General features: G+C 42.3%; 2 protein-coding genes, 1 long non-coding RNA gene and 1 other non-coding gene across 6 annotated transcripts; 2 read left to right on the top strand and 2 right to left on the bottom strand.

Moving 5' to 3' along the window:
* The first annotated feature begins 17970 nt into the window (after window positions 1–17970).
* Window positions 17971–32849, top strand: RCN1 (reticulocalbin 1). Its single transcript, XM_049890815.1, has 6 exons — window positions 17971–18570; window positions 24118–24311; window positions 25360–25538; window positions 27293–27353; window positions 30486–30685; window positions 31747–32849. The coding sequence occupies exons 1-6, from the start codon at window positions 18317–18319 to the stop codon at window positions 31852–31854; spliced, it is 996 nt and encodes a 331-aa protein (XP_049746772.1). The 5' UTR covers window positions 17971–18316; the 3' UTR covers window positions 31855–32849.
* Window positions 32850–37793: 4944 nt separating this feature from the next.
* LOC126079669 (uncharacterized) lies at window positions 37794–240214 on the bottom strand. 3 transcript variants are annotated; one of them, XM_049890819.1, is made up of 3 exons: window positions 216807–216912; window positions 140877–141122; window positions 37794–39062 (listed from the first exon to the last, which is right to left on the bottom strand). In XM_049890819.1, exons 2-3 carry the CDS (start codon window positions 141092–141094, stop codon window positions 38678–38680), a joined length of 603 nt encoding a protein of 200 aa, XP_049746776.1. In that variant the 5' UTR covers window positions 141095–141122; window positions 216807–216912; the 3' UTR covers window positions 37794–38677. The 3 variants fall into 3 exon arrangements, with proteins under 3 accessions (XP_049746776.1, XP_049746774.1, XP_049746775.1); XM_049890817.1 differs by lacking the exon at window positions 216807–216912 and adding an exon at window positions 152895–152923; XM_049890818.1 differs by lacking the exon at window positions 216807–216912 and adding an exon at window positions 239987–240214 and having other exon boundaries at window positions 37795–39062.
* On the bottom strand, window positions 67737–78306 carry LOC126079673 (uncharacterized). The gene is made up of 3 exons (XR_007518231.1): window positions 77337–78306; window positions 76477–76759; window positions 67737–73782 (listed from the first exon to the last, which is right to left on the bottom strand). It is a non-coding gene; the product is annotated as an uncharacterized LOC126079673 (long non-coding RNA).
* TRNAF-GAA (transfer RNA phenylalanine (anticodon GAA)) lies at window positions 117826–117898 on the top strand. Its single transcript has one exon. It is a non-coding gene; the product is annotated as a tRNA-Phe (tRNA).
* Window positions 240215–278816: the final 38602 nt, after the last annotated feature.

Consider the following 278816-nt stretch of genomic DNA (forward strand, 5'->3'; position numbering starts at 1 on the left):
AGTAGAAGATGGCCGCAGCAGTTTCTGACTTCACATCCAAATTTGACAACACTCAGAGGAACAAAAGAAGGCAACTTTTCTTGGGACTTGCTCTTAAAAGTAAGGAAATGTTTCTAGGAAGTCCCCCATGAAATTTCCCTTGTTTCTCATTTGCCAGAATGAGAGAACAAGCATGTAACTAAACCAATCACCAGGGAAGGATTATACTCTTTTAACTGGGAGTGGAGTTGTTGTCCCCTGAGCCAGAAGGCCGTGTTAGAGGAGGGATGGAGTCCTAAACACAGTGGCAATTCTGTTGGGAATCTGTAGGCCCGCCCACTATCACCTATTTAGTACCTCCACATTGATCTTACTCCAAGTCTCCCTGAAGGTCTGTACTGTAGCTACATGAGTCTTCTTTAACTTCCTTGTCTGCACCATGCTTCCCTCTATCACAAAGTCTTTGCACATGCTCTTCCTTGTCCTTGGAATGCTTTTGCCTCGGTAAATCCAAATCATCCTTCCGATATCAGTTCAAGCATCACTTCCTCATGGATTCGTCTCTGCCCTCTGTAACAAGATCAACTCTCCCTACTAGATAAATGCTCTTAGCGCCATGGTCCTCTCTCTGGTAGCGCTCAATATAGCTGTGGTTTTAAATTGATTTGTGTTATTATTCCATTAACGTCTCTTCTCAATGAGACTGAAAGCACAATAAGGGCAGAGACCATGTCTGATTTTCCTCACTGCTGTATTCTCAGTGCCTAACACACTATCTGGCACATAATAAACAATCACAACAACAATGAAAAAATGAGTTGCATGACTGAAGGAGTTTGAGATCGAAGGGGATGATCTTAGTTACCTGGGGGTCATATAACCTATAGTCCAAAAATGGGAAACTTTTGAGAATCAAAGGGCGACTTTTTTTTAAATAACATTTAATGGCTTTTGGTGAGAGTTTACACAGCATATTGGGTTCCGTTTTAACAATTTCTACACAGTTATTCAGTGACACTGGTTACATTTTTCACAGTGTGTCAACGTTCTCATTAATTCTGTTATAGTTGTTCCATTTCTAGTCATCTAGTTTCCCTGCTCCTTTACCTTCTCATCTTTGCTTTAGTGTAATTATTGACCATTTGGTCTCATATAGATGATTTTTTAAAGGAGTGCAGTACTCATGGGTTATATTCTTTATTTTATAAGCCACTCTGTTATTTAGCTAAAGGGTAACCTCACGAGATAGTTTTAGTTCAAAGTTTAAACAGTGTCTCAGGGCAATAGTCTTGGGGAGTCCTCCAGTCTCAACTGGTCCAGTAAGTCTGGACTTCTAAAGAATCTGGGCTCTGTTCCACATTTTTCTCCTGTTCTATCAAGGTCTGTCTATTATGGCCCTGATTGGAATGGTCAATAGTGGTAGCTGGGCACCATCTAGTTCTTCTGGTCTCAGGGTAGATGAAGCCATGGTTCGTGTAGACTATTAGTCCTGTAGACTAGTTTCTTCTCTGAGTCTTTTGTTTCCTTCTTTCTCTTTTGAATAGAGATCAGTAATTATATCTTAGATGGCCGCTATCCAGCTTTTACTACTGGAGATGCTATTCACCATACTCGGAGGTAGAACGTGAAATTTATAAACTATATTATGCCAATTGACTGAGTTGTCCCATGAGACTATGGTCCTAAGCCTTCAAACCCAGAAAACCAAATTCATGAGGTGTTTGGTTATGTCTAAGAAGTATCTATACCTGTGCCCATGATGTGATTTATTATATATATGAATATATATGCATGTACACATACAACTGTATATACATATAGATTCATCTATATGTGTATACATATGTACACACACATACCCTTACACATATATGTATACATACATACGTATATAACCATGCACATTTTTTGTTGTTATTGGTGTTGTTGCAAAGTTATACATGTCTTATGATTTATTTATATATAAATATATATAACTTCACTTATTTTGTTGTTGTTGAGAATGCACTTTTAATAATTAAGCCAGGACAACAGGGTAAGCCAAGGCTTTCCATGCAATCCAGGATATATGGTTATCCAAGGTCTTTCCAATTCTTCTTAAGGAGGGAACAAACCCATTGCCAAACCTGTTGCCAAACCCATTGTCACCAAGTTGATTCCAATTCATAGTGACCCTGTAGGACAGAGTAGAACAGCCCCATAGGGTTTCCAGGGAGCAGCTGATGGATTCAAACTGCTGATCTTTTGGTTAGCAGTGGAGCTCTTAACCACTGTGCCACCAGGGCTCCAAGGAGAGAATAGGGCATGTATTTCCAAAGGACCACACCAGGATACTTCTCTTGAGATTGCCAAGATAATCTTATTTTTCCTGGTTTATGCCTGTGAAGTTGTGAGATACATCATGCAACTTAAGGACAGTCCCCGTGGGTTGCATGATATTTTACCCTGTACTACATAGGCATAGGAAATCAGCAGTTTCACGTACTGTTAGTGGGAATGTAAATTAGTATACTTTTCTGGAGGGAAATTTGGTTGGCAGTGGATCTTCAGTTTTTAGAAAAGGATATAGCTTTGACCTAGCAATTCTACTTCTAGAAATTTATTCCGTGAAATAATCAGAAAATACCCGGAGATATCTGTACAAAGATTTATTGCCAAAAAAAAAAAAAAGTCTCCAATTCCTTATCCCTCCTTGTATTCACACCGTTTGTCCCATAATTGTGCTGAGTCCTTCCACTCTGACTCTGCACTTGGCCACCTGGCTAGCCTTGGCCAAGAGTTGTGAGCAAATGTGACCCACGTAGAGGCTTGAGAGAGTGCTTGCATGTTTCTGCTGAGCCCTTTTTGGTCTAAATAGCCATGAGAACATGCCTGGGCTATCCTGCTGGAGGATAACTCACATGGAACAGAGCTTAATTGCCCTAGTTGTCCCAGCTGAGACCATCCTACAAGAGCCAAGTGCCAGCCACCCGCAGACATTCCAGCAAGCCCAGCCAGGATCAGGAGAACTTCCCAGTTAACTGACAGCTGACTACAAATGCATGAGCAAACCCAGTGCAGATCGACCAAGCCGAGCCTAGACCAGCTGACCTCCTCACCCCTTACCCTCAACCGCTCCACCCAGCAAACTTTTAAGCTAAACGTGTTTATTCTTTTAGGCCACTAAGATTTTGTGGTTGCTCATTAGATAGCATTTTTGCATCAATAGGTATCTGATGCAATTGTAGTTTAAATGTCCAACAATGAAGAATTCCTTAAATAAATTATGGTGTATTCCATATTGTACAATGCAGATATATAGTGACTTGAAATGTTCACAACAGACTGATAAATTACAGTCAGGGAAGACGGAAGCAGTTTGCAAAATAGTGTGTGTAATGCAGACCCCAAATTCTCATAAAAAGACCAGACTTAATGGTCTGACTGAGACTAGAGGAATCCCGGCGGTCATGGTCCCCAAACCTTCTGTTGGCCCAGGACAGGAACCATTCCCGAAGTCAACTCATCAGACATGGAAGGGACTGGACAATGGGTTAGAGAGAGATGCTGATGAGGAGTGAGCTACTTGTATCAGGTGGACACTTGAGACTGTGATGGCATCTCCTGTGTGGAGGGGAGATAGGATAGGAGGGTAGAGAGGGTTAGAAACTGGCAAAATGGTCACGAAAGGAGAGACTGGAAGGAGGGAGCGGGCTGACTCATTAGGGGGAGAGTAAATGGGAGTATGGAGTAAGGTGTATATAAGCTTATATGTGACAGACTGACTTGATTTGTAAACTTTCATTTAAAACACAATAAATACTATTTTTAAAAAAATAGTGTGTGTAATGGTGACACCATTTTCACAAAATACATATTTATACATTTGTATATGGAAATGTCAGGCTCTGATATACAACAAAAAACTAATTGTAGTTATCTCTGGCTGGTAGGACTTGGGGTGATTTCCATTTTTTGTTTATCTGTGTTTTATAAAACATGTGTCACTTTAAAAACTCTTAAAGTGGAAAAAAAAAAATCTTTCCCATGGCATACATTTTGTTTAGTTAGCCTCTGACTTATCAGTAAAAATCCTGGAAGTTTTTCAAGGACTTTTTGCTGATAAAGCTCATCATTGACTATTTATTCTTGTGGCATCCTGTGCAGGAAACTCAGTAACATTGCCTCTGCCAAGATTCTCTAAGGAGTGCAGGTAGCAGAGCACACTGTGTAATCCCACCTGCAAACCTCAGAAGAGAAGCTCAGAGAAACACAAACTCTATGGGTGGGGGTGGCTTCACAGCAGCCCCAGGGTTGAGAAGAACCCTGTCTTCTCAGCCCACCATTAGAGCCAGGGATGCCTTAGAGCGAAATCTCAGGGAGACTAGTATTGGGAAAAATCTCTGTGGCTTCCCACCCTAATGGGAGCATGGTAGAGCGCTCCAGTAACTTGCTGTCTATAGAGCTTAGTTTTAAACCCTGGACAAACAAAAGGAAACTTCTTCTAAATTCCTACTAACAGGGTATCAAATTTCATACACTCAGAATAAGAAATTCAATGCCCCAAGGCAGGCCACTAATACCTAATACCCTAATCCTTCCAAAGGCTAAAAGGCCTGTCTCTTTCCTCCCTTCCTCCCTTCCTTTGTTCATTCTTTCTTCCCTTCCTTTCTCTGTCCTTCCCTCCCTCCCTTCTTTTTCTTATCCAACATTTGTAGTTATGCTTTCATTTACAGTAAATTAACTTGAGGTAAATCCCATGTCCCATGTCCTTTTTTTTTTTGTACTGCCAGTACTGCTGCTGTTAGGTGGGCAATGGTGGTTCAGTGGTAGGATACTTGTCTTCCATGCAGGAGACCCGGATTTGATTCCTGGCCAATGCACCTCACGTGTAGCCACCACCCATCTGCCAGTGGGGACTTGCATGTTGCTATGATGCCGAACAGGTTTCAGCTCAGCTTTCAGACTAAGACACGCTAGGAAAAAAGGCCTCTCGAGCTGCTTCTGAAAATCTGCTGAGGAAAATCCTATGGATTACAATGGTCCAATCCACAACTGCTCATATGGATGGCGCAGGACCAGGCAACATTTCTTTCTGTTCGCTGTGTATGGGGTCGCCGTGAGTTGGGGGCTGACTTGACAGCAGCTAACAACTGCTGCTGTTGCTCAAATTCCTCATAAAGCTGGTGAAAACTGTACATTGGGCTGATGGGTTCTACCGCAGTCATGTAATCTGACCCCACCTGGCTACCCCCAGGACACTGGATTTCTTTTATTCATTCTTACTTATTTCTTCATCTTTTTCCCTAATTTGAGTAGATGCTATATTTCTCAACCCTTCTCCTCCCCAGTACCCCTCCCCCCACGCTCCTCACACCCCATGGAAGCATTCATTCACCACACATGAACTCCATCACCTGCCCTCTCCTCTACCTCAAAATGTCTCCCTGCCATCCCCCTTGTTCCTGTTAACCACCACATGCTGCCTTTCTTCTCCCTCCAAAGCTCTTAGTCCTAAATCAACGTATTTCCCTTGGCACAGAGGTTAAGTTAGGGTCCACAGATAAAAGCCATATTCTCCTCCAAAAGCAGCTTTATTGGTAGTATGGTACAACCCCCACCCCACCCAGTATGTCTAATTGATTTGTCTTCTTCTCAAATGGTTTACAGCTCAGTTATGGAATAGGGGTATCATTTATTAGGCCCCCAAATAACACGTAAGTTGGATTGTTACTTGTTTATTTCAAGTGCAGCTTGATCCAGGAGCTCAAAAACAATCTGAGAACCTGGTTTTTTCCTATCCCCCCAGGCGCACTGCTTTCCCCTGGGATTACTGAGCACAGGTTTTCCTCTAGTGAGAGCCCCATCAAGTGGTAAATTGTCTGCCAGAAGCTCTACCCTCTGTCATATTGGCCTGTGTGTTACCGGGCTGAATTGGATCATGTGTCTATCCCTCAAAAAATTCAGTTACTCCCCATCTACTACAGGATGGAAGGCTTTGTATAATAGTATTCCAACCTTTACAAACTTACCTTTTATGACAGCCCTGAACTCATTCAAAGCTGCTGGTCATTTCACGGGCATGTCATACATACTCAGCCTCCAGGCTTCTGCTCTTACTCCTAACTCAGCCTGGAATTCCTTTTCTTTTCCTTCATTACAGATGAAATTCTATTCACCTTTCCATGTTTTTTCTCCTGTGATGCCTTCCCTGACTCTCCTACCCTTTGGGAAAACTTACTTATACCTCCCTATCTGCCCAAGTATTGGACTGAAGAAGCAGCCCAGAACCCAAAACCAGGGGATCTTAGTTCAAGGCTCAACTTCCCACTTATACCTGGATAATGCAAGTCACCTAAACTCTCTGGGTCTCGCTTTTCCCATCTGTATTAAGGAAAAAGATGGTAATATCCCAAGTGATTATTACGAAGCTTAAGAGTTCATGTAAGTGAAGAACACTTTATAAACCATGAAGACATTGTTGATCATTTATATTAGCACATTTATTTCATTCCAGCTTCTCCTATAACTGTGTATTTCTAGGTTGGTCTCCCCTACGAAATGATGAATTGTCTCATTTAAAGTCAAATTCTCCAGAATGCCAAGAACTGGACTTTGTATCTAGTAAGTGTTCATTTAATATCCATGGAATTGAAATACTGAGGCAGGCTGCTTGCTGTGGTTGCAGTGACACAAAATTTTTTAGAGTTTTAATTTTCTGCTTGTTGGTAGAGAGGTTCTTTTAGACCTTTAGAATGGCATTTTGTCATATCGCTCTTGTGAAAACATATAACGGAAAATATGGGTAAAGTGACTTGAATAAATATTCCTAAAACTTTACATTTAGAATATGAGTCTTTGGAGTCCATTTTTGGCCAAGAGTCATGGATGTCCATGATTTTCCACACCAGTGTCCTATCTACTATCAAGATCCTTGAAAATGAATCATTTCTTAGAAGAGTGTTCTACCATTTTCCTTAGGATTTCCTACCATGCTGTCATGGAGTGAATTGTGTCCTCCAAAAACATGTGTATCAGTTTGGCTAGGCCATGATTCTTAGTATTATGTGATTGTGCACTATTTTGTCATCTGATGTGGTTTTACTGTGTGTTGTAAATCCTGCCCCTATGATGTTAATGAGGTGGGATAGGTGGCAGTTACGTTAATGAGGCAAGACCCAATCTACAAGATTGCATTGTGTCTTGAGCCAATCTCTTCTGAAATATAAAAGAGGGAAGTGAGCAGAGAGACAGGAGGAACTCATACCACCAAGAATGCAATTAAGAGCATTTCCCTGGATAGGAGCTTCTCTTCCTAGGAACCCCAGGTCCAAAGGACTCGCTCTGCTCCCAGCTGCCAAACTGTTTTCCAGGATGGTATTACCATTTTATATTTTCAACAGCAGGGTCTGAATGTTGCAGTTCCTCTATATCCTCACAAACACTTGGTGTGGCCAGTCTTTTTAATTTTAGTCATTCTAATAGGTGTTTGGGGCCCAGGTAGTGCAGTGGCTAAGAGCTCGGCTGTTAACCATAGAGGTCAGCAGTTCAAATCCACCAGCTGATCCTTACAAACCCTATGGGGCAGCTCTACTCTGTCCTAGGGGTCGCTGCGAATCGGAATTGACTCAACGGCAACAGCTTTGGTTTGGTTTAATAAGTGCTTCATAGTACCTCAATGTGATTTTAATTTGTTGAGCATCTTTTCATGTGCTTATTTGCATCTGTTATGGGTTGAATTGTGTCCCCTACAAAATATGTATTGAGGTCTGGGCCCCTGTATCTGTGGATGTGATTCTGTTTGCAAATAGGGTTTTCTTTTGTTATGCTAATAAGGTCACATAGAGTAGGGTGGGTCCTGAACCTAATCACTTATTTTTTTTTAACTGTGCTTTAGGTAAAAGTTTACACCCCAAGTTAATTTCTCATGCAAAAATTTATACATATATTGTGTTGTGACATTGATTGCAATCCCCACAATGTGACAGCACACTCCCCTTTTCCACCCAGAGTTTCCTGTGTCCATTCTGCCAGTTCTTGTCCCTTCCTGCCTTCTCATTCTGCTTTTGGACAGGAGCTGCCCATTTGATCATGTATATTGTAATGAACTAAGTAGAACATTCATCACATGTATTATTTTTTGTTTTATAGCCCTCATTAATCTTTGTCTGAACAGTGGGCTTTGGGAATGGTTTTAGTTCTGGGTTAACAGAGCATCCAGAAGCCGTAATTTTGGGGGTTCCTCCAGTCTCTGTCAGACCATTAAGTCTGGTCTTTTCACACAAATTTGAATTCTGTTCTACATTTTTCTCCTGCTCTGTCCAGGGCTCTGTCGTGTTTCCCATCAGGGCAGTCATTGGTGGTAGCTGGGCACCACCTAGTTCTTCTAGTCTCAGGCTGGTGGAGTGTCTGGTTCATGTGGTCTTTTAGTCCTTTGGGCTGGTATTTTTCTTGTGTTTTTGGTTTTCTTCATTCTTCTTTACTCCAAGTGGGATGAGACCAAGAGATGTATCTTAGATGGTGACTCGCAAGCTTTTAAGGTTCCAGACACTACTCACCAAAGTGGGATATAGAACATTTTCTTTATAAACTATGTTATGCCAAATGACCTAGATGTTCCCCCAAACTATAGTCCCCAGGTATCAGTTCCAGCTACTCTGTCCCTCAAAGTGTTTGGATGTGTCTAGGAAACTTCACTGCTTTTGCTTTGGTCCGGTTGTGCTGACTTCTCTTGTATTGCATGGTGTCCTTCCCTTCACCAAAGCTGACCCCTGCCTACTATCTAGTCACTGAGTTATAAAAAGAGCAGGATAGATAAAGAGACATACACACACGGGGGGGAAGAGATGCCATGTGAGGATCCACCAACAAGCAAAGAAATGCCAAGGATGTCCAGGAGATACCAGAAACTGGGAGAGGCGTACAGAATAAATTATCATGGCTGAGTCTTGATTTGGTCTTTTAGCCTCTAGAATCGTGAGACAATAAATTTCTGTTCTTTAAAGCCACCCATTTGTGGTATTTCTGTTGCAGCAGCACTAGATAACTAAGACAGAATTCATATACCTTCTTTGGTGAAACATCATTCAGATCTTTTGTCCGTTGTTTGAGTTGTTTGCTTCTTATCATTGAATTTTGAGAGTTCTTTATATATATTCTGGATTCAAGTTCTTTAACAGTTATATGCTCTGTCAAAATTTTTCTCCCAGTCTATGGCTTATTTTTTCATTCTCTTTACTGTTTCTTTTTTTCACCTTATTTTTCAGTTTGGGAAGTTTCTATCAACATAACTTCAAGCTCACTGATTGTTTTCTTGTGCTTGGGATTTGTTGAGTTTTGGGATTTATAGATTTACAGATTTCATCAAGTTTTGAAAATGTCCATTATTTCTTCAAATATTTTTTTCTGTTCTCTCAGCCTCTGCTTTAAGGACTCCAGTTACCTTTATATTAAAAAAAAAAAAGGGCACTGGAAATTGTCCTACAGCTCAGTGATGCTCTTTTTATACTTTTATATTCAGTTTTCTCTGTGTTTTTCATTTTAGATAATTTCTATTGCTATGCCTTCAAGTCCATTAATCTTTTCTTCTGTTTAATCTGCTGTTAATCCCATACAGTGTATTTTCTTCATCCTAGATATCATCATTTTTATCTCTGTATATCTGATTTGTGTCTCTGCTTAAGTTTTTAAACATATGAAATGCAATTATAATAACTGTTTCAATGTTCTAACATCTGTGTCAGTTCTGGGTCAGTTTGATTATCCTCCTCATTAGGAGCCAGGTTTTATTTCCTTTTTGTATTTATGATTAAAAAAAGGATGTTAGAAATTGTGAGTTTTACTCTGTCAGGTGGTGGATATTTTTGTTTCCCTGTAAGTTTTCTTCCCCCATGCATCTGTCACCTTGTCATACTGTGAAGGCTTGTGTGTTGCCATGATGCTGGAAGCTATGCCACTGGTATTTCAAATACCAGCAGGGTCACCCATGGCAGACAGGTTTCAGCTGAGCTTCCAGACTAAGACAGACTAGGAAGAAGGACCTGGTGGTCTACTTCTGAAGAGAATTAGCCAGTGAAAACCCTATGAATAGCAGTGGGATATTGTCTGATACAGTGCCAGAAGATGAGCCCCTCAGGTTGGAAGGCACTCAAAATACAACTGGGGGAGAGCTGCCTCTCTAAATAGAGTTGGCCTTAATGATGTGGATGGAGTCCAGCTTTTGGGATCTTCATTTGCTGATATGGCACGATTCAAAATGAGAAGAAACAGTTGCAAACATACATTAATGATCAGAATGTGGAATGTATGAAGTATGAATCTAGGAAAATTGGAAATTGTCAAAAATGAGATGGAACACATACAGATAGATATCCTATGTATTAGGGAGCTCAAATGGACTGGTACTGGTCATTTTGAATCAGATGATCATATGGTTTTCTATGCCAGGAATGATAACTTGAAGAGGTTTGGCGTTGCATTCATTGTCAAGAAGAACATTTCAAGATCTATCCTGAAGCACAACACTGCCATTGATAGGATAATATCCATACATCTCCAAGGAAGACCAGTTAATACAACTATTTTTCAAATTTACACACCAACCACTAAGGCCAAAGGTGAAGAAACTGAGGATTTTTACCAACATCTGCAGTCTGAAATTGATGAAACACACAATCAGGATACACTGATAATTACTGGTGATTGAAATGTGAAAGCTGGAAACAAAGAAGAAGGATCTGTAGTTAGAAAATATGGCCATGATGACTGAAACAGTGCCGGAGATAGCATGATTGAGTTTTGCAAGATCCACGACTTCTTCACTGCAAATACCTTTTTCCACCAACATAAATGGTGACTATACACATGAACCTTGCCAGATGAATACACAGGAATCAAATCGACCACATATGTGGAAAGAGACAGTGGAAAAGCTCAATATCATCAGCTAGAATAAGGCCAGGGGCTGACTGTGGAATAGACCATCAATTACTTATATGCAAGTTCAAGTTAAAACTGAAGAAAATTAGAACAAGTCCATGATAGTCAAAGTACAACCTTGAGTATATCCCACTGAATTTAGAGACCATTTCAAGATTAGATTTGACACACTGAACACTAATGACCAAAGATCAGATGAGTTGTGGAATGACATCAAGGACATCATACATGCAGAAAGCAAGAGGTAATTAAACAGACAGGAGAGAAAGAAAAAACCTAAACAGATGACAGAAGAGACTCTGAAACTTGCTCTTGAACGTCAAGTAGCTTAAGCAAAAGGAAAAATGATGAAGTAAAAGAGCTAAACAGAAAATTTCAAAGGGCAACTTGAGAAGACAAAGTAAAGTATTATAATGACATGTGCAAAGAGCTGGAGAAAGAAAAACAAAAGGGAAGAACACACTCACCATTTCTCAAGCCAAGAGAACTGAAGAAAAAATTCAAGCCTCAAGTTGCAATACTGAGGGATTCTACGGAGAAAATATTAAAGGGCACAGGAAGCATCAAAAGAAGATGGAAGGAATACACAGAGCCACTATACCAAAACGAACTGGTCAACGTTCAACCATTTCAGGAGCAGCGTATGATCAGGAACTGATGGTACTGAAGGAAGAAGTCCAACCTGCACTGACGGCATTAGTGAAAAACAAGTCTCCAGGAATTGACAGAATACCAATCGAGATGTTTGAAAAAACAGATGCAGCATTGGAAGTGACCACTCGTCTATGCCAAGAAATTTGGGAAGACAGCTACCTGGCCAACCGACTGGAAGAGGTCCATATTTATGCCTATTCCCAAGAAAGGTGATCTAACCGAATGCAGAAATTATCAAACACCATCGTTAATATCAGGAGCCCTGATGGCGCAGTGGTTAAGAGCTACTGCTGCTAACCAAAATGTGGGCAGTTCAAATCCACCAGGAGCTCCTTGGAAACTGCATGGGGCAGTTTTACTCTGTCCTATAGGGTCACTATGAGTTGGAATTGACTCAATGGCAATGGGTTTGGTTTGTTTTCTTTTTTTGTATCATTAATATCACATGCAAGCAAAATTTTGCTGAAGATCATTCAAAAGTGGCTGCAGTATATCAACAGAGGACTGCCAGAAATTCAAGCTGAATTTAGAAAAGGACGTGGAACCAGGGATATCTTTGCTAAAGTCAGATGGATCCTAGCTGAAAGCAGAGAATACCAGAAAGATGTTTGCCTTTGTTCTATTGACTATGCTAAGGCATTTAACTCTGTGGATTATAGCAAATTATGGATGACATTGTGACAAATGGAAATTTCAGAACATTTAATTGTGCTCATGAGGAATCTGTACATGGATCAAGATGCAGTTGTTTGAATAGAACAAGGGGATACCTCATGGTTTAAAGTCAGGAAAGGTCTATGTCAGGGTTGTATGTTTTCACCATACTTATTCAATCTGTATGCTGAGCAAATAATCCCAGAAGATGACTATATGAAGAAGAATGGGGCACCGGGATTAGAGAGAGACTCATTAACAACCTGTGTTATACAGGTGATACAACCTTGCTTGCTGAAAGTAAAGAGCATTTGAAGCACTTACTGATGAAGATCAAAGACCACAGCCTTCAGTGTGGATTACACCTCAACATAAAGAAAACAAAGATTCTCACAACTGGACCAATGAGCAACATCAAGATAAACAGAGAAAAGATTGAGGTTGTCAAGGATTTCATTTTGCTTGTATCCACAATCGACAGCCATGGAAGCAGCAGCCAAGAAATCAAAAAACACATTGAATTGGGCAAATCGACTGGAAGAGATCTCTTTAAAATGTTGAAAGGCAATGATGTCACCTTGAGTACTAAGGTGCGCCTGACCCAAGCCATGGTGCTTTCAATCACCTTATACGCATGCGAAAGCTGGACAATGAATAAGGAAGACCGAAGAATTGACATCTTTGAATTTTGGTGTTGGCGAAGAATATTGAATATACCGTGGACTGGCAAAAGAAGAAATGAATCTGTCTTGGAGGAAGTACAACCAGAATGTTCCTTAGCAGCAAGGATGGCGAGACTATGTCTCACATACTTTGGACATGTTATCAGGAGATATTAGTCCCTGAAGAAGGACATCATACTGGGTAAAGTAGAAAAAAAAAAAAAAATTTTTTTTTTTTTTTTTAAAGTAGAGGGTCAGTGAAAAAGAGGAAGATCTTCAGCGAGATGGATTGACAGTAGCTGCAACGATGGGCTCAAGCATAGCAACGGTTGTGAGGATGGCACAGGACCAGGCAGTGCTTTGTTCTGTTGTGCATAGGGTCACTATGAGCTGGAACCGGCTCAATAGAACCTAACAACGTGGAACCAGGGATGTCTTTGCTGATGTCAGATGGATCCTGGCTGAAAGCAGAGAATACCAGAAAGATGTTTGCTTTTGCTCTATTGACTGTGCTAAGGCATTTGACTCTGCAGATTATAACAACATATAAGTTTTCTTGAGCTTGTGGGATGCAATTTAAGTTACTTGGGAGCAGTCTAATCTTTTTGGGTCTTGCTTTTATGTTTTGTTAGGCAGTTCCAGGACAGTGCTCAGGTAAGTGCTAATTATTCCCCGTCACTGAGGCAAGGCCTTACGGACTACTCTACTCAGTGCCCCATGAATTATGAGATTTTGCAGTCTGATTGATGGGAACAAGCACTGTTCCTGGCCCTCATTGTTCCTTCTAATCCTTTCAGATGGTTCTTTCTTCAGCCTCACATGCAGGCACTGATCAGTACTCTCTTGGATACTCGAGGGGGACCCTCTGCTGATGTCCGGAGTTCTCACCTGTGCAGCTCTCTCCCTTCTGGTACTCTATTCTACGATCGCTGGCTAACTTGATCTTTCTGGACACTCAACTCCATCTTTTCAATTCAGGGATTCTGCCAGGCTCCATCTTAATTCACCTCCCTGCATCAGGGCCTAGAAATTCTCTCAAGGCAATAAACTAGGGCAATTGTAGCACTTACCTTGCTTATTTCCCATCTCTCAGGGATCAATTTCCTTAATTACTTGACTTCCGGTGTCTTGGAAACTGTTGTTTCATGTATTGTGTCTGTTTGTTTTTTTTTTCCTTTGTTTGTTTGTTCCAAATGGGAGGGTAAATCTGATCCCTGTAACTTAATTTTAACCATAAGTAGAAGTTGGTAGCTATTGCTATTTTATTATTCACTTAAAATATTTATTGAGCATCTGCTAGGAACCAGGCATTGTGTTAGGTGCTGGCTATTAGCAGTGAACCAAACAGATGTGGTCCTGGCCTCACAACACTTCTACCTTATGGTGAGCAACTACTAAGAGCCAGGCAATGAATGTGCTGGTTCCCGGGATTTATGAAGTTGAACATTAATCGGATGTGATCCTTTTTCTAAAGGAATTCAGAATTAGGAGAAACTAAGGCAAATTTGTTAATCTAGAGCAGACTGTGAAAAGTGCTATGTATGAGATATGAAGGCTTTGGGTTTATTGAAGCAGCAGTTAATTCTGATTGGAGGTATAAGGGAAGACTTCATGGAGAAGGTGACATTTGAATTGTGCCTTGAAGAATAAGTATAATTTTGAATGGTGGAGAAGGAGGAGGTAGAGATGCTTAAAGTGCTTAATCATATTCCCCATGGCAGTAACAGCCATCCCACTTGTTCTTCCTTGCCAAAGGAACTCTAATCACATTCAGGTTTCAGTTAGCCATGTGTTTCAGAGGAAGTCCCAGGGACTGAATATTGATTGGTCTGAACCAACTGTGGAAATCCCGTTTATTTCCATTGGCTGCTACTGGATCAGGCATAGACATGTGACATTGTTCTGGCCAATAAGATGTGAAAGGAAGTCTACTGGGAAAGTTTTACAATCTGATAAAGGGAGGGTACACTCCATTCTTTCCTGGCTGATGGTGGGGGAGGAGAAACCAAAAAATCCTGGTTCCTTGATGATGTCATCAAGCCACTGAATTAACCAACATGAAACTGATCTAACTTTAGGCTTCTTGATATGTAAGATGATAACATTTTCTTACTGTTTAAGTAACATCTTTTTTTTTTTTTTTTAGTTGGGTTTTTTTCCTGTGGTTGTTGATGTTACCTGCAGTCAGATGTTTCTTGATAAACACACCTATTTGAAATTTGCATTTCCTTTTTTTTCTATTGGTTCAATCCTCTGGGAAATTTTACTCCTTTTGCCTCTGTTGCTTTGCTTCATCAAGAACGGAGATTGACCTAAGAGATGACAGTGTACTTAGCCAGTCTCCCCATGCATGCACATAGGGAAAAATAAAAAAAAAGAAAACGTTTACACAGTGAAATATCTTAATTACTTTGCATCATCACCATGATACAAAAGTGGTTAAAGACTTAACTCTGAGGAATGGGGGAGGAGTAGAGACTGAAAATATGAAGGAAGAGAGTGTAGGCAAGCCCAGGAGAAATTAGGTAAACTCTTCCGGATTCATAGCAGTGCCGGAATTCACTGTTAATTTCCACAGGAGCCAAGGCTGCCTCTGGAACAATCTAACTGTCTGGCAGGAAGTCAACTAGGACAGGGTCAAAGAATGTGCTGTTCTCATTCCTGAGACTCTGAATCAATCTCAGGGACCCAGACCTGCCCATGAGAAAAGTGCGAAGTTAGCAAAGACACTCTTCAGTCACCATGCACATATCCCTTCCCTTTCTAATCCCCCTCCTTTTTTACCACCCAGCTCTTTTTCTTCCCACGCTCCCTCTCACTCCCTCTTCTGCCCCTTCACTCAGCAATTCACATGCTGCTCACCTGATGAGCACAGATAATACAAAGTCACTTAGCTCAGGGTACTGGGATTTTCACAGTGAGTTCTCTGCCTGCTGTCACACAGCCACATCCCTTACTGTTTAGTTTATCCTATTCACCTTCAGTCTCAGTTTAGATGTCCCTTCCTCCAGGAAGAGCTCCCTGATTCCCAAATCTAGAGCTTGTCCCCCTGATGTGTCCCTGTAGTACTGAAAACCTTCCTCCCTGAGCACTTCGCACACTGATTTGTAACTTGTGGATACCTGGTAAACCAACACCCAGCACAGCCCTGATATTTAATAGAGGCTTGGTTTATTGAATGATGAATGAAGAATCTGTTCACATTCACTACAGCACTGCAGAGATCATCACTGTCTTATTTCCCATTGTACCCTTAGCATCCAGCCCAATTAGGCTATGGTGGCCACATAATAATCATTTGTTAATTAACCAAAAGAGGTGTTCATAAGAAATGTACTTGTATCAATGCTAGTGTTCACGGTGTCCTGCCATCCTTATAGCAAGGGCAAGAAACATAGCCTAGTGACCTTTACTAGACCATGGGAGATAGGGGGTAGAGCAAGATGGAGGATAAGTTCTGGGACTACAGCTGTCCAGAGCAGTTGGGGTTGGCTCCTCTCCTCAGCCACAGTTTTCATTCTCTAGGAATTCTTAACCTGGGGCTCACAGGCAGGGTTTCAGGAGATGAATGATTCCTCTGACACTTTAATCAAACATCCACGCCAGTAAGTATAATGTGCATTTTTGCAGAAGAAGGTCCATGGCTTTCGATGAGTTACGAAAGGCACTGACTCTCAAAAAATCATTGTTCTAGGTTTGCACTGTCCACTACGGCAGGTAGACACTAGCCACAGGTGGCTATTTAATTTTAAATTTAAATTAAACAAAATGAAATTTCCAGGGCCTCAGTTACACTAGCCATACATCGGGTCCACCACGCATCTGTCAGTTTGTGGTACCGTGTTAGCTTTCGCGTTGCTGTGATGCTGGAAGCTATGCCACTGGTGTTTCAAGTGCCAGGAGAGTCGCCCATAGTGGACAGGTTTTGTCAGAGCTTCCAGACTAAGAAAGACCAGGAAGAAGGACCTGGCAGTCTATTTCTGAAAAAATGGGCCAGTGAAAATCTTATGAATAGCCGTGGAACAGTGTCTGATATAGTGCCAGAAGATGAGCCCCTAAGTTTGGAAGGCACTCACAAGACAACTGGGGAAGATCTGCTTCCTCAAAGCAGAGTTGACCTTAATGAAGTGGATGAAGTAAAGCTTTCAGGGCCTTCATTTGCTGATGAGGCACGACTAAAAATAAGAAATAGCCAAAGGATATCATGCTTGGTAGAGTGGAGAGTCAGGAAGACCCTCAATGAGATGAACTGGCACACAGCAGTGGCAACAATGGGCTCAAATGTAGCAACTGTGAGGACGGTGCAAGACCAGGCAGTGTTTCATTCTGTTGTACACAGGGTTGCCATGAGTCGGGACCAATACCACAGCACCTAACAACAGCAAGATATGTCAAGCACTCAATAGCCACCTGTGGCTAGTGGTTACTCTATTGGGCAGTGCAGCTGTAGAACATTTCCATCACCGCTGAAAGTTCTATAAGACAGAGCTTTTCTATAATGGTAGCATTACTCCAGATTCAAGGTATAAACAAGATTTGCTTGATTCACAAACTGCTTTTGTAAAATCAGTTGCCAGTATTTAGAAGCCAAAACAAAAATCTGGAATTCTGATTTCTTTTGGGAAATGGTACTATCTGCCGGCTGGGGGCCGCATTCCTCTTGACAAGTCTTGGCTGGATAGCGCAAAGGCTGGTCCCTTTAGATGTACCCTCTGGGGTGGGCCGCTGCCCTTAAGTTTCCTATTGTCTGTCATTTTGAAGATACCCGCCTGACCTTTCTCGACATTTGAGTTTGCGACCTCCGTTTCTAGGGGACCTCGACCACTCTAGTCTCCTTCCAGTCTCTCTTGTTGGTAACCAGACTCCAAGTTTTGGTAAGTGGGTTGAATTTGGTTTAGGAGCACCTTTTCGGGTGGGGTCGGGGGGTGGGGTATGAGATTCGGACTGTCACTTGGAAGTTGAGGCGGGGCACCACCGCCTTCCTTTCAGTTCTGTTCGCCGGAACTGGAAGAAGACAGAGGGAATTTTATCATGAACATCTGTTGCATGAGAAAGAACTTCGTCTTCCCTTGAGCCCTCCAGTCACCAGCCCAGTTCGCCTGGGCCCGCCCCTCGCAGAGAGATCGCGGGGAGGGGCCCGAGTCGAAACCCGAGTCCCGCGCCCACCACCCCGGCTGGCGACGTGGCTGTGCGGCCCGGGCCTCCCCCCGCAGCCGGGCGGGCCAATGGGCGCGTGAGAGGGGGCCGCCTGAAGCGTTCCAGCCCGGGCCCGGGGCGCGCCCCTCCGCTTGGGCACGGGGCGGGCCCTGGCCGAGGGGCTGGACCATCCCCTCCCCCGCGCCGGCCGCAGCCCCGCCGCCGCCGGAGCCGCTCTCTGAGCCCCCATTTCGGAGCCTCCGCTGTCGCTGCTCGCCCCGCGCTTCCCTCCAGGCCGCCCTCTTCTCTGGACGATGGCGCGCGGCGGCCGCGGTCGCCGCCTGGAGCTCGCTCTGGGGCTGCTGCTGGCGCTGGCGCTGGCGCCCCGGGCGCTGCGAGCCAAGCCCACGGTGCGCAAGGAGCGCGTGGTGCGGCCCGACACGGAGCTGGGCGAGCGCCCGCCGGAGGACAACCAGAGCTTTCAGTATGACCATGAGGCCTTCCTGGGCAAGGAAGACTCCAAGACCTTCGATCAGCTCACTCCGAACGAAAGCCAGGAGAGGCTGGGGTGAGGCTGCGGCCCGGTCCGTCCGCTCTCGGGGGTGGTGCAGGTGCCCGCGGGGCCACCCGGGCGGGAGCCACGCGGGACGGGCGAGGCAAAGCGAAAGCGAAATCGGGCGCGCGGGTTCAGGGGCGGGGCTCGGCTGCGGGGCGCGGGCACAGTTGCCCTGGGGCCCAGGGTTCCCCGCGTGGGGATCGCCTGCCGGGGTGGCGAGAACGTGGCAGTCGTCGCGGGAGCTAGGGTGGCGAGGGCCCGCCCCCTCCCCTTGGTTGCATCAGAGGGGGAGGGGATAGAGTATACAAAAGAAGAGTTTGTCCGAAGTGGCTTTTTTGTGGCACGAGTTCTTCCCCGCCCTTGCAGTTTCTCTCTTTTCCCCCTGTTCCCAGAGAGAGGAGCTTGAGACACTGCTAAGAAAGTCTCAAGAATGAACATAGTGGATAAAAGATGAAGGGGGCAGGCGAGGGATTCCTGGCTGTGTCTCTGGGCCGGGGCCAGAGTGTTCTTGCCTTCTGCTTCATCGCCCTGTAAATCTGGTGTAGGGATATAAAACTCTGGTTGTTAAGAAGGGAAGAGCAGCTGGGGGTAGGGGATGGTGGTGGGATGGAAACCAGCCCCCTAGTTTCTGTCCCCAGCAGTTGTCTACGGAGGCACTCAGTCCTCTGGCAAGTGGTGCTGGGGGCCGAAAGCTGGAGAGTGGCTTGGTGGTGGCTTGTGAATTTCACTGTTGAAGGCAGTGAAGCAAACCAGGGAAACAAAATTTTGGTGTTTCTGGGCACCCTCCCAGGGTTCCCTGGGGAGACATGCAGACACTGTGCAAACGCTTCTGGAAACCCTTCTCCAGAGGGATCAGCAGCCAGCCTGGCCCCAGTCAGAGGCCAAGCTGGGAAGGGTCCCAGCAGTCCTGCCCACTGGGCACCCGGCCTCTCTCAGAAGCCTGGTTCCGGCAGGTGAAGGATCATCCCGTCCTAGTACTTGAAAAAGAACACAGTCATCTCTGTACTGCTGGGGGTTCCCAAAGGTTAGGATGTGAGGATAAATTATACCTATTGTGTAGGTGCACTATCTGCCTGCTCATGATAAAAAGATCTTTGAACTTCAAAGTCACCTCCAAACAATCACCTTTTATTTTACAGAGCCGTACTTTCTCTTCTCGTTTGGGACTTAACAAAGGGGACCATTGATGAGTTCAGTCTATTGTATTGCTTTGTGGCACTTGGAGACTGATTTATTCTGGGGCCCTGAGTGGCAGCCATTTGCGTCCTTGTCACTGGAAGAGGAAGAGGGACAGAAGTTTTGGCATTTGGATTAGGGAACTCTGGTGTGCATCCCTATAGCTTCGAGTTTAATGCCTTCATCACAACGGATAGGCCTGGTGGTGAGAGCAGGTGCTGGAGACGTTTGATCCTTTTATGAGCACCTTAATGCCTTTCATTTATTCACGCACCAGGCATTTGTAAGGCTACTGTGTGCCAGGCACCACCCTGGCAGCAACAAAGATGAACCTCCTCATTCTCTAGGCCTCCAAATGTTTTATCATCGAATGCAGAGACAGCATACATGATTCCCGTGATGGTGGCAGATGAAAAGTACAGTGAGCACGTCAGGGAGAAGGAGCCCTTAGCTTCAGGGTGAAGAGAGGGAAGGCAGTTGTGGGGTTGGAGGGGAGTGACACCTGATCAGAGCTTGAGGGTTGACTCAAAAGTTGTCAGGTGTACAAGCAGGGGAAGGCATTTCCAAAGAAGGAATAGCTCGATTATAAAGGTTTCGAAAGGTTTCGAAACCCGTTTTGGGAGATAAGAATTGTTGGAATAGTGATGGAGCAGGGAAGGAGAAATGGGTGGTGGGAGTAGAGAGGGAACCAAGGACAGAGCAGGAAGGACCTTGGTGAGGAGGCGATTAGGTATTATCCTGTATGCGGTTAAAATGTCATATAATTGGTCGAAAGGGGAAGAGTGTGGACATGTCGTGGGGTTGGCAATCAGCGTCACAAAACAGTATGTGTGTTAATTGTTTAATGAGAAACTAATTTGCTCTGTAAACCTTCATCTAAAGTACAATAATTAAACTAAAATGTCATATAATCCTAACAACTCGTTGAGAAAGCCAAATTGGCAGTAGGGCAGAGAAAGTGCCTAAGGCACGGTTGGGAGACCAGAGGCTCAGGAGTGAGGCGGTCAGGGCCTGGCTGGTTCAGATGGGGAAGAGAGGATGAGTTCCCAGACATGTGGGAGGTAGAACTGGTGGATCTTGCTCTCTACTGAGTGTGGGGGAGATGAGGTAGGGAGGAGTCGAGGGTGACTTCTGGGTCTCTGGCATTAGCCACTGGTTGGGTAATGGATGCGTGCTCACCTGTAAGGTAAATCTGGAATGGGGGGGTGGGGTGGATGATGGGTCTAGTTTTGAACATGGCTGAGCGTGAGAAACCGCCTCTCTGTGTACAGCTCATATTCCAACAGTCCTCTCCAAGTCTAGACTTGGAAAGGAGGAGCATGGCCGGATTAGATGACTTTGTCATCAATACGTGACTGTAGATTCTGAAAACGTTAACAGCTCTAAGCCCCCTGGATATAGTATGCCGGAAGATTGCAAAGCGGGGACCTATAGGTCTCACATGCCACAAGCGCGCCACACAGAATCCTAGAAAAAATAGCTGTGACTTACCACCATTTAAAATTTGCATGATTTCACAGACAGATCCCAATTTCTGGTTTCTCTTGACACCTATGGGCCTTTATTCCCCTGTGGCATTCATTGTCTGGAATGGGGCAGCCTTGTTTGGCACCTGAGGCAAGGGATCTCCCAGTTGCCAGAGGCTCTGCCTGGAGGCTTCGCCCATTTCTGTTACCTGCTGAGTGTTTGTTGCGTTTTCCACCCACCGCTGATTGAGATTATTATCCTTGGTGAGAAAGCGCACATACACACCTTTATTCCTCACAATATTTGTGAAGTAGGTGTTTCTAGTTCCATTTAACAGATAGGGAACTGAGGCTTAGAGAGGTTGTCACTCGCCCAAGTTGTCAGCTGCCATCGAGTTGATTCCGATTCACGCTAGTCCCCTGTGTGCAGGGTAGATCTGCTCCGTAGGGTTTTTGAGGCTGTGACCTTTTGGAAGCAAATGGCCAGGTCTACTTCCATGGGTAGGTTTGAACTGTCATCAACCTTTAGGTTAGTAGTCCAGCTCTTAACAACTTGTGCCACTGAGATCACACAGATAATAGGGACCAGAGCCAGGACTAGAATCAAGGTATTTTTATTACAGGGCTGGGCTTTACCTACCTCAGAGCTGCCTTTCCCAGTATCTCTCTCCCAAGATTTTTAAAGACAGCAGTTAAGATCTTATTTATTATGCCAACAAAAATTTAGCCCTGGTTGCATAGTGGTTAAGAGCTACAGCTGCTAACCAAAAGGTCGGCAGTTCAAGTCCATCAGCCACTCCCTGGAAACCCTATGGAGTAGTTCTGTGCTGTCGATAGGGTTGCTATGAGTCGGAATCAACTCGACGGCAGCGGTTTGTTTGTTTTGGTACTATATGTCAGACTGAGCCATGTCCTAGGTGTTTGGAACAGATCAGATGCTGTTCTTTCCACATGTTGTGCGTGTACAGTCTGATGTTGCCAGGTCTTTGCTAGTCTGGTGGAGGCACATAGTAGGTGGGCACAGTACTCCACATTATTAAAAGAATCCTGCAGTATCTGGCTGTCATTTCCTGGAGGGAAGCCTGAAGCGCTCAAGGTTTAATCTTTTAGTCTTGAGACCTGTTAAAATGTTATATGAAGGTATACTTTAAAGCTGCTGGCAACATTTACACCTGGAAAAAAAGGAGTCTGGGCTCCCCAGGTTCAGGCAGGATATGAGAAGCCTGAAGGAGACAGAATATGGGGCAGTGGTTCCCAACCTATTTACCACCCAGAAGGTATTTGATTATTTGCTCCACCCCGGCACCCCCTCTCCCCCCTCAAAAAAACCCCACAGTAATAGGTGATTTTGTTCATTAGTCTGTTTATTCAGTGGTAATGAATTTGATTCTCATTTTTAATTAAAGATTAGTTGCCAATCAGAACTTCTGTTCACGTTAAGAACATTTATCACTGAGTTAATAGAATTCCAGCCAAAGCAAAGAAACAATGCCATTATTCGCCTGTATAGCTTCAATAGAGGTAAATGGACTGCTTGGGTGTAAGTTTTTTAAATCTTGGAAATAGCTTGTGGTTGTCTCTGAAGGTCTCTAGAGGGATGATGCCCCCAGCTTGGGACCCTTTGGTCTAGAGATGGACAGTGATGAGTTCCTAGCCTGAAGTTTGCTCTGGATTGGGTCAACTTTGTGGAGTCTAGTGGGAAGTTGCTGGAAGCTGGGCCAGCTGTGGAGCAAGAGACACCAGTGGGCAGAGAGGTCTTTACCTAAGAGCAGGGCGTTGGGAGCTCCCGCAGCTGTGTGCTTGCTCTCTTTTTTTTTTTTTTTTTGCCAACCACACCCTACCCCTGTGGGGTATTTTCATAAGCGCACTATGCTAACATTTTCTTTCTTTTTTTTTTTAACAGCAAACACTAACAAAATACCTTGCAGAGGGAGGGTTCGGTTGGCAAAAAAATGTAGGATGTGCACATTATTTGCATGAAAATGTCAGGTTCCATGATGTCATCCCCCACATTCTGTGCTCTCTCCAACAAGATCTGATCTTTAAGATTCAAGTCTTTGAGTCCAAGGTGGTGGGATTTAAAAAGCAAACAAAAAAAAAACAGAACTCATGTTATCTTTAGGTTTATACAGGTAGTCCCCAGGTTACCAACCTCAGACTTATGGACAACTTCTGCTTGCCCTTTAATGTTATATAAATTTGCCCTCACTTTGCAACAATTGAACCAACCTCTACTGGCAACAAATCTTTCATCCCCATCACCTTCATTTGCTGCCTGCGCAGCTTTTAAGCTATTGAAAAGGCTTTGCGTTTTGTCTGGCACTACAGTGAGGCTAAACAGAACCATATGCACCTGTTCCCACTTCCCTACAAATTCGACTTAAATACATAGTTAGGAACAGATCTCATTCATAACCCAGGGACTGCCTGTATAGCAGCGGCTTTTTTTGCATTGGACATTGAGCCAGAAGACAGGTTCTCACCCAGGTTATACCAAATGCCAGCTGTATGCAGTGTCGGAAAAGCAACCTTAATTTCTCTGGGCCTCAGTTTCCACTATACTAAAATGAGGGAATTAGACTGTATCAGGGAAGGCTAATAGCTTTCACCTTATATATCAACTCTAATCAACGGGTAGTGTCCATCCCCAGAGCACTGTGTTGAGAAGGATTTTGAGGCCCCACGGCGGGTGGGGCGGGGAGGGCATCAGCAGTGTGCACTGTAGAACCTCTGGTTGTGGGGAAGGCGGATCATCCTTGGAATGGATAAACTTTAAGATGTTTTCTAGTGCCATTAGGTAATCGGTTCTATTTTAATTGTTCGTGCATTTTAGATTCTGCAGGTGTTTGATGTTTTGCTGGACCAGGGACACACAGCCTTGATAATAGCCTTGTGGGTTGTTTTTTATTAACTACAGGAAGATTGTTGATCGAATAGACAATGATGGGGATGGCTTTGTCACCACGGAGGAACTGAAAACCTGGATCAAGCGGGTGCAGAAACGATACATCTATGATAATGTCGCTAAAGTCTGGAAGGATTATGATCGGGACAAAGATGATAAAATTTCCTGGGAAGAATACAAACAAGCCACCTATGGTTACTACCTAGGTAGGTGGTGCTCAGGAGTGATTACACAGCTGGGGCTGGGCAACAGACTTCTTGCAGGAGGCACTCTACTTTCTTATCATAGCTACTCCCTTGTGGGGGGATGTCACAACCTCCTAAGTAGAGCCTGCTTGTGTAACACCCTTCTCTGCTTATTGAGGATGTACTGTTTGCTTACTCTTGAGTGAAGTCCTAGTGGTAGTGGGGGGTGGGAGGTGGTCAAGGGACTAATAAAAGATGCCTTAGACTTGATCACTGCTCTTCTTGAGCTCACCGTCTTTGAGGCACCCACAGAGAACAAAGCCGAAAGGAAACATTTTGTGATAGTTTCAAAATAGTTTCAGAGTTTCAGATAGCAGGAACTGAGGGGGGTGAAGCAGTCAGAGAAGGCTTCCTAGTAGTGGGTGATTTGGGAGTTGGGCCTTGAAAATGGATTTATATTTGGAGAGAAAAAGACAAGTTGGGAAGGCGGGTCTGTTGGCGGGGCAGAGGTGCAGCAGTACACTCAGTAATGGGCGGGGTTTGGATATAAGACAAACCAGACTGGGAGATGATGGAGGGGTGTGGGGCAAAGAGGCACAGAGTACAAACCTGTTAGGTATACAGTAGAAACAGTGAGGAGACAGGCCTGAGGAGAACCAAAGACACATATACACACACATGAATACACACAGATTCATATACACACACGGCCAGGCTAAAGCAGATCTTGAAAGCCAGGCAGAGGCATTTAGACAAGATGCCGTGGGCTGTGGATACCAGGTAGCCTCATGATGAAAGCAGAATTTTGGAAAGAGAAACATGGCGTTGGTGTTTTCTAAAGCCTGTACTCTTAACCGCTTGCTGTAATGCCCCTAATCAACCATTAGGGCCTGGATTATGGAATGGCATGAGGGAAAAGATACTGAGGCAATCTGAAGTAAAATGTTTCAAAGAACTTGGTATGTCAGGGCCTTTTGTCCTGTGTGTACCACATGGACACAAAGGAAGCATAATTTGGAAGGAAATGCCTTCCTTGGTAACAGTTTAAACTTCTGTTTGCATCCTGCAGGAAATCCTGCAGAGTTTCACGATAGTTCAGATCATCACACCTTCAAGAAGATGCTGCCACGTGACGAGAGAAGGTTCAAGGCGGCAGACCTGGATGGTGACCAGACAGCCACTCGGGAGGAGTTCACGGCCTTTCTGCACCCTGAGGAGTTTGAGCATATGAAGGAAATTGTGGTTTTGGTAAGATAGATGAAGAGCCTGAGCTGGGACAGGACCAGGGAGAAAGCTGCACCAAAATTTTGTTCCTTCTTTCAAAGAGATAATGTTTTTCAGTCTGAGGAGAACTGGAGGACTCCAGAACAGAATGCATTGGAATACCTGTTGATCCAGTAAATTGGTCAGGGCAGGCTAACTACTGTAACAAATAGCCCCCAGTCCTAACCATCAAACACAATAAAAGCTTCTTTTTTGCTTATTCATAGTTTAATGCAGAAGTTCTCAGTCAGGTGGATCTCCTGGGCAGTTCTCCTCCAAACGCTAATTCAGTACCCAGGCTACGTCCATCCTGTGCTCCGCCATTTTGTGGCTTCAAGGTCATCCTGGCAACAATCATCTGACAAAAGGACAGAGAGGGAATAAGGAGAAGGCACAGTCTGTCCTAACTGTTATGGCTAGGAAATGAGATACCCTTCCATTTACATTCCACTGGCCCTAGCTAGATATGAGGAAGCTGGGAAATATTTTCGGGATATGTGCATAGGAAGAGCGTATGGGTTTAGTGAGCAACTAGCTAGTCTCTGCCCCGTTTTTTAGCTTTAAAAGGACTAGAAAAAGACTGAAATGGAATTCATTGGGTTGTTAAAATGGAAGCTTAAAAGCAAAATTGTTAAAATGGAAGCTTAAAGCAAAAACTACAGCTGGAAAGGATGCCATTCCTGGGCCTGGGTCTTCAGCGGTGAATAACGGATCAGACTCTAGACTTTTGAGAGACGGCACTGCTTGAGAGGCATCTGAGTGCAGTTGTTTTCCACACTGTTGTGTTGGGTCCCAAATCTCTTTGTTTTCCACAAGAGTAAAATCAATGCCATCACTTGTTCCCTGGGCAGATACCCCAAGCCAGTTCCAACTGCTTCAGTGTTGGAAACAGCTGGCTAAAGCTTTTGGTTATTGTCACCTCTGGACTATTTTAGTCATCCGGTTGGTGGATGGGTCTACTGTTGCCTCATCCTTGGTCCTCATGACCAACATGACCCCAGAGACTGGGCAGTGGCTCCAGGAGCAAGTTCTGCTTTCCACCAAATGTCCATGTAGTGGTAAGTAATTTGGCAGAGAAGGATAAAGATGGGGTATTATCCACAAGTAGATCAGGTGCTTTCTGTATCTGCCACTGCTCTTGGGTTGGTATCTTCTTTGATCCAGGATGCCTTTGAGTTGGTGTGACAATGGACAGTAAACTCATTTAATTACTGAGCCTAGCAAAAAACCTAATTAAGAAGTCAGATGTACTAAATGTACTGCATGCTACCTTCAAAAGTCAGATGTGCTTTCATTTTTTGTCCACCGTTTCATATTTTTCTGACACCAACTTAGTGTTCATAGTCTTAAAATGTAACACAAATGGATTTTTGTGATTATCTCATCTAGTGGTTCTCAAGCTAAGTTCCTCAGCAGGTACCCCAGGGGTTGTTTTGACTGGACGGTGGAGATGGTTGGCTTAGCAGGGCTTTCTGAAACGATCAGAGCAACTCTGGGTTTATTGAGTACATTTTCATTTAAAGAGAGAGTCCCGTTAAATTTGTGGGGTAGGGGACTAGTCACCTAAACCACTACCTATTTTTTACAGATAACAAATGCCCAGGAAGATAAAGAGACAAGTCAGAAATCATCTAACATTCAGCCATAAGAGTTGGACAAAGGAAGATAATAGTTAGAATTCTCAGATTCCCTTAGGGCACATGGACATCTTGCATTGTGTTTTCTCCTTTCCTTCCTAGGAAACTCTGGAGGACATCGACAAGAATGGGGATGGGTTCGTGGATCAGGATGAGTATATTGGTGAGTGCTGATCTAGAGTCTTGCCCAGCTGCCCCCACTAGGCAGCATTCCTCTGCCCACATGCCTGGCTACTTTCCCCAGGTGTCTCTTAGCAACAGCTGCAAGTCAGTAGGTCTCACTCCTATGGTCTCCCAGTGGGGAGAGCCTTCCAGCCTGATTTGTCATGCCAGCCCTAGTGGTGCAGTATCAGGGACGCACTGTTAGACCTCAGTCAGTGGAGAAGAGATGAAAAGGCTGGCCCTACTACTGGGTTGACCAGCAGTGGCACCAGGGCTCTGCTAGGTGCCCTTCATCACATTGCTCAGCTTTTCCTTTGTAAAATGGGATTGGAGATCCTGTAAGTTTACAGTAAGGCCAGAGCAGACAGTCTCAGGGGAAAGACTAAAAAGAATGTGGGTCAGCAGTGCCTGGAAGCTCTGAGTAAATGCAGCTGTGATCAATGGAACTGTTTATAGCCCCCAGCGGAGCTCTCTGCAGAAAGGAATTCCTTCTTAGAGCAGTAAATCCTTTTGCAGAGTACACAGTTACCCCATAATATAGCCATTTGTAACTCTGGTTTTGGGATCCTTTGGTTGGGAGTGCCGTACCTGGCATTTTGTCCTGAAGGTCTCCTCTTAAGCAACATTAAGGAGTTACAGTTTCAAGGATGTGAGCACCGACTGAATGAAACTCAAATTAACACAATTTGGTTGGAACTCACCATTCCTGATTATAGCCTTCCCCAGTAGCTCAGCAGCTCTCCAAGCATGAAGGACTGGAGCAGGCAACAAGGAAATTTCCATTTGATCATTATCAGCTGTGACTTCAGTGCTTACCATATGGCTCCAACTGCAGACTGCATTCTCAGTTCTTTTCCCAAGTCTCCATAAAGTTGTTCTTGTTAGTTGCCATTGAGTTGGCTGTGACTCATGGCAACCTTATGTATAACACATTGAAACACTGCCCAGTACTTGGCTATCTTCGTGATCATCGGTTTGTTTGAGACCATTGTTTTAGTGATTGAGTCAATCTATCTCTTTGAGGGTCTCCCTTGCCTTCACTGACCCTCTACTTTACCAAACGTGATATTCTTTTCTAGAGATTGGCCTTTCCTGATGACATGTCCAAAGTAAGCCAGCCAGAGTCTCACCATGCTTGCTTCTAAAGAGCATTCTGGTTGTATTTCTTCTAAGACTGATTTGTTTGTTCTTCTAGAAGTCCACAGTATATTCAGTATTCTTTGCCAACATCATAGTAAAAGCTGAAAAATCATTTGATATGGGTGTTGACCTATGAAAGAGGGATAGGATATTTATAATTTTTGTACACATATTTAATAGAGACAATTACATTTAAGTGTAAAACCAGAGCCCAAGCTCCCAATCGGTGTCTGGTTCTATGGTTATATTATTTTGCCACCCGTACACAGAAACAAGTGCCTTTAGTAATGAAGAGTGAAGTTTGTTCTAATCATTAGAAATTATGTTTGATCCTAAGAGCCCAACGCCATTCCCTGTCTGCCTGTGATAACAGACAGGTAACTCTCTCCACAGTAATTAAAGTGCTCTTGGTGGCACTACCTTTGTAGGATAACAAATACTGACAGCTCCCTTGTCAGTGCAATTCACAAGAGCCTTCCTCTCGCCTGGTGCACGTGAAAGAGAAGCGTTCAGAGCCTCGGATGTCTCGCCTTGACAGTGGTGATGGGATGAAGACCGACAGAAAAAGCTGACTGATTAAAACAAACAGTGAAGCACTTTTGATTAAAACTGTGCTCTTCATGGCCCTCCTGAACTCTGCACTGAAACGGCGCAAAGTCGAGGGCACAACTCTTTGTGTGGTTTTGCCAAAAAGAAGCACTCCATTGTTGGCACTGGACAGAGGGGGAGGTGGGGGCATGGTGCTTGACAATCTAATTCTGAGTAAGTTGTAGTCAGAGCGAGCTAATGTATTGACTTGTCTAGCATGTGAGTTTTCATTTATGCAGGTGCCTTCTCAGGTGGGGATGGATGGTAGTGTGGTATAGTGGGAAGGGCACAGGAATTAGGAGTCCTGGCTTCTCTGCCTACTAGCTGTGTGATCCTGGAAGAGTCAGATACCCTAAGCCTCAGTGTCTTCATCTGTAAAATGGAGATAAATAACACCTTGCCCTGAAGGATCAGATGAAGGTCGAATTAGCTATATATGTACAGCTTCTTCTCAAACTGCAACCCTCTGGTGTGGGTCTACTGCGGGCTGAACCAAGGGTCTTGCCTCTTTTTCCTCCATTCACTCCTTTCTTCCTCTGCCACCAGACATTTTCAGCTGTGCATCCATTAAAGAGAAGCTGCCCACAAGGTATCTCTCTCTTCCAAGAACTAGTGAAGAAGCAAACAAAGGATAAACATTGCCTTTTTTTCCTTTCTCTGCCATTTTATAAATGGGGATAACGATTATCTTACAGGAATGTTGTAAGGATCAAATAAAATATATGTGAAAGCTCTTTGGAAATGATATAAGCAGCAGTAGTAATAAGCACAGTGGTTATGACTATGTGTTGGAAGCAGAGTGCCCATGTTCCTAGGCAGGCTAGAGCTCATTTTGGCTGTGGGTCTTTGGGCAAGTTTATGCCTCAGTGCTTTTATCTATAAAGTGGGAATAATAACAGCACCTACTCTACAGGAATGTTGTGAAAAGCGTATGAAAAAAAATTTATGTAAAGCACCTTGGACACTATCTGTACCATAGAAAGTGGCCAATGTTGGTCATTATTGGCTTTAACCTACACCCAGTGCCGTTTGGTTTTAGAAAGGTTTCACATTAAGCATTTCATTTGATCTTTGTAGTAACCCTGTGATTTATAATTATCTCCATTTTATAGATGAGAAAACTGAAGGCCCAGTTACTGAACTAAGTAACTTAATCACAATTGCAGAACAGAGTCAAGAGACAGGATTTATCTCCTGGCTCCTACACTCAGTTCTTTCTATTCCACCAAGGGGCCTTCACAGTGGATAGATCATGGCATTATTTTCCCCGAGAAACTGCCCACTAGCTGTTTAGGTTAGGTCTGTTGATTGGTTGGCACCCTTCCAGAACCCCAGGAGATCAAGTTTTCTCTGCCTTTTACCTTCCCACTTGTCTTTGTAACCAGAGCATAACCTTCCCTTCCAGCTGATATGTTTTCCCATGAGGACAATGGCCCAGAGCCAGACTGGGTTTTGTCAGAACGGGAGCAGTTTAATGAATTCCGAGATCTGAACAAGGACGGAAAGTTGGACAAAGATGAGATTCGCCATTGGATCCTTCCTCAAGATTATGACCATGCGCAGGCCGAGGCCAGGCACTTGGTGTATGAATCGGACAAAAACAAGGTATTTGACATTATTCTGGAATTGTTCGTTGAAGGGAGACAGTATACATAAGATTGGTTTTGTTTGCTTCTTTGGTGATAGCATGGGCCTGCCTAGCCCTGTCCTTGTTGCCTTTTCTCATTCTTGCTTCACAGAAGAAACCTGTAAACTTGACCTGGTAATAACCCACAGTGAGCTCATGAGGCCCAGACATTCCCAGATAGTCTCCTATGAGCCACAAGATTTAACATAAAGTCACACATCCTAGGACTGAAAAACCAGTAACTTTGTTTGATGTGGGCAAGGACATGGATTTAAGAAGTATACCTTGTGTTGCCTTACTATGAGTTTATTCATCCATTGGTTCAGCCAGTGGATATTTATCGAACGCCTGTGATGTGTTAGGCACACGGAAGCGCACTGAGTTAAAGCCAAGATATCCTTGGGCAAGCTCACACTCTGTTTGATGTGTTTTCTAGATAGGCATATTTCCGAGTAAGTCCAGGCCTAGTGATATGCTTTGAAAAGGTCACAGCCTTGAAAACTATGTAGCAGTTCTGCTCTGCCCACATGCAGTTGCCATGAATCAGAGCCGACTTGATGACAGTTAACAACTAATATTTCAGATTCTTCTGGGAAGATGTCTAGCTCTTCAGTATTCATTGATAAATTTCCAAAAAATTATAATAATATTTAGAAAGAAGTCTTGCCTCTTCCTACTTTGATCACCACTCCAAACTCTCAAGAGACAGGTTATCCAGTTAGGTCATAAAGGGGAAGTGTAATTCTCTGGACCTGTTTTGAGAATGCGAGCACTACTTTTAGACATAAACGGATCGTACTTCTGCATTATTCAAGGACTTACTGATGTATTTTAGCACGTCTTTTATAGCAGGAGGCTGTTCTAGTTTGGGTTTTGAAGGGCAGGTAATGGTAAAAGAGGGCAGTACCTAGCAGTTGCTTCGTTGTTAAATGTAGTGCTTAAAATGTTGCCAATCAGTGAAATAACATGAACTTCACGCTGAGCTATTACTCATAGTTTTAAGAGCTTCTGTTACACACCTCTTCCCTCTCTCCTACAGGATGAGAAGCTAACGAAAGAGGAGATACTGGAGAACTGGAACATGTTTGTTGGAAGCCAAGCTACCAATTATGGGGAAGATCTCACAAAAAATCATGATGAACTTTGATACACACTCATCATAGCATGGCAGACTGTTGTTGGCCTTCTTACTGTCTTGGATGGTTGCTGCAATTGTCTAATTAACACCAGTTGTGTCTCAAAAAAAGAAAAAACAATTTTATTACCTCGGATTGGGGTAAAAATTGTTTTTCTCTCAAGTATTTACTGGAAAATAGTCATCGCTATTCTTTCAGTAAAGTTTTTTTCTCAAAATGCATTAAAAATCTTGCAATTCTCTGTGGGAATACATTGCTAAAACATGATCATTTTCAGGTTTTTTCCATGAAGTTTAAACTACAAGGAACTAAAACTTGAAAAAGCCCTGTTACTCAGAAGCTGGGTGGGTGGGGGTGGGAGGGGGCATTATATGGAATGACTGATACGTATTTTAATTGCCAGTGTTTTTGCATTTGCCACTGTTAAATAGTTGGTGAGGGAGGGGAAATTCTGGTTTTCTAGGTAGGCTTCTTTCAGAGCAAGTCTGTAATTTCAGATTCTTCCATTTTTGAGTTTGTACTCTGAGCTGTTACTGTAAATGGCATATAAAACCTCTGCATTTTCCCACATGGACCTGCTAATGTGCACAACAAACCTATATCTTTTTTGTTTTTTACAATAAGAAGCAATCAAGAAAGATAATGTGAAAAAGAAATGAATTTTAGAGATAGAGAAAAGATGAATGTCAGATATTTGAAGAACCATAGGAAAACGGCAAACACTTTAAATATACTTGAGAAAATGTTCTTGACATGTCAGTGAGGGAGCTGGAGATCTTGTCTTTGGTCACCTGTTGGAATGAGGCTGTGGGGCACTAGCAGAATGGCAGCCTCGTGGATTGCTGGAAGTGGCCCATCCTAATCTAGGGGAATCCACAGCCGTCAGACTTGCGTCCAGGACAGTTTACATTGTGGCATAAGGAGAAGGTGATGTTCCAAGCCAGTGACTGGTAGAAATCTCACCGTTTAAGTAGGAAGTGAATGAAATAAAGTATCCTATCCAGGATTTTCTACTGTGTGCTGTGGTGTTTGACTTCACGTATACTATTCTTGACATCATTATTCTTAAAGAATTAAACACAGGGATGGAATTACATGAGTAAGATAATAAAGGTTCTGCTTTTAAAGACCAGTTACTAGACTGTTCAATAAACCCATTTTATCTAATTTAGTAAAAATATATATATATATATATACACTTCCTTCCTTCTCTATTAGCAGTTCGAATCCACCAGGCACTCCTTGGCAACTCTATAGCACAGTTCTACTCTGTCCTATAGGGTTGGTATGAGTTGGAATCCACTTGACGGCAGTGGGTTTTTTGTTGTTTTTTTTTTTTTGGCGGGGCGGGGGGTCCTTCCCTGTGCTAGTTATGGAATCTGCAGTTTCTTTTCATTGTAAGATCTTTCTGAGACAAGTTTCAGGTGGAAGAAAGTCCAGACTTCTCACCAGGGCCTACGAGTCCCTATAGGATATGGTCCCAACCTACCCTGTCAACACTATCTCCTTACAGTTTTCTCTCTTACCTCCCATATTCTAATGCCACTTTCTTTCTGATCCTCAAACATACCATCTTAGTTTGCTAATGCTGCTGCTGGAAAAAAAAAAAAAAAAAAAACCCCACAAGTGGGTGACTTTAACGAATAGAAATTTATTTTCCCACAGTTGAGGCGGCTAGAAGTCCAGATCCAGGGAATGGCTCTAGGGGTCAGGCCCCTCTGTCTATTTCAGCATCTAGTAGCGACCGATAATCCTTGGCTTTTTGTAGTTGCATCTGTCATGTGTGTCTGTCTTCACATAGTGTCTTCTCCCTGTGTGTGGGCTTGTGTACCTATTCTGCTCTCTTTATACCATTCAGATTTGATTAGGTTTTGGACCCACCCTACTCTGGCATTTCATTAATATAAAAGACAACCTCTGTTTCCAAACAGGGTCATACTTACAGGTATAAAGGCTAGGACCTCACCATAGGTTTTTGGGAAACACAATTTAATCAATGACACTGAGTTCATTCCTAGGTTGGGCCCTTTGGACTTGCTGTCCCCTTGGACTCAGAAAGAACATCGAACTCCCCACATCCTTGAATGTGAGGTAACTCAAATCTTACCCCCAGGCCCCACTATATAAAGTAGTCCCTACTCCAGTCCCTATCTTAGTTCCCTATTTTATTTTCTTGGTATGTATTGCCATTTGTATTTTGTTTCCTAGGGGTACCATAACAAATTCACACAGTGGGTGACTTAGAGCAGATACTGATTCTCTTACACTTCTTGGGGGCCAGAATGCTGAAATGAAGGTGCCAGCAAGACCACCCGACTACCCAACCTCCGAAGACTCTAGGAAAGTACCCTCCCTTGCCTCCAGCTTCTGGTGGCTCCAGGTACTCCTTGGCTTGTGACATCATAACTCTAATCCTCCATCTTCACGTGGTCTCCTTTCTGTATGTCTCCTCTGTGTTTCTAAGGACACCCACCTGTCACTGGATTTAGGGTCCACCTGGTTAGTCCACGATGATCTCATCTCAGGATCCTTAATCACATCTGCAAAGACCCTTTTTCCAAACGAGTTTGCATTCATAAGTTCTGGGGGTTAGGATGGGAACACATCTTTTTGGGGGATCAGCACCCAACCTCCTACGCCATTTGATGTTATCTGGTTTGTATATTGCTTGTCTCCTGCTAGAACATAAGGTCTTATTTACTGCAGTTTTCCAGTAGAAGGAAACCCTGGTAGCATAGTGGCTAAGTGCTACAGCTGCTAACCAAAAGGCTGGCAGCTCAGATCCACCAGGTGCTCCTTGGAAACTCTATGGGCCAGTTCTACTCTGTCCTATAGGGCCAATCACTGTGAGTCAGAGTTGACTCCATTGCAATGGGTTTGGTTTTTTTTTTTTTTTTTTTGGTCCCAGTAAAAGAGGAGAATCTAGCATGTCATAAGTACTCAGTAATTATTTGCTAAATGAACAAAAGAAAGGTTGGTAGCTTTAATTGAAGCTTTTCCAGGGGAGGGGGCAGGGGAAGGCAGTCTATGAAAAATACCTAATAGCTGATATTTGCTGAGTGGGAAGTTAAGTAATTAGTCCCCAGATTCCACAGTAATTCAATGGAAGGGCCTGAACTCAAACCCAGGTGTGCCTGGCTCTAAAATCTCTGTGGTTGGCACTGCATCTCCTTCTTGCTCCAAGTCTCTGAATCTGATACATGTTCTTTGTATTTCTTGCTCTCCCACGGCATATGATTATGTGGTCAAGAAATGAGAACGGCTGCTTTTACCTAGAGTTAGACTGACATCCTTTTTTTTTTTTTTAAGCAATGAAAACCTATGTTTAAAAAAAATGACGAAATAATGTTGTGTAACCTAATTATAAGCATAACACTTTCAAAAGGTGCTAACATTATTTTCCCCTCAAATGGGAGCGCTGGTTGATGTATTAAGTTGTACATAGTAAGATGTTAAATGTATTTTGAGCACAAAGTTTTTCCTTTCAAGTCAGTGCACATAAGAAGAGTAATCTTCAAAGAGAGGAGAGCTTCTGGGGTTGAATTTAACACTATTTAAGGAAAGGAAACCTTCGCTAGGGGACATAACTGTTAACATGGTGATTTGTAAAGCCTTAGATTTCTAATAGGCTCTGACTGTTTCAAGGAAAACATATTTTGTTTCTAGGTAACATTTCAAGTCTGATTATGAACAAATGTTACAAAATTGATCTGTAATGGGAAATACTGTAATGTCACAAGGCATTATTTATATGATTAATGTGACTGAAAGCATTAATTGCTAGGAGCCATAAACTGTCCAAGCAAAACACGCACACACGTTCTGTACCTCTTGTCTCTTGCTATAGGTTTTCGTAATGAACTCAAGTATAACAAAACTGTGGCAAGAAAATCTGCAATACCTGAAGGTGCTTTTTCACCTGCTTGGGTTAGTGCAGCTGTTCCCTTGTTAGCAAAGTCCTGGGTCACATCTGCTCAGAAGTGCCCAGCAAACAGTAGCTACACGTCTATGCATTAGCACCTCAGCTGAAACGTCTTGTGGAGCGCAACAGTGAATGGCTGACTAGGGTTTTCATTGTGTTTTAAGGCTCTATAGATTTACTCTGTCACCTTTATAGTAAAATCCTGGCTCCCTCCAAGAACAAGCAACTGAATAGTCTTATTGATAGTGCTGCAATTTCCCACTAAAACCAATGAGTGCCCTACTGTTCACTGCTTTGACTCACACTCAAGCGTTAACACAAGCAGTGGAAAGACACTGTCATCAGTACTTAAATTCAAGAGATTTGCATGAACTTGGGGCATTTTCCAAAGAATCTATCCCCTCTCTCCACTCTCGTCTGTCCCAAGGTCCTTGGCTGGACACAAGCTATTGTTAACTGCCATCAAGTTAGCCCCCAACTCCTGGCAGCCGCATGCACAATGGAACAAAACGCTGCCCTGTCCTGCACCATCCCTATGATTGGTTGCAGATCAGACTGTTGTGAGCCAAAGGGTTTTCATTGGCTTATTTTTGGAAGATTGCCAGGCCTTTCTTCCTAGTCTGTCTTGGTCTGGAACCTCCGCTGAACCTGTTCACCATCATAAGCAACACGTAAGCCGCCACTGACGGGTGGGGGCTGTGCATGAGGTGCGTCTGCTGGGAATGGAACCTGGGTCTCCTGCCTGGAAAGTGAGAATTCCATACTGAACCACCAATGCCCCTGGCAGACAAACAGTACCCTAAGTATAATGTATTCCACTATCCCATGTGCTTTAAGTACCTCTATATTTTTTTCATACAAAATAGAAAAAACTATATGATTCCCCAAAGAAGCACCTGAAAGAAAATGAATATATGGGTTACTTTCCTGACATGGAATATGGCTGTGCAGTGAGTGCACGTAAGTATTGCATTTCTTCTGGGATAAATACTAATAGCTGTGTACCAGGCACTGTGCCAAGTACTATACATACACTTCTCATTTAACCCTCAAGTTCCTGTGAGGCTGGTACTTGTAACAAGGAAGATAACTGGGCTATGCTGAGGTAACAACCCCATCTCAGTGGTACAAAAAACAGCAAAGTCCACCGTGATCCTGGGCAATTGTCCATGACAGCTATGGTAGCTCAGCAGTGCATCTCCCTCCCTACCCACATCCACTGGAGAGTTAAGGAAGGCATTCAAAGGCTGCTCTTGAAAATGATTCTTGTCACCCCCGCTCACGTTCATTGGTCAAAGCAAGTCACACGGCCACATCTAACTTCAAGGGACAGAGAAGTGTGATCCTACTGTTACACAGAGGGTGTGTGCTGAAACACTGGTGAACAGTGCTCTTGTTTACCACAGCACTGTTTTCTCCGTTTTAGAGACAGGGAGCTAAGAGGGTAAATTATGCTCGAAGTCATAAAGCCCATACAGTAAGTGCCTATGTAATCGATTGTCTGGACCAGGACACCTTTGCCAGTGAAAGGGGGCACCTCCCTAAATCCTGGGCAAGCTGCCCTGACCATTTCAGAATGTACAAAGAGCCACTGTGGTGCTCCTCCCATGGGCCAAAGGGTTTTGCCCACTCAGATTACACTCCAAGTCCCCAAAGGACCCGAGAATGCCCTGCCTAAATGACACCAAGCCTCTCCCACAGCTTGTGCGAGATGCATCTTCTAAAGGGCAGGTGTGCACACTCCTAGGGCTAAAGAGTGGCCAAGGAGCAGTTGTACAGGCCAAAGCACGGTTTGAACATGTAGGCTGGGGTGTCCACACCCAAGTATATGGAGCCTGTTGGTAGGAAAGAAAATGGAGTGGCCCATGGACCTCTATTTGTACTCACACCCTGTGAAGCCCACAGTGGGTCAGCCATGATGCTGACACCATCTGGACAACTGTAGGTGAACGGGGATGTGAGGTTCCTCTACTTAGAAATGGCAGATTCAGGACTCTCTCTAACGATGCAACCCACCCTCTTAATTGCCCTGCTACATTGCTTCTAATTTAAGAGCCTCTTGGTGAATCCACCGCTACCATCTCCACAATTGAATAAATTGGTGGCAAAACATGGGGTAATTTGAACATTCAAGACCACTGGTATGAAATGCAGAGCTTGTGGTAGGGAAAGACTCGGGCTTAAACACCTGGCTGGATTCCCATTCTAGCCCTGCCACTCAGGAGTTCTGTGATCTTGGGCAGGCCACTTCCCTCCTGAAGAGCCTGTTCTGATTGTACAATGGAGACAATGAGAGTAATAATGAGACTAATGATACCCATTTCTCAGTAGGATTAGGTGAGCTAAGCGTATGGGCAAGAACTGTGAGGACTGAAAAGGGCCATACTGCTAAGATATTGGAGATAAAGAAGGATACATGCTGTAGAAAGCATGTCCAGTTTGTTTATAGCCAGGGAATGGTGCTCCTTTCAAGGAAGTAGACTGCCTCCCATGGTAATATGTCTTCCTGATTTCTGATGCTGGCATGGATTGGAGATGCAATATTAGTGTGGAGGTTGACAGCATAGGCTTTGGAGTCAGACAGACTCACTAGCTGAATGACTTTTGGCCAATAATTCCCACTTCATTTTCCTCTTCTGTCAAACGAGGGTAGTAGTATGTCCCTCATTGGGTTAATGGAAGGATTCAGTAAGATAATGTGTAAAGCGCTTAGCCCAGGGCCTGATGCAAGGAGATGCTTGATCAATGGAGACTGTATAAAAGTATGTGACTCTGTATGTGACACTGTATAAAGACTTTGAAGGACCTGACAGTTAAGGGCAAAAATACATATGCTTGAGAATCAGAATAAATCATTTAAAGAATAATCTAAACTTTATTTTATGGGCTCTGCAATTCCATGTAGAGATGATTCACACTGAAGCTGGGTTCATCAGCCTCAGGAGGCCCCCCTTGAAGTCTTCTGGGAGGGCCGTTGGCTTGCCGGTGGCTGGGCTCACAAAGACATGGACTGAAGACCCAGTCGTACAGGCCAAAGCATCAAACTGCGCCAGCTTGGGGTGGCCAAAGAAAAAGCCATCACTGAGGTCACGGTGATCTACTGAAGGTGGCTCCTTGGGGGGCTTTGGTGGAAACAGAGCAAGTCGGTACTGCACGCTGGTCTGGCCTACTTTCTCCACAGCCAAGGCAGCCACTGGGATCTGAGGAAAGCCGATGGGTGTGTGGAAAGTGCACTGATTGGTCACCATGAACCCCACCAAAGGGGACGTCAGCAAGCCGGTTTTCAGGCCACAGTACCTGAAAGGTTAAATCACAATTCATATTCCAGGCTGCTATGATCTTCCTCCCAGCCTGAAGGCAGTGTGTTTAGGTGGTAGAGGGCTGTAGCCCCAAAGGGACTCAAATCACATCCCAGCTCTACCACTTGCCAGCTGAGTTATTTTGGGCAAGTTACTTAACTTCCCTGAACCTCAGTTTCCACAACAATATAATGTTCATAACAACTGCACTTACCTCACAGGCTGATTGTGAGAACTAAATGATGAATGTCATTAATGCATGTCATTTATATATGCCATGTGTCATTTAATATATTGAGTTACTAGACACAGCAAACATTAAACATCAGCTAGTATTTTTAGTGTTTTTTAGTGTTAGTATTATATGTCCATCTTGTTCTTGCTTCTCATGGTGAAAAGCCAGGTACTTCTGTGTCAAATGAGAGAGAAAACTCATTTATTACAGATACTTATTGTGTCTGTATGAGTTGGACTTAACTCCACGGCAACGGGTCTAACGGTTTATTGTGTCTCTTATCTCTGCTACTCAGTTGTAATCTCTTCAAGGACAGGGACTGTGTCTTGTTCATTTGTTAAGTTTGTTGAATAGAAATGAGGTGGTACTTGAGATAAAACTTGGTGGTTGAACAGAATCTGGGAATAAAAGCATCATATCAAGTTGCAGCCCGCCATCTTCACCCAAAAGAAGTCAACTTATGATTTAAACATTTTAATAACATTGCCTTCTTTTCCTGAGAAAATTAACATTGAATGTGAGAATTCACCATAAGGAAACAATTATGGGTTGTGCAAAGGTGGGACTACACAGTTGTTCACTGAAGCACTGTTCATGGGAGGGGAAGCAGAAACAGGTTCTGAGTCTCTGCCTGGCGCACCATGAATGCCTTGTGGCCAGCTGCTCTTGCAGTCCACCGATGTCATCGTGACATCAGGTAGGCTCATTTTCTGACATGGAAAGATGTTCAATGAAAAAGACCAGGTTACAGAACAGGATGCACCATGTGAGCTCATCTGTCGCACAAGAACGTATTTGTTTGTGTTTATTGCCTAGAAAGAACTTTGAAAGGCTAGACTCCAAAATATTTCCAGTAGTTATTGGGCAGTGGAATTGTGAATACATTTTCTCCTTTTTACGTGTATGAATTTTCTAAAATAAACAAAAATGGGGAAAAAAGCGTTATTTACAAAAATAAGTGAATGCAAATTTCATTTTTAAAAAAGCACTCAAGAGATGAGCAGGTATTTAGTAAGCACGACTCCTTCTGGCCCATTAAGATCCTGCCTCTGGCTCCCCTCCCTTAAGCATGAATACTGAGAAGGTAAAACACAAAATCAAAGAAGATCTTTGCTCTTTAGCCTGACTCCTAAATCCAGTGAAAATCACATACTCTCATTTTCATTTCCCATGCCTCTTTGTTGCTATTGTTTTCCTATTTCTCTGCCACCAGTTTCTTCTTTCTTTGAGGGCATGGAACGGCAAAAAAAAAAATAGGGCCTATTCCCACCGAGGGAGCAATATTTCATGAGTTCCCTGTTTTCTATGTGAGCCCTGCAGGGATACTTTAAAATAATTAAAATGCAAGAATACTTTTAAATAATGGCATCATTGGAAGCACCTGGAATGTGCCAAGACTATGTTAGGTGCTTTACATTTTATATTCATTCTTCACAACAACCTCGCAAAACACATCTCATTTTCCCAAACCAAACCTGTTGCTGTCAAGTCAATCACGACTCATGGCGACCCCCTGTGTTTCACAGTAGAACTGTGCTCTGTAGGGTTTTCAATGGCTGTGATCTTTCAGAAGTAGACTGCCAAGCTTTCTTCTGAGATGCCTCTGGGTAGATATAAACCACCAACCTATCAGTAGCTGAGTGCTTACCTATTTGTGCCATCCAGGGGCCCTACCTCATTTTACAGAAAAGAAAATAAAGTGAAGAGGTTGAATACCTTTCCCAAAGGCATGTGTACAATAAGTGGTGACCTTGAGCCCAAACTTCAGGCTCTCTAGGTCGAAATTTTACATTTACTCCCTATTCTGGCTTTCTTGATGGTGAAATCAAAATGTACATTTTAGGAGGCGGGGCCAAGATGGCTGACTAGGTAGAAGCTACCTCGGATCCCTCTTACAACAAAGACTCGGAAAAACAAGTGAATCGATCACATACATGACAATCTACGAACCCTGACCACCAAACACAGATCTAAAGAGTTGACCTGAGTGACAGAGGCTGAGAACGAACAACCACGGGGAAGCAGCGACTGTTTTCGGAGCCTGGAGCCAGTGTCCCAGCCAGGGAACCTTGGCGCCGGGCTTTGGACTGGGCGCAGGGGAGTTGAGCACGGCATCCTGTGACGGCGCAAACACGGGGTGCAGCCCTAGCCCCCTGAACTGCCCTCGGGGGAAGCCCAGCCAGTGCACGCAGGCAGCGCAGCGAGGCGGCTGACAGGAGGAGAAGTCACCGGGAGGCAGCGACTGGTTTTGGAGCCAGGAATGTAGCGTCCCAGCTGGGGAACCTTGGCGCTGGGCTTTGGATTGGAAGCGGAGGAACTAACCGTGGCTTCTGAGACAGGCAAGCACGGGATGCAATCTCTACCCAGCCAGTGCACACAGTCGACGCACCCCCCTCTGGAATCTCAGATAAAACAGTCATCCCAAGCAAGATAAGTAACTTTGTCTATATTCCGGCGTGCTACTCTCTCCTATTTATCTGAACCCTCCCCTCCCCTCCCCTTCCCAGGCGGCTTCATTAACATTGAAATTTCCTGAGCCAGAGAGTGAACTGCTCTGCGGTTTTTCTTTCTTTCTTTTTTTTTTTTATGGTCTTTTCCTAACCCATTCTCCTGGCCTGAGAGAAGCAGCTACAAAAAACCCAGGGACCAAAAATCCTTCCCTAATTGGACTAAAAACACAGAACCAGCTCCAACCAAGCATATGTGATCCACAGTCTTGGGCTTTCATCCCTACAGGGAACAAGGTGGCTATTATAATGCAAAGCCATTTCTGATAGGGATCTGACTGTGATTGTTTTATCGGATTTACTGGAAAGACAAGTTTCCCAGGTCTGATATCTCTGCATATTCAACAGAGCCCTCACTGACCCACAACAGGGAACTGAGGGCTGAAGCTCCCCCCAGACCACCTAGCCTTCTGCCTTAGGGGTCTAAGGAGGGTGACACCTACCAATCTGTAGAGGTACTTGCATTGGGGGCCTAAGGTACAGCTGCAGAGCCCACCCACCAAGGTGCTTTAGGAATAGAGACACACCTACCTCACTGACACTTGGGGGAAGCCTGTCAGCATCCTGCCCCCCTGGAGTGTGAACCCCAGCTGCTACTAGAATCTGGTGCACACAACTATCACCACTACTTCTCTAGGTGGATAGGTGACAGTCTGCACCATACACTTGATGACCCCAAATCAGATTCTACTCAGGAATAGTGAATGGACTCAGGCTTATATATCTGGTAACAGCCCAAACCAGCTGGTAATAGGACATAAGTGAGTCAAGGGCTACAACAATCAAGACAGCGCAATCTACTAGCCCATCTACGTATATTGAAAGAAAACAAAACAAGATAAGACTCAGTGAGCAAATATAGAATAGATCACTACAATATCTTAGTGATGGCTCGGAGACAGCAGTCAGTATCAAACCACATAAAGAAGCAGACCATGACTGCTTCTACAACTCCCCAAACAAAAGAATGAAAATCTTTCCCAAATGAAGATACAATCCTGGAATTGCCAGATACAGAATATAAAACATTAATTTACAAAATGCTTCAAGATATCAGGGATGACCTCAGAAATGAAATAAGGCAACCTACAGAAAAAGCCAAGGAACACAGGGATAAAGAAGTTGAAGAACTCAAAAAGATTATTCAAGAACATAGTGGAAAAATTAATAAGTTACAAGAATCCATAGAGAGACAGCATTCAGAAATCCAAAAGATTAACAATAAAATTACAAAATTAGACAACGCAATAGGAAGTCAGAGGAGAGGAGCAATTAGAACGCAGAGTGGGAGATCTGGAGGACCAGGGAATTAACACCAATATAACTGAAAAAAAATCAGATAAAAGAATTAAAAAAAATGAAGAAACCCTAAGAATCATGTGGGACTTTATCAAGAAAAATAACTTGCGTGTGATTGGAGTCCCAGAACAGGGAGGGATAACAGAAAACACAGAGAGAATAGTTGAAGATCTGTTGGCAGAAAACTTCCCTGACATCATGAAAGACGAAAGGATATCTATCCAAGATGCTCATCGAACCCCATTTAAGATTGATCCAAAAAGAAAATCACCAAGACATATTATCATCAAACTTGCCAAAACCAAAGATAAAGAGAAAATTATAAAAGCAGCCAGGGATAAAAGAAAGGTCTCCTACAATGCAGAATCAATAAGTTCAGACTACTCAGAAGAAACCATGCAGGCAAGAAGGCAATGGGATGACATATACAGAGCACTGAAGGAGAAAAACTGCCAGCCAAGGATCATATATCCAGCAAAACTCTCTCTGAAATATGAAGGCAAAATTAAGATATTTACAGATAAACACAAGCTTAGAGAATTTGCAAAAAACAAACCAAAGCTACAAGAAATACTAAAGGAAATTGGTCAGAAAACCAGTAATATCAGATACCAGCACAACACAAGGTCACAGAACAGAGCATCCCGATATCAACTCAAATAGGGAAATCACAAAAACAAATTAAGATTAATTAAAAAAAAAAAAAACGCTCAAAACAGGGAATCATTGAAGTCAATGTGTAAAAGATCACAATAATCAAAAAGAGGGACTAAGTACAGGTGGCATAGAACTGCCATATGGAGAGGGATACAAGGCGATATAGGACAATACAAGTTAGGTTTTTACTTAGAAAAATAGGGGTAAATATTAAGGTAACCACAAAGATGTATAACAACTGCATAACTCAAAATAAAAACCAAGAAAAACATAATGACTCAGCAAACAAATACTATGAAAATGAGGAACACACAATTTACAAAGAAAAACGTCTCAGCACAAAAAAGTAAGTGGAAAAATGAAATTGTCAACAACACACATAAAAAAGCATCAAAATGACAGCCCAAAACACATAAAAAAAAAAAAAAACCTATCTATAATTACACTGAATGTAAATGGACTAAACACACCAATAAAGAGACACAGAGTCACGGACTGGATAAAGAAACACGATCCGTCTATATGCTGCCTACAAGAGACACACCTTAGACTTAGAGACACAAACAAACTAAAACTCAAAGGATGGAAAAAAGATATCAAGCAAACAATAAGCAAAAAAGACGAGGAGTAGCAATATTAATTTCTGACAAAATAGACTTTAAAGTTAAATCCACCACAAAGGATAAAGAAGGACACTACATAATGATAAAAGGGACAATTGACCAGGAAGATATAACCATATTAAATATTTATGCACTCAATGACAGGGCTGCAAGATACATAAAACAAATTTTAACAGAACTGAAAAGTGAGATAGACACCTCCACAATTACAGTAGGAGACTTCAACACACCACTTTCGGAGAAGGACAGGACATCCGGTAAGAAGCTCAATAGAGACACGGAAGACCTAATTACTACAATCAACCAACTTGACCTCATTGACTTATACAGAACACTCCACCCAACTGCTGCAAAGTATACTTTTTTTTCTAGTGCACATGGAACATTCTCTAGAATAGACCACATATTAGGTCATAAAACAAACCTTTGCAGAATCCAAAACATCGAAATATTACAAAGCATCTTCTCAGACCACAAGGCAATAAAACTAGAAATCAATAACAGAGAAATTAGGAAAAAGAAATCTAATACTTGGAAACTGAACAAAACCCTGCTGAAAAAAGACTGGGTTATAGAAGGCATTAAGGAGGGAATAAGGAAATTCATAGAACGCAATGAGAATGAAAATACTTCCTATCAAAACCTCTGGGACACAGCAAAAGCCGTGCTCAGAGGCCAATTTATATCGATAAATGCACACATACAAAAAGAAGAAAGAGCCAAAATCAGAGAACTGTCCCTACAACTTGAACAAATAGAAAGTGAGCAACAAAAGAATCCATCAGGCACCAGAAGAAAACAAATAATAAAAATTAGAGCTGAACTAAATGAATTAGAGAACAGAAAAACAATTGAAAGAATTAACAAAGCCAAAAGCTGGTTCTTTGAAAAAACTAACAAAATTGATAAACCATTGGCCAGACTGACTGAAGAAATACAGGAAAGGAAACAAATAACCCGAATAAGAAACGAGATGGGCCATATCACAACAGACCCAACTGAAATTAAAAGAATCATATCAGATTATTACGAAAAATTGTACTCTAACAAATTTGCAAACGTAGAAGAAATGGATGAATTTCTAGAAAAACACTACCTACCTAAACTAACACAATCAGAAGTAAAACAACTAAATAGTCCCATAACAAAAAAAGAGATTGAAATGGTAATCAAAAAACTCCCAACAAAAAAAAGCCCTGGCCCAGATGGCTTTACTGCAGAGTTCTACCAAACTTTCAGGGAAGAGTTAACCCCACTACTACTAAAGGTATTTCAAAGCATAGAAAATGACAGAATACTACCTAACTCATTCCATGAAGCCACCATCTCCCTGATACCAAAACCAGGTAAAGACATCACCAAAAAAGAAAATTACAGACCTATATCCCTCATGAACATAGATGCAAAAATCCTCAACAAAATTCTAGCCAATAGAATTCAACAACATATCAAAAAAATAATCCACCACAACGAAATGGGATTTATACCAGGTATGCAAGGCTGGTTTAATATTAGAAAAACCATTAATGTAATCTACCATATAAATAAAACAAAAGACAAAAACCACATGATCTTATCAATTGATGCAGAAAAGGCATTTGACAAAGTCCAACACCCATTTATGATAAAAACTCTCAGCAAAATAGGAATTGAAGGAAAATTTCCTCAACATAATAAAGGGCATCTATACAAAGCCAACAGCCAACATCACTCTAAATGGAGAGAGCCTGAAAGCACTTCCCTTGAGAACAGGAACCAGATAAGGATGCCCTTTATCACCACTCTTATTCGACATTGTGCTAGAGGTCCTAGCCAGAGAAATTAGGTTAGACATAGAAATAAAGGGCATCCGGATTGGCAAGGAGGAAGTAAAATTATCTCTATTTGCAGATGACATGATCTTACACACAGAAAACCCTAAGGAAGCCTCCAGAAAACTACTGAAACTAATAGAAGAGTTTGGCAGAGTCTCAGGTTATAAGATAAACATACAAAAATCACTTGGATTCCTCTACATTGACAAAAAGAACATCGAAGAGGAAATCACCAAATCAATACCATTTCACAGTAGCCCCCAAGAAGATAAAACACTTAGGAATAAATCCTACCAAAGATGTAAAAGACCTATACAAAGAAAACTACAAAGTACTACTACAAGAAACTAAAAAGGACCTACTTAAGTGGAAAAACATACCTTGCTCATGTATAGGAAGACTTAACATAGTAAAAATGTCTGTTCTACCAAAAGCCATCTATATATACAATGCACTTCCGATCCAAATTCCAATGACATTTTTTAATGTGATGGAGAAACAAATCACCAACTTCATATGGAAGGAAAAGAAGCCTCGGATAAGTAAAGCATTACTGAAAAAGAAGAAGAAAGTGGGAGGCCTCACTCTACCTGATTTCAGAACCTATTATACAGCCACAGTAGTCAAAACAGCCTGGTACTGGTACAACAACAGGCACATAGACCAATGGAACAGAATTGAGAACCCAGATATAAATCCATCCACATATGAGCAGCTGATATTTAACAAAGGCCCAGTGTCAGTTAACTGGGGAAAAGATAGTCTTTTTAAACAAATGGTGCTGGCATAACTGGATATCCATTTGCAAAAAAATGAAACAGGACCCATACCTCACACCATGCACAAAAACTAACTCCAAGTGGATCAAAGACCTAAACATAAAGAATAAAGTGATAAAGATCATGGAAGAAAAAATAGGGACAACGTTAGGAGCCCTAATACAAGGCATAAACAGAATACAAAACATTACCAAAAACGACGAAGAGAAACCAGATAACTGGGAGCTCCTAAAAATCAAACACCTATGCTTATCTAAAAACTTCACCAAAAGAGTAAAAAGACCACCTACAGATTGAGAAAGAATTTTCAGCTATGACATCTCCGACCAGCGCCTGATCTCTAAAATCTATGTGATTCTGTTAAAACTCAACCACAAAAGGACAAACAACCCAATCAAGAAGTGGGCAAAGGATATGAACACACACTTCACTAAAGAAGATATTCAGGCAGCTAACAAATACTTGAGAAAATGCTCTCGATCATTAGCCATTAAGCCATTAGAGAAATGCAAATTAAAACTATGACGAGATTCCATCTCACTCCAACAAGGCTGGCATTAATCCAAAAAACACAAAATAATAAATGTTGGAGAGGCTGCGGAGAGATTCAAACTCTTATACACTGCTGGTGGGAATGTAAAATGGTACAACCACTTTGGAAATCCACTTGGCGTTTTCTTAAAAAGTTAGAAATAGAACTACCATACAACCCAGAAATCCCACTCCTCGGAATATACCCTAGAGAAATAAGAGCCTTCACGCAAACAGATATATGCACACCCATGTTTATTGCAGCTCTGTTTACAATAGCAAAAAGCTGGAAGCAACCAAGGTGTCCATCAACGGATGAATGGGTAAATAAATTGTGGTATATTCACACAATGGAATACTACGCATCGATAAAGAACAGTGACAAATCTGTGAAACATTTCATAACATGGAAGAACCTGGAAGGCATTATGCTGAGCGAAATTAGTCAGAGGCAAAAGGATAAATATTGTATAAGACCACTATTATAAGATCTTGAGAAATAGTATAAACTGAGAAGAACACATACTTTTGTGGTTACGAGGGGGGAGGGTGGGAGACGGTTATTTACTGATTAGTTAGTAGATAAGAACTACTTTAGGTGAAGGGAAGGACAATACTCAATACACGAAAGGTCAGCTCAAATGGACTGGACCAAAAGCAAAGAAGTTTCCGGGATAAACTGAATGGTTCAAAGGTCAGCAGAGCAAGGGCGGGGGTTTGGGGACTATGGCTTAAGGGGACTTCTAAGTCAATTGGCAAAATAATTCTACTATGAAAACATTCTGCATCCCACTTTGAAATGTGGCATCTGGGGTCTTAAATGTTAACAAGCGGCCATCTAAGATGCATCAATTGGTCTCAACCCACCTGGATCAAAGGAGAATGAAGAACACCAAGGTCACACGATAACTATGAGCCCAAGAGACAGAAAGGGCCACAGGAACCAGAGACTTACATCATCCTGAGACCAAAAGAACTAGATGGTGCCCGGCCACAACCGATGACTGCCCTGACAGGGAATACAACAGAGAACCCCTGAGGGAGCAGGAGATCAGTGGGATGCAGACCCCAAATTCTCATAAAAAGACCAGACTTAATGTTCTGACTGAGACTAGAGGAATCCTGGCAGTCATGGTCCCCAAACCTTCTGTTGGCCGGGGACAGGAACCATTCCTGAAGACAACTCATCAGATACGGAAGGGACTGGACAATGGGTTGGAGAGAGATGATGATGAAGAGTGAGCTACTTGTTTGAGGTGGACACTTGAGACTGTGTTGGCATCTCCTGTCTGGAGGGGAGATAGGAGGGTAGAGAGGGTTAGAAACTGGCAAAATTGTCATGAAAGGAGAGACTGGAAGGGCTGACTCATTAGGAGGAGAGCAAGTGGGAGTATGGAGTAAGGTGTATATAAGCTTATATGTGACAGACTGACTTGATTTGTAAATGTTCACTTAAAGCTCAATAAAAATTATGTAAAAAAAAAAATGTACATTTTAGCCCAGTGAATGAACTACATGTTCTTAAGAGTTTTTATGACTTTGGAACTTTGCACATTCATTACTAGATCTGATTTTGGTTGGTGGTAAAAAGAGGGTATCCAGTGAGAAATTTTTCCTTTGTTTCATTTTTTTAGGTTTTTATTTTTATTAAAGCTTATATACGTGAACATTCTTTAAAAAGTCAAATAGTTGCTCAAAGCTTATTTCAAAATATAAGTTCTCTGACTGGTAATACCACTGGTTATCATCTAAGCCAAGAAATCCTTAGAATGAATTCATTCATTCAAGAGCCTCTACTGCACACATGCTATTTGTTAGATGCTGAGGATACGACTTCGAGCAAGACAGAGTTCTTGTCCTCAGGAGTTCTCAGTTTTAGGGGGTTGGGGGCTGGGATGTGTCAGCTCTCGTCTTCCACTTGTCAAGAAGAAGTTGCTAGTCTTGTTCTTTCTGGTTGTACGGCAGAGAAAAGTCAGGCTTCCCCCTTTAATTCTCCCCTTTTCTTCTTCCCTCTCATCCTTCCTTTCCTCAGTGAATATTCACTGTGCACCTAGTACATTCCAAGCACGCTCCAGGCATGAGAGGGAGAGCAGTGAGCAAGCTAGGAAGTGATGGGCCCTGCCGTCATGTAGCCTTAGTCTAGAGAGGAAGCAATCATCAGATAATCATGCAGTTCGATGAACACTATGTCAGGGACAGCACAGGGACTCTAAAAGCACATAGCAGGAAAAGTGACTTGGTCTAGGGAATCAAGGAAGACCTTCTGAGGAAGTGACAGCCAAGCCAAGACCTGAAGAAAAAGCGAGTAGTATAAGAGTAGGGGGAAGAGTCTTCCAGGAGGAAGGCTCAGAGGCCAGAGAGAGTGCAGCGCATCTTAGAGAATAAAAATCCAGATGAATGGAACACGAACTGCCAGAGGAGGCTGGAGAGGAGGCAGAAGCTGGATTGGAGAGGGTCTTGTTAAGAAATTTCGACTTTATCCTGGGGCAAAGGGAAGCCACTAAATGGGTTACATGCAGGGGAAAGGCAAGATCAGATTTGTTTAGTAAAATAATCCCTGTGGTTCAAATTGAACCATTGGTTAGATGGAAACATAATGTCCGCAGGAAGAACAGTTAGGCTACTACTGTAGTCCTGGCAAACATGATGGTGGCTTGGACTAGGGTGATGGCAGGGGAGATGGAGCAAAGTGGGTGGGTTCAAGACAGATTTTGCAGAAAATTTAATGATACATTGATGAAGGAGAGGAAAGAGCCCAGGATGACTCTCAGTCTTGGGCCACTTATTGATGATTCCATTTATGGAAAGAAGGAATAAGTATGGGGTGAAGGTGAGCAAGACAAGTAGTGAGTTCAGTTTTGAGCAGGTAGGGTGAGGTGCCTCTGGAGATTCGAAGAGGAGGTGCACAGTAGGAATAATAATCACACAGAGACATACAAGGAGAACACCATGTGAAGGCAGAGGTGGGGACTGGAGTGATGTGTCTACAAGCCAAGAAACAGAATTGCTGGCAACCCCCGGAAGCTAGGACAGAAGCATGGTGCAGACTCTCCCCCAGAGTCTCTAGAAGGAATCAACCTTACCAATACCTTAATTTTAGACTTCTAGCCTCCAAAACTATGAGACAAGATATTTCTCTTTGTTTTAAGCCAACCCATTTGTAGTAATCTTTTACAACAGCCCTAGGAAACTAGTACATTCTGACCCTGCCTCCTTCCATGGCTCACTAATTAGGTTCTGCCTGGGCCCCTGAGCTTGAGGCCCTACTTTGGGGCCTCCCCAGGCCCTGGATGCCTTCAGAGCAGGAGGTGGGTGTGCATGTGAGGGACACTGTGCCTCTGGGTCTGTGTGAGGACACAGCCCTGCCTCTTCCTGAGGTGTGGAGAGAGCGCCTGTCAGATGGGAGGAGGCCAGTGGGCATATGGCACAGATACGCCTTTCACAGGGGTGAGGCTATTTTTGTTACTTGCTATACTTAGCATAGAATGGACCATAGTTCGTGGTCAGTTACCTGGAATGCCAGAGAAGGATTCTGGCATGGAGTCTATCCCTGCACTCACCTCATCTAAGAATAAACATAAGCTTGGCAGCATGAATCCCTGATGGCACTGAGGCCTCAATGAGTAACACACAGGTAGCTGAAGGGTAAATCAGGCCTTGGGAGTCTGTCCAAGGGAGGCCTTTGACTTTGTGGTATTAGCAGGTTACATGGTTACAAGAGGAAATGTATATGTTTAGAAGGTATACCTGGGGAGAATATACCTTAAATGTGATCCTGTATAAAGCTGAAAAATTAAGACAATAAAACTAACATTTAGCAGTATACTCCGTATGTCTTTATATAAATAATTTATCTTCATTGAGCCTATCTGGATGTTGCCAGGAAGGCTAATTGAAATAAATTGAATACAAGTCACCACATCTGCCATTTATATTCATGTTGTCTTGCAGTATAGAATATTGGTTAAGAGCTTAAAATCATTAGAGCTGGGTTAGAACAGTGGCTTTCCTGCTTTGGCCTCAATAAGTCACTCAGCATCTCAGGGAGTCTTGGTTTTCTCATCTCTAAATGCAGATAATAACATCAACCTCATAGGATTTTTGTGAAGATTAAATAATGTATATTTTACATGTCCTGGTTGATTTCTGGAGCCTAAAGATTTCTGTTGTTTGCTTTTTGGCCTTTGATGGAGTTGCAAACAGCTTTGGTCTGCAGGGGTGGAGCCTTATGTTTGTCGTTGGGCTAGAATTTGTTGTTTTGGTTGAGGCGGGAAGACTCCTTGTTTCAGGACCCTGATAACCACTGGAGTATGGATGTTGGTGATCTTACAAGGACCCTGTCAATAAAGAACATTATAATTGTTACTTCAGGTGGTTCAAGAGCAAGGGCAGCAGAGCAAGAGGGAAAGAACAGGATGGATGCGATGTGGTGAGTGTTACACTTTTAGAAATTTCCAGGAAGAGCTTAGGGATGCTTTGAAGAGGAGAGGGAATGGGTTCAGCTATTGAGCCAGAGGAAGTTTGAGTCAATGTAATTTGCATAGTGAATATTACAGAAATCAGCCAATGTTTACTATATTGTCATAAAAAAACAAAATCAAACTCATTGCCACTGAGTTGATTTCAACTCATAGTGACCCTATAGGATAGAGTCAAACTGCCCCATAGGGTTTCCCAGGCTGTAATGTGTCTTAGAAGAAGTACAGCTAGAATGCTCCTTAGAAGCAAAGATTTGGACGTACTTTGGACATGTTATTGGGAGGGATCAGTCTCTGGAGAAAGACATCATGCTTGGTAAAGTAGAGAGTCAGTGAAAAAGAGGAAGACCCTCAACAAGATGGACTGACACAATGGCTTCACGAATGGGCTCAAGCATAACAACAATCGTGAGGATGGTACAGGACTGGGCAGTGTTTCATTCTGTTGAACACAGGGTCGCTATGAGTTGGAACCAGCTCGACAGCACCTAACAACAACAATCTTTATGGAAGCAGACTGCCGTATCTTTCTCCTGTGGAGCAGCTGGTGGGTTTGAACTGACGAGCTTTTGGTTAACAATTGGGTACTTTAACCACTGCGCCTCAAGAGGTACAATGGAAGTCTTTCTTTGTCCCTTGGTGGCAAATGATGCTAGCATAGCCAATTTATGGAGCTAAAATCCCCTCAGCAAAAACTGGTAAATAAATCTAGACCTCGTCTTAAATTTTACTAACTTGGAGCCCTGGTGGCGTAATGGTTAAGAGCTTGGCTGCTAACCAAAAGGTCGGCAGTTGAAATCCACCAGCTGCTCCTTGGAAACCCTATGAGGCAGTTCTACTCTGTCCTATAGGGTCACTATGAGTCGGAACTAACTCAACGGCACCTAGCAACAACAACCCATATCCCTCCCTGGGTTTGGTGTTGGTGATACTGCAGTGATAGGTTCCCTTCTCTGGTGGAGCTTACACTTAACCAATAAGAGGCATAATGAATGCATCATTACAAATTGAGGGCAGGTGCTCTGCAGGAAAGGGATATAGTTTTATGAGATCCTATGACAAAAGAGCCTGACTCAGATGAAGGCAGGTGTGAGCACAGAGTTTCTGAGGAACTGGAAGGAGGCCAGTGAGGTCGATTCTGTGGCTGGCCCATGGGACAGGAGGGAGAACAGTACTGGATGAGGCAGGATATAAAGTCTGGGCCCTATCACATACAAGTTGGATTTTCTCCTAACAGAAAGGGAAGCCACTGTGGGGACTTAAAGGGAGAATTAGAAGCACGATCACTTTTCCATTTCAAAATAAGCACTCTAGGGAATGGACAAGGATTCCTGGTGGCACAATGGTTAAGCATTTGGCTACGAACTGAAAGGTCAGCAGTTCAAACGCACAAGTTGCTCTGGGGTAAAAAGGACCTGGCGATCTGCTCCAATAAAAATTACAGCCTAGGAACTCTATAGTACAGTTCTACTCCATCCTATAGGGTTTCTATGAGTTGGAATCGACTCAACGGCACACAACAACAACAAGGGATGGACTGGTGGAGGCAAGAGCAAATGCAGAGAGACCAGTTAGGAGACTATTGAGATGAAGAGAGCTGGTGGCAATGGGGAGGAAAAGTTGTATCTTCTAGAAATTAACAGCAAAACACAACCTTAAAGGGTAAATGTGGTAGATGATGATCTGATTTTTCAGACACCAAGAAACAGAATCAACCATTAAAAACAGTCCTGAGAGCCTACATTAGAGGGGACCTCTGAATCTACACACTAATTACATCACAGCAGCATGCTTTTTGCCTTTGTTGGAGTTGCTCTCTAAGTGGGCGATTTCAAAGAAAGTGTATCTGAAGGATTAGATCTTTCACATACTCAAAAGTAAGCAGGTCAGGGATGAAGTTACCCACTCCTGGGCCGATTGAGAAAAAGTGAGAATGGAAGCTAAGGAAGTTTTGGGTGATGCTTCCAACATCCCCATCATTCACGTGAGGTCCCAAAAGCCCAGTGTCTTGCAATTAGTTATGGAAAAGTCCAAGAGTACGTAAGGAGCATAGGATTAAAAACCCATTTTAAATCACCAGGCAGCAGAATATACTAAAAACACATGGAGAACAATTTAGAATATCAAATGTGCCAGAAACAACTCTCTGAGGACTTCATATGTAAAGAAGGCAAAATGAGAGGAGACAGAAAATGGAGGAAGAGAGCTTTTCTTTTCCTCTTTAACTGCCACAGTGTGATGTTGGAAGTTGAAAGAATGGTAAGGCTCTGCCCAGAAAGAAGTTACTATAGGGGGGCAGGTACCCCAGCTTGGAGGATCCCAAACATGAGTTAACACAGTCATGAAGTTTTTCAAGCTTTACCATTATTTTTAAATAGCTAATTTTTATTACACAATTAATACATGTACACTTTAGCCAAGTAGAAAAGATAAATAAACAAAATGAAGAAAATTAAAATTATCCTCTACTACATAACTCAGAGATAAGCAGAATTCACATTTTGATGTACATCTTCCCAGGCTGTTTTTAGGAAAGGAGATTTGTTGTTGTTCTGAATGAAACTGAGCTCATATGGCAACTTGCTCTTTTCAATTATATGTCACAAACTTGTTTCCATGTCAACAAATGTGTTTCTTGCCATTGTTTTTAATGACTGCCAAGTATGCGTCTGTATGGATATACGAACATTTATTTAATGAATCCTCAGGCAATTAAGAAATTATTTTTTTGTCTTGAAATACTTTCAAACTTACAGAAAGCTTGCAAGAATAGTACAAAGAACTTTGTATGTCTCTTGCCCGGAGTCGCCAACTTTTAACGTTATGCTACATGCATTTTCTCATTGTTGCTGTTGTTAGGTGCCACTGAGTTGATTTCGACTCATAGTGACCCCATGTGACAGAGCAGAACTGCCCCATAGGATTTTTGAGGCTGTAATCTTTGTGGGAGCAGATCATCAGGTCTTTCTCCTGCGGAGCTAGCTGTTCAGCGAGTTTGAACTGTCGACCTTTCGGTTAGCGGCCAAGTGCTTAAATAATTCTAAACTATTTGAGAGTAGGTTGTCTATATCATACTCCTTTACCCTAAATATTTCAGTGCCCTCACTTTTCCTAACCAGAGAGCTTCTACATAACCTTAGAGACCTTGAGGAACGGTTACTTCCTCTCTGTAGGCTTCTCTGACTTGCTTTACATTCTCAAACCAAGGGTACCTTGCATCGCCACTATTTGTTTGTAGGCTTCGTAGTCATTAGACTATGAGCTCTATGAGAGCATGGATTGCTTTTGCTTTTTTGTGTCCCAGGACAAGCATAATTGCTGACGCTTAGTGACTGTTTGTTGAATAAATGAACATAAAAAATTGCTTGATAAGCCTCAATACTTGATATCCAAATAAGTAATACACTGAGGGCTTTTAAAATAGCTTATTATCTAAGCAGGTTAAATATGACCCCTGGAAACCTTTTAAAAAAATATTCTTTTGCTATTAATACAAATTCAAAGAGAACCCTTAGCCCAGTGCAGACAGATTTAGCAAACATTTCCAAGAATGAGATTAATGAGACTTGGCCATATTTGGTCAGATGTGGAATAGCATTTCTCCAGGGTCTAACTCGTACTTTACAGAACGTATTCTTTTTAAGGGTATTCGATGCAGGTCACTTGCTAGTTATGTTGGATTGTTCCTTAATCCTTGTACTTCTGGGTGAATTTAAGAAATGATGAGTCATGACTTCACATTGAAAATTCACCCTCCACTGCTGCTTAGAATTGTCTCTTCCTTTCCTCCTGTTCAATGTGTGTATTGCCTAAGAACAAGGACAGTCTCTTTCATAACACAATACTGTCACTAAATTCAGAAAAGTTGACATTGATCTAATACCTTTATATAACATACAGTTTTAAGTTTACCAGTTGTCCCAGTAAAACGCTTTATAAAATAAACAACTTTTTCTTTTTTCTGGTGCAGGATCTAATCCAGGGTTATGAATTACATTTATTTGTCGTATCTTTTCAGTCTTTAATCTGGAACCTCAGCCTGTCTTTATCTTTTATGACATTGATATTTTTCAAGAATAAAGGCCAGTTATTTTATAAAGGGTTCCTTAATTCAGGGTTATTTGATGATGGCTCGTGATGAGATTCAGGTTATGTATTTCGCTAGAATGCAATATAAGTGCTGGTGGACCCTTCTCAGGTATAACATCCAGGGGTCAGTGCTGCCCATTTGCCTAGCAGTTAAACACAGGATGGGTTAGAGCAGGAGAATTTGATGGCCAGAGGGCTAATCATAAGGTTGCTGCAAAAAAGATGACTCTGAAATTTTTAGTTGTGGAGACTGAAAAGATGATGATGTCATCCACCAAAAATGAGACTATAAAAGGAATGTCTGGTTTGGGGTGTGGTACAAAGGAGAAGGTGATGAGTTTAGCTTTATGTTTCCTTCAAGATGCCTGTGAAACATGCAGGTGAAGAAGTTTGGTAGGTAGCAAGAAATAAAGGCCTGGCACCTAAGATAGGAGATGTGGCTGGGATAGAGGCCAACACAGATGGGTGTTGAAGTCACGGAGCATATGGATTGCACGTGGAGAGCACTGATGGGCAGAGGAGTGAGCTGAGGGCAATCCTGCATTTAAGGGGTTGTGGCAGATACTCTCAGTGTCTGCTTAGTGCTCAACCTGTGCCAGTGAAATCCTACTGAAACTCTCCATCCAAGGCTTTACTCAGCCTAAGCTTGGTGTAGGTCAGAGTGCCAGGGGCAGCACCCCAAGAACAGCCCTTGGCAAAAGGTGATACAAGCTATAGGACAAATACCCCAGCTTTGGGGCCTGGGAACCATAGTCTCAGGGGACATCTAGGTCAATTGGCATAACGAAGTTTATAAAGAAAATGTTCTACATCTCACTTTGGTGAGTAGCATCTGGAGTCAAAAGCCTGTGAAAACCAAAAACCAAACCCAGTGCCATCAAGTCGATTCTGACTCATAGCTACCCTATAGGACAGAGCTGCCCCATAGAGTTTCCAAGGAGTGCCCGGCATATTCAAACTGCCGACCCTTTGGATAGCAGGCATAGCACTTAACCACTACACCACCAGCATTTCCAAAAGCCTATGAATGGCCATCTAAGATACTTCTATTTGTCCCATCCCACCCAGAGCAAAGGTGAACGAAGACAACCAAAGACGTAAGGAAAATACCAGCCCAAAGGACTAAAGGACCACATGAACCAGAGACTCCACCAGCCTGAGGCCAGAAGAACTAGATGGTACCTGGCTACCACCAACGACTACCCTGACAGAGATCACAACAGAGAGTCCCTATCAGAGCAGGAGAAAAATATAGGCCCGAACTCAAATTCACATAAAAAGATCAGACTTACTGGTCTGACAGAGACTAGAGGAACCCCCAAAATTATGGCCCCCAGATGCTCTGCTAACCCAGAACTGAAACCATTCCTGAAGCCCACCTCTCCGACAAAGATTAGACAGGCCTATAAAACAAAAAATAACACACGTGAGGAACGTGCTTCTTAGTTCAATCAAATATATGAGGCCAAAAGGGAAACTCTTGACCAAAAGCAGGATGGGAAGGCAGGAAGGGACAGGAACTGGACAGTTGGACACAGGGAACCTGGGGTGGAAAGGGTGGACATACTGTCACATTGTGGGGATTTTAACCAATGTCACAAAACAATATGTGTATAAATTTTTGAATGAGAAATTAACTTGAGCTGCAAACTTTCACCTAAAGCACAATAATTAAAAAAAAAATCCCAGCTTCCTTGGCCTTGGGTGAACAACCCTGAAGCATGTTCCACAGCATCTCACAGGAGCCCCAGTGGGATTGAGCCCCAGGTACCCACCTCAGTAACCTCCTCATTAACATATTCTGTACTGGTTTCCTTCACTTCCCTATCCCACTTCTCTACTCCCCTACTGTGGCCAAATAGGCTCTCTGCACTCAAATTCTTGTTTCGAGGTCTGCCTCTGGGTGAACCCAACCTAAGACAAGGGTGCACAAATACAAAAGCTCGAGGGACAATGAGACCAAGGGTGTGAGAGGTGGGGGGAAAACCAGGAGATAATGGTTTCCTAGGAGCAAGGCAGAAGAGATAGGGCTTCATTGGAAATATTTGAGTAATGAGTCATATGACCTTGAAAGTAATAAAATTCCAAATATATACATATCTAATTCCCAGAGGTTTCCTCAATCTAGCAAGGTCTTCCCCCAGATATTTCAGGGTCAGGAGACAATATGTAAGAAAAGTAAGCCAAATTCACAATCTCCTGGAAAGGTAATTCCAAAGACCTAGAACAATGGCTTCTGATGGGAGGAGAGGTCATCTAACTTCTTCTGTAAAGGGCCAGGGAGTAAATCTTTTAGGCTTTGTGGGCCATACAGTGTCTGTTTCAACCATTCACCTCTGCTCTTGTGGCACAAAAGCAGCCATAGACAATACATAAGCAAATGAGTGTGGCTGTGTTCCCATAAACTTTTTTACAGGAATAGGCAGCAGGCCAGATGTGGTCCAGAGGACATAGCTCGTTGATCCCTGGTCTAGGCTAAAGACTTTAGAAAATGTTAGTAATGCAGATTATATTTAAAAGCACATCATATGCCCATAGCCGTGACTAGTAGAAAAAGTTGAAGGAATATGCCTCCAGCATTCAAAAATTATTATCTTTTTTAGCTCACAGCATGCCTCTTACCCAGGAATATAAACAAAAATGTCAATCGACATTTATGCTAGAAGTACACTTGTTTGTCAATCGCTACTAAAGGTTGGCTACGAATAGTTCAGCCAAAAAAAAAAAAAAATTAATAAAAGCATTCTGTGAGAACCCATTGGATACATGGAATTTACAATAGAGAGTGCTGCATATTTTATTATTATTCATAAATTGTGTGCCAACCATTTTTTTAAATCAGTAAAATTCTTAATGAACTTATGCCCGTGTACACATGCTGGTGTTTAAACATTTACCAGCACACCACTTCTCAGGAGGCACCTCCTTCTGGTGCAAAAAGAGTAGGTGCGAACAGATCCAAGGGTGGGAGCTGTTGCCAAATATTACCAGCCAGATCTATCAGATGAGAAAATGTGAGATAGCTCGTCCAGAGTTGCGTAACTAGTGATTAATAGTGATGAAATCCAAACATAATTCTACTTGACTCCAAACTCCATCCCTTGACACTTACCAGCTATATGACCTCCAATTAATGACTTAACCTCCATTTGCCTCAGTTTCCTCATCTGTCAAATGGAAGGATTCATTTGTTTTTAAGATACACCAAACAGTATTATCATCCCCATGTTACTTACTGTCCTCACATTTTCTGTCCCTTCTGGGCACAGAATACAAGGGATATATGCCTCATGATGAATGTGTATTTGGTTGAAAAGAACACAGGGAAGCTATAAATGAGTCTCAGTTTGGAAAGGGGCTAGATGAGGCTTGGAGAAATTCCAGATGAGTCAATACCCTGATGAAGGCCAGGTAGACCTACATGGAAGAAGGAGGCTGTGCCAGGGGCAAGCTCACAACACTGTAGATGTGACTGAAAGCAAACATTCATACATGGGAGGGACAGGGGACTTCCTGTGTCAGGGCTGCAATGGTAAGCACATTTCAACTCATCAGTTATGGCTTATGAGAAAAATTGTGAGTACAAGCATCTCTAATCCAATTAAATGGTTTTATGATATGAAACAGAGCATGCTTTTCAAGTGGTATCCAGTCAGAGATGAATGGGTGTGCAGGGCCATGGCTGTGAATGGTGCTAGTTGATGGTAAGGGACACTTCATTTGTGCTGATGTTATAGGTTGGGAGTTAAGGAAGGGAGAGGGTATAAATGGTCCTCTGAGCTCATGCTTACTTTCTGGTAGACCACAAGCAAATGAAAACAGAACATCACTGTGGCAGTACCACTCCTCCAAGGGGCTTTTTGTGGCCTCCAATGGCAATATGGCTCTGGTTGGAATGCATCATCACTGGGACATGAACTATGCAACTGACTAGGGGAAATTGAGTCCCTGTTTCCCTAAACGCTCTTCCAATTGCAAGTGACAGAAAGTCAACTCAAAGGACTTGAGCAGAAAAGGAGAATTTATTGACTCATATTAACTTGAGAAACTTTAAGGGTGGCCTTAGAAACTCTAAGGATTGAAGCGATGTTCTCAGAAATTAGCTCTGTCTTGCTTCCTCTCTACCTTGGCTTCTCTTTGCTCTTGCAGACAATTCCTCCTGCAGCAAGGACAGTTCAAGGCTAGATCATGCCAGCGTAACACCCCAAAAGAGAGAGCTCCTGTCTACCAACATCTGAATATAAATTTTCATTGGCCCACCCTAAGTCACGTGCCAATCTCTGGCTCAATCAACAAGGCCATACAGAGGGGGATTATGACTGCCTAGGCCTGAGTGTAGCAGCCTCTCCAGAACCATACGGGTGAAAAGGGACACAGTCCACCAAGGAATGGGGTGCTGTTACCTAAAGGAGGGAAGGGATGCTGGATAAATAAAAGCTAGAGTTCCGTGATGAGTTGAACTTTCCAGAGATTCTCAGAACTGGACTAACGGTTAATGCCGAGGCTACAATTATTAAAGGATCAGGCCTTGAGTCTCATCTTGGCAAGAATGGGAAGGAGGGAGGAATTAGCAGTTACTGGATGACTTCTGTGTATAAGGGACTGTACTTGGTGGTAAACACACTGTTCAAACAATTTTTGTAATTATATCACCCCCATCTTACAGATGAGGAAACAGAGGATCAGGAAGGCTAAGTGATTTTCCCAAAGTCATACAGCTAGCTAGTAAGTTCCAAAGTTGGTAAATCGAGGCATAGGTCGCCATCCTCTGGGACTGAAAACAAATAAAAACCAAACCCATTGCCATCCAGTCAATTCTGACTCATATCGACCCTATAGGACAGAGTAAAACCGGCCCATACAGTTTCCAAGGAGTGGCTGGTAGATTTGGAACTGCCAACCTTTTGGTTAGCAGCTAAGCTCTTATTTCTGCTCCCCTCTATTATCAGGTTTCATGGTCAAAGCCCTACATACATCTGTTATGACTCTTCAACCAGATTTTCTCTGGACTATTTTCAAAGCCCAATATGAATTAAGATATCTTCTTTTTTATCTCTGATTTTTGCTCTTTCAACGTCCCTTAAGAGACACAGGAAGAAGAAAATGGGAAAGAAGCTGGTGTTGTCTACATTGCTCAAGCTGTAACTGGGACCCTGTTACAAGTTGAAATGTGTCTCCCAAAAAGATACGCTCAAGTCCTAATCCCCAGTACCTGAGAATGTGACCATATTTGGAAATAGTGTCTTTGCAGGTGTAATCAGTTAATCTGAGGTCATACTGGAGTAGGGTGGACCCTAATCCAGTATAATCGGTGTCCTTCTAGAAAGAAGAAAAGAGACAGACACAGAGAGAAGACGGCCATGTGAAGACAGAGGTAGAGACTGGAGTTATACTACCACAAACCAGGGAAGGCTTAGAGCTACCAGAAGCTGGAAGAGGCCAGGGAGGATCTTTCCCTAGAGGCTTCATGGGGAGCATGGTCCTGCCAACCTTAATTTTGGACTTCTAGCCTCCAAAACTGTGAGCAAATAAATTTCTGTTGTTTTAAGCCACCTAGCTTGTGGTAGTTTGTTATGGCAGTCTTAGGAAACCAACCTAATTAACCAGCCATCGGCCCGTGTGTTGAGCCACCCCTGCCCATACACCTGTGTGACAAATAGCAGGGCTGTCGGAGAGTCAGCACATCAAATGGAAAGCAAGGTCAGACGGGCCTTGGCCCTAATTCCTGCCTCTAACACAAGCTGTATGACCTCCAACAAATGACATAACCTCCATTAGCCTCAGTTTCCTCATCTGTCAAATGAGGAGGATCTCACTTGTTTTAAAGATACACCAAATAAAAAAAAATACTGTTATTTCCATTCTACTTTCTCTACACACAACTCCTGTCCCTTCTGACCACAGCAGACAGGGGATGTATTCCCAAGGGCAGACAATCCCCTAGCTGGTAAGAAACCACTGACATTCTATAGAGAATTTCAACCAAGAAGAGTGGAGATAAAGTTTATTCGTGGTTACCAAGGGCAGGTGGGAGGGGCAACGGGGGAGGTATTGCTCAAGGGGCACTGAGTTTCTGTTAAGGGTGATGAAAATAATTTGGAAGCCAGTAGTGGTGATGGTTTTACAATATGATGAACAGAAATAATGTTACTGAATTGTATATGTAAAAATGGTTGAAACGGTGAATGTTTTGTTATATATTTTTCATTACAATGAAATTAAAAAAAAGAAGAAGAAGAAAGGCAGAGTCTATTGCCAGGCAGTGGTGAAAAGGTGAGGTAAAAGGCCCTGGGTAAATGCAGGTGGAATGCCTATTTGGACCCAAACACAAAGAAGAAGAGCAGAGGAAGCCAGCCAAGATAAAAAGAGAGCTGGGAGGCTAATAGACGCCCTGAGAAAGAGAGAAACAGAGTAAGAACTGGATAATGTGACTCCTGGGTGATAGAGAAAGAACATGAGAGAGCTTGCCCTTGATTCCTACTTCCGGCCCAGCAGCTCTCCACTTTCTGTCTTAGACTGAGTAAGATCACAGTCCCCATTTCATCTGAGCCAGCGTGAAGAGCCTTCCATTCCTTACAGCAAAACAACACAAAAGAAACAATGAGGGGAACACAGGCACATAGTGAAACCAAACCCATTGCTGTAGAGTCCCTTCCAACTCATAGTGACCCTATAGGACAGAGTAGAACTGCCCGACAGGGTTTCCAAGGAGTGGCTGGTGGATTCGAATGGCCAACCTTTTGGTGAGCAGCCGAGCTCTTAACTACTGCACCACCAGGGCTCCAGCATGTAATAGGTACGCAATAAATGCTATCGCAGTTCTTCTCCTAGACTTGGTTCAGGCACGTAAAACTCATTCAAACTAGCCTCATGTGACTGCAACCAATACTGTATTTGGGTCATGTTCCCTTCTTTTCCAGAAATCCTGGCCAAACTAACTCTGCAAGACATACAGCACAATTAGTGTGCACCTCTTAGCCTTGGCTAATTACCTCTTTTATCAATTAAAAATATTTTCCCATTAAGCCTGGGAGTTGAGAGAGAGAAAGGAGTCTCTTCTCTGTTTCTAAAGCCTCTGAAAAATCCAGCCAGATAATGTCACTGATTTGGTTAATTTCAGGTGCACATCGGGCTATTCAACCTAGGTGAATTTAATGACTCAGGACAGGTCGGGCGATGAATGTCCCTGTAAATCATTTATAATTGCGAGCATAAAAATTAAAAATCAGTCTGAAGAGCAAGATAACGTAATGCTAATGACAGAGAGCAGTAATCTGAAGATAGAGGTTCCCTTCTTTAATCAGGCCCATCCGGATGACAGAGCGCTAAGCCTCTAGGGGATTGTTCTGGAAACAAAAGGCTGGGAACCCACTTCAGTCTTTAATGACTCACTATGATAAAAGAAATTAACTGAATTTTCATATTATAATTACAAAACTTAATAGAGATTTTCCCCCTTCATACTCTTTATTTTTCTCCTAGTTGAGATAAACCAACATACAGTCTACTCTCCTTAGAAGCACGACTTTAAAAGGCCAGTATGTTTTGCCGTGTCATCTTGAAAGTACGGTTAATAAATTGTGTCCAGAAAAAGAAAGTGCTGGTGATATAATGGGGACAGTTTCTAGAAGCTACTACTTCATGAAATTTAGAAATGTCTTCAGCTTATTTTCAATGTTTATATGATACTACAGCACTTCACCACCACCCGTTTGTCAGTTTGTTATGTTGTGGTGGCTGTGTGCTGCTATGATGCTGGAAGGTATGCCACTGATATTTCAAAGACCAGCAGGGCCATCCACAGTGGACAGATTTCAGTGGGGCTTTCAGACTAAGACGGAATAGGAAGAAAGGACTGGTGATCTACTGCCAAAATTTAGCCACTGAGAACCTTATGGATCACAGCAAAACATTGTCAAATTCCTTGCTCTGGACATGCCATCAGGAGGGATCAGTTGCTGGAAGAAGACATGTTTGGTGAAATAGAGGGTCAGTGAGGGCAGGGGAGACGCTTGATGAAACAGATTGCCACAATAGCCACAATGACAGACTACAACATGTTGGTGATTTTGAAGATGACACAGAACTGGGTATTACATTCTATTGTACATAAAGTAGCTATGAGTCAGAGTCAACTTGATAGCAGCTATCATATCATATCTTATATATTATACCATATCGTCGTAACACTTCAAATCAGCCAGAATCAAGAAGGGAGTAAGCACTGAAACATCAAATTCTTCCCTGGTGGTGCCTGCAAACCACAAATTGAACACTCTCCTTCCCCTGCCTTTTCTGCCTTGTGGACACCTGATCGTATTTCCAAGCCTAATTCAGGGAAAGCATCTTCCTGAAAGTCTTCTCCAAGCACCACTCTTCTTTCCCAGCACTTCCCCACCCTGGAAGTTCATCACTCTCTTTTCTAACTTTCCTTGAAACCTCGTACATGAAACGTATTATAACTTAAAACAGTAAGATAATTGCATTCTTCCTTACAAAACTCTAAGCTCTTTGAGAGGAAACTATGTGGAAACCATTATTTACTAAATCTTCAAATACCTGGCACACGATAGACGTTCAATAAATATCTGTTGGCCAATAGAGATCTATTTTTAACTCTAGCTTAACCTGTGAGAAACGAGTGAGGGAAAAGTCAGGAAAACGCCAAGGCTTGAACACTGAAGAATAAAATATACAAAGATAGATAAGGAAAAAAGGTATTTACTTTATAAATGGGCTTCTTTAAATAGATACACACACACACAATTCTTGCTCCTGATGATAAGAAAAAAACATGGAATATTTTCTCTGAAGCTTTTAAATATTTTCAGGAGTCCTTGATAAAATTACAATCTCTTCCTGAGCAGCTGTGGGGACACTGCTCCATGTGATTCTTCTCTCTACATGAATTGTACACAGTCATGTTGTGAGGTGAGTAAGGACTTTTTAGTTGCAAGCAACAGAAACTGACTTCAATCAACTTAAGAAAAAAGAAAGTGGATTTTGTTACTAGGACATAGAAGTACCTCACCAAGCCTGAGGGCAGGAGCATGGCTGAGTATGAGGAAGAACTAGAAGTTGGAACTGAGACATCTCATTCACAGGAAGTTCTCTGTCTCCATCCCATGAATCACATTCCCTCCCATCTCTCTCTCCCTGTATACCAACTTTAGCGAGCACCTGAATCACCTGGAGGACTTGTTAAAACGCAGCTTGCTAGGCCACACCCCAGAGTTTCTAAAGCTGGAGGTCTGGGGTGGGGCCTGCGAATTTGCATTTCTAACCATTTCCCAGGTAATACTGATGCTGCTGGTCTGGGCACTACAGGTAGTGGTTCAGAGCTTGTCTGCTAACCAAAAGGTCAGCTGTTGGAATCCACTAGCTGCTTCTTGGAACCCCCATGGGGCAGTTCTACTCCATCCTACGGGGTCACTATGACTTGGAATTGACTCAATGGCAACAGGTTTTACTATATATCAAGGAGCCCTGGTGGCACAACAGTTAAGGGCTTGACTGGTAACTTAAAGGTTGGTGTTTCAAGCCCTTCCATTGCTCTGAGGGAGAAAAACCTGGCGATCTGCTTCCGCAAAAATTGCAGCATACAAAATCCTGTGGGGCAGTTCTACTCTGTCACATAGGGTGTCTACAAATCAAAATTGACTCTAAGGCACCTAACAACAACAACTCTATAACAGTTAGTCCACCGGACAGTAAGATGACCGCCAGAGCTGCCAAGTTTACCGGTCACAGTTCTAGTGTAAGGGAAGACTTGCCCACAGTCCTACTTCCAACCCACAGTCCTACTTCCAAATTCCTGGGAGACAGAAGTGACTGACCCAGTGTGAGTAAAATATCTACCCTGAGCCCGTAAGCTATGGCCAGAAACATGGCTGCCCTGTGGACATACTGAGCAGTTCCCAGGAAGAGGAGTTGGGCAGATAAACCACCATGTCTTCTACTAGAGACAAAGGAGTCTTTCATTTTTATTGGACTAATAGAAGCTGGGATACCTTTATCACAGCAAAAGTTCATGACTCAGGAAACCCACCCTCAGCAGAAACAAAACTCAAGAGTTACTTCCATCTAGGAGTCCCTGAGTGGTACAAACACTTAACATGTTCGGCTGCTAACTAAAATGTTGGAAGTTCAAGTCCACCCAGAAGCACCTTAGAAAAAAGTCCTGGCAAACTACTTCCAAAAAGTCAGCCACTGAAAACCCTGTGAAGCACAATTCTGCTCTGTCACACACTGGGTTTCCATAAGCCAGAATCCATTGGATAGCAACTAGTTTACTCCCATCTCTGCCGAAATGAAACTCAAGAGTTACAGGCAGTCCCCTGGTTACGAACGTTCAACTTATATACAACCCATGGTTACAAACCAACTCCCAAAAAGCCTATCATACTAAAAATTCAAGGAACACACGACGATTCATAAATAACAAATGGGTGCTACTTTGTGGACACCTATTAAAATATTATTATTATTACTGTATTAGTATGTTAAAAAAAATTTTTTCTTTTTTATTAGTATGTTAAAGATGTTTTAGTGTATCCGTGTTTCTTTAATGTTTTTTATGCATAGAAAAGCACATTATATACTATATACTAAGACAAACATTTGACTAACTGATACTAGATACGAACTGTACCTAACTGTTCTGGCTTAAGTACCAATTCGACTTACAGACAGATTTAGGAAAAGATAATTCGAGGATTGCCTGTACTCCCATCTCTGCAAATAATACACACACACAAAAAAACCAAACCCAGTGCCGTCGAGTCGATAGTGCCTCCCAAATGTCCTCAAGGCAGGAAGGAAGCAGGACTTACATCAGGCTGTGCGAGGCACTCTGGAAGAAGACTGAAGAGCATTGTCCCGGAGGCGACTATATTCCCCAGGAGACACTTGGCAATGTCTGGAGACAGTTTTGGTTGCTACAACTGGATGCAGGGGAGGGAGGCTGCTACTAGTATCTAGTGGGTAAAAGCCAGAGAAGTTGTCAGACATCTTACAATATACAGGACAGCACTCTCAACAAAGAATTATCTGGCCCAAAATGTCAATAAAGCCGAGGTTGAGAAACTCTGTTCTAGAGTCTACAAGATCCCTTGGAAAAATTACATTCTGCACACCTGAGAGACACTACCCTACATAACTGATTTTCAGTCCTGCGTGCTGGTTTAGGGTCCTACACTGCTGCTTGCCGGCTGTGTGAGCTTGGTTGGGCAAGGCCACAACCCTCGGAGCCTCAGTTTCCAAGTATGTAAAATGGTATAATAGGGTATTAGAGGGACCTTAGCCTAGTGCCTGGCACACAGTTAACAATCAATACGTGGTTGTTATAGATCAACATTATTATTATTATTATCATTTGTGAATGAAAATGTAGAAGAAATCTGCCATGTCTCTGGGATGTGGGGTACATGGCCCAACTAACTCAAGAATTTTTATAAGAGTGGAAAAAAAGAGGGCTAACCTCTTCTGAGAAAAAATTTCTTTCAGAAAGGAGGAGACACTAGAACTTGTATATGACATCACTCTGTATCCTCTCCATCTCATAGCAAAGTTTTCTTATGTTGGTACTTTTCATACTGAATTAGGAAAAGTGAATTTTAATATGAGCTGATACTAATCACCCATGACAGAATATTCCCACTTTGATCAAACTTTCATAACATATTAGAAGGAAAAAAGCCCTCTCTTGCCTCTTACAGGTCAATTTCCATGTTGCCTATAAGCGTATGGTAATAACAAGTATCTGTCCATCTGCAAAAGGCTGCTTAACGTAGGCCAGTAACAACATGAAAATCAAGACTGCATTGCCAATGCCAAATGCTCAAGTGATAAGGCCAGCCTCCATCAAGTGGTCAGTACCAATCACTGTGTCCTTGATGCTCAGAATGTAGGTACAAAGCTCTGCCCACAAAGATGTCACATCTGGGGGAAAGCATAAAATCTTGGAATTTTAGATTTGAAAATACCTTAGATATCTTCTAATACAACTCGCTCACTTTTGAGTTACCAGTTCATGGAAGAGACTGGATGAATTTATCTATTTTTTTGTAGCATCTAGACATTAGCCAGCGTGGGAGGAATAATCTGAAGGTCCTCATTTTCTAATGCAGTTTATGGTAGAGAGCCTGTTAGAAGAGCTCTGGGCCAAAATCTAGCTTGACTCTGGGGTGTTTTATTTTTTATTTTGTTTTGACCCAATCTGATAGACCTGTCATTTAATAGGTTAGTTTATATTTCTTGTGATTATTGAATTATTTCTGCCTTCTTACTTTGTGTTTTCTGTTGGGTATCCATTTTCTTGGCTTATGTATTTCCCCTCTTTTTCTGATTTCTTTTAGTTTGATAAAGATTCTGTATTTCTCTTTTTTATTTTGTTGATTTGGAAGCTATTGATTGTTTTTCTCTTCTTCCAACGATTACCCTTAATATTTTAACCTAACTACTTAATTATATATGTGTAAACAAAGTCTAAAATCTCTACACTTCCTCCCAAATGTGACACAGGTCTTAGCATATGACAATGACAATATGACCTGCAAGCCTGAACTATTTACTACTGCCCCTTTAAGGAACAGTTTTGCAGACCTTTTCTGGAATTATAGTTTAACAGGGTAGAAAATTTTAGCTTGACCCTTTATTTTCCCTCAACACTCTGACATAGCACTTTGTTGTCTTCTGGACTTTACTGTTGCTAATAAGACATTCTCCTATATGCATGGCAGTTTCATGATGATGGATCTAGCTATAAATTTTTCTTTATATTGATGGTTTAGAATATGGCATATTCTTTGGACCTAAAGATGTCCTGTCTTTCTTCAGTTCTTTGTCAGATACTGTTTTTCTGCCATTTCTTATGTTGGTGTCCTTGATCTATCCTCCATGTCTCTTGTTATTTTGTTTATTGTTTTGTTAGAATATGCCATATTCTGAGTTAATTCCCCAGTGCTATCTTCCAATTCACTAACTCTTCAACTATGCTGAATAGTTTATTCTATTACTTTTTTTTTGTTTCAACGACTATTTTTTTATTTCCTAGATTTGCAATTGGCTCTTATTCATATTCATATTCACCTGTTCTCATTTCACTTTTTAGCTTGTTTGCCTTTGCTGCTTGCTTAACTCTCCTTGTCTGGCAGCTTTGAAATTACCTCCACCTAGGATACCCCTAATCAGATCTTTTAATGGCTTTTCAGGGATCTTGTTCCATATGTTGGAAACCCTGGTGGCATAGTGGTTAAGAGCTATGGCTGCTAACCAAAGGGTCAGCAGTTTGAATCCACCAGCCGCCCCTTGTACACCCTATGGGGCAGTTCTACTCCAACCTACAGGGTTGCTATGAGTTGGAATCGACTCAATGGCAATGGGTTTTTTTTTTTTTTTTTGGTCCCATGCATTATTGAGGATATCATAGATCTGGTCATGATATGGTAGACATCTTAGTTCAATTCATGCTTGGGAAACTCTGTTCTCCAGCCTCCATAGTCTGCCATCATTCTTATAACCATTGCACAGTGGTTCTCAACCGGGGTGATTTTTCCTTCAAAAGACATCTTGCAATGTCTAGAGACATTTTTTTGTGTGTGTGCTTTAAATGAAAGTTTACAGTTCAAGTTAGTTCCTCATACAAAAATTCATAAATACATTGCTATGTGACCCTAGTTGCTCTTCCTATAATGTGACAGCACACTCTTCCTTCCCACCCCAGATTTCCATTGTTCATTCAGCCAGATCCTGTCCCTTTTTACCTTCTCATCTCACCTCCAGACAGGAGTTGCCCAGTTAGTCTCATGTATCTACTTGAGCTAAGAAATACTTTCTTCACTAGTATCATTTTATGTCTTAAAGTCCAGTCTAGTCTTTGTCTGGAGTTGGCTTTGGGAATGGTTTCAGTTCTGGGCTAACAGAGAGTCCGGGGGCCATGTCTTCCGGGGTCCCTCCAGTCTCAGTCAGACCATTAAGTCTGGTTTTTTTACTAGAATTTGAGTTCTGCACCCCACTTTTCTCCCATTCCATCAGGGACTCTCTGTTGTGTTTCCTGTTAGGGCAGTGATTGGTGGTAGCCAGGCACCATCTAGTTCTTCTGGTCTCAGGCTGATGGAGTCTCTGGTTTATGTGGACTTTTCTGTCTCTTGGGCTAATATTTTCCTTGTGTCTTCAGTGTTCTTCATTCTCCTTTGCTCCAGGTGGGTTGGGACCTATTGATGCATGTTAGATGGCCGCTCTCTAGCTTTTAAGACCCCAGATGCCACTCACCAAAGTGGGACACAGAGCGTTTTCTTAATAAAATTTGTTATGCCGATTGACCTGGAAGTTCCCTGAAACCATGGTCCCTAGACCCCTGCCCCTGCTACTCTGTCCGTCAAAGCATTTGATTGTATTCAAGAAACTTCTTAGCTTTTGGTTTAGTCCAGTTGTGCTGACTTCCCTGTATTGTGTGTTGTCTTTCCGTTCACCTAAGATAATTCTTGTCTACTATCTAGTTGGTGAATACCTCTCTCCCTCCCCACCCTCATAACCATCAAAGAATGTTTTCTTCTGTGTTTAAACATTTTCTTGAGTTCTTGTAATAGTGGTCTCATGCAATATTTGTCCTTTTGTGACTAATTTCACTCAGCATGATGTCTTCCAGATTCATCCATGTTATGAGATGTCTTGAGGATTCACTGTAGTTCTTTATCATTGCATGGTATTTCATTGTTTATCCATTTGACTGTTAATGGGCACCAAGGTTGTTTCCATCTTTTTGCTATTGTGAACAGTGCTGCAATGAACATGGCTGTGCATATATCTATTCACGTGACGGCTTTCTCTAGGATACACTTTAAGGAGTGGGATTGTCAGATCGTATGGTACTGCTATTTCTAGTTTTTTAAGGAAGTGCCAAATCGATTTCCAAAGTGGCTGTACCATTTTACATTCCCACCAGCAGTGTGTAAGTATTCCGGTCTTTCTACAACCTCTCCAGCATTTATAATTTTGTGTTTTTTGGATTAATGCTAGCCTTGTTGGGGTAAGATGGTATCTCATCGTAGTTTTGATTTGCATTTATCTAATGACTAATGATCGTGAGCATTTCCTCATATATCTGGTAGCTGCCTGAACGTCTTCTTTGGTGAAGTGCCTGTTCATATCCTTTGCCTATTTTTTAACCAGGTTATTTGTCTTTTTGTTGTTGATGTTTTGCAGTATCTTGTAGATCTTAGAGATTAGATGCTGAACGGATCTGTCGTAGCCAAAATTTTTTTCCCGGTCTATCGGCTGTCTTTTTACTCTTTTGATGAAGTCTTTTGATAAGCATAAGTGTTTTATTTTTAAGAGATCCCAGCTGTCTAGTTTCTCTTCTGGTGTTTGTACACTGTTAGTAATGTTTTGTTTTGTTTATGCCACGTATTAGGGCTCCTAGCGCTGTCCCTATTTTTTCCTCCATGATCTTTATCGTTTTAGATTTTATATTTACATCTTTGATCCATTTTGAGTTAGTTTTTGTGCATGTTGTGAGGTATGGGTCTTGATTCATTTTTTTGCAGATGGATATCCAGTTATGCCAGCACCATTTCTTAAAGAGACAGTCTTTTCCCCATTTAACAAACTTTGGGCCTGTGTCAAATATCAGCTGCTCATAGGTGGATGAATTTACATCTGGATTCTCAGTTCTGCTCCATTGGTCTATGTATCTGTTGTTGTGCCAGTACCAGGCTGTTTTGACTACCATGGTGGTATAAGAGGTTCTAAAATCAGGTAGTGTAAGGCTTCCCACTCTGTTCTTCTTCAGTAATGCTTTACTTATCCGGGGCCTCTTCCCTTTCCAGATGAAGTTGGTGATTTGCCTCTCCATATCATTAAAAAATGCCATTGGAATCTGGATCGGGATTGCATTATATAGGTAGATTGCTTTCGGTAGAATAGACACTTTCACAATGTTGAGTCCTCCTGTCCATGAGCAAGGTATGTTTTTCCACTTATGTAGGTGCAGACATTTTTTGATTGTCACAAGTTGGGGGGCGGTGCTACTGGCATCTAGTAGGTAGGTGCCAGGATGTCGTTAAACATGCTGTAAGGCTCAGATAACCCCACTAGAAAGAATTATCTGGCTCAAACTGTCAACAGTGCTGACATTGAGAAACTCTGCCATAGCCTCAGGCAGATCAACACTTTTTAGCCTCCTTTCACAATTAAGGGAGTCACACTCTATGCTCGCTGCCTTAAACAGCAGTGAGCATGGCCTTGTTGAAGGAGCCCTGGTAGTACAGCGGGTAAAGTACTTGGCTGCTAACCAGAAGGTCAGCAGTTGGAACCCACCAGCCAATCCATGGGAAAAAGATGTGCCAGTCTGCTTCTGTAAAGATTTACAGCCTTGGAAACCCTATGGGGCAGTTCTTCTCTGTCCTACAGGGTTGCTATGAATTGGAATCTACGGCAATGGGTTTGGTTTATGGCCTTGTTAATCCTTTTTACTCCTCAGAGGTAATAAAAATGAAAAACCAAACCTGTTGCCATGGAGTCATTTCTGACTCATAGCAACGCTATAGGACAGAGTAAAACTGCCTCATAGAGTTTCCAAGAAGTGCCTGATAGATTTGAACTGCCGACCTTTTTTGGTTAGCAGCCACAGCTCTTAACCACTATGCCACCAGGGGTTACCCCGCAGAAGCAGACCTCCTAAATCACCATTCTCTGTCTCCAGTCCCACTCATGATGTTCATGTTGCATTTCTGGCACAGTTATCTTATTTCTGAGCTATGCCTTTTATAGTTTTTCGGTTTTCTACTTTAATATTTTATGTCTCATTGTTACCTGTCCGGAACAGAGATATAAGGTCAAAGCATGAACTCACTGAGCTGTCCTGACCCAGACCAACTTCTCAGTGGGGCAAGTCCATATGAATTCTTTCTTGTTATTTCCTCTTTAAATAAAAATACTGGATGTTTTACAAGATCCCCTGACACAACTCACTGCATAAGGAGGTAACACTTCCTAGACAGAATCTTCTCAGTTATTTTCAGGAAAACAGCTAAAATAGGCTTTGTTATGGGTTGAATTGTGTCTCCCAAAAAGATATGTTGACGTCCCAACCCCTGGTACCTGTGAAAGTGACCTTGTTTGGAAACAAGGTCTTTGAGAATGTTATTAGTTAACATGAGGTCATACTGGAGTAAGGTGGGCCCTAATCCTACATGGTTGATATCCTTATAAAAAGAAGGGAAGAGACACAGAGAGAGAGTCACATAGAGGGAAGACAGCCATATGAAAACACAGACAGAGACTGATGGATGCATCCACAAGCCAGGGAACACCAAGGATCGCCAGGAACCACCAAAAGCTAGGAAGAGGCAATGACAGATCTTCCCCTAGATTCTTCAGGGAGAGCATAGCCTAACCAACACCTTCATTTTGGACTTCCAGCGTTGAGAAATGTGAGACCATAAACATCTATTGTTTTAAGTCGCCTAGTTTGGGATACCCTGTTACGGCAGCCCTTGGAAGCTAATATAGGCTTTTAAGAAAGATCTTCATGTAGAAGCCTTGCAGCTGGCAGGAATAAAAGGATATTGCAGATGGACCCATGCACATTTCACTGGTGCTTCTTCTGCATCCACAGAGATTTTTGAGGGTTGCATTCCAACAGATGTAGACGTCTTCCTCCACAATTTGTCCTTGCTTCCTTGTGTCTTAGTGACCCAGTGAGAACTGCCATATATACAGAAAAAAGACAGCTATGAAATGCCCAAAGCAGGAGTCTCAGTCTCAAATGAGGCTATAGGATCAGGATGTTCAAAGCCAGGCTCCCAGCAGACCCCAAAGTTTCCCTGACGCTGGAGCAAGCACAGAGGTCATCAATATCCAACATTATGCTATTCCAAATCCACTAGGTCTGAGTGCTTTAGGTATAAGACCAGGACTCGGTTACATGTAACATTCCACACAGTTCCCTCTGATTCAGATACCATGCATCCATCCAGTGTATACCCTCTCGGAGTGCATCAGCCCACTCCAGGCAGAGGTGTGGTTCTTAGAGATGCACCGTGTCTCTTCCTAGGGCCATTTATCATGTGTCTGTTCCTCGCCCACCATAGATGTAACAGATGGGATGAAGGATGGACACCTAGTCCAACTCCTCTGAGGAAACTGAATTTGGGACATGGAGACACAGTCATTTACTTGTGCGGAGCCTTGCTAGAAGTCATGTGGAATTGGGGGCTGAGGACACCATTTTGGGATAGCCAGGATAAGGCCAAGCAGGGTATATATGAAGGCACCCAATTGAGGGGCAAGTGAGCACTGAAATCCAGCTGCCCTGGAGGGGTACCTCTTCCTAGTTTGTACAAAGTTGTCATGTGAGCTAGTAGTAGTGGGCCCTGTGTGCAAGTGGATGAGTCTGTAGAAAAGATGGTCTGCAGAGATAAGAATGAAGCAAATGGCCACAGCAATGACATGCAGAAAGAGAGATATGCAAAGAGAAGTTGTCTTGGGTCCTGAAAGCTATGAAGAACCTTGTTCCAGCCCCAGTGATACCCAGCCTTACTTCTTGCCATTGGCATATGGAAGATGCCCTCATATCCTGATAATAAATTCTCTTTTGCTTAAATTAGCTGCAATGAGTGGGTTTCTGCTTCTTGTACTGAAAAATATCCTATTGTGATGAAGCTTCACAAGGGCAGGGGCTATGTCTTGTTCACTATTGTATGCTCAGAGCCTAACATACTGCCCGTACATAGTAGCCGTTCAATACAGATCTGCCAAATGAATGCATGAATGAGAGAGTTGTGACCCGAGCGGTATAAGAAAATGGCAACATTTGAGATTCCTGACCAAGTCCACCTGGAACAAAAGAAGAGGGTTTCTACGGTGAAGTTAAATCAGTAATGTTTTTCACCAGCAGCTACTGCCAAAATGTCAAGAGTACAAAGAAATATAGGGTTGGTCTTCCGTATAAGCTGTAATATTCAGAGAGCTAGGATATTCCCTTGGAAAAAACAAAAATTATCTATGTGGTGAAATAAAACCCAGGATTAAAAAAAAAAAAAATTACCCAGAAAATGTTTTACAAAGTAAAAATAAGTAAATAGGAAAATAATAATTTCTTTCTGGAATCACAGATATTACAGCTGGGATGGTCTGAGAGAGATCAGTCTAACCAGTACTACTCTTTGAAAGAGTAGCTCAGAGAGGTTTAGTAATTTGCATGAGGTCACACAGCAAGGGTGGGAGAAGGGAGCATAGATTCCATATCCTTGACCTTTTAATGCTGTGTTTCTATATTGTGACCTGCCTCTGGCAAAGGGGGTTCTTATCCTTTCTCATCTCTCTGCTACTATGATTAAAAAACAACTTTTATGCTACCCATTGAAACAGTTCCATTTACCACTCTCAGTCTTTTAACCCTGGTCAAATGCTTGGAGTAATGTCTGCATTTATGCATTTATAAACTGAGCACACATTTAAGAAACAACAACCCATCAAATACGTCAGCTTCATTGCCGCTCCATTAAAAAAAAAAAGTTTTAAATGATCAGGTTACCAAAAAAAGTGCAATTTTCTACTGTATTATTGCCTGTGAAATATTACAAGTGCAAAATGTAATTACCTTAATGCTCTTTTTGATATCATATCAGCAAATTATGCTGAGTCCCCACTGTGACACTTCTATCAGGGTGAGCATTATCCTGTTGTGAGTGTCGATGCTGGGGGAAAATGAGGTCACTCCAATGGCTGCAAAGCTCCAGCAATTAGCCACCCCAAGGTTGTTGGGAAGGGTGGATTTCAGAGCCACTTATGGGATGTTAACCTATAAACATCTAGAACCTCTACTTCCTGCTTGATTTTCCCCCAATGAAGCCCCACACAATCATGTACAAAGAATCATTTTATGTAATAAGAAATTTTCTCCCTCTCTTTTCCTTCTTAATCAGCAAATCCCCTTCTGCTATTAACACACACACCACGAAAACTGGAAAAATAGCTAATAAGCATATACTGTGCTGAGGACTAATACCCTAACGCCAAGAGGAGAAAAACACACACACTGTGATGTGTTGGAAGATCAGCTTTTCTTCACGTTAAGCAAACAAAAATAATAACTTCCAGCAACCTTTGGAGGCCGGTGATTTGTTTTCTAAAGTTCAGAAGCTTTATTTAGAAGATTAAATAGAACGCAGGGGGGAAAAAATTTTATGGCTTTGCCGAACAGCTCCATTTACTTTGGGTATAAAAACATAGTGTGCTGAAGTCTTATCCAACCTATAGGCAGGAGGAAGCTGCCTAGGTAAAAACACAGCTCTGAGCGTTTAAGGCACAAATACCAGGCAGATTGTAAACAATTCCTCTATCAAAACAAAGGACCCCTTCCTTATCTCATGCTCTTGGAGCACTGTTTAAAATTACCTGGAAAGAATCTTGTGATACAGATGCAATAATATAATTTAGTCTCCTGACCGAAGTCTGTAAAAATTAAATTTCTGAGGCTGAAGATTGTTGATAAAGAGCTATTTTATTCATAGCATAAAACTGATTTCTGAGAAAAGGAAACCGTTGGCTCCGACTCAGCAGCTTTTTCAAGCTTAACTGCAAACCTGAAAACATTCAGGTCAGTTACTAGATTTTGGGCATCTCTGCATTTTCAGTGTCCATTTTCGATAGAAAACTATCCCTTAGGCTGCCATTCCATCTGGAAAATATAATTAATAAGTCATTGTCTCTCCACTCTGCACAATGCCTTATTAGAATGTACAAGAAAGAGAAGGAAAAACGAAGACCCATTTATTATGTATCAGCCCCCAGCCCTGCCTCACAAGCTTCTTAAGTACCCTCAGACCCAGAGCAAAACAAACAAGGCAGTTGGACTTAGATGCAGAAACTCGGCCCTCTCCTCTGAGCACACAGAATTGTCTTTGCTCTTTCTAACTGTCTGGTCTGCAAGCCCAGGCTTATCACACATCTCAGCTGCATCAGGCTGAAGAACAGAAATACGTCAAGGTGTCCACAGGGTCTGACCAAAGCCACCCTCCTGTGATAACACCCTCAAGGAAGCCCAGGGGGAGGAAGAGACCACAGTGGAGCCCACTCCAGGGCCAGGTCCTTTCAGGAGCTGAGCATCCTTAATTCAGCATCAAACTGGGTAATTTCAAACCCAAGCTCTGCCTGGCCATGTGAACTTGGGAAAATGTTTAACCTCTCTAAATCTCAGTCCTACTACAGAGTAAACACTGAACTATTAGCTATTACTATGATTAAAATGTACTTACTTATTAGTTAGAATACAGGCAATGGCTTCTGTCCTCCAGGACACACCCCGATGGGCTCTGATTCATCAGGAAAAATCATCGCAAAATGCTTGGTAGAAGTTGTTTAATAATGTGAGCAAGTATTTTTATTCCTAGTTTTTGGTTAAGGAAACAGACGCACAGAGATGTAGATGTCCAGGCCAAGTGCAAGATCACAGCTCAGCTCTTTGCCCTAAAGCCCTATCTAAGACTACAGGGTCCCATCCTCATGAAGGCTTCCCTCCTTCCTAACCCGGGTCTCTCCATCAACATCCTTAGGCCGCAGAAGCATTTTAACGCTACATTAAACCTAAAAGGCTTACCTTTTTTTATCCCAGCCCTTTTTAGCTCTGAATTTACAGTATTTACTTACTGCATGCCGACCTGACTAATGTCTAAATTTGGGCATTGTGTTTGCCTGTGTGTATATGTGTGTGTGTGTGTAATTCCAATCCTCCACAGTTAACCAGGGTGCTGTCTTTCTTGGCTTCTTGGTTTCTGTACCTCCCTGCTTCAGAGCGCCAGGTATTTGGGATTAAATCCAGCCTGAAATGTTATTTGCTCTGTTTAGTGCTTTTATGATAATTCTTTTATTATCTGCATGTGCTTCCCTGCTAATTGTACAATTGTTGTAAGCAGGCAGCCTGTGAGCAAAACAGGAGGGTGGGGGGTTTGGAACTAGCCAATGTTTCATAGGATCCAGGCAAGGGAACGACCAAAGGCAGAAATGCCAAAAGGGAAAGGGGACGATTATTTTGCAGTTCTCCAGAAACAGAGCCCTGTGCTGCCCTGAGGACACATCAATTGATTCAAGGCATTTAGCAAACGTTCCAGTAGGAAAAAGTGTAGAAGAGAAAAATGAGTGCTATTCCTAAGATCCTATGAGGGTGCCCAAAATAAACCTGAATTTTCAGACTCTAGAATCCATCCTTGACTCAATTCAAAGAATGTTTAGAAAGTGAAATACAGCATTTACATTTTTTAAATAGCCAAAAGACTTTGATGAGAGTTGGCATACTGACGTAAGCATGAAGATTAAAATAGCTAAATGATAAATTCCCAAACCGATTTCAAACAGAAATTTTTTAAATCAGCCTTCCGATACGTATGTTAATAACAGAACTCACAGGAACAATTATGCTTCCCCCTCTACAAAAACATTCCAGTAGCTTGGAATTCACAAGGAGCCCGGAGATCATGATCTATGTGAAATACTTGACTATGCAGAAGTTATTTTAAAAGACCACATATGCACATAGAAAACAAATTATGTAGTAGTTCTTGGTATTTTTGTTAGCTTAAAAATGATTTTAGTATTGACATTTTATACAGTGTAATGAAACACAAATTATAATTAGAAAACACCTTGGCGTTCATTCTCAAATTCATCTTTTGCAATTCCCAGTTTTCTGACAACTGCTCAGCCACTGGAGATGAGGGATGATCCACCATTACCAACCTTAAACTTAACCTCCCCATCAGTCTCTAAGATGCCTGCCACTTTTCACTCTTGAAATGGACAGGAGAAAAGAAGGATTTACTACGAGGCTACTGAAGCTTCCCAGTCTTTACTTGTAGGGGCCCCTTTCAAGTCCCTGGATCTATTTTTTTTCCCTTGAATCTAATTTTGTATTTATAATTTTATATTCTTTTTCATTAAAAAAAAAAAAAAACTGTGTAGAACCAGTTCTAATTCACCAAGACCCCACATCCAGAGTAGACCCCAGAGAGTAGAACTGCTCCATCGGGTTTTCTTGGCTATAATCTTTACAGAAGCAGTTTGCCATTTCTTTTTTCGGTGCTGCTGCTGGGTGTGTTTGAACCTCCAATCTTTAGGTTAGCAGCTGCCAATGGCAAACCACTTGTGCCAAAATATACCCAGTTGTATACCCATTACAGGAAAGCCTGGTGGTGTAGCGGTTAAGTGCTACGGCTGTTAACCAAAGGGTCAGCAGTTCGAATCTGCCAGGCCCTCCTTGAAAACTTTGTAGGGCAGTTCTACTCTGTCCTATAGGGGCGCTATCAGTCGGAATTGACTCAACGGCACTGGGTTTGTATACCCAGTGCTATCAAGTTGATTCTGACTCATAGCGATTCTATAGCACAGAGCAGAACTGCCTCATAGGGTTTCCAAGGCTGTGATCTTTACAGAAACAGACTGCCACACTTCTCTCCTGCAAAGCTGCTGGTAGGTTCGAACCACAGACCTTTCAGTTAGCCATCGAGCACTTAACCATTGTGCCAAAATAGGACCACCCAAATGCATAAATTTCAGGTCTCACAAAAGTTGTCCCTGAGTAGAACAGATGACCTTTGTTTAGCATCTGAGCCAAATCATGGATAGCAAAATACCAGTCCTTCCTAAGTCCCTTTATAACAGGCACTCGACCAGGGCATGGCTGGCTGACATTATCATACCACGTGCAGATACCACATGGAGACACTGATACCATGATGACTGTGTCAGTGGGTGGCTCTCCTTGTACAATACAGGCAAATGCTCCAGTAAAAGATGTTCTCGTAGGATTTTTCCCTTTTAAAAAAGAAGCATGCTGTTGACACTTTGCTAGCCCTTGCTGTTTACATGCAATGAAAATTCGTCGACATCTCTGAAGTGAATCTTGGCATTGCAAAGCAATCATTCTGCCCTAGTTTGATTAAGCTGTAGGCTTAAAAAAAAAAAAAAATACAAACTTGCAAAAATGGTATATAGTTTGGCTTTTTATCTAAACACTTGAAAAGTTCATAGATATTCTATTTCTAATTTTACTTTGATTTAAAATTTTAATTTATGCAGCAAAGCTCAATTCAAATGTTTCACAACCTCCATAAAAATATCTAAAATATATGGCCTCTTTTGCATTTTCTTTTTTAAACCTCAGTAGTCAAAAGTTTGCAAATTTCACAAAGTAATTATTTCTCTAATGGCTGTCTGGAGTCTTTTTTATCATTTTACCACTATGGTATATTTCATCTTAGAGCTTCTGCTGAACAGGGCTTGAAAGGATCTAACTTCATTAACTACCTGGCTTTTGTCAAGTATTCAAATAGTATGCAACCTAATGTAAACTTCAGAATAATTCTATGAAGTAAATACCATTATCCTCATTTTATAGCTGTGGAAACTGAGTCTCAGAGAGGCACAGTAACTAACTGGTTACTAACTAGTAACAGAACAAGCACGGAGTCCAATCAATTCCATCACACTAGACAACTGAATATTTAAATACACACATAGCCGTTCCCACAGTACACATAAAGACAATTACTACGAAAAGTACAGAATTTTTCACAACCTATGGCTCTCAAAAAGTAAATACTACAAAGAATATAGGGACTTATGGGAGGTGAAAGCATATGGAGAACAAACAAGAGTTAAAAACTATATAGAATAAACCATTTTTTTCAACTCCAGTCACGCATTATGAGTAGTATGACAAGCTGATATTATGAAGAGTCATAAGATACGAGATAATATAATATTTCTTTAAAAAGAGTGCTTAAATTCTTGGGTTGCAGCTAAAAACTCTGATCAAGGTTACCAAGTTGTGCATCCTGGAAAGTGTGTTTGATTTAACAACAACAGAAATACCAGGACACTAAACAGCCACCAAGACTTACCACCTTTAGTTCTGTCCAGATTATATATACCAAGAAGAGGGGAAAACTTCAGGATGGGATCAAGACAACATCAGCTGAGAAGTAAGTTAAGGATTCTGAGGCTGTAAGTCAGACATCTGGAACAAGGACATTTTTTCTAGAAAGTGATGTTGAGATTTCTCAGTGGGATTCAGTGGAGATGGCAGAGTGCCCACCCAGTTACAAAGCCAGAAACTGACAGATTGAATGGGAAGTAGAGAGAGGCTAAAACACGAAATCAAAGAAGGACAGTCTTTGGCAAGGGAAGAATAGGCCTCTAAAATGAATCTGGGGCATAAGGTTGATTTTAGGTCTTTTGGCATCAATAAAAAATGACAGCAGCGCTTGATTTGATCTTGGGAATCAATGCCGATTTCTTATTAAGCTGTCAATCTTTCTTAGTGTCATTCTTAAAGCTCTTGATTCAGTGAACCAGAAAGCTGCAAGTTTCAACAGCCCTCCTGGAAAAGTAAACACCAGGCCTTCACCTGGAGTTTCTGGGGACATTAGTGCTACCATCTTAATAAGACACCAGCAACAGTGTAGATTTTTCCAGCAAGCTACACCAAATTGTATCTTTATGAATAATTTGCATAAAATGCCTAATCTTGAGAACTAATTTTCAGAATTAAAATAAATAAAAACCTGTTGCCATCCAGTTGATTCCAACTCATGGAGACCCTATAGGACTGAGTAGAACTGCCCCATAGGGTTTCCAAGGAGCAGCTGGTGGATTTGGGCTGTCACTTTTTTTGTTAGCAGCCAAGTTCTTAACCACTATGCCACCAGGGCTCCTAAAATAAATAGCTGGTATTGAATTCCCTACAGCTCCCCACCCATACCCCAACCAACTACAAAGCCTATCACTCCCCAGCCCTAGACTGAATTCTCAACAGAGCCCACATGGAAAAATGGGGGAATGGCCACCTTTGCAAGCTGAACTTTAAAGTGGAAATTTATAAGATCCTGATTAAAATTAATCACTCTGTCTTAGTCATTTCTCCCTAAAAGACAATTCCTGGGTCATTATGCCATCCGAATTACTCTTGGGCTATAGAGAAGCCAGAAAAATGATTCAAATCACTGAAGCCTAACCTGATTCCTGATGGGTAACTCCAAACCCTCCTTTGGGCATAGAATATGGGAAATGTTTGGATCTCAGCTTCCAGAATTGTGCAATAACTTGGGTCACTCATTTAAAAGGTAGGCAGACTCAGCTAATCCAGAGGGTAGTTCACCTGTCTGTGATCAAATGCAGTTCAAACATCAACCAGAATTCTGCACCAAGTCACAGAATCCTGAATTCTGCCCCTTACCATCTCTTATTTCAGGTTTGGGCAAGGAAAATATATTTCCATACAAGGTCTCTTACTTTGCAGAGCGATGGGTTTCTCTTTTTATATGGCCTTTCTGGCCATGGTCTTGTAACTCCCACAAAATGATTGGGTGCGGCTATGCAAATAAGGTGTGTAAAACTCTTGCTGGGATTGGATGAGACTATATAAATAAGGTGCCTATGGTCCACCAAGTGGATTGGTCAGTTTTGCCATCCCTCTAGGCTTAAAAAGAGCTAATCCCACAGGCTGAGGGGGACCTCACTGCCACCAAGAAGAAGAGCCAGGAGCAGAACACATCCTTTGGACCCAGGATCCCTGCACTGAGAACCTCCTAGCCCCAGGAGACAGAGAGAGAGCTGTAACACTGAAGAATTTGAGAGACCACGAGAGATGATGCAGCATGAGAGCTTAGAACCAGGAGACCAGTACAAGATGGCTGGGGTGGACTTCCCAGCCCACTGAAACAAGGTGGCTGCAGTGGGCTCACCAACCCATGGAGCAAGAGACCTGAACGCCTTAGGCGAGAAGCTTCCTGGCAGAGCGAAGTGCCTCCAGGCACATGACAGCAGAGCTAAAGAGCTGTAACACTTGCCCGAGCAGGGCAGAGGCCGAGAGTGAGGGCTGGCAGCACGCATTGCCAAGAGCGAGGTCTCCCTTCCAGTGGCCACAGCAGAGAAGGAGCTGAGAGGCTCGAAGCTGTCCTGTCGAAGCATTGTATCCTGAGTTTCTCCTGTTACCTCCAAGTTGATCCCGATCCTGAGTTGTAACCTATTACTACCTTAATTAACTCCATAAGTATAGTCTGTAAGTTTTGTGTGGCCATTGCAATGAATTATCGAACCCAGCAAAGAAGCTGAGAGTGCCACAGAAGGGACGGCTGGTGTCAGAACTGATAAAAGGTTGGAGGGTGGTGGTATGTCTGACATCAACCTCAAAGGAATCAGCTTTGGGCTGAGGCTGCCGGTGATTCTCATCTCTCACCCTGAAGTTAGATGAGGTCTGACAACACTGCTTTATACACTTTTACCCCAGTAAGGCAGTAAGGGTATATTTTTCCAACAAAAAATGAACAGAGGATCAAGAATATTAAGGACAATATAGTCATAAATGCATATATGTATAAAAAAAAAAAGGCATTGCCATTGAGTCGATTCCAACTCACAGCGACCCTACAGAATAGAGCAGAACTGCCTCATAGGGTTTCCTAGGAGCAGCTGGTGGATTCAAACTGCCAGCTTTCTGGTTAGCAGTCACAACTCTTAACTGCTGTGCTACCAGGGCTCCCGCATATGTATGTATAATGTATACATGACTTTGCTACAGCCAGACACTGTGCTAAGCACTTTACCTACACTCTCTTTGATCAAAATCAAAGCAATTGATTTGGATAAAAATCAAAGCCTAGCATTGTGTCCAGCACATATTAGGTGCTCAATAAAGATTCACTGAATAAACGAATGAACTAAGGTTGTAGGGTATTACTGGGTCCATTTTACAACGGAGGCTAAAAGAGGTTAAGAGAAGTCACGCTTTCCTCAACATCTGATCGCTTTCATGGGTTTGTGGTGGTTCTGCCAGGCATGACTTGGAGATGTGTTTCCTGAAAGACACTACCCATAAGCATCAGACTTTGTCTTCTGAGGTTGCCTGTGAAGCAAGGACCTCCACACCAGAGGGCAGCCGGCTCTCGGGCTTCTCTTTCACCTGGGGACACCTCACTAAGCTCTGCTGCCACAGCTACCTTGGCTCGACCTTGAACTCTGGTGACCTAGCACGGGCCAGCAGTCCCCACTCTACGGAGGCCAGGCGATGGCATCTGGATCAGGCTTTACTCAAGAACATTAACACAGGTTAACACTCACCAGGATGATCTGAATTACAAGGTTTAGCTCTTTCTCATCGCCCATGTGGGCTCCCAAAACCATTTCTTTACCTGCTTCTAGCCTGCCAATGTGTGGCAGATGCCACCTCCCCTATCTGTACCCCAAAAGTGTCATCAGTCATATCTAGAGCAATCTTTGCCCATATACAAAGCGGTAAGGCCCAGGAACAGACAGGACTCCCTTCTTCTGCCTTCCAATGTCTCCTTTCCTGTTTGAGGCCCACCTCTTTCCAGGAATTTGACTCTAGGAATGGTCACCTTCTTCAGAAGAGATTTTACCTTATACTCCCATGGCATGACCTTACCCAGGACCACATCAAGATACACCCTCTACAAGAAAGGGTATCTTGCTGGAACACCAGGCTTCAGATGTTTGCTGACTAGTGTTCTCAATGGCAAGATTCAGGCATACATCCATCGCTTAAAAAACAACATGGAGAAACAACAGCCTTCTGGGCCAGTCACTGGCAGACAAGCAAGTAAAATGTAGTCTCTGCTGGCTAGAAGACACTGTCTGATAGAAGTATAAGGTCAGCGAATATGTAATGTTAAGTGTTCTAGTAGCCATGTTAATAAAAGCAAAAAGAAATAGATGAAATTAATGTGAATAACTTATTTTATTTAACCCAATATATTTTAAAAATTATCATTTCAACATGCAGTTAATATAAACAGTTATAAGTAAGACACTTTACCCTTTTTTTGGTGCTAAGTCTTCAAAATGCCACGTGTGTTCTATACTTGCAGCACATCTCAGTTCTGACGAGCCACCTTTCCAGTGGGCATGGCCACTGGCTACTATACTGAATAGCACAGCTTTAAAGGCTTACAGTGTAGCGTAGCTGGAAGATGTTCCTGGTATCTTCAATCATTTATTTGTGCCAAGTGATGTTCAGACTCAGGACATGTCTCTTCACTTACGCAGGGGACAGTAGCCTGGGCCTTTTCAGGATGAATTTCCTTAGATTACCCTTTAACACACACGGAGAACTCTGTGCCAGGCTCTGTGTTGGGCCATGAAGTAGAACCAAAAGAGTGGAACCCTGCCTCTGCTAGGCACTGTCAGCATCCCAAACTGCCAGCCTCTAATGGTATTACCTTCCTTCAGGTTCCTGCCCTAGTAACTTTTTTTATGGGCAAAAAGGGAGCCTCTTGATACTTCCCCAGCTGAGCTACCCTACTCAAAGATTTTCACAATTGTCTTTTGCTAAATTCCATCCCATTACTGATCTTGACCAAGCTGATTCTTAGACTGTAGACACTTTCGATATTAGTAATTAGTTACGAATTCTTCGGTTGCAAGTGACAGAAACACCAATTCAAATTGATACAAGCTGATAAGAGGCAAAGGGTGTACGTGCTTTATCAGTTCACATAACCAGAAAGCCCAATGAGGGGAAGCTCCAGGAGATGCTTCATCAATTCCAAGATGGACCTGATTTCCTGCATCGCCCATTCTGCATTCCCCCACGTCAACATAATCTTCTATCTTCACCTGGTGTCCTCTGGCAGCTCCAGGCAACCCCCTGGAGTCTCACATCCAGGGGAAGAAAAAGAGCCTCTTCTGTAAACTCCCCACAAATCCTGGGATTCACCCTCTGTCATTGGTTGGAACTGGGACACATGCCTACCTCTGAACCAATCACTGTGAGAGAAGGCTGGCTTCCCTGGCTGGTTTAAGCCAATCAGGCCCATCCTTGGATCTGGAGGAAGGGTTAATCCCACCCAAACTGTATGGCTGAGAATGGAAAGGGCTGAATTTCCCAAAGCGAAAATCAAGGTCCCTTAGTGTGAGAAGCTGGAGTTTTATATTGAAGAGGCCCCAACAAATGTCCACCACAATCAATACGATATGCCCAAGCTTGTTGCTTTATCTAGCCTGATATGTGAGTATTCATATGGGGAATTGCTGATTCCTCTGGTGGCTTCAACTATGTCACTCAAAATTAATTTCAGTCTTTCCAGATAACTGTCACAACCACTGTATTCCTTTGCCTGGAGAAAATCTCCTCAGCACAATGCTCTTTAGAAAATAAGCCCCCAATCCAGAGGGGGATTTCCCCAGACTGCTCGGCTGAAAGCCTGAAGATAACCCAGGGCTATTAAGACAGAGATGCTTCGTAAGAGTAGGAAATTATGAACAAAGTACAAGTATTATCAGGTAGTAGCCTAAGATTTTATATAATTGGCCTAAGATTATACAAGTAAAGCCTGGTGAAGCATGAGGATGGCACATCCTTCAACATCTAGTAGGAAGGTTTAAGGAAGCTTGTGATGTTGAATCTTCATGAAGCGTTCTTCAAATAATTTTTTCGTGAGCTCATACCTTGCTGGGCTAGCTCCTTCTGGTGACAAAACTCAACCATGTGTGTCAAGGAGGGACTCCAGGGATCAGCAAGCAAGGGATGCACTTTGAAAGAGGATAATTCTTGATCCAAGGGTATTCCTGAGTATGTTTCTGCTCCAGAGGGCTTTAAAATAAAAATCACTTTTATCTGAAAGTTGAAATGCTCTTCCCATTAATAATCTGTACCAATTAACAGTAGTTAATCATCAGTGACATCCAGGACAGCAGGAAATGTATCTGTTCTGTTCACCACTAGGTACCCAAGTCCTGGAACACAGTAGGTACACAGGAAATATCTGATGTAGTGAAATGTTTCTGAATTTATGTTGTAGAAACCAAACCAAAACCAAACCCAGTGCCGTCGAGTCGATTCCAACTCATAGCAACCCTATAGGACAGAGTAGAACTGCCCCATAGAGTTTCCAAGGAGTGCCTGGTGGATTCGAACTGCTGACCCTTTGGTTAGCAGCCGTAGCACTTAACCACTACGCCACCAGGGTTTCCATGTTGTAGAAGCCGACCCATTTTAACATGCAGGCTCAGCTGAAGGAGTTTCCATGGGCTTTTTTTAATGTAAATACTTTCACGTGATTGGGACTGAGTGGGGAGAGGGGAATGGTTGAGGACAGAATGCTTCAAGATGACCTAAAAGCAATCACTCCAACAATTCAACCCTGAGTTGTCCGGTGCTGGAGACCCAGAAAGGGCCCTGGTGGCACAGCGGTTAAAGCACTCAGCAGCCAACCAAAAAGTCGACTGGTTGAACCCACCAGCTGCTGCAGGCGAGAAAGAGGTGGCAGTCTGCTTCTGTAAAGATTTACAGCCTTGAAAACCCTATGGGACAATTTTACTCTGTCCTATATGGTCACTATGAGTTGGAATCGAGTTGATGGCAATGGCTTGGTTTTGGGGGACCCAGAGACAGAAAGGACACAAGCGTTCATACATACTCAGAGCAAGAGAGACACATAAGTAGCGATACCACAGTGTGACATATGTAACAGCAGTAAGGGTAAAGGGCTATGGGCACAAATATGTGGGAGCAAATTAATGTTCCCTAGGCCTGGTCTCTCAGTGGTTAAGAGTTTGCCTTCTAACCAAAAAGGTCGGCAGTTCAAATCCGCCAGCCACTCCCTGGAAACCCTATGGGGCAGTTCTACTCTGCCCTACATGGTCGCTATGAGTTGGAATCTACTTGATGGCAACAGGTTTGGTTCTTTGGCTTAGCCCTGGTGGTGCAGTGTTTAAGTGCTTGGCTGCCAACTGAAAGGTCAGTGGTTCGAACCCACTGGGGCAGTTCTACTTTGTCCAGTAGGGTCCCCATGAGTAGTAATCAACTCGACAGCAATGGATTTGGTTTGGTTTCAGAAGGGCCAAGGAGGATTACCAGAAAGAATCTTGGATTGCAACTGGTCCTACCAGAAGCTTCCACAAAGACAATATTTAAGGTGTCCTGAGCCCCAGAGCAGTGGTGAGTAGGAGGGAAGATCAAAGGAACACTGAGTCCTAATCCCCGGAGCCCTTACGAGTGGCTGATTTGTCTTCACAAATGGGTGAGTCTTCCCTTTGCTCCCTCCAGAATTCTGTGTGTCCCCATCACGGGCCTGCAGGTTTCAGGTCTGCTACAACAAAGCCCCAGCCAGGAGACAACCTGGTACCCCAGGAAATGAGTTTAACAGGGAGGGACTGAAGGTCCTTGCTCTGAAAGGAGGCAGTGGCTTGCTTCCTGACATGCTAGTTTGTTTCTGGCTATATTTTAATAAACAGTGGTCCAGAAGAAGAGACCACATTCCTTCTGCTAGATAGATCTGTTTGTGCCACATGGTTTTCAGTGTTCCTAATGAACTGTTAACAAGCTGTCAATTAGGTGCACAAATTAGGAGAGATGACACGGAGAAGGTTTCCATAACAGAGTGTACTCCTAGCTGCAAACTACAGGCCCCTCCAGAGAGACTGAGGGCCTCCCATTTGGACTTTCCAATGAATACCTTCGACTTGTATAGGGAAAATGGTGCAATTAGGTCCCGGTTTGGGAAGTTAAGGTGTGAACTAAATAGTGAAATCATCTTTTTTCCCACTCTAAGTGACGAAAACCCTCCAGGCTTGTAGTAAATCCGAAAGTTAATTCTCAGCTGCAACTTGTAAACCTGTTTTCCTTAAATGCGTGCTGACAGAAGACTTTATTCTGTGCGACTTTTATTGTCATTTTTTTTCCAGCCAATTGGTTCCGTAGGCTTTCTGCTGTTTATCCAGCATCTCTTTGGGGGAAAGAACTCCACACAAAGGAAGAAAACTGCACAAACGAAGAACAAAGTTTCACTCTAATTATCCTTTCTCTCTGCCTGCCACTTCTTCTGCAGAGAGAGTCTCCAAAAAGCACAGCGGACTAGCCAAGCCCTAAACCTCCCTGGCCCGTTTTATTGTCAGGGACAAGATGTTAAGAGGAATGGCTGAGAAGACCGTCAGCGGTGCTGAAAGAAGTGAAAGCAGGTTAGCAAATTCTGTGGCAGTGCGGAGTTCTCTCGGACACAAAGGACATGAAAGGTTTTCTGCAGGCCGTAAAGAGAAACGAAACAAAAATCAGAAGCGCCTCCTTGGCAAGGATTGTCGGAAGGGTTCCTCACACAGAGACAAGATAACAAAAAGGCCAGTTACTGGTTAACTTTAAGAAAGAGCTGGACACACTGGGGAGGAAGCAGGGGCATTAATACAGAGAATGAAACGGTCCCTGTCGACAGGTTTGTGGTCAAAGGAGTTGGTGGGAGTAGTTCCAAATAATGGGGCTGTTCAAAAAAAAAAAAAAATTTTTTTTTTTTTTCCCTAAACCCATGGAGCTGATGACAAACAACTGTTGTTCCCAATTCATACCCCGTAGTCAATCATTTTCCCGGAAAGACATTGGCAGCTCTGCTGGCTGGGCCCTACGATCTCCAGAGCTGATTCCTGGCCAGTTCAAGTACTCTGTGACTCAGTTTCCTAAGCCACTGAAAGACTGAGAGGATGACAGCCACCTCAAAATGAAAGAAGATGCCCAGGGCAGAATTCTTTGTCCCTCCAGGAACAGAGAGGTCCCTGGGGAGGAGGGCTCCTAAGTGCCAGGTGTCTCTCCCCCTCCTGAGCTACTGCTGCTTCCTGCTGTCCTGCCCACTAAACCGCACGGTTTCCGCTCCCGGTTACTCACCACTGCCCTCCCCTTCAAGACTTCTTCTCTTTGTGTTGTCACCCAGTTCCTGCTGGTTTATCACCGTGACCCTGTCCAAGTCTGACCTTAGGCTCGGCGCATTATGAAGAGCCTGACGTAGGGCAGGAGTCCTGAATTTGGAATCCAAAGACCCAGGCTCAGTCCTACCTCTGCCAGTCACTATGTGACAAAGAATACATTTCTTGACCTCCGGGAACTTGTCTCCTCTTCTGAAAACAGAGAGCATGGTGAAAAACATCCATCATGAGGCTCAAATGAGATAACCGAAAACATTGTACTAGAAAGCAGAAAACCAGAGGTTTTTAAATTCGTCTCCGTCTCTCTTTCTTCCTCTTTTAGCAGGGGAACCCTTTTTTCCAAATGTAATCTTAAGTGGAGCCCCAAAATATAAAACAGAGGAAAAACAGAGTGTTCCAGTTGGCACAGCGGTAGAGCCCCACCCCTTGGCTACACCACACAGGTCTGCCCCCACCCACTGCCCTCAAGTCACATTATTAACAGTTACTAATCAAAAGTATTTTCAAAGACAAAATTCCCTGCTACTTCAGATAACCCGCATGGAAGAGGGACAAACAATGCCCTTCATGTGTTCATTATCCACGTTGATGATTTTCAGTCCCTGAGGGGGTGACTCCCACCTCTTTCAACACAAACTTACTGCAACAACCTGACATGGCTTAACCTCCTCATCACGACTCCTATTTCATTCACCTTAAAGGAGGTATCTCATATCCATTTCGTGACTCATCCCTCCACACACACCTACTTAATACCGGGATAAAAGTACAAGTTTCTTAAAACCAGTCTAAGAAAAATAAGCCACATATTCATTCCTAAGAGCCCCTAACACCAGCCATGTTCCCAAAAGTGACCACAGATAATTGTCCCAGGTGAACTAATGTCCCTGTGGTCAAGGACGGAGTTTGCTGGACAGAGGAGGGGCTGGCTGGTTTGCGCTGCACACGTGGAACTCTGATCAGCTTCACCTGGGCCATTTTAATTCAAAGTAAGTATGCCTGCAGGATTCACCATTACAGCCTCTTTTTTTTTTGCACTCTGCCGATTTCATTAAGCAATTCTCCCAGATCTAAATGCTAACTGTCGTGGCAGGCTGAAAAGCCGTGTTCCCTACCCCCAGCCCCTGAGAGGCCCAGAGGGAAAGTCAGCATGCACAATTATAGCTTTCATGTGTCTTTCTGGGGAGAAGAGTTAAGTGTTATTTTATATATTTTCTCTGCACCATGTCAGTGATTTTCTCGGGAAGCACAAGCCTCGGGCTTTTTTTCCCCACAATGAAAATTTTATGGAAAAGTTATCCAGGCTAGGGAAGGAAAAAAATATATATATATGTGTGTGTATATATATATATATATTTCCTGAGAGCCACGTGGGCTGCTTTGTGCCACATGCAGAAATAGACACACAGTCCCAAATAAATGCAGGAAAACAGAAGAAGGGTAAAAAATATGAACAGGGAAAGAAAGAAATGAATGGAATTAGAGAAATCAAGTGCAAGCTCCACATTATAGAAAAAAGATAATAAATTGCTTTCTTTGAAAATGAGAAAAACAGGCCTAGAGACTTTTTCCACTCTCAAAACCATCGCTTCCAATCACAGGCATTCGTGGCTTTCTTCTGCCCTCTAGTGGACAAAGGTGGTCAGTGTTTTTCCTTGAGTGACAGCCAGTCTCTTAGGCACTTGTGGGCCTTCTTATTACATCATGAATTTTGATAAGCCCATTAGCCAGCCAGGCAGCCAGGAGGAGGATGTCTTTCTCACTTGATGACTACACAATGAGGAGTAATATATTTTAATTTAAACACCATAAACCTATTGAGTGCTTAATTAACTTTAACCGTCTTTAGGGGAATGAAGCCAATTTGAGGGGGTCAAAAGGAGTTGTTTCAATATCAAACAGTTTTACATAGTCAATCCATTCATTCGGCCTACAGCTACTGATTAACACACAAAATTAACATGTTAGTAAAAATTCATATTCAGGCCTCTGGGGAAATTAAGATGCACATGCACAGGGCATGATTAGCACAGCTATTGTTTTCTCCCAACAATATAATTTAATGGGTTTTTAGAATTACAGAAAAAGAGACTCAGTGCTGGTTTGAATTGATTATTTACCACAAAGCTTTGAAATATAGAAAAGATAGAAAACATCTCAAGCCAAAAGGGCCAGCGAACAGAGGTGGACGGACTCAGAGTGAGTCTATCTCACTAAGAAGCTTGGCCAGGACACACGATCCTGCAGCAGGCTGGGCACCAAAACCAGACATGAGCTTGGGCCAAAAGGATGAATGGGGAGAGGCTTTTGGCCGCGTGGAAAAGCACAGTAAGGGTTGCCTTCACAGGGTGGAGGAAATCATTTCATTTAAAATTTAATCACATTACACACCCAGCCTATTTCCCAGAAGGATCTGGAACATACAGTACTCAGATACATATTTAAAAAAAGAACAAGATTTTGTTTAAAAAAAAAAAAAAGCCAAGGAATTAATGAGAAAGAAAAAAGAGCAACAGAACGAAATAGTTACCACATTCACACAGCAAATTTAGTTCTGAGCTTCCTGGCAGCCAAGGCAAAAATGCTAAATGCACTGGGATGTATAGTTCTCATTGTCTGAGGCCCATTAGGTAAGACATAAGTTTGTTTGGATAGACAAGTTCTCCTCATGCTGAATTTTAGAGCAATTGCTTGTGCGGTTACTTAGAGAAAGGCCACTGTGTAAGAGGACTGTCAATGTGTTTAATTAGAGCTTAGCAAAAAAGATATGCCAGTGTTCCTCAGAAAGTCCTTCTTAAGGTAGGGCTCCATAAAAGACAAGTGCAAAGTTTTAAGTTGAAACTGGTGAAGCCATCTCTGTAGAGTGCTAGAACAACACAGTTTAAGTGCTTTCTCTAACACACAAACACACAGGACACAAAGAGGATATTCTCTCACATGGAAGCTATTGGATTTCTACAAGAATCTCATGACGGGCCTGACTGCCTTCAGTCTCTCCCCTCTGTACAAAGGCAAGAAATGAATTCTCCTAGAATAGTTACTTTAACATATTTGTCTTTGCTTAAAATCCTGCAATGCCTCCTTCTTCCCACCTAAGTCTATTTTCTACATTGCTGGTTAGAAACCTTTGGCGGACAGGGAGACAATGTGAACTACTCACCAAAGGCCTTAAGAATGCGTGCAGTCTTAGGACCTGCAATCCACTTTCAGGAATTTATCCCAAAGAAATAATCACAAACGTGTTCAGAGATTTAGCACTCAGTATGGAAACCTGGTGGCGCAGTGGTTAAGTGCTATGGCTGCTAACCAGTTCGAATCCACCAGGCGCTCCTTGGAAACTCTACGGGGCAGTTCTACTCTCTCCTATAGGGTCACTATGAGTCAGAGTTGACTCGATGGCAGTGGGTTTTGGTTTTATATTCATTATGGAAACCTGGTGGCGTAGTGGTTAAGAGTTACAGCTGCTAACCAAACCAAAAGGTCGGCAGTTCGAATTCACCAGGCACTCCTTGGAAACCATATGGGGCAGTTCTATTCTGTTTTATAAGGTCGCTAGGAGTCGGAATAGACTTGATGGCAATGGGATAATGAGATATTCATTACGATATTATTTCTAAATAATTTACAACAGTGAAAAGCTGGGAACATGCTCAACAATAGACAGGTTAATAAAATTTTGGTATCCATTCAATGGAATACCCTCGGTCTAAAGTAATGGTCATTGACAAAAATTTTCATTACTATACTATATCATTAAATCAAAAGAGCATAGTACAAAACCATATCTGTAATATAAGCCCATTTTATTTTAAAATATATGTATGTGAATGTACAGAGAAAGGTCTGGAAGGATATTCAACAAGACACAGCAGTTATCACTGGGTAATGGAATCATGGTGCTTTTTAACTAATTCTTATGCTAACTGAATTTTAATATTTCTAAGAATAAAAGTGTGCTGCTTTTTTAAAAAAGGAAAAAGATGAATTATTTTAAATGATTTTTTAAAACCTGACCATGAAGTTGTGAGCTATTCCCAAGTGTAATCCCCAGATTTTAGGCAACTGTTATTTTACAGGAGTTTCTTCTCTGAGCTAAGATGCCTTTTAGCTACGCAGTGTTTGCCCTTTCCTCATCCTGTATCCCCATCACAATCATCTGCTACAAAAACCCTGACTCTTCCCTGTCATTCTGAATATCCAGGTGTACCCGCAGGGCTGGATTTTTTCTCAGAGAATCCAGTCTTGAAAACAGTGCACAGGCCAAGGGGCTACTGGAGACATTACTCAAAGGACCACCCATGGAATTTCTGTGCTTCAGAGACAGAAGAGCCCAGCAGCTAAGAAAACAGAGCTGGAGAAGTGGCAGCAGCCAGTGGGCTCACCAAACAGGAGAGTCAAGGCAGCTGCTGAACTCAGAACAAGAAAGGGCTGAAATGAGGGCAGTTGAAAGAATGGAGCCAAATAACACAATCTCAGAGAGTTGGGATGCAAGACCGGAAATGCTGGGCATCACCCTCACATTCCTTTTAAGCAACCTTGGCATTTCCTCAGGCTGTGGTCGGCCTTTGAAATGCCTAATGAGATCAGACCAGGGATGGGGACAAAGGTGTCACTTCACTAGACATCACAGCCATTCTGAGCAAGGAACACATCATAAAACTACAGTCAAGTGGTGCAAATAAAAATGCCCCAAAGAAGACGGTGTGGTTCCAACTCTAATTGCCACCCAATATCCATTCTTCCCTTCTTTGGTAACAGAATTCCAATTTTATTCTGGGCGACAACACACTTCTCAATTAAAAGACCTCATTTTTCAGCCTCTCTTGGAGATAATGTAGCCTCAAGACCATGTGCTACCCATTGAGATTGTATGCAGAAGTATTGCATGGAGGGTCCAGGAAATCTCTTAAAGGAAGCTGACTCAGTGGGAAGTTTTACCCATTTGTCCTTTCCCACTTCTTCCTTCCTGCTGCCATGGTGGGGGAAGCTTCGCCAGCTCTCTTAAGTTATGGGTGACTTTAGGATGGAGGCCAGGTGATGGAAGGGTGGAGCAGAAAGATAGAAGAAGTCTGAGTCTCTTGTCATGCCAGCCACAACTATCTCTGAACATCTTTTATATGAATAAGTTGCAATCTTGTTTTGTCATTGTTGTTGTTGTTGGGTGCTGCCAAGTTAGTTGTGACTCATGGCGACCCCACGTACAACAGAATGAAATGTTGCCAAGTCCTGCGCCATGCTCACAACCACTGCAACGTATAGATGCAGCCACTGTGTCGATGCATCTCATCGAGGGTCTTATTTGGGGTTTTTTGTTATATGCAGCTATTCCTACTCCTAACTGCTATAGTGGGTCAACGTTACTTGTTGTTATATGCCATCATGTCAATTCCAACTCACAGCAACCCTATACGACAGAGTAGAAATGCTCGATAGGGTTTCCTAGGCTGTGATCTTTACAGGAGCAGATCGCCAGGTCTTTTCTCCCTCAGAGAAGCTGGTGGGTTCAAACCACTGACCCTTCAGTTAGCAGCCGAGTGCTTTAACCATCGTGCCACCAGAGCCCCCTCAACATTACTTAGGCAAGAAAAAGAAAGGCAGAAAAGGAGTTGAAATTCTAAATTGGGGTGGCAAAGAAAGCCAGAAAATACTTCAGAGATTCCTTCTGGGCTTTTATGTGCTATTATTTAAAATCATAAATGCTGACATTTATGCAACTGAGGGAGGAAATGCCATTATTTCAACCATTAACAGCACAGAGCGAAGGAAAGTTATTTCACTTAGAAGACGTTTAACACAGGTACCGTAATTGTCACTTAATGGGTCAGGGAACCAAGAGAGACCTGTCTTTGTATGTTAGGGCCTCCTCTCTGCAGATCACAAATATTTCCTTTTATGTTTAGGAAATGTAATTATGTCTAATACAAATTACAAGCAAGAATACTACCACAGAGCTTATTGCTTTTGTAGCAGTTTAGTCCTTTCATTATTTTACAAACCCTGCAGCCCCCCAAAAACAAAGCTTAACTTCTAATTCTCCCCTTTGGAGAATGTTTAATCATGCTGGTCTCAGAATCGGTCAGTCAGTGTAACACTGATGTTGGACAAAGCTTCTAAGACGGCTTTTTAACAATAGCCTTCGCCAACTGAAGATTTCAGGTACCTCCCTGTTGCCTGACTCTTTGTAGCTCATCTTTTAAGATTCAGGTCTCTGGTGTTCCCTTCTCTGGGCAAGCTCAATAAGGGACTTGTCTCCAGTGTTCCCATACTACCTAGTGCTAACCTCTTTCACAATGATGTTGTTGTTGTTAGTTGATGCCGAGCAGGCTCTGAAATCATGGCGACTTTACGTATAACAGGATGAAACACTGCTCGGAGCTGCACCATTTTCATGATTGTTGCTGTGTTTGAGGCCACTGTTATAGCTATTGGGTCAATCCATCTCATTAAGAATTCCCCTCATTTCATTGGCCAAACGTGATGTCCCTTTCTAGTGACTGGTCTTTCCTGATGACGTGTTAAAGTAAACATGCTGAAGTCTCGCCATCATTGCTTCTAAGGAGCATCCTGGTTATGTTTCTCTGAAGATTGATTTTTTTTTTTTTGGCAGTCCAAGGTATATTCAGTATTCTTCACCCACACCACAGTTCAAATGCATCAATCCTTTGCCTTCCATTTTCATTATCCAACTTTTGAGCGTACATGAGGTGACTGTAAAGACCTCAGCGTGGATCAGATGCACCTGACTCATGATAGCTGCTACCTATTGAGCTCTTACTATGAGCCAGCCACTGTGCTAAGTGCGTTATGTGAACTATCTCATTTAATGTTTACAATAGCCTATGAGGTAAGTACATTTATTCCTGATTTTATAAAAGAGGGTACTGAGGCTTAGAGAAGCTAACAACTTGCCCGGGCCCTTGCAGCTACTAAAAGATGAAGTAATGATTCGAACCGGCGTCTTCTGGCTCTAGAGGCCAAGCCGTACTATTTTGTAAACTGTTTAAGTGGCAGTCACTTACTGCACTGTGTACTTCCTCCACCCCCAGCAGAGCTCAGTATACAGTAGGTACTCAATAAATGTCTGCCAAATAACTGAACTGGTCCAGCATCAGTTGTTCCTACCCTATTACACAGACATGGGTTAAAAATCACCAGACAAAAGTGAGGCTTAGTCTTCATTAGCCCGGGAGAGAGAGAAGTGCCTAAAGTGAAACCTGTGTACCAGAAATGCAACCATATTAGGAAAGGAAGCCCATTTCAAGGCGCGTGCTTACCACTAAAAGGTGGGTGGTTGGAAAGAGGTCCACATTTGTTCCTCACGATTCTTCACAGAAACAGAGTAGAAACAACAGCAGCTTGAAAATGCATAAGGCGCAGCCACCTGGAAGCAAGCCCAGCCCTGTACTCTGACTCCAGAAGACAAAGGCTCCAAACTCAAAACAGAATTTAGAGGGTGTCCTTGAAGAGGCTCCGGAGACTCATAGTGGGCTGGGGCCAAAAAGGGCCCAACCAATAAGGACTTTCCTCAGTCTCACAATTAAGTGTTCCTGTCCAGGGAAGGAGCCCTGGTGGCGCAGTGGGAAAGCGCTTGGCTACTAACTGAAAGGTCGGTGGTTTGAACCCACCAGCTGCTCTGTGAGAGAAAGATGTGGCAGTCTGCTGCTATGGGGCAGTTCTACTCTGTCTTACAGGGTCAGTATGTGTTGGATGGACTCAACTTGGCAGTAGGTTTTTTGAGTTCTTTTAGCCCAGGGAAGGAGGGGCAGAATCTGGCAGGATATTACTCCTCTTGAGGACATTCGCAGACACCAGGATGTGAAATATCAGGAGACAGGGAGAGGTCGGGCCTATTGCCACCCCACCCTTGAGCCCTCAGAGAAAGATTTCCCACAGGGCCTGCTGATGCCCTCCTCTCAATGAAACCACCTCGGTGAGCCCCTCTGTGCTCCTGGCTGCAGTGCCCACCAGGGGAGAGGAGGCCCTCCCAGCCTACACACAGAAAACAGCCGCCATGATGGACAGAGATGCCAAGTGGAAAGTGCGGCTTCCAGCAGCAGCACCTGGCCTCCTGGCAACTCCTCAGCCAGGCTTGGATTTATGCCTGGGGTTTTTTGTTTCTGATTTTTGACATCTCCCCCACCCCACCCCCTACTTAATTTTTTTTTCCCAAATAGCATCCTCTTGAAAGCCCCCCTTATGTCCCTGTGACAGGTTGAATGGGGCCAGTCCTGAATGGTTGCCCTCATTTTGCCACAGAAGCTATCCCTGACTCCTCAGTCAGCCACAGACTAAAATGCAGCCTTCTTGAAACTACAAGTTTGATTTGTGAAATGAAAATGAAATACCTCTCTGCTGACAGGCTAACAAAGCTGTTTTTATTAAGACTGTTGTGTTTATGGACAGATATCCGGCTCTGCAATGGCCACAGGACAGGATCGTCATCTGTCTTACCAGTGACGACTGTAAGACTTCAGCTCATGAAGAGGAAGGAGGCAGAGACTGGTCCGCCAGCCAAGTGCCAGAAACCTCCCTTTGCCCCAGGAGAATCACCATCTCCCTGGTGGTCTCTCTTCCTCACCCCCTGCATGCACTGTCCCCAAGCTCAATAAATTCCGTGTCCTCTCCATCCCAGCACCAGAATGCTAGTCCGTGATAGCTTTCATCTGGGCTATTATAACAGCTTTGCTCTCTCTCTCTCTCTCATGCCCTCCACCCTGAAGCCCTAAAGCACAATGTCGTTATGTCTCCCCCAGTTCCAATGGCCTCCCATTGCCTGACTCCTCAACACCACAATCTGGCCGACATCTACTTTCCCATTCTGAATCCTCACTTCTGACAATTCCTTTCCTGCACTGCACTTACTTTCATCCCTTTGAGAACCATATCCATTGGCACATTCATACCTCTGCTTATTGTTGCCTCTGCTCAATGTCTTTTCCCCACTCTTGCTTGGTTTGCTCTTCATTCTTCAAAATCCAGTTCAACCATCATCTTCTCTGGGAAGGAGATGACCAAATAACACCCTCTGACCGCTCCAGACCAAATTAATCACTTCCTCCTTTGAGTTCTGTAACCAGGACTGTAAACCCCTGCTGAGAATTTGCATTCCTAACAAGGTCCCAGGAAGCTGTACATAAGAATCACCTGGGGATCGTGTAAAACTGTAGATTCTGATTCAGTATATCTGGGGTGGCAATGCAAATCCTCAGCAGGGAACCTGTTAGAAATCCAAATTCTCAGCAGGGGTTTGAACCAGAATGAATCAATTCAAAGCCCTGTCTGTAACTACTTAGTTCCTTTTCTGCCTCCCCCATGGGTCTGTGAACTCTTTGAATCTAGAGCCTGGGCATGAATTCATCTTTGTATCCCTAGCCCTGAATATAGCACCTCCTATGTTAGGGGGAGTCCTGGTGGCACAGTGTTTAAGCACTTGGCTGCTAACCAAAAGGCCAGTGGTTTGAACCTACCAGCTGCTCTGTGGGAGAAAAATGTGGCAGTCAGCTTCTGTAAAGATTTGCAGCCTTGGAAACCCAATGGGGCAGAGTCAAAATTGACTCTACAGCAGTGGGTTTGGTTTTTTTGTTTATTTTATGATACCCATTGAAGTCGAGTCAATTCCAACTCGTAGTGATACTATAGGACAGAGCAGAACTGCCTCATAGGGTTTCCAAAGAGCACTTGGTGGATTTGAACTGCCAACCTTTGGTTAGCAGCCAAACTCTTTAACCACTCTGCCACCAGGGTTTCCATAATAGGCTACAATTATTTGAGGAATGAATGAACAGGAAAGGGAAAGAGGAGACTGTGTGTACAAATCTCAGCTCAGGAGCCAGGCTTGGGTGGAGGAAGAAATCTCACCTGAGATACCCAGAAAGACCTTCACACTCTTCAACCATGTTTCCTCTACCAGGGACAGGTCTTTTGGGGACTGATTACCTGTGTCCCATGAGTGAACCTGAACTTTGGAAACTTCTACTTTCCCAGGTCGGATCTCCCACATTCTTGAGTCATAATTCTCTCATTTCTGAACGTGCCTCTTCAAACACTTTCTTCACCCTGATCTGTTCACATGACCCTCATCACCAATTCCTTCCTGGCTTGTGTTTGGCACTGGTAGAACTGACCTTGGCCTATACCCTGTCTCTGATTAACTCAGCTAGCTCCAAGAGAAAAGGCCTGGGTACCTTTCTCTATCTGGTAATCTTCAAAGACAGGTTGAGTATCTCATTTGTAGGTTGTATAGCATCAGGCTTTTAGTATATAATGCTACTGGGCCAGGGGTAAGGAGAAGAGGATTTAGCCCACTCTACTGTGGTCCAAATAGTTAATGCACTCGGCTGCTAACTGAAAGGTTGGTGGTTCAAGCCCACCCAGAGGCACCTTAGAAGAAAGCTTGATGATCTGCTTCTGAAAAATCAGCCATTGAAAATCCTATGGAGCATGGTTCTACTCTGACACACGTAGGGTCACCAAGAGTTGGAATCAACTCAATGGCAACTGGCTATTGCTCCTTTGTACCCACAAACTCATCTTCATAGAAGGAAAACTCATTATCCTAGTTCCTCCATTTCCATCATCCCTGACAGCTCATCAGTAACTGGATCACGTCAGCAGCACTTCCACAGTCACATATATCCATCTCCTCCCCCCCATTCCTACTTCCACTGTTAGATAGGACTTCATCATCCTTCACCTGGAACCGAAGTCACCACCTATGACCTGATCTCCCAGTGCCCCATCTTTCCCTCCCCAATACAGCCTTCATGTTGGAGACAGATAACTTCCTAAAACACGAACTGAATATGCCACTCTCCTGCTCAAAATCCCCACTGCCTATAGAATAAAGTTCAAACTCCTTCACTTGCCACTTAAGATCCTTTAATGATTGAGCCCCAACTTACTTTCACAGCTTATCTCTGACCTTACCTATAAGCACCTACCCGAATTATCAGTGTTCCTTTCCATCCAGCTAAAATATCCCTGGATGACCTGGAAGAAGTGAAATTTATTTGCTTACAGCTCAGGAGGCCAGAAGTCTGAATTCAAGCTGTCGGCTCTAGGGGAAGTTCCTTGTCTCTTTCAGCTTTTAGTAACTGCTGACAATTCGTGGTGTTCCTGGGCTTGTGGATGCATCAGTTTCCACCGTGGCATGGTGTCTGTGTTGCCCCATGTGTGTCTCTGGGTCTATTCTGCTCTTTTTATAAGACACCACTCAGAAGTGATCAGGTTTAGGACCCCTTCTACTCTGGTATGACTTTATTAACATAACAAAAGAAAACCTCTCTTTCCAAACAGTGTCATATTTACAAGTACAGGGATTAGGACCTCAACATAACTTTTTGGGGGACACAATTCAGTTCATCACAATCCCCTTCTCTCTAGGAAAAAATTGATCCTTCCATCAGAAGCATTTCACAACACACAGTTTATACCTCAAATGCATACTTCTTTGATTCTGCCTATTGTCACATTTGGCTGCTTTCACGGCAGACTAGCCCTGCTACATTGCCAGGGACAAGTTGAAGGGCAAAAATCATGCCTCTTCCATCTCTGTAATCCTCCACTTTTGAGCACAGCACATGCTCCCTATATTTCCACTACCTGCAAATGAAAGGAATGAATCAAAGATGTTAAGAGTTATGTTTAAATAGGTTCATATGGGTTTGAATGCCAGAGTAGTCAGGATTGTGGTATGAAGCAGCTCTGGATGAGATAATGGTTTTAAGAAGCTCACAGTATACTTGAGATAATATCAGTGAATGTCCAAACACTGGGCAGCCACAAAGCAATGTAAAGAAAAACAATGCTCTTCAAGCATGCATACAAAATGAAGCAAAGCACACGCAAAATTTATGCAGCCCATAGAGGTATCTTCACACCATGACTTTGAATCATACAACTCTGAATCATAAAATACTTTCAGCTTTTCTTGGGGAACCTACAAATGTTAATATTGTTAAACGTCACTGTTAAAGCGCATCATAATGGTCAGTCCATATAGAGAACTCTCCTAAGGCAGTGTAGCTTAGGTGTTAAGAGCCAGATCAGCTAGGTTGAAATCCCAGCTCCCCCACTTATTAGTTGTGTGACTTTGGGCAAGTTACTTAATCTATGCGCCTATTTTTCTCCTTTAAGTGGGGAGAATAATAAATATCCACCCTGCTGAATCACTGTAAGAACTGAGTTAATGTATATATAAAGCGCTTGTTTTTGCTAGGCTTATGACGACCTTATGTACAACAGAAAACGTTGTCCTGTCCTGCATCATCCTCATGATCACCAGCATGTTCAAGTCCATTGCTGAAGCTACTGTGCCAATCCGTCTCTACGAGGGTCTCCCACACCGTTGTTGGCCCTCTGCTTCATCAAACATGATGTCCTCCTCTAGCAATTTATTCTTCCTGATGTGTCCAAAGCAAGTGAGTCAGGCAATGTTCTGTTGTGATCCACAAAGTTTTCACTGGCATATTTCAGAAGTAGATGGCTAGGCTTTTCTTCTTAGTCTGCCTTAATCTGGAAGCTCTGCTGAAAGCTGACCACTATGGGTAACCCTGCTGGTATGTGAAATACCATTGGCATAGCTTCCAGTTTCATGGAAACATGCAAGCCACCACCGTATGACAAACTGATAGATGGCTGGTGGAACAAACAATTATGTACCCCCAAATGTCAACAGTGTTGAGGTTGAGAGAATCATAAGAAAATTAAGAAACAAAAAATGGGAAATGTAATAACAATAGTAACACATTGTTACAAATAGAGTTTGATTAGACTGTATTTCCTTGAGTACTGTTGATAATTTTAGATATATTACAGTGAAACCCCATGGCCCCAAGTCCCATGATAACGCTAATTTGGATATAATACAATCAACCACTGGGTTCTGTGCTCTGCAGCAAACTCACCTCAGCCTTCCCATTAACCTCACAATAAGCAATAATGTGACCCCACATTTTACAGGGTTGAGTTTTTTGGCCCCCACTGATAGCATTATGGTGGTGTTCGATTGTGGCTCCATGCTGTTGGCAAGATTATGAGCAGACTAATGCCATTTCTGGCCAGGCTGACAATTTTTTATCCAATCTTTCGGGCTTCATCGAGGGTTGGTCCTGTTCACATTCTTTTTAACCTGAATGGGATTTCTCCCTTCATGTCAGTTAAGAGCATAGACTTTGGAGTTGGACATGACCAGGTTCTACTTTCAGCTCTGCCTGTGGTCTATGTCTGCGCAGGCCATGAAGACAGGGACGGGGTCTGCCCCATCAACAACTGCACGCTCGGTGTCTGAAAAGAGAGGTTGCCCAGGAAAAATCTGTTGAATGAATGAACACACTCTCTGTTTCACCTCTTTAACCTCAGTTTCTTCATCTATAAGATGGAAATAGTTGCACCTAGGACATCAGGTTGCTGTGAAAATTAAATGAAATGAGATAATGCATATAAAGTTCACAGCACAGAGGCAAACACATGGCTCAATAAATGGTTGCTATCTCTCCATTTCTACAACTAATAAAATTCTGCTTGCTCTTTCAGAATTCTGAGAGATACCATGATCTCTTCCCCAAATCTTCTGTTCTTCAAAGAAGTACTATCAAGGCAGAGAAAGCCATAAAGCACTGAGAAGGGGGTAAGTTTGTTTTTCTGAAACTAATTAAAAACCTGAAGTTCTTCCATGATTTCCTAAGCCAAATTTATTCTCACACACAGGCTTCCCATTTTAAATTTTAATTTGATTATGCACATCTCAGACAAGCAACAGGAATGGATGAGGGGTTCTGTCCTGTCTTCATATTTTCTCAGCAGTACCTACCTACTGAAGATGCCCAATAAATGTTAAATAAACAAAGAAAAGAACTACAATCTCAGGTTTTACCTAATAGATTTCCTATGAGCGGAGACTAGCTGTACAAACATGAAAGCTTACCCACTTATACTCTAGCTCACAAGGGGACATAAAGCTATCAGGATGAAAGCGTTTAATAGTAGCACCAACTCTTCAGATAAAACCTAGCAGACCCCATGACTTCTGAGAGAATTTCCATAAGGCAATATCCATCACTCCACAACAGACACAGGAGGTCAGCATGGCATGGTGGAGCAGGCAAAGGGTTGGCTCCGGACCAAGCTGGGTTCAATTCCTGCCTCCAACACACTTCCTAGTTGTACAACTTGGAGCTTTGATTTTCTCACCTGTAGAATGACAGTAGTCTACCTGCCTTGCAAGGTTATCATAGGGCATAAAGATAAAGTTATAAAAGTTCATTGTAGGTGGGCAAAGTTGGTAGCTCTTGTTATTCTTATTATTACTTATTAGAGTATTACAAGTTGAACATCACATATAGATACGAGACATACATGTAAACAGAGGAAACACCATGCTGTCTGAATACAAGGCAACCCCCTCCAAAGTCAATCTTCCATTTTTCCAATGTAAAGAATCAGGAAAAAAACAAATTTTTGTGTGATGTAGAAAAAAATAGCCAAATGTCTCTGTATAATATTTAATTTAGTTTTGCATACACATCTAAAATCACATGGTATTTATAAAATAACGCACTGATATAGAAATAATTTATTCTAACACCAGTCTTTGTCATCACTAGAGCCTTTTCTGAAGTCAGGTTTCCAGACAACTTTATCTTCATTTCCATCTAACTTGTGAGATGCAGCCCTTCTGAATCTGTGTATGACGCTAACCCTAAACTTCGATTCCAAGTCAAAAGTATTATTTTCATATACAATTGTAACTGTTGTTTCTTCCATTCATACTTATTTCCATAGTTGTGGTCTTTACTGTGTAAACACTTACTATATTGCTTGTTAACATGGGGCACATTTGCCACAAAGTCTAACACTTGCAATTGTGACTTTATGCCCAAAGGAATAATTCCTACATCAGTGCTGGAAATCTCTCTAAGCATCCAAAACCAACACTGATGTAAATCATTTCAAGCTATTGTGATTTTTCAAAATAAAACAATTGAAAGAGAATCCCATAATATAAGGGAATTTGGAAGACTGGCATATAAGGCAACTCCCTCTCTTCTGAGGGTAAATTTGGGGTAAAACCCTTTAAGTTTAGAGTATAAGCAACTTATGCACAGTTGCCTCTTTCAATCCAGATGCTTCTTCCTGTGCCCGCTGATTCTCATCCTTCAATGCCAAGTTCAAATGTCACTTCCTCTAGGAAGCCCCAGACCCCCATATAGTTTGAATAAATCTCTTATCACTTAATTTCCCCTTGCGTACTGTTGTATATCTTTCATAGCTTTTCTCTAGTCTGGAGGATGGGCCCTCTTAATCACCCACACACGTACAGCACCTTGCTTTGCAAACAATAGGTTCCTTTTATTTCAATGAATGAGTGAAAAGTAACTTTATTCTTTTTTCTTCTGATTATAAAAAGAATACATCTTATTGTGAAAAATTCATATTGTATAGAAATATTTCCAAAATAAAGTGCATTTTCTAAAACTCCACCACTGTTAAATTATTAGTGTATCCTTCCAGAATTTTTACTATGTGCACACATGCATGCCCACATACACACATAATACACGTGGATAAATACCCAGATACATTTTATTAACATATAAGGAATTATGCCATAACATCATGTTTTGTAACCTGCTCTTTTCACTGAATATACATGGAATCTTCCTATGTACAGAAATATAATACTTATTCAATCTATATGCTGAGCAAATAATCTGAGAAGCTGGACTATATTAAGAAGAATGCAGCATCAGGATTAGAAGAAGACTCATAAACAACCTGCCATATGCAGATGACACAACCTTGCTTGCTGAATGTGAAGAGGATTTGAAGCACTTACTGATGAAGATCTCAGACCACAGCCTTCAGTATGGATTACACCTCAACATAAAGAAAACAAAAATCCTCACAACTGAACCAATAAGCAACATCATGATAAATGGAGAAAAAACTGAAGTTGTCAAGGATTTCCTTTTACTTGGATCCACAATCAGTGCCCATAGAAGCAGCAGTCAAGAAATCAAAAGATGCATTGCACTGGGCAAATCTGCTGCAAAAGACCTCTTTCAAATGTTAAAAAACAAAGATATCATTTTGACGACTAAGGTACACCTGACCGAAGCCATGATGTTTTCAATCTCCTCATATGCATGTGAAAGCTGGACAGTGAATACGGAAGAAGGAAGAAGAGTTGATGCCTTTGAATCACGGTGTTTGCAAAGAATACTGAATATACCATGGACTGTAAGAACGAACAAACCTGTCTTGGAAGAAGTGCAGCCAGAATGCTCATTAGAAGCAAGGATGGTGAAACTTCATCTCACATATTTTGGATATGTTATCAGGAGGGATCAGTCCCTAGAGAAGGGCATCATGTTGGGTAAAGTGGAGGGTCAGCAGAAAAGAGGAAGACCCTCAACGAGAAGGATTGACACAGTAGCTACAACAATGGGCTCAAGTGTAACAACAATTGTGAGGATGGCGCAGGGTCGAGGTGTTTCATCCTGTTGTACACAGGGTCACTATGAGCCAGAACTGACTCAATGGCACCTAACAACAACAGAAATATAAACTTATAATTTTAATGGCAGCATAATATTAGTATATCCAAATTTACTTAATCTCTCCCCTTTTGAGAGAACTTTAAGTTGTTTCACATTTCCTATACCCACAAACAATGCTGCGAGAAAAAGCCTTGAAATTTCAGCTTAGGAAAATGATCATTTCCTTAGGAGAAATTCTGAAAAGTAGTATGCCAGTCCAAAAAGGAATACTTAATGTAGGTCTTAGTTACTCCAGCCACAGTGCGAAAGAGTGTCTGCTTCCCCTGATCCTCACCAACATAAAATGTAGTATCAACATTTTTAATCTTGACCAAAATGAAAGGCCAAACAAATTGACATTTCACTGTTTTACCTCCCATTTTTATTACTAGTGAGTTTGTGCATCTTTTTTATTAATCTAATTATATAATTATTTATATGATGCAGTGCAATACAATTATTTATATTAAATATATTTGAATACAGTACAATTCAGGCAATGTATTATGTAACTATTCACTGTATTATATTGTACAATATGATCATTTATTAAGTTCTTAATAAATATTTGCTGAATAATAATAGGAGGGATCCATCCCTGGGGAAGGACATCATGCTTGGTAAAGTAGAGGGTCAGTAAAAAGAGGAAGACCCTCAATGAGATGGATTGACACAGTGGCTGCAACAATGAGCTCAAGCATAACAATGATCATGAGGATGGCGCAGGACAAGGCAGTGTCTTGTTCTATTGTACATTGGGTTGCTACGGGTTGGAACTGACTAGACAGCGCCTAACAACAATAGCTAACAATGATTAGGAGCCCTGGTGGCTCAGTGGTTAAGAGCTCAGCTACTAACCAAGAGGTTGGCAGTTCGAATCCACCAGCTGCTCCTTGGAAACCCTATGGGGCAGTTCCACCCCACCCTTTAGGGTTGCTATGAGTCGGAATCAAGTTGACAGCAAGGGGTTTTTAACATTGATTATGGTGTGAGGCATCGTTCCAACACACTTCTACCTGGTCCTCACCTCCTCCTGGCCATTGGGTGTACCTACCCCACTCCCCTGTTCCACTGGTTAGTTTTCTTCTCCAAATCCCCAACCCTTCTTTGCCTTAACTTGTCAAAACTGTCTGGTGTTACTTGGAAGGAGGCAGCATTGCAGAGCAGTTAAGATCACAGACCTTCAAGTCAAGTCTGAAGTCCATCTTTGCCACTTACCAACTGCGTGACCTGGGTAAGTTACCTCATTTCCATGTGCCTCAGTTTCCTCACATGTAAAATTGTGACTACCGTATTTTTACACAAACAACACATGGCATCTACGTCTGTTTCCCAACCATGCCCTCCCCCTGTGAAGTATTTTTGTAAGCATGCTCTGCTAATTTTTTTACAGCAACATGTAAATTAAAAAATGGCACAGTGGCATTTATGAAAATATCTTACTGCGGGAGGGCACAGGTGGCAAACAAACATAGAAGATGAGTGTTATCTGCATGAAATATGGTATAATGCCTATCTTTCAGGTTGCTGCAGAGATTAAATTAAAGTGCTTAGCACAGTGCCTGGCACATAGTAAACACTCAAACAGTTCTTTGAGTGTTTGAGGCTATTGTTAGTGACATTTGTTTTCATGAGTTCTTTGAAGAGGTTAAGGTTCTTTAGCTTAAAGAGGAGTCTATATGAGTATGTTCAAAATACAGTCAAATTTGGAAATAATGTTAATATTTGTTAAGCACTTTACCTACTTTTCTCATTGTATTCTCACAACAACCTTGTGAAGTTGGTACAATTATTATTATAATTCTTACTTTACAGATGAAGAAACTTGAGGCATGGAGTGGCTAGATGACTTGCCCAAGGACCCAGGTTCAAGAGTGGTGGTCATGATTTGAACCCAGGTTTTTCTGATCCCAAAGCTTATGTCCTTAACCACTGCACCAAACTGCTAGTAACAGGAACCACTGTAATGGACACTGAATGTCCCCGACAGAAGTAGGGGTTAGTACACAAAGTCTTTTAAGGCAGCCTTGATTTCTGAGCATCAGAAGGGACACTTAAGCCTTTAAAATAAAAACAGTGAGAGTAAGAGACACATCCCAAAGGACACTGGAAACCTGCATGCTTCCACCTAGCACTTCACTCCTCAATCAGGCAAAGAAGAGTCTCTGAACCAGAAAGGGCTGGACGCTGTCACAGTAGGAGGTAGAATTCTCTGCAGAGCAGAGGCAAGGAAAGGAGCTGCATGGCACCAGCACCTGAATTGGGTGGGCACATTCCATCTAGAAATCTAGACTGAGAACATTTGTTAGTCGAACAAAGAGAAGAGGAGAGAGCAAACTGAGAAGGGAGGGAGAATTTAAGTGGGAGGAGGAGAAGGAAATAAAAAAGGTGACATTTCCTGAGTGCTTTCTACATCTCAGGCACTATCGTGCGTGTTTTTGGTAAGTCATATTCTTTAATCCTTGTAACTACTCTGGGTAGGAATTAACATATCTGATTTAGAGATGACACTTGCCCGAGGTCAAGTGCAGCAGAGCAAGGATTCAAAGCCTGGTCTTGCAATTCAAGGCCAAGAAGGATCTCCAGGGTTCTGTAAAGGTACCTGGGTGATAAAAAGCACATTTTTGGGGCTCGGCTCCAGGCTTCCAGCCTCACATCAACCAGTGCTCCATTTTAATCCGTTTTATAAAATTCAGCTCCAGGGAAAGGTTCATTGGAATTAAGGAATTTCCACTGCTAATAATAACAAATTTGAAAACATAGCACCATACCACATTTGATTCAGACCTATCTCCAACCATCAACCAATTCCGCTAAATAAGCCTACCTTAATCACTTACTGTAGGCAAGGCTTCCTGTGCCAGCAGTGGCATTATGAAGATGCCAACACTAAGACACTGGCCTTGATCTCACACCTGATTTGTTCCAGTAAGGCAGAGAGGTACTGCCTCGGACAGTACAAGGTGAGTGTGCTACATGGGAGTGTAGAAGCGGATAAGTGAAATCCAAATGCATGAAATAGGGGAAGATTTTTTACTGTGGATGCGTGTTTGAGAGGGGGTCTAGAACGTATTTTTCACCAGAAGAGAGAAAGGAAAGGAATGCCATCCTCAAGGGCAGAAGGGTTGTAAAGGGCAAGGTGTGTTAACCCAGTGTGTTAGGGGGATAAAAAGTCATCCAGACTGTCACAAGTACAGTGAGGAATGCTTGCCCACAGAGGGGGCATTGCAGCGGACAGGAACCCCCCACTTTCCTACAGACTGGTAGTGAGGGCTCTAAAAGTCCCTTGTCCTCCTGTGTCATACACTTTAGGGAAGGTAGAGTCCCGAGAAGAAGAATGGAAACTAGATCAAGAACTTGTACCTCCCAGCCTCACAGAGTCTGAAATTCCTTTACCTAGTTTTTTTTTTTTAAGTAAGGTGTGAACAGCATCTTCTTTGCAGAAGAGGCCAGAAAGAGCCTCAAAATGACTGGGGACAGGTATTTTTTATATATAACTTAAAATATGCATTCCTTTTGACCCAGATAACTCTACTTTGGAAGAAGAGATATCTGATTATAGATAATATTATAACATAAATGTCCAATAGTAGCATACTTGGTAAATATATTAAGGTACCTTTTTGTAACTACATACTATTAAAATTAATGTTGAAAAAGGGGAGGAAGGAAGGATGAATAGATGAAGCACAGGACATTTTAAGGGCAGTGAAACTATTCTGCACGAAACTGTAATGGTAGATACGTGACATTATATATCTGTCAAAAATGATCTACATATAACACAGAGAATGAACCCTAATGCAAACTATGGACTTTAATTAATAACAATGTTTTCAGATTTCAATAGCAGTGGAATATTAGTTCATCAGTTGTAACAAATGTACCACAGATATCCAACAGGAGGAACTGTGGCTATGTCAGGGGGCAGAGGAAAGTATATGGGAACTCTGTACTTACTGCATACTTTTTCTGCATACCTAAAACTGCTCTAAAAAAATAAAGTGTATTAAAAAGTTAATGTTGGAGAAGACTATCTACTAGTACTGAAAGATGTTCATAATATTGTCAAATGAAAACCAAATTCCAGAATAGTGTTATAGTATTATTCGATTCTTAAAAAAGAAAACAATTAATATATGCAGAAAAACATCAAAGTGTTCTCATAGGGGTTATGTGATTACCAATGAGTGTGAAATTACTGGTGATTTTGGCTTATCTGTATTTTCTATAGTTTCTACATTAAATATTTATTACTTTTGAAGTAAGACAAAAACCCAAAAAGCTATGTTAAAGGCTCTTCCCACCCCACGTCAAAGGTCAGAAACAGGTACACTGCTGTCTTACTGCCCAGCTCTTGTTCCTGTGACCCAGCTCGTTCCCAGGCACAGAACTGGGTATCAGGAAGTAGAGGATGAATCCTCACGTGGCCTCCACCTGCTGAAGCATATACATCTCAACCTTTCCATTCCATTATTACTACCTCATCTAATGGGGGGGAAAGTATTTGGGTTTAATTTCTATCTCGTGTATATAGGTTATTACTTCACAGTAAGAGCTGTCATTTATTGTGCATTGTCTGCATGCAGGGCTCTGACTAAGCACCTTCAAAGTATCTTCTCTAATCCTTCAACAACTGAAAGTCAGGCACTATTATTTCTATTTTACAGGCAAGCTAACAGGCTTAGAGAAGTTAAGGCGCTCTCCTAACCCCTCATGACTAGTAGTAAGTAAGAGTCAGGTTTCAAACTCTGGTCCCTTCAAATCTAACACCCTCAGTCTACGTCTCTACTATTCTGTCCTTCTAAGGAATCAATTTGTTGATATTTATAGAGAAGGCATGTGTTGAGAGTGGTCTTCCAAATGTCCTGAGCCAAGAAGGAAAACCTCTATGTAGGACGTTGCCAGATACGAGATAAAAGGTAATAAGCATGACAATGAAATAAGCTATATTAAAAACAAAGTTAATAATTACAGTATTAAAAATGTATCGCTTCCTAATTAATTTATTACATTTTACTACTAACTATGCTCTTGAAGTTATTTATGTCTATTTTATCTCTTGGTGGAAATGCTACGTAATGGCGTAGTTCTTCCCAATTCTCCATTCAATGGCATCGCATTGGAAATCAGCAAACACTACAAATTGTGTTTTTGTCTAGACTTCAAAAAGTGATGGAGAAAATGTTAATAATATGGATTAAAAATAAAAGTGTGTTATTTTTGTAGCTGTTGCATTGTGAATAACACAAAAAATTGAGGAAATATTTTTTCCAGTATTTGAAAACTAGTATTTGCTTTAGTAAAGACATAGTTCATGGTCATTGATAAATGAGTAAAGTTCCGACATGTTTTTGTTGTTTCATTCATGTTAGAATTCATCTATGATGTGAGCCACTTCTTTGCTAAATTGGATTGTAATCTAATCAAGCATTTACCTGTAGTCTGATTTTATCAAGTCATGGTTGAATTGTAACCACAGGCTAGCTATAGACACAAGGGTTCCGCAAACATCAATGAAAGTATTCTATGATAATCAATAGACTATATGGGATTTGCAATAAAGAGTACTGTACATTTTAATACTGTTTTGAACTATAATCCTTTGTATCAGTAGAGAGAGAGTCAGTTGTTAAATACTTGAAGCACACCATGGTTAGAATCATTAACAACCTACATAACCTTTAGTGACAAATTCGCAGAACTGTACAGAGAAAGTCCTCAGTAACGCCAAGGAGCTCCTGGAGGAGTGATATTTCAGACCTAGCTCCTCCTAGAAAACACACATCCCAATTCCCAACTTCTTAAAGTCTCCTGAATTCTGGGCCGTCTTTCAGAGAGCTAACCACAAAGTACTCAATAGAAATACAAACTCTCCTCTGAGCCAGAAACAAAACAAGTCCTGTAAGAAAAGAAAGCAGGGGTGGATTATCCAATAGGCAAGGTAAGCACGGTGCTTACCTTGCTTACCAGGTCATCTGTAGCGAACAATTTCAGATTTTTTCAGCACACCAAAATTTTGCTTGTAGGTATGGCTGGCATCTGCCTCTCTCCCAACCCCACAGCATCTTCCTACAGAATCAAAGCTTCTTTTCAAAGGTACAGTTCCTGACTGGGGTGATTACTCAGCAAGCTTACTTGTGCTTACCTACTAATCTGTAGTGAACGATTTCACATAGGTTTCACCATACCTACTGGATAACCCTCCCCAGAGAGAAAGTCTTTCTGGACACTGTGGAAAAAGTTAATTACGGCCTCTTCTGAATCACATGTGAGTACTTCATAGCTGCACTTACCACATGATATTGTTAGTTACTGATTTACATGTCAATCTCCCTGCCAGACTATGAGCTCTGTGAAAGGGTGTCTCTTCATCATGGCATCTCAGTCAGAGTTCCTTCAGTGTTCCTGAGTGTATGCATGAAAGCGTAAAGGGAGGGAAGGAAAGCTAGGTGTTGGCGGAGTTAACATCTGTCTCACTGTATGATTTAGGTATTTCCTGTATGATTCAAGAGCAATGTTTTGATTGTGGTGCTAATCCAAATAAATGCAAGTTAATTCATAAAGGTCACCCAAATTTTTAAAAAATATACTACATATACTTGTTACTCCTACTATATAAGGGTTCACGACCATCTTGTTTAATGAACAGTACCAATTGTGTTCATATATACACATAAGCCTTTTTTGAAAATATGACCCCCCAAGTCTCCAAATATATGGACTAAGGACACTTTACAGATATAATCTAGACCGGCTTCTCTTGAAGTTTTGTATTTGCACAGTAGAGGGAAGAACAAATCTATCCTTGCCTGTGTGCTGTGTGTGGTGGGAGCAGGTCCTACATGTACCATTTTATCCAGAGGGCATCACATCTAGCTTGTTTTATAGTATTTGGGGACTCATGCCCAGAGCATGCTGGGGACAAGAAACTGAGACGTAGAGGTGTAACAGCCACTCTCTGGAACACAACTTATACTGAGAGAAATAACAGCCAACACACACACTCAGGAACTGCTGCACAATAAACCATGGGTTGAATTGTGTCCCCCAAAAATATATGTCAACTTGGCTAAGTCATGATTCCCAATATTGTGTGATTGTCCACCAATTTGTCATCCGATGTGATTTTTCTATGTGCTGTAAGTCCTACCTCTATGATGTTAATGAGGCAGGATTAGAGGTAGTTATGTTAATGAGGCTTAGGTTGTGTACTGAGCCAATCTCTTTTGAGATATAAAAGAGAGAAATAAGCAGAGAGACAGGAGGACCTCCTATCACCAAGAATGCAGAACCAGGAGGGAAGCGCATTCTTTGGACCCAAGGTCTCTGTACTGAGAACCTCCTAGGACAGGGGAAGATTGATGACATGGACCTTCCCCCAAGGCAGAATAGAAAGCCTTCCCCTAGAGCTGACACCGTGAATTTGGAATTCTCGCCTCCTAATTTTTTTAATTTTTTTAAAGTGCGAGAGAAGAAACTTCTCTTTGTTAAAGCCATCCACTTGTATTTCTGTTACAGCAGCACTAGATGACTAGGACAACCACAGTATAGACACTTTTCCAAGTTGTGCTTGGACTTAAAAAAGAAAAAGAACACCAAGCAATATATTTAAAATAATTAACCCATCATTTAATTCAATCAATGACATAACAGACCACAAAATGGAACCAGAATTCTCCTTAAGGATCCATATGAATACTGGTATTGGCCCACTTTCCTGATTGCCATGCACAGCTTCTAATTTCTTCTTGCAATGACTAGAAACCAAATACACAATTTTATCTTCCTTAACTCCCCCTCACTAGGAGCTGGGAATTTTCTGACATAACATGCTAATTAAAAGCACATTACTACAGCATGTGCTGCCTTGCAACTTGCCTGGCAACCAGGGGTTAATCTCACATATTTAATATCCTACCTTAAACAGGAATAATAGAGGAGCAAGGAACTGGCTTGTATGGCAACCTTCCTAAAATGGTGCTACTTCTTCTGAGCACAACAGTTTAAAAAAAAAAAAAAAAAGTCGGGCAAATGGAGATGAATGGTACACAGGCCGCTGAGGTAATTAAAAATGTATTTTCCATCTCCTAGTAATTGAATTGTGTACAAGCTGCAAGTTAATGAGGTCATCTACCCTCGAGCACTGACAGGAAAGCAGGAATAATTATCTTTCAATTTCTTCTTATGTAGCAATTAATTTTAACCATTCGCCTACACCCCACTCCCACTCCCCTCATTCCAGTCAGTCAAAGTCATCGCTAAACCGAATTGACAAGCAATTGATACGGTGGCGGCACGAAGCTGCCGAGGCGGGTAAGGTAATCAAGGGGCTGCAGCTGTTGAGGGCTAAGCGCTTCCAGGTGAACGTCGCCTGAGATTTCGCATTCTGCCACTCGGAGGACACGGGACACGCGGTGGTGGCTGACAGAACATCTGGTGCCAGGTGGGCTGGGAAGGGGCACTGCTGACTTGGGAAGGCAACAGAAGGATGGACAAGGATTGATGGATGGACAAGGCTTTGAGACAAAATGTCACTTACAAAAACTGTTATCCAAAAATGGAGGAGAAATGTTCAGCCACTCGTTAAACTCATCTTGAGCTTCTGGCATCACTGAAATTCTTGGGAGATTTCTCGCCAGGCAGCTTTGGAGTAGGGTCCTGACGGCCAATTCTCCTAGAGCTCACTGGGCACGAAAGGTTTCTTTACTCATTTAGCTCCACAGAAGCTCACTGCTCTGGATGGAAAAGTTCTCAACTAGACAGTGGCAGTTCCACAACACACCGTGAACGTTCCTCATGCCACTGAATCGTACACATTAAAATGGTTTAAACGGTAATTTTCATGTTATGTCTATTTTATCCACAATAACAATACTAAGCTCATTCCTCTTTTTAATCATCCTCATTCTGGGCCCACAACTCTACCAAGCCAGGGCAGTGCTGAGTGGTTTATTCCAACTCTGTTGCTGTTTGGCTGACCCAGCCCAGGTGCACCATGTTACAATAGGTATTCATTAGAGTCTGTCTGTTTGTAACACTAGTCTGCCCAATGTATAGCTCAAGTTCCAGGTTTGCCATATCCACTCCACCCTGCTTCTCTTTCTAATTAGTGAAATTAGAGCAAAACCTTACCTTTGGTAGGTTTCAACGAGCATGAGAAAATATTCAAGAGAACAAAATCAGGTTTTCATTGATTTACCTTATTCAGACTTAAGTACCTAGATAGTCCTTAGCACTGAGTAGGGTGGCCATATTGTTCAGTGTATGTCGTGGTCCTGAGGCAATCATTAATAGCACCCCCATTTACCTTTGGAAGTGTCCCAGTAAGGACAATGACTTACATGGCTACCTGGTCATGAGGTGCCATGTGGCAAAGGGTGGGATATGGCTAGGGTAAGAGTCCCCTCAAAGTTACAAGCTCTCCCATTCCTGGAGGGCAGATTGCCATGTCTTACTCTTCCTTTTTATGTCCCCATAGATGCCCCGTCACCATCTGGGAACACGGCAGCCTCCCACTAAACGTGTACTAATGACAAGTGAATCCCATAGGATATTAGAAGTCAGTACAGGGAAGCTACACTCCCAGGCAATGAGGTTTTTCTATTAGTCCCTGTACTGAAAAAAAAAGATCTGCGCTGAGGGTAGGATGAGAATAGGCAAGTTTCTCCATTCCCAAATTGAGGTAGGCTTTTTGAAGATGCCTAACCAGGCGGAATACATTGGTAGAAATCTTTCCACTTTCCCAGATACTTGTAAAAAAGGAATTTCCTTTAAAAGTGTGACCTAATAGGCTTGGGGTAGAAACAAGGATTATCCAACTCAGAGCAAAATGGAATTTCTCAAAAGCTATCCATCAGCTAGCCTTAGTTTCTGAAGTGTCTTCGAGCCTAGCAGATGGGTAAGGTGTGGTACCTTCTTTCTTTGTTCCTGGAGCTTTCGTTGAATCTTCATTCCTATAACATCTATGCCATTTTCACAAGAGGACCACAGAAGAGGGGGCACCCTGGATCTGATCCTATTCTGATCAATGGCAGGGGTGACCCAGGTGGACTCAGGAATTCATGGCAGAGCAAAAGAGAACAGAGTGTCCCTCAAAGCCACTGAAGATGACAATCCTGCTCCCATCTGTGCCCTGATACAACTGCAGAACAGCGAAAGGGGAAGCATGATATCCTTCTCCAAGGACTGATCCTTCCTGATAACATGTCCGAAGTATGTGAGACATAGTCTCACCATCCTTGTTTCTAAGGAGCATTCTGACTGTACTTCTTCCAAGACAGATTTGTTTATTCTTTTGGTAGTCCAGGTATAGTCAATTTTCTTCACCAACACCATAACTTGCACCATGGCTGCTGCAAATTCACTTACAGGTTTAACTCTCACTGCCCCACTGAGGCCCAATAAATCTCTTAAGAAAGAAGTGGGTGTTGATTTAGCCCCTATTTTTTTATGTGCTAGGCAGCCTACATGTGTTTATTCACTTGATTTTTATAGCAATCCTATGCAATACTGAAGCCTAATTTACATAAACCAAGGCTCAGAGAAGTTAGGAGATTTGTTCGAACACAGATATGTTAAGAAGTAGACCCGAGATTTAAGCCTGAATCCATCAGACTCTAAAACCTTTTCCTTTTACTCAACATCACTCCAGCAAGTAGGTGAGGTTTTCAGCTTTTATTCTTTTGCCAGATACAGCTTTCTGGAGAGGTGTGGTGACAGGACCAGTGATGCCTGAATGTCCACTCTTGGTGGTCTTTGTATTAAGCACTGCCTTCTTCCACATTGCAAGGGTCACACATCTATCTGTAAAATCTTGATATGACTGAGTTTACCAGACCACTTTTCTCTTGAATTACATAGCTGTCAACAAGTGAGTTCTATGAGAAGAAAGAAACCCAGAACCAAAAGAAAGGGACACACACACACATATATATATATGGGATATGTGTGTATATAGAGAGAGAGAGGGAGAGAGAGGCAGATTTATATCAAGGAAACGGCTCATGTACTTGTGCTTGTAGACGCTGGGAAGTCCCAACTCCCTGGGACAGGCTGGAGGTTTCTCCCAACTCACGTAGCTGCAGGAGCTGGTGAACCTAGGACTGTCAGATCAGATAGCAGGGCTCTGGCTCACAGGCTGCAGAGACCAACGAATCCCAAGATTGGCAGGCCAGATGGCAGGTAAACTGCTAGCTGAAGTCCCAAGAACTGGAGGTCAGATAAACAGGAGCCAGCTGCAGGATCCAGAGCAAGCAAAAGCCCTTGAGCCTTGCCAGGAAGTCCACCTATAGTGGATGCAGGCCACCTCCCGAAGGAAACTCCCTTTCAACAGATTGGCTAACTCATTGCCATCAAGTCGATTCCAACTCATAGTGACCTTATAGGACAGAGCAGAACTGCCCCATATGGTTTCCAAGGAGCACCTGATGGTTTCGAACTGCTGACCTTTTGGTTAGCAGCCACTCTTAATCACTATGCCACCAGGGTCTCCACAGATATGGGCGGAGCCGAAATAGCTCAGTTGGGAGAGCATTAGACTGAAAATCTAAAGGTCCCTGGCTCTATCTCAGGTTTCAGCAGAAGAGGATCCACCTTTAGAGACTGTTACAATAAAAAATATTGAACGTCTGCTAAAACCCTGGTTGCATAGTGGTTAAGAGCTACGGCTGCTAACCAAAAGGTCAGCAGTTTGAATCCACCAGGTGCTCCTTGGAAAGTCTATGCGGCAGTTCTACTCTGTCCTATAGCGCCACTATGAGTTGAAATTGACTAGACAGATTGGCTACTCACAGCAAATACCATTATGGAGGTGAACACGTTATATCAAATATATATATTAAGGAGCCTGGTGGTATAGTGCTTAAGCGCTCAGCTGATAACCAAAAGGCTGGTGGTTCAAACCCACTCAGCATCTCTGAGAGAGAAAGATGTGGCAGTCTGCTTCCATAAAGATTACAGCCTTAAAACCCTATGGTGGTTCTACTCCGTCTTATAGGGTTTCTATGAGTCAGAATCAACTAGGTCAGCAATGGATTTGATTTTCTTTTGGAAACCCTGATGGCATAGTGGCTAAGAGCTACAGCCGCTAACCAAAAGGCTGGCAGTTCGAATCTACCAGGTGCTCCTTGGAAACCCCATGGGGCAGTTCTACTCTGCCCTTTAGGGTCACTATGAGTCAGAATTGACTCAAGGACAATTTTTTTTTAATATATATATATTTAATATAAAATTATGCTTTACTAGTTTTGCTTCTCTAGAGAACCCAGCCTAAGATACCAGGATCCCTGCCCCTACGAGAGTGAGAAAATATACAGACAACACATTCAGGATTATAATGTATTGATTTGTATCCCCCTAAATTTATGCTGAAGTCCTAACAAACCCCTGGTACCTGTGAACGCGGGCTTGTTTGGAAATAAGGTATCTAAAGATGTTATCCACTAAGTCAATATGAGATCATACCAGAGTAGAGTAATCCCTACTCCAATCTGAGTAAAAAAAAAAAAAAAATCTGAGTAGTGTCCTACAAAAGAAGAGAAGAAACACAGAGAGACAAATAGAAAGGGAAGATGGCCATGCGAAGATATATCTATAAGCCAAGGAACATCAAGAAATGCCTGAGGCTACCAGAAGCTGGAAGAGACAAGGAAGGCTCTTCCCTAGAGTAGACAGAGAGCGAGCATGGACCTGAAGATGCCCTGAATTTGGATTTCTATCCTCCAGAACTGTCAGGCAATAAATTTCTGTCACTTTAAGCCACATACTTATTGGTATTTTGTTACAGCAATCCTAGAATACTAATACAAAGGTGTTTATTGGAAAAGGGAGCAGAGATGTGGCAAAGGGAGATAGAAGAATGTTTTAAAGACTGAAGAGAGTGGACCATGTGTATACACTGGCAGGAATGATCAACTAGAGAGGGAGAAGGGGGTGAATTCAGGAGGAATGGGCAATAGTTAAAGGAACTAGGACCTCAGGAGGACCTCCTGGTAGAATCACAGAACCTCACAGTTAGATGGGACTTCTCAGTTTCCCTGCTTGTTCTACCCATCAGGACACCAAGGTGAAATGACATAGGCAAGGCTACTCTTCTAGTTAATGGCATGGCAAAGAGGCTGGGTCTTATCAATGATTTACTGTTTATTGATCATTCACTACGTGGTGTGCCAGGCATTTATTTTACAGAGAAGGAAACGGGTTCACAGTGATTAGTGGCCCAAAATTGCACAGCTACTAAGTAAGATTCGAGCTTACTGAAATTCAAATCTTAGAGCAGAGATTCAAGCCTGAAAATGTTTGATTCAGGAACTCAAACACTTATTCTCCACACTAGACCAGGCTTCCCACACGCTAGAGGTGTTACTGAGACTCTGAACTTCCCATATGTAGCTACTCACAACTTCCTCTGAGAGAAAAGAAATGTCTCAAACTCTTGAAATGTTTCAGGTAGGAGGTGATTCTGTCTATACCTGTGACACAGGATATCTCAACATGGAAGACAAGACCAAGATCAGAGCCTTGGGAACATCTGCCCAAAACACCACACATACGAACAAACATGCACAGATGCATGCACACACACACGCACACACACGCACACACACACACACACAAGTGCCCGTGAACAGACGGCATGGATTCAAATGGCTCTGAAAGGGGGAGAAGGGGCTGCCAGCAGGACACTCCACCATCACCTGCTAAAGACAAGCTGTTGCAATCCCCCCGCCCCCGACAGAGAGCTCTGGAACCAGTGTGCAATCAGACGCAAAGAAGCCCAGCTTCATTTTAGCAGCCAAATTGCCATCCAAAGAAAAGACTTCCCAGGACAACAGATTTCTCTGAGGAGAAAACAAAAGGGTGGACAGGTGGTTTCCCATCAAAAAACAACACCCATAACTTCCTCTCCAGAGTCAGGGCTGCCTGGTCAGGCCTGGAGAGGAAGAGACTTGCTGGCTCAAATACAAGCAATTTTTGAAATGAAAATGTACGTTTTGAGTTGTTGGGCATTTTGTTTTAATAAGTAAATGAAACTTCTTAGAAGAAGGTAAATGATGATGATGATGTGATAGCTACTACTTATAAATCATAGTAATAATGGTAGCTGAAATTCACTGAGCACTCGGTACATGCCAGGAACTGCATGCGTGCTTTACACATACTCTCTGATTTGATCTTGACCATTTTATACAGGAAGAAAAGGAGACTCCAAAAGGTTAATTCACTTCCCAAAGGACACCTAGCTAGTAAGCGCAGGAGCTGTGGTTCAAACCCAAGTGTACCTGATTCCAAAGCCTGTGTCCCTATCGATGGCGTGTGTATACGCACACATGCGTGTGGCTGCACAGGTGACCTAACATAGAAAGTAAAGCACTCTGGGAAATTAACTATCTAAAAAACAAGAAGAACTTCAAGACACAGAATGAAAGCAAACTCTGCTCTCTTTCTCCACTAACAGGCCCACATGCTTAGATGTATGCAGGTGAGTGTACACAGCTCCCTGTGCTCAAGGGGCAAAGTGGCGGGGGAGGTGGGGACTCCCTGGCCATCTCTACCTTACTAGTCTTTGTCAGCTTTCTAGTCATTAGTAAGACATTGGTTTCCTGGTGCATTTGCCAGTTCCCTTCAGGTTGTCCACCCACTGACTTCTTTCTCATCCTCTGGTAGCTTCCATCACACTTAGAATAAAATCCAAAGGCCTTCCCCCTTCCCTTGGTCAATAAGACCTTGCATGATCCAGCTCTGGCTTCTCCCTGACCTTTTCTATTCCTAGTGTCCTCATTCATGCCACTCTCTCCACTGCCTAAGCCTGCTCGGAGGCTTTGTTCTTGCTGTTCCCTCTGCCTGCAATGCCCTTCTTCATGGCTCATGCCATTCAGGTGTCTTGCTCAAATGCCACCTTATCAGGAAGACTTCCAGATCACCCCCTCTACATTAACACTCTTTACCCCTTGTGCTGTCTAGACCCTCAGCCTGCTTCAGTTTTTTCCATAGCTCTTATCACCACCTGATCTTTGTGTTTATATACTTACTATCTGTTTCATCAGCTAGAGTATGAGCTCCATGAGGGCAGGGACTTGTTTCGGCACGAAAAACAACGCCTAGCACACTACAGATGCTCAATGACTGTTGCTGAACGAACGTGAATGTCCCCAGCCTGCTCCCCTTTGCCCACATTTTAGGTGGTACAGGGGTAAATACGATCATAATAGGTGATGAGTTCTTTCACTCAAAGTAATTAAAAATGAATTATCAAAAAAATGCCATTTTATATCTTTTCCCTTGCATTCATTTCTAAACAATATCACACCACTCACCCTAAAAAAAGCAAAATATGTCCTACAAACATTCTCAAGCTTGCTAACTCATACTTTTCAAATGAACCTGAGGGACCATTGCTCCAACTTCTTCATTTTATAGGTTAGGAAGATGAGGTCCAGAGAAATTAAGCAACTTGCCCAAGGTACGACAGCCAGTTTATTCTAATCTCTAATGAAGAGGTGTATAATCTTGTAGAAGGTACAAAGAAGACAAATAATTGCATTAGAGTCTCTTGGCAGTCCACTGAGGGTAAAAAGAGAACTGGAGGTTTTCAGTTTTTTCATTTCTAATTCCTTAAATTTGGAATTTCTTCTTGTTCTCCTAAAATCTGCTTAAAAATTGCCTAGCACAGAACCTAATGAATGCTTTAAAAGGAAAGACTTGGTCTACAACATACGCAGATGAAGTAGTACTTCAGAAAAGATCGTCACCTACATATTAGCAGGCAAATTCCATAGTTGAAAAAAGGTAAAGGAAGTTCAGAAAGTGTCCACACTCGAATCTGAAAGACGGAGGACATGACAGGCTGTTCCAGGGTTGACAGTCACCCTCACTGCCCACATTTCACCCACTGACCTGGAATGTTTATCTGCAGAGGCGGGGTGTGTAGGTTTGTATCTTCAATAAACAACCGGGGATGCGTTTTGTACTCCTCTCAAACAGAAGAGGAAAAGCTGGGGAATTTTGGCTTTTTTCATCCACATATGGTGAGAGAAAAGCCAAAGAAAGTGTCAGAGCCCCAGCCAGGTCCAAACATGATGGCCTTGGGCAGAACACGGCCAAATCAATTGAGCAGCAACTACGACACCTCAAACAGATCAAATAAGCAAGAGGGAACTATTCATTTCAAGGAAGAAGAAAAAAAAAGAACCTTTCGATACAATTTCTCCTATAGGCACATAGCTGGTCAACTAAAAACTGTAATGCCAAGTCTCCCTTGCCGCTGGGTGTGGCCAGGTGACTAGATTCTAGCCAATGGGATGTGATTAAAATGTACGACTTTAAGAAAGGAGCTTGCCCTCCCCTTCTTTTTTTTCCTGCAGGTGAAGTGTAGATGGCATAGTACGCCATTTGCAACCACATGGGTAAAGGCAATACCCAAGGATGGCAGAGCAAAAGGATGGAAGAAGCTTGGGTCCGCAACACTGCTGTGCTCCCCTATCAGTCCCAGACCACCTATTTGGCCTGCTGTGTGAGAGGGAAGCAAACCTCTCTTGCTTAAGCCACTATATCTGAGGGTTTCCTGTTACAGCATTCTTCCAAGTGCTTTGCACAAGAATCCCCTAAGCTTAGTACCATGATTACCCCCTTTTTCAAATGAGGAAACTGAGGCACAGAGAGGCTAAATCCTCTGCCCTATATGCCATGATTCCAACCCAGAAAGGCCACTCTAGAACTTGCACTTGTAGCCATTACACGACACAGCAAAAGCAAGGATCTTTGCATTTCCCAGGGTTTCTAGTCCTTACCTTACAAAGTACATCAGGAATGCAGCAAAACCTAAACCACTTTTCACCCATTATATTTCCCTTGCCAGTAAAAGCAAGATTACGAAAAAGAGCTACAGAAGCAGGAAATAACTGTAGAATATTATTTCTAGCTTCCCTCCCAGTTTCCTTTACTAGAACAACTGTTCTTCCCAAGGTGGCTCCTTACTCTGTTCTTGAAACTCTTACCCCTGACTTCATATTTCTCTGTAGATCAGGAGCCCAGTGTGAAATAGCACTCTAAAACAGAGGCACTTGACGAAACTTCCCCCAAAACCCTGTGTGACGAATCTTCCCCCAAAACCCTGTGTGACATTCAGGGCAAGTATTATCACCTTTATTTGATAAATGAGATACCTAAACCAAAAACCAAACCCAGTGCCGTCGAGTCGATTCCAACTCATAGCAACCCTATAGGGCAGAGTAGAACTGCCCCATAGAGTTTCCAAGGAGCGCCTGGTGGATTCAAACTGCTGACCTTTTGGTTAGCAGCCGTAGCACTTAACCACTACGCTACCAGGGTTTCCGTGAGATACCTAGAAAGGCTAAATGAATTTCCCAAGGGACTAAATTTGGTGAAAGAGGAAAACCGAGACTAGAATCCAGGTTCCAGAGTCCTGGTCAAGTGCTTTTTCCTTTCTACAATTCCTGGCTTCCCTTTCCCCAGGTCCAGAAAAACCCCAATAGTGTCAGTGATTAAAAGAACAAAAGATTCCAAGCGAAAGCCCTCGGGAGGCACCAGAGGCTGGCAGGGGAGAAGAAACTACCCTGGGATGATCCCTCTGCCTACAGCGCATCCTGTTTGCTTTGCTTTAACTCTGGATGGTTTTGAATATGTTCTGATTCCAAAACATTTACATTCACCAGGAGGATTGAAACTAATTCCTCCCTTTTTGTCTCAAAAATTGCAAAAATTACAGAATATACAAGCACAGAAGGAATTCAAGAGCTGTGGTGAGGGGGGAGTAGGCCCAATCTGCAAAACCCATGTGAGCTTTTCAGCTGAAGCAATCTCCAAAGTACGCCGTCTCTGAGCTCCATGATTAAAGCAACTGCAAATTAGTTTCAGCAAAGGTCTTTCCCCTTAAATTGAAAAGCACCATGTAATGGAATTTCATAGACACTGCTTTGGAAATGACTTCATACCTCACTCTGTTCAGAGCTGAGAGGTGGGCCACACGCCGTGAATCATAAGAGGCTGCAGCTCTCGTGGGCTGCTGAACCATCTTCTGACTTCGATATCTAGACACTCATGGACTACTCACCCCCATCCCTTAACCTGGGAAGGGAATTTTTCAGCTTGAGCACTGGAGTCACTGCTATATGGTTAGTAGTCTTCTCCTCCCCCAACTCAGGTGATTTACCTGCCAACTGTGCTTGGGACCCAGAGGTGGCTGCATGTAGATGGCCCAGGTAAATGCATATATACAAGGCTTTGAAAAGCTATGATTTTCAGTAGAAGTGATGAACTTTTTTCACTGACTACCTTAGTTTTCTTGGAAGCATGCCCAAGAGAATATGGGAATCATGTTTTCAAATTGCCAGTGGTTTTACACAGAATCAGACAGGTTGTATTTCAGTCTCAAACCTGAATGACTAATATTTCCAAACAGCCCAAACCTGCTGGAATCTGGGTGGCACAGTGGTTAAGAGCTTGGCTGCTAACCAAAAGGTCGGCAGTTCTAATCCACCAGCCGCTCCTTGGAAACCCTATGGGGTGCTTCTACTCTATCCTACAGGGTCTCTGTGAGTCAGAATCAACTCACTAGCAACCTTTTTTTTTTTTTTTAGTGTCCCAGGCACTGGGATACAACATTGCACAAAACTATCAGTGAAGGTTCTCATGGTGCTTAGAGTCAAGTGATGGACACAGGGCTATTCAGTTATTCAAATGAGTATAAAATTTCAATTCTGACAATTCTATACTTGTGGGCAGTGCTGGGAGAGCCCAGGAAAACAGAATGAAACCTAGTGAGAATATCCAGGAAACACCCTGAGGAAGTTACTCTTGAGCTGAGAACTAAAAGGTAAGGAAGAGTTAACCAGTAAAAAGAAAACCAGGGACTGGAAAAAAAAGGTTAGTACACATTAAGCTTGGAGGCGGAGGCGACTATAGCACAAGAGGAGCCCTGAGAAAGACCGGACTATGCCAGGCTTTGAGGGATATGCTAAGGAGTTTTGTCTTTATTTGAAACGCAAACTAGATACCATGGAAAAGTTTTAAGTAAGGGTGGAAAGGTGGTAACATCCAACTGGAAAATGTCTCCCTGGCTGCAGCACTGAAGGCATATTGGAGGGGGCCCACAAGCTATTTGCCAAAGAACCATCAAGAAAAATTTCACTCCATAGAGGTGTTCAGAGCCTTGCCCACCCTCCCAGATGGGAAAATGGACATGCTGGCAGGTGGCATGAAAAAACAAAACCTGTTACCATCAAATCAATTCCGACTCATAGCATGATTCACCCAGAATCTTAAGGTCAATGGCACCACCAACACAGTGCACCAGTCTTCTATCCCAAAACTCTCTCCACTGCAGTATTTATTACCAGCACCACAATTTTTAAGGTGTGATGGTGTCACCTGGAGCAGTAAGCTGGTGAACCAGGCCACATCACCCTTTCACCTGTCTGGAAAACTATCCATTGGCACAGACAACAACATTAACAATAATCAAAATCAAGATGCCCACGCCAACACCGGGGCTGTGAGCACACACCTGGTGAGCTCTTTCCCAGCTCTCTATACCTACATACTTTCTGTCTTGGAGAGAAGCTCAAATGTGTGTTCTTAGAAATGATAATAATAATTTTTTTAAAAATTAACCTCTAGCCACTAGCAACGTGTTTATGTATTGTTGATGAGGAAGAGAGCTAGTTACCCAAAGGACCAAACTATCCAAACATATTCTAGGAACTAGGGCTTACCCTACATGGGGAGTTATTTATATAAGAGTTAAAATACGTCATGCTCATTTTGTTATTTCACATTTGTTAGTCATTTAATTAAAAAATCTACCTAAGGTAGGAGTATTAATTTTTCTATTTATAATAATTATGTTGTAACCATGTAATTCAGATACAGTCCAGCCCAGAGGCTCTGCCCCTTCCCCTCTGCCCAGCCTGCCAGAGTACTCATGCACCCACCAGTCCTTTGTTTCTGTTAAAACTTTAAAACATAATTACGTTTTCCAGAAGGAGTCACACATGAGCCCATCAGTGTGTTTGACCACATCAACATAGGTTAGTTTATCCACCCATGATTCAGAGCAGAAATCTAGGCCCTGAAAAAACGTAAGGCAAGACAGCCGAGCTTTGATTGGGAAGCAAAGGAAGGTAGATAGATGAAAAGGCAAACCCAGGTGGAACCTGTGATGGCAGCCAGTAGTCTTGAAGGCATAAGGTACCAGTAAGCAAAGGCACCAGAACGCTGGTTCTGGTTCATCCCCGGTTTATCCCTTGAACAAGACCAGTGTGACAGGGAATTCCACATGTTCAACAAATCCCATGTTCTTTCCCTCTTGGGGACATGTCTAGAGAACATTTCCAGCCACTCTTTCAGTTAGATGGGGCCATGTGTCTTCTACCCAGTTGGGTATGGGTGGAAGTGATGTGTGCCACTTCAAAGCCTGGCCCATAAATACCTCCTTGCTCTGTTTCCCCACCTCCCTAACGAATGGAGAAGCACCACTGACCTACAGCAATGGTTCTCAACCAGGGAAAATTTTGTTCCCCTCCCCATATGGCAATGTCTGGAAACATTTTTGGTTGTCACAACTGGAGCGATGCACTACTGGCATCTAATGAGTAAAGGCAGGGATATTGCTAAACATCCTGCAATACACAGGACAGCCCCTCACAACAAATAATTACCCAGCCCCAAAATGTCAATAGTGCTGCTCTTGAGAACTCCTAACCTAGAGGAGACAGAGCCATGAGATGAGTTCTTAAATGACTGCATAGAGCAGAAAGCACCTCCCCGCCCCCATACACTGAGCTGAATTCGATAGTAATTTAAATAAGAAATAAACTTTTATTTTGTTAAGTCTCTGAGGCTTGGGGGTAATTCATTATAGCATTTAGCATTTGTTACTTTAACAAATACAGTAAAACCTGCGAAAGTTGGAACCTGTGTAAGGCAGAAACTATCAGAAAAGGAAAACTTGAATATTTTCCACCAGTAGAGTGCAACAGAAGAGTGGTAAGTCTGAGTAAGACCACACTGTCAAAGGCAGAAAACTTGCGAGACCCAGAAAAACAAAGCAGTCCTATTGAGTTCCGGCTCCCACAGGTTTCACTGTACAACAGAGGGAGGTTAGTCTTTCCGTGGAGGATAAATGTGTCCCAGCAACACAGCCATGTCACTTAACAGGGACTGTGAAGGTTTCCGGAATAAAGTGAAAGGCAATGGATGTCTAGTCCTATTCCTCAAATCATGACGCCTCACAATGCGATGGGGGTGAGAGATCAAGAAGGTAGGGATCCTTCATAGCTCTTTCACTCTTAATGATCAGAGTCAGCTCCTTTGGGGAGAAGCTGAGCAGCTCAGCCCAGGACCACAGCCGGAACCCAACACCTGTCAGGAAAAACACAAGAACAGCCAGAGGCGGAACCACCGTGAATCTCTCTCATTTTCCTCTCTCCCTCCCCCTTTTTTGTGTGACAGGACTAGCTGACAATAATCAGCAAGGTCCATTTAGTGTATGGTCTAGTCTTGCTGTGACTAATAAGATGATTGGTTGTATATATCCTCTTTATGGTTGTTCATTATATCACCCTAACATAAAGTAATTTAATTTCCGTGGGATAATTAGGGTATTTCTAATCTAACTGATAGTCTGAATGAAATGAGATTCTCAGAGGGAGATTTGTGTACTAGGAGACTGGTGACCTCCAACCCCAATTTTCACACAATATATTAATCTGACAGCCCTACTTTCCAGGCATACTGTATCTGTATATTTCCAAGCCTGTGGGATATAGAACAAACCCGCAAATGAGATTATTTATAATGAGATTTCCTTGGGCTTAAGGAGACGGACCATAATATTTTAACTGCAGCCTTCAGACTGAGGCCCCGAGTTTCAAAGGTACTGAAAAGGAACTGGGCCGTGTCTGTGGGTCTCAAAGATGCTGCTCAGCAGCAAAGTAAGGACCAGGATCCTGTGAGATACCCACCTAAGTAGGACAGTTCAAGGCTACCACAGCACAGAGAAAATCTGAGGCGTGCAGGGAGACTGCCTGGCTCTCGCCTGCCTTCCTTGAGGAAGCTGTAGAAACAGTCTGCTCATTAATCCTGAGACAGAAGAATAGGAAGGCAGCACGCTGGAAAGAAGAGTCAGTAGAGGCTGGTAGGGTGCGGGTCAGCACTCTGAGCAAGCAGGGCAGCAGAAAGACCCACTGCCTGTTCCGTAATCGCCCAAACATCCCCCCAGTGCCAGACCCATTATACCTCTGTCCTCCCTATTGGCTCTAAACCTTACCATTAGAGTCACTTTTTCATGCCAGTCACCACAGGCAGGATGCTTGTGCTTCTTAGGAAAATCTATTACTGAAAACACTCTGAGTTATTCATTTATTCACTGAGAGCCCACAACAAGCCAAGCCCCAAACAGACCAAGCCCCCACTTCCAGGCTACTTCTATTTTTCTGATTTTGTTGCTCAAGCCTACTTGGTAAATTCCTTTTGGAATTTAATGTGAGAGGAAGAAATACTGTGTTTCCTTTTATCAAATAATGAAGATTATATAGCTCATCTTGTCCCCCTTGTTTTCCTGGCTGCCAGGAAGCTCATAGATAAATGTCATGCTCAACTACGGTAGCAGCACTAGTTCTGTGTTTTGTGCCCTTTTTCTTTCTACATTATTTTTATCTTCTCTTTCGAGTGATAAAGCTTTAACTGTATGTGATTTGGTAAGGCATTTTGGGAAGAGTATATTTTATTTAAAAAAATACACAAAGGTAGAAGCACCTATTTGCAAAAAGGCCACTGTAAAAATCTGTTAGTATTTATTAAGTGCTTATGAATAACTAACATCTGCTGAACACTTGACAGAGACTCTTATCCAAGCACTTTGTACCTTACAACAACTCTCTGAGGTAAGTACTATTACAATCCCCACTGCTCCCCCAAAGATATATTGAAGTCCTAGCCCCCAGTACCTGTGAATGTGACCTTACTTGGAAATAGGGTCTTTGTAGATGTAATTAGTTAATATGAGGTTGCACTGGGGTAGGGTGACTGGTGTCCTTACGGGAAAAGGAGAAGAGACACAGAAAGAGACACTGAGGGAAGGTGGCCATGTGAAGGCTAAGGCAGAGATTTGGAGTCATACTGCCACTAGCCAAGGAACACCTGGGGTCATCAAAAGCTAGACGAGGCAAGGGAGGATTCCTCCCCTAGAGCCTTCAGAAAGGATGGCCCTGTTGACACCTTCATATCAGATTTCTAGCTTCTGGAACTGTGAGGGAAGAAATTTCTGTTGTTTTATGCCACCCAGTTTGTGGTGCTTTGTTACGGCAGCCCTAGCAAACACCCACTTAAGAGATGAAGGGGTGAGGCAACAGGGAGGCTAAGTGGTTTTCCCACAATTGGACTGTCTGTAAGAAGTAGAGCCACGACTAAGACCTGGGCAGTCTGGCACTAAAGGCTGCCTTCTTAACCACTGCTTCTCAGTATATGCAACATATTGTCCTTGTTGCGCAACATACTGTACTTGTTGTTGTGCTAGGCAACAAAAAATATACATTATACGTACTAGATACCTCTTCCGGAAACCTAGTGGCGTGGTGGTTAAGTTCTATGGCTGCTAAACCAAAAGGTCAGCACCACAAATCCACCAGTCGCTCCTTGGAAGCTCCATGGAGCAGTTCTGCTCTGCCCTATAGGTTCGCTACGAGTCGGAATCCACTCCAAGGCAATGGGTAGACACCTCTTCTAGGCAGCCTTACAGATTTAAGTAAGTGTAGTGATTTAAATAAGAAATGAACTTTTATTTTGTTAAGCCCCTGAGATTTGGGGATAATTCATTACAGCAGTTTGCATTATTTAACAAACACAAGTGATAGAGGTTAGTCTTTCTGTGGAGGACAAATGTGCCCTAGCAACAGAACCATACCACATGGCACTGACTGGAAAGGTTTACATTTATTTAAATCACTCACAGCCCACCTTTTTACTCCAGTCATTGCTGCAGCATCCAGCCACATTCAGGTGCAACTTGACAACGCCTTTCCTTGGCAACGTGGAGAATCTCTCACTTTCTGCCCTGGGGAGTCTTTGCCCCAGCCTCACAGAAGGCTTGCAACAATCTGCTCAACAATTCTCAGACACTCACACACACACACACACACACACCCCCATGGGGCAAGCCTTGACCAATGGGAGATCCACCCACTGCCGTCGAGTCAATTCTGACTCATAGCAACCCTATAGGACAGAGTAGAACTGCCCCATAGAGTTTCCAGGGAGCACCTGGCGGATTTGAACTGCTGACCTTTTGGATAGCAGCTGTAGCACTTAACCTTTACGCCACCAGGGTTTCCAATGGGAGATGGAGGCAGTAAATAAGTGTTCCCTACTTCTGTGGACAGAGTTCTGAAGCCCACTGGCTCCTCAGGGATCCCCAGTGTAATGTAGCATGTTACCCACCCTGATGATCAGCTCAGTAATCTTGGGTTGGCTTTCCTCCCTCTAGTTCAGTCCTCCTGGGTCCCCACTCTTGATTCTTAGGATCAATTTTCAAAATAAAATACCTGCATGTAAGATCTCATTTTAGCTCTGCTTTTAGGGAAAACTGAGACTAAGATACTATAGCTCCTAGCTTGAGGAGTTCAGATTAGGATGACACGTCATTATAAGAGGAAAAATTCAGTAACAATGCATAACAATTTGTAAGTAGCCAGAGGAGTGATATAAGCTATGAAAGTATGACAGCACAGAGAAAGGGGAATAAGGGAATAGAATAGGTCTTATGCACTAGGGGAAGGACCCAGGGAGAATCTGAGCTCTGGACCATGAAATATAAGTGGAAAGTGAATGAAAAGCATTCTGGGCGCTGGGTGTGGGAAACAGCATAAGCAAATGCTCTGATCACAGAATTAGTCTAACCACTCAGTTGCCATTGACTCAATTCCAATTTATGAAGACTCCATGTGTTTCAGAATAGACCTGCACTCCACAGAGTTTTCAGTGGCTGATTTTTCAGAAGCAGATCACCAGGCCTTTCTTCTGAGGCATCTCTGGGTGGCTTATGAACCACCAGCCTTTCAGTTAGTAGCCAAGTGTTTAACCATTTACACCACCAAGGAATTCCTGGTATTAGTCCAGATTCATTGATATACAGGAAGGAGACCAGGCTGACAAGAGCTCAGCTCTCACAGCATAAGTAGTTAAGGTTGTAGCAAGGGCAGGATGGAATGAAGGTAGGGAGATTAGAAGCTGAAAGGCAAGCTAGAGAACTGTTTCAAAAGTCCAGGTAGGAAGGGATGATAGCCTGGAGTAGATGTTGGGAATGGGAATGGAGATGAAGGAGCAACAGAATATCCATTTTCAGGAAAAAAAAAAGTAACTCAAATTGGTTACTCATTAGCTATAGGGAAAGAGTCAAAGATGACTAGGAGAATGGTGGGTCACGGTTAGCATTTGGAAACTGGCATGATGAGGTGATTTGGAGAGGAAGATACAGCTTTGCACATGAAGTTTGAGGTAAAATATAAAGTTAAGAAGAGTGTGTGGAGTTTAAGCTTAAGAAGAAGGTGGCTATATCACTTTGGACAAGTTACTTAACTTCTCTGTGCTTCAGTTTCCCCACGTGTAATTTGCAGTTAATAACTGTATAAGGAGTAGGTGAGTCAATTCATGTTGAAGTACTTATATTGGTGTCTTAACGTGGTGTTTTAGTTACCTAGTGCTGCTATAAAGAAATACCACAAGTTGATGGCTTTAACAAAAGAGAAACTTATTCTCTCACAGTCTAGGAGGCCTAGAAATCCAAATTCACGGTGCCAACTCCAGGGGAAGGCTTTCTCTGCCAGCTCTGGGGGAAGGTCCTTGTCATCAATCTTCCCCTGGTCAAGAAGCTTCTCAGCACAGGGACCCTGAGTCCAAAGGACACACAATCCTGGCTATAGAACAGGGTTGGAAAAGTACAGTCCATGAACAAAATGCAGTCCACTCCCTGTTTTTGTAAATAAAGTTTTATTGGAATACAGCCATGCTCATGCATTTCTATATTGTCTGCAGGTGTTTTCCTACTACAACAGCAGAGCTGAGTTGTCATAACAGAGACCTATGTGCCACAAAGTCTAAAATATTTGGCCATTTATTGAAAATGTCCATGGACCCCTGATGTAGAAAACTCAGGGTCCTATGTGAATACAGAGAATGGGCACATATCCTATTCAAGGGGTGGTGGTTGGTTGGGATGGTGAGAAAAAGCTAGGGAGAGTCAGACCGTTGAAGAACCAAAGCAAGATCATCCTAGGTAGATGCGACAGCTCAGTCAAAGGCACAGAGGTGGGAACTGGCATGCTGCTTCCAAGGAACAATATCACTAGTACAGAAGAGGAAAGAAGAGGGAAATGATGGGTGATAAGGCGATAGATGATAAACAACGGGTGATAAGGACAAGTGGGAGGGAGAGTTTTTTTTAAGGTCTCTATTGCTGGATTATTTCTCTTGTTTTAGGATATGTTCTTCGGTAGCCAAAGATGCTGTAACTATGCATAACCCCAGAGCCTGGTGTGTACTTTCTACTGAAGGGAGTTTACCTGAAGTTTATGCTCTTCTGATGAATGATGGGTGTCTCTGCTCATAAAGCAACCCTCTTTGCACCTGGACGTCACTGACATTAAAGACTCACTGCTTTGCCTTCATCCAGATGATATGCCTTGGGATCTGCCAGCTCCAGCCTCCTGCTGCCACTGCTGCTAAACCAGCCACAGCTGAGCCATCACCATTTAGATCAGACAGCACTGGGTTTTCTGACAATGTCTCCCCAGCAAACCTACTTTGCTGATTCCCGGCATGAGAAGTCCAATAACATGTGGCAAGAACAATCATGGGAGACTGAGGCCTGATGTACAGATCCAGGAGGGGCCTTAAGTGCCTCATGCCACTTCTTCCAGAGTTTGAAAAGCACCCACCAGGGATATTATGCAGAGATGCCTTCGGGGAAAGGGACATCATGTAAGAAGCCTTGCTTCACACGCTGGTCATATGCCTGTTGGCTCTCAGCTCCAGTTCCCATCCTTCTATGCTCTGCTATTACTTTGTTGTTGTTAGGCGCTGCCGAGTCAATTCCAACTCATAGTGATCCCATGTGACAGAGCTGAACTTCCCCATAGAGCTTCTTGGCTGTAATCTTTACAGAAGTAAATTGCCAGGTCTCCCTTCCATGGAGCCACTAGGTGGGTGTGAACTGCCAATTTTCCAGTTAACAGCCAAGCAACTTAACCATTTGCACCACCAGGGCTCTGCTCTTATTTTCCATTACCTGTCGCTGTCAAGTGGATTCCAACTCAAGCCAACCCTATAGGGCTGCCTCATAGGGTTTCCAAGGCTGAGATCTTTTATGAAAGCAAACTGCCACATCTTTCTGCTGCAGAGCAACTGGTAGGTTCAAACTGCTGACCTTTCGGTTAGCAGCCAAGCACTTAACCACTGCACCACTAGGGCTCCTGCTATTATTTTAGGGGCATTAAAACTGAAAACCTCTTTGCAATCAAGTCAATTCCAACTCATGATGACCTCATGTGTGACAGATTAGAGAACTGCTACATAGGATTTTCTTGGCTGTAATCTTTATGGAAGCAGATTGCCAGGACTTTCCAAGCAGGTTTGAATTGCTAACCTTTAGTTAACTGGCTGAAAGCAAACCATTTGTGCTACCCAGGGACCTACAAACTCCCTCGCTAGTTGGCCTCTTGTTTGGTTCTACCAATGGGAGGCACTGGTGAAGTTTAGAAGGCAGTTTCTGTCAGCATTCCTCTAGCAGCAGTGTCTGCTATGGGCTCTGGTTTCTTATGGCAGCAACTGAACCTGCAGCTTGGAGCTTCTTCCTCTCTCCCAGCACCAGCACTTAGCACCCTCTCCTCACATCCAGCACTGGCTTGGCAAGGCCATTCCAGCAGGGTTCGAGCACCAGCCCAGGCTCCTGTGCTCCATAGTCTTGGGCTCTGGTAACATCATTTCCTCTCTTTTGTTCCCCTAGCTCTAAAAGTAAGAATATTATCTTCAGTCACTAATCTCTGAATTATATCATTGTCCCCTTACTGCTCCTTAAGTCCTTCTGACACATGTTTTGCCAAATCCCTGTATTAAATTCCCTCTGTTTAAAAGACCTAGAGAGGTGCCTGATTTCCTCACTGGACCCCAATTAACACAGTCCATATGTCTGCAGTTGTTAGAAAAGGTACTTCCAGGACTTTCAGTGACTCCTCAGCACCATCCTCACTGTCCTGCCATGGCACACTTCCCTAGCTTTGGTTCTCCCTAACAACAAAATCTGTAGTTTATTGAGTACTTGCCACGTACTTGGTGAATACTGTTACACTTAATTATCATGACTACCAAAACCAAAACCAAACCCACTGCCGTCAATTCCGACTCATAGCGACCCTATAGGACAGAGTAGAACTGCCCCATAGAGTTTCCAAGGAGCACCTGGCGGATTCAAACTGCCGACCCTTTGGTTAGCAGCCGTAGCACATAACCACTATGACTACCAAAGGGGGGCTATACAATATTTTAAAGAGGTTGACTGAAAACCTAAACACTGAGGTCACACAGCTATAACGGGATTGAGTGTGAACTGTAAGACCTCTCACACTTGTCCACACTCCTCACCACTATATTTTCCTGCCTCTTCTCTCCTCTCCTATCTCTGTGCAAAGTCATGTTATATTTTTTAATCCATGCTTTCCTATCTCTTTCGTTGTCTCCTTCCATTTCCTTCTCTCTTTCTATTACCTGAGTAAAATGCATACATTTAAAAAGAGGTTCCCTACTTCCAGTCCTCAAAGGAAACTAGATTCTGACTACTTAGTTACTGAAGATGGGAGTTTTTTTCTGCTGTCGCAGACCTTGCTAGTGGTCTGACCATATCCCCATAATTGAGCCCTCTCCCATGGGTCTAACTTTCTCTTGTTGGCTCAGTTCTCTCCCACTTGTAGATATTTCTCCAAGTGGTCTAGCCTTCTGCATGGCAGCGAGGGCCAATGTCCACTCCCCTCTGACAGAAGTATAGTCCTGAGAGGTTAAGTATGAGAGGATACTAAAAGCTTAATAAACATCCTAAGGGAAGACGCTTTAATGCCGTTCAGGAACAAACTGTAGTGACCACATCAACTGCTGATAAAGCAGATATATACATAAAGTACTAGAGGGTACTCCTAAAAGGTAGGAGCTACAGAATTTCCTTGACACTACTTATACCATTGAGTTGGTGAACCATTCATTATTGGTTTGGTGAACCATTTTTGAATAAGATAAATTTCAGTTCCAAAAGGACAGAACTTAAACATAATCTGGAAAACAAATTGATAATGCCAAGTCATTGGCATTTAGATACCCCTTTCAGTTGTTTCAGATTTGGCTATCAGGGCAAAGATGGACATGGAGAAAACCAACAGCGATTTTTTAAAAAGTAAGAACAGCTAACATTGTACTGAGTGCTTTGCATGCATTATCTGATTTATTACTAAATCCATGTTACAGAAGAGACAACTGAATCTTAAACAGATTAAGTAGCTTGCCCCCCAGACATTGCTGGAGGAGGCTGGCATCACATGACAGTTTATCCCCGGGGGCCACGCCCTTAACCACCACACCAACTGTCTCCCCTCTCTGGCCAGTCCCCAGTTTCCGCCCGGCCATCTTTCTCATCCTTTTGGCCCTGAATAGGCGCTTCAGGATAAGTTCCCTCATAGCGATAAGCAGGGCCCAAGATCTCTGACAGCTGTTCGGCGCTCTTCGTCATCATCTGAAACAATCAGTAAGCATTAGAGAGTACTTTTCCCTTTACAAAGGTGATAATTAGATAACAAGCTGAGATTAAAGTAATTATAGTTAGACAGCTGGCGAGGCAGCACAGTCATGTTGAAATATTGTTGGTACTTCAGCATCTGGTTCTAATAACAGCATAGGCTAAAGGATTTTACATTAATTACAGAACATAATTTAATATAAACATATTTAATTACAATTGATGAGCGATAAACTGTTCGAGAATGACTTAACCCCTTACATGTGTCAAAGTGATGGGAACTTTGGGCAGGCTGCAGCCTGTTCCACTGCCTTCCTCACCCTTCCCCACCATGCCCTCCACAGCTCCCTGGCCCCCTCTCCTGGAGAAAACACCCCTCAAAGAAAGAATGTTCTAGGCGAGAATGTTGCTCCTTGTCTTTCCCATGGGTGTCTGGCACATGTACAGTGCTGGCCAGTCTTAGAAAGGCAGATGAAAAGGAAGCTAGTGTGCAAGCTGGGCTGAGGCACTGCCGAGGCGCTGACAGTTGCTCTTCCCCACACCCTTGGCTAATGCTGCCAAGCAATATCAAAATAAGGTTGCCTCTCCTCAGCTGGTCTTCCCCGTGCCTCTCACACCTTTATATGGTGCCATGTCTGCTCTGACAGTCAGTGAGTAATCTATTAAACTCTCTTTAGATCTCTTTTTCTAAAAAAAAGTATAAAGGTCCATCTATTTTCTTTACAAAATCATAATTAAAAAGTTCCTGGCCACAACAGTCAGGGTATTTTCACAACTTGGGAGTTGATGTGTAATATCTGGGACTTCTACATGGGACAGGGGACCCTTTATTCTGGCAGGGATTCTTCCTCACATGCCATTAACCCCCTACACCCACATCTAAAACAGGCAGAAGTAAACTTTGAGTAACAGTTTATAACAAACTGAGACCGCAGAGACACAATCCCCACTGGATAAAGGACTCAACCGTCATCATCCATCCACACATCATCTTTCCAGAAGCCCCTTTCACAAATGGGGGCATTCATAAGCCACAAAACCCAAACGCCACTAGGTCTCAACTTTTAAGTGAGTCTTCAGCGTCAACCAAAAGGGAGTTAGAAGGCTGATTCTTTCTGAGAAAGGGTGGGTAGACCTGGAGCAAGTTGAAAATTCACTGTCAAGTTTCCCTATGTGACAAATGATGTGAATTACAAACAGTCTCAAATAGTGTTTTTACCTCCTGCTGTGGTTTTCAAAGTATAAAGCACACACTCTCCTAAAAGCTAAAAGGAGTGCTGAAAAAGACAGTTTAGTATTCATAAGTAAGCAAGTGAAAGCTACTTCTAGAGGATTTACTGACAGGTACACACAAAGTAAAATTAGTGTGAAGATTCAGGACCACATGGCACACAAGAGACAGCCAGGTGCTCTCAAAGTGAAAGTTGTTATATACATAGCTTTTGAAAAAAGAATAAATTCAAATCCCCTAACACAGTAAATCTGCCATATGAGTGAGAACTACAAGGTACTTTTGTAGCTTAAGCTCTCCTGGGGAAGTGAGGAAGGGACAGGAAGGAAAAGCAACCAATAAAGAGTTCGCTATTTAAAAGAAAAAGTCATTAAAATTAAAAAGTTTTGTGCATCAAAGACATGAGCAAAAAAGTGAAAAGGCAACCAAGAGAATAAGAGGAAATGCTTTCAAATCATATATGTGATAAGGGTCTAGTATTCAGGATACTTAACTCCAACAACTCAACTATAAAAAGGCAAATAACCCAATTAAAAGGGGGCAAAGGCTCTAAACAGACACTCTTCCACAGAAGAACGCAAAAAGCCAATAAGCACATGAAAAGATGTTCTACATCATTCCGACTCATATCGACACTTTAGGACAGAGTAGAACTGCCTCACAGGGTTTCCAAGGAGCACCTGGTGGATTCGAACTGCCAACCTTCCGGTTAGCAGCCATAGCTCTTAACCACTATACCACCAGGGTTTTCTCTACACCATTAGTCATCAGGTATACGCAAATCAAAACTACAATGAGATACCACTTCACACACGCTAACCTACTGCCATTGAGTCAAATTCATAGCTACTCTATAGGACAGAGTAGAACTGCCACATAGGGTTTCCAAGGGATGGCTGGTGGATTCAAACTGCCGACCTTTTGGCTAACAGCCGAGCTCTGCACCACCAAAGCTACGGCTCCTAACCAAAAGGTCAGCAGTTCGAATCCACCAGTCATTCCTTGGAAACCCTATGGGGCAGCTCTGCTCTGTCCTATAGGGTCAAAATATGTCAGAATCAACGCAGCAGCAATGGGTTACACATACTAGGATGGCTATAATAAAAAAATACAGATAATAACAAGTGTTGGCGAGGATGTGGAAAAAGTGGAACTCTCATATATTGCTGGTGGGAATGTAAAACGACACAGTCACTGTGAAAAACAGTTTGGCAGTTCCTCAAAAATTTCGATTTGCTGTATGACCCAGCATTCCATTCTAAGTACATGTCTAAAAGAAGTGAAAACATACATTCACTCAAAACCGTGTACACAAATGTTCATAGCAGCATTATTCACAATAGCAAAAAATGGAAACAATGCAAACATCTATCAACTGTGGTATATCCATATAGTGGAATTAAGAGTGACTGCTATCAGGCACAGGGTTTCTTTTGGGAGTGATGAAAATGTTCTATAATGGGTCAAAAAAAAAAAAATGAGTCGGAATCAAAAATCAAACCACACGGGTTTGGTTTTTGTTGTTTGTACTCTGACTAGTTGTTTGTACTCTTACTAGTTGTTTATACTCTGACTAGTGTTATTGATCCATGTTTAAATTTAAGAAATTATTTTTAGGTTAGTCTCAGTATTTAAGATAGGCTACTGGGGTTTTTTTTGTTTCTGGGATTAGGAACCGTGAAAACCCTGGTGGCTTAGTGGTTAAGAGCTATAGCTGCTAACCAAAAGGTTGGCAGTTTGAACCCACCAGGTGCTCCTTGGAAACTCTATGGGGTAGTTCTACTCTGCCCTCTAGGGTTGCTCTGCGTTGGAATCAATTTGATGGCGTCGGGTTTGTTTTTTTTTTTTTAATTAGGAAACTAGCGCCCTGGTGGCACAGTGGTTAAGAGCTATGGCTGCTAAACAGAAAGGTCGGCAGTTCAAATCCACCAGCTGCTCCTTAGAAACCCTATGGGGCAGTTCTACTCTGTCCTATAGGGTCTCTATGAGTCTGAATGGACTCCACGGCAATAGTTTGGTTTTCAGTTTATTAGGAACTTGGTTGGTACAAGTGGTTTTTGATCAGCTGCTAACCCAGAGGTTGGAGGTTTGAACCTACCCAGCTACTCCGTGAAAGAAAGTCCTTGTGATCTGCTTCTGTACAGATTACAGCCGAGAAAACCCTATGGTCCACTTCCACTCTGTAACACATGGGGTCTCCATGAGTCAGGATTGACTTCATGGGCATGGGTTTAATATTTGGTTTATTGGCTGAGAAAAAAATTTCCTTAAAATAATTGAAGCAGTGTAACTTAATGACACTGACTCTTCCAAATGTAATTGCAGTGGTTTGGGGGACTACCACATTTTTTTCAGGACAGAATAGGCCATGGTTGCACAAAATGGAGAATATACTAAAATCCACTGAACTCTATACTCAAAATGCTTAAAATGGTGAATTCTGTGTTATATGTTTTGTCTTACCATGCTGGGTAACTGGAGCTTAATCCTACTGGAGAAGTCTGGAATCTACTGTAAATATGCACCTCAGAGTTATCTCACCCAATAGATGAAGACGCTGGGATGTTTATACACCAACTCCCATGAATCAGCAGTTGAAAGCTGCTCCTAGGGGACATTAATTCCTCAGCACTTCTGACCTGCCTGCTAAAGGGACTCTGTTGCCAGAGAAAGTCCTGAGGCAGAGAAATGTTGGTGTTGGTAGGTGGTCCGGCCAGTGTGCCCAGAAAGGATATAGATGAGATGGTTTGGGCACTGCACCAACAACCTCTGCTATTCTCTCTGAGGTGTCTGAAGAATGTATAAAATAATTCACAGTGCTAGACAGAGTGAAAGCTCTGAATAAATTTGAGTTATGTTTACAGGAGACTCAATAGGTTAAATAATTTGATCAAGCTGCACTACTAATCCAAGATGGAATGGGGATTTAGCGAATCTCTATACAACACGGGGTTCTCATGAGTTAGAGTCAACTCAATGGCAACCGGTCTCTATACGACTCAATCTTTCATAAAGAGGATTATCCTAATCAAAGATCTGCTAAACAATCTTGCAGACACACCTATCAGATGGCAATCATGTCATCACAGCATTCAGCAGATACAATAAATATTTTTATTTCTTTACTCTCTCTCCTCTCCGCGCCATGTGCCCTCTGGGGAGGAAACGGCTGCTTTTCTCTTAAAAGGCCTAGAGGGCTGATGTTACTGTCTGCTCAAGTTGCCCAGAGTCTGGACATTATGTGGTTTGTTGTGAAGGTGCGCATTTGAGATTCAAAGCCTGCACATCTGCTGCCAATTTAGTACAAAGGACCAAGATAACACAAACACCTGAGACTGCAGTGGACACATGGCAACACTCCCTAGCTCACGTGTCAGTCCTCCTGCCCTCTGGAATAGTCTGGCTTTCAGATTGCTCAAAAAAAAAAAAAAAAAAACAGAGGTAGAAATCTCTTCACAGGATGCCCTGCAGGAACTCCCAAGCAAGGACATGCCAGAAGGACAAAGTAAGGGTATGACGCCGCAGAAGCCAGGCCTACCTGATCAGGTAGTGGTTGATAATAGTGTCGAAGTAGCTGTAGTACACGACATTGTTCACATGGCCGTACTGGTCATTGTCCTGCCACCTCGTCTGGATGGGCAAGAAGTACCCATAAGCCTCATGGTGCCGATGACGATCCTCAACTCTACGGTTCCATGATGATGTAGGCAAGGAATGGACATTCCTAGGAAGCAGCCTCAAAACCCAAGAGGTCATAGTTGATGATCGCTGCCTTGGAGAGTGGCTTCGAGAAAAAACACAACAGAGAACAATTTCAGAAATCTTGATTTTAGTTTTACAAAAGCAACTACATTAAATTTTGACGTGCATTAAATTTAATTGCATTAAATTTTCTGAGAAATAATCTCATCTTATAATCCAGGTTCTCATCATGAACCTATTTACTTTTTTAGATGACTTCCTTATTAAAAAGGCTTTGGGACACAGTGCCAGAAACAAGCAAAGCCTCCATTAGAATTTGACTACTGGGCATTTAAAGTATGTTTGTATGGAGGTCTTTTGTTCCACAAAGTATTTTCAAGACAGGTATTGTTTCTAACAAAATCTGGAACACACCAAAGGGCATAAATATAAAGGTCGGGCCACCAATATAAAATAAAATGTTTGCCAGAAAACATCAATTGGGCCTGCCAGCTATAAATCTTTTAAAAAAGGTATTAATTTTTCTTACAATAGTAATGCCCCATAAAAAGTTTTTAAAATATGCATAAACAAAAGGAAAAACATCCAACAACCCAACAATACTAGCTATTAACACTTCCATATGTATTGTTCCAGTCCTATATTTATATATCTATACAGAGCCCTGGTGGTGCAGTGGTTAAGAGCTTGGCTGCTAACCAAAAGGTCAGCAGTGCAAATTCACCAATTGCTCCTTGGAAACCTTACAGGGCAGTTCTACTGTATCCTGTACGGTCACTATGAGTCAGAATCAACTTGATAGCAATGAGTTTGGTTTGGTTTATACACATTTTAAATAGAATCATACTGCACATGCTACTTTGAAATCTCTTGGATTTAACAACAGATGATGAATATGTTTAAATATTCTTTTACATCATTTGTAATGTTGAATTCCACTCTAATTCATTGTACTGAAGCACACACTTTGTCAAATTCTCTTTTGTTGCATATTTAGGATTTTAATTCTAATTTTGTTCCGATCTTGATTCCAATCTTTGTACATAAATCTTGACACACATCCACAATGATTTCCTTAGGATAAATTCCTCAAAACATAATTGCTGGATCAAGGGGCAAATGAATTCTTAAGGCTTTTGATATACATTAATGCCCTCTAGAAAGGTGGTACCAATTTATATCCTCATCAGCAGTATAGCAGCACGCCAATTTCCCTGTCAATTTTTAAATGCTTTGTCAATTTGACTGTGTTCTCTCATTTCCATACAAATTAAATGAAATGTGCTAAGTGGAAAGATGACTGCTGCTACTGGCTATGATGGAATTACTAGTATCTGAAGAATCCCTCTGTTTGAGAACAACCACCAAATCTTGATAAAATGTTTGAAGGTACAAGAAAACAGTGAAGGCAGCAGGAGTTTACAGGGTTTCACCATGGGGAAGAGGGTAGCACACTGAGGTGAGCCCTGCATTTGCCTCTGCTGCTTCTTCTCATCAGGATACCTGCCAATTCATCATGTGGGGGATAAAGGCTAAAGAGCTAGCAGTAACCTAGAGCTTGTGGTAATCTTGCTGTGCTAAAAGAAAGAGGGAAAATTGGAAGGCCAACATCCTAGAAAAGAGTGAACAGCAGAGAAGTGAAATCTGATAGTGCAACTTCCCCTAAAGGCATTCGCTGACTCCTAAGCTGCACATAATGTGCAGCGATGGTACAGTGGTAGAATTTCCACTCTCAGTGTGGGAGATCAGGGTTTGATTCTCGGCCAATGCACCTCATGTGCAGACACTACCTGTCAGTGGAGGCTTCCATGTTGCTAGGATGCTGAACAGGTTTCAGTGGAGTGTCCAGACTAAGAACGACTAAGAAGAAAGGCTTAGTGCGCTACTTCCAAAAATCAGCCAGTGAAAACCTAATGATTGCAATGGTCTGATCTGCAGATGATCATGGAGATGGTGCTTAATCAGGCAGCGTTTTCTTCCATTGTTCATGAGGTCACCATGTGTTGGGGGCCAACTTGACAGCAGCTAACATCAATAAGCTGCACACAGAGTGGTGCAAATGGTTAATGTGCTCAGCTGCTAACCAAAATGTTGGAGGTTCACTTCCACCCACAGACACCTTGGGAGAAAGGCCTAGCAATCTATTTCTGAAAAATCAGCCATTAAAAACTTCATGGAGGGGGTGGGTCCAAGATGGCAGAATAGTCAGGTGCTTCCTGTCATCCCTCTTCAAACAAAGACTCAAAAAAACAAGTGAATTGATTATACATGACAATCTAGGAGCCCTGATCATCAAAAACAAAGCCGAAGAGTCAGACTGAGTGGCAGAGGAAGGAAAGACAGTTCAAAAGCAGCAAAGAAGTGCTAGTCACATGGTTGCCGGCACCCTGCTAGCTGGGTCAGCTGGCGCACGCAGGTTGAGGTGAGCAGTAGCACTCAGGATGTGTCTCACCACATCAGGTGAGGCTGGGTAGCAGCGAGTCTCCAGAGCAGAGTGGAAGCACTGCTGGCCTGTGAAAGTCAAGTGCAAGCATCTAACCTACCACACAGAAGCAAAATAACCCCTCCCCCACAGAGTTTCACAGTGGAGAAGTGCTTCCTTCGCTTCACCCACCCCTTATACCACTCTGCTCTGACACCGGTCCAACGGTATTCAACAACAGCCACACCCCCTAGCTTGGAACACAGGGCTATTTGCACCCACATCAGTCCCACAGCTTTAAAAAAACACTATGCTCCCTGAGCCAGGAACTCAGGGCAGGTCAGGAGGCCATGCCCTTTCATCCAGCCACTGGCATAAGGGGTCCACAGACTTACCCCACCCTTCAACCCTGCCTAGACCTGTGTGGGCCGATTCAACACCACATGCCCTCATTAGCATGAAACAGCAGGACATACACCTGCAGCCCATTTTCAACTGCACCAGCCAAGGTGGAGCTGCAGATTCATCACATTTGACACCACCCTGCCCCTTAAGCAGGGACCTCAATCACCCACATCGGGGGCCTGAGGGTTGGCAGTCCCACCCACTCCATCTAACCACCCATGACAAGAGTCTGAGAATAAGTGGTGCCTCCCAGTCCCTCCGGCCAACAGCACCAGCTGCCCCAAAACCAAATGCAATACCCTACCCACTATGCGTTCTAGGGGGCAGGGACATGCCCTTCACCCAGACACCTGTGGGCAGCCATCAGCACCCTGCCTTGCTCTGCACATAGCCCCCTATCGCAACCAGATACCCATGCCTGCTCCGAATACCTCTACACACTCCTGCCCGTCTGGGACTATAGGTGAGAGTCTGTACCACAAACTTGGTAATCAACGATCTGGACACCTGAGCTGAATCGGCACAAGAAAAGCGAACAGACTCCTGTGTTCGCACACCTAGTAGCTGCTCTAACCCCCTGGAGACAGGACATGATAGCTTTAAAGCCATCAATAACCAAAGTAGCTCACATGCCCAGGCTATTTGGGCATATCAAAACAAAAAGTTAGGACACAGTAAACAAACATACAATAAATAAATAAATAACCTATCGATGCCTCAGAGACGATGGTCAATTTCAAAACACATAAAGAAGCAGGTCAAGATGGCTCCAGCAAGCAACAAAAGTAAAGAACCAGGACACCTTCCGGAGGAAGATAAACTAAGGGAATTACCCAAGGTAGAATTCGAAAGACAAATATACAGAGCTCTTCCAAGAGATCAGGAAGGAAATCTGGCAAAACTCAGACCAAGCCAAGGAACACACAGACAAAGCAATAGAGGAATTCAAGAAAGCAATACAAGAACAAAACAACAAATTTAACAGGCTGCTAGAAACCACACAAAGACAGCAAATAGAAATTCAAAAGATTAACAATAAAATTTCAGAATTAGACAACTCAATAGAAGTTCATAGGAGCAGCACTGAGGCAAAAGAAGTCAGAATTAGTGAGACTGAAGATAAATCTCTTGACACCAATTTATTTGAAGAAAAAAATCAGAAAAAAAGAATTAAAAAAATGAAGAAACCCTAAGAATTATGTGGGACAAGGTCAAGAAGAATAACCTAAGCATGAACAGCGTACCAGAACAGGGGGGAAATAACAGAAAATACAGAGAAAACTGTTGACGATTTGCTGACAGAAAATTTCCCTGATATCATGAAAGACAAGAAGATATCTATCCAAGAAGCTCAACAAACCCCACACAGGGTAGATCCCAAAAGAAAGTCACCAAGACATATCATAATCAAACTTGCCAAAGACAAAGATAGAATCTTGAGAGCAGCTAGGTATAAACAAAAAGTCACCTACAAAGGAGAACCTGTAAGACTAAACTCTGAGTACTCAACAGAAACCGTGCAGGTGAGAAGGCAATGGAATGACATAAATAAAACCTTAAAGGAAAAAACTGCCAGCCAAGAATTATATATCCAGCAAAACTCTCTCTCAAATTCAACGGCAAAATGTGGTAATTTCCAGATAAACAGAAATTAAGGAAATTTGTAAAAACCAAACCAAAATTATGAAAAATATTACAGGGAGTCCTTTGGTTAGAGAACCAATAATATCAGACAACAGTCCAAGACTAGAACACAGGACAAAGGAACCAGTTATCAAACAAGTTAGGGAAGTCACAAAAACAAGTCAAAGCTAAAAGACTGAAAATAGTGAACCAGAGACGTCAATACATAAATGATGACAATAGCAAAACAAAAAAGAGGGAATAAACAGTGTCGTCATGGAACTTTCATATGGACAGGAAGTTAAGGTAGTATCAAGAAATAAAAGATTGGTTTAAGCTTAGAAAAACAGAAGTAAATTTTAAGGAAACCACAAAGGGAGCTAACAAACCTACCCATCAAAATAAAAAAGAAGACAAACATAAAGATTCAGCAAACACAAAATCAATAAATGAAAAAGATGAAAAGAAAATAAATAAAGAAAAATGACTCAGCACAGAAAATTAAGTGGAACAAAGAAACTGTCAACACCATAAAAAAAAAATACATCAAAATGACAGCAGTAAAAACTCATACCTATCGATAATTACACTGAATGTAAATGGACTAAATGCACCTGTAAATAGACAGTGAGTGGCAGAATGGATTAAAAAAAAAATGATCCATCTATATGCTGCCTACAAGAGACACACCTTAGACTCAGACACAAACTAAAAGTCAAAGGATGGAAAAATATATATCAAGCAAACAAAAGCCAAAAAAGAACAGCAGTGGCAGTGTTAATCTCTTACAAAATAGACTTGAAAGCAAAATCCACCATAAAGGATAAGGAAGAACACTATATATGGATTAAAGTGTCAATATACCAGAGGGAAAAACCATAATAAATATATACCCACCGAATGACCAGGCTCCAAAATACATAAAACAAACTCTAACAGCATTGAAAAGAGAAATAGACAGCTTGACAATAATAGTAGGAGAATTCAACACACCACTTTTGGTGAAGGACAGAACATCTAGAAAGAAACTCAATAAAGATATGTGAGATCTAAATGCCACAATCAATCAACTTGACCTCATAGATATATACAGAACACACCACCCAAGACCAGCAGAGTATACTTTCTTTTCCAAAGCACATGGAACATTCTCCAGACTAGACCACATTTTAGGCCACAAAGCAAGCCTTAACAGAATCCAAAATATCAAAATCTTTTCTGACCATAATGCCATAAAAGTAGAAATCAATAACAGAAACAACAAGGAAAAAATCAAATACATGGAAACTGAACAACACCTTGCTCAAAAACTACTAGGTTATAGAAGAAATCAAGGTGGAATAAAGAAATTCATAGAATCAAATGAGAATGAAAACTACCTTACAAGAACATTTGGGACACAGCAAAGGCAGTGCTTAGAGATCAATTTATAGCAATAAATGCACACACCCAAAAAGAAGAAAGGGCCAAAATTAAAATATTAATCCTACAACTGGAACGAACAGAAAAAAGGCAGTTAAAGAAGCCCTCAGGCACAAGAAGAAATGAAATAATAAAGATTAGAGCAGAAATAAATGAAATAGAGAATACAAAAACAATTGAAAGAGTCAAAAAGATCAAAAGTTAGTTCTTTGAAAAGATCAACAAAATCAACAAACCACTGGCCAAACTGACAAAGAAAAACAGGAGAGGAAGCAAATAACCCAAATAAGAAATGCAATGGGCGATATCACAACAGACCTAACAGAACTAAAAAGGATTATAACAGAATACTACAAAAAATTATACTCCAACAAATTTGAAAACCTACAGGAAATGGACAAATTTCTAGAAACATACTACCTACCTAAACTAACACAAACCAAGGTAGAAAAACTAAATAAACCCGTAACAAAAGGAGAAATTGAAGAGGTAATTAAAAAAAAAAAAAACTCCCAACAGAAAAAAGTCCTACTCTAGACAGCTTCACTGGAGAACTCCCTACCAAACTTTCAGAAAAGAGTTAACACCACTACTACTAAAGGTATTTCAGAGCATAGAAAAGGAAGGAATACTCCCAAACTCATTCTATGAAGCCATAACCCTCATACCAAAGTCAGGTAAAGACATCACAAAAAAAGTAATTACAGACCAATATTCCTCTTGAACATAGACGTAAAAATCCTCAATAAAATTCTAGCCAATAGAATTCAACAGCATATCAAAAAAATAATTCTTCATCACCAAGTAGGATTCATACCAGGTTATATTATTATGCAGGGATGGTTTAACATTAGAAAAATAATCAGTGTAATCCATCACACAAATAAAACAAAAGATAAGAACCACACAATCTTATCAATGGAAGCAGAAAAGGCATTTGACAAAGTCCAACACCATTCACGATAAAAACGCTCAGCAATATAGCAATAGAAGGGGAATTCCTTCACATAATAGATGGCATTTATACAAAGTCAACATCATCCTAAATGGAGAGAGTCTAAAAGCATTCCCCTTGAAAATGGGAACCAGATAAGGATGCCTTTTATCACCACTCTTATTCAACATTATGCTGGCGGTCTTAGCAAGAGCAAATAAGGCAAGAAAAAGAAATAAAGGGCATCCAAATTGGTAAGGAAGAAATAAAAAAATCCATATTCGCAGGTGATATGACCTTATACAGAAAAAACCGCAAAGAATCCACAAGAAAACTACTGGAACTAACAGAAGATTTCAGCAAAGTATCAGGATACAAGATAAACATATAAAAACCAGTTGGATTCCTCTACACCAACAAAGAAAACTTCAAAAAGGAAATCACCAAGTCAATACCATTTACAATAGCCCCCAAGAAGATAAAGTGCTTAAGAATAAATCTAACCAGAGGCGTAAAAGACCCATACAAAGAAAACTACAAATACTACTGTAAGAAACAAAAACAGACCTACCTAAGTGGAAAAACATGCCTTGCTCATGGATAGGGAGACTCAACATTGTGAAAATGTCAATTCTACCCAGAGCAATCTACAAATACAATGCAATCCCAATCCAAATTCTGACAATATTTTTTAATGAGATGGAGAAACAAAACACCAACTTCATATGGAAAGGGAAAAGGCCCCGGATAAGTAAAGCATTACTGAAAGACGAAGAACAAAGTGGGAGGCTTCAAGATACCTGATTTTAAAACGTAAATTCATCCACCTATGAGCAGCTGATATTTGACACAGGCCCAAAGTCTGTTAAATGGGGAAAAGGGAGTCTCTTTAACAAATGGTGCTGGTATAACTGGGTATCCATTTGCAAAAAAAAATTAAACACGACTCATACCTCACACTATACACAAAAACTAACTCAAAATGGATCAAAGACCCAGACATAAAATCTAAAATGATAAAGACCATGGAAGAAAAAATAGGGACAATGCTAGGAGCCCTAATACATGGCATAAATAGTATACAAACCATAACTAACAATGCACAAACACCAGAAAAGAAATTAAATAACTAGGAACTTCTAAAAACCAAACACTTATGCTCTTTGAAACACTTCACCAAAAGAGTAAAAAGACAGCCACAGACTAGGAAAAATTTTTTAGCTATGACATATCCAGTAAGGGTCTAATCTTTAAAATCTACAAGTTACTGCAACCCCTTAACAACAAAAAAACAAATAATCCAATTAAAAAATGGGCAAAAGATATGAACAGACACTTCACCAAAGAAGACATTCAGGCAGCTAACACACACCTAAGGAAATGCTCAGGATCATTAGCCGTTAGAGAAATGCAAATCACAAGGCTGGCACTAATTGAAAACACACAAAATAATAAATATTGGAGAGGTTGTGAAGAGACTGGAACACTTATGCACTGCTGGTGGGAATGTAAAATGTTACAATCACTTTGGAAAATGATTTGGTGCTTCCTTAAAAGCTGGGAATAGAAATATCATAGGATCCAGCAATCCCACTCCTAGGAATATATCCTAGAGAAATAAGAACAATCACACTAATAGACATATGCACACCCATGTTCACTGCAGCATTGTCACAATAGCAAAAAGATGGAAACAATCTAGATGCCCATCAACAGACGAATGGATAAATTATAGTACATACACACAACGGAATACTATGCAATGATAAAGAACAATGATGAATCTGCAAAACATCTTACAACATGGATGAATCTGGAGGGCATTATGCTGAGTGAAATTCATCACAAAAGGGCAAATATCGTATGAGACCACTATTATATAAACTCAAGAAAAGGTTCAAACACAGAAAAAAGCATTATTTGATGGTTACGAATGTGGGGAGGAAGAGGGAGAAGAAATCACTAAATAGATAGTACACAGGACCAACTTCAGTGAAGGGAAAAACCACACACAATACAGGGGAAATCAGCACAACTGGACCAAAACAAAAACTAAGTTTCCTGGATACATCCAAACACTTTGAGGGACAGAGTAGCTGGGGCTGGGGCCTGGAGACCATAGTTTTGGCGAACATCTAGGTCAACTAGCATAACAAAGTTTATTAAGAAAATGTTCTGCATCCCACTTTGGTAAGTGGTATCTAGGGTCTTAAAAGCTTTCGAGCAGCCATCTAAGATGCATCAATTGGTCTCATTCCACTTGGGGCAAAGGAGAATGAAGAAAATCAAAGACAGAAGGAAAATATTAGCCCAAGAGACTAAAGGACCACATGAACCAGACACTCCACCAGCCTGAGAGCAGAAGAACTAGATGGTGCCCAGCTACCACCAATGACCACCTTGACAGGGAACACAACAGAGAGTCCCGGACGGAGCAGGAGAGGAGTGTGAAGCGGAACTGAAATTTACATAAAAAGACTGGACTTAATGGTCTCACAGACACAGGAGGAACTACGGCCCCCAGACACTCTGTTAACCCTGAACTAAAACCATTCCCAAAGACTACTCTTCAGACAAAGACTAGATAAGACTATAACAGAAAAAACAATACACGTGAGGAGTACGCTTCTCAGTTCAATCAAATATACAAGGCCAAATCGGCGGCTCCCATCTGGAGGCAGGATGAGAAGGCAGGTAAGGACAAGAACTGGCTGAATGGACACAGGGAACCCGAGGTTGAAAGGGGGAGTGTGCTGTCACATTGTGGGGATTGCAACTAATGTCACAAAACGTGTATAAATTTTTGTATGAGAAATTAACTTGAGCTGTAAACTCTCCCCTAAAACACAATTTAAAAAAAAGAAAATAAGAAAAAGAAAAACTTATGGAGCACAGCTCTCCTCTGACACATATGGGGTCACCATGAGTCAGAACTGATTTGATGGCAGCTGGTTTTAATCTGCACATGCTCTGAACAAGACAAAGAGAAACCAGCACAAAGCAGCTGCTATGAGGCTAAACATCTAAGGAGAAAGTAAGAGTCTCATAGTGCTGGAGACATAACAATTAGCTTTCAGGGCTGCCAAGGACAATGGAAAAAAAAACCTAGACTTTCAGTAGCAACTCCAGAAGAGCTATTCCCTAAGGGTAGGAGCAAACCTTAAATTGACCCACCTTGGTCAAAGTTATTTACTTATACACTATCTTCCAGCCAGAAAAAACACTAAATCATCTCTGGAGGAAAATACCATCATCCAAAGCCTCCACAAATTTTTATACTCAAGTATGACATAGAACCAAAAGCTACGAGGCCTGCCAGAAATAGGAATAAATGACCAAAACCCAAAAGAACTAAAAAAAAAAAAAAAAGCAATAAAAATAGTTCCACAGGTATTGGAGTTGTCAGACTCAGACTTTAAAATAAAAACAATTATCATGCATCACAGATTAAAAGCTAATATCCATTACCAATACACAAAGAATTCTTTAAAACTGAAAGGAGAGAGATAATAAGAACCCAATAGAGAAATAAACAAAAGTCATAAACAGACAATTCGCAAAGAAAGATTTAAAAATGACCTTTAAGCATATGAAAAGATACACAACTTTGTTCATAAAAAGAGAAACGCAAGAACTACAAAATCTGAATGCTCATTCTCTTGTCTGTAACATCACATCAGATGGTTCAGAAAGAAATACGAAACTACGCAATTGCACATGTGCCTGTGTGTGTACACGTGCCTGTGTGTGTACACATGTGCCTGTGTGTGTACACCTGTGCCTGCGGGTCAATTTAAGGTTTGCCACCAGGGTTTCCAACTGGAAGATAGGTTAATTAAAATATTCAGATTGAAGCACAGAGAGCTAAAAGGATTTAACCTAACAAAGCATAAGAGACATATATGCTTAAGTACACATATAAGCATAAGTACACCATTTAAAAAAATCTTATATAATTGGTGTAATTAAAGCTCTAGACAGCAAGAAGAGAGGTAATGAGTAAAAAGCAACATTTGAAAAGATAAATTTCCCAAAACTGAAAGACATGAAGCCACAAATTCAAGAATTATTATGAACCCCAAGCTGGCTGAATTAAAGAAAACCAAACATAGTAAAACTGCTGAAAACCAAAAGCAAAGAAAATCTTGTACAAAGCAAAGAAATGAGAAAAGACACTTGACTTTTAAATCAATAACACGACTGACACCTGACTAAACAAGAAAAATTAAATAGTAAATAGATGTAGGAAAAAAAAGTTTGATGAAATTCAACACCCACCCAAGATTTTTAAATATCTTAAACTGGGAATAGAATGGAATGTCCTTAATTTAATGAAGACATCTTTTTAAAAATCTACAGTAAATATCATATTAATGGTAAAATGGTGAAAGCTTTTTTCCTGAGATTGGGAATGAAACAAAAACATCTGCAATCATTTCTTTAAACATCATACTGGTGACCCAAGGAAAATAAATTAAAACTATAAGAATTTAAAACGAAAAAAAAAAAACTGTCACTGTTTGCAGATGACATGATTGTATATAAAAATACTCAAAAGAATCTACAAATAAAGTATTAAGAATGAAAAAGCAAATTTAGTAAAGCCACTGGATACAAAGATACCATACAAAAATCAGCCTTATAACACTAAACAATTGGAAAATAAAATCTTAAAACAAGACAACTTACATTAGCACCAAAAAACCATAAACTACATAAGAATATATGGCATCAAAGAACACCAGATACCTAGGATACAATGTAACAAAAGATACGCAAGACCTGCACATTGAAAACTACAAAACATTGCTGAGAGAAATCAAGGAAGACTCACATAACTGGAGAATATACCATATTTATGAATTGGAAGACTAAGTATTGTGATGATGTCAGTTCTCCCCAAATTCATCTATAGGTTCATTGCAATCCCAATCAAAAAGTCAATGGTTTTCTATGAAAATTAATAAATTGATCCTAAATTATAAATGGAAAGGCAAAAGACTTAGAATACTCAAAAGAAACATGAAGAACAAAGTGGGAGAACTTACATTTCCATATATCAAGACTTATTACAAAGTGTAGGGCAATTAAAATTCGGGTATTGGACGAGGCAATGTTTTGTTGTGTTGTATACAGGGTCGCTATGAGTTGGAACTGACTCAATGGCACCTAAATGACAAAATAAAACCAATTGGCACAGGATAAACAAATAGATCAATGGAACAGAACAAAGGGTCTGGGAAACCAGACACACACACAAAAAAAAAAACCAAACCTGTTCCCACCGAGTCCATTTCAACTCAAAGACCACCCAATTTATGACAAAGATGTCACTGAAATAAGTGCACAAAAAGACATATATAAGAATATTCATACCAGCATTGTCCATAATAACCTCAAATTGGAGCCAACATAAATATTCATTCAATACTATAACAGATAACAGCACATTTATATAATGGAATACAATGCAGTAATGAAAAACAGTGACTTTCTGAAACATACAATCATATTAATAAGTCTCACAGACATAGTGCTGAAAGAAAGAAGCCAAATACAAAGAAGTACCTGCTGTGTGATTCCATTTATATAAAGTTACAAAATAACAGGTATCACGGATTGAATTATGTCACTCAAAAAAATGTGTGTATCAACTTGGTTAGGCCATGATTCCCAGTATTGTGTGGTTGTCCTGCATTTTGTGATTTAAATTTTATGTTGAGAGGAATAGAGTGGGATTGTAACACCACCCTTACTCAGGTCACCTCCCTGATCCAATGTAAAAGGAGTTTCCCTGGGGTGTGGCCTCCATCACCTTTTACCTCTCAAGAGATGAAACTAAAGAGAGCAGAGAGTTGGGGGACTCAAACCGCCAAAAGAGCAGCACCAGGAGCAGAACGCGTCCTTTGGACCCGGGGTCCCTGTGCCTGACAAGCTCCTCGAGCATGGTAAGATTGAGGACAAGGACCTTCCAGAGACGACAGAGAAAGAAACCTTTCCCCTGGAGCTGGCACCCTGAATTTGGACTGTGAGGAAATAAATTTCTCTTTGTTAAAGCCATCCACTTGTGGTATTTCTGTTATGGCAGCACTAGGTGACTAAGACAACAGGGAATCTATAATGATAGAAATCAAAATGGTAGTTACCACTGGGTGGGAGATGATGACCAGGAAGGGTTGCATAAAGAAGGCTTCTGTAGTGTCAGTAACATTCCACACCCTCTTTTGGGGAGTGTTGACGTGTGTGTTTACTTTGTAAAAATTCATCACACTTTCATATTTACATATGTGTTACACTCCAATAAAAATATTTTCCCCAAAAATGTGCTATATGGACAGAAGTTAATTGTCATTACATGGAATTAAATTTCCGATGTCTAGAATAGCTTTTCTTTTTTTTAATACATGGAATTTATCTCTTGTCCACTCACCCTAATGTAAACTCTGAAAACCTCAGGAAGTCAAGATTCTTCTTTATCGACGTAAAGCTTGTTGTATTAGTCACCTTGTGTATATGCATATATTAACATAGAGCCTCAAGCAGGTTGTGGTGAGATTAATCCCTTTTGGGGTTGCCATTCTAGCCATGGTCTTGTATCTCCCACCAGGTGATTTTGTGATAGGGTTATTATGGCCCACCAAGGGAATCGGTCCGTTTTGCCTTAAAAGAGGGCCAATTCCAGAGCAGACAGGAGGAGCCCACCACCAAGGAAGGAGAGACCAGCAGGAGACCCAGCAGCAGAGACCCGGCAACAGAAGACGGCGTGGTAGGCTTCCCGGCCCACAGAGAGAGAAAGCTGAGTGCCTTTGGGCAGAGACTGAAGGCCAGGAAGAGGTGTGCCTGCGAGCACAGCTGGGGAGAGGCTATTCTGATGGAAGAACTGTATCCTAAGTGTTCCTGAGCCTGAACTGTAACTGTTACTTCCCTAATAAACCCCACAATTGTGAGTATGGTCTGTGAGCTCTGTGTGGCCATTGCACGGAATTACTGAACCCAGCAGTGAGTGCCATGGGAGGGACAGTTGGTGTCAGAATTGGTAAAGATGGCAGAGAGAGGAAGCACGTCTGACCCCCACTCCCATAGGAATCAACCTTGGGCTGTTGATCTTGATTCTCCTTCCCCCTTGTGAAGCTGGAGGAGGTGAGACACTGCCCCCATGCAGTTTTCACAGGTACTGGGATAAACGTGGACTTTAACCCTCACAAAGTAGAGCAGCAACAAATGGCATAGAGTCCATGACCTGAGAATAACCTGTCACCCAAATGACATTGAAAATGAGAAAGTTCTTTAAGTTCTACATCTTTAGCATAAACTTTTCCCCGAAAGAATTAGCCTTCATCAGCTGTCCTTTTTGGTAACACGCAGGCTTAAGTTCATCCACTTGAACCCATAACAAAACTCTCAAAATAAAAGAAGGCTCTGCGTGCTGCTGAGTACTAGGGCATTTTGACCGACCATTAAAAGAAAGTAGAGGGAAATCATTTATAATTAAAAAAAAAAACTTAAAGATCTGTATTATTGAGTCACAAAGCACACTGGCATATCCAGAGAAAATCAACTTTGACACCTGCTTCACAGATATTCAGATTTTAGAAATAACATTAAGGCTATGCCAAACCCTTTGGGAATGTGTCTAGACTCCACAAAGAATGTTGTCACAAATGGGCACTTTGCTCAAGTCTGTGTGGGGTGCGGGGAGGGGCGGGGGGGTGGATCCTGCCAGGCAAAGAAATTCTCAGGAAGCTATGAAGATATTAGCTATTTTACTCAATTTATTCCAAGCTGAAACATAATAGTACATTATAAATCTGTTTTAATTTTCCTTAATCTAATGAAAAAATGTTCATCTTTTTGATAAGTGCTCATTAGCCATTTTTTTCTGACATAAACAGACAAGAACGATGTTCTGCTGCTGCATTTAAAACGCATCTCAGCTAATTACAGTGCAATGACGACTCGGAGAACAAAATCAACATACTGAAGTTTCTCACTTGAATTGTCTTTATAGTTGAATTAAAAAGCTACTGAAAAAAAAAAATTAAAAGGGACGCAGCCATGTGTTTTACACATAGGTTCAATACTGTTTGAATAAACAAAGGCCAAACTCTAGCACATGATATATGTTCTCAAAATGTCTGATGTCAACTGCTGTCTAAAAACAGTTGCTCAGTTTACAACAGCAAAAAGCTGGAAGCAACCAAGGTGTCCATCAACGGATGAATGGTTAAATAAATTGTGGTATAGTCACACAATGGAATACTACGCATTGATAAACAACAGTGACGAATCTGTGAAACATTTCATAACATGGAGGAACCTGGAAGGCATTATGCTGAGCGAAATTAAAAAAAAATTAGTCAGAGGCAAAAGGACAAATATTGTATAAGACCACTATTATAAGATCTTGAGAAATAGTATAAACTGAGAAGAACACATACTTTTGTGGTTACGAGGGGGGGAGGGAGGGAGGGTGGGAGAGGGTTTTTTACTGATTAGTTAGTAGATAAGAACTACTTTAGGTGAAGGGAGGGACAATACTCAATACACAGAAGGTCAGCTCAAATGGACTGAACCAAAAGCAAAGAAGTTTCCGGGATAAACTGAATGCTTCAAAGGTCAGCAGAGCAAGGGCGGGGGTTTGGGGACTACGGCTTAAGGGGACTTCTAAGTCAATTGGCAAAATAATACTATTATGAAAACATTCTGTATCCTATTTGAAATGTGGCATCTGGGGTCTTAAATGCTAACAAGCGGCCATCTAAGATGCATCAATTGCTCTCAACCCACCTGGAGCAAAGGAGAATGAAGAACACCAAGGTCACACGACAACTATGAGCCCAAGAGACAGAAAGGGCCACAGGAACCAGAGACTTACATCATCCTGAGACCAGAAGAACTAGATGGTGTCCGGCCACAACTGATGACTGCCCTGACAGGGAGCACAACAGAGAACCCCTGAGGGAGCAGGAGATTAGTGGGATGCAGACCCCAAATTCTCATAAAAAGACCAGACTTCATGGTCTGACTGAGACTAGAGGAATCCCGGCGGTCATGGTCCCCAAACCTTCTGTTGGCCCAGGACAGGAACCATTCCCGAAGACAACTCATCAGACATGGAAGGGACTGGACAATGGGTTGGAGAGAGATGTTGATGAAGAGTGAGCTACTTGTATCAGGTGGACACTTGAGACTGTGTTGGCATCTCCTGTGTGGAGGGGAGATGGGAGGGTAGAGAGGGTTAGAAACTGGCAAAATTGTTACGAAAGGAGAGACCGGAAGGGCTGACTCATTAGGGGGAGAGTAAGTGGGAGTATGGAGTAAGGTGTATATAAGCTTATACGTGACAGACTGACTTGATTTGTAAACGTTCACTTAAAGCTCAATAAAAAATTATTAAAAAAAAAAAAAACAGTTGCTCAACTTATCCACAAAGGGCTATGTGCTTGGGACGGGGCTGCGGTAGGAAGGGACACTCCCTTTTTTGGAAGTGATCATGAATTTGCATAAACAATTCACTCTGTTTCAGGTGAGACCAAAAGTCAACAAGTAGATAATATCTGGTCAGGGGTGGAGCCAGGTTAGGACTAGGGAATAGCATGAAGCTAAGTGATGCATATAAGAACTGCACTTACTCACAACCCAGGCTTCCATACAGGACTTTTAGGAACATCAGAAGATTTGGGCTTTTTGGACCACAAAGTATTAACCTGCTGAAATATTATCCTGAAAACCTAAAAGAATTAATGTCATTTCCCAAAATGCTGGATTTACACGCCAGGAAGAATTTAACGAGAGTAATGTGATTCACTGGGTGTCTCAAATCTGGCTGTGACTCAAATGATTTCACTGATTTTTTTTGCATTCATTATGTACTATAAAATATATTTACCTGAAATTAGAAACATTAAAAATGATTTCAGATCTATGGCACTAAAAATATGCACATTGTTGTTGCTGCATGCTGTTGAGTCGATTCTGACTCATAATGGCCGGGTGTGACAGAGTAGAACTGCCCCATAGGGTTTTCTGGGCTGAAATTGTTACAGGAGCAGATCACCAGGCCTTTCTCCCTCAGAGCAGCTGGGTGAGTTGGAACTGCCAACCTTTCCATTAGTGGCCAAGCTCTTAACTGCTGTGACACCAGGGCTCCTTCAAAGTATGCATATTGTACCCAAATTCCCATACAAAGCATCACAAAGAGAGTAAGTAATATTAATTACTTAAATACATCACTTCTTCCTATCCTATCTATGGGGTTAGTATTTAAATGAGCACATGCTTTTTAAAGGCTTATTTGGATAAAAAAAAAAAAGCATATACTACTGAGCTCATTTCGATGGGTGGTTATCTGAGCCACCTTCACAAATAAATGATTTTGCTAGCATTTAACAGTCATTAGACATCTCGTACCAAGAAAAACCACTCATCTTGTGTCTTGCAGGAATTCAAACTGCTCTATTCCATGTTGTTTAACAAAGTGGCCATCTTCATCAGCAAAGCTAGAAGCAAAGTATAGCTGCACCCTGAGGCAACAATACATAGCTTTAAAGTTAACAACTCAAGTAGAAAAAGACCAAAGTTCAAATCCCAACTCCACCACTACCTCTCCAAGGGAACCTAGACAAGATTCTTCATTTCTGTAAGCTTTATAATCTTCACAAATGAATGAGTAATGGGGAAAATTTATTTGGCGCAAATGGTATGTGATCGGCTACAAACCTAAAGGTTAGCAGTTTGAACTCAGACAGCAGTGAAACAGACAAAAGGTCTACTATTTGCTTACGTAAAGATTACAACCAAGAAAATCCTATAGAGCATTTCTACTCTGTAACACATGGGGCTGCCATAAGTTGAAATCAAGTCAACAGCAATAGGTTTGCTTGCTTGTTTGTTTGTGTGCTTGTTTTTTGAATGGGGTAAATAATACCTGCATTGCTGTTGTGAACATTCAATGAGATACATGTGGAAAGCACTTAGAATAGGGCCTGACACATTGTCAGGGTCCAAAAATTGAGCTGACATTGAAACACCAATTGAACAAGAGCCTGGAGTACCTTTCCAGGAGTCAGGATCAGCCCTTCTTTCTTTTCATCCTACGTGTCTTTTTCAACATTCCAGGGCTCTCTTGAATCAAACGGCAAAACTTTCCCTATATAGTGCTAACTGGTTGGTTTCAGGCACCAAACTCACAACCTTGATCTTGCTATTATCCTGTGGGATAACATCAAGGACATCATACACGGAGAAAGCAAAAGGTCATCAAAATGACAGAAAAGAAAAAGCAAAACAAAACAAAACTGGGTATCAGAAGGGACTCTGAAATTTGCTCTTGAATGTAGAGTAGCTAAAGCAAAGACATTAAATGATGAAGTAAAAGAGCTGAACAGAAGAGTTAAAAGGGTGACTCCAGAAGACAAAGTATTATAATGAAATGTGCAAAGGCCAGGAGTTAGAAAACGGAAAGGGAAGAACATGCTTGGCATTTCTCAAGCTGAAAGAACTGAAGAAAAAACACAAGGCTGGATTTGCAACATTGAAGGATTCTGTGGGCAAAGTATTGAATGACACAGGAAGCATCAAAAGAAGATGGAAGGAATACACAGAGTCACTCTACCAAAAAGAATTGGTCAATGTTCAACCATTTCAGGAGGTAGCATATGATCAAGAACTGATGATACTGAAAGAAGAAGTCCCAGCTGCACTGAAGGCACTGTCGAAAAACAAGGCTCCAGGGATTGAACAGAATACCAATTGAGACGCTTCAGCAAACAGATGCAACACCAGAAGCGCCCACTGGTCTATGCCAAGAAATTTGGAAGACACCTACCTGGCCAACTGTCTGGAAGAGATCCATATTGGTGCCCATTCCAAAGAAAGGTGATCCAACAGAATGTGCAAATTACCTAACAATATCATTAATATCACACAAGTAAAATTTTGCTCAAGATAATAATGGTTGCAGCAGTACATCAACAGGGAACTGCCAGAATTCAAGCCAGATTCAGAAGAGGACGTTGAACCAGGGATATCACTTCTGATGTCAGATGGATCTTGGCTGAAAGCAGAGAATACCAGAAGGATGTTTACCTGTGCTCTACTGACTATGCAAAGGCATTTGACCATGTGGATCATAACAAATTATGGATGACATTGTGAAGAACGGGAACTCCAGAACACTTCATTATGTTCATGTGGATCCTGTACACAGACCAAGAGACAGTTGTTCCAACAGAACAAGGGGATCCTTTGTGGTTTAAAGTCAGGAAAGGTGTGTGTCAGGGTTGTATCCTTTCACCATACTTACTCAATCTGTATGCTGAGCAAAAAATCCAAGAAGCTGGACTATATCTAGAAGAACAGAGCATCAGGATTGGAGGAAGACTCAACAACCTGAGATATGCAGATGATACAACCCTGCTTGCTGAACGTGAAGAGGACTTGAAGCACTTACTGATGACGATCAAAGACCACAGCCTTCAGTATGGATTATACCTCAACATAAAGAAAACAAAAATCCTCACAACTGGACCAATAAGCAACATCAATAAATGGAGAAAATACTGACGTTGTCAAGGAATTCATTTTAGTCAGATCCACAATCAGTTCCCATGGAAGCAGCAGTCAAGAAACCAAAGGACGCACTGCATTGAGCAAATCTGCTGTAAAAGATCTCTTTAAAGTGTTAAAGCAAAGATGTCACCTTGAGCACTAACGTGCTCCTGACCCAAGCCATGGTGTTTTCAATCGCCTCTCATGGGTGCGAAGCTGGACAATGAATAAAGAAGGCAGAAGAAGAACTAATGCCTTTGAATTATGGTGTTGGTGAAGAATATTGAATATAGCATGGCAACACCAGAGGAATGAACAAATCTGTCTTGGAAGAAGTACAGCCAGAATGCTCCTTAGAAACAAGGATAGCGAGATTCCATCTCAGGTACTTTGGACATGTTATCAGGAGAGACCAGTCCCTGGAGGACATCATGCATGCTTGGTAAAGTAGAGGGTCACTGAAAAAGAGGAAGATTCTTAATGAGATGGATTGATACAGTGGTTGTAACAACAGGTTCAAACCTAGCAACAACTGTGAAGATAGCACAGGACTAAGCAGTGTTTTGTTCTGTTGTGCATAGGGTTGCTATGAGTCAGAACCGACCTGAAGGCACCTAACAACAACAGTCTCACCACCTGTCTGTCAGCTTGTCATGCTGTGGTGGCCTGGATGTTGCTATGATGCTGGGAACTATGCCACTAGTATTTCACCCATGGTAAACAGGTTTTAGCAGAGCTTCCAGACTATGGCAGACTACGAAGAAAGGCCTGGTGATCTACTTCCAAAAATTAGTCAATGAAAACCATATGAATCACAACACAACACTGCTACTTTGGACACATCATCAGGAGAAAACAAGCATTAGAGTGGGGTGACATGTTTGGTGAAATGAAGGGCCAGTGAAGGCAAAGGAGGCCCTCAATGAAATGGACTAATATACAACAATAAACTCAAGGCTGCCGGCAATCATGGGGATGGCACGGGACCAGGCAGCATATCATTTTGTTGTACATGGGGTCACTATGAGTCAGAGTCAACTCAGTGGCAACTAACAATAACAAATATATAGGTAAGTATCTTTAAAATGATTCCTGAAAAAAGAAAGCCACAGATTGAAAATAATGCAAGTAGAAGTAAACAACAAAAGAATGGCAAAGCTGATTTCTCTCTAATTGCTAGGACAAATTCTATGACAGCTATTTTATGGGGTAAAAATTATGAGCTAATCAGATCTGTTGAGAAATTGGCCAAAAGAATTCAAAATTATCCAGAAGACTTTTAAATACAGACGTAGAGCCACATAAGTGATGATGAACCCTTTCTTAGGCATATATTGCATCTTATCCACTTTACAGAATTCCACTAGACTTGATAATAAATATTTAAAAGTCGCTCATGGCAGACATTGCTTGCTGCCTATCCAATATCCATTCTTACCTTCTCCCTTACTAACAGAATCTAAATTTTTGAAAGGGAGGACCCAATTTTCAGATTTCCTTGCAGGGATGAGTAGCCACGTGACACCATATTTGACAATGAGAAGTAAACAAAAATCTGCTTGGCATTTGAGGGAATGTTTCTGCTTCACTAATATACACTCCTTTCTCCTCCCCTTTGCTGGTCTGGAGTTCTGACATGAGAGGCACCACCCCTCCCTTCTCCTTTCTGCCTGGAATTATGATGTGAGACTAAGAGCAGCCATCTTGTGACCATGAGGCAACAAGCATGAAGACAAAAGTCCATATGATAAGTACACCATAGAGGAAAGATAAAAGTGGCCTGGAACCACCCTGCACCAGCCCTCAACTGCGAGAAAAAGACTCTATTCAGTTAAGCCACTGAAGTCAAGGTTTGTTACATACAGCTAACACAATCCTCTTTTGAGGTTTATTACTTAAAAGCCAAAGCTAAAAAGCTACCTATCCATGAGAAGCATGTGTTCTTCCTACTGTTTTCCAAATGGCTGAGCTTATACATGGAAAGCAATATGACAAGTAATTAAAATGCATTTCCTAGTCTTCAAACACAGCTAGAAGATATACTGCCTGTTCATTCAACATTCCATAGGCATTTGTGTATTTTTTCCATTTTCACATCTACATTTTTAATGGAAAGACCATATGAATAAATATTTTATTTGGCCCTTAAACCTCGTAGTGAGATAAGATAAAGATAAGAATCTCAAAAGAATCAACAAACCAATGAACTTTCTGACAGAACAGCCCATAATCTAATAAACTTTGACAGTACAACCCATAATCTAATAAACTTTGACAGTACAACCCATAATCTTTAATTTTTATTTGAAAAATCTTTTTTATGGTAAAAGTGACACATGTACTTGATAAAACACCCAAGCACTACAGAAGAGCATTAAATCAAAAGTTCACTGCCTCAAAGGTTATCTTTACAAATATGTATTACCACAGAGCTTGACGTCTTGTTCTCCAATGTCCAGCCACACGGATCCCTCACTCTCACTCCCAACCCCACCCCATGTCTGGATGTCCACATTCTATGGATGAGATTACTTGAATTGTCAAATAAGTACCTGACTAGTTCAGGTGTCCCTGTCCATCTGTTCCCGGATCATTTACCACTTTTTATAATTATATATTTGTTAGTGTGATTGTTTAGTATCTGCCTCCTCCTCTAGACAGAGGCTCTTTGGGGACAGGGACCCACTGCTGTTTGGTTGGTTTTTTCACTGTTGTCCTGATTCTTGCACAGTGATTGGGACATAGCAGGTACTCTACAGATATTTGACAAATGAATGAGTATTGGTAAATACCACAAAGAATAAAAATTCTGGAGAACTGAACCAAAATTTGTTTTTGCACTTCAATGATCCTTGGTAAGCGAAGGACACAGGTGACAGAGACAAAAAGGGCTACACCCATTATTCAATTCAAGACTCTGGTTCCCTGAGTCATGCCAGTCAAGGAACTGAAGCCCTGGTCTATACACACTTACATGAAATGAAACAAAAGATTTCTTCCTTGTGCTGTAACTTGTCCAAAGAAGAAGTTTTTTCATCAGGCTCTTCCTTATCTCTAAAGCTTCCTTCTTGCTAACCAGAAGATTTTGATACCTGGGGCTTCTCATATTGAGTAGGGCCAATCTAGCCTGACTTAGGGGAAAAAGACTGTCCATGAACCCTCTGTCCTATAGAGAGCAACTGATGTCCAAAGTTACCTCCAGCAATAAACTTTATCTGTAATAACATTTCAGAACCCCACAACTTGACTATGGCATCCTGAACATGACCAGGAAGGGTCAGTGATTAGAGGTGGGGAGCCAATAGGCCCACCAAGCTTGCCCTCAACACTTCTACGAGAAGAGAAAAAAAAGGGTTTGTCAATGGCTTTCAGTGATGACTGGGCTGCAGGATTCTGATCAAACTGTATAAAGCTGCTTCCTCCTTCTCCCCTCCGCTGGGATCATAAGGATAACAGAGGAAGGCAGTCATAGTGACAGTATGAGAGACAGCCACTGAATTGTTCACCATATTTTGCAAATATCCCCCACTCAGAGAATACCATTGTGAAAACCCTCTCTAGCCCCAACATTCAGTGCTCTGGTACCATCTGATCAAGAACACAATGGAATCAACTAGCATAGGAAGAGGCAAGCTGATAAGGAAAAAGGAAGAACTCAAGGGAGGTAAAGAAAAGGTAAGAAGTCAAGAAAGAGAAGAGTAACTTAGCTTTCTTAACCCTGCTTCTCCATCTATAAATGGAATAATGAACATAAAAATTCCTATATTTAGATGTAAAATGTCAGCTGCTCAAATAGAGAAAAAGGGAGCTGTAATCAGATGCAGGGTTTTAGTTGACTCTGAGGTCAATATGACATACAGTGTGATACATGTGATTGTTAAAAACAGTCTTCAGCTGCATAACTAGAAGTAAAACTGTTTGCAATAAAGAAGGCGAGAACATATATATTCTTTCTGCGTATCTCTGAGGTATGGTACTCAGTCTTAAGAGGAACTCTCATACTGGAGCATATCCAGAGGAGGGCCACCAACATGACAAAGACCTAGAAACCACAGTACCTGGGACGATCATGGTCTGAAGATGGCTGAATGGCTCACACACCTTGCAGAAAGTTCAACCCTTCCGCCCATCTCGACTCGTGCCTCACCAATATTTCAGCTTATCTGGCAGTCATTAACCTCTTCCAGATTACGAAATCATGTTTTCTTTATCTCAGCAAACAACGGAGAATTTCACTAACAGGTCAATATGACCTAATAGTTTGTGTGTATCTGTATAAACATACAACCATTTGTTTATAACCTGCCTTGTTCTAAAAGGGAGTCATGGTGGCTTACAGTGAGTGATATATATACAAAAATGCAAAATAGCATACAGTGGAGAGTAGATAAGAAGGATAAATAGTCACTTCTTCTACCCTTTCTCTCCCTCCTCTAATTTTTGCCTTGGGTTCCCAAGTCACAAATGCCATCGAGTTTGACCCAACACCTGCCCTGACTTGTGTCTGCTTCAGCAACGCAGCCTGAGTCAAATCTATGCACTCAGCTTCATCTTCACTGGCCTGCTTCTCCCACATTTACTTAGCACCGTCTGTTCGTCACTGGAAACACAACAGTGATAAGACAAGGCGATCACTTCCCCCAAAGAGCTCACTGCCTAGCTACCCAGGCTTCTTCCTACAGTGCATAGAAAGTTAAAGAAATTGGCCATTTTGACTTAGAAAATGCAAACAATGGAGACAGGGCACTGTTTCCAAAAAGGTGCAGGGCTCTCATATTATTCAGCTTTTTATTTTAGTTTTTAACTGTTATTTTATGAGCACTTTTATTTTGAGAGGCCTCAATTTCCTTTTGGATCTAAGTAAGTTAAAAATTAGAAATGAGTAAATATAAGGCAGCAATGTCGTGGAGTGCTTAGCAGCAGAGGTTTTAGAGTCAGCTCTGTTGGCTTCAAATACAGACCTGGCCATGAGATAGGAGACTTACAATAAACATCTCTTTGTACCAATTTCCTCACCTTTAAAATGAAGATGTCAGTACATTGTGAAGATTAAATTGCATGATGTATACAATATAAAGTGCTTAGCACAAGGGCTGGCACACAGTAAATGCCCAATCAGTGGTAGCTCGTTATCTTTAAATACATGCATATTTGAAGACATATTATATAGAAAAGCAAAGAGCGACACCGGGGAGCTGAATTGTGACTTTATTTCCTTAGTCTGAGATTTATACTCATTAATGTAAGAATAAGTTTCTAACATCCAAAAAATTTTAAAAAGTCACACAATTAAAAAGTGAAATGGTGTGAGGGTGAGCTCTCTGTTCTTAGAAGTGGAAAAATACTAAGCTCCCCATCATCACTGTCACCTAGTTGGGCTAGGTGGCATATAAGGTCCCAGCTGTAAAACTCTTTGAATTTGCATTAAAGACTCCTATTTTTTTATAGAGTGAGAGGAAACCCTGGTGCCATAGTGGTTAAGAGCTACAGCTGCTAACCAAAACACTGGCAGTTCAAATCCACCAGGCGCTCCTCGGAAACCGTATGAGGCAGTTCTACTCTGTCCTATAGGGTTCCTATGAGTCAGAACTGACTCGATGGCAATGGGTTTGGTTTTTGGCTTACAGAGTGGGAACAAAAGAATCATGCTAGCCCAGGAAGGTTGTCTTGTCAGCTTGACCTCAGAAGGGTAGATTAGAAGAACTGAAAACAGTTTTCTGAAGTGCTGCAAAGATAAGGGATTCCTGGACCACTGTAGATTCAGGGGCCAAAACTTGGAATGTTGGATTGTTTGGCTTGGCTCCTGGAAACCAAATGCAAACTTGATTAGATCAAACAATATTTATCATATCTAGGATTGTGAAAAGCTCCTTGGAGTAATATAAGGCGAGTATCAGGCATGGTCCCAGGAATAAGATTGAAATATCAGAAACTGACTGTGAGATTATTAAGGATGACAATGACCATGAACCTTCTGTTTATCTCAGAAGCTGGGCTATGCCTCCTGAGGCGCAGGTCAAACACCAGTGTTTTCAGTTATAAGCAGCCAGGCTTGGGCTTCCCTTGAATTTGCTACAGACACCACACTCTTCAATCCTGCTCCTAGACAGGGAGGCACATGTTTTCAGCAGCCACAGCATTTAATTCTGAAGATAGTTGCTGCATAAGGCTGGTGATGAGATTCCCAAACACAGTTCCTTTGCAAAATGTTCATCAGAAGAGTGGAGAGTGATAGAGGCATCCCTGGAGTCATGAGCAGTGTTCATATCCACTGAGTATTTTTGAAGTTTGCACTTGAGCTCTTGGAAGAAAAGTACAGTAAAACCTGCAAAAGCCGGAAACTATACAAGGCAGTAGCATGTCAGAGAAGGAAAATTCAGATATTTTCTACTAAAACAAGTGATAGAAAAATGGTAAGACTGTACCCTGTCAAAGGCAGAAAACTTACCAGACCTGGAAAAACAAGGCAGTCCCATTGAGTTCCAGCTCACACGGGTTTCATAGAACATCAAGACCAAATGAATAAAAACAACATCAGAAAAGTAACTGTCCTTATCAGGTAATTTTTAAATAAATGGTGATTTTTAAAGCTACTCTCCAATTCCCTATAGGTAAGTGTTAACTTCTATTCCCAATCAGAAGCTTTTTTTATTCACTTAGCCCCAAGTTGTTGTGCTGCTACAAAATCTGCAATAAAAACAATTAGAAGCCCTAAAGTAAACAAAATGTGGCAGGCTCAGGAAGCAGACCAGAAATATTCACACACTGTCTGTCAGGGTGTTTGGGGGCTTTTCCTCTGTTTTATTCATTTATACTAATGTGTGGACAAGAGGTTTGAAAACATTTTGCTAAGAATGAAACCCTGAGATTTATATGTAATTTCCAAGCCTATCCTTGGGAAAGAAGCCACAATCTGTTTTCAGACAGGAGTAAAACACTTGCAATTCCCTTTGAAAAACAACGTCCAATCTTCCCTTAAATTGAGATGCCAGAGCCACTAGATTGCGATTTAAATCAGAGAACAAAATTAGTCCAGGTACACTGGGGTGGAAGGAGAGGCACAGCAGACACTGTAGTAAATAGCCTATGAATTCAAAATGTAGAGCTTCCACTCCCTCCCCCATGGCAGATTCTGACTTCCAACAAATTAGAGAGAAAAATTGGCAGTTCACCTACGAGTCACTGGTAAACAAACATTTTTCACCAGCCATTACATGATTGTCTTTTGAGCTGAGCCTTTTTCAGTTCTGTACTGGACATTGGTATAACGGTAACTCTAGGAGTCCACAACAATCCTTGGCAAGGCTCTAATGAACAACAAAGATCAGGAGCCTTCATATTATTAATACCTTCATGGCCTAAGGAGCTAAAGCCCCGGTAATACAGTGGTAAAGCACTCGGCTGCTAGCCAAAAGGTTGGCAGTTTGAACCCTCCAGCCGTTGCACAGGAGAAAGATGTGGCAGTCTGCTTCCATAAAGAGGTACAGCCTTGGAAACTCTATGGGGCATTTCTACTCCGTCCTATAGGGTCACTATGAGTCAAAACTGACTCAACGGCAGTGGCTTTGGTAGTAAGTGGCCTGTGGGGGAGCTAGAACCTCAGCGAGGGGCAGGGACTGACAAGAGCAGCTCAAATATTTCATCTCTTGGTTTCAAGTTGGATTCAAAAAACACAAACAGACCAAGATCAAGGATGGACTCGGCCAAACACCTTCATGTGCAGTACGGATAGAGGCTTGGCCGGCTAAGATTTCTTTGTGCTACTAACACATGGATCCATCTGTGGTTCTTCTTACAAGCTGGAATAAACGTTGGGCCTCCATATTCTATAAAACTCCATACACCTTGGGATAATCACAACCCCAGATTCATCCACTCTTCTCTTTGGGTTCTGTGATTAGCTGAGACCTCTGCTAACTGCAGATTTTCAGGGGAAGGGAGAAATACATTTTGATTGGGTGAAGTTCTATTCCACAGAGATGCTTTGTCTCTGCAAATATGTCCCATTGGCAGGCTGGCTGCAACCAGACCTATCTGTCCAAGGCAAGGGCATTTCAGGACTCATCCCAAGGTAGTATCTATTTAGTCCAAAACTTTGCCATCGATAGAGCACACAATCTGCCTAGCAGGGTTTATGTGGCTCCCTCCACCTTCCCCATGGGAAGGGCATTGGTCCAGGTGAGGGGATGGAGCCAGAGATGAGAGATCCTTCTGCAAGGTAACTTTTGTTGCAAAGGTTCGGGTGGGGTGGGTGTTGGTTAATACTAATCTAACACCCTAGCATCCTAGCATTAAATTTTGTCCAAATAGGCCTTTGTCAAAAATTATACCAAATGCTGGGAAGTGATAGCCAACTGAGAGCAGAGTGGCCTTTCATTACAGAAAGCCTTCAAATTCACTATCTTTTGGAGGGTAGGGGTGGGCAGGGAGGTGGGGAAGTGGGTTTCTAAAAGACACAGCAGATCACAAATGTGCTGATCTAACATTGTCAGTGACATCTCATCCCAGATGGCAAGTGAAGGAGACTCTGGGATTTAAGGCACCTAGACCCTTGCCAAAAGAATATGAAGAAATAAGGGAAAAAACAATGAAACCAACAAGAATCCTTAAATTGCATGGCTTAAAAGGTACCTAGGTATAAAAGCAATCTAAGGAACAACTTTAAGAATAAGCATATAAACCTCAGGATAATGGGAACTTCCTAGTGCAGATAACGGGGATATTGACTCAATTCAAATCTGTTCAGAGACTTTATTCCAGAGCACATGGCCGAGCTGCCACAATGTACACAAGTGGGGTGGAAAGTCAATGGGATTACATTTTCCTAATTATTTTCTGCTTGAGCTTTACAGCATATACACAAAATGAGATCAGCCGGGACTTGCCTCTATAACAAATCACACGGATTTAAACATTGCTCACATAAACAAAGGGGGGTGGAGTGGGAAAGAGAGGCACAAGGCTGGGAAAAGACAGAGGAGGGCTTCTTCAATCACAGTTGCAAGGAACAAAAACCTGGAGGGGGAAAAGAGTTGTTGGACCGCCACCAAATATCCCCCACTGGAGACAAGAGCCCATCTGCTGAGCTCGGCAACTTCGCTTTAACTACCATTCAGCTCGCGTCTCTGCAGAGATCTGTCTGCAGAGCTGGCAGATGGACCCCTGCTTCCCCAAGTCGCTGTGTTATTTGTTTAATAAATTTAATTAATATCCGTACTGCATTGGATTGCTCCCAGAAAGGGGGCCGAGTGCTCCCTTTCCCCAATAGCTACATGATGAGTGATTTCCCAGAAAAGAGCAGATAACGGTGTCTCAGGGCCACTGAAAAATTAAAAGTACCATGTGCTTACATTACTTTGCATGTATTAGTGCTCTGCAGTGGACTAATGTACTTATGACAGGTATTTTAACTTTATGAAAGTATGTAATTCCAGCACGGACAGATGACATCTTCTTTCAGATTACTTAGGTTTGTTGGAATGTTTTTAAAAGAACCCAGTTTAACTGTATTTTCAACACTTTTATCTACTTCCCCGAAAAAGGAGGGTCATGAACAGTAAGGAGGTTCCCCTTGGCAAACAACTAGCTCCATGACCACTGTTAACAAATTGAAAAACTTTCCTAGTCATACTGAATTTGTATTATTTCTCAAGCTAGAACAACGTGGCTGCTGCAAATATGCAAAGTGAAAAGGGTCTTGGGCAAAATCAAGGTAATAGCATGCTCCCACTTTGTTAAGTCTCCTTGAGACAGAGTCCCTACACTCAACAAGTATGAGTTAAAGCAGTATTTTGCTTGTCTGGTTAGCCAATGTCACCCTTTCCTTTTAGAGAGCATAATTCATCTTAACCTAATTAGCTTTCCCAAAATGTGTTCCAAGAAAGAATAGTGCTTTGAGGATGTAAAAGGCATACCATGAAAAATGGGATCAGAGGTCAAATAAGCCTGGGAAACATTATGTCAAAGAAGGTTATACAGGTTTCTTTACTACAGGACTTCGCAGAGCCTTTAATGTGCTAATAGGTATTTTGAATATTCCGGTAGAGAGGGGGATAAGATTCAAAATAAAACACAGTATTTCCAAAAACCCATGCTTGTTTGATTCACCATTATATCCAGGGTCTAATACAGGGTCCACATATAGTAGCTGTTCATTAATAGTTGTTGGATGAATAAATCAATGAACAAATGAATGGGTAAAGATGTGAATGAACACCCAATGGCTTTGCTTAGGATAATCCTTAAGTGCCTGAACTCAACCACTGATAAGGTTTGTATCCAAAAAACAAATGAACAAAATGGCTTCCATCCTAAGCAAGAATTGAAGGTACTTGAATTAAATATTGAATTTGGAGGGCTTCACTTTTGAGGCTCTACTTTCTGAGAATAGGCTGCTTCTGCATTTAAATTTCTTCCACTGCTAAATATCCTAAACAATCTTCCTGTTCCTTTTCATGTCATGAAAACCTGAGCTTGTAGAGTTTTGAACACTTCTCAGCTCTACCCCTTATTTATCTTTGATATAGCTTAATCCCTTCCTAGAAACTGAGTAATGAATTCAATTCAGTCAGAGGCACTGCAATGGTAAGATTAAAAAATTATTCCTTTCAATAGAATTATTTTAAAATTCAAAAGCTTGCAAAGGCAGAATCATTTTAGTTTACTGATAACCTCAATGTTAAACTGGAATGAAGGTTTTATTTAAAAGAACAGGAAACATTACAAATTCTTTTAATGTGGATTAACCCTTGTGCGTGTTGTTTAAAATAATCACCATTACTCTATTTACTTACGTAATTTTTCTGTAATACTCTATCCTGTTAAAATAGCACTGAGTTCACTAGTCTCTCTCCTGCAATTTTAGACAACTATAGCCCTTCCCGCTACGTGATTGCTCAAAAAGAATACACAAAATGGCACTCAATCCTACATATTTAGAATAACCAAATGCTAAAAATCTGCCTTCTAGCTCAACTGGCTACTAATAATTTCTAAACTTAAAAAAATCTGGTATTAACTGATAAATTCAAGCTACTGATTGAATACGGTAAGATCTCAGAAGATGGATGGCATTACTAACACAATCATTGGAATAGTTAGGAATAAAAGGAGAAGCTAGAAAGGCCTTAAACAAACAGCGCATTTATAAAATTTCCTGCATTGAACAGTTTCTTTGAATTGGGAGAAATATATATCATCAATCAATAGAACTCAGAAATATTACGGGCCACATTTTTAAAAGTAGTGGGTGGAGAAGGAGCAGGGAACATACCTACTATGTGTCTGGCACAGTGTTCAGTATCTGTAATAACAAAAACAATAATGACAGCCAACGTTCAGTTATGTGCCAAGGACTGTGATAAATCATTATATAACCAAAACTAACCCACTGCTGTCGAGTCGATTCCAACTCATAGCGACCCTATACGACAGAGCAGAACTGCCCCATAGAGTTTCCAAGGAGTGCCTGGTGGATTCGAACTGCCGACCTTTTGGGTAGCAGCCCTAGCTCTTAACCACTACGCCCCTAGGGTTTCCAAATCATTATGTAGATATCATTTTGGAGCCCTGGCTACACAGTGGTTAAGAGCTTGGCTGCTAACCAAAAGGACAGCAGTTCGAACCCACCAACTACTCCTTGGAAACCCTATGGGGCAGTTCTACTCTGTCCTACAGGGTCATTATGAGTTGGAATTGACTGGATGGCAATGGATATGAGTTTTATTGTGATTTTAAAGTTGAGGAAGCTGGGGTTCATGTTAAGCAATGTGCCAAAGTAAGACTAGTAAGTGGAGTGGTGGAGCCCAGATTCAAACCCAGCCTATCCAACTCAAGGGCCAGTGCTCCAAACCACTATGCTCCACCATCTCTTAAATGTATTATTTCAGAGCTACATGCAAATCATACTGGAAGTCTTCTCTACTCCAAATGGAAAGAAACATGATGAAATACTTTGCATTAATATTCCAAATACATGGCAACGATGGAAAATTGTCATGGCTAATGTTTATAAACACTATCCTTGATCTTAAATTTGCTAACCTATCCAAAATACTGGAAACCCTGGTGGCGTAGTGGTTAAGTGCTATGGCTGCTAACCAAAAGGTCAGCAGTTTGAATCCACCAGGCACTCCTTAGAAACTCTATGGTACAGTTCTACTCTGTCCTATAGGGTCGCTATGAGTCAGAATCGACTTAATGACAACGGGTTTGTTTGTTTGTTTTAATCTAAAATACTAAATCCATTTCAATTAGCTTAATTGCCTCTTTCTCTACCAGATTTTCTGGCCCACATTTCAATGTGATTTTCTTTTGGAGGTGTTATTTTCAAAATTCTACCCAATGTGATGTGCTGTAATTATTTAGATCTCTCTTTGCTCCCTCTTCACTTCAGAAGCAGCAATTAATACAGACACCCATGTTTAACAATAAAACAAGCTGAAAAAGATAATTTCCTTAATGTCGTCTGCCCTCTCCTCAAAAGGCCTCATTTTCCTTTAAAGCAACATGAAAAATTTAAAGCCTAGAACAATTCAATAAATATTTTGGTTATCTACTATTTATAAATATTAAGAAGCAGTTTTGGGACGTGTCCTGAGAGCTCTTTCTCTGCTACTAACTGCTGGATAGGATACATTTTGTTATTCCTACTTTACATAGATAACATTGTTATCTACATTGTTGTGGTATATTAAATGATTCCAAAGCCTTATAACTTAAAACAACAAACATTTATTATATCACTACATCTGTGGCTAAGGAATCTGGGCACAGCTTAGCTGAGCAATGTCTCTCATGAGGTTGTAGTCAAACCGTCAGCTGGGACTCCAGCCTCATCTGAAGACTCAACTGGGTGAAGATCCACTTGCAAGCGCACTCATGTGGTTGTTGGTAGGATCCGGTTGGACTGAAACCTTCAATTCCTTACTAGCTGTTGGCCAGAGCCCTTCCTCAGGTCCTTATCACATAAGCCTGTCCATAGGGCAGCTTACAATGTGGCAATGGGCTTCCCTCAGAGAGAGAGAGAGATCTTAAGACAGAAATCACAGTATTATGTAACCTAATGTCAGAAATGACATCCCATCACTTTTGCCATATTCTATTTGTTAGAAATTAATCAGTTGGTCCAGTCCACACTCAAGGGGAAGGTATTACAAGAGAGTGGGACTATCAGGAGGTAGGGTCACTGGGGGCTGCCTTAGAAGTTGACTACCACAGATAGTAAACAATTTCATGTTTTTGTGCTTCTGAAGGACACACATATACACACACACCAACATCTACAAAAAAATTCTTGTCTCTCAACATTTCTATTTTAAAGCTAATTTAAAGCATGTAAGGATTCAGTTCTCCTCACTGAACTGAGTATGAATAAAGCAGCAAGACAAATGGGAATAGCGATTATATGTATTATGCCATGTGTCTGTATTTTCCTTTCTTCACTCCACAAATCCTTGGTAGAAGAGAAGGTTTGACATTTGAAAGCAAATTGCAGGCTAAATTCTGTAACAATTTTTTAGGAAGTCTGCTAAATGTATGTTATGGGCAGGGACTGATTACCTAATAAGCAAGGTATGCAAAGTGCTTACTTCTGTTTACTTACTAATGTGTAGTACACAATTTCACACGGGTTTCACCACATCATAAGCCCATGCATACCTTGCTCACTGGTTCATCAGCCCCTGGTTATGGAACACCAAATAAAACCAAAAAAAAAAAAAAAAAAAACCATTGCCGTTGAATCAATTCCAACTCATAGCGACCTACAGGACAGAGTAGCACCACCCCTTTGGGTTTCCAAGGAGTACCTGGTAGATTCGAACTGCCAACCTTTTGGTTAGCAGCCAAACTCTTAACCCCTTCACCACCAGGGTGTCCGGGACACCAAATAGCAGGGTTTGAAAATGCTACTGCATAAATAAATAAATAAGGCTGAACATTTAAACCCCAAATTATGTTGTGAACAAATAAACAAATTTAGGCCCCTACATAAGCATTAATTCAAAACTCAAATAACATTATTTTAGTTCATTTTTAATACACTGGGGTGATGCCGCCTTTGCTTTACCAGACTGTAAGTGATAGAGAAATCTGTGTGAAAATTTTAGTATTTCAATTTCATCAGTCTAAGAATATAATTTTACAATCATTTCTACATTGTTCTAGTAGTTCAATTCTAGTTCTTTCTCAACATGAAAGAAGGAACACATTGTGAATTCTGAGAAAGGTAACAAATGAAAAGAGAAAAACGCAATGTTATTTTAGCTCCAGTATTCCCTTCCCAAAACACATTTCAACACCAGAAGTTTCCCATCCCACTCCACAATCTACTGATACTTGCTTTTAACTCTCCTTTACAAAGTCATTCTGATACAAAGTCAAAGAGAGAAATCTATGTAAAATATTTCTTTCAAATTGTGACTCATCTCACAGTAACATGTTTGACTAAATTCCAGTTCTCAAGAAGAGCAAACTTACATCTCTAAGCTTTAAAAAAATGTTTATGTCAACAGATTCAATTTTACATGAAAAACAAGTAGCTTTCATACACACTTACACCTACCAACTGAGAAAACAATCTAGCCAAACGATACCCACTTTTCCAGAAATTATGGGTAGCCTACGCAAGTTGAAAGTACCTGTTTGAAAGCTTTAAAGCCAGAATTAATTTTGTTTGTTTGTCCTAAAATACCCACCAAATTTCTTTCCTCTTAAGAGGAAAGTTAGTTCTGAGGGCCTGGCCACATTGCAAATTTGAAGTTTGGGAAGATCAATTGGTTCTCTTTATTTCATTCTCTCACACTCAAAACGGGGATAACACTTTCCCCCAAACACTCATTACAGCCCTCATTGTAAAGTACAATGTGATTGTTCAGAAAGTTATGAGTCACGGAAGAGAGGAGGTTAGAAAGCCTTTCTCCTCTAAATAAAAGCATTTATTGCCAATCTCGAGATAAAAGTCAAATCACTCTTCCCACAAACCAGTGAATCAGTTCTATAACCTCCCACAAGATTTTCCTCAAATAATTTGCAAAACGAATTAGCACAGGCTTCACCAAAAGAGTTGAAAAAACATCCCACAATGTTTCTGTAATTTGCAGATGAATTTATGAGAGGAACGGTTGATAATTTTCTTGTCAACAAAAAGATCCAACTTAACTCTCCTCCAATTCAATTCTGTACTTAAGTGACACTTGCAGTTTAAATAATAAACCTTAATCAAATAATGAAACAAGTCAAGCCCTGGAATTTTGTTATGCCATAAACAGAAAGGGTTGTCACAGGTTCAACCCCACCATCTCCCCAAACTATCTCAGGACCTATGTTCAAGGATTCAGTCCACAGCCAAAGGATTCATGGGCCTCCAATCCCACCAGGTTGGGCAGAAATAGGAAAGGGAGAATATGAGAGGTCCATGCCTACTATTTCACCCATACCCTTCTCCACAGTGTTCAAATGTTTCTGCAAAGGATGCCTAAGAAGTTCTAAAAATATTTTCATCATAGTGGTCTGTCACTCACAGGGACCCAAAGGAAAGTAAGAGTCCATAAGTACCTGTCATGGATTGAATTGTGTCCCCCAAAAATATGTGTCAACTTGGTTAGGCCATGATTCCCAGTATTGTGTGGTTGTCCTCCATTTTGTGGTTGATGTAATTTTCCTATGTGTTATAAATCCTAATCTCTGCCTGAGGTTAATGAGGCAAGATTAGATTATGTTAAAGAGGATTAGGGAGGGATGTAACATCCTTACTAAGGTCACATCCCTGATCCATTTAAAGGGAATTTTCCTGGGATGTGGCCTACACCACCTTTTATCTTACAAGAGATAAATAGAGAGGGTATCAAGCAGAGAGGGGGACCTCGTATCACCAAGAAAGCAGGGCCAGGGGCAGAGCACGTCCTCTGGACCCAGGTTCCTGCGTGGAGAAGCTCCTAGTTCAGGGGAAGATTGATGAGAAGGATCTTCCTCCAGGGCTGACAGAGAGAGAAAGCCTTCCCCTGGAGCTGACACCCTGAATTTGGACTTCTAGCCCACTAGACTGTAAGAAAATGAATTTTTCTTTGTTAAAGCCATCCACTTGTGGTATTTCTATTATAGCAGCACTAGATGACTAAGACAGTACCTTTAAAATAAAGAAATAAATACCACCACTAGCTACAGCTAGGTAAGTGCTCCTTTCACAAAGGCACATATTCATTGTTAGTTTGCCTCTCAAATGCTAACCACACACTCCAGTCCCATCCATCAACCCCCAATGCTGCCACCTTGCCGGCATTGATCTAAGGTGCAAGGTGGACCAGGAAAGTAGTCAGGTGGGTGCTGACCAATCACAGGGATGCCGTCAGGCAGTGCCACCCCCTTGGCTCCCTAGAAAGACTGAGGACATGACAAGTGGCAGCACCACATTCCCTATCGCCACTGCGCTAATTAACTCACCTATGAACCCTCCATCAGTTCCACCTGTCACCCACACAGCCAGCTGCCAAGCAGCCACACTCGTGGAAAAGGAAGAGTAGAGGTGCTGGGGCCTAGTAGAGGTGAAAGGAAGACATGTTTCACCTGCAAGCTGATGCCTGACACTGGCAAATCAAAATCCAGAAATCTGAGGGCCAGTCAGTGTCCCTGCCAAGAGGCATCCAATTCTTAGACAGAGAGAAACTTCCACTCACAGTGACCTTATGCACAACAGAAACAAAAGTTGCCAGGTCCTGCATATTCTCCATGATCACCAGCATGTTTGAGTACATCATTGTGGCTGTCGTGCCAGTTCATCTCACCGAGGGTCTCCCTCACCTTCCCTGGCCCTCTGCTTCACCAAACATGATATCCTCCTCCACTGATTGATCTCTCCTGATGACACATCCGAAGTAAGCAAGTGGGACAATATTCTGTTGTTCTCGGGAAGTTTTCATTGACTAACTTTCAGAGTCAGAATCGACTAGAGGCCTTTCTTCCTACTCTGTCTAAGTCTGTAAGTTCCACTAAAACCTGTCCACTGAGGATGACCCTGAGGTGGTATTTGAAATACCAGTGGTATAGTTCCCAGCATCACAGCAACACAAGCCACCACAGTATGACAAGCTGACAGAAGGGTCTAAGATCCAATTCTCAGAAGAACTTTTAAACAACAGCAAAATATTGGATGGCAGGAGGGTTAGCAGAAAGGAAGTTTCTAGACTTTCCAGTGTCCAGGCCCGCCTCTTCATCCTCCCAAACTCACACAGCTCTAAAGGGGGTTTTATTATTTTTTTTTTTTTAATTAAACTTGCTTACAAGCCCAACACTGCAACACATATTAGGTCTTCAAAGAATCTTTAAGCAAATGGTAACTGTATAAAATGTCACAGGTGATGAGGGTGTCAGTGGTAACTATGGCACACTAGGGTTTTATTCTTTTATAAGTATTACATTCAGTTTTGAAAAGCTATGTTTCTGAGGTCCAGCTCTAGATTCCTCCATCCAACTAGAAAAATAGAATTAGTAAATTTGCGTGTGTGTATGTGTGAGGGTTGTGAAACACTAGGATTCGAAAAGGTAAATAGTGGTGAATACCAGTGGTATCAATCAACATGGCCTCCCAGGCCTAGGGTTGAGAAATAGGTTAGGCCTGAACAGCACTTTTCAGTTTATAAACACATCTCTGTAGACTGTTTCCTTTACAAGAGGCCTCATTCGGCCTAAAGCTACTAAGACGTGCCACAACTTACTACAAATTGAAAATAAAATCCTGTACCCGAATATAGGCAGTTTATACCAACCATGAGTAAATATATTGCCCCTGACAGTCACACGTACAGGGGAGGACTGGTGAAATTTCATGGACCTAAAGATTTTTAAAGCTCTAAGCTTCAAACAAAGCGTGCTAACCATGAGACAAATGTAAAAGACTAAGACCTTCACTCAGAATTTTATGAAGATATTCTAAAGCTCGCTGCACAGAAAGTAGGATTTTCAAGATATGAATTTCTCTAAAGCACAAACTGAATAGAATCATGTCAGTATAATCCTCACATATTTGGGCCAGCTGGGATGCTGGATGTGAGATGTGACCGCCTCTCCATGGGCCTGAAACCACCAATCTGTTTCACATGGGTCACCACACAGCCATCAGATGGAGACACTATGTGGTCACTACCCTTGCAAACAGATCCAAACCACCTCCATCAAGGGAAAAGGCTATGGCTCCCATTCCCAATCTCCTGAGCCACGCTGGTCCCTCTGCAATGCAGTATCAATAGAGAGACTAAATGAATTGTTTACTTAATTGTGCTGTGCAAGCTGAATAATTGCACGCTTTCCAGGAAGGCTTTGTAACCGATGAGATGGCATTGGATCTGCCAAAACCCTCACCTTGAAGCCAATGTCTTTTCTTTCTACAGTCTCTCTCCTATCACAAATAACGGCAACCCTGGTATTATTTCCAAAGGAGGCAAAATCATGGCAGAAACATCAAAAATCATGTCTTTCAAAATGGAAAAATCTCCATTAAGCTGCAACCACTGAGAACTGCGCTTTCCATATGCCAGCATGGAACCTTTAGAGTCACAAACTGATTTAACCCACTCAACACTGAAATATCCAACAAATGGTAAAATAATCTTTTCTTTAAGAGGAGAAAAAATGGTCCATTACATAGAAGGGCTATTTTTTTTAAACGTTTTATTGTATTTTAGGTGAAAATTTACATAGCAAATTAAGTTCCCATTTAACAATATTTACAGAAATTGTTCCATGACATGGTTACATTTTTCACAATGTGTCAACATTCTCATTATTTCCATTCTGTTTGTTCTGTTTCCATTAATCCAGCTTCCCTGCCCTTCCTTACTTTCTCACCTTTGTTTTAGGGTAAATGTTGACTGTTTGGTCTCATGCAGTTGATTATTTAAGGAAGCCCAGTATTCATAGGTGATACTGTTTATTGTATAAACCAATCTATTATTTGGCTGATAGGTGACCTCAGGAGTGGCTTTAGTTCCAAGTTCAAAGGGTTTCTTAGGGCGATAGTCTTGGAGGTTCCGCTAGTCTCTGTTGGTCCAGTAAGTCTGGTCTTTTTTAGGAATTTGAGTTTTGTTCTACATTTGTCTCACATTCTGTCCAGGACCTTCTATAGTGTCCCTGGTTAGAAAGGTCAGAAGTGGTAGCCAAGAGAATGACCACATTTTAAGAGGAGGAAGGAAACGTGATGAAAATAAAGGGAGTTGGCAGATGTTTTTTTTAAAATATCAACTAGTATACAAGAAGACTAGAATATTATTTCCTTCAGATGATAAAATCAATTAATGCCATTAATGCCAAGGTAGAAAATACTGAAATAAAATGTCTTGGCAGAATTCTCACCTTCCGTGCAGGAGACAGAGGTTTGATTCCTGGCCAATGCATTTCATTCACAGCAATCACCCATCTATCCGTGTTGCTATGATGCTGAAGAGGTTTTTCAGAGCAGCTTCCAGAGTAAGACAGACTAGGAAGAAAGGCCTGACAATCTACTTCCAAAAAGCCAGTGAAAACCTTATTGATCACAACAATCTCACCTGCAACCGATCATGAGAATGGTGCAGGACCAGACAGCGTTTTGTTACATTGTACATGGGGTCACCATGAGTCGGGGCTGAATCAATGCCAACTAACAGCAATAAAGAGTGGTATTAGTAGCAACAACCAAAGTCTTAGCCCAAGGAAACCTTGTATCACTTAAAAAGTCAAGAAAAAAGAGATGTCTTCATAACCCTTTTCCCAAAGGTATATTCAAAACTTGTTTAAACCAAAAACCCACTGCCGTCCAGTCAATTCAACTCACAGCTAGCCTATAGGGCAGAGTAGAAATGCCTCATAGGTTTCTAACACTGTAAATCTTTACGGAAGTAGACTGCCTCATCTTTCTCCCGAGGTGCAGCTGGTGGGTTCGAAAAATCGACCTTTTGGTTAGCAGCCAAGCACTTTAATCACTGTGCCACCAGGGCACCTCCAAAACTTGCTTGAAACATGAAAAAATATACTAGAAGTTCTCAATTCAAAACACATCCTTACTTCTAGTGCAGGAATTATTTGAGGCATTTCATACTTACTTTGTTATTTTAATTTACTTACTCTTGAACAAGTAAGATGTGTACATGGTCTAAAATTGAAGTCTCCTACCCTACCCTGCTTCCAGCTACCCATTCCCCTTTCCAGAGGCAACCATTGCTCTTAGTTTTCTTGTGTTTCCTTCCAGACCAGAGATCTAAATGCTCTTTAAACTCAATCTATTTTAAAACAATGTCCCCTCTATATGTCCTTTCCCATAACTCCTTTGTTTTTATTTCTTGTAACAGATTTTCATTAATAATAATCAAGGTCTTTACTCCTTGATGGGTCTATGTTCCTACAGAGTTTGAGCTTGTCTAAGTGGTTGTTTCTTCTCAGATGTCATAATCCCACATGATACAGTCTATTCGTGATGTCTCACTAACAGGATTAGGACTTTTGAGGAATGGTACACACCAGGAATCAAGAAGAATGCAAAGATGCTATTTTTATGCAAATATTCTTTAAAAAAAAAAAAAAGCCAAGAGGTGTTATAAAATGGAAAACTATATAGCTGCCACCACACCTAAGTTTTAAGAGTCTTTGAGCCTTGACAGAATAGTGTTACCCCAATTCAACTGCCAGCTAGCTTGGATTTTAAAACACAAACCTCATCTGATTTTTCAGGGTTAGATTGGCCCAGAGGAATATTTGCCTTGAATATGTTTGGGATGAGTAAAAGATGATGGGTGTTAAGAGGGTTGGGAGGGAAAATATGGAAGTGCCACACTCAGTTGGCAAGGCCTTCCAGAGTGTCCTTGCTATGAGAATACCCAAAAGGTAAGTAATACGCAGATTTCAAACACACCAATTCCTTTTTCCTTTCCAAATCCAACTGAGGCTATAGGATGTTAAAAAAAAAAAAAAAAACAACCAGGTCCAGGGTCTAGTAACACATAACTTTTCCTAGTTACCTCTGTCCCAGTTTCATCTAGAAAATGAAGGTCTTAGCCTAGTTGTTGTTAGGTGCCGTCAAGTTGGTTCCGACTCATAGCAACCCTATGTACAAGAGAACAAAACGCCGTCCAGCTGCTGTACCATCCTCACAATCATTGCTATGTTTGAGCCTATTGTTGCAGCTACTGTGTCAATCCATCTCATTGTGGGTTTTCCTTCTCTTCCGGGGACCCTGTCTTGGAAGAAGTACCACTAGAATGCTCCTTAGAAGCGAGGATGATTAGACTTTGTCTCACTTACTTTGGACATATTATCAGGAGGGACTAGTCCCTGGAGAAGGACATTATGTTTGGTAAAATCAAAACACACTGCTGTCAAGTTGATTCAGACTCATACTGACCCTATAGGACAGGGTAGAACTGCCCCCACAGGGTTTCCAAAGAGCAGCTGGTAGATTTGAACTACCGACCTTTTAATTAGCAGCCAAATGCTTATCTACTGTGCCACCAGGGCCCCCGTGCTTGGTAAAGTAGAGGAAAATTAGCCTAGATGAGCTCTGAAGTCTTTACCTTTTACCAAAAAGAAACCATGGCACTTCCAACAAGACAGAATGAATGCCGGACATCTCCTTAATGACAACTGTCCACTACAGTCACTTCTCCCACAAGTATTTTAATGAGTTAAAAACGTTTAAAAATATACAAGGTTTGTTATTTGTGGCAAATAAAATTTGGCAAATAAAACTGTCACCTAGAATATTTCCTAGAGAAATAAGAGTCATCACACAAATAGACATATGCACACCCATGTTCACTCCAGCATTGTTCACAATAGCAAAAAGAAGGAAACAACCTAGATGCCCATCAATAGAGGAATGGATAAACTGTGGTACACACACACAATAGAATATTATGCAACGATAAAGAACAATGATTAATCTGTGCAGCATCTCATAACATAGATGAATCTAGAGGGCAATTATGCTGAGTGAAATAAGTCAATCACAAAAGGACCAATATTGTATGAGACCACTACTGTATATACTCATGAAAAGGTTTACATACAGAAAGAAATAATCTTTGATGGTTAGGAGGGAGGGTAGAAGTGGGGGTGGAAAATCACTAAATAGACAATAGATAAGTGGTAGGTTTGGTGAAGGGTAAGCCAGTACACAATACTGGGGAAGCCAGCACAACCTGCACAAGGCAAGGTCATGGTAGCTCCATAGACACATCCAATTGCTGGGCCGAGGGCTGTGGGGACCATGGTCTCAGGGAACATCCAGCTCAACTGGCATAACATAGTTTAGTTTATAAAGAAAATGTTCTACTTTCTACTCTGGTAAGTAGTGTCGGGGGTCTTAAAAGCCTGTGAGCAGCCATCTAGGATGCTCCACCGGTTTCACCCCTTTGGGAGCAAGGAAGAATAAAGAAAAATAAAGATAGACGGGAAAGATTAGTCCAAAGGACTAATGGACCACATCTACCACGGCCTCCACCAGACTGAGTCCAGTACAACTAGCTGGTGCCCGGCTACCACCACTGACTGCTCTGACAGGATCACAATAGAGGGTCCTGGGACAGAGCTGGAGAAAACATAGAACAAAATTCTAACTCAAAAAGAAAGACCAGACTTGCTATCCTGACAGAGCCTGGAGATACCCTGAGAGTATGGCCCCCAGACACCCTTTCACCTCAGTAATGAGGTCACTCCAGAGGTTCACCCTTCAGCCAAAGTTTGAACAGGCCCAAGGAACAAAATAAGACTAAAGGGGCACATCAGCCCTTGGGCAAGGACTAGAAGTCAGGAGGGAATAGGAAAGCTGGTAATAAGGAACCCAGGTTTGAGAAGGGAGAGTATTGACATGTTGTGGGGTTGTCAACCAATGTCATACAACAGTGTGTATACTAACTGTTTGATGAGAAACTAGTTTGTTCTGTAAACTTTCATCTAAAGTACAATAAAAAAAAGAAAAGAACGATGCTTCCGCTTGTTTTATACATGTTTATTGTGCGCATATAGATTCATACATGTAATAGAGCACAAAGGGGTACAGTTGGGGAAACTTACTAAATGTACCCAAACACCTCAAGGGAGTTACTGAGTTTGAAGTCTCAGGGCCATAGCCTCAGGGGACATCTAGGTCAATTGTCAAAACACAGCTCATAAGGATAATGTTCTACATCCTAGGCTGGTAAGTGGCATCTGGGGTCTTAAAAGCTTGCCAGTGGCTATGTAAGTCTCAACATGGGTCTCTTCTCATCTGGAGCAAAGAAGAGTGAAGGAAACCAGAGACTCAAGGAAAAAAATTAGTCTACAGGACCAATGGCCCATAAGAGCCGCAGCCTCTTCTAGCCTGAGACCAGAAGAACTAGATGGTGCGTGACGACCACTACCAACTGTTCTGACAAGGGACACAACACAAGGTCCCAGTTAGGATGGGAGAAAAACGTAGAACAAAACTCAGATTCCTAAAAAAGGCCAGACTTACTGGACCAATAGAAACCAGAGGAACCCCCGAGACTATCGCCCTAAGACACCCTTTGAACTTGGAACTGAAGCCAGTCCTGGTGGTCACGTTTTACCCAAACTGGCTCATAAATTAAACAATATCACCTGTAAATACTGTGCTCCCTTAAATTAATCAACCATATGAGACTAAATGGTCAAAAATTACCCTAAAACAAGAAGGAGAGACTAAGGAGGAGCAGGGAAGCTAGATTAATGGAAAGAGAACAAAAAGAATGGAAATAATGAGAATCTTGATACATTGTAAAAAATGTAATTAATGTCATGAAACAAGTTGTATAAAAATTATTAAATGAGAACCTAATTTGCTATGTAAACTTTCACCTAAAATACAATAAATAATTTTTTTTAAAGTCTCCTAGTAAGCACAATTTTTATGGGATAAGTCCAGGTGTTTGTCTCCCCACCTACAAAAATTCTGCCAGATTCTCCTCTCATAAATCAGTATGTCCATGGAATGGACAGGGGACCTATCAACTTCTCTCCCCCAGGACTTTGATTCTTCAGCAGAGCAATACAAGAACAAAATAAACAGCTAGGGCTCATTCACTCCAGAACTGGTACCCAAGCAAGACTTTTGAATAATTCCTGCTTACAAGGCCTTCTGTTCTTCAGCTTTCCCTTCAATCCTACAAACAAGCCCATATCCTTCCAATAAATTCCCTTTTCTACTTCAGTTAGTGGTTTGCTGCCTAACAAACCCACTCCAAACCCTAATGGCTTAAAACAACAACCATTTAGTTACAATTCTATAGACCGGCAATTTATGTAGGTCTCCCAGCTGGGATGGTTTGTCTCTGCTCCATGTGGTCAGTTGGGTTCACTTAAGCATTTGCAGTCAGTGGGCAGATCTGCTGGGGGCTGACTGATCCCAGATGGCCTCACTCACATATTTGGAAGCTGGCTAGAGCTGTCAGCTGGAGCACCTTCATTCTCCATGTGGTCTTTCATCCTCCGGTAAGCTAAACTGGGCTTCTTTAAATGATGGAGAAATGTTCCAAGAGGACAAAATCAGAAGCTACAACTTCCCTTTCACCTGCCACATTCTATTGGTCAAAGATTGTATTAAGTCCAGTCCAGATTCAAGGAATAGGAGACTGGACTCTATCTCTTAATGAGAGAAGTGGCAAAGAAACCTTGCCAACAAAAGTGGATACAGAGAGACATGATTAATTGGGAAATGTGTAGCAATCTACCATGTTGGAATTGGTTTCTGTTGCTTGCAATCTAAAAACCCTACCTGAGCCACCAATCAGTATAATGTACTGGAACACATTAGATTTTTGAGGTCTCGACATTTAGGATATCAATGTTTATATGTTCCATTTCATTTTTGAGGATTTCCAATTTTCCTGGATTCATACTTCGTACATTCCAGGTTCCGATTATTAATGGATGTTTGCAGCTGTTTCTTCTCATTTTGAGTCACGCCACATCAGCAAAAGAAAGTCCCGAAAGCTATACTCCATCCACATCATTAAGGTCGACTCTACTTTGAGGAGGCAGCTCTTCCCCAGTCATCTTTTGAGTGCCTTCCAACCTGGGGGGCTCATCTTACAGCACTATACCAGACAATGCTCCACTGCTATTCATAAGGTTTTCACTGGCTAATGCTTTTCAGAAGTAGACTGCCAGGTCCTTCTTCCTAGTCTGTCTTTAGTCTTAATTGTGCACATGAGGAACCTTTCATAGATCAAGAGGCAGTTGTCTGGACAGAACAAGGGGATCCTGATTGGCTTAAAGTCAGGAAAGGTGTGTGTCAGGGTTGTATTCTTTGACCACACCTATTCAATCTGTATGCTGAGCAAATAATACGAGAAGCCGGACTATATGAAGAAGAACAGGGCATCAGGATTGGAGGAAAACTCATTAACAACCTGCGTTATGCAGATGACACAACCTTGCTTGCTGAAAGTGAAGAGGACTTGAAGCACTTACTAATGAAGATCAAAGACCACAGCCTTCAGCATGGATTGCACCTCAACATAAAACAAAAATCCTCACAACTGGACCAATGAGCAACATCATGAAAAATGGAGAAAAGATTGAAGTTGTCGAGTATTTTATTTTACTTGGATCCACAATCAACAGCCATGGAAGCAGCAGTCAAGAGATCAAAAGACGCATTGCACTGGGCAAATGTGCTGCAAAGGACCTCTTTAAAGTGTTGAAGGGCAAAGATGTCACCTTGAAGACTAAGGTGCGCCTGACCCAAGCCATGGTGTCTTCAATCGCGTCATATGCATGTGAAAGCTGGACAATGAATAAGGAAGACCAAAGAAGAACTGACGCCTTTGAATTGTGGCGCTGGCGAAGAATATTGAATATACCATGGACTGCCCAAAGAAGGAACAAATCTGTCTTAGAAGAAGTACAACCAGAATCCTCCTCAGAAGCAAGGATGACGAGACTGCATCTTACATACTTTGGACGTGTTGTCAGGAGGGATCAGTTCCTGGAGAAGGACATCATGTTTGGCAGAGTACATGGTCAGCAGAAAAGAGGAACACCCTCAACGAGGTGGGCTGACACAATGGCTGCAACAATGAGCTCAAGCATAACAACAACCGTAAGGACGGCTCAGGACCGGGCAGTGTTTCGTTCTGTTGTGCGTAGGGTCGCTGTGAGTTGGAACCGACTCCATGGCACCTAGTGACAACAACAACAATGACATTTAAGACATTTTCCCCATTTATACTTCACATACTAATGGGATTAACTGGAAAGAATGTGGGTGTTGTGGTAGTGGGGCTATAAGATGCAGAGAATTTAAAGTGAAGTTACTTTGGTTTAAATTCTAACAGTTACTTACTTGTATAATTTAGAACTCACATAAACTCTACGATTTTCATTAACCAAATGAAAAATAAAATGAGGGGTAATAATGTCTGCCCCAAGTTACAGAATTGATGTGAGGAGTGTTGTGTAAATAGGGTAACTCTATGAATGACGGGCAGGCCTCACTTTGCACTATAATGGATCATAAAAATGACCATGCACATTGAAATTGCGAAACTAGCTTAATAATCAATGGGGACAGTTACAAGTGTTCTGTGACCTTTAAAAGTTTTTGTCAGAACATTTAAAAAACTCTCTTACTATTGATTATAAATGTACAGAAAAATGAAAAATACGGTAGAACTAATATTTATTTAGTACACTGCAGTAAGACATTAGAAACATTGAGAATAAAATGTTTTATTTATTTGTAAAGGACTTATCAAGAGTAGTTTGAACAGTGCTTGCCTTCTCATATATAACTTACAGTATGGAGCAGGCATCTTTTCTGTGCCTTGATGAATTGTCATACTTCTTTCTACATTTTATCCTGTTATTTCCTTTCTGACATTTTATCCTTTGTACTTTCAGTATCATGAAACATCTCCAAGAGTTCCTTTAACGTTTTTGGGCGTTTGGGCTTTTTTGTTTTTGTTTTCTTGCCAGCATCACTGCCTTCCACTGGGAGATCTTTATCCTTTTTGTCACAACCGCTTTCCTCGTTTGTATCAATAAATTTACTTTCACTTAGTTCCTCTGGCTGCATTTCTCTTGAAAGGTAGAGGTGTTATTCCCACAATCAGCTATTTCCTTTACAATTCCATTTATTTTCAATTTGAATTTCACTCCCAGCATTATAACTTTTTGTTTCTTTGCTGCATTCTCATTTTTCTTAGCCAATTCCCTCTTCAAGTTATCCGTATTTGTATCATGGATTTATTACTGGGAGACAAGGAAGTAACACAGCTACACAGCTTGCTGTCTGTGAACTGAATAACAGATGTGCAGTGACCAATCACCCACAGACTTAATGAAGTGATGTGACTGGTCACCGATCATGATGTGCATGTGTTATTTACAATGTGACTTGTGGACTGAAGAGCTAGCAGTGAAGTTTGTTACACAATTTCTCAGTTAATATACATGGTAACTGAAATTTGAGCACTGTTCCTGCCGGACAGATGTTATTTAACTAAACTGTGGTAACTGAAATGTGTGCACATTGGAACTGTGCAAAGTAAAGACAGCCTGTATTAAAGATTACATAAAGCTTAATTATTGCCATAGTTGTCATTAAAGGGAGAGCCTAGGCCTTATTTTTACTGTATAAAGGAAAGGGTTCAATTTAATTCATACGTGTACTGGGCTCCAACAATTTTCATCTTTGCCCTGACAAGGTTCAGCAGATTAAAGCTAAGTGTAGGCAGCCAAGAGGAAAAGAGAAAGGACTGGGGGGAGAAATAGCTGTATTTTGTATTTTAACCCTTTCACATAGGCTGGGAAGAAAATTCTTGGAGAGGAATAAACATAACCAAGATCAAAGATTATCCAAAGGTAAGGAGAGATACTGTCCGAATTAACAGATCTTCTTTTTATTCTTTGCTCCCAAGGCCATCAGGAAAATATTTCAATACAGTCTTGTGTGAATGCGGTTGGTGGTTTCCCAATATCCATTTTCCCTTCTTCCCCAGTAGCGGAATCCCAATGTTTCGGCTACTGAGAATAAGAGATATTTTCCACTTTCCCCTGCAGCTAGTTGTGCCCATATGATTAAATTCTGTCCAATGAGATATAAATGAAACTTCTTAAAAAGAGCCAACTTGGGAGAACGAATCTTTTGGTCTTCCTACTGTCTGAGATGTGGACAAGATGTTAGAAAGAGCCATCTTAAACCAAGAGACAATATTGAGAACACAAGCCAGGCACTGGGAGTTTGGAATATAAATATAGAAATAGCCTGGGTCTGTCATGGCTTTGTGGAAACACCATAACAGCTCTGGGCTGCCTCGCTCCACACTTGTTTACATGTGTTTAAGCTACCCTTTTTAGGGTCTTTCTTACCTACATGTGAATGTAGTTCCTAACTGATAACATGAATACTCTTAACTACCCCAAGTGGCAGTGATTAACACTTGTGCCTTCTCTCTTGCATCCTTCTACACAATAAAGGTTCCAAGTCCCAGTGAGGCAGAAACACATGGGCAAAACAACATCTTCTGCATGATGTTGGATACCTCAGGGGCAGGGGAGAAGCTTATGGTTGTTTGCAAATTCCTAACACAGATTCAAATAATCACACTTCAAACACAGACCTGGCCTAAGAACTGTTTGGAAAAAAAAAAAAAGAGAGAGAGAATTTGCTCACAGCAAGCTCATTATAAATTATAAACTGTAGATGCCATGGATTGAATTGTGTCCCTGAAAAATATCTGTCAACTTGGCTAGGCCATGATTCCCAGTATTGTGTGACTGTCCATCGTTCTGTCACCTAATGTTATTTTCCTATGTGTTGTAAGTCCTATGTCTATGATATTAATGAGAGAGAATTATCAGCAATTATGTTCATGAGGCAAGACTCAATCTACAAGATTAGGTTGCATCTTAAACCAATCGCTTTTGAGACATAAAAGAGAGAAGCGAGCAGAGAGACAGGGGGACATCATAGCACCAAGAAAGAAGCACCAGGACCATAGTGCATACTTTGGACTCAGGGTTTCCACGCAGAGAGGTTCCTCTCCCAGGGGAAAATTCATGGCAAGGACCTTCCTCCAGAGCCAAAAGAGACAGAAAGCCTTCCCCTGGAGCTAGTGCCCTAAACTGGGACTTCTAGCTTGCTAGACTGTGAGAGAATAAATTTCTCTTTGTTAAAGCCATCCACTTGTGGCATTTCTGTTATAGCAACACTAGACAACTAAGAGTGGGAAGCAGAGGCCCCCAAATATAATTCAATATAAGTCTGCACTCACGGAAGTGTCTAGAAAAAAACAAAGGAGGTGTTAGCCCCTCTGTCCAAAAAACCCATTGCCCTTGAGTTGATTCCGACTCAGTGACTCATAGGACAGAGAACTGCCTCATAGGGTTTTCAAGGCTATAATCTGTATGTAAGTAGACTGTCATACCTTTCTCCCTCAGAGCAATTGGTGGGTTTAAACTGCCAAACTTTTGCCCAGTTAGCAGCTGGCCACTTAACCACTGCGCCACCAGGACTCCTTTGCACCACTGTACTCACCATTAAACCCATGCTAATACGAATATTTAACAAACTAGTATATGAATATTTAACAAACTAGAGTACGCTGAGGTGAGGGCAACCGAGGGGGACTGAATATCCCCATTCCGTGAAGGACAGGAGAGGAACTTGAGTTGTGTAGCTTAGAGGAGGGAAGATACAGTAGAGATACGACTGATATTTCAAATACCAAAGTGCTATCTTGTAGAACCTACATGGAATCTACATGGTTCCAAGCAGAGTTAGATCAATGAGTGAAGTAAAAAGAAATGTAATTCAACTCAATAAAAGGGAAAAACTCAGAATTAGAACTTTCCAAAATCAGAATGCACTAGCTAGTAAGGTAGTGAGTTACCTGGTATGGTGGTGGATTTTTTTTAAGTAGAGACTATAGAGGGGTTCAGGATCTATTCGGAAACTCAGAATAGGAAATGAAAACATTGTTGTATCTTTAAATCTTTGAAAAACTAAAGTGATTTGAATCTAGGGTGACTAACAGTGCAGGGGACTGGGAAAGGGAATTCTGCCTTGATGAGAGACTGGATCAGATGGTCCTTAAAATTTTAACATTCTATGAATACTACATTTTCCTGTTAGGTACACACGAAGTCATTTTTAAATGATTAATATCCAATGATTCAGGTGCTAAACAAATGCTTTCTGAGGAAAATGAGGACAATTATATTGGTCAGGACTCTTTCAACAGCAAGTGGAACAAACCCGACTCAGATTAGTTTAAGAGGGAAACATAAGAAACTCAATGGTTTGAGTCATTAGACAGTAGAGGTGGTAAATCTCACTTCAGGCATGGATGTTCAAACAATATAGTCAGAAATCCGTGTTTCTCCACCTCTTGGGTCAAATTTCTCTGATCTGGTTTCAGCCTCAGGCAGACTCTTGCCACATGGAAGTCAAGATCACCTCTCTCAGCTCCAAACTTCATTCTCCGGCGTAGCAATTTCAGTGAACACAGAACTCCTTTTTCTCAAAATCTTAGAGCTGACTCGGACTAACTTAGCTTCGAACTTAAAACCATTGTTTACCCAATTACTGTGGGCTTTGATTGTCCTGGCTTGGGTCACGTGAACTGAGACTGGGGCAGGGATGGTTTCCACAAGGAAAAGAGGGCTTCTGTAACCTGAAATAAGGGATTCTGGAGAGGTATAAGTAATAGATGTCCATTATAATGACAACAATGAATGTGACAGATTTCTTTAATGGTAACCTTAATGGAATTCTGGGCCTACTCTGAATCTCAAAATAGGAAGTGGAAACACTGTTCAATCTTGTAATCCATGAGAAAATGCAGTGAATTTGATTCTAGGCCTTTATCTAAAATTCTAACACTTGGGCAAATAACAATTTTAACACATTTGCCTTTGCACCAATTACTTTTTTTTTTTTCTCTTAAGATGCCACTGTTCATAGTCAGCCTCATCACAGACGAAGTAATAGCAAACAAAGGGAAAAGCATAAGATGTTTATTGACGTGGATGAAGGCATGGCATATAAAGAAAAATTCTTCATTAATAACTGAAAAAAATCTTTATATTTAATATTAAGGTGACATATTTCTATTTCAGGAGAAGTAAACATTACAGTCATGAATAGCAAGCAGAAACACAAACTCCATTTATTTGTAAAATAAACTTATTTTCTGTTCATACCGATGCAAAATACAGCCCAATGCCATATGTTCCATTTGCCATGATTCTAATACAGCAAAACTATACAATTTCTAGATCATTAACTTGTCTTCCTATTTTCCCACATCTTACAGTTCTGCTAGGTAAGCGTTCGTTCATTTGCTTTGATAATGCTACCTTTTATACGTTTGGTTTTTCATTTGCTCAATTACTCTATGCACAACTGTGGCAGCCAGAGAGTGACAGGGTGCAGGAGAAAAGGGCCCACCCCACAGTTTTTCTAATAGACCAAGAACTGAAGACTACACTTCCTATGGTTTTAAACAAAAGGGGTTTTTGTCTTTTGTGAGTCTCAAGTTTGAAAAAGGCATCCATACCCCCTCATTTTGTATCACTTGAGTCAGGGCTATATGCCACAGTACTCAGTATAGCACAATGGTACAACAGAGCAGCATGTCAGCTCTGTACGGAGTAGGTGGCAAGACAGGGAAGAGAAAAACGTACCTGCAGTCATGTGGGAATCGTGGAAGGGTCCCTGGAGGAAAAGGGGGGCAATTAGGGGGCTTTCGGTTATTTGTGTAAAACCAGCATTAGTAGAATTCTGCAACAAATCCCAAAATCAGACCTGAAAAACGTAATATGCTGTTTTCCGTTGACAATGGAACGATGCAGAAGAGCAATATCTGAGGCTAAAGCCGCCATGTAAGTATCCTTCCCTATACTTACCATCTTTGTTACAGTTCTTAACTACCCACAAGGAGATTTCTCTTGGCTAGCTTAATCCATTTGAAATGACTGCATCGGATTGAGGTCATCACAAAAATAAATAATTCAATCAACATAAGAGACATGCTATAGAGTTTACAATAAATAGCCTAGTCTATGTAGCTGAGAAGGAGCCCTGTTGGTACAATGTTTAAGCACCTACCAAAAGGTAGTCAGTTCGAATGCACTGGTGGCTCCACGGGAGGAAAGACCTGGCGATCTGCTCCTGTAAAGATTAAAGCCTAAGAAGGTCGTTATGAGTCAGAATTGACTCGAAGGCACACAACAACAACAATGTAACTTAGATTACAGGGTCACCCATGGATATGGATTCAATAAATCAAACAGGAACTAGTAAACCAACTGAATAAACAAAACGAGTTAACAGGGTGTAGGGGCAAAGTATTAATGAGGGGTGTAAGACACTGAGACTCATGAGGGAGAGGTGCACACATACATAAGAAGGATACTCTGAACAACTTGTGTAGAAATTGTTGAATGGGAACCCAAAATGTTGTATAAACCTTAGCTGAAAAAATGATAAAATACTATTTAAAAAAGAAGAAGAAAGATACTATTTATTTTTCAGACTTAGGAGTTGACAAAGTGAATAGACATAATAACAACAACAAAAAGACCATCATGATATATCGAGCATGGATAAATCACTTAATAAATCCAGCATGAATGACCGTATTAAATCTTCTCTATAGCTCTAGGAAGTAGGCACTAATAACAGCTCCATTTTATAGAAGAGAAGCCTATTGACCCTGCTGGTATTTGAAATACCAGTGGCATAGCTTTTCAGCAAGCCACCACAGCACTACAAACTGACAGACAGGTGATGGTGACAGACAGGTGGCGTCGATGGAAGCAGTAGTCAAGTAATCAAACAACATACTGCACTGGGCAAATTTGGGGCAAAAGACCTCTTCTAAGTGTTAAAAAACAAAGACGTCATGTTAAGGACTAAGGTGTGCCTGACCAAAGCCATGGTATTTTCAACTGCCTCATAAGCATGCAAAAGCTGGACAATGAATAAGGAAGACTGAAGAAGAACTGATGCCTTTGAATTATGGTGTTAGCAAGGAATATTGAATATACCATGGACTCCCAAAAGAACAAACAAATCTGTCTTGGAAGAACTACAGTCAGAATTCTCCTTAGAAGCAAGGATGGCGAGGCTTCATTTCACATACTTTGGACATGTCATCAGGAGGGACCAGTCCCTGGAGAAGGACATTATGCTGGGTAAAGTAGGAGGTCATCGAATAAGAGGAAGACCCTCAACAAGATGGATGGACACAGTAGCTGCAACAATGGGCTCAAACACAGCAACAAACGTGAGGATAGCCCAGGACCAGGCAGTGTTTTGTTCTGTTGTACACAGGCTCGACTCAACGGCACCTAACAACATAGAAGAGAAAAGCAGAGTTCAGAGAGTTTGTGTAACTTGTCTAAAGCCACTCAGCTAACAAATGACAGAGCCAGCATTTGAATTCAGTCAGAGTGATTCTCAGTCCTATACTCTAAATCACTAAGATTTTTCTTTAGCATTTTGCACGTACTCACTTATTTAATCCTTAAAACCACCCCATAAAGTAAAAATTATTATCTCCATTTTTCTAATGAGAAAATTGAGATACAGAGAAAGTAAATAACTTATCCTAAGTCACTCTGCTGGTGAATGTCCAAGAAAGGCAGCCTAGAGTGTAGATGTTAAATGAACCAGTTCTACAAGTTAAATTTGCTAACTGCCTCATTTGCCAGGCTTGTATCTCTCTCCTCTTCAACCTCTACCTAACAAAATGACACTCTAGTACCACTGAGTCAGCATAAAGAGCTTGCTGAACTGTGCTTACTGACAGAAAGGGAAGTAAAGCTCATACATCTCCTCAGACGTTGAAGAACAAAGTTTGAAACCAAAGAGGCTTGGGAAGCCCTCCTAAACATAAGGGACAATATCTTGAGCATTTCAATTAATTAAGTACTTGCCTTATGACTTCATTTGTAACACTAACAACTTTTATTCACTCATTTATTCAACAAATAATAATGCCATCCAAGTACCAGACACTGTTTCTGGCCTCATCTCTAATCATCCCACCCTGAAATTCCACTTTCTAACTTTATTCAGCTGGGCATACACACACACGCGCACACACACATATAATTCCCTTCATCTGCCTAACTCGGCACAAACATCTCATTCTTACTCAGCTCAAAACATTTCTTCATGAAGCCTTTCTCGACTGCCCTTGGCACTATGTGCTGTCCTCGGCTTGTCTCACTGCATGGTGGGACCTGTTCACATGTTTATCTCTTACAGTGCGCTCCTGAGGGCAGGTTCTATGGCAGTGAGGAGGCAGTTTTTTCTTCAGTGACTACATAATCCCTGGATTCTAATCTTAGTTTCATCTCTTAATCCCTGTATAATTTGGGGCAACAACTTAATCGCTGAACCTCAGTTTGCTCATCTTTAAAATGGGGATAACAACTGCACTTATCTCATTATTTTGTTGAAGAATTGATCAATACATGCGAAGTGCTTGGAATAGTGCACAGCCCATAGTAACGGCCCAATATATACTTTTTTAAATCTCCGTAGAAAAGGTGGGAAAAACTAGTCTATGTATACCCCCACTATACTGTGAAAGGGTATTATAATCAAATGACATTAAAAAATGTTCAAGGATAAAACGTAAAGTGTCAGAGATATATAGAAATAGACCAAGTTAAAAGAAAAGCCATAGATACTTTCAGAATACAGAAGATACTTGCAATGCAATTAACTGACAAGACTTTCTAGAAAATATTTTTAAAAAGAAAATGCCTATGAATCAATGAAAAAGGCAGAGACTGCCCAGTAGAAAAAAGGCAAAGTATATGAATTATGAATAAGCATTTCACAGAAGAAGAAACCTGAATGGCCATGAAACTATGCAAATATGCTCAGGGAAATGGAAATCAAAAACAAAATACCATTTGATACCCACTTGACTAGGAAAACGTTAAGAATCTGATAGCACCAAGTGTGGCTGAGGATGTGGGACCAGAAATTCTTGTATATTGCTGGTGGGTGGAAACCGGTACAACCACTTTGCCAAGGAAAGCTGAAAATGAGCAATTCCACTTCTGGGTGTCTACCCTACAAAAGCTCGTGTACATGTGCACAAGAAGACATGTTCCAGGGTGTTCACTACAGCAGACAAAAAGAAGTACAAACAACTTAACCGTCCGTCAGTAGGAGAAACAACAAACTGTTGTCTGTTACTGCAATATACTACTACATAACTCCTCAAAAAACGCATTGCCATCAATGCCATTTTCACTCAAAGCATCCCTTCAGGACAGAGTAGAACTTCCGGTAGGGTTCCCAAGGCTATAATCTTTACGGAAGCAGACTGCCACATCTTTCCCCTGTGGAGCAGCTGGTGGGTTCGAACTGACGATCTTTCAGTTAGCAGCCTAGTGCTTAAGCACTACACGACTAAAAAAAACTAGGGCTCCTTATATTACTACAAACCAGTTTAAATGAATTAACAAATTAAATAGATGTATATGCGTCAAAATAAATAAATCTCAAAAAAATATAGTGTCGAAGGAAAAAAACAAGTAGCAAAAACATTGATAGTAAATGTAAACTATAAAAACTCAAAATGATATGAAATATTGTTTATGGATACATGCAGATGTAGTAGAAGTATAAAATCAGGCATGGGAATAGCACATATCACCTTTAGGCCAGGGAAAGAAGGGAAAGGAAGGAATGAGGCTTCAAACCTTTGTTCTATTCTCTTTCTTTAAAAGGTGGCGGGGGGGACAAAGGAAGTTTGAAACAAATATGGCACAATGTGAAGTCTGGTTTAAGAATACATGGGTTTCTAGAAAATAGCTTTCTTTTCTAAATGTTTTAAATATTTCATAATCAAAGATTTTTCATTTTAAATGAACTTAAAAATAAGAACAGGCAGCAGAGAATTAATGTTTCCAGGTATATTTCAAGAAACTGGATACTCAACCCAATACCTTCACTGACTCCGCTAAATATATGTCCATATACATGCTTTCTAGAGAGAGGTAAGGACTATCTTAGATGGACGGACGGACGGATGGACGGACAGATGGATGGATGGATGGATGGATGGGTGGGTGGATGGATAGACAGAACAGGTGGCTGCATAGAAAACAAACAAATATATGGCTAGGCAGAGACAGATATTTTAAAAGTGCTTAGAGAAGTCAAAAGGTTTAATTAGTCCATATAAAATGGAATTCCAGCTCTGCCACTCCCTACACTGATACCTTGGACAGGTTCCCCGTACGAACTGCACAACAATAGGGGGCACCATTCACATTGTTGTGCAATGCCAAAGCCCTAATGGGCAAATGCCTTACCCTCTCCTAGCTCCCATTTCTTTACCTGTAAAATGAGGTCAATTATACCTGCCTTACAAGGTCTTTTGGAAGATTAACTGGGACAATGTGTGTGAAGTACTTAGCACAGAACCCAACACATCGTAAGGCCTGAGAATACTGTAATTATTATCAAGGTGGAGCCCTGGTGGCACAATGGTTAAGAGCTCGGCTGCTAACCAAAAGGTTAGTAGTTCAGATCCACCAGCTTCTCCTTGGTGGAGAAGTTCTACTCTGCCCTATAAGGTAGCTATGAGTTGGAATCGACTTGACAGCAATGGGTTTTGTTGTTGTTGTTGTTGTTGTTGTTTATTATCAAGAGACCAGAACTGATGGTGCCCAGCTACCATTACTGAACATTTTGATCAAAGATTCCGTAGAAGAACCCTGATCAAAAATGAAAAAAAGGAGAAACAAATTTCAAATTCTCATAGACTTTCTGGAGCCATGGTGGCTGGATGAACCCCTGAAACTATTGCCGAGATAATCTTTAAACTTTAAAAACATCTCTTGAAGTCTTCTTAAAACCAAACAATAGTTTAGCTTAACTTGTAAAGAACGTCTGCCTTCAGCATTATGCTTTTTCAAGATCTATCTGTATGGGATTAAACTGACAACAGGAACTCAAAATATTAGATGGAAAACTTAGGGGACTGTGAGTTTATGTTAATGGGGAGCAACAACTGAGAAAAGCAAGGTAAGAATGGTTGCACAACTCAAAGAATGCAATCAATGTCACTGAATTGTACATGTAGAAACTGAATGGGTGTATGTTTTTTTGCGTATATTCTCAACAAAAAAAATTAATTTTTTAATTAAATTAAATTATTTAAAAAAGAGTAGGTTAATATGCGACAGTAGCCCAAGAAGTTATCTCCTTAACACTGTATAACTAGAATTTAAAAAGCACCCATTTACAGTAGAAAAGTACCATATGCATGTCACATTTACATAGTCAGTTGGGCTGATATTGATGACTGCAAATTTTACAAAAAGCACTTGGATGCACTGGCAGCTGTCAAACGTGCAGTCCTGGTCCTGGGAGTTCACAGAAGCGCCTGAAGAGAGTGGGGTTAGGCTGGGCTGTTGATCTCCCATCAGAGTAGATCAGCTTTTCTGTGGCCTTAAATACCCGCCTCTCCTAACTGTTGGACGCGATGCAAGCCTTAAGATAAATCTGATTTTATGTAAAGCTTTCCACGCATCTATAAATAATGTTCATAGTCTAACATCACAGACGGCAGCTCAGCCATGATACAGCATGGCAGGTAGGGAAAAAGGTGGGGGCAGGAGGAGACAGCAACGTGGGGGAGCGAGGGGTGGCAAGGAGCTTCTCTCCTGTGTGCATTGTTATCATGCAGGAATCCATTAACTTACTTCACAATTTAACATGAGCTGACTTAAAAAAAACCCCAAACCTGAGCTGACTTAGACCACCAAAAAAAAAAAAAAATAGACTTAACATAGGGCTTTCCCGAATGCCATCTGTTTCAGTTATCTAGTTCTACATAACCATCCACATCAAAACTTAGTGGCTTACATAAAACAAAACGAGACTAAAAGGGCACACCAGCCCAGGGGCAAGGACTAGAAGGCAGGAGGGGACAGGAAAGCTGGTAATAGGGAATCCAAGGTTGAAAAGGGAGAGTGTTGACATGCTGTGGGGCTGTTAACCAATGTCCTAAAACAATATGTGTACTAACTATTTAATGAGAAGCTAGTTTGTTCTGTAAACCTTCATTTAAAGTACAATACGAAATAAATAAGTGAATTGTTCAACAAAAAAACTTCGTGGCTTAAAATAACAAAATTTACCACTTCTCCTGATTCTGAACTTTCCCGGGCGTTTACAACTCTGCTTTGCCGTGGGCTCCCTCTGCTAGAGGCTCAGGGCTAGGCCAGAAGGTCTGAGATGGCTCCCTGGCATGTCTGGAGGTGCTGGATATCAGCCGGCTGCCTCAGTTCTCCATGTCTCCTCTCATCCTCTGGTAAGGTAGACCAGCTTCCTCACATGATTGTCTAGGGCAAGGTCTCAAGAGGACTGAAGCAGAAGCTACAATGCCTCTTGAGGCTCAGGCCAGAGAACTTGTACAACATCACTTCTGCCACATTCTGTTGGTCAAACAAGTCATCAGACTACCAGACTCAAGGGGAGGAGAAACAGACTCTGCCTGTTGATAGAAGTGGCAAAGTCCCATTGCAAAGGAGAATGGGAGGGAAAGTTGCAGCTCTCTTTGAAAACAATTCGTCACGGGCCCTCTGAAGTCAGATGCTGATGCTGATGCTGATGCTGATGCTGATGCTGATGCTGATGCTGATGCTGATGCTGATGCTGATGCTGATGCTGATGCTGATGCTGACAGGGCTGGGCTTCTGTGTATGATTTAGCTCTTTTTAAAAAAAAAAAAAAAAAGCCCCTTGCTTAAAAAGGACAAGTTTGAAAACCACTGCATTAAGACAAAAAGGGCCAGAAAACACTATGAAAACAGGAGTGTGGAGTACTGGTTCTACTTTTTTGTCCTAAAGTAAAATCTTCCTGGTGGGAAAAACTGGGCTTTTTCTTTCCAAGCAATAGGATTCCTGAGGAAGCAAGATTTCTCCTCCACTGAGCAGACAGCAAAAGTCATATGATGTGACCAATGATTTTGATGAACAGGTCAGGGGATGGGGGGGTCAGTCCTCAATAGAGCAGGTACCTGAGACTTGTTCTCATAAGACAGATGATGACAGAGAGTCTAATACCCCTTTCTGAGACAGGCCAGCCCATCAAATAAGAGAGAGAGAAGTAGAGCAAGGTGAGACAGAGTCTATAGGGGAGTGAGGGTGGAGGGGTGGCACTGAAGAAGCAAATGCTGAGAGAAGCAGCAGCTGCTCAGATACAGGGATGCCCTTCACCAGAGGGACAAAAGGCTGAAAAATGACCCTCCACACATCTTCCTTTCCTCTTCTGGAAATCAGGCATGGGAAATAAGAGAAAGGTTTTGCCAAAACGGCAAAGTCATTTTAATATAATTGGACACTAAGTATATGGAGAGGGAATCTATAATGCCAAACAACTATAGAAAAGAGAGAGAGAGAGAACAAAGGAGAAAAGAAGAGAACAGAATAAGACTGAGACTTACATAATGACCAAACCATCCCCTGCTAAGAAACACTTTCCAGCCCCTTCTGTGTGGACAGGTGGACAAATAGAGTCACACTTGTATGTGTGGGTTTATAATTGGTTTCATTTCATTCCATTGTAAAATGGGTTAACAGTGCATCCATATTGTGACAACATTCTCTAGCAAATGTCCTAATTAGGAACCCTAACTAGCTTTCCATTATTTCAAAACTGTCCAAATCTGGGTAGACCCCAAAGACCATCTGGAACCTGGACTTACGCCTGGGCAGCAGTAGACTGTCCTTCATTAGACCTCTCTATGCCCCACCTATCTGAGAGAGAGAAAGGGGGATGGACCATTACATGGAAGACACACTGGAATACAGCATTTCCTGCTCAGACATTTGGTGTTATGATTCTATCTTCCTTGCAATTGACTGTGTTCATAAAACTTCAAAGATTTTTCTGGTGCACTGGCTATTTACATTTATCTGGAACCCACTTTTATTTAAGTATGCACTGATGTGTATATACGTACGCACAACAGTCATCCAAGAAGCAGCAGGAAGTACCACTCTTCTTCAGTTTATCTTTAAACTATTTCAGTTTGAAGGGGAAGAAGCTTTTAAAAAACCATGAATAACTTCAAAATCCAGAGGGAGGAAATGCCAATAAAATAAAGCCACTCACATGGATTTATCATTGTATTTCTGCAACCATTGCTTGCTTCAGTAGCTTGTCGCTGTAGTGGGGGTGGAGGTGGGGGGGAGTCATCTGGATCTCACGTCTCATATAAAATCTGATGCGGATTTAAAAAATTCAATCATAAAGCTCCACCAAGTGGATATTTTTTAAACTACGCCAAGAAAACAGTCACTGCCTATATGGCTGACAATCGAGACGGAGGCCCCAAAACTGCTTTTGATGGACAGCAGTGACCTGGCTTACCCATCATTTTGTACATAATTTAATCAGATCAGCATCTTGGGAAATGAATTCTATAAATGATAAAATGGATCTGCAAAAACAGGCCCCTGGCTTCCTGAGACCTGAACTGGGCTTAGAAGCTGCCTGTGGCTATGCTAGACCTTACATGGACTAACAGGATCTGGGGATATACTGACTTACAGCCACTCAGGGAGGTAAAATCCCCCTGTGGCCCCTCTGGAAAAGCTTCCTGGTCCATTTAATTGTGTTCCTTATTCCACTATCTGGGCTGATTATACTGAATTACTTGGTACCCCTGTTAAGCCTGTCACTTAAAGATTCTAGAACAAATTAAGTTTGTTGAAGGTTTTGCTCTTTCCCTCTACTAAAATATTCATATCTACTCTAACAACCTGATAAAAACTGGCTAAAAGCCTTGCTGGTATCCCCAACAGGGAGTGCCATTTTTAATGAATCCACAAGCATCATAAATAAAAAAATAGCTCATCTTAATAAAGAATTGATAGAGCAGCTCTGGCCCCAGAGAGGTGTCAATGGGGAAGCTACACACAGCCTTGGGAGACCCAGTTCAGCAAATGAGTCTCCCCAGAGCCTGACAGCCCGAGCCAACCAGAAAACTCCAAACAAAGGCAGAATCTATGAACTTTCTGAACAATTTGCCATAGAGGAGTTGAACCTAGTGGATTTCCGTGGGGGTGGATGGTAGATGGTGACAAGGAGGCCCCTCCAGAGGTATATAAGAAAGTGGGGGGAGAAGGAAAGGGCATGAGTGATGATAAAAGTAACAGCTAAGAGCTAGGATTTTCCACGTGTCAGCCATTATCTACCCAACAACACTACAAAATGGGTGCATTATCCTCTTCTCACAAACGAAGGCAAATGGAGTTTATATAAGTCACATAGCCAGTAGGTAGAAGGTCTGGCTTCCAACCCAGGTCTGACTCTAAACCCAAGTCCCTAATCACTAAACCCCCTAAAAAAAAAACAAAAAACTATGGGCTGTGAGTCAATCCCAACCCACAGCAATCCTATAGGACACAGCAGAACTGCCCCATAGGGCTTCCAAGGAGTGGCTGGTGGATTCGAACTATTGACCTTTTGGTTAGTAGCCAAGTGCTTAACTACTGTGCCACCAGAGCTCCATAAAAAACCATTGCCATGGAGTCAATTCCAACTCATAGCGACTCCATAAAGGCTTTATATAAGCTTTAGAAATGCTGCTTAAATTTCTTAACTCTTTCACTCCAGTTATTTCTCGGACAAAAGGTAGGGCACAAAGTCAGTAATCACAGCATTCACTTGCTCGAAGGTTAAGTAGGGGTCCAATAGACACATCACTCCCCAGCCAAGATTCGCTTCTAAGGCTCCTAAACACCCGGGCAAGAATCTGGCCTCCTCCCTCCCAGGCCAGCAGAGGCTGCTTACTTCAACCCCACCCCATGGCCCCACAAGAGAGTGCTAGACCTAAAAATATAAGCTCCACAAAATAAATTCAATATATATTCACACTGTCTTTAGAATCAAGGTGAACTTGGACTATAGCCCTTGTGCTGCCATTTGGGGACTGTGTGACACTAGATAAGTTATCTTGCCTCTCTGGACCTGCGCAGGGCAATGGGTTTCTCTTTCTGGCCCTGGGTTTGTAGTTCTCTGTGGTGTAATGAATTACTTAATATAGCCCTTCTAACCGTGGTCTTTGTGATTTACACACAATGATTGAGTGGGACTATGCAAATAAAGTATATGGAACCTGTGATGGTTGGGGTTATGTGTCAACTTCGCTAGACCATGATTCCCAATATTGTATCGTTGTCCTCCATTTTATGTGGTGTGGATCCTGACCTCTACTTGTTGATGAGGATTGGTGTAGGGTGTGTCTTAAGTCACAGCTTTGCAAGAGATCCCACCCTTACTAAAATTATGCCCTGGGGTGTGGCCTACATCTAAGATATACGTGTGTGTCCTGGCGAGGCTCTCTCTCTCTCTCTCTCTGCATCTGGATCCAGCTTCCAGTTTGTCATCAACTGACCTCTGGTTCTTGGGACTCAAGCCAGAGGCCTGCTGTCTGACCTGCCAATTCTGGGATTCAGTACCCTTCACAGCCCCTTGGGCCAGCAGCCTATTGTGTGAATGGATTCACTAGCTTCCACAGCCTTGTGAGCCAGGAGCAGCAGCCTGCAGTCTGAACTGCTGGTTTGGGTTCATCAGCTCCTGCAGCCACGTGGGTCGGGAGAAGCCTATGCCTGATTCACGAATTTGGGGCTTGGCAGCTTCCACACTGTGAGAGCCATTTCTTTTATACGGTTTGTGAGTTCTGTGAGACATTGCAGCAAATTAGGGAACCCAAAGCCAGGAGGGAGCGTACTGAGGGGAGGGGAATAGTTGATGTTAGAGATGATGGAGTGGTACAGTAGCTTGAAAAAGTTGGACATTTGGGACATCTTTAACCTCTACCTCATGGGAATCAGCTTTGTGCTGATCCTTATAAAAGAAATTATTCATTTTTCTCCCAAGACAATATGCTAAGCCACAATCTTGCAAGAGGATTGGACAATTTACTATGCAAATAAGGTATGTAAAACCCTTGCAGGGATTGAACAGTTTACTATACAAACAAGGTGCCTGGGGCCCACTGAGGGGATTGGTTAGTTTGTGGTCTTGGTGGGAGGAGTAGGCTTATAAAAGAGCCAACCCCACAGAGGCTGAGGAGGATCACACTACTATCAAGAAGAAGAACCTGGAATGAAGCACATCCTTTGGACCCAGGGTTTCTGCAGTGAGAACCTCCTAGACCCAGCTGTAACACTGAAGACAGTGAGACTGCATAAAGTGGCATGAGACGGCAGACAGCTGCAGTGGGGTTGACCCCAAAGACCACAAGCGAGAGAGCTGAGTGCCTTCAGGCAGGAGGCTTGCTGGCTGAGCAGGGTGCCTCCAGGCACTTAACACCAGCGCCAATAAAGCTGCAGCACTTGCCTGAGCAGGACAGAGTCTAGGCCCCAGCCAGGCCCAGCAGAGAGGCCAGGCTGAAAACTGAGGCCCGCCTGTGGGCACGACCAAGAGAAAGCTGGGAGCTGTTCTGGTTGGAAGCTGTTCAGATTAACAAACCATGTCCTGTCTCCTGAGTTGTTCCTCTTAATTTCCAAGCTGATCCTGACCTGAATTTTAACCTGTTACTTCCCTAATAAACTGCATAACTGTGAGTATGGTCTGTGAATTCTGTGTGACCATTGTAGCAAATTATCAAAACCAGCAGAGAAGTACAGAGTACCATGAGGGGAGCAGCCGGTGTCAGAACTGGTAAATAGGTTGGAGAGTGGAGGTATGGCTGACCTCCACCTGATAGGAATCAGCTTTGGGCTTATGATATTGATTCTCATCTCTTAGCCCCCCTGAAGTCAGGTGACTTCTGAAGCTACTACATTACATACAGCCTCCAAGTTCATCCATTAAATAGGGAATACACTCTTAACTGTTTACACCCAGCCTTGTTCCAAAAAGAATTTAAAGCAGCTAATAACATCTCTTTCACCAAGTTGTGGTCAGAAGAAAATATCATTTTACTAGCACTTATTATATGAGAATCTCCCTAAGTGAGTCCTGCACGGTGCATGGCTCACAGTGGGCTGAAGGTAAATGTGCCTCTCACCGGTGCTCTGAACCACTCGGGATCTGTCCTTCATCCTCTTAAGCCCTCCCCACCACCTGCAATGCCTTTCCAAGAGCTCCCTGCCCAGAGTCATTGCCTCATTCTCCCAGGGCTCCCACTGGCATTGCGGGATCATAATTTTCCCCCATAACTCTTAATTCCTTTCATGACCTGGTACCTGGGACAGGGTGAGAGGGATCCAGGGGGAGAGAGATCAAGAAAAAGGAGTCACAACCATTCCAGCTTCCTGTTTCCTTCATGAGCAGTCACAGGAAAAGTGCTTAATTAGCAAAAGGGCTACTATTATAGCTATGCCCCCTGCAGGAGAGTTTGATCTCACTTAATTCTAAACTTTCTTCCCAAGGGGTAAAGACAGGAAGAGAGAGGGAGGCCTCACCTGAGGTAGAACAGTGTGTGACATACAACAGAAGACACAGGAAGGGGCCTTGGAGTGGGCAGATGTCACACGTCCTCAAGGACAGGCAGTCCAGACAAGCAAACCTTCTTCCTTCTTCAATCTTATTATTCACTTGTTTTGCTTAATTACCTGTTTTAGAAAAGTACCATTTTCTAGAATGCTTGCATTCCAGACACCACAACCAGACTGCCTATGTTCAAACCTTGGGCAAGTTGTTTAATCTTTCCATGACTCACCTGTCAAACTAAGGTAGTGATAAATTCTACCTCATAAGGTGGCCATGAGTTGGAATTGACTAGATGGCAACTAACAACAACAAAGCTGTTACCAGAAAAATGGAAGAAAGCAATCTGAACAGGATGGGACTTCTGACTTGTATGAGGAAGGAGGGCTTTTTGGTCAGGGGTTATGCATGCGGAGGGCAGAGGTCCCTGGAGAGGAAGAGGATGGTAAAGTGAGACTGAAGGGCCACCAAAGCCAGAAACCAACCTGCACAGACTGGAAAAATCACCCCTAGTCCCTGACACAGGCCCTAGGCTTCCTCTTTTACACGTTTCCAAGCACTTTACAATTAACACATCGATGACTCAGACTACTTCCCCATGGCTCACCTCAGATACTAGGAAAATACCCAAATGAGAAAGGCAGAGCGAGGAATCAGGAACTGAGTCCACCAAAACCACAGTCTAACTTTCCAGTGATTTCTCAGGGACTGCTCATCAGAATCACCCGGGGAGCCTGTTTGACTACCTGCTTGTTTTTAAATACAGCTTGCTGTGCCCTATAGCCCAGGTGTTCGGATTCCACAGGACTGGAGGATGTCCAAGAATCCTATGCTTTTTAAATGTTCCTCCCATGATTCTGGATTACAACCCCTCTTAAGACATGTTTTGAAGCAAATAAAAATAAACACAAACCCGAATTAAAAAAAAAGCATCTTTTAGCTTCCAGCAAAAAGAATACATAGAAACTGCTTAATAGTATGTTATTATGTTCTCCAGTGTAGCTACAAAACAAATTTTTCAAAGGATAAAAATATTTATGTCTGTACAACCTACCAATTCTCAGTTTTAAGTCAGGCTTCCCACTTGATTCTCCTCAACTGTTCATAAACCATGGCTTATAAAAAATAATAAATAAATAAACCCATTGCCATCAAGTCGATTCCGACTCATAGGGACCCTGCAGGACAGAGTAGAACTGCCCCATAGAGTTTCCAAGGAGCGCCTGGGGGATTCGAACTGCCGACCCTTTGGTTACCAGCCATAGCACTTAACCACTAAGCCAGCAGAGTTTCCTATAATAGTAATAGCTATTATTTATTGAGCACTTTTGCTAAGTTCTTTAAATTCACTCCTCCCTGAAACTCCATAAAACAGGTGTATTCCATTTTACAAATGCGGAATGGCAGGCACAGAAAGGTCTAGCCATTTACACAAGGCCCCACAGCTACGATGCAGCAGAGACATATTCTGAATGTAGGCAGTCCAACCCGACAAGCAGTCCACCAGATAAGCAGTCTTCCTTTGTTTTTTTAACTTCCAAATGGATAGATATCAAATACAAAGCTTAAAATGAACAGCGGTAATTGGGCTTTCTATATTTGGGGTGGGGAATTCTTTTTTATTATAATTTCAAATAGCTGTGTGAATCACTGCTGTGTTGCCAGGCTGTCTTTATCCTCCTTCCATAATGTATCTCTTTCTAGAAAGCCAGTGCTCACTTCTGGCGGCCTGACTCAGACATTGTCTCAGGGGCTCCAATGTGTTACACTTTCATCAAACTGGCAATAGCTTATCCAGATCCGCTTGATGGGAAGGAACAGGTTGTTTGTGTCGAAAATAATCAGAAAGAACAAGCTGCTTGTCTCCAAAATAATACATCTTACATGGTACAATCAAATTAGCTACAAAGTGAAGAATTTTAGGAAGAATTTTAACCCCATCTTTTTCAATCCACAGAAATACCTCCTTGGACATTTGTTTCCTTGTCTAAGGACAGAAGCTCAAAGGGAAGACTCAGCTTTCAGTCTGATTGTGAATTAGCATGTGAGGCTGCTAATTGTCCCCACAGAACTAAGGCAACAAGGGTGTTATTGGTAATTACAGGCTCAAGAGGGCCTTCCAGTCATCAGATTCAGAAAGATTCCCTCACAGGAAAGGCTCCCATGAGAAGCTATTAGAAAAGATCTAGGAGCCCACACCTTTAAAAATGGGCTACTTTTTTTCTTGTTAGCTGCTGACAAGTCTGCCCCACCCCCAACTCGTGGGGACCCCGTGTACAACAGGATCAGATACTGAATTCAGGTCTCCTGCAAGGAGGGTGAGAATTTTACCACCATTGCTAGCACATCCCAAAGCCTCCATCTTCTTTCCCACAATTCTCTTGATCTCAAGGCTTACTTAACAACACACGTCCTCACAGTTGGCAGTGGCTTGCTAGCTGAAGATCTAAACTCCTCAGCAAAGCCTCTGAGCCCTTTCACGAGCCAGCTCCCACTCTCATTCCATACTGTTCTCTCATCTCTTCCTCTCCACTCCACGCTGTAGCTTTACCAAATAACTGTTTGTGCTGATCTCTGTTGTAGCGTCACAGGGCCTGATTTAAGTAGGCAACGCAAAATCATTTGCTGTATCAATGAATGTATTCCCCTAAATGAACCATATTCTTTTTAATCTCTGTGTCTTGGTCCAAGCTATTCTCTCTGACTGAATCCTCCTTTCTCCTGGCTTCCTCCCTCTCATTTTACAAGAATCAGCTTTAGAATTCTTTGCACTCGGGAAATCATCTTTGACATTCTCCCTGAGGTGGGTAAGGGTCACTACTTACCAAACAGAACCCGGATGAGATGGAGAAGAAATGGGACTTGGTTTTGCTTTAACAAGCACATCCGAATGTACCTGTCCAAATGAGTGTTGTCCACATTAAAGAAGTCATTTAGTCCATTTTAAGAAATCTGCTGTGTTTATGATGTTAGTAAACCTTTTAGGAGACTCGGTAATGTCTGAGATGTCCCAGAACCTCAGATGACTAACAGTGTCATCACTTTTCCTATCTCCCAGAATTCTGACTGAATCAAAGAGAGTCTGAGGTGGAAGGTAACTTAGAGATCATCTTAATTCCTCATCTTACAGATGTGGAAACTGAAATTCAGAGAAAGTTGAAGTCATGCCAGGGATCAAATAGGAAGTTGGCATCAGAGTTCAGACGAGACCTCAGCTCATCTTTCAGCAGATCACACACTCAATACTTTAACCATTTCATCTCACACACAGAAGAAAAATGCACTAAATTCTCTCCAATACCTGCTTGGAATTGCATGCCGTGTTTTTTTGTTTGTTTGCTTCACATGTTAAAGAATAATATTATGCCGAAAATTTAAAGCAAAGGTGAAATGTTGTAAGAGCTCAAGATGGTTTCATCATAAGACACATTATGTCACGATAAGGGGCCATCCCCAGTTGTTGTGTTATGTTGCTAGGTGCCATCGAGTTGATTCAGACTTACAGTGACCCTACAGGACAGAGAAGAAGTACCCCAGAGTTTCCTAGGCTGAAATCTCCCCCACCCCTGCCCCCGTAGCCATTCTAAGGACTTCTGTGTGTGTGTGTATGCGTGTGTATGCTTTAGGTGAAAGTTTACAGCTCAATTTAATTTTTCATACAAAAAATTTATACATATTTTGTTATGTGACATTAGTCGCAATTCCCACAATGTGACAACACACTCCCCCTTTCCACCCCAGGTTTCCCATGTCCACTCAACCAGCTCCTGTCCCCTTCCTGCCTTCTAATCCTACCTCCGGACAGGAGCTGCCCATTTGGTCTCGTGTATCTGTTTAAACTAAGAAGCACACACTTCACGAGTATTATTTTATGTTTTATAGTCCAGCCTAACCTTTGTCTGAGGAGTGGGCTTCAAGAATGGTTTTAGCTCTGGGTTTACAGAGTGTCCAGGGCCATGGCTTCAAGGGTTCTTCCAGTCTCAGTCAGGCCATTAAGTTTGGTCTTTTTAAGTGAATTTGAGTTCTGCCCCATACTTTTCTCCCACTCTCAGGGACACTCTGCTGTATTCCCTATCAGGGCAGTCATTGGTGGTAGCAGGGCACCACCTAGTTGTTCTGATCTCAGGCTAATGAAATCTTTACGCCAGGTCTTTTTTTCCTGCAGAGAGGCTAGTGTGTTCCAACCACTGGCCTTTCAGTTAGCGGTCAAACACTTAACCATTGTGACACCAAGGCTCCAAAGGCTAATCCCAAAGTTTCAAGAGAACCAGATTTTAGTCCACTGGTCCCTAAACACAGCCCTGATGGCACAGTGGTTAAGAGCTCAGCTGCTAACCAGGTCAGCGGTTCAAAACCACCAGCTACTCCTTGGAAACCCTATGAGGGAGTTCTACCCTGTCCTATAGGGTTGCTGTGAGTCAGAAGCCACTTGACAGCAACAGGTTTGGTTTGGTTTTTCGGTTTGGTCCCTAAATACCATTAATTTGCATATCATTGTTTCAATTTTCATCATATCTGAATACCACCTTTACTATTTACTTCTTTAAACTGGCTCACTTTTTAAAACAATAAATAACTCATTTAACCTCAACTTGAGCAAAAATAATCAGATAGATAATAATCCATGAAATCGTAATATGTTAATACATTGTTTTCCTAACACATTCAAAATGAATTAAAAAACCAAACCAAGCCCATTGCCCCATCAAGTCAATTCTGACCCATAGCAACCCTAAAGGACAGAGTAGAGCTGACCCATAGATTTTCCAAGGAGGGGTTAGTGGATTTGAACTGCCAACCTTTTGCTTAGCAGCCATAGCTCTTAACCACTGTGCCACCAGTTTACAATGAATACATAATGTTCCTGTACCACTCTGTGTACTATCAGTAGCACACATACAACACTACTGAAAATTCTGCTTTTTAGAGGACAGTTGATTCCATCGAAAACGAAACCGTTTACTGGTATTCCCACTAGTTTCTATTCAGTCTTCCACACGCACCTACCTGAAACGCCCATCAGTAGCACATGCAGATCTCAAACTAAAAGCTTACCTTTCCACTAATAGCTTTTCTTATCAACCGCTAGATCGCTACGCCTTCCACACATTTGATCTGTCACTTTGTTTGAAATAGTCCTTTACCCTAATGTTCTGCACTGACTATTAATAAATTACGAACAAACAGCCAAAATAATTACCCTTTCACCTGGGAAAACACTGGTGACTACGACTTAATGGTCTACCAGTGACATACAGCTTTACCCAGCATAATGGATGCAAATGTGAAACAGGATATGGGTATGTTATTTTCACACAAGCTGTCACTTGTCACACAAATTACATGGGCTTCTATTAGCTGTTTAATTCACAGATTTAAAAAAAAAAAATTCTGCTTATAATACCTGCATCATTCCTGGTTCTCCTGGGGATGGCCGTACCAACCCAGGAAACCACCAAAGAATAAAAGCTCCAGAGACAGTACCTGCTCCCTATGTATGAAAATTCCGCTATGAGTGGTAAAAAGGATATTAGTCAAAGTTGTCCAAAGATTCAAATGCCTTCAGAAATAGGAAAGGAAGACCTGAGATTCTAAAGGAAGTCCGAATCTTGACACCTTATCAGAGTGAGAACTCAGTAAAATCTGCTGAGCAGTTTAGGGGTCTACCAAGTCCAGGCAAGGTAAGGTGGGCGGGGTACTGCTGGCGCCATACAAAGGCGATGACAAGGTCTGCTGCTTTACATCGTCAATCTAGACTGGCCCTGCCATCTAGAGATGGTGCCTTCCGTGCATTCCTAAGGAGCCCATGGCTGAGAAAGCGCACATTGCAGAGGCCCTGGAGCCTAAGGCTGCCCCTCTTGGGCCAGCTTTGGTCCAAGCCTCTGACGCCAATTTAGGAAACCAGTTGATGCTTTTACAAACATGGTTTTATTCACAGCTCTTACATCCTTAAATTGGTATATTTTAACGTTTCCTTTCTAATAATAAAAATAATAACCAATACTGATCTAGTACTTAACATGTACCAGACACTGTTCTAAGCACTTTAGATGTATTAACACATTTAAATGCAGAATCAGAGAAAACGTGGCCTGCAAGAAAACGTGGCAGCTATTTGGCACAAAGACCCCCAGGCCTATGTCAGGAGAAATGAGTACTCTGCCGCTTACTAGCTGTGAGACCTTGAGCAAGGGCTGCCTCTCTCCGGACCTTTCTTATCTGGTGAGGTGGTGAGATGGATGAGAAATGATAAGTAGGCTTCTATACAAATGCCGAATCTGAGCCAGTTGAGCTGTCTGGGGCACTATATTGCCTAGGACTCTGAGCCAGCGTGGGAAAGTGTCACAATCGATTAGCAATGTCTGCCGCGATGGGTGCAGGTGCAGGGGGCAGGCACATCGTGTATTTGCCATCTTTTGACTAAAGGATTTCTAAGGCCCCTTCCTGCTCCAATTCTTTGAATTCATGGTTCAAGCCCAACTGTTCATTAAGTGTAGGCTCTTTATAAATTAACAAGAGAGGGAATAAGAATTAGTTTTGGAACCTCAGAGACCTGATTTGTGTCATTGACTATGTGGACTTTTACAACTAATTTAATCTCCTTAAGCCTCAGTTTCCTCATCTACAAAATAAGGGAAAAACATTTAACCTACATAGTCATCTTGAGGATTAAATAAGTAGGTAATGCATCTAGTACAGTACCTGGCATACTGCTGATGTTCAGTTAAGTAGAAGCTACTGTTGGTATTCTCATCATCATCATCATCATCATCATCATCATCACCATCATCATTAGGCTGTCAACACTCAACTGGATTGACATTTTCTGACCCATAATTCATAACTTAAAGAACATATGCTTACACGATTGCCATAATTTTTCTTAAGGAATAAACTTGAGCTCCTTCCCCAGGAAATACCATTAAAAAATTTATTATAGAAAATTCCAAATTATACAAAAACAGAGAATATTATAATGAACTCCATGGTCCCATCACCACGCTTCAATAATTACTATCAGTTCATGGCCAGTCTTGTTTCATCTAGATATTCACCCATTCCCCCCTCTTCCAACCAACCTACATTTTTTTTAAAGCAGATCCCAGGTATATCATTTCATCTCTAAATACTTCAGTATCTACCTCTAAATGACAGGAACTCTTCAGTAATAGTAAAAGTAATTGTTTTTAATTGGGTGAAGTGGCAACAGCAAAGCATGAAGAGGAAATTATTTCCTCATATCCTCAGTAACATTCCAGAAAAGTCACTAACAAGTGTACGTACTAAAAAAAATAATAAGAATCAGGGGCTGGCTCAGGATGCCACGTGGGGATTGTGGTATGCGTGATTTATTACAGCTATGCAAAGTGACTTATTTCATTCTTTCAGATATTTATGACACCGCTAAAACACTGAATACATCAACATCGTAATTAATCATGAATAATATTTAATTAGTGCTTGACAAGGATCAATTTGGCAACTCTTTTTGTTCTTCTCCTTCCCCCCGAATAGAAAAATAGTCATAAACTAAAGTGTTTTATTTTTTCCATCTGCTCCTGGTAAAGCGCATCCCTGAACTACTAACTTCGTTGAGATCTCCTGAACTTTCATATACCCAGGTAATTAGACTCAGATGCTGTCCGGACTGCGATTATAAATCAAGCCTGTGTATGTAAGCACAAAACAGACTGCTCACACCATGAGCGGGTGTCACTATTTCTCACAGCCCTAGCCATCGAGCAGACAGGTTCATGGCTGATAGCATAATAGAAAGAAGCTTTCATGTGGCTCTGCTGCCATTGCGCCCTTTCCCTCGCCTCTTCAGCCACCAGAAAGCACTGATTATAAGCATGATTCTTCATTTACAAAAGTAGTCTTTTGGAATACTCAGCAAAAAATCCACACAGAGCTGCATTAAGGATGAGCCACAAGACTAAGTCACAGGGAAGGCACGCGGCAACGGCACCTCTCCAACCCGATTGTTGCTTCCAAGGCACTTGGTGTCCCAAAGAACTTCTGTGGCACTGTGTACCACTTCCCAATCAGGGTGTTTTGTTCTACAGCAAAATGATTAGGAGAACTTTCAGTTCATTGTTTTGCCACAATATACACATTCATTTAATTTTAACAGAACAGCAATATTTGTTTCCATTAACTTGAATTGAAATTATGGAACCAGAGGCTCCTGGATGTTCTAAGATGTGAGAAAGGAAATGTTAAATGGTTATTTTTAACTTAGAAGGAAGGTGTCCAACTAAGGGATTCCCTTTTATCTTTGAATTTTTTTTTTTTTTTGCATTCTTAAAGTTTATTTACATATACAGACATAATAAAAAAAAAACTAGATTAAACAAACATTCGATTAGTAGATCCAGTGATGCAAGAAATCAAGTTAACATGTTATGTCATGGTAAGCATCCTTTTCATTTCACTGACAGCTCCTTTAGAAATACATTTTTTTAATAATTTTATTTTAATAATTTTGCTTTACGTGAAAGTTTACAAATCAAGTCAGTCCCTCACACAAAAACCCATATATACCTTGCTACACACTCCCAATTACTCTCCCCCTAATGAGACAGCCCGCTCTCTCCCTCCACTCTCTCTTTTCGCCAGCTTCTAACTCCCTCCACCCTCTCACCTCCCCTCCAGGCAGGAGATGGCAACGTAGTCTCAAGTGTCCACCTGATCCAAGAAGCTCACTCCTCACCAGCGTCCCTCTCCAACCCATTGTCCAGTCCAATCCATGTCTGAAGAGTTGGCTTCGGGAATGGTTCCTGTCCTGGGCCAACAGAAGGTCTGGGGGCCATGACCACCGGGGTCCTTCCAGTCTCAGTCAGACCATTAAGTCTGGTCTTCTTACGAGAATTTGGGGTCTGCACCCCAGTGCTCTCCTGCACCCTCAGGGGTTCTCTATTGTATTCCCTGTCAGGGCAGTCATTGGTTGTAGCTGTGCACCATCTAGTTCTTCTGGTCTCAAGATGATGTAGTCGCTGGTTCATGTGGCCCTTTCTGTCTCTTGGGCTCATAATCACCTTGTGTCCTTGGTGTTCCTCATTCTTCTTTGATCCAGGTAGGTTGAGACCAATTCATGCATCTTAGATGGTTGCTTGCTAGCGTTTAAGACCCCAGACGCCACTCTTCAAAGTGGGATGCAGAATGTTTTGTTAATAGATTTTATTATGCCAATTGACTTAGATGTCCCCTGAAACCATGGTCCCCAGACCCCTGCCCCTGCTATGCTGGCCTTCAAAGCATTCAGTTTATTCAGGAAACTTCTTTGCTTTTGGTTTAGTCCAATTGTGCTGACCTCCCCTGTATTGTGTGCCGTCGTCTTTCCCTTCACCTAAAGTAGTTCTTATCTACTATCTAATTAGTGAATACCCCTCCCCCACCCCCTCCCGCCTCTCGTAACCACAAAAGAATGTTTTCTTCTCAGTTTAAACTATAGAAATACATTTTTTTAGCATACTTCTTTTAGCTTATTCTACTGTTATGTTTCATAATTCAACGAAATATTTTTTTCTCTGGTTACAGTAGATATTCACCTACCACTTCAGTTAGATCATTCAAATAAAATTAGTTGCTTTTACAATATTTATTTTTTGCTGTCTTTTAAACTACCGGATGATACAAAGAAAACAAACAGGCATTTTGTTACTGGCCCAATTTAAGTTTCCTTTAAAAATATCTGAACTTTCAGTAGCAAATAACATTTTCTTGTTTCTTAAGAAGTTAGCAATAATCAGCAGTTATAGGATTTATAGAAACACAAGATTAAAATGTCAACTAAAACTAGGGTTGAAATACCTATAGGAGATAATACAAGTCATTTTAGGAAGCCTGTGGAATGAGAAATCAGACAATATCTATTACGTATTATGTGCCAAGCATACTAGATCCTGTGTCTAATATAAGGTGCCCAACAACCCTGGGATGGAGGGATATGGTCACCAAGTGCCAAACTAAAATATGAAGTTATGTGAGTTTTCCAGGGTCACAGGGCTAATACATAATGAGTTAGGGGTTCAAACTCAGGCCTTTCTGACTCCATAGCACAGGTTTGCACCACACAAGAGAATCCCCTAAAATGGATCTTCCACACTCGTTGTTGTTGCTGTTGTTGGTGTTGGGTGCTGTCAATCCCAACTCATAAATGACCCCATGTGACAGAGTAGAACTGCCCCATAGGGTTTTCTTGGCTGTAATCTTTACAGAAGCAGATGGCCAGGTCTTTCTCCCACAAAGCCAATGGGTGGGTTCGACCTCCAACCTTTCGGTTAGCAGCCACCAGGGCTCCTTCCATACTCATAATTACTAATATTTATTGAGCACTAGGAAACCCTAGTGGCGTAGTGGTTAAGAGCTACGGCTGCTAACCAAAAGGTCAGCAGTTGGAATCTACCAGGTGCTCCTTAGAGGCAGTTCTACTCTGTCCTGTAGGGTCGCTATGAGTCAGAGTTGATTTGATGGCAGCAAGTTTGGCTTTTGGTTTGGATGTGCTAAGAGGAGCCCTGGTGGTGCAGTGGTTAAAAGTTCAGCTGCTAACCAAAAGGTTGACGATTCAAATCTACCTCCATAGAAACCCTATGGGGCAGTTCTACTCTGTCTTACAGGGTTGCTATGAGTCAGAATCAACTCAAAGGCAATGGTTTTGGTTTTTGGTTACATGCTAAGAGCTTTATATGCATCCCCTCATTTAATCCTCACCCTCTATTGCTTCTATTCCCATTTTAGATGAGAAAGTCAAGACCTAGAAAGGATAAGTAATTTGCCTATAGTCACACAGGAAAGTCATCTGACTACAGAGCCCCCCTCCCCCTTCATCATTCTGTTATCCTGTTGTTGATTCCAACTCATAGAAAGTCAAACTGCGCCACACCCTCATGATTGTGTAAGAGGTACAATACTCCCATATTCTGACTTCCCATACACTTGTGAATACTGCTGTTCTAGGGTAAAAACATCACAAAGCTTAGTAAAGCAAAAAGAAAGGCTTTAGTCAGCATATGTTCAAAGAGGCAAAAGTGGGACATGGACAAGCACACTGCCAAAGCCATGTCTGTCTGAGTCCAAGGAATATCACAGAATAAACAAAAGTGGGCAAATGGACAAGCATGCTGCCAGAGCCATGTCTGTCCGGAGTCCAAGGGATGTCACGGAATGATCAGTACATATTAACATTGTAAACGGGCGAAACCGCTGAAAGCTTCACCTTTTCACAGACTCTTTAAGAGCTGCTAAATCAATGTGATTCTACATTTTGAATTGTCTTTCTTAATAACTATTGGTACAGGTTTCAGTAAGGGCAGTCAGGAGAGTCTTCACTGGTCCAACAAATCTTACTATTCACTAAATGCTAAGAAAAAAAGATAAAGAGTGGAAAATCTTTTGTCCTGTTTCTGATTAGTTCATGTGAAAGATTCCCTAAAAGATGTTTTCCAAGACTGTCCTAGCTATTGTCTTTATATCTCAGGGCCCACTTGATGTATCCTTGTGGGTCCTTGTGAGTCCAGCTCCAGCTGGGTCACATTCTCTATGTTTAAAGACACCGAATAATGGCTCCAATATTATCTCCTAAATCACTGCTGACTGCCTAAGCAGGCACTCAATGAATCTGGCACCAAAACCCTGGTGGCATAGTAGTTAAGTGCTATGGCTGCTAACCAAAAGGTTGGCAGTTCAAATCCACCAGCCACTCCTTGGAAACCCTATGGGGCAGTTCTACTCTGTCCAAAGGGTCGCTATGAGTCGGAATCCGCTCTATGGCAATGAGTTTTTGGTTAAGGGCACAAATAATTAGAAGTTTAAGCCCTCTAACACATACACACATACACATTCATAAAGATACAAGCAAACAATAGATACAAATTACAGTTGAATGGAGCTGATCAGAGTGTATCAGAAAAAGCTAAGCTTTTAGAAAATATGACTGAAATCAAAATTCTGTTTGTACCCTTTTATGCCAAATGCTGAATTTCCCTCCCCCAAGGCTTGGGAGGAGATGAGGTCAGTGGATCTCGTTGCTTCTGCTTCAGTGACTTTTCCACACGCAACCCGATAGCTTCTGGAAACAAACCAGTGATTACAAGACCATTAAAGTATGTTATTTTAATTAAAGGAGAGTCCTACGTGGGGGTGGGGGTGGGGGGAGTGGGGGCACACAGTAAGCTTGTTAGTGGCCAACCCAAGTACCAGGTGAGAATCTGCACACCAAGGTCTCGGTCTCACCAATCCCTCCTTTCAGTTCTGCCTCCACATCACCGCCCTGACTCAGCCCAGTTCTGCTCTGAACCCACATCAAACTGGGTCAGCCCATCTAGAATCTCTCATGTGACATTTTCCAGAGATGTATGGAGAGGTGAAAAGTTAGTGCATTAAAACAGTCACCACTGCAAAAGCTAAGAAAGAGGCTTGAAATTTAATAGGCCTTTGAAAAGGAAAAAAAAAAAAAAAAAGAACAAGAGTCTAGACTGCCAAAAAAAAATTAATTGGCATTGTTGTAAAATAGTGTTGCACAGCGAGAATACAAATATTATTCATGTTAAGGAAAGGGTTGACCTAAGATGTGATTTATAGGCACTTCAAATGCAGTACAGGAAGTAAACGGAAAAATTAGGGTGTGAGGTCAGGGCGTAGCCAAGAGTCAACTTGAGGGTAAAGTTAAAAACTTTAAGAAGGGAGCACTCAGTTCAGCTTGCCGTATAAATTAAGACCTGTCCTCACTTTGGTGAAATGTAAAAAATCAAATATCAAGGTGGATATGTTACTAAAGGCATTTTATTCTCAACACACGAGAAAACAGAGATACTAATGGGTAAGAAATGCCAGTGGGCTGTGTCACCAAGGATACACAGAGAAGGGTTGATGTTACACGTGAATCAAATGTGTTGTCAGTCAGCCACGTGAACAAACAAGGGTTACAACTTGAAGGGCATTTGAGGCATTCTGCTGAGCAACAAGAAGGAATCCGAAGCTTACTTTTATGGATGTGTTGCTTCATTTTTATTAAAATAGCCTGAATTGGTTTGGATAGCTCCCAAGCTTATCAACGGCCTGGAGGAGGCGACTGAAGCAGAAAGGGGTGTCCAAAACAGGGGCACAGCTCTCGAGTCCTCCTGCTCTCTGACCATTCTGTTTAAATTCAGTTTGCATTGAAAGTTGTCTTTTTTTTTTTTATTTTAAAGAGAATGTGAACATTTCCTAAAGAACCACTAGAGGGCAGGATGTTCTGAAATTAATAATTGCTAAACCAGCCCAGTTACTTGATCACAAGAATTGCTGTGACAGAGCTTCTAGAAAGTTCTGGAACAATCTGGAAAGACAGTCTGTGACTGTCTCCTTCATGCCAAAGTCCACATAGAGCAGAATAGCCAAGACCTCTAAAGGGTTGCTCCTAGTAGAAGCAAACAGGGCTGAAAGCAAGGGACTCACTGCCTGATAAAGGGCAGCAGAGAAGTGAGTGCTCTATGCCGAAGGGGATCAAGACAGAGCTGAGGCTCAGAAACACCTACTCAGCCCCAGTATCCTCTCCACTGTCACTAAAACAAATGGGAGAAGGGCTTCCCCATCACACACTCCGCTCACATGCCTGCAGCTACTTTTCTCTGCAGTCCTTCTCACCCTGACAAAGCCTCTTGATATTCATTTTAACCTGATTCCATCTGCATATAAAAACGCTAGGTGAGAAAAGACAGAAGATGAGGAACATGAACTTCCAGCCTAATGCTGTTCTTGTTAGGTGCCGCTAAGTCAATTTCAACTCACAGTGACCCCATGTGACAGTAAAACCGCCCCATAGGGGTTTTCTACGCTTTAATTTTTACATGAGCAGATCATCAGGTCTTTCTCTTGCAGACCCACTAGGTGGGGGTTCAAACCACCAACCTTTGGTTAGCAGTCAAGCGTTTAACCAGTTGCTCCACCAGGGCTCCTTTCTCTGCCTAATGCACCCTTTATTTTCAGCACTCATTTAAAAGTCTCATTGTCTCCGCTTGGGCTGGTAGCCTGGAGCAGCCAGAGTCATAGTTGCAGGCAGGATCTGAGTGGCGCTATGGTGCAGAGAATGGAGCGGGGAGACATTAAGTGAGCCTCTCTGAACCAGTCCTTTGCCAGCACACCATGCTGGAACACATGTCCCAGGTCCTGTGTCCTTTCACTGCCCTACCCCCCAGCCTGGGGACCTGAACGCAAGGGCTGTGGCTAATTACGAGTCATCATCACCCATCCCTGCAGTAAGCGTCCTCGTTAGCCCGTGTCCTCCCTGCATGCCTATCAGACAGAAATCTGATCTCAGCTAAGGGTGTGGGAAGGGGCAATGGCACTTTTCTCCTCCATTCCAGCTTTGAATCTCTGGCCAGGTACACTCAAATTTCACACAGGTAGCCTCTGCTGAACGGCTCTCAGCCTCAGTTTCCTAACCTGTTAGAAGGTGAGACTAAGAATACCTACCTCATCAAATCACTAAGAGGCTGAAATGAGATCATGAAGACCCTTGAAAAGCTGTTAGGGCTGGTTACGTATTGGCGGTCCCCTATTTGCAGACCTCCAGTAATAGAAGACCATCATTTCCTACTTTTTGACTCAGATTGGGACTCCAAGGGGGTAGACCTGGGGATAAGCAAGGCTATTTCTGCCTGTCACTTGGAAATGACTCCAACCTTTTCTCGTGACCTCAAAAAAGATGCTTAGCTTCATCTGTAAAATAACAAAGTATGTGATGTAATCGCCAAAGTCCCTTAGGGCTCCTAGAACAATCCATGGAAACTATTTCTAGGATCACATCTGCTGTTTTAGCAGTCATGCCTCTATACGTGGTTCATCCTTAGCTTGTGGACACTTAAAACCCCTGGATCTTTTTTACAAAGGCTACACCTAAAGCAGGAGTCCCTGGGTGGCTCCAATGGTTACGCACTGGACTACTAACCAAGGGGGTGTTAGTTCAAACTCACCCAGAGGTACCTCGGAAGACAGGCCTGGTGATCTTCATCCAGAAGGTCACCACCACCTTGAAAATCCTGTGAAGAAGTTCTACTCTGCACACATGACGTGGCCATGAGTCAGAATCGACTCATGAGCTACTAACAACAACAGTCCCTAAACCAGGCCTCCATCACCATCAACAGAGTGTTTGCACTTAAGCAGAATTTTATACAGTTCATCACAGAGGTTTCACTGCAGTGTTTTCGGCCTGTTAAGATCACTCTGAATCTCCACTCTGTCATAAGTGGAATTTGCTTCCTCTCCCAGTTTTAAATCATCCCTAGATTGCTGGGGCGAGGGGGCTATCCAAGGCCACGCTATATGATTTTAATATATAATTTCTATTCGTGGCCAAATCACAAAAGAGAGGCAGTTTTTTGTTTTGTTTTGTTTTTTAATATCCAGAGCAAAGAACCCACTGGAGTGAGGAGGCCAAGAGCGGTAATGGAGGCTGTATTGTGCTAAAAGCAGAAAGTGGCTAAGAGCTTGGCCTTTCCGGTCAGAGGTAACACAATGTGTCCAGCTTCCCCATTTACTGTGATTCTGGCCATGTGACCTACCTCTCTTGGCCTCACTTACCTGTTTTGTGAAATGAAGGTAACGATAATGCCCACCTTATCACAATAAATAACGTTCACAGAGTCCTTTCTCTAGGACAGGCACTATGCCAAGAGCTTTGAGTGGATTCTCTCATTCGTCCTCACAACCTCCTTGTGAAGGAGATCTTATTCTCACTCTTTTGCAGACAAAGAAATTGAGGCTTAGAGAAGCAAGGAAGCTCTTCCCAAACCACACAATAGTTAAGCAATGCAGCTATAATGGAAACCATACTCTCAACATGGTAGGGTTGCTACACTAGAGAATAAGATGCTGTTGTACCACCTTGTCGATTCCAACTCATAGTGACCCCATGTGACAGAGTAGAAGTGCCTCATAGGGTTTTCTTGGCTGTAATCTTCACAAAACCGGATTACCAGGTCTTTCTGCTGCAAAGCTGCTGGGTAGGTTTGAACTGCCAGCCTTTTTGTTAGCAGCCAAGCACTTAACTCTTATGCCACCAGGGCTCCTTATAACATGTATAAAATAGCATAGGGCTAGCATGCATAATAACTATTGTTACTATTGTCTTTTTATTACTAATGTATAGTTTGGTCCATTCAGGGCCTCTCTCCCTCCTGCTGTTCACCTTTGACCACATGTTCACATCAAAAGCTAAGCATAGTGTGGCAAGTAGGACAAGCCCAGGCTTGGAGACAGGCAGTTATCAGCTGCATGGCCTTGGGGAAATCATTTAATGTCTTGGCCTCAGTTTCCTTATCTAAAACATGAAGTTAATAAGAGTACACCCGGGACTGGTGTGAATAGTAGGGATAAAAGTCTGTGTTTGTATAAAGGTGCCTAACATAATGGGCACTGGCTATATAATAATTATTAGTGTTATAAAAACAGGTACTTGGGAGATTTGTTCATCGTCTTAGCACGGTGCTTAAGGTCAAACTAGAGTCTCGAATTTTCGGTGGATTTCAATAACTAACCCAGGGTGGGCTTTCTGCTTTCTACCCACTTCTTCTCCTCTACTCCTCACCCCAACACATGCACGCATGCACGCATGCACGGATACACATGTTGCCACCCATTATCAGAGAGCCTTCTCAGAGCTTTTCATCAGAGTGGAATAAGCTTGAAATCCTATTTGCTACCTTGTGTGACCTGCGACAAGTCGGTGGGACTCTACAAAACCTACCTCACTAGGAAGGTTGTAAAAATCAAATGAGAAAACACATGCAGAGTGTGACTTAAAAATTACAATTATAATTATGTCTCCCCCCACCCCCATGCATAAATACAGCATCCGTAAAAACACATACGTTGGGTGTTTGGTTAAGTGACACAGCCTGACATTTTTTGAACTAATACTTATCACTCGCCATGATCTAACTGAAATCTGGGCTTAATGATTAATGATCGAATCTTGTCAGAGAGCTCCAAATTACACACCATTTTCCTCTTTGTTGCCCCCAACAGGCACTGGCACCCAAACTGAGTCTAATGTTGTTTTGTTTTGGGGCCACGTTCTCCATCGGGATCTGCCATGATGGAGTCAGTCCTGGCAGTTCCACGTGTTACCAATCACTGATCATTGAATTGATTCTGGAGGCTGAGAAGCACCCCGTAAAGAGGACATCAGCAGGTTCTGTCACCCCACAGCAGGGAAGGCAGACGAGTATATTAGCCAGATTGCTAGAATTGGATAAACAAACTATCAGTGCTCAGATTGCAAACTATCAGTGCTCAGATTCAACGGCTAAAGCACAGCAAGAGGGACCTTCTGAAATAGCCCTCAGTGGTACTAGGTTTATTTAAAAATTCCTCCCAGAGACATCCTAATAATAACCCGGACAGTGGTTTCTGTAAAAGCCGGATTAGATTGCCCTGCCCTGCCTTTTAGAAGTTTCCACAACAGATGGGGGAACACAGCTTTAGAAGAAAGCCTGGCTCACATCCGTCCGCATGCGTTATTGGCCCTCTTCTCTGAAATGCTATATGTTATCTTGAGCCTGTTTGTTTTTATCTGTCAGAGTGGTTTATTGTTGGGGAAATGTGGTGTCAGCTGTCTCTTCCCCACCATCACGGCTGCTTCATTAAAGTTAATAGTGTTTGACTTGCAGAGATCTCTTACCAAGGTAACCCAAGAAAGCCCCTGCTGGCTGTTATTTTTCCGGCAGTAAAGGTACCAAATGGATGTAATAACTGCATTCATCTTTTAGGAAGAAGGAAAATATATATATATATATATATATATATATATATATAAAAATATTGCGTGACTCTGTCTAGTAGGTGCTCAATAAATGCACCTTGAATTCATGAGGTTAAATCTACCTTGAATCAGCCATTCAAGGCTCTGTGCCCTCTGGCTTGTCACTTCCTCAATGAGAACTTCATTTTACTTATCTCAGGAATAAGGGGGATCCATAAGAGGAATTCTTTTTTTTTTTTAAATCGGGGAACCCTTTGAACAATAGAAAGCTTACAATAAAGCCTGCAGATAAAAGGGAAGTTCTTTCAGGCTAAGGTAAGGGAGGAAGGTGAGAAGTACCTTCTCCTCAGCTTCTCTACCTTCCTCCGTACCTGTCAAAACTTAAACCCCACCCCTATCCCATCCTCGCTTGACTTCCTGGAATATAATTTGCAGTCTCCTAGTTTTTTGGGTTTTTTTTTAGCCTAGAAGGAATGATCTCTGACGTCTTTTTTTTTCTCCTCAGGGTCTGTGATGATTCTACAGTTCTGTGACTAAGAAACCTGGAGCCAAACCACATAAGGACCTGTTTCTAATTAGTGTAACAGCTTTACGGAAGAGTCTGCTCAATGCAATACAAACATGAAACAGTTTGCATTTCGATTTTTGGCTTTTTTTTTTTTTCCCGGTTTGTTTGTTTTCTAATTAGTGCTTTCAGCTCTGTGCTGTCCAAGCCCCTTGTCCTCACAGCACTAGTGGATTGCAGACAAATCCCATCACCTCCAAGTCACTGTCACTTATTCCTAGTTGCTGTGTCGTTGTTAGCTGCTGTGAGTTGATTCCGATTCTCAGTGACCCCATGTGTTACAGAGTAGAAGTGCTTCAGGGGGTTGTCTTGGCTGTAATCTTAACAGAAGCAGATCCCCAGGCCTTTTTTTTTCCTGCAGCACGAGTTTGTTCCGTTTAAAATGTCAATCTGGACCCAATTTAAATCTCCTCACCTCCTTCCCCTGCAGAGCGGGCTAGAGCTGGAAGTATGAGTCTCTGAAACGCATCCCCATCCAATGGACCACTCTCTTGGGTGGGAGACCAGCAAGGTTTGAACCCAATGGCCCTGCACCATGGTGTGGCCTGATAAACTCAGCAACCTTGCCACAGAAGCAGTGCACATACAGCCTGCCCTGCAGCCACCCCTTCTCCGCACCCTGCCATCTCTCTCCAGCTCTCTTCTCTGCTTACATGGGCCAAGAACAGATCTTCAAGCAACTGCCCAAACAGATGTTCCACAAGAGAACCACAAGTTTTTCCTTTTTGTAGGCAACCCCAAACTCTTGGAGTTCCTCCCCGCATTAATTTGTTGGAAGGAGTCACCTCCCTCATGGAAAGGGGGACAAAATCATTAACACTGTTCTCCCCAAAAGACTGCAATGAAGAGGACTCTCTCTATTCTCCTCGGTCATCTCCATAAAGGTCTGCAGGATGGGAGAGGAGGCTGGGCCAACGGCTGGAGGTGGGAGGACCAAGAAGGCTGCCAGGAGTAGGCTCTGGGGATTGGGGTGGAGACAAAAACTGTCACTGGCTTTCTTTACAATGTTGCAATTGCCCTCGTGGCCACAGTGGTCAAATCCAATATCGTAGGAAAAGTCCCATCAAACATCCCATATATTTGTAATACTAGGATATCTATCAGGCTATATTTGGATTTATACATGGGGCACAGACTGGCATGGACACTGCCACAGTGCACCTGTGTAACACTGGAAGGGGTCCCAAACCACAAGCTAGGTTTTTTCTTTTGGCCCAAGTCTCTGAGACAGAAAATAAAACTAGAGTTAAGAGAACTATTTGTTCATCACTCATTCTGTGCTGTCTGTGGAGCCTCTCCTTACCATGTGCTCAGCTCTTGAGCAAGATAATGGCAAATAAAGCATGGTCCCTCCAGCTATTATTGTTCACAATTGCAGAAATATTTCCTTTTGGATAATGCTTTTGCACTACTTTACAAGAAGCTCTCATATACTATAGTGCACTGCTCTTTGTCGCCGTCAAAGTCAGCGCTGACTCATTGCGAACCTTATGTATAAAAGAACAAAACGTCGTCCGGTCCTGTGCCATCTTCATGATCACTAGTATGACTGAGTCCACTGTGCCAGCTATTGTTTCAATCCATGTTGTCATGGATTGAACTGTGTTCCCCTAAAATATCTGTCAACTTGGCAAGTCGTGATTCCCTTGTACAATTGCATGACTGTCCACCATTTTATCTCCTGATGTGATTTCCCTGTGTGTTGTAAATCCTATCACTACGAGGTAATAAGATGGATTAGCAGCAATTGTACTGATGAGGTCTATAAGATTAGGTAGTGTCTTATGCCAATCTCTTTTGAGATATAAAGGAGAAAAGTGAGCAAAGAGACATGGGGACCTCTTACCACCAAGAAAGCAGCACCGGGAGCAGAGCGTGTTCTCTGGACCTGAGATTCCTGCACTGAGATGCTCCCAAACCAAGGGAAGACTGATGATGAGGACCTTCCTCCAGAGCCAACAGAGAAAGAAAGCCTTCCCCTGGAGCCAGTGCCCTCAATTCAGACTTCTAGCCTATTGGCCTGTGAGTGAATAAACTGTTAAAGCCATCCACTTGTATTTCTGTTATAGCAACACTTGATGACTAAGACACATCTCATTGTTTCCCTTGTTTTTGTTGATTCTCTACTTTGCCAAACATAACGTCCTTTTCTAGGAATTGGTCTTCTTTGATGACGTGTCCAAAGTAATCGAGTCAAAGTCTCACCATTCTCCCTTCTAAGGAAATTCCGTCTGTATTTCTTCTAGGACTAATCTGTTTATTCTTTTGGCAGTCCATGGTGTATATTCAACATTCTTCACCAATACCACGGTTTAAATGTATCAATTCTTCTGTCTTCCTTTTTCTTTTTTCTGTCAGTTTGTCTTACTGCAGTGGCTTGGGTGTTGCTGTGATGCTGGAAGCTATATCACTGGTATTTCAAATACCAGTAGCATTACCCATGGTGAATAGGTTTCAGTGGAACTTTCAGACTAAGATAGACTAGGAAGAAAGGCCTGGTGACCTGTTTCTGAAAATTAGCCAATAAAAACCCTTGCGATCACAACAGAAGAGCTTATTAGATCTTCACGATAACCTCATAAATTAAGGTAGTTATGAACACTTTCACAACTGAGAAAATGGATGCATTGCAAGATTAAGTGACTTGCCTAGTCCCACTGGAATTAAAATTTAAATCATCTTACTTCTGGTCCCAGGCTCTTTCTGTTCGACCAAACTGTAACCACATGTATCCTGTGATTTTGCTCCCGCTTATATTATAATGACTGTCCATCCCAGATTTTCAAGGATCCTTAAAATTTCAAATATTTTATTCCCTTGTCAGACCACCTATACTAGTTTTGGGAAAATATGGTCACTTGTACTAATTTAAGGATTGGAAAACGTTAACTACCATGGGTTGCTTTTATTAATTCAAAATGGACCAAAATCAGATTCAGACTTCATAGTATTAAGACTATGCAAGGGTCTCAATTTTTCAATCAAATCACCCTTTGGTGTAGAAAATTATTTCACTACACACATTATTTAAGCCATTCTGAAAACTACCCTGACGTTATTTTTATTAATCTTTTTCCTGTTTCAAATTCTTCCATCAGGGATTTCTCTCAGGCTTCTGAAGGGTCCCATATGCACACTTCTACTTCAGAAATGTGGTCTTCTTTGGTTCATTGGAATTTGTCAGAATATCTGGCACTGAAACATATTGGCTTCAATTAAAAGGCTATGATTTTTGTGAATTCCCATTAAGCTAGTGAGAGAAATGTACGTTAAAAAAAATACAGTTAACACATCAAGATACAGTTGGCCTGAAAAATGGTTCATGTTTTAAAAACTACTTAAGCCGATGAAACTAAGCTGCCTGTAATAAAAATCTGCTCATTTTTACTAAAAACCTTCACTTCTAAATAGAGGGGTTAGTATCGTACATATGTGCCCAATTAGCCATAAAAACTCAACTAGACATGAACCATGCAATCTGCCTGTTGATGTTAAAACACAGATCCTATTAACAAGAATGTGATTGAAATGGTTAAAAAATGGTAAATTACATAACTGTAATCTGATAGGACTTGAAACATGACACTGCTGTCTATGCTGACGGCAAATCAGTTTTGAATTATGATTCCAGCGAAGTTTGAAATAGCTCAAGCGTGTTAATTAGTGATCCACAAACTTACAAACTCTATCATATTATATTATATATGATACTCGGTCACACCTCTTTGCCCATGAGCAACAGCATGTTCTCTGGCATTTGGAGAAAAAAGCCACTTGAATGTTCTTGAATTCTAAGCCCTGGATATCCTAGAAACACCTAACTTAACTTTCCCAATTGAATTTACTTATCGGTGTGTTATAACTCAAGACAATTTCTCAAAGAACAATGTTTTACAGAAGCCCAATGAAGTGCAGAGAAGTTCACTAGTTACTAGGGAAATGTACCAGGAGAGATCAATATAATAGGATCATTTCTCTCCACATCAGAGGCCCTCAAACTAAGCAGGAAATGCCCACCTACCCTTGGTGAAGCTGGTGATATCAAAGAACTGGGAGGAAAGTATCTGAATCATTTACTACTAGGTTTATAAGAGATGGAATCCCTGGGTGGTCCAAACCTTAATGTACTCAGCTGCCAGCCAAAAGGTTGAAGGTTCAAGTCCACCCAGCAGTGCCTCAAAAGAAAGGCCTGGCAACCTACTTCCAAAAATCAGCCACTGAAAACCCTATGGAGCACAGCTCTACTCTGACACACATGGGGTCACCATAAGTTGGAACCAACTCCACGGCAACTGGTAATGGGTAGCTGGTGTCCTTAATTATTTTCTCAGCGGAGAGGAAAAGAAATCAGCATGCAAACATAGAGAATCCATCTTTTTAGTCCAAACAGAACAAGCCCCTTGGGTGTGCAGACTTCCAAAGTTCACCAAATGGTATTGTGGCTTTAATAAAGAGATCCTGTCCTTGCTGGCTTTCTACTCAAACTCAGATTCATTCCTTTCCCTCCATTTTCTGCTGCACCTTTTCAGAGCTGTATTGTATCTTGCCTGGACAATTGCAGTAGCCTCCTAACCGGTCCCTCCACCCTGAGTCACTCATCTGTTACACTGCTGAAAGGTTAATCTTCCAGAAGTCCAGCTCTGATCAAATTACTCCCCCGATCAAAATGCTTGAATCACTGGCTCTTATTGCCTGTCAACAGCAGTAAGGTCACACTCCTTAGCCTGGGAGTTAAGGCCCTAGCCTAACTTCCTAATGCCAGTTCCACTTTGCTCCAAGGAATCTGCAAGGCCAGTTCCTCTCTCTACAGACACCCAAGACTCTGCTCCTGCAGCTCCTCTGCCTGGAATATGATCCCCTCCCTCCCATCTCCTCATCACCTCTCCAAGTCTGAATTTTACCCACAGTTAAAGGTCTAAAAACCTGTTGCCATTGATTCCGACTTACAGCGACCCTAAAGATCCTAAAGAACAGCGTAGAACTGCCCCATAGGGTTTTCAAGGAGCGCCCAGTGGATTCGAACTTTTAGTTAGCAGCCGTAGTTCTTAACCACTACGCCACCAGGGTTTTCAGTTAAAGGTCTAGACAAGAGAAATAGCACCTCTTCTATGAAAAGTCAGGAGCCTGAGCGGTGCAACTGTTAAGCTCTCAGCTGCTTACTGAGAGCAGCAGGAGAAAAGCCTGGTTACCTGCTTCTGTAAAGATTACAGCCAAGAAAACCCTATGGGGCAGCTCCACTCTGCCACATGGGGTTACTATGACTCAATGGGAGCCAAAAGCAATGAAAAGTGTAAAGAACACTACAAGGAGCCAGTTCCTGGTTCATGATAAACCAAACCCACTGCCGTCGAGCCGATTCTGACTCATAGCGACCCTACAGGACAGCATGGAGCTACCCCATACAGTTTCCAAGGAGCGCCTGGTGGATTTGAACTACTGACTTCTTGGTTAGCAGCCATAGCACTTAACCACTACGCTACCAGGGCTTCCGGTCATGATAAGCACTCGATAAATGTTATCTGCTGTCATTGTTGTTGCTGTAGCTGTTGTGGTTGTGCCATAAAATCTTTAATCTTCACAGATGGACTAACCTCTTCCTCCTAGAGAATTTTAACTGTAGCTCTCTTATGATACATAATTATTTTATACTTCCGTTCATAGCTATTTAATTATGTGTCTAAATTCTCCTGATAGAGTGTGAACCTCTTGAAAGTATCTTATTTAATTCACTTTTGTATCCCCCACACAAGGCCTTACACGAATACATTTGAACAAAAATGTTAAATAATGCATCAAGCCACAAGGGGGCACGGTTGAGCTACTCTACTGGTGGAATCAGCCTACAAAATTAGTAAAGGTTTTAGACTTGAGAGGCTTTTCTCCTTGGAAAGTGTATCAGCAAATCTGCTTAAAGCAAATATATATGCCTTATACATCTATGCATGTTGATATGGAAAGATGGCTGTAATATAGTAATTTCCCCACCCCAAATGGTTTGTATTTATTTAGTAACTTTTTTTGACTTTACTGTGCTTTAGGTAAAAGTTTACAGCACAAATTAATTTTTCACTAAAAAGTTTTATCCACAAATCGTTTTATGATTATTAGTTGCAATCCTTGAAATGTGTCAGCACTCTCCCCATTTCCCTTTCCATCCTGGGTTCTCAGTGTCCATTTGTCCAGTTTTCCTGTCCCTTCCTGCCTTCTCATCTTTGCTTTTGGCCAGGTATTGCCCATTTGGTGTCGTATACTTGACTGAACTAGGGAGCAGGTTCCTCACATGTGTTATTGTTTGCTCTATAGGCCTGTGTAATCTTTGGCTGAAATTTGGACTTTGGGAGTGGCTTCAGTTCTGAGTTAGCAGGGTCTTTGGGGCCATAGTTTCGTGGGTTCCTCCAGTCTCTCTCAGACCAGTTAGTCTGGTCTCTTTTTTGCGAATGGGAATTTTGTTCTATATTTTTCTCCTGCTCTGTCTGGGACCCTCTATTGTTTTGTCTTTTTTTTTTTAATTGTAATTTAGATGAAGTTTTACAGAACAAACTTGTTTCTCATTAAACAGTATACTTACTGTTTTATGACACTGGCTAACAACCTCCTGACATGTCAACACTCTCCCTTCTCAACCTTGGGTTCCCTATTACCAACTTGCCTGTCCCCTGCTGCCTTCTAGTCCTTGCCCCTGGGCTGGTGTGCCCCTGTAGTCTTGTTTTATATCCAATCTCTGACTCAAGGATGAACCTCAGGAGTGACTTTATTACTAAGCTGAAAGGGTGTCCAGGGGCCATACTCTCAGGGTTTCTCCAGTCTCTGTTAGGCCAGCAAGTCTGGCCTTCCTTTTTTAGTTAGAACTTTGTTCTACATTTTTCTCCAGCTCTGTCCAGGACCCTCTATTGTGATCCCTCTCACAGCAGTTGGTGATAGTAGGTGGGCACCATCTAGTTCTTCTGGGCTCAGGCTGGTGGAGGCTGTGGTTCATGTAGTCCTTTAGTCCTCCGAACTAATACTTTCCTTGCGTGTTTGGTTTTCTTCATTCTCCTTTGCTCTGAACGTGCTGGGACCAATACATGTAACTTAGATGGCCACTTGCAAGCTTTTAAGACCCCAGATGCTACTCACCAAAGTAGGATGTAGAACATTTTCTTTAAGAACTATGTTATGCCAATTGACCTAGATGTCCCCTGAGACCATGGTCCCCAGCCCTCGACCCTAGTGACTTGGTCCCTCAAGGTGTTTGGATGTGTCTAGGAAGCTTCTATGACTTTGCCTTGGTCAAGTTGTGCTAACTTCCCCTATATTGTGTGTTGTTTTCCCATTACCAAAATTAACGCTTGTCTACTACCTAGGTAGTGATTTTCCTTCCCCACCCGTCCGCTCCCTCATAACCATCAAAGACTGTTTTTTTCTGTGTGTAAACCTTTCCTTCGGTTTTTGTAATAGTGATCCCATACAATATTTGTCCTTTTGTGATTGACTTATATCACTCAGCACAATGTCCTCCAGATTCATCCATGTTATGTTTCGCAGATTATCTTTATCATTGCATAGTATTCCATTGTGTGTATGTACCATAGTTTGTTTATCCCTTCATCTGCTGATGGGCACTTAGGTTGTTTCCATCTTTTTGCTATTGTGAAAAATGCTACAGTGAATGTGGGTGTGCATATGTCTATTCATGTGACAGCTTTAATATCGTGGATTTTAAAACAGAATTGATATGATCCAATTTTTGCAAAACATCTATTCTGAAAAACACACAGAAAAAAATTTGGAAAAATAGTTACCAAAATATTAGCAGCTGTTATCTCTGGAGTGGGGGGAGGGGGAGAAAACCCTAGGGGAGTTTTTACTTTCCACTTTTTACTTTTCTGGATTTTTTAGAAGCAGTACATATTAATTTTATAATCAGAAAAATAAAGCTATTTGCAAAGTTATTGCAAAACTTTCTGGTTTATCCCTCTTGTCATCTCTTCTCCATTCCCATGCTTGACATACTTAGAATACACAACTTTGGCTATTTTCTGATGAATTAAAGCACGGATTCCCAAACTTTCTTGATACACAGTGACTTAGGGCCTCAGTAATTTTTTACGGCATCCTTCGAACAAAACAGTTCCATTTATTAAGTCGTTAGGGCCAAACAACTTAATAACTATTTATGTCCTAACAACCAGTAGTTGTTCAAGAAGATAATACACATAACTGAAAAAAAAAATAGTATTTTTATATCATTCTTAAATAACCACAATTACTTGCTAATGGAATATATGTACCAGTTGAGCACTGGACAACTTCTTAAGCTTTGGAATCAGATTGGACACCACTATCCTTATTTCCTATCCCACACTGAGTTTCATGAGGTACCTACTTTTTTTTTTTCCTACTTTTTATCGGAGCAACCACTGAAAACCCAGCTCCACGAAGAGATGACATCATCGAAAGGAATGCAATCAATCTTATGTTGAAACTATGAACTACCTCGAGCTAGTAATTTGTGGGTGTCTTAGTTACCTAGCACTGGCCTAACAAAAATACACCACAACTGGGTGGTTTTAGAGAACAGGAATTTATTTTCTCACTGTTCTGGAGATGACAAGTCCAAATCACAGCCTCAGCCTTGTTGATTCCTTTTGTGGGCCTCTCTCCCAGTTTCTGCCAGTAATCCTTGGTGCTCCTTTGTTTGTAGAATTGTCCTCACATGGCAGCTGTCTCCCCTCTGTGTGTGTCTCTGTGTCTATTCTCCCTTTTTTATAAAACACCACTGGAAGTGATTAGGTTTAGAGCCCACCCTACTCTTGGATAACATCGTTAACATAAAAGAAAACCCCTATTTCCAAACACAGTCATATTTACAAGTACAGGGGTTAGGACTTCCACATTTCTTTTGGGGGAGCACAATTCAATTCATAACAGGGGGTGCCCCACAGATGACTAGTATTGCTCAAGATTTTAAAATATCCCGTGGTACCCTTGTGAGTCTGAAGCTGCCACCAAGGCTTCTCCCCGCTTGCCACAGTTTCTTCCCCCTCCCCCCCCGCGTCACAGCCCGACCTTGCCGTGGGGGCCCTAACCACAGTTTGAATTTGGCGCCGAAATCCCATGCATGTGCAAACCAGAATCTTGGTGCATGTGCAGGACCTGAAGAGCCAGTGGCCCCAAACTTGACCCCAGACCTGAACTTCCCTAGAGAAGAAGATGTTCTCTGGCACACAGCTGCACCTGAAGCCATTTGCAAAGCAAAAGTTCCCTTCCTTTGCAAATGACTCATCACCTGGATCCCCAACTATGGACATGGGAGGGACCGGGGTGTCATATTTTGGGCACCAATCCCACCCCCTGGGGACTGGAAGGCACAAAAGCTCCAAGTTCCCCTGGGGCTGGGAGCCTGGGTGGTCCTTCAGCTGCTAGGCCCCACGTTGCTCCTTGCCTGTGCAAACAATAAATTTCCACTTCCTGTTTCTCTTGCAACTGATGATGTAGCATCAGTCTTATTTCAATCAGCTAATAGGACAGACAAGACAAAAACCCTTGTTCAGTTACAAGTTTACTGCAGCATCCTAGGGTGCCTCAGCGTACACTTTGGGAACTGATGGATTCCAACAGTAAAGTTGGTTCCCTATGAAGGTGGCAAAAGAAAAAAAAGTATTGAACGTCTGCTTCCCAAACAGCCTTGAAATGATTCCACACCTAATAGCTCAATCAAAATTATTTTGTTTTCTTCCGGAAAGGAGAAAAGTAGTGAAGGGGGGGCATGGGAAGTTGGCTGAGCTGGGACTCTGGTGGGTTCCACCTCTCCCTCATTCCACCAAAACTCTATCCTAATCCCTTCTTCTAACTTAAAACTAAGAATCAACAGTAGCCCCTAAAGTAGCATGTACCTGGGAAACACCGAAATTCCTTCTCCGTGGGGTCTGGGCCTACATATCTAATAACCCTACTGGCTTTTCAACCCCTCTACCAAATGCCAGAGGCCTCACAAAAGACCTGGGAAGCAGAGCGGCCCCAGCATTGAGCTACTAACCACCACCATCACCCCATTCACTTGCCAACATAAAAGAGATTCTTTTTCCTGCGAGGAAACACTGGTTATTGTCCATGGCTAAGACTCACAGTCAAGTACAGAACTGCTGCTGAGTTCCCTTTTAAATTGGGATTAAAACACCATTTTTTTCTCTAAAGCTTGATGGGCCCAATTTCCCATCTCGATTTAGTGGAATGGTTTGCAATCTTCTATTATCAACTCAAACAAACCCAAAAGGCCTCTCCACCTGCTATAGAAGCAAGCTGCAGGCAGGGACTACTTAAAGAACTTAAGACCACTGTGTGGGGAGGGGGGCAATTAGCAGAAGAGCCTGTGATTTAACTGGAATATGTCCTCAAATGTCCCTTGGAGCACTCGCCTGGATACAGTGGACCCAGGGATAAATGAGTTTGGATGATCTATTGTTAAATATCATAAATGATGCTTCAAAATTCAAGCACTCTGTTCTACAGGAAACGACACCTAAACAAGAGCAGAAGTGGAGATCCAATAATAGAACTGGTCCTCCCCCTCCTCGAGGCCCTCAGAAGGAAGAGGGCAGTATTTCTAAGAAATTTCCAGCAATTTCCCAACCGTTCAGGCATGAGTGTGAAAATCTCACTCGTCTTCCTTTCGAAGTTGATACGGCACCTTCCATGTGCTATAAATCCAAGACATAAGGAAATAGGGCCTAATACTGCAGCTTGAAGAGACAGGCAAATGCAACTGCCCCAGGTCCCAGAGCCCAGTGTCCTGGGACACTGGGCCTTATTGTAAGATGTTTCCCTGCTATGCTATAGGACCAATGTTGTTAAAGATGACAGCCTGAGAGTCCAAGACATTTGACTTTCTCCTTACTGGTGGGCTTGGTCTGTTGATATATTTCCCCAAACTCTGTTCTGAGAAATAATTGGGGAGGGGGGAAGAGGGGTTTCTGAGGTTAACCTGGAAAATACTCAATGTTGCTTGCTCTCTAAAGGCCTGAGAAGTCCTGCAGTATGGAAATTTGAATTCCAACTTTCTCAGCTCCACACCCACTGGCCATTTTTCATACGCCTAGTCCCTCCTGCTCCTGACTCCTCTGTTTTGTCAGTGACTCTCAATCTCAAAACCTTAAAGCCTTTTTCATCTCTCCTTTTGTTAACACATTCAAAGTATAAATTTAGCTCTACCTGTTCCATCAACCTCCTTTTTTCTATCTCCCCTGCCATCATGCTAGCGTAAGCCCCAGACTATCCCAATGGCCTCCTCATTTGGTCTCCATATTTCTTAGCTCTCTACTCTCTAGTAATACAATAACGACCATCAAAAGAATGCTCCTACAGCACAGCACTGAGCATGCCACAGCTATGCTTAGTAACGTTTAGAGGCTCTCCACTGCCTACTGGATAAGGAAGGCCAGACCCCTTGGTCTGGCATGAGAGATTCTTTGCAGTTCTCACTCCAACTTGTCCTTCCAGCCTCATCCCCCACCACAAGGAACCTAACACTCTAGACAAACTCAACTATTTCCCATTCCCCAAAAAGCCTCAAGGTTTCCTACCACCACACATTTGCTCATCCTCAATCATGTTTGAAGCCTTCTCTTTTCCCCTTGTCTTTACCCAGCTTCCAAGTCCAGCTCAAATGCTGAATCTTAGTGAAGTAATTGATCTTTTCTTTGAATTCCCCAAAAATCTCATATTTATTAATACAATCAGCTTTAATTAGTGCTACAAGTTTCAAGGAGCCCTGGTGGCACAATGGTCAAGAGCTCAGCTGCTAACCAACAAGTCAACAGTTCAAATTCACCACCTGCTCTTTGGAAACCCTATGGTGCAGTTCTACTCTGACCTATAGGGTCACTGTGAGTAGGACTCAACTTGACAGCAACGGGTTTGGGTTTTTTCTTTTTTTGGTATGAGTTTCAAGAGTCCAGCTTCTCATATTATTTGTTGGACTATATGAAGAAGAATGGGGCATCAGGATTGGAGGGAGACTCATTAACAACCTGCGTTACGCAGATGACACAATCTTCCTTGCTGAAAGCGAAGAGGACTTGAAGCACATACTGATGAAGATCAAAGACCACAGCCTTCAGTATGGATTACACCTTAACATAAAGAAAACAAAAATCCTCACAACCGGACCAACGAGCAACGTCATGATAAACGGAGAAAAGACTGAAGTTGTCAAGGATTTCATTTTACTTGGATCCACAATCAATAGGCGTGGAAGCAGCAGTCAAGAAATCAAAAGATGCATTGCATTGGGTAAATCTGCTGCAAAGGATCTCTTTAAAGTGTTGAAGAGCAAAGATGTTACCCTGAAGACTAAGGTGCGCCAGTCCATGGTATTTTCAATCACATCATATGCGTGTGAAAGCTGGACAATGAATAAGGAAGACCAAAGAAGAATTGACGCCTTTGAATTGTGGTGTTGGCGAAGAATATTGAATATACCATGGACTGCCAAAAGAACGAACAAATCTGTCTTAGATGTACAGCCAGTATGCTCCTTAGAGGCAAGGATGGCGAGACTGCGTCTTACACACTTTGGACATGTTGTCAGGAGGGATCAGTCCCTGGAGAAGGACATCATGCTTGGCAGAGTACAGGGTCAGCGGAAAAGAGGAAGACCCTCAACAAGATGGATTGACACAGTGGCTGCAACAATGAGCTCAAGCACAACAAGGATTGTAAGGATGGCGCAGGACGGGGCAGTGTTTCGTTCTGTTGTGCATAGGGTCACTATGAGTCGGAATCGACTCGACGGCACCTAACAACAACAACATGAGTTTCAATACAGTCAGCTACGTATTAGTGTTACACATTGAAGGACTACAAACAGCCTTGGATATCAAACTCTCTCATTCATCCCTCTGTTTTTCCAAAGTGCCTAATGCAGTGCTTTATGCATAAGAAGCACTTAATAGATACTTGTTGAATTACTGAATAACATGTAGCCCTGCTTCATACCCCCATGAAATTTCTAAATCTCATTTATATTCTTAAGCCAGTGATATTCGATTTTTCCTTTTCATCCTTTCTTATATCCCACTTTTTTCTAATGAAGCGTAATACATAAAACAGATGACAACACATATAAGCAGTACCTCATTTTATACATAATTATTCTAAATTAAAATTTATCACATTTACTATTAAGTGAATTATCGGCAATAACAAGCTGTTTTGACGAATATAAAATTGGAAGCAGAGAGTCAAGGTGGCACTTTGCAGTCAGCCGTTTCTGTATCCAGCTTATTTTTGTATTTTGACTGGATTCCTCAACATTAAGAAAATCCTAATTTGCACAGATAAATCACACAATTGAACATTCACAGGCCTGGATGTCATTTTTTTTTAAGCTCAGGTCCAACCTTTTATATAGTGACGCCTAGGAAATGCCACGCAGAGCAGTTAAGAGCACCAGCTCTGATACAAATCCTGCTTCTGCTACTTAGTAGCACAGACCTTCCACAAGTCACTCAATCTGTTTCCTCAACTGTACACTGGAAATAATAATGGTCCCTCCTTGGTGAGGTTGTACAAGAACAAGATAGGTGGCACGGTCATCGGTGTGTTAAAATACAGTATATGACACATGGGAATGTGCAATTTCAATGTTTTTATCATTATTCAGCAGATATGAAAACATAAAATATATATAAAGAATAGCCATATAATAAAACCCAAATACCCGCCCAGTTTAAAAAAGAAAAAGTGACCATTACTCCACTGTACCCCTCCCTGATCCTATCCCTGACTCTCCCCCTGAGGTAACTGTTCAGTTTTCCTTATTTTATTTCTATTTAACACCATCTTGCTTACTATGTGCCAGACCCTGTTCTAAACTCTTTACAAACATCAGCACACTTAATCCTCTGAGCAACCCCATGATGTACATACTCTTACTGTCTGTATCTTACAGATAAGAAGTTTGAGACAGAGAGTTGTAATATTACATTTGTGGACACAGAGCTTCTAAGTGGATGGGCCAGTATTTGAACCCATGCAGTTAACCTCTAGCATCTATGTTCTATCAAGTCAAGTATTTTGTGGAACCCATGACACATCCAGGCTTGAAATACAGCTTGAAGGGCACTCTCACGCACCATGCTTGAACAAACACTTATAGAAGAATGTCTCTGTGCCTGGCACTTTGCTGGGCACTGAAGAGCTTAAGGAAAAGTGTCCTCCTTGCTTGCAACTAAGTTTCCAGGAGGTCAGGTTTCCTCTTAACTGCTGTTCTCTTTGTACTTGCCCCACTCTACAGGCCAGAGAAGAGCCTGTAAGACCCTGGGAGCCCTGCATGGCCTTGAGGTACAGACATCCAGCCCCTAAGTAGGCCCAGACACTCCACCTTGCTGCTGCCCAGGGTGGTTCTCAACAATAGTCAATCCCCAAGGAAACGGGAAATTCCAAACTGTTCTGCCCCCAGCCCCAGCCTCTATCTCATCAAGGCTTCCTCAGAGACATGAACCACACAGGAATCCACAAGAATCCGTGGCTTTTGCCAGCAAGCAGGCCAGTCAGCAGCCTCGTGGCCCATCCCACAAGAAAAGGCCTGGACTTCAGCAGCACGTCACTCCCCTAATTATTCCCAGTGCCTGGCGTCCAACATAAACACAGCATCTTTCACGAGCCACCCCCACAGGGAACCTTGGAACTTCACACACACAGCCAAGCACTGGGAAGTGCTAAAGGGTGAGCGGGTTTGTGTGGCCAGCAGTCCCCAAGCCTCTGGGGGAGTCTCAGTCGCTCTGCAGTCCAAAACCTGGACTCAGAAAAGCTGTCTGAGGCCTCACTGCCTCCAGGGCATACCTCCTGGGGCTGGTCTGGGACACAGCAGCTACACTGCACCCGAGCCACTGAGGGGTAGGGATGGGGGACAGGAGGCTAAAGATGTTTTCTTGAGAGTCACATTCTCTTAGTAAACACTCCTGTGGCTACACTGTGTGCTACAAACTTTTTTTTAGTACTTACTAAGTACGTGATCCTGGTAGGGCCTGGAGAATGGCAAGAGTGATACATGTTTCTAGGCTACAACAAGCCAAACAGCATGATTCCTGCCCTCATGTCATAATCAACAGGTTATAAATAAATGAGTTCAGGTCATGATAAGTGCTATGAAGAAAAAAACAAAACAGCTTCCTGGTATGGAGGTGGGCACTACAGTGGACACAGAGTAGTCAGGGAACTGGATAGTTGACCTGAGAGCTAGCCATGTGAAAGCAAGGTTAGAGCATTCCGGGCAGAGGGAAGAGAAGTGCAAACTCTGAATCCTCTGATTAATTGCTAACTAAGGGTGTAAGAGAAGCCCTGGTGGTGCAGTGGTTAAAGCACTTGGCTGCTAACGGAAAGGTCAATGGTGGGAACGGACCAGCTGCACCAAGGAAGAAGAATATGGCAGTCTGCTTCTGTAAAGACTCCAGCCTTGGAAATTCTATGGAGCAGTTCCATTCTGTCCTATAGAGTCCCTATAGAGTCCCTATAGGGTCACTATAAATCGGAATAGACTCGACGGCAATAGGTTTTTTTTTTTGGGTTTGGGGCTTAAGGTATTTATTGAAACTTAGTTTTCTCAAAACCCTTAGCATTAGATACAGTAAGTTGTCTCCTTAAGTGAGTAAAGATCAAAGTGCTGTGTTGGAAAATTCTCTCTTTGGCTTTAAACAAATACACAAAAAGAGAATTGTGAATATATACTTACATATTACTTACATATCCATAAACTCAAAAGGGTCTTTTTAAAGTCTTTCACGTCCTTTAAACTTATTTAAGTTGAAAGCATGATACACCCTTAACTTCCGGGTCATGTATTGTGAGATTTTTTTTTTTTTCCAGAAAGGAGACTTCCCTCGTGTTGGGATGTAATTTGCCTTCTCTCCCTCCTCCCTTGTCCCAGAATGTGAAATAAGAATACCGTGTACCTCTATTTTGCAACTCTGTAAAAATATCTGTGCATGTGAATTCCGGAGATGGGAGTGTACGAAGCGGCAGTGGTTGTTCCTCTGTATTTCTTTTTTGTTATTAAAACAGGGGGGAAAGAATACATTGTGCACAGACGAGCAGTCCCCTTGTTCTCAATGTTAATAAACGTGTTTTTAAATGTTGTTTACATCCCTTTTCCAACATCTCTACATCCTCTCAAGACTACAATTCAAGTTGAAAGGTGCACCAAGTCTTTGCAAGCTCTTGTGCACTGCATCTGCGCCCGTACAGTTCTCGTGCACCCTTCTCTCTCTCTATGGGCAGAATTTCTTGGGGATTCTTCAGGCTCCAGGCCATATGTTTCCCTAGGCTCTTATTAAAACCAGGTGCGCGGGAGACGGGCCTTTTTGGATAGAAGCGCCTTAGTTTGACCCAAAGCTCCCCCTTCCGGTGTGTTTTCTAGAAGGGATTTGTGTGCTGAGCAAAAGAGAAAGCAGGCAGCTTCTCCCGGCCGGGCAAATGGGGTAAAACTGCAAAGACCCACACGTGGCCCCGGCTGTGCAACGACAAAGTGTACACGGGCAGCAAGTGAAGGACGGGGAGTAAGAGCTTGTGGCGAGTGACATTTCCGGCCCCCCACCACGAAGGAGAGGTTTCCCCGCGCATTTGAAGGCCCCTTTCGAACCGTAGCCCTTCCCAGGGCGGAAGAGAAGAGGAAACGGAAGGGAAGCCACGGGGAATCTAAATGTGAAGCCCCGGGGGTGGCGAGCGGCGGGCTTGGGCCGGCCAGGAGCCCCGACCTGCGCCCCGGGCGCACAGAGGACACGGCGTGCGCCCCGACTCTCCGGGCTTGCTCGGCGCGGGGTTCCGGACGTCCGGGGCCCGGTGCACTTACCCTCGGCAGCTGGCGTTGCTCGCGCCTCCAGGGACTCTGGGGCGGGCCCGGCGGGGCAGGTCGCGCGTGACGCGCTGTCCGGGCCCGGGAGAGCGACAGCCCGGTCTCCCCGTGCCCCGAGACTCAGCAACCGCCCCGCTCCGGGTTTCAGTTGGATTTTGCCGCTCGCAACCCTAGACCCAAGCACCGACGAGCGCGGGGGCAGCCCGGTTTGCTTCTGGCGGCCTGACGGGGCAGGACTGGCAGGGCAGTTGGGCCCCTCTGTGGCGAAGACGGCGCCTCATAGAGCTCTCAATAAAACTCTGAGAGAGCTGTGAGGGCTTCACCAGGCTTAACCTGAGCCACCAGCCAAGCCTCTAGGTTGGGTCGAAAATTTTAATATTTGTGTATTTAATCAGATTCAGAGTTACTCCAAGAAGACAGGCCTCAAAAGAGTTGTTAGGCCCCAAAAAGTCAGCTCAGTGAAGAACAGTCCAAAACAAAAACCAAACCTGTTGCAGGCCAGTGATCCTATAGGACGAGTAGAACTGCCCCATACGGTTTCCAGGGAGGGGCTGGTGGATTCAAACCCCCAAATCCTTAACTACTGTGCCACCCAGACCCAGTGCCGTCGAGTTACTGTGCCACCAGGACTCCCCAAAAAATGTGCTTCCGAGCTGTAAATGGCTATTTCCGATTCCTTGGGCCAAAGAGCAAGCCAGCTTTTTTTTTTTTTTTAAATAGTCTCTATTTTTAAAAGTTCTTTCCTAGGCTTTATGTAGCCTTCCAGCCCAGCGACAGCCCTTGCTTTCTAAAGGGCTTGCATGCATTTTAAGTAACCCCAGTGAAGAAAAAGCCAGGCAGATGACATGTTAGAAAGCCTTACCTTCCCAAATGTTTTCTTGACACACCTCTATAAAAACTGCCATGAGGTGGGTCACCAGAGCACGTCGCCAGGGTTTGGCGCCCTGCTTGATAATAAAAGCTGTACTCAGCCTTAACCCCAATTTGTAACAGGTAACAAGGGGATACCAGAGATGTTTCTGGATTCAAGCAACCCTGAGAACTACTGCTTAAACACTCTGTAAGCCATTTTCATCAGATTCCTGGGAGTCCCTGTTATAGGTTCAGGGCTTGGGATGTGCACTATAGCTGATGAGTTAGATTAGGGGGGATGAGGCCCAGGAATCTGCATTTTAACAAGCTTGCCTTGTGAGACTTATGCTCACTAAAGCTTGAGAATTACAAGACTCGGCCCTTGGTTTGAAATAATGCTTGCTTTCCCTTCTGGAACACTCCGTCAAAACTCTCAGCAAGTGCAAAATATTCTTTAAAAAAGCATAAACTATGAAGTTTGATTTCCAAACAAACTGCCATATTTCAGAGTCATAATTTTTTTTAAACAGAACAGTGCATAATGCAAGGCGGTTGGGTGGTGCAAACAGTTAAGCACTCAACTACTAGCCAAAACGTTGATCGTTTGAACCCACCTAGAAGTGCCTCGGAAGGCAAGCCTAGAGATCTGTTTCCAAAAGGTCGCAGCCTTGAAAACCCTATGGAGCAATTCTACTCTACACACATGGGGTCACCATGAGTCAGAATCAACTAGAAGGCAACTAACAGCAACAACATGCCCAAGACAGAGGTCCCCAGGCTGCAGAAAATTCCGCTGCCTCGGGCAGCTTGCTTGGCATGCCCCATACCTTACATACAAATTCTGGTTCCCCTCTCCTTAACTGGTGCCCGAAACTAGAGGAAATTGGCAGAAACCTGTTTAGATGCCATATTAGCATTCAGAATAACCTTTAGTTCATTAAGTACCTCATACGCAGTAAATTCCCTGCCTCTGGGTAGAGTTAAATTGCCATTTTCTGAACATGCAATGCATGAAATTATATATAAACCCCATTGTGCCTGTGTAGTATGATTAAGAATGTTGCTGATGTAACTTGTATGAGCTTCTTACTTGTAAACCCCTTAAAAGTAACCTTCCCTTTCACCCTTGATGGGCAGTCTTGGTGGCAGCAGCAGCAGCCCTGACTGTTCCTTTCCTTGCACCACAAAATTAAGGTGCCTTTCTACTCTCCCACCTCAGTCTTTTGTTTGTTGGCTGAAACAAGTCGCACCAAGCAGAACCTGGGGTTTCCAGCCAGGAACATGCCTATTGCATTACTGTGATCTTATCCGCTCACATCCTATAGGTGGTTTATGCTGTGTGCCTTCTACTAATCTTGGACTGTTTGTAATTGGGATAGACAGCCTCCTACCCTGCTGTTTTGTTTTTTTTTTTTCTGTTTCACTCAGGCCTTGATCAGCAGCACAGCTTTCCTTGGGTAAAATGGAAGCAGAGTCTGTGATCACCTTGGTTTCCAAACCAAGGCTTTGAACATGTTCATGCAGGTTTAAACCCATGCTGAGAATTTGCATTTCCACCCCAAATATACTGAGTCAGAATCTACATGTTAATAAGATCCCCAGCTGATTCTTACGTATAATAAATTTTGAGAACCACTGCTCCACTAGTGGTTCTCAGAGTCAGTACCTAACCAGCAGCATTAGCATCGCCTGGCAATTTGTTAGAAATGCACATTCTGAGCAGGGGTTCCATCGGGTTCAAAGCCCTGTTCCAAACTGAACTCCAGAGCAGAAGCACCTGTGGGAAGTTTTTAAACTACTGATTTCCCAACCCACAGGGAATTTCAGCATTTCCAAATGTAACTCTTTATAGAACCTTTATTTTACAAAGCATCTTTTGGGGATTAATAAACTATCAAAGCACTGTCAGAAGTAGCACTGAATTGCATCTAAGGACATAATTAAGGCCTTCAGCAATGTTCAATCCACAGTTGCTTATAATATAAAAAATTTGGAAATAACCCAAGTGCACAACAGTATAAAGTTGGCAAAATAAAATTTTATGAGACTACTGTTGCAGTGGTTCAGTGATATGGCTGCTAACCAAAAGGTCAGCAGTTCAAATCCACCCGCTGCCCCTACAGGGCGGTTATACTGTGTCCTATAGAGTCATTATAGGTCAGAATCGACCCATTAGCAACAGGTTTTTTTTTTTTTTTTATTGACAATTATGGAAACCCTTGTGGTATAGTGGTTAAGTGCTACTGCTGCTAACCAAAAGGCCGACAGTTCAAATCCACCAGGCACTCCTTGGAAACTCTATGGGGCAGTTCTATCCTGTCCTGTAGGGTCGCTGTGAGTCAGAATCGACTTGATGGCAGTGGGTTTGGTTTTCTTGGTTTATTGACAGTTATACTTCAGAAAATACACGTGAAAAGATGTTCTTGATGAATAAAGTAAAAAATGCAGCAGTTATACTTCAGAAAATACACGTGAAAAGATGTTCTTGATGAATAAAGTAAAAAATGCTGTCCTTTTCGTAAAAAAAAAACTAGTGGTAACTGACAGAAGACCCAAAAAAGCAGAATCCTAAACTGGTAGTAGGAAACACTGAAAGAATTCCAATTTGCATTGCAGAACCTAGAAGATGGAGCAGAAAAGAGAGGTTTAATTGGAAACCTATTGAAAATATAATTAGATTCCCTTTCCAAGTTATACAGCTGAGTGACTGCCCCATCCCACCCAGCAAAACACTGAATGTTTATTCTCTGGAGAGAGTAAGTGTAGTAAAAAAACAAGAGGATCAAAAGAAAATTTACATACTGCCCAAATCTTCTCCCAAGAAGGTTGGCAGCCACATATATATCCTCCAGAGAAGAGACTGAAAAATTCTCTGGTGGATCTGACCAGCCAAAGAAAAGACAAAAACTGACATGAGAGGCTCCTCATCAGACCCAGCAAGATCACCCAGTGGTGATACCCATAGTTGAGAAGAACATACACACGCACATACCCCCCACACACGCACACACACATAGCTCCCCATTAGCTTTTTTCTGCCCCACTTGGTAGATATGCAAGTATCACTAACTTTTAGAAGATAAAGGTAAGAGTAAATGAACAATAAAAAAGCAACTCAGAGGATACTTAGGCAATAAAGGAGAGAAGCAAACAATTATTTTCCATTAAAATAAAGAAGATATGCATCCATGAAACAAGAACAGACTGTTATTTAAAAAAAAGAAACAAGTGAGCCAGAGTTCTTGGACAACAAATATATAGGTTGGAAAAAAAAAAAAAAACACACCCTGTATAGAAGGATTGCAAGATAGAGTTGAGGAAATCTCCCTCCAGAATTCAACAAAATGACTGAAGAATGAAAGATATATATGAAAATAAAGGAACAATCAGAAACAGTCTAAAAACTCAAGGATAGGAGTTTCAGAAAGAATACAAAAAATAGAAGAGAGGCAATTATTAACTCAATCGGTCAATCAAAAGGATTTCCCAAATAAAGGACATGAGTTTCCTGATTGAAATGACTACTGAATGGTTGAGAGTAGATCTATACTAAGGAACATCATTATGATAGTTTAGAATGTTGATATAAAAAGATTTTAAACGCTTCCTAGAAAGGATCAAGAATCAAAAAAACTTCAGACTTCTTAACTACAACACTAGTTGCGGGAAGACAATAATAGCTAACACTGTACAGCCTTTAACTATATTCCAGGCCAAACTCTATTTCAAGCGCTTTACATTTAATCCTCACAACTCTCTGAAGTAGGTGCTATTATTGTCTTCATTTTACAGATGAGAAATTTGAAGTACAAACAGGCAAAATAACTTCCCCAATATCTCACAGGTAATAAACGGTAAAGCTGGGATTTGAACCAGGTAGTTTGGCTCCAGAGCCCATGCTCCTAATCAGTGCATTGGACTGGAACAATGTCTTCAAAATTAAAAGCAAAAATTATATCCAACCCAGAATTATCTGGCCAGCCAAGTTCTGAATAAGTGGGGAAGTAAATAAAGACGTCTTTAGATATGCATATTCTTTAAAAATGTTCTCTTGTGAACTTTTCTTCGACAGCTACCAGAAGAGGAAGTACTCTAGCAAAATGAGGGAGCAGACCAAAGAAAAAAAGACTTGGGACTCAAGAAGCAAGAAATCCAATTCGAGAGCAAGGAAAGGGAATCCCCAAGATATTGACGAGGGAGACCCCAGGTTGGCAGCTGGGCCGTAAGCTCAAAGAACAACCATTCCAGATTGTAGCAGGTCAGAAGGCTCAGGAAGCGATGTCTCCAGAAGGAAGAAATTGACAGACTGCATATCATTTTTGAACTTATTAAGAAGATACGTAGCCAGCTGGGAGAGAATATGATGCTGAATTAATGATACTAACATAGAAAGCTTATTTACAAAATAATAATAATTATGGTTCCTGAGAAAATGTAAAGTTGTGATAGAAAGGAAAAGTAGTTTTGGTCCTCTTTTATACCACATGGCTCAGCTGTGAATTATATGTATATAGTCATAATAATGTGAACACTAAATATCAGTCTAATCAAAATTATGCTAGAACTGAAAGAAAAAGATGGGGGCGACAGCAGTTATGGGCAGGTGGAAATGAAAGACAAATTCTCCTATTCCTTAGTGGAAATTAACAGCTAATGCCTAAAACAGAAAAATAAAGGTCGCTTAGACATATGGAGTTAAATATCAAATTGAACATCTAAAAGATTTAAAAGTGGTTGCCTCCAAGAAGCCGGAAACTGAGGGGATAGTGGTCAGGAAACTGCTGTGTTTTTTATGATAAACCTCGTAGCATGATTTGACTCTTTAAGCTAAGTGGATTTATGAGTTTGATGAAAATTGAAATAAATTTTTTTAAAAAAAGCACCAGCACCACTCTAAAGCACCTTCAGATAGTCCAGAAAAGTCTCCTTCTACCTCTTTGTTCTTTTTGACGATGAATGCAACACCATTCCTCTTAAAGTTGTCATTCCCAGCATTGTAGACTATATGATTTTCTGATTCAAAATGGCCAATGCCAGTCCATTTCAGCTCACTAATGCCTAGGATATTGATATTTATACATTCCATTTCATTTTTGATGATTTCTGATTTTCCTAGATTCATACTTCGTACATTCCAGGTTCCAATTATTAATGGATGTTTGCAGCTGCTTCTTCTCATTTTGAATCACGCCACATCAGCAAATGAAGGACCCGAAAGCTTTACTCCATCCATGAAGCAGCAGTCAAGAAATCAAAAGACGCATTGCATTGGGTAAATCTGCTGCAAAGGACCTCTTTAAAGTGTTGAAGAGCAAAGATATCACCTTGAAGACTACAGTGCGCCTGACCCAAGCCATGGTATTTTCAATCTCATAATATGCATGTGAAAGCTGGACAATGAATAAGGAAGACCAAAGAAGAACTGACGCCTTTGAATTGTGGTGTTGCCGAAGAATATTGAAGATACCATGGACTGCCAAAAGAATGAACAAATCTGTCTTGGAAGAAGTACAGCCAGAATGCTCCTTAGAGGCAAGGATGGCGAGACTGCGTCTTACACACTTTGGACATGTTGTCAGGAGGGATCAGTCCCTGGAGAAGGACATCATGCTTGGCAGAGTACAGGGTCAGCGGAAAAGAGGAAGACCCTCAACGAGGTGGATTAACACAGTGGCTGCAACAATGAGCTCAAGCACAACAACGATTGTAAGGACGGCTCAGGACCGGGCAGTGTTTCGTTCTGTTGTGCATACGGCCGCTATGAGTAGGAACAGACTTGACGGAACCTAACAACAACAACCTCTTTGTTTTCTCAAAACAAACCTTCTCTGTTTTGAACCATAGTCTTCTGCAGGACTCCTCTATCATTCTCTGCACTGTACACACATTTTCATAAAACAGCCTTTTGTGAGCTGGCCTAAGGACTTAACCATTCATTGCTTATATCACTTCTCTGGAGAAATGTATTTCAAGTTGTAAACAAACAACTTCCCCCAAATCTTTCAGAATTCCTCCTATTTACTAATCGGGGGCTGTCTTACCCATTCCCACAAGGAGTTTGCAATACAACTGAAAAGACATTCAAAAAATCAGAGAACCTTGCAATTGCATTTAACATTGTGCTAATGATTTGGTGTAGTCAGTGAGTGGTGTAGCTACTGGAGAAAGGAGGAATCAGGAAGAGAGAGTCACCAGGAGGCTCAATTCAAACTGAACCTAGTTTGTATAAATGGTGAGATCAGTCAGGACTCTTTTCATGTAAGTGACAGACAATCAACTCTAGCTAAGCCAGAAACAGAATTTATGGAGTCACCTAAGTAGGACATCCCAAGGAGATCTACTAGCCTCAGGCAAAGATTGATCCTGGGACCCAAAACATTGCTAGTTCCTCCATCTCCATCATTCTCCTGTGCCTACAGCTCCAGTCTCACCTTCCAGCTTCACAGCACGGGGTGAGAGTGGGACGGGTGCATACCTATATAGATGTATACTAAAGTCCCGTGGGATGTAAGACCCTGGTTGGTCCTCCATGGATGCAGGTGAATGGGTACTATGCTTGGCCAGGCCTGAGTCCACTGCCAGAAAAGAGAAGACGGGATAAACTGCTGGGCTGCCAAAAATAATACCTATCATAAAAAAACAAACCAAACCAAACCCGTTACCTTTGAGTCAGTTCCGACTCATAGCAACCCTATAGGACAGAGTAGAACTGGCCCATAGTGTTTCCAAGGAGCACCCGGTGCATTCAAACTACTGACCCTTTGGCTAGCAGCCGTAGCTCTTAACTGCTACGCCACCAGGGTTTCCAATACCTATCATATCCTACTATAATTGTATATACCAACTATACTGTAGCGGAGATCTATTAGAACCTGGACCAATTGAGAGTATATGTAAAAAATGTCTCATAAATGCTAAAACGCCATGAAATGTTGCTTGTGAGTCAGTACTAAATGTAAGTTTGCACTGGCCCTGCCCAGCCAAATTGCAATTACTCCTGGGTCCTTAGCTCTCGGAATGGCTTTAGTTTTTCTTTCCTCCTAGCAGATTCATTTGTCACAGTTTTCCCCGGTATTGGCCTTTTTCTTTTAAGTGCGTCTGCTTCCAAGTGCAGTGAAAAATTTGCTCATGTCATTTTTCAAAGCAAGTCAGGAAGGAAAAAAAAAAAAAAACTGCCTAAAGTTGGAATAAGTTCGAAACTGAAGACATAATGGATGTATGTGTGTGTAATCAGATTGTTCTCAGCATCCCTCACTCTACCGTTCCCCTAATCTATTGAGTCATTTTCTTGGCCTCTTTGCTCCAATCCTCAAATAAGCCAAAAATATTTTGCTGATACTAACCGCAATTTATTGAGTGATAGGATATTTGTAATGTACTTCGAGACTGAACCTAGAGCCCCAAGGATTAGGCAGTTAATTAATGGGGAAATATTTTTTGCCATCTAGAAAAAACAAATTTCAGATTAATTAATAGGCTAATATTGGGATTTCTAATCTTTATAAGCCTACTTCAGACATCTGACTTTTAATTAGGTATGAGGTGTTCATTTAGTGCTAACAATGTGAAGTAGGCCGATGCTTAAATTTGCTTCTGATAAACCTTTCATTGATGTCAGCACTTCAATACATAACGCTACACTGAATTTATATTCAAAGGTATATGGATGAGAGCTAACCACTTGTGAGTCTGAATTTTGCTGAGAAATATCTTTAACCATATCCTGATAATGCTCTCTATAATGGGCACCGGCAACATCTTAGGACCTGGACTCTGAGTCCTTAAGAGTTGATTCAGAATACCAAAACAAGACAGTATTGGATGACTACCCAAAGTCATTTTCAATCAATTTCCTTGCCAGCTTCCCACTACAGAGACTGAAAATGGCAGGTATTCATTTTCCCAGACTCCTTTGCAGCTAGCAGTGGCCACATGATCCAATTCAGGCCAATTGGATATAAGAGAGAGTTGGCTGGGGGTTTTCTGGGAAAGATTTTCCTACCTCAGGAAAAACAAGATGCATAAGAAGATAGCTCTTATGCTTTCATAATTTATGCTTTCAGCCTGTTTGAGTCACATTTGAGGATGTACTAAGTAGAGCTGTGGCAGCCGCCTTGTGACCACTGCTAAAACACTGATTATGACCTAGAAAAAACCTAGGTCACTGGGGATATTATTGAGCCACTGCACCAACTCAAATGACCTGTCTTCACTTTCATGATAGGTGAGATTAATAAGCTCCTACATTTAAGCTATTGGGCGTTCTGCCACTTTTAACCAAGTAACTATCCTTGTTGTTGTTGTTATGCACTGTAGAGTCGGTTCCAACTCATAGCTATCCTATGTACAACAGACAGAAACACTGCCCGGTCCTGCGCCACCCTCTCAATTGTTGTTATGCCTGAGACCATTGTTGCAGCCACTGTGTCAACCCATCTCATTGAAGGTCTTCCTCCTTTTCACCAACTCTCTACTATACCAAGCATGATGTCCTTCTCCAGAGACTGATCCCTCCTGATAACATGTCCAAAGTATGAGAGACAAAGTCTTGCCATCCTTGTTTCCAAGGAGCATCCTGATTATGCTTCTTCCAAGACAGGTTTGTTTGTTCTTCTGGCAATCTATGGTATATTCAATATTCTTCACCAACACCTTAATTCAAATGGATCAATTCTCTTTCAGTCTTCTTTATTAATGGTCCAGCTTTCGTATGCATGTGAGGCAATTGAAAACACAACGGCTTGGGTCAGGCACACCTTAGTCCTTAAAGTGACATCTTTGCTTTTTAACACTTTAAAGAGGTCTTTTGCAGCAGATTTTTCCAATGCAATATGTCGTTTGATTTCTTGACTGCTGCTTCCATGGGTGTTGATTATGCATCCAAGTAAAATGAAATCCTTGACTTAAATCTTCTGTTTTTCATGATGTTGCTTATTGGTACAGTTGTGAGGATTTTTGTTTTCTTTATGTTGAGGTGCAGTCCATACTGAAAGCTGCAGTCTTTGATCTTCATCAGTAAGTGCTTCAAGTCCTCTTTATGTTCAGCAAGCAAGGTTGTATCATCTGCATATCACAGGTTGTTAATGAGTCTTCCTCCAATCCTGATGCTATGTTCTTCTTCATATAGCCTAGCTTCTCGGATCATTTGCTCAGCATACAGATTGAATAAGTATGGTGAAAGGATAAAACCCTGACATACACCTTTCCTGATTTTAAATCGCACAGTATCCCTTTGTTCTATTCAAACAGCTGCCTCTTGGTCTACGTACAGGTCCCACATGAGCACAATTAAGTGTTCTGGAATTCTCATTCCCCTAACAGTACCCATAATTTGTTATGATCTACACAGTCGAATGCCTTTGCATAGTCAATAACCATTCCAGGGTCTCCCTTTTCTAACTCTACTCAGATCTTAATTTGGGTATCTAGTCTCTCTATGTGTCCCATGTAGCCAGTAGAAGCAGATGCTGCCCCCATTTCCAGGGGTAATCACTAGGTAACTTAAGTCAGTCGAGAAATTCCACTCCCTTGACATTGAATGGGGATTGATTTAAAGGTTGGCTGCAACTTAAGTTGTCCAAACAGGGTGAAACTTTGGATTCTTGCTTAAAATGCCAGAAAAGAAGTGCTCTCTCACCTTCCTGACTGTGCAGATATGAAGTCTAGAAAGACCACAGCCATTTTGCCACCATGATGCAAGACAGCCTTTGGATGAAGCTGATACCACAAAAGGCAGAAGAGAAAGAGAGAAAGAAACCAAGTCCATGATAAAGTCATTGAGGCACTTTTGGACTTGCAATTACATGGACCAGTAAATCTCCTTTATTAAAGTCAGTTTGAGTTGGATTTTCTTTTCTCTGCAACTTCAGAAGGCATTCGGATTTGATGTACTTCCCAGCTGGTGTGTAGGCAACAGACAAAGAGGAAAACCAAACAGCAATCTTTTAAGAAGTAAAAGCAAAAACACCCTTCCATGTCTCAACCATATTAGGTAGATGTGTGGTCACTCATCATATTATTTGCTCATCAAAGCGAAAGGATAAAAGTATGTGTCAAACTGTCACATATGATGTGGCCCACCGTTACTCACTTGGACATTGGACAAGTTACTTAACCTATCTGTGTCTCAGTTTCTGCACATGTAAAATGGAGATGATAATTGGAGATGCCTGTCTCTGCGGGACGCTCTGGGATTAAATGAGGGAACGTATATAAAGTGCCTATAACAGGGTCTGTTCATAGTAAACAGTCAGTAAATGCTTGTTACTCTAATCTTCAGTCAACTAGAGATTGTACTGTTATTGCTATGGGCCGTCAACTTGATTCTGACTCATTTTGATGCTATAGGACACAGTAGAATTGCCCCGTAGGGTTTCCTAGACTATAATCTTTACGGGAACAGATTGCCATGTCTTTTCTCCCACAGAGTTACTGGTGGGTTCACACTGCCAACCCTTCAGTTAGCAGTCAAGCTTAACTGTTTGCACCACCGAACTTCAATTTCTCCTGCCAAACCTTCAACCATTGTGCAGCCTCAAACTAATCTTTGTGCAAGATACCACCTTATGGTTGAAGAGCTCACTCCTCTTCTTTTGGTCAAAAGAGAGCAAAATAGGATCCCTCCAGATTTCCAAGAAGTCCCCACAACTCCTTAACTCACACACAGATGTCCTACCAGCTCAAAAGTACCCAAAGTACTTACAAAGCAACTGATTGTTACCATCCGAGGCATGAGGAGACCCCTGTGAAGAGATGTGAATGAAAAGCGCCCCTGTTCCCCTTGTCCCAGGAATCCAGAACTAAGCCTGTTCTTACCAACAACCCAGCACCACCGCCCAACATGAGGAGAAAGCCTGCTGGTGGAGTGGGGGTGTTGGGGGGGGCAGGATTCTACCTATCAATTTTTACCCCTCATCCCCCATAAAGCCCAGGAAGGGTTAGTAAGCCTGGAAGGAAAGCAGAAACCCAGAGACTGAGAAGCAACCTCTGTAAATAGGGTTCATGGAACAGCTGCATTCATTGGTGATTTCATCCCTGGTCAAGGATGCCATAAAAAAGAGAAATATTTTGTGATCACCATTTCACATCGCAGTAAAAGGCTTCGAATCGAGCCCACAAAGCTTGGGTTCCAACAACATTCTACTTTGACAGGACCTTAAAATGCCTCCTGGAGCCAAGTCAGGAAGAAAAATTTTTTAAGGTAACTGAGTGCAGCAAATAACTAAGTATGAAGAATTTATTCTAATTGCCAAAAAGGAATATGGCCAAGGCTCCAAAGGAAGGAGGAAAAAAATTAAAAAGAAAACAGAAACATTATGATAAGAAGAGAAGGGATGTTCATTTTCAAGCAGGAGATAAGATATGGACTAAAGTTCATCCCCGGAATAGTGTAGCAAGAAACTTTATGGCCAAACTGACTCCCAACCGGAAAGGTCCTTGTTTCTCGGATCTCTTTGAATTATAGGGAAAACTAATTGGATCTTCATGTTTACCATGGAGGAAACCAAGTGTTACTCAGGATGTAAATCCTGGAGGTACTTGAAAAGGACAATGTTGACCTTTACAAGCCTCTAAACTTATAGATCTATAAGGAGAAAAAAATTGATTTTCTGCCCTTTGACTGGTTCCTTGTCATTCCCCCCCCCCCTTTCTCGACACAGAAGCCCCAATCCCTTCACTCTCTTCCTGGTGTTATTTTTCTGACATGCCCTCTGGCCCTGGCCAGACACAGAGGAAGGGAATAGGCCCATTCCCCAGTCCAGCGTCAAGGAGAAGCCAGCCTGGACTGAGGGGTGGCTCCACCATAAACAGACCGTAAAGATGAGGAAACTGTAAAGATGAAGAAACTGAGGCCTAGAGAGGGAAAGGGACTTGCCACCTGTGGTCAGATGGGTTCCTGAGAGGCAAGGCCAGATCCTTAGTCCCCACATCAGTGTTGTTCTATGACCACACACAGCAATTTTTCTCTCACCCAAGCGTAGTCAAGGAGGTCACAGTGAGATGCCATTCTTCCACATGTAGGAAATTCTCTGTGAGTTATCTGGCATGTTTAGTGTCAAAGTCCATAGGGAGAAGAAACGGGAACTTGGAGGTCATTATGGAATTAGAGGGGGAAACGGGAGTGAGCCAGCAGAGGAAGAGGCACACCAAGGAGAAGCCAGACTGTGGGAGTGGCAGAGCTATGGGGCGAAGAGGGATGGACGACGCTAAGTGATTTGTCAACATGAATTTATCCCTAATCCTCACATAGAGGTGACCCTTTCTCAAAGTAGGCAAGGAGCTAGGCAATGTGTTTTGAGATGTGCCTACCTCAGTGGCCTATATGGGGCCCCAAATTGTTCCTCTCTGCCACTCAAATGGTTTACGGCCACGATAATTCTGTGTTTAGTTATTTGCTTACTTATTTGTCAAGATTTTTGCTTACTTATTTGTCAAGATTTTTGCCATATTTGTGGATCATCTGTACTATTATTTAACAACTTAGATGGATTTAAAATATATATATATTTTCAAATGAGTCTTTATATCAGTACTGTAAATTGAAAGTCAGTATTATTTGCCATAAATAGAGTATCTATAATAATAAATACAATGAAAATAAAACAATGTTATTGAATTTGAACTGGCTAGTTGTCTGTCAAAGGCTCGGAGCCAGATCTTTGTTTTCTCCTTGTTAAAAAGAGAGATTATCAAGTGTTAGGTGTTAAAGACAGGGCCAAACGGAGATGATCTCCTTGACCTAAATCAGAAGGATTGATGGAGAAATTAAATACTGTTGAACACCACCTAAATCACCTTAAGTACCACCAGTGGTCTTTATCCCAGATTTTGGAAAACTCTGTGGGTCTCTTTCATGTTTCCTCAAAAGGCAACACAGTTACATACAAGAAAGAGCAACTTATCTGAAACAGAAGATCTATTATCCAGTTGTGCAAATTGGGGTAACTCACTTCTCTGGGCCTCAGTTTCCCTCATCTGCAAAATAGCGTTAGATCAGATAATGTCTTGCAGTCACTTCCAGCTGTAGAGCCTACTTAGTCTATCATCTAAGATAACAAATGTCAGAGCTGGGACCTGAGACAGCTCAGGCGTAATGGGCGGCCAAACAGTAGCTTGAAAGATGATGGAGAAAGGAGTGGCGGCAGAGATGGACTAACACAATAGCCAAAACCATGAATTCACATATAGTGATGATCATGAAGATGGTGCAGGGCCAGGAAATGTTTTGTTCAACAAAACCTTATGTTATACATGAGGTGGCCATGAGTTTGAATCGCCTCCATGGCACCTAAAAACAACAGAGAAGAGGATAGCAGTGGAGAAAGGGAGTGGGGCATGAAGGTTAACACAGATAAAAATCACCCTCTTCCCAGCCTCATCTAAGCCACTCAAATCATGTCCATCCCAAAAGTGCCCAGATGGTAAAAAGATAAAACTGTGATCTTTATATCCAACACTCAAATTTCAGAGCTAAATTAACGAATTTGTAGTGAGAAAATTAGACAAAATTAAAAAAAAAAAAAACTTTTATTGTGGTAAAATAAATATAACATAAAATTTGCCATTTTAAAATTTACAGTTCAGTGACATTAATTACATTGCCATGTTGTACAACAATCACCACCATTTATTTCCAAAACCTTTTCATCACTCCAAACAGAAACTCTGTACCCATTAAACAATACCTTTCCCTTCTTCCCTCTCCCAGCCCCTGGTAAGCACTAAGTTACCACTTTCTGTCTCTATGAATTTGCCTATTCTGGGTATTTCATTGAATTATGGTATTGGCAAAGAATATTGAATATACCACAGACTGCCAGGAGAACAAATAAATCTGTCTTGGAAGAAGTACAGCCAGAATGCTCTTTAGAAGCAAGGATGGTGAGACTTCATCTCAAGTACCTGGACTTGTTATCTGGAGAAGGACATCATGCCTGGAAAAGTAGAGGGTCAGCAAAAAAGAGGAAGACCTTCAACAAGATGGATTGACACAGTTGCTATAATGATAGGCTCAAACATAGAAACAATTGTGAAGATGGCGCAGGACCAGGCAGTGTTTCATTCGTTTGTATATAAGGTCGCTATAAGTTGGAACTGACTTGACGAAACCTAACAACAACAACAGATATTTTATATAAGTGGAATCATAAAGTATTTGTCCTTTTGTTAGACTTCATTTTCCTTTCAAAAAAATCCTATCTACTTTCTGATATGGAACGACCTGAGTAGGCTGGTTTCTGTTTGATTGAGAGGCAGTATAGGGCAGTGGTTAAGGAATATTGGTGGTGCAATGGTTAAAATACTCAGTTGCTAACCAAACGGTCAATAGCCTGAACCCACCAGTGGCTCTGTGGGAGAAAAGACCTTGTGATCTGCTCCAGCAAAGATTACAGCCTAGGAAAGCCTATGGGGCAATTCTACTCTGTCCTACAGGGTCATTATGAGTCATAATCAACACAATAAAAACTTAGGGCAGTGGTTAGGAACATAAGACTTAGGGTCAGACCAAATTCCAGGCCCTGCTCTATCACTTACTAGGGGTGTGACTTGGACAAGTATGTCTCTAAGGCTCGTCTCCATCTTAAAACAAGTTTTAATAAGAGTACCCACATCTTAAGGTGTGAAAACTGAACAAGAAAATATGTGTAAGGTGTTTAGCAGTGTCAACAAAGAGTACCACCATCCATCCGTTAGTTTGTCATGCTGGGTAGCTTGCATGTTGCTACGATGCTGGAAGCTATGCCACTGGTACTTCAAATACCAGCAGGGTCACCCATGGCAGACAGGTTTCAGTGGAGCTTCCGGGCTAAGACAAATTAGGAAGAAAGGCCTGGTGATCTATTTCCAGAAAAAACTAGCCAGTGCCAACTCTAAGGATCACAATAGAATATTGTCTGATGTAGTGTTGGAAGATGAGCCCCTAGGTTGGAAGGCACTCAAAATATACAATGGCTGCAACAATGGACTTGAGCGTACCATTGATCTCGAAGATGGTGAAAGACAGGGCAACATTTCATTCTGTTGTCCGTGGAGTCACCATGATTCAGAACCAATATGACAGCAACTAACAACAAATAGCATCAAAGAGTAGGTATATAAAAAAAAAAAATTAGCTGTAAGTGTTCCCACACATCTTGGGCTATTTACTGTCCAATACAGACTCTCTCTATGCTCTGCGTTCACTTGTCACCACCACCCCGCCACATACTCTGTCCTCTGTTCCCACCTTGCTCCTAGCCTTTCTTATACTGTGACTGGTACCTCTATATGCCTATCTCTGTGTCCTTTGTCAGACTCAGCTGGCACTCAATAAATCTGTTGAATTGTGTATAGTCCCCTTGGAAAATAATGAAAGCCACCTTTAGCTGAAAATTGCAAGATTTTACAGTGATATTTTTACACGGCATCCAGACTAGATGCTGAAAAACCTAACCCCATCGTTTGTTATAAATGAGGACTACTTGGGCAGAATATGTAATCTCTACAGGATTTAGCTGAAAGAATTCCTAGTTTGCTAAATTAAGTTGGGGAAAAAGGACATCATCTCCCACTTATGTTTCATTTCACCCCAGGATAAGGAGGAAAGAGGATGCAAGTTTCCTAACTGCCCTGGTTTTCTTCTTGGATTCATCCATGCGTGTTTACAAAATACAGCAGAGTCCTTAGTAACACACACATGATGAGCTTCTTCTGATATCTGAAAGATATATGAATTGCTGAACCACTGATGAGAAAGATCTATGAACAGTTTTTTTTTTTAATTGGTTTAGTAAGATGATTTCCAGTCAACAATTGCCTAGTTTAGTGGCAGAAGATAGATCTGTTTTCCATAAAAGTTAAATGCCAGACTTTTGAATCACTCTGAATAAAAAACATTCCCTTAAAGAGCCACTTGCTCTCATTTGTTTTACAGCAAAAAATAAAAGTTGAAATAGAAACCATTATCATAGAATGGTATGCTGAAGAGGCACTCGCGGTGATACGAACACAAACAACTCTTATGCCAGCACTCAATTTCCAACTACCACTGCAGGATAAGCTGTGCTCAATGGATACAAACAAACAAACATAAGGGAACTTGCCTTCATTTGTTTCCATTGGTACAACACAGCCTATTACTTTCGGAATGCTTTGTAGTTTGAAAACAATTTCTGGTCTAGTTTGTTTTTGGTCCCTGGGAGGCAAATAAGGTAGGTAAGAACATCATAAACAACTTAAATGTCCATCAGCTAATGAAAAAGCCTGTTGCCTTCGAATCGATTCCAACTCATAGCCAATGAAAAGATAAATAAAATCTGGGATAGCTATACAATGGAATATTATTCAGCCAGAAAAAGGAATGAAATATTGTGCTGCTACAACAGGGATGTACCCTGAAAACACTACGCCAAGTGAAAGAAGCCTGTAACGAAAGACCATGTGTTTTATGGTTCCATTTATATGAAATGTCTGAAGTAGGCACATCCATTGAAACAGAAATTAGTGTCCTAGGGCTGTGGGGACAGAATGACTGGTGGAGGGCAGAGAAGGGGTGTGTGGTTTCTTTGGGGGTCATGGAAATGTTCCAAAATTGATTACTGTGATGGTTGCATAACTGTCAATCTACTAAAAGCCACTGAATCGTACACTTTCAACAGGTGAATTGTATGGTATGTCAATTATATCTCAATAAAGCTGTTAAAAAGAGAGACAGAATGGTAACATCATGGAGCCCGACTTTGGCATTAGATGTGGGTTCGAATCTCAGCTCTGTCGCTTAGTCACTGATGACTCAAACTTTCTGAATCATAGCTGCCCTCTCTGAAAACCAGAAGTACTAATACCTCCCTTTCAGGCTGTGTAGAGCATCCAATTAGTGCATACAGAGTGCCTGGAATGCTGCTGCCCGTGGACTTAGTGCTTGATGAGTGGCAGCGGTGGTTATGATCATTCTGATGAGGACTAGCTAAGGCTCAGGGTGATGGGATGATGGGCCCCGGTTGGGCTCCTGATACATAGCATGGAGCTGCCTTCTTGACATTTGAGGCAGAATATTATCAGAGCATCAGGATTAGAAGCAGAGAACTGGGCTTCTTTCCTTGTACAGTATTTATTGACCCCCTATTATATGCTAGCTCTGTGCCAGGAGATGAGGACACAGCAGTGGGTTAGACGAAGATGGTCCTTCCCCTAATGGGGGTTACAAACTAGCAACTAGGAAAGCCAGTTCAGGAATCGAGTTGACCTGGGTTAGATTACAGGCACTACCATTTGTTGTAGTAGTTAGGTGCCATCGAGTTGGCTCAGACTCATAGAGACCTTATTATAACAGAATGAAACGCTGCTTGGTCCTGCCCCATGTTCATGATCATTGGTATGTCTAAGTCCATTGTTATGGCTATGTGTCAACACATTTCACTGAGTGTTTTCCTCGTTCTCTCTGACCACCTACTTTACCATCTGCGACGTTCTTTTCTAGCGACTGGTCTTTCCTATGACATGTCCAAAAACTTGCTACATAAATCATGGCCAAGTTATTTAACCTCTCCAAGCTTCAATATCTGCCACTGTCAAACGAGGATAACAGTAGTTCATAACCTATAAGATTGGTGTTGTAATTTAATTAGATTGTCTAGATGAAGTACTAAATACTAAATACAGCCTGACACATAATAAACACTAAATAACAACTATTATTACTATTGGTATCATGTAGAGGAACAGTACGACCTTGGCTAAAGGAAGATCAACAGTATTATTCAATTTCTCTAAGTTTGTTTTCTTATTTATAAACTGGAGATAAAAATATCTCTAGATTTTTATGTAAACCAGAGTAAAAAACTTGTGTAAAAGGCCTTTCTGATATGGGATTGTTATTATTATTCCATGAAGGCAGAGCCATTAGTGAACTGAAGTATTGTTTTGTTTTGCCTCAAACAGCAAGCCCTTCTAAATTACAACCCTGGGAAATAAAATGACAGTAAATTATTCAGGCCATCCTCTGGCCTGGGGATTGAGGGTTAGGGTTCAGGTAGTAAGTCCTAGAGTAAGTGGACGTGTAGCCGGGCTGCAGATTGATGAGCGCTAAGAGGAGCCGGTTATTTGATCCCCAGGAAATGTTTCTGTGCTGGGGTCACTGTTGACAGCTTTTGAATCAATAAGGCGGCACCTCTCAGACCAGAAAGTTCAGTTCTATTTATCACATCAGACAGGCAACAGTATGATGAGCACAGAGTGTTAGCTAGGCCTATAGGGGGCTCCAGTGTGAGAAGGGGTCTTCCTCCCTCAGACAGAGCCGTAGTGGTGCAGTGGTTAGAGCGCTCGGCTGCTAACTGAAAGGTTGGCGGTTCGAACCCACCAGCCCCTCTGCGCAGGAGAAACATGTGGCAGTCTGCTCCTATAAAAAAAAAAAAAAAAAAAGAATCCAAAAAAAACGTCAAACGAAACCCATTGCCATCAAGTTGATTCTAACTTATAGCGACCCTATAAGGACAGAGTAGAACTGTCCCACAAGGTTTCCAAGGCTGCAAATCCTTACGGAAGTGGATGCCACATCTTTGGCCCATGGAGCAGCTGATCGTTTTGAATGGCTGACCTTTCAGTTAGCAGCTGGGCACTTTATCCACAGAGCCACCAGGGCTCCTCCCATAAAAATTACATAGGAAACCCTATGGGGCAGTTCTACTGTGCCCTATAGGGTCGCTGTGAGTCAGAATCAACTCCACTGCAATGGGTTTGGTTTTTGGTTTCCTTCCTCAGGCCTCCCTCATTCTTCAAGAGCTCCATCACTTTTCTAAGCTCTCCAGAGAACAATCAGCAGACACCAATTTGCTCCATAAACCTTTACTGAACACACACCAGGGGCCAAGCTCTGTTCTAGGCACAGGGAGTATGCATTCATGCATTTATTTAACAAATAAACATGAAAACTTACTTTGTCTCAGACTACGTGCTATTGTTGTTGTCATTGTTGGTTGCCGTTGAGTAGGTTTTGACTCATGGCAACCCCATCTGTGCAGAGAACTTCTCCACAGAGTTTTTAAGGCTGTGACTCTTTGGAAGTAGATCGCCAGGCCTGTCTTCCCAGATGCCTCTGGGTGGGTTTGAATTGCCAACCTTTTGGTTAGTAGTCCAGCACTTAAACATTTGTGCCAGCCGGGGACTCTGACTATGTACTATACCAAACCATAAACCAAACCTGTTGCCATCGAGTCAATTCCGATTCATAGTGACCTATAGGACAGAGTAGAACTACCCCATAGGGTTTCCAAGGAGTGGCTGGTGGATTCAACTGCAGAACTTTTTGTTAGCAGCTGAGCTCTTAACCTCTGTGCCACCAGAGCTCCAACTATGTACTAGGTCTGGATAGATGGAACCATGAATGAGACACAGGCCTTCACAGCAATCCCAGTCTATGAGGGAAGACAGTCAATCAGCAATTACAGAGTGGTAGACATTATGTGGTAGGACTGCACAGGGCGGTATCAAAGCAGAGAGGAGGAACAACACCCAGGTGGAAGTGTCCAGAAGGTGATATAGGAGATACTGGAACTAGGAATTGAAGGATGAGTAGAAATTGTTGTTGTTGTTGTTAGTTGCTACTGAGTCAGCTGCCACTCATGGTGACCTTTTGTACAACAGACTGAAACGTTGCCTGGTCCTGTACCACCTTCATGATCGTTGGTACACTCAAGTCCATTTTTCCAGGCACTGTGTATCTTGAGTGCCTTGCAACCTAGGCGCTCATCTTCCAGCACCATATTGAACAATGTTCTATTGTAATCCATAGGGTTTTCATTGGCTAATTTTCTGAAGTAAATCACCAGGCCTTACTTCCTAATCCATCTTAGTCTAGAAGCGCAACTGAAATTTGTCCACCACGGGTGACCCTGCTGGTATACGAAGTACTGTTGCCATAAGTTCCAGCATCACAGCAACATGGAAGCCACCACAGTATGATGGATGGGTAGTGGTAATAGAAGTTCGCCATAGGCAAAGGGAAGAGGAGATCGCAAACAGAGGGAGTAGTGAGCTCAAAGGTGTAGGTATAGAACCCACTATGATTTTGCAAAATGGAAAATAGTTCCATTTGGCTGTAGCAAAAAGGTACACAATGGGGATTGGCCAAAAACAAGGATAAAAAGGTTGGCTGGAGGCACACGTCACCCACCTGCTCCAACTACTCTGTGGTGTTCTTGAACTGGCCGAAATACTCCCAAGAATACTAGCATGTGGCTCAAGAAAAAAGGCAAAGGTAGAATTGTTCCAAATAGTAGCAACACTGTTCGTGTCCCACCACCTTGGAGCTGAGAAACGGCAGCAGCTCCCTCCTGGATTTCCACTGCTCACGACAGTGTTTTCCCAGTCTGAAGGCCTGACTTAGCTAGTTTCAGTCCTCAGAGCACTGAGCAGGCATCCCTTTGGGCAGAATCTTTGCCCAAAAACCTAGAGCAAGCACAAGTCATAAACAGTGACATGGAAAAGAAACTACCCTCTAAATATGGGTTCTTTCAGTGACCCTGTGTTCACAAGTCAAAATCAAAACATCCCCTTCCACCCTCTCCCTACTCCACTCTCCGGCATGTTGACTTGGCCTGTTAAAGTTACTAAGAACTCCCCACATGGGGGAGACCCCTAGAGGCAAGCTGGCTCTGCATCAAGGTAATGAATCAAGCTCATGCTTTTATGTTATGGCATCATATCCCTCAGATAATTTTCCCGCATTGAGTGTTATCTGGCACCCATGATTCTCCCTGGGTTCACATCTAAAGCATTCCCTTGAGTTGTTTCCAATAACCATTGCTGAGTTGTCTATACAAGGAGGCGCTTGCCACTTGCTAGGACTGGGGAACAAGGGGATGGAGCTTACTGACCAAGCAACATGGCAACCAAGAGAGGGTACTGGGCAGAGGCTGCTGGCTTCCTTTACTGCTTCCTAGAGTGAGAAAGACAGGGGCAAAGAGGAAAGACACAAGATGAGCTAGATTAAAAGACTTTCTTCAAACACTCAGCATCCCACTTTGGAGAGTGGCGTCTGGGGCCTTAAATGCTGGCAAGCAGCCATCTAAGATGCATCAATTGGTCTCAACCCACCTGGAGCAAGGAAGAATGAAGAACACCAAAGACACAAGGTAATTACGAGCCTAAGAGACAGAAGGGACCACATAAACCTGAGACTACGTCAGCCTGAGACTAGAAGAACCAGATGGTGGCCGGCCACAACCGATGACTGCCCTGACAGGGAACTCAACAGAGAAACCCTGAGGGAGCCCGAGAGCAGTGGGATGCAGACCCCAAATTCTCGTAAGAAGACCAGACTTGATGGTCGGACTGGGACTGGAGGGACCTGGGAGGCTATGGTCTCCAGAACTTCTGTTAGCCCAGTACAGGAACCATTCCCAAGGTCAGCTCTTTAGATAGGTATTGAACTGGAATAGGGGATGGAAAGTGATACTGGTGAAAAGCGAGCTTCTTGGATCGGGTAGCAGATGAGACTATGTTGGCGTCTCCTGTCTGGAGGGGGGATGAGAGGGCAGAGGGGGCCAGAAGCTACCCGAGTGAACATGAGAGTGGAGGGAGGAACTGTGCTGTCTCATTGGAGGGAGAGCAATTAGGAGTGTATGGCAAGATGTATGTAGGTTTTTGTATGAGAGGCTGACCTGATTTGTAAACTTTCACTTAAAGCACAATAAAAATTAATTTAAAAAAAAAAAGACTTTCTTCAGGAAATATATATGTATTTACATCTCTCTACTTGACTGAAAATGGAGTGGTTTAGGTTCAGGATAGTGCTTCTCAAACTTAGTACCAGCGGCTGTCAAGTTGATTTCAACCCATGGTGACCCCATGTGTGTTAGAGTAGAATTGTGCCCCATAGGGTTTTCAATGGCTGATTTTTCTGCAGGAGATTGCCAGGGCTTTCTTCTGAGGTGCCTCTGGGTGGCCTTAAATCTCCAACTTTTTAGTTAGCAGCCAAGCTTGTTAACTGTTTGTACCACCCAGGGACTCCTTCTCAAACTTAACATACATACAAATAACCTGGGGATCTTGTTAAAATGCAGCTTCTGATTTAGTCGGTCTGGGATCAGACTTGAAGTCTACATTCCTAAACAGCTTCCAGATGATGCTATGTCATTGTTGCTAGGTGCTGTCAAGTTGGTTCTGACTCATAGCGACCCTATGTACAACAGACCAAAACACCGCCCAGTCCTGCGCCATCTTCACAATGAGTCAGTATGGATTACACCTCAACATAAATAAACAAAAATCCTCACAATTGGACCGATAAGCAACACCGTGATAAATGGAGAAAAGATTGAGCGCATCGTTGCAGCCACTGTGTCAATCCATCTTGTCGAGGGTCTTCCTCTTTTCTGCTGACCCTCTACTTTACCAAGCATAATGTCCTTCTCCAGGGACTGATCCCTCCTGATAACATGTCCAAAGTAGGTACTCTAGCCACCCTTGCTTCTAAGGGGCATTCTGGTTGTACTTCCTCCAAGACAGATTTGTTCATTCTTTTGGCAGTCCATGGTATATTCAATATTCTTCGCCAACAGCACAATTCAAAGTCAATTCTTCTTCGGTCTTCCTTGTTCTTTGTCCAGGTTTTGGATATGAGGTGATTAAAAATACCATGGCTTAGGTCAAGTGCACCTTAGTCTTTAAGGTGACATCTTACCTTTTCAACACTGTAAGAAGTATTTTGCAGCTGATTTTCCCAATGCAATGGGTCTTTTGATTTCTTGACTGCCTTGCATGGATGTTGATTGTGGGTCCAAGTAGAATGAAATCCTTGACAACTTCAATCTTTTCTCCATTTATCGTGGTGTTGCTTATTGGTCCAGTTGCAAGGATTTTTGTTTACCTTCTGTTGCGGTATAATCCATACTGACTCATTAACCACTTGCATTATGCAAATGACACAAACTTACTTGCTAAAGGTGAAGAGGACTTGAAGCACTTACTTGATGAAGATCAAGGCCACAGCCTTCAGTATGGAAATGATGCTATATTAGTTACCTACTGCTGTGTAACAAATAACCGGAAAATTTAGCAGCATAACCCAACAAATATTTATTATCTCACACAGTTGCTGAGGGTCAGGAACCTGGGAGAACCCTAGCTGGGTGAGTCCAGCTTAGGGTTTCCCACGAGGTGACAGGCAAGCTGTCAACCAGCACTGCAGTCACTTAAGGATCTGGCAGGAGGCTTCAGTTCCTCATGCATGGGCCTCTCCAAGGACCGTTCACGAACAGCCGTAGTCTTTTATACGTAATCCTAGAAATGATTATACCATCACTTCTACTATATTCTATTTGTCAGAAGCGACACTAAAGGGAAGAATTAAAAAAACAAAAAAACCAAACCCACTGCCGTCGAGTCGATTCCGACTCACAGCAACCCTATAGGACAGACTAGAACTGCCCGATAGAGTTTCCAAGGAGCGCCTGGTGGATTTGAACTGCTGACTTCTTGGTTAGCAGCCGTAGCACTTGACCACTACGCCACCGGGGGAAGAATTGAGCTCCACCTATTGAAAGGAAGAGAATCAACAATTCTGAGCGTTTTTTTTTTTTTAATTCTGGTAAAATACATATAACAAAAAATTTCCATTTTAACTATACGATTCAGTCATATTGATCACATTCACCCTGTTGCACAACCATCACCACTATTTCTCAAACTTTTTCATCACCTCCAACAGAAACTCAGTACCCTTTCAGCAATAACTTCCAATTCTCCTCACCCCTAAGCCCCGGTAATCTCTAATCTACTCTATGCGCTTCCCTATTCTAAGTATTTCATATGAGTGGGATCGTACAATATTTGTCCTTTTGTGTCTGACTTATTTCACTTGGCATAATATTTTTACAGTTCATCCATATCATAGCATGTATCAGAACTTCATTTCTCTTCATGGCTGAATAACATTCCATTGCAAGTATACACCACATTATGTTTATCCACTCATCTGTTGATGGACCCTTGAGTTGTTCCCACCTTTTGGCTATTGTGAATAATGCTGCAGCTCACATTGGTGTACACGTATCTGCACAAGTACCTGCTTTCAGTGCTTTTGGGTATATACCTGGGAGTGGAATTTCTGGGCCATATGGTAATTCTATATTTAACTTTTTGAGGAACCACCAAACTGTTTTCCGCAGCAGCTACACCATTTTACATTGCCACCAACAATGTACGAAAGTTCCAATTTCTTAAGGACATGTTTTTAAAACCACCACAGATGTGGCCCACACTTGAACTTAAGTCTCTATAGTCATTCTCTGAGAGGATGGTGTAGGACTGGGCAGCATTTCACTCTGTTGTACAAAGGGTGACTATGAGTTGGAACCGACTCAGTGGCACCTAACAACAATAACAGTCAGTCATACTGCTGAGGTAGAATACAGGCTCACTGATACTTGCTAGCAAGTTACTTAACTTCCAGTGCCTCTTCTGGAAATTGGAGATAACAATGGAACCTATCACATAGGGTTGTGGCGTTATGAGATAATGCACAGAAACCACTCAGCACAGTACCGGTCTTGCAGTCAGTACTCATGGAAACCCTGGTGGCATAGCCGTTAAATGCTACAGCTGCTAACCAAACGGTCGGCAGCTAAAATCCATAGGCACTCCTTGGAAACTCTATGGGGCAGCTCTACTCTGTCCTGTAGGGTCGCTGTAAGTTGGAATCGACTCGACAGCAATGGAAACAGAAACGGCTATTGCTACTATCATCTGTGATGTTAGTATTTGGAAGACTGACCCTCTCCTCAGTGTCAGGCCCAGGGGGTTCCAGGCTCTGCCCACTTTTCTTCTTGGTCTCAGTCTTGCTGGGTGCTAGACAACTTCTGTCCTCTAAACAGGAAGGTGAATATTGTATTGTGCTGGAATTCCAGAGACACTCTACCTTCTGACTGCTCTCCAGCCTCCTACATAGGGGCTGGGTGCAGCAATGCACAGAGAGCAGGAAACCAATGTTTAGGGTGCAGCACAGACCATTTTCAGGTGGTTGGTGGTAGAATATAAAGGTCTTGAAACGAGATGCACTGAATTGGAATCTCTGGAGATAGAGTCCGGTAACCTGCATTTATAACACACTCTCTGGGATAATTCTTATGCACACTAGAGTTTGAGAAGCACTGCAGCCAGAGGCAAAAGATTTATTTATTCACCTACCTCCCCCTTCACCTCCCAAAAGAACGGGAAGGCTTGACTTTGAGTTCCTGAGAACAATAATGAGCTGTCCTCCTGGGGCCCCCGTCTGAGGCCGGAGCTGGACTGGCCCTGGGGTTGACCCGGTGCACAACTTCTGTCCTGGTGACTAATGATCCAGCACAGCCCAGCCTGGCTGCGGTTTGTCTGCAGGCCCCATGACAGGCCCATCCACCCAGATAACTGCAATCTTGCTTTGTGGGATCAAATACTGGCTAAGGATTTATGAGTCCAACAAACGACATGGCTGGGTTAGAGAGTGGGTGAGTGGGGTTGCGGGTGGGGGTGGGGTGGCGCGGCTTCTTCCCTCTCTGGGGCCTGGGCTACTTTACCTAAGCTTCAGGCCGCAGGGCAGGCCAAGAGGACAGGCTGCAGACCATTTCGGGTAGGAACTGGGTCAGGGTGCCAATGAACAGCATAGCAGCTGCTTCATGTCTCCACTCAACCCCCTTCTGCTGTGTCAGAGGGTGAAATCATTGCATGGTACGCGCTGGTGCATTTTGTCATCCTAAAACCGAGGACGAGGTTAAAATTAAAAAGGCAGCAGTCTCCCATTCCATAATCAGGGAATGGAAAAGATGTTTGTCATTGTTATCCCTTTAACGACTGGAGTTAATGACTCGTTTAGGGCTGAGATGCTGCAGGCCTAAGTTACGACTTCTCAATCAGCATCTTTTCTATCTTTGTCCTTCCTTTAGGGACTAGGTCCTGTGGCTCGTGGTGAGATACAGCTTTTGGAAGTTAGAAAGCATGGGCACACTGTAACCTGATTTTCCAAGTGTTCAGTTCTCACTGATCCTAACAGGGTAGCATTCAATCATTCATTCATCCATTCACTCATCCATTTAACTCACTTCGAATAAGTGCTATTAGCCAGGCGACTTCTTAGGAACTGAGGGTACGGCAGCAACCAAGACCAATGATAGAGCTGACTCTCTGGGGGGAGGGGTGGCAATGGAGACAAATAATAAACAAGGCAACATGAATGAAAATGAACAAGATAATTTCCAGTTGAGATGAAGCAGGGCTGGAGAGTTGCTAGGAGCATTTTTGAAAATCACTAACCCGTATGCTATGGTTGGGGGAAGCAAAGAAGTAGAAACCAATTTGCACTTTAGACCGTAAATTGTTTTATCATTCCTCTTCTACAATGGTTACCTGACAAAGGACTATCTTTTGCTCTATTTTTACTTTCTGTCTCGTTCGGCAAGAACATCATGCGGTTTTATAGCCCAGGGTCCCCAGTTATAACACGGCTGTTACTACACAGATTTGTCCAGGTCAGATTTTATTGCTTCTGGCCCAAGGCAGCTGCAAAATTTACAGAGCAAAGAGAGGTACAATGTGGTCTACTGAGCAAGTTACTGAGTTTGAGTGAGTTCCTGCACTTGAAGATACTTAGCATTTAAAAGCGATTTCATAAAAGTCATCATTAGACTAATATATCACAATAGCAATCCAACAATGATGTCCCAAAATTTCAGCTGCGATGCAAGAGCGGCTGGTGCAACAAAAGCCTTGAACACCACCAGGGCTGGGGGGTGTTTTGGGTTATACATCTTTAGGGTGATAGAACCCCCTGAGACATGTGGAACGCCGGGAGCCTTGGAAAATGCACACATGTGCTTTCACATAAAATTTCAGGGTCCATGAACTCCTGAAGTCCATCCATGGGTCCCCCTGGGGATCCATGGACCCCCGTTTCCTGCTCTAAAATTTATACTCATGGAAAGATATCCAAGATATTTCGTTAAGTGGAAAAAAAATCCGGCAGTATATAGAGCATGATTCCATTTTTCTCTTAAGCATTATATATAACGGACATTTGGTACTTGAGGGGAGTGGGACTGAGGGAGAGGATTACTTTTACCATTTATTTTATATACTTCATTTTGAATTTTATATAACAAGCACGTTGCTTTTGTCATTATTTTCTTTAAAAATTAAGCTGTCAAAAAACAAAAAATCGGAACTGTGTCTGAATCAGACAGTATCACTTACCGTTTCTGGGCAATAACCTTGACTGAGAACCAAGACCTTGAGGTAGGTCAGAATATAAGGGGCAGAATACGATGTCACATTGAAGGCCTATCTCAGAGTATTTCAGATATACCAAAAAACCAATTGTCATCTAGTCAACTCCAACTCAAAGCGATCCCATGTGTGTCAGAGTAGGACTGTACTCTGTAGGGTTTTCATGGATAATTTTTTTGGCAGTAGATTGCCAGGCCTTTCTTCTGAGGCACCTGTGGGTGGACTCAAACTTCTAACCTTCTAGTTGGCAGGTGAATGTGTTAACTCTTTGCACCACCCAGGGATTCCCATTTCAGATATAGAGTCACTGAATTTGGAAGAGTTTGATTGGGCAGCCATAGAATAATTTGAGAAAGGATTTGTTTAAAGTGAAGAAAGAGCAAATTGGCCATGTAGAACGGTCTCCTTGGATCACTTTAAACTGGAACCTGTACTAGAGAGGCCTACGACACAAAATATTTTGATCGAAGACCTGTCTGGTCTTGGAGACTGGCGCCAGTAGTGAGGTGGCCCATGCTGCGTCCTCAGAAAGAAACAGCATTGAAACAGTACCTACTGTAGCGTACCTGTTGCCATCAAGTCAATTCTGACTCATAGCGACCCTGCAGGACAGAGTAGAACTGCCCCATAGGGTTTCCAAGGAGTGGCTGGTGGACTCGAACGGCTGACCTTTTGGTTAGCAGCTGTAGCTCTTAACCACTGTACCACCAGGGCTCTGAAACAGTATATGGTAGTGATAATCTCAGTTTCCACAGTTCCATACCTGGGCATCGTTCACGGGGAAGTCTTTCATTTGAGGGTATCTGACTATGCACACATGGATCCTAAGGAGGCATATAAATTGGCTATACATACAGCGATTCAAGTCATGATCCCCTTCCCATCTGACCCAGAGCTGCTCCCTGCTTCAGGTGAGGATTGGAACGTGTAAAAAGATATTTAGTGCTAAACAGAATCCCCAGGTGGTGCAGTCAATGTGCTCAGCTGTTAACCAAACGTTTATAAGTCTGATTCCACCCAGAGGCTCCTTGGAAGAAAGGCCTGGCAATTCAGTTTAGAGAAATAAACCATTGAAAACCCTGTGGAGCACAGTTTTACTCTGACACACATGTGGTCGCCATGAGGCAGTGTCAACAGCAGCTGGTGGTAGTACTAAAGAATGCACTCTGCATTCAGGAATCATTTACTGATTTTGAGGTGGGGTTCTGCAAAACTATACAGCTTAGCACCTCACACAGTACATAAAAGGGTTCTCAGTGATGCAAGCAAGAAAAAGACCAGGCCTTCCCACCAGGAAACCAAGGGCTGTTGAAGCAGGCCTGGGCCAGCTTCTGCTGCATTTCCCCCCTGAACTTAGGGAATGGAGGACAGTTACATTTGCTGGAGTCAGTCCACCTGCTGTGCACTTGGCCAGTCCTCTTGAGCTTGAGCTGGACAGGCAGTTAATCACCATACTTCAAAAGGGCAATTCCAGGGGAGAAAGGAGAACAAAGTTGTTAAGTTAGGTATTATGCACGTGATTTTAACATTACAGGCAGAGCTGCTACAAGACAGGGATTACCCCTGCACAGGTATACCCAGCATCTATGGATGAGAGTGACACTTCTCTCCCATGCCCAGGGAGTTAAGGCATTTAGAGGTTAGGATCATCCAGGCCCCTCTTACTCTTCCATTCCCAGTCTCTCACTGGGAGTCTGGTCATAAGAGGGTATGGGGACATTGATAGCCCACATGAGTTCCATATTGGCAGCTATAACGGCTGTCACTGTATATTCATAGAGTGCTTTGCACCCTACACAGCACGTGCGTCATGAGTTAATTATATAATTTCATCCCCACAAAACAGCACTGAGGTCCTGGTGAGTATCCCCGCTTGACAGATTAGGAAGCTGAGGCTCACACAGGATAGGAAATTTTTCCTAAATTGTTCAGCTAACTGGTGGAAAAGAAGGTACTTGAAAGCAGGTTTTTGGAATCCAAGCCCAGTGCCCTTTCCCCTCCCAAAGCTGAGATTAGGTCAAGTGACAAAAAAAAAAAGCACAGGCTACATTCACCAGAAATTGTCCCTGTGCATGACCTGTGCTTGTCCTGGACATAGAAAGGGAGGCAACGCTTTTGCCCCCAAATCTAAGATAATAATAGCTAGCTAATATGCTCTTAGGGTCCCTGGTACAAATAGTTTACACTCAATTATCTTGAACGCACCCAGCCGGGTCACAGAAAAACGCCTGGCAATCTGCTTCTGTAAGAATTCTAGCCAAGAAAACCCTATGGAGAAGTTTCATTCTGTAACCGTGAGTCGGAATCAACTCGTCGACAACAGGTTTGGCTTTGATAATATGTTCTTAATGCATACTCTATGCCAGGCGCTGCCCTAAATACTTCACAAATACTATCTTGCTTGATCTCACAGATACCTAAATGGAAGGTGCCATTATTTTCTTCATTTTATATATGAGGAAACTGAGGCTCAAAGATGTCAAATGACTTGCCCACAATCACCAACAAAAAGTAGTGGTGCCAGGATTTCATCCAGGCTGTAGGGCTGTGGAGGTCCCAACTCTTAACAACTATACTTACCACCTACATGTTTTTCCTTCTCCCAGTGGGCTTATTCATCCTTCTATTTATCAGGCAACCCACCCCAACCCCTGACACCCCCCGGACCTTTGCTTGGTAGCGGGTTACTTGACTGAATCAAGATGAATACTTCCACTTCATCTGTTAACACCCCTTCAGCAATGGCGCATTAGGGGCCTAAGAGCCCTTAAACCAGCAACACAAAATCCCCTCTTTCTGCAAGATCACTCTTTCAGATGGCGGCCAAACTCCACGAGGACACAGAGGCAGATTCTTCAAACACAGCCTCACTCGCCAGCATAATTAATAAATGTCTCTAAGGGGGTCAGGGTTGAAGATTTGCTGCCGTTTTGCTGGGCATCTGGGGAGTGAAACACAAGCAATTCAAATACATTTTTTATTTCCACTTATTGCCTTTGTCAAGAAGCTCCATACTCCACAGGCCAGATGGATTAATCAGGTTTAGGTTTTATTTTTTTTTTTTAAATAGCTCTGTGTTTACGTAAAATAAGACTCCCCCTTCCTACCTCTGCCAAATAAAAAAAGAAAAGCCACGTACAAGGAAAAAGAAAGGGCAAAAGCCTAAACCTCCATGCTGACGAATGCCATGAAAGAAAATGTTCTTCTTATCGAATAAACACTTGTTATCGTGTTTCAGCAATTTTTTCCCCTATAGGAACTAAGGAGAAAATTAACACAAAGTTAATACAATTTGGTGGCAAGAAAGAAACTTGCAATGGATCGCCCCCACAAAAATGTGCTGATAATAAAGGCAGGATTTAAGATGTTGGAGAAAGCTTGTGCCAACAAGAGAAAGCAAGTCCCATTGCCTGTGACCTGGAAGACTCAGCCCTCCGAGAACCAGAGTTCAGCTTTGGGTTTTGGCATTCTCCTTGGAGACTTCAATTGATAGCTGGTGTCTTTGTGGATACAACTCAAGCTAATTCCCAGGATGATGACCGGGCCCTCCTGGCCCTCCCGTGATTTACTAACCTCACCACTGCACAGCCGCCCCATCAGGCCAGTTAATCCCTTAATGGCCCCTGCAGTGTGTCCAGGGCTGCTCCAAAAATTCCAGAGCCCTCTCTGGAACACTGAGGGGCATTGAATGCCCTCGCCCCTCCCCTCCCCATCTCTCCACCCCCACCCGTTATCTTATCAGGTAGCTAATTCCCGCAAATTATTGTGTGGTTCAAGCAGAAAAATGAAATTGCTCTCAAATCATAAATTTGTCACTTTCCAGACAGCTGCTAAGTCAAGAAAATCTTGACCAAGTGGGGCTTAGTCACTGTTCTGAACAATTAAGACCCATAAGTGCATTTGGCTTGCTCTCAAAGCGATGTTTTTTGATGGAGGAAAGAAAACAGTTTATGGAAAGATTTAACACGCTATCCACTCTTAAGTGGAGTGTAATTCTTCAGTGGGGATAATTTGACTCCCAACACACTGGCCCAGGCAGAATGTCTCTGTGGCCGATAGCACCCTGTTCACTGGCCACCCTCGGTATTTGCCCTGAGGAGGGGAACACCCACGCTTCCTAAATCCAGTCCTACTCAGAGCTGAGAGTAACTACCACATTTCCACAAGCACTGAGCCTCAGAGGTGACTTTCAGGAACTTTTATTTTAAATTACATAGCCAGAAGCCACCTGTCCCTCACCACCTCTGTTACTATCGCCCTGCCCAAAGCACCATCATCTCTCACCTGGGTTATTGCGGAAGCCTCCTTGCTAATCTCTTGCTTTTTCCTTTGCCCCACTTGAGTTTATTCTCTACACAAAAGCCCAAGGAATCCTTATAATTTTTATGGCTAATGTTGCTTTTCTGCACAAAACCTACCACTGCCTCTCCATCCCAGAAATAAAAATCCTCACAATTCCCTGTAAGGTGGGTCCTTTTCGGTCTGGCTCCCTCTCGAAACTCATCCACTAACTCACCCACTTGGCCCCAGCAAACTGGCCTCCTTCCTGGTCCTCAAGTATCCAAGAGTCCCTACCTCTGGCCTCTGCACTGTGTTGTTCTCCCTAGAACATTCTTCCCCTAGCATGCACAGGGCTCCCTCCCTGACCGCCTTCTGGTCTCTGCCCAAATGACAATCACTGGGCCCCAGTGAAGCCTCCTTCATGCAGGGAAATGCGGAAGTGAATCATCAGCAAGCAAGGCCAGAGGCTGGGGAAAGGGTAAACGTCGACAGAAAAATACGCCACAATTGGGGAGCACCTCAGCATCACCCTAAGTCTTGGTGGGTGGGGTGGGGGGACATCTCTAAAGGTGTTACTTGATAATTATCACCATAATTCCACCCTGGCCTGTGGAATTGCTTCATCTGTGACTTTTATAGGGTGTTCAGGCTATTCTTCAGAGACCGTTTCTCAGTAAACAATGGGCCTTATTACCACATAAGTTAAAGCCCTTAGTGCACATTTTGGAAATGTGGATTGATAACCCCCAAGACAGCTAGGTTTCATTTACTGAAAGGTTACTTCAACGTGCCAGGCATCATGCTAAGGGCCCTACATGGACTCCTTCATTTAATCCCTCAATCAACTCTATGAAGTCGTGAGCCAGTTAATCAATCTATTGACTCTCGCCTCCAAATTCACCCTTCGTTACCTGCTTTGCAATAATAGACTGGACTCAAAGCATTTCTCCCTTACATTGAGCAGGATGTTAAGCTTTGCCAGCAGAGGGTGCTGGATAAACATTACAGGCAGAAGAAGCTTCTCTTCTTGGTGCTGGTGTGTTGCTTTGCTTTTGCTTGCTCCATCCATCCATGCTGCATGTGTAGGGGCATTCTGCAACACCCTTCCCCAGCTGCACACTCAGAGAACACAGTCCTTCAGCGACCTTACAGCTCTTGCTGGGCCTAGTGACCACCTAGCAGTGGCTCTCCTGATGCAAACACCAGTGCACTCCTGCCTCATCACAGTGTGGCTCCCTAACACCGTGTGCGCCTGCCCTCCTGCCTCGGCTTGCCTGTGTCCTGCGGAATTGTTCCTCACGGCTTTCCCAACACAGACACCACACAACCTAGCCCAAGTACAGCCTGTCAGCAAGCGGGCTCCCAATACCCTGACTCCCTCTGCCCACCTACCCTGGCTCACCTGTACCTCAGAGGGCTGTTTCCTACTGCCTAGCAGCTGTGGACCAGGTCTGGCCTGCGCAACCTAGGAAACCTCTCCACCATTCAGTAGGCTGCAACCACAACTCTCTCAACCAAGTCTGAACCCCAGCGTTGGGGAAGAGCCTCCCAAGCTTGTCATGCCTTAGGTACTTCCCCTCAGCCTTGGGGTACCCTTAGAGTTCTCTTCACATCTTTAAGTTACCCACTTACCACAGTTTAGTAATTCATTATATTAAACTGCCCCTATACTCATTCCATCACTTATCAGTTTGTCATACTGTGATGGCTGTGATAGTGGAAAGTATGCCACTGGTATTGCAAGTATCAGCAGGGTCACCAATGGCAGACAGGTTTCAATGGAGCTCTGGACTTAGACAGACTAGGATGAAAGGTCTGGTGATCTACTTCCAAAAATTAGCCAATGAAAACTTTATGAATAACAACAGAACACTGCCCAACTTGCTTGCTTTAGACACATCATCAGGATGGATTGACTGCTGAAGGAGGACATCATGTTTGGTGAAGTAGGGAGCCAGCAAAGGTGGGGGAGGCTCTGGGCAAGATGGAGTGGGACAACACACCAACGAGGTACTCCAACATGCTGGCAATTGTGAGGATGACGCAGGACTGGACAATGTTTAATTCTATTGTACATGAGGTCATCATGAGTTGGAGTCAACTCAACAGCATCAAGCTATCTACCTACCTACCTATCTATTCATACCACTGTATGATGTTTGTCTTCTGACTGGACCCAGACTAATACAGGCAGGTACTATTATCTCCATTTTAAAGATGAGGGAATGCGGTTTAGGGAGGCTGAATGACTTACACAGGATCACATAAGTGGTGTGGCAGAGCTGGACACAAACCCAGGATTGTCTGGCTCAAAAGCCTTTCATTTTCACCACTCTGCTACATTAATAGCTTCAAGGAAATGTTATAGTCTAGAAAGAAGTCTGGCATTGTGGGAAATGTGCATTGTGTATTACATCTAGAGGTGGACATGTGTACCACAACATAGCCTACACCCACTAGGGGTTGGAGTCCCTGGGTGGTGCAATAAGCTAAGCACTGAGCTGGTAAACAAAAGGTTGGTGGTTTGAACCCACCCAGAGGTGCCTGAGAAGAAAAGCTTGGTGGTCTGCTTCAGAAAGGTCACAGCCATGACAACCCTATGGAGCAAGTTCTACTCTGCAACACATGGGATTGCCTGGCATGTGTCAGAATCGACTCAGTGGCCACTGGTTTGGTTTGGCTTGGTTAACTAGGAGTTACTGTAAAGATACCACAGGAGACAGAGGGATGGACCAGGCTTCCCTACCCCTCCTTTCCCTTACTTATATGCCCTGGGTGTTTCAGATTAAAGTAAGAGCAAAAAATGCAAAAATGAGGCCAGCTCCTAGAGGATTTTCAACAGTCAAGAATGTCAATAGTCATTTTGTACTAATGGCCAAAATAAACACAGAAAAAATGAAAAAAGAAAAACATTCCATCTGTTTAAAAAACAAAGGAGCTCTGGTGGTGCAGTGGTTAAAGCACTCGACTACTAACTGAAAGGTCAGCAGTTCAAATCCACCAGCCACTCCATGGGATGAAGATGTGGCAGTCTGCTTCCGTAAAGATTTACAGCCTTGGAAACCTTATGCAGGCAGTTCTACTCTGTGCTATGTATGGGTCACTATGAGTCCAAATCCACTCGATAGCAGCGGGTTTGGGTTTTTTTAGTTATTTGAAAACAATTTTTACATGCCTTACATATGGTCAATATTCTGTTCCAAAGACATTTATTTTTAGGCTGATATTTGATTTTTGCCAATTTCCCCAGCTTAGTCTTATCTGCTAAAATGTCTCATTTTGCTAAGGAGAGAGCTGAAATCCCAGCTTTTGGTCTTGCCTGTATTTGTATTTGGCTCAAAGCAGCCAGATTTCTGGATGATGTATGTCCTATCAGCTCTCAGGGGCTCTGGTCCTCACTAGGGCTGTGCTCAGAGGCAGCATGTAACAGCTTCCATATTCCTGGAAACTAAGCCCCAGCCTCCTCTTTGGGTTTATTCTTTGGGGAAAACAGCAATGCAAGTCCTAATTAGTCTCAAAATAACAAATCTCAATATTAATGATCTTCCTTGAGGGTTGTTCTGGTGTTCCAGCTTTGGTAATACAAGGATTAACCATTTCCTGCTGATTAGATCTGGTGAGCTCTGGACTATGAGTTAGGATACCTCGATTTGAGTGCTGGCTTTGCCACTAATTACGTGGCACTTCATCTCTCTGTAAACAAGAGGGTAGGATTCTAAATTCCCTTCCAGTTCTAAGTTTCTTTCTCAGAATCTCTTCAATTCTATTTAGCCACGGCAAGTTAAATAATAGCAGCTCCCATCATTGAGTGCTCACAATATGCCAAGAAAATTGCTAAACACCTTCAATGCATTATCTTATTTCAACCTCACTACATTGTGGTGTTGGTGAAGAATATTGAATATACCACGGACTGCCGAAAGAATGAACAAATCTGTCTCGGAAGAAGTACAACCAGAAAACTCCTTAGAAGCAAGGATGGTGAGACTGCGTCTTACATACTTTGGACATGTCATGAGGAAGGATCAGTCCCTGGAGAAGGACATCATGCTTGGCAAAGTACAAGGTCAGGGGAAAAGGGGAAGACCTTCAATGAGGTGGACTGACACAGTGGCTGCAACAATGGGCTCAAACATAACAATGATTGTAAGGATAGCGAAGGACTGGGCCGTGTTTCGTTCTATTGTGCACAGGGTTGCTATGAGTTGGAACCAACTTGACAGCACCTAACAACAACAACACAAATCTATGCTAAAAAAATATTGCCATGTGTCACAGAGTAGAACTGCTCCATAGGGTTTTCTTGGCTATAATCTTTACAGAAGCAGATTGCCAGACTTTTCTTCTGTGGTGCCACTGGGTAGATCCAAACTGCCAACCTTTAGGTTAGCTGTCAAGCACAAATTGCTTGTGCCACCCAGGGACCTTTTCTTGACATTGGCTGAGCTGAGATCTCTCCGGTCTGAGGCCTCTGCTCTGGAGCTGTTCCTTGACAAGTGCTGTTCCACCTTAAAGAGAAGAAATCGAGAGCCTGTTACCAACCTCAATGGAAACTAACTTGTGGGTTGGGCCCCAAGGAAGCTTTAGAATAGACACAATGGAGAAAGCACAATAACATGGTGTGAGGCAGGGAATAGACCTGTGTAAACCAAGTCAAACATTAAAAGAATCAGGTTTTTTTCCTATTATATATACATTCTTTAACTGTTTATTTTTCTCTTTCCCCCAGGCCCTGGTAACCACTGATCTACTTTCTGTCTCTATGCATTTGCCCGTTCTTAATATTTCAGGTAAGTAGAATCATAACATTTGTCCTTTTGTGTGTGGTTTATTTCGCTTAGCATAATGTTTTCAAGATTCACCCATGTGGTGGCATATATCAGGACTTCATTTCTCTATATAACTGAGTAATACCCCCATTGTATGTATCACATTTGTTTACCCATTCCTCTGTTGATGAGCACTAAGGAGTCCTGGTGGCACAGCGGTTAAGTGCTCGCTGCTAACCAAAAAGGTTGGTAGTTCGAACCCACCAGGCACTCTGAGGGAGAAAGACGTGGCAGTCTGCATCCATAAAGATCACAGCCTTGGAAACTATGGGGCAGCTCTATTCTGTCCTATACGGTTGCTATAGTCAGAATCAACTCAACAACAATGTTGTTTTTGTTTGTGTAAAAATGGTGTGGTTGGGGCCATGTCTGACCTCTTCTAACTTCACATGGAGAAGGAGAATCAAGATCAACAGCCCAAGGCTAATTCCCATGAGACACAGGTCAGACATGCCTCCTCTCTCTGCCATCTTTGCCAATTCTGACACCAACCATCACTCCCATGGCACTATCTGCTTCTCTGCTGGGTTCAATAATTCACTGCAACACCCATACAGAACTCACAGACAATACTCACAATTATGTGGTTTATTAGGGAAATAACAGGTTAAAATTCAGGTTCAGGAACACTCAGGATACAGTTCTTCCATCACAACAGCTTCTTCCCACCCATGCTCGCAGGCACGCCCCTCTCTGGCCCTCAGCCCTTGCCCTGCTCAGACAAGTGTTACAAAGCTCTTTCAGCTCTGCTAGTAAGTGCCCAGAGGCATTCCATTTCGCCAACAACCCTCAGCCCAAAGGCATTCAGCTTTCTTGATCTGTGGACCAGGAAACCCCCTGTGCCGTCTCCTGCCGGTCTCTCCTGGCACCATTTCTCTGCCACCTTCAGTGTTACCAGCTCTTCGTCCGTCTCCCAGGTCCAGGAGCTTCTCAGTGCAGGGATCCCAGGTCCAAAGGACACTCTCTTCGCTCCTGTTTGTTCTTCCTTGGTGGTGGTTGTATCTTCCTCTGCTCTGGAATTGGCTGTCTTTTAAAGAAAAACTCACCAATTCCCTTAAAAAACCAAAAACCAAACCTGTTGCCATGGTGTCAATTCCAACTCATAGCGATCCTATTGGTGGGCCACAATTATCTTATTTTCACAGTCCCACCCAAGTGATTGTAACAGGTTACAAGGCCAGGGCTAGAAGGGCCACATTAAGTAATTCATTGCACTGCAGTGTTTGTCTTTTAATTTCTCTTTTGACCCCATCTTTGAAGGCTAGGTGCCTAAGAAGAACCACACAGCTAGGCCTTCTGGCAGAAGGGAATAATTGACCCTGAATATAAAAGATACACTGCCCAGACTCTCTTGGGACGTAACTACCCATCCACCACCCAAAGGGGTAGCCCACAGTGCTATGCTGGTAAAGTGGCTCTCTGGAAAAGAAACAAAAAGTCCTGATTTGTAGCACTTGCCAATTTCCATAGTGTAAATTACTCCCAACTTTAAGCTAGTAAAGCTTTAAAAATTGGCTCACGAAATTGCTAAATATTTAACAACTGGCTCTTTCAAGCCAGTGGGAGCCAGCTAGCATACACCACTGGGTCACCAGCTCTGATGGTACACCACCTTAAGAAAGTGGGAGCCT

The sequence above is a fragment of the Elephas maximus genome, chromosome 7, assembly GCF_024166365.1.
Source record: "Elephas maximus indicus isolate mEleMax1 chromosome 7, mEleMax1 primary haplotype, whole genome shotgun sequence".
In the NCBI taxonomy this organism is placed as follows: domain Eukaryota; kingdom Metazoa; phylum Chordata; class Mammalia; order Proboscidea; family Elephantidae; genus Elephas; species Elephas maximus.

Bases quoted from the DNA above. Each gene is read 5' to 3' on its own strand.
- RCN1 (XM_049890815.1), top strand. From the start codon at position 18,317: ATGGCGCGCGGCGGCCGCGGTCGCCGCCTGGAGCTCGCTCTGGGGCTG. The intron at 24,312-25,359 runs GTAGGTGGTGCT...TGCATCCTGCAG, and splicing joins CACCTATGGTTACTACCTAG to GAAATCCTGCAGAGTTTCAC. The intron at 30,686-31,746 runs GTATTTGACATT...TCTCTCCTACAG, and splicing joins ATGAATCGGACAAAAACAAG to GATGAGAAGCTAACGAAAGA.
- LOC126079669 (XM_049890817.1), bottom strand. The intron at 39,063-140,876 runs GTAGGCCTGGCT...TTAACCTTTCAG, and splicing joins ATCAACCACTACCTGATCAG to GTACTGTGGCCTGAAAACCG.